Source organism: Antechinus flavipes, chromosome 4 (genome assembly GCF_016432865.1).
Source record: "Antechinus flavipes isolate AdamAnt ecotype Samford, QLD, Australia chromosome 4, AdamAnt_v2, whole genome shotgun sequence".
NCBI classification, from domain to species: Eukaryota; Metazoa; Chordata; class Mammalia; order Dasyuromorphia; family Dasyuridae; genus Antechinus; species Antechinus flavipes.
The window spans coordinates 459,946,556-460,234,913 of record NC_067401.1 but is presented as its reverse complement, the minus strand read 5'-3'; the positions used below and the strand labels follow the sequence as shown (position 1 = coordinate 460,234,913).

The following is a 288,358-nucleotide window of genomic DNA, read 5'->3' as shown; positions in this document are numbered from 1 at the left end:
TCAATTTGATGTACATCATCACCCTTGACACTAGAATGTCCAGTTGTATGTCTGTCAGGAGCAGGGGATGCTGGTGATGGGTGCTGATGACGTTCAGGGTTCTGATAAATAGTGCCAGGGCTCCAGCAGGGGAGATTGGGATGGCTGGGGGAGCCCTTGGTCCTGTTGATTGATTTAAAAAAACAGAAGCAAGTCAGCACTTGCTGAAAGTGAAAAACCAAGAATACCATTCCAAGGAAGGACCAAGGAAGCAAAGCAGGAGTTCTAACGTAAACAGAACCAAGAGAACTTCTATAGGTTTTGATGTATCTAACCTCATTAAACAACACTGGTGTTGGAAGGGATGTTAGTAGCCGCATTTTACAGATGAGGGAACTGAGTCATAGAGCTAGAGGGGAATTGAGAAGTCTAATCCAATGCTGTCAATCTCAAATATAGACTTAGAGAATCACAAACATTGCATGCATTGCATCACATTCTCATTTATTTACTTAAATATTTCCCCTAATACATTTTAATCTGATTCAAGTCCCCTCCAGAGTTTTGCCACTGAAGGGGCTACAAGATTGACCCCTCTGATCTAAGTCTTCCTTTTTGCCTATGGGGAAACTGAGGCTCAGAAAATTTAAGTGATTTAGGGTTATAAAGCTGGGTATATAGAAGGAATTGTTGGAGGTCATCTAGTCCAAAATCTTTGCTTTATAGATGAACAAACTGAGGCCTGAAAGGATGAAGTAATAGGCCCACAGATAGTAAGTTACAAAGACAGGGCTCAAAGACATTTCTCATTGAATTAAAACAGCATCGATCTCAAGGGGAGAGGAAACACGATATCAAACCAGCTTCCTCCCTTAACAAAGAAGACAGAGAGGTTGCCCTTGTCACATGTGCACACAGCTAGTCAGTGTCTGGGACAGGATCCAATCTCAGGTTTAACGTCCTAGCCTCTGCATCACGTGAGCCTTCCTGATTGTACTTCTAGGGCCATTTCCACTCTACCTTCAGCCCTCTGAGCCATAAGGAAGGGAATTCTAAATCAGCCAAAGAAAAACTTTACAGTAACTTTGCCTGTGATTGTATAAGTTGTCACCTGCAAGGGGTGACATTGCGTGGTAGGGAAAGAACTGGAGTCAGGAAGACCTGGGTTCAATCTTTCCTCTGATATGTACTAAGTGTGTGATGATGGACAAGTCACTTAACCTCTCAGGATCCCCAAGGAACTTTCCAACACTCTCGGGTGCATTTTACTTGTTAATCTGTATCAGTGGACAAAGTCTCCATGCTGAGAGTTCCCTATCCCAGAATCCCACCGTCATCACCACCAAATGGTGTGGAGGGGAAGAGAGGGGAGAAATCCTTTAATCAGGGGCTAAAGCATAGAAATAATTTAGTCCAATCTTTTCAGTTTATTGATGAGAAGACTGAAGTCTAGAAAAGTAAGAGAATCATCTAATGAAAGGTGGAAATGGGGGATTCCACCCCAGGTCCTCTGACTTCAGACCCATGACTTTCCCATAAAGCCCACGGTGCCTCAGCCACATCACTTTTTTTGCTTTGTTGTGATGGATTTTTGTTGTCTCTATCTATCGATATATGATCTATAGCTATCTATAGATATATAAATATAGATATGTCTGTGGGGGTGTGGACTTTGCATGCTAGTTCACCCTGGTGAGCTGTCATTATGTAGCCTGATGTTTTTGTACACAGGCATCTGGCTGACCACTTGGGAATGACATCAGAGCAGAAAAAGACCCTGGAATCGTCAGTTAATTATTCCTGAACCATCCCTTTAACAACCTGCTCTAGTTGATGTGATACGTGTATGAGAGGCTGAAGGACGTTTGTCGGGACTCAGGATGGGGAAACCGAGCCGTTTCCTGTACGTTTAGGGAGGGCCGGGGGTGGGCAGCAGCCTCCTGGAGTGTCAGTCTCGTCAGCTCGTGACTGGTGCCCTCGTTACCTGCCACGTCCCAGTGACTGTCCGTTTGTCTTTCCGTGCAAACTCTCCCTCGTGGTCTGCTGAGATATGGTGTGTGTGACTGGATTTCACTTGGGTTTGTGTTTTTTGTTTTGTTTTTATTTTGTTTCTCCCCCGTTCCTTTATGTTCCTTTGGTTCCGGGTGTCAGAAGATGATGTTTTTAATGGCAAGCTCCCTTCGTTTGAAAGGCACGGTGAAACTCCCGAAGGTACGGTGCCAGCCGAGAGACTCCCAGAAATCTCCGTTTGTAATGACCCAAGCCATTCCGTCATCCGAATGCTCCTACTGTCATGGACATGCTCTCCACTCCATGAGTGTCCAGTGCCTCTCAGACACATCCTCTACTTACTGTCTGCAATGGGGGCCGAGCCCCCGACATCTCTCTTTTTTCTTTTGTAAATCACAAAGCCCCATCTTGCATGGCGGTTTCTCTGTGACGAGGTCGGAGAAACGGCGAGATGCTCTGGCTTTGTGAATTGACCGAGGAAGGAAGGAATAATTTAACTGCTCCAGAGTTAGTGCAGGGATCTGCATAGTCAGTCAGATGATTTTTTTCTCAAGTACGTAAAGGGAATTTGGAGTTCACCTCCTAGGGAGAAGAGATGGGAGGTGAAAGGCATCTCGGACAAACTATTCGTTTGCCACGTACTCCTCCAATTTAGATGTCATTTAAAGGCAGATTTGAGCTACTTTTAAATCAATTAATGTCTGTTCTCTTCACTGATATTTCTCTATAACCAGTTAAACACAGGAGGGGATGCTATTTGAGGTGAACCGGGGATGGCAATTGCTGGATGGGCTTGCCAAAACTAACGCAGTTAAAATATACTAATACCACTTGCATGTTCAGGATGCCTCCTCCTGCTCCATGCTCACCAGCAATCCAATATCAAGCAGTCAACAACTCCGCCATCCCTCCCTCAAGTCTTCCATAAGCTTTGCTTTTTGCTTTCTGCTCCCCTAATTCTCAAGGCAATGGGAACTGCCAGGGCCTGTTTTCCTGCATGTTAATGCCATGCAGTTCCTTCACCCTACTCCCCAGTAATTAGAATAATGAGCTGCTCTGTGACTCACACTGTATCCTTCTCTCTCCCTCTCCTTAACCTTTCCCATCCCGCTTCAACACCTGACCATACAGAGAATGACCAGCCTTCCCTCGTTTGGTTTGACAGAGGAAAGTTTTATTTGACTTTTGAAGGTAAGTAGGACATAGCATACCAACTCCCATTTAATCCCTCATCCCCATCCTTGCCCCTTTTCTCCACAATTCCATTTTGAAATCCCAGAGATACCTTCAAAAAACAAACCTAGTCTTTTTCTCAAATGAAAATGCTATGGCTACTTAGAAAAGATGAAAAGTTTGATGAGAATTTCTTGAATTGGATTGGTATATGATCTTCAATTTCTCATATTAAAATTGAAAAAGAAATCTTGAGATTTTCCTGGCAAAGCAATTGATTGTACGTTAAAATTCTAGAAAATTCGAGGGGAAAAGACAATAAACCACATTGGGCATTTTTTTTGGCCAAGGAACTTAACTCTGTCAACCAGGGCTCTTTCTAAATTTTTCTGCAATCCATTGAAAATAAAGGTGATATAACAAGTACAAAAACGATTTTTGATTTTGTAAAAGGAATTCACACGTGATTGTAGAGTGCTTGTATTCCACAAAAAAATTGCTTGTTATAGTTGAGCATTATTGTATGGCCATGATCTGGGATGGTTCTTTGAGATTATATTAATGGTAAAAATGGTATTTGTGTGATTTGGTATCAATGGCTCACTAAGTTGGCTTTTGGAATAACTTTAGGACAATGAATAACTCTTAACCAGTCCCCTCTTGCCATTTTAGGAAACTGAGGACAATGTACAAAATTCAGGGATTAGCTTATAATTTCACTATTATAGAGAGAAAGAGGAAAAGGGAAAGGAACAGGAAATTTCATCTAATCAAGGTACCATCTTCTCTAAATGTTTGACAAAATATCCTTTATGAATGGGAGGAGATAGAGCAGTAGTGGCCACAGAGCTGGGCTTGGTACCGGGAATAAGTGGCTCAGGTCCTCCTTCTAGTAGAAAATAACCATGTAACCAAGGAAAATTCTCAGTGCTCTTAAACTTCAACTTGTGATCCATTTTTTTACACAGCCTCAGGTACAACCGTATACAAATCAAACTTTTAGTGATAATAAGTCACAATTTTGTGACCCTTCACATTCAGTTACATAAGTTCATATGGGGTCATGACTCATAGTTTAATATGCTTTTCTCTAGGCAGTTCTTCAGGTCTATATAAATAGACAGACAGATGGATAGATAAATGGATGATAAATGATAGACAAATAAATAGACAGATAGGATAGGATATATAGATAGATAGGATATACAGACAGATGTATGGATGATAGATAAACAGATAAGTAGATAAGATGGATGGATGGATATTTAGACAGATGGATGGATATGATAGTGATAATGATGGACAAATAAATAGATAGGATAGGATAGATAGATAGATAGAATGTACAGACACCTGTATGGACATCTAGATGCATGGATGATAGATAGACAAATAAGTAGATAAGATGGGTGGATATTTAGACAGATAGCTAGGTAGACAAAAAAGGTAAATAAATAGGTAGAAAGGAGAAAGAGAAATGATGATAAATAGATAGGATAAAAAGATGGATAGACAGACAGACAGACAGAAAGGGAACAAGTATTTAAGTCCCTACTATGTGCACTATGCTAAACACTTTACAAAGATTATCTTATTTGATTTTCACAACCACCCTGGGAGATCTCCATGTCTTCTAAATTATACTAAACTTTTAAAGAAATGTTTAACAAGTTCTGATTACCTAATAATGGTTAATACTAGCAAACCATTTCAAGTGTATGTATGACCCCACACACCTCAAAGTCACTCCTCTGGAGTCCAACAGAAATCTTACTGTTAAAACTTAATTGAATGAATACTGACAAATGGCACTTTTATTTTACATCTGGTACCTGGACTCAACTTTGGTAAGTGTGTGACCTTGGCTATGTCTTGAGAGGAAGAAGACCAAATAAATTTCGTTGTTTCCTGGGTCTTCCCCTGCCCTCTACCAAGAAGATTTTTATTGAGATGAAACCAAGAAAAATGAGCATAAAAGCCAGTTTGAAGGTATACCAAGATAGCATGAAGCCAGGAGGGAGGAGTATAGGAAAAGAGAAAAGGAACCTTGACATCACCGAGTCAGAAAACAGGAGCTGGCAACCTCTCACATTTACTGACTTTTCTCAGTTTCCTTATCTATAAAATAGAAATTATAATACATCTCATAATGACTTTGCAGGATTTTTGAGGAAAAAACCCTTTATGAATCTGGAAGTGATAGATGCATTATTGCACATACTGGTAGTGGAGTGGAATATTCTGGATCCACTGACTGTGAACGATCCTAAAGTTATTTTTGCTGTTTCCTCTATTTGCTATCCCCCACGTCATTTTCCAGTATCCACTATAGAACCCTCTCCCAAAAAAAATGGGATTCATAATAATCACCTCGATTCCCAATTCCTAGGGAATGACTCTAAATATGGTGAAATTGTGGAAAACTAATAAAAGATCCATTAACCAGGGTAAAGCCCCAGGAAAACATTCTTGGTCATGTTTCACTTTGTCTGGGACTGCAGAGATAGAGGGGTATCCTGGAAGCCACCTGAAGTGTGGTTGTGAGTGTGTGAGCAGATGGAAGGGGAGGTATGCAAGAGAGATTGTGAAGGTAGAAATGACAAGATTGGGCAATGAATGGGCTGTGTAGTATTAAAAAAAGTATAGCGTCAAGAGTGACACTGGGGTTGCAAGCACAGGTGACACGGAGAATGATGGTGTCTTTGGCAGTCCTAGAAAAGTTCAAAATAGAAAAGGCTTGGAAAGAATGGTAATGAGTTCTGTTTTGCACATGTTAAATTTGAGCTATCTACCATGCATCTTGTTCATGATGTCCAAGAAAGAGTTAGAAAACTGTAATTATAACTCAGGAGGGGAAACTAGAATTCGATCTAGAGTCAATAATATTGAGAGCTGAGGAAATCACCAACTGATTTAGTATAGAGGACAGAGATTGAAGGGGATAGGACAGTACCTTAGGGAACATGTAGAATTAGAGCATGATAAATATAGAGTAACGGCAACAGAAACTGAGAAGGAACTTCAACAAGAGGAGAACCAAGAGAATAAGCAGATTCATGAAAAATTGGAGGAGAAAATGTCATTAAAAAAAGGTATTTAGCAAACTACAGAGAAATCTGGAGGGATGAGGATGAAGAAAACAACACTAAGAAATTATTGGTGATTTTGGAAAAAGCAGTTATGGGGAGGGGGAGTGTCTCCAGAGTGCTTAGAAGAGAGTAAAAAATAAGTAAATAGAGGAACCGATTGTTGGCAACTTCATCAGAGAGTGTAGCCACAAAAAGAGGAGAAATATGGACCAGAGGTATCAGAGATGGCCAATACAATGAAAGGTTTGTTAAAAGATTAAGTGGTGGCGACATTGTCATGTTTGTTGTCAGCTGAGAAAGAGCCAAAAATAGAAAGAGACTAAAGATTTGAGATATAAAGTAGGGATGATAATGGAAGCAAATTGCTAGAAAGATGGGATTCAGGACTGAGTGATTTGCCTTGAGAAGGAAAAGAACCATTTCTTCCCGAGGCCAGAGTGGAAGAGGAGACAGTAAAGGAAGATGCCTGGGTGATGATGAGAAAGAAAAGAGGGATCTGGGCAGATCTTGGTGAATGGTCTTTTATTTTCAATGAAATGTTCACAACTGAGAGGATAAGGGAAGAGGGTGTCATGAGAGATTTGACAATGAGAAGTTTTTGGAACACCCATTGCAGACTTAATTAGAAAGGAATAGAGTATTTGCCTTGCTGCAGTGAGAGCCCAATTGAGATTGGATAATAATTAATAGAGTCAATAAACAATAAGTGCCTTCTAGGTACCAGACACTGTGCTAAGTAATGAATAGCATAAATTGTGCTTTGCGTGAGCCAAAGGGGGTATTTCCAAGGCATCACTGCCCCCTGTTGTTGAGCTATTTTACATGGTGCTCAAATACAAGATCTTTGACTTCAATTTGGATGGCTGTCACATGGTCCAAAAGGAGCCTTCTTGGTCGGTGCTTCTCTGAGACGTGAATAGTCCTGCGGTATTAACGGAGCTATCACCAAGCATGTTTTCCCTTAAGGCAGAATCAGGGGGCCAGAGTTTGGGGATGGAGAGATGAACGGCAGCTCTGAGGTCACTGGACTTGACTAAGCTCTAAAATCCGGCAAGAAGTAAGAGGCACATGTGTTTTGAGGTATAGCTTTCCAGTGGGAAGATAGCAAAAAGATGCTCATGTCTCCTGATGATCCCACTTCTGATCCCATTTAAGGTGTGTGGTAGCTGTCCCAGGGAGGATCACTTAGCACAATCCAATCCCATTAGATTGCCAAGCACAGGGCTGTATCTATTACTATTGCACTTTGCCTCTTTATCCCATCCAGATATGTTTTAAAGTGTGGAAAGAAGAGGAAGAGAGACTTCTGCCCTGTATAAAAGCAGTTTATTTCTAAAATAAAAATAGGCTAGAAAAAAATTGGAACCCGTGCTGATGAGACTCTGGTTGTGTGTAGATGTAAGTAAAAAGTGATTTCAAATATGAGATTGGGAGAAGGCAGGAATGTTCTTCTTTCAAAAACTACAGGTTGCCTCGAAATCCTTCTTTTTCTGGATAAGAAATTGGCTAAATAGGGGCAGCTAGGTGGCCCGGTGGATAGAATCAGGAGGATCTAAGTTCAAATCCAGCTTAAAACACTTGTTACTTCCTGGTTATGTGACCCTGGGCAAGTCACTTAACCCCAGTTGCCTCAGCCAAAAAAAAAAAAAAAATGAATTTGGCTAAATAAGGAAGCTAGTTCTCTACCATATGAAGAAGGGGAGGGATTTCAGGTTCTGGAGCTTCACAAGATTCTGTAATAGATTTGGGACAAGATAGTGACAATAGTCAAAGAAAACTAATTTCCAGGCCCTCAAAGGAAGTGTACTGTATATGAATGTTTTGGCACCTGGAATGTAATTAAGAAAAAGTTAAAGCCCCCAAAGGAAAGCCAATAATAGCTAATTGTTGGTGTATAGAATTTTGTGGTGTTTTTTTTAATTTACCAGACTCTAACATATATATTTCTATAAATCATACTCTGGTGTTTCTATTGAACATAATCATGTGCTTAGTGAAGTTTTTAGTTTATAACATTTTAATAATTATATTTTTATCGACTGACATATGCACTAATCTGTGTTTTCTGCTATGCATGACTGGAGAAAAGGCATAACTTGTTTGGCAACAAAGTTCCCCCCAAAACAAAATGCGCCATTCTCACTCGGCACCGGATCATAAGCACGGTGCTTCAAAAGAAGTAGTCATCCTCTGTAGGGCTGAAACACCCAAATCTGTCATCTCCAAAGTCACATTATAAATCACTGCCTTTCTATTTTCGTTTCCTCTCCTCCTTTTCGCCTCTATTACCTTTTCCTTCTCTTTCTTTGTATACATTTGCTCAGGGCCATATGGCTCAGCTTTCGAATCCAGGCTTTCCCAGCTCTAAACCTGTCTGATGGCCTAGCTCAACCAAATTTCTTTGATGAAAAAGTAGGATTTGAACCCAGGTGTTTGAACCCAGGCCTCCTTGCCTATGTATGAACCAAGTGTTTTTTCTCAGTGTTCCATGTTCTGAGTAATGCCTCCAAATCTTCATGAGCCCTTACTTTCTAATTGACCATTTTCTTCATCAGCTCACGGGAATATGGTGAGTGACAGGAATGGCCTCCTCGCACGTGGCTGTGCTTGTACGCCTTCCTCCATGATGCTGGGAGCTCCCCAAAGGAAGGGGCCACGTAGTAAAGGCCCACTCAGAGTTTGAGGGAGCACGGCGGGTGGATATTTGTCCTTGGAGTCAGGTGGCCCAGAATCTGAATCTTGCCTTCACTTCCCTTCCTATCTCTCTGACCCTAGCCAAGTCCCATCCTGGCAGCCTCAGTTTCCTCGTGTGTAAATTGGGGATGATAATTATGAGGAGCAAATGAGATGCAATATGTATAAAGCCCTTGGAGACCATAACATGCTTCGTAATTGCTAGCCATCATTATTGTTATCTTCCTTACTGCTGAGGGCAGCTCTCTGCCCACTATTCCACTCTTTTACCAATAGATAGGAAGGAACAGAGCATTTACTAAATGCCTACTACGTGCCAGGCGTGTACTAAGCCCTTTATCAATACCTCATTGATAGACAGAGAGGTGACAAGTAAATCGAGGGAGTGGAGCAGAAGAAATAGGAAAGAAGAATGGGCTTTGGGCTTCCCCCGGGGACTTGCTCGAACCTTTCAGGAAACAAGGGATGTGGCTGGGCTGCGTTTGGACCTTGTTTGTTTTGGAAAGCACTGAGTTATAATAAACCTTGCCTATGCAACGTCAGCTGCAGGGCTCTGAGCGTCCCACAGGCTTTCTCAACTGGGATGACACGCAGCCATTTCTCAGTTGATTTTAGAGCATAGAAATGAGCCCAAATAGCACGTCCGTGAGGTCCGACCTCCTGCCTCTGCGGAGGCGTCTTATTAGAGCACGTTTTAGAGATTGATGTTCACGCTGATCAAACCTCCAGGGTTCCGTAGCAGCCTCTGAAGGAAACAGGGCAAGGAAATCAAGCAGCCTCTCCTTGAAGATGGCATATGAAAGGCAAGCCTGCTGCAGTCTTTGACAAATCGGTTGGAAATTGCTAAGTTGGGGGGAATCCCAGATTTACTTTAAAAAGCAATTAATCCTGAGCAGTGTCAGCCTGTGAATGATTAACCTAAATCCATCAGTGTGGCTTATCAACTTGGAATCTGAAGAGATTTTAAAGATCATGGAGCCCAGCCCAATCCGAGAGCAAGAATCCCAACCCCCCCCCAAAAAAAATTAAAAACCTTCATTAGGAAGTGGTCCTCCCACTTCCATTTAAATTCCTCCAGTGCCTGGGAATTCACAAGCCCAGAGATGGGGCACATACTATTTGGAGATGGATCCAATTATTAGTTTTTTTTTTCTTTATGTTAAATGAAATTATGCTTCCCTACCCCTTTGAGCCACTGAGAGCAGAATCTCTTTCAAGTTACCATCTTGTCTTGATTCTGCCCCCAGAATGACAGTGACTTTCCTCTCACAAGTTGAGGTTTAATTACTTTGTATGTATTAGTATTTGTTAATTATACATTTGTGATATTACATATACTGACTGCAGAGAGATTACCTCAGCTTTTGCAATTACCCATTAGAATGTAAGCTCACTGAGGGAAGGATTGTTTCATTCTTTGTCCATGAATCCCTCTTACGAAGTAGCTTGTGCCTGACATCCTCAGAAGGGTCTTAATCAATGTTTTGATGGATTGCTTGGTCCTGATTTGTCCCTTTTTGCTAGAGAGAATGAGTATCCTCTGTCTTTCTGGTGGCAGCTTTTGGAATAGTTACATATTCTGGTCACATCTCCCTCCCACCCCTCATATCCCACCCATGGTCTACCTTCTTCAGGTTAAAATCGCCCGATTCTCTGATATTGCACAATATTGCATCTCCTCCTCTTCCTCATCGCTCTCCTGGGAATGTCCCAGCTTGTCTAACTGAGGTCACCACAACTGTCCAAAGTATTTCCGAGAAAACAAACCCCTCATTTCGGAGAGTGTGGCTATCAGGAGGGCAGGAGCACCTGTGGAAGGTTGGACTTGTGGATCACTGGAACGTACGAGGTTCTTTCACCTTAATTAATTTCCAATATCTCCACCATATCTCCCTCCACTTCCCATCATCCTCTGTCTATTTGGCTGGAATTTTTTTTTTTATCCCAAGTATTGGACATGTTTAAATCTACTCACTTGCATCCTAAGATGGCTAGGGGGCATCAGTGGGCACAGAGCACTGGGTCTGGAATCAGGAAGCTTCATCTTCCATGAGTTCAAATCTGGCTTCAGACACTTTCTAGCTGTGTGACCCTGAGCAAGTCAACCCTATCTGCCTCAGTTTTCTCATCTGCAAAATGGGCTGGAGAAGGACATAGTGGACCACTCTGGCATCTTTGCCAAGAAAACCCTGCATGGGGTCTGGATAGTCAGACCTGACTAAAATGAGTGAACAACAACCACGCCATGGATCTCCCCCAGGAGGAGGAGCTCATCTTGCTCCCGCATATGGGAGACTTCACAGTGCTAGCTCCCTGACGGGGCACTCGACTTCATCCACAGCTGCATTGCTCGATGGGGAGCTCTATGGCTCCTAATCGTGGAACACCAGAATCTCAGAAGGAAGGGAAGACACGTTGACTATGAGTTGGCTCCTCGATGATAGTCACAATGGCTTCCACCTGAGAGGTGATAGGAAAAATGGCATCCGAGAAATAGAGACCTGGAAAAGGAGGTGGGCAGACATATTGGGGAACAGGGATGAAGAGGTCAAATGTTATACTGGTCCCCTCCAAAGGTAGAATAGTCCCTAGCAGCATGGGGGACCTTTGATGGGCGATGTATGGAAAGCCATGCATGAGAAGCACATGGAACAAGGAGGTTCAGCTACAACGGAGTAGAGTCTCTCACTTCCATCTGTTGCTGTCAGGGCGCAAGGCAGGTGTTAGGCTTGTTTTGTTTAGCTCCAGGCTCCAGAAACAGGAATAATTTGGACTTTTTGTCGGGGTAATTTCTCTAGTGGTGAGAATTGGCTCAGAGTGGAACCATGAGAGCTGCTGGGTTCCTACTTTTCTGGAACGTACCCCGCAGTGGTGGCGGGCTACTTGTCCGTGATATTGGAGCCGAAGTCCTCTTTCTGTGTGTCGACAGCTGCCAAGCTTCTTTCCGATCCTCAGATTCTGTGATTTGTGATCCCTAAGATCCCTTCTGGGTGCAATTCTATGGCTCTAGCTCCTTTGCCACTTGGGCAAAGTCTACAAACTTGACCTCATTATCTTTCTCAGAGGCCATTTCCATTTCAAGCCTTCTTGGGCTTGAAATTTCTTCACTCTCTTTCCATGTAACCTGAGGCTTTTCTAATCTTTTGTGGATATTATGGTTTCTGTGGCAGATGGCACTTGAATCTTATTCTCTGCCCTGTTCTTTCCATCTGGCACCTCATATGCCTCCAACCTACACAGTAACCCCCGCGCTTCAGGTCATGTTCATTAGCCATTGCAAGGCTAGTCTTATGTATAAGTGCAGTAGTCGGCTGCCTACCTTGTAGGTGAACGAAGGACAAAAGAAAGTGAAAGGGATGTGGGAAGAGACAGAGAGAGAGAGAGAGAGAGAGAGAGAGAGAGAGAGAGAGAGAGAGAGAGAGAGAAGAGAGAGAGAAGGAGGGAGACAGAGACAGAAAAAGAGCAGACAGAGAAGAGAGAGAGAAGAAGGAGGAGGAGGAGGAGGAATAGGAGGAGGAGGAAGAAGAGAAGGAGGAGGAGGAGGAGGAAGAAGAAGAGGAGAAGGAGGAGGAAGAGGAGGAGGAGAAGAAGAGGAGGAGGAGGAGGAGGAAGAAAAGGAGAAAGAGGAAGAGGAGGAGGAAGAAGAAGAGGAGGAGAAGGAGGAAGAGAAGAAGGAGAAGGAGGAAGAGGAGGAGGAAGAAGAGAAGGAGGAAAAAAGGAAGGGAGAAAGAAAGGAAAGGATAGATAGAGGAAGGGAGGAAGAAAGAAAGGAAAAGAGAGGAAAGAAAAGGGAAGAAGAAAGGAAAAGAGAAGGAAGGAAGAAAAGAAAAAAAACTCTAGCTTCTTGTTGATACTTCAAATTGCATAGGCAAAAGTAAAGCTGTTCCTTCTACATGAAAGTTAGGGCTTGTGATGAGGAGAATAGGGAAGTCACACAGCTCAGCAGGTCCTGCAGATAATGACAATAAAGGTCTCCATTGGGCTCCCTCTTACCTCGCTGGTAAGGGAAGAAGGCGTGCTAAAGAGATGAGCAGAATGTCTCCTGCACAGTGACCGAAATGCCCAATTGGAGGGGGGGGCCATCTGACCCACCTTTCCACCTATCAGGACAATTCCCTCCCTGTTCCATGACCCTGAGGCCCCCTCCCCCTCTTCTCGCCTCTTCCGATAGCCCACATTGCCAGGCCACGTGACCAACAAGATGGAGGGTGAGATTTAACTTTAAAATTGGGAAATATCAGCATCTGTGTCCTGGGGTTGTCCTGAGGCTAAAACAAAAGAATATTTATAAAGTGCTTAGCACAGTGCCTGGCACATAAGAGCTGCTTAATAAATGGGTGCTCTTTTCCCCTTCCCACCTTCATGCAACTAGTATAAATAGGAACATGCAAAGACCCTCATTGCTGCAAAAGCATCCTTTTCCTCTGAGCTTATAGATGGGCGTCCCCAATGGCCTCACTGCTCAAAGCATAGAGGGGCCATTTCTTTTGTAAAATATTATAATAGATGGGGGCAGCTAGATGGCACCAGCAGATGAGCACCAGCCCTGAAGGCAGGAGGACCTGAGTTCAAATCCAGTCTCAGACACTTAACACTTCCTAGCTGGGTGACCCTGGGCAAGTCACTTAACCCCAATTGCCTCAGGAAAAAAAAATTAGATAGATAGATAGATAGATGCCTGAGAAACATTTTGCTTGAGAAGAGTCTTCCTATCATAGAGTTTTGTTGGTTTTTTTTTAATTTATCAAATTTCTACAGACACAACAAAATCTTAGATTTCTCAGATCTGAATTCAAAATCAGCTTCAGATATTACTAGCTGTGAGACCTTTAGTAAGCCACTCAATCTTTTCTTTTCCTTAGTTTCCTCATCTGTGAAATGGGAATAATAATAATACTTTCTCCCAGGGTTACAATGGGGATCAAATGAGACGATATTTGCAAAGTTTTCTGCGATCCTTAAAGCACTGTTACCACTATTATCATATTTCTTAATCAGTTGTATGACTATATCAATTAATCAATGAGTATTTGGTAAACACTTACCATGTACCAGACTTTATATCAGGCTCTGGATATACAAAAATAAAAATTAAAAAGCTCCTGCTCTCAAGGAGTTATATTCTCCCAAGCTATTGGTATATTGGGGAAGTCAAATATATATTTTATTCAAAGTAAATAAAAGCTAATTTCAGAGATGAGGCATTAGTAGCTGAGAGTCAGGAAAGTCCTCATACAAGTAGAGCAATCTGGGTCAACCACAAATAATTAACTATGAAATAATCTGTTATTCTTTATTCATAATCATGTCAAAAATCCTGTCAGTACATCCACATTCTATTGTCAAAAAGAGAAAAAAGCAGTTCCTATTGGTCAGTAACTTTTAGTGTCTGTTTTCATTTTTTTTTTCCCCTGAGGCACTTGGGGTTAAGTGACTTGCCCAGGATCAAGCTAGGAAGTGTTCAGTGTCTGAGGCTAGATTTGAACTCAGGTCCTCCTGACGTCAGGGCTGGTGCTCTAACCACTGTGACCTAGCTGTCCCTATTTTCCTATATCTTTTGCACTCTGTAACCTCTTCATTTGGAACATCCTTTGTTTTAAAGCCTCTTGCAAGTCAATCCTTGAATGCCTTAAAAGCTGTCGTCTCCAATACAGAATTCCTTTTTTAAATTATCCTATTTCCGTTATATTTAACAAGATTCTTCTATCCCTCATTGGAGAAACAAATAAACTCTGTAACAAATATCTCTGGCCAAGCCAAAAAGAAAAAAGGAAATTCTCGCCATTGCTCACATCCAAGAACGTTGTGTCTCGTCCCACATCTGAGCCCGTCCGGAGGCGGGTGGCCCACCTCAGCGATGGCTCTGAACCATATTTGGTCATTGTATCAATCAGTTCTCTGATCTTTCCTAGCTGTTCATCTTCACAATATTAGTGTCTCCATATGAACTGTTTCCCTATCTGGTTCTTCTCACTTCACACTCTATGAGCTCCTAGAGGTCTCCAAATCTACAACCAGCTTTTTCGTGCTCAGCCATTGCCTAACCAACAGCCACTGCCCACCCCCTCAGTTTCTAGTTCTTTGCCTCTACACAAAGAGGACCACTCTGGATCTCTGGGTAGAGGCCATGTCTTTGGGGAGAAGCCCGGCAGTGCCTTTCCTGGGTCAAACTGTCCGGTGTACTCGTTTTCAGGAGACCTCACTCCAAATCGCTTTCCAGGATGGCTGGACAGCTCCCTTCAGTTTCATCTTCTTAAAACCCTCTGCCACATTATATAGCTTCACATATAGATCCAAACATGGAGGGGGATACTAGAAGCAGTCCGATGGCCCAGTGGTTAGAGTGCCGGCCCTGGAGCAGAAAGACCTGAATTCAAATCTGTCCTCAGTCACTGACCAGCTAACTGTGTGACCCCAGCCAAGTCATCTTACCTGTTTGTCTTAAATTGCGGGAAAAGGAACCACTTCAGTATCTTTGCCAAACCCCGTGGACAGTAGAGCACATGGGGTCACAAAGAGTTGGCCATGACTGAACGACTGAACAACAAGAGGTTTACTCCTCTAATATGCTCATTTAGCAGATGGGGAAACTGAGGACCAGGTAGATAAAATAATTTGCCAAGATCACTCAAGAACACGTCATTGGCAGAATCGGATCACAAGCGCAGCCCCCAAAGCTAGTGCTGTTCCCACTCTTCCACACGTCTTGCTGGACAATAAGATCATGGTCTCTCTAAGTAAGCAGATTGCTGTTCTTGAGAAGATTGAATCACTGGGTCTCTCTGCACTTTCACCTACATTCACTCTCAGGGTGTCTCTGCTGAGGTGGATCTCAGTCTAAGCTTTCTAAGGAATTATTTTCATCATCTACTTTTGGGGGGAGGGAGAAGAGGATAAAATTGCTTTTCATTTTCTATCATTTTAGACTCTGATGATTTACACATGACCTTGACTCCAATCTAGTCTCCTACTTGGCTGCCATCTCTATTCACTGGGACAAGATGTTTAAGCATGGGTCGGCTCACTCTCTTTTGACTTCCTCATTGGGATGATCACTTACACAACCCTATATAATGACAATCATTGTGTTGTCATCTTTTTTCCTCCCACCTCCTTTTTTTTTCAGCTGACAATTTATTTAACAGGTGGAGCCTATAGTTATATGGATCATTGTCTTCTCATCTTTATTCTACCACCTCCCCTGGTGTCTTTTTTCCCCCATGTTATTTAACATTCAGATCGGTGATCAATGATTTGAATGAAGGTGGGGTTGACACGTGTGGATGATTTCTAGGAGAGCCGCATACAAGGCTTCCCAGAAATCTCAGTTGACCAGAATACTGAGCTCATGGTGAGCAGGTGAGAGTGCAAGCTTCCAGAGACCTTGAGAGGCAGCAAGAATCTTGGGCTTGGGCCGGATCACCTGAATTCAAATCCCAGCTCTCCCATGACTACTTATATTAAGTGTGCTTGTCCCTTAAACACATTGACTTTCTTCATGTAAATGGGTGAGGTTCAACTGAAAACTTTGAAAGTCTCTTCCCTCTCTGTAGCCTGATTCAATGGACTTATGATCTGTGACTTTATCCATGTGGCTAATCCCTCCATTGGTACAGATTATAACCCATCACCGACTCCTCATCCACAGTGATTCTTGTCTATAGTTTTCCATCACTCATCTATAGTGGGCATATCTATTGTGCTAACGGTCGTTTGGGGTGTCTTTTTATATTTCATAAATGTCAAGAAAGCACTATGGCTACTTAATATAATTTAAATAGATAAATATAACCCTTCAGTTTCATCTTCTTAAATCCCTCTGCCACATTATATAACCCTAACCCTAAATATCCTTCACTGAGGTTCAGAAATCTTGTATAGTTACAGAATTGGAGCGGAAGGCGTGACTAAAAAAATAGTTCTGTGATGATCTGGAGGGTTTAAGGACTTTCTTTAAGGACTTTCTAAGGACTTTAAGGACTCTTTAAAGATTATACTCTTTAGGAGCCAACAGTGACTGACAATCATGTGAATGTAGGCTTTCTCACCAAGAGAGTGATCTCCAAAACCAGAAAGGCAACCATCCCACTGAATCCTTTCCAGCTTGGGCCACACTTGGAGTCGTGTGTTCAGTTCTGGGCACATTTGTAGGAAGAATAAGAGAGGGACATCCCCATTATATTCTGCCGTGGAATATTGGACAGATGGTTGGATTTGGAAGGGAAGTTAGTTCGTTCTCATCTGGGCCACTTACTACTCTGTGACCTTGTTCAGTTCCTTACTCCCTTTGAGGTACACCATAATGGAAGGAAATTGAAAAGTTAAGATTGCCTAAAGGAAAACAAGCAGGGCAGTGAGAGAACTGAGCATGGCATACGAAGGCCTGGATGGAAAAGGAGCTTAGAAAGGAGAAAACCCAGGAAAGTTGGCGCTGGGGGGAGAGCAGAGCAGGATTTATGTCTTCAAGCATTTGAAGGGAGGTCATGTAGAAAAAGCAAAAGATGTTTTTGTTTGGATCCAGGAAGGTGGAAGAGAGGGAAGTTGCAGAGGGGAAAATTAGACTCGGTGCAGGGAAATCTTTTCAACGGTTAAAGCTGCCCCAAAGTGGAAAGGGTGTTAGAAGTGGTAGCCTTCATCTGAGCGTTTCAGAGCAGAGGCTGAGTGACCATCTCTTGGCAGTATTGCAGAGAAACAGATGGAATTAGAAGACCTCTGGGGTCCCTTCTAGCTCTGAGACACTATCATTCTGATGTGTGAAGGACTTTGATCTCTTCTCCTAGCAGTCCAACTACATAACCAACTAGCCGTATTTATAGTCATAAACTTTGAACTTCATAAGCTTCCTTTCTTGGCCTGAAACCATATTTCTCCTCAAGCTTTTTGTCATCCTTCCCCATGCTCATTTCCACAATGAAACCACCAACTGTCAAAGATTATGTCGACTTTGGGCCAGTGGGCCAAGTTCTTTAAAGAATTCTTATTTATTGAGCAGCTAGGAGGTGCAGGGGATAGAGCACCAGCCCTGAAGTCAGAAGGACCTGAGTTCAAATCTGGACTCAGACAGTTAACATTTCCTGGTTGTGTGACCCTGGGCGAGTCATTTAACCCCAATTGCCTCAGGAAAGAAAAAGAAGTCTTATTTATTTTTCATGATAGACACAAGAAAAATGGCCAGAAGAGAACCTCACTTAGATTCTTACTATCTCTGTGATTCTAAATAAGGCTCTGACCTTCTTTGGTCCTCAGTTTCCTCATCTGTAAAATGAAGAGGTTGGACTAGACAGTATCTGAGATCCCTTCCAACTCAATAACTTTAGCCTATGAGTCCAAAACTGTCTGGAAAGGCCAGAGAACTTGCCTGCTTCATTTATAGTTGGACAAAGACTTCACACTGAGAATATGAAAAGTCAGATGTCCACACATAATATATAAACTAAGATTTTAATCAATCAACAAACATGTATTAAACATCTATGATGTGCTGGGTGATAGAGATACATAGAAAAGCTTTTTAAATTCTCTGCTCTCAAAGAGCTTACATTCAAATGGGATGGGGGGCAGCAATACCTAAAGAAGTGTTTTTCTATATATATTTTACATATATATATATATATATATATATATATATATATAATATATATATATATATATATATATATCCTGCAAAATATATATGTAGTAAGTGGAAAATAACCATAGAGGAGAAGGCACAATAAGGGAGAGTTCTGGAAAAAATCCTCCTGCACAAGGCAACATTTGTGGTCACATCCTGAAGAAAGGTTAAGAGAGAGAGATAGACCAGGGAGGGAGGATAATTTCCATGCATGAAAAATGGCAGAGGCAAAGACATGGGAATAGGAATGGGAATATGAGGATCCAGCATGGTGAAATCATAAAATACAGAAAGAGGAGGAATTCAAACAAAAGGGAATATATTTCATCAACACCCTTTTCCTACTATTCTGCTCCACACGTTGTATAAGTTGGAAGGGAACCAAATAAGAATAAAAATATTTTCATTTTCACACTTTTTTCTTGGGTTAATATGGAGGGCAAGAAAACTACCATCTGATGACCATCTTTCTGGTGTTAAATAAGCCTCTTGGAGTCTCCCCAGACTAGTCCATGGACAACCAATCCTGTCTATTACCGAACTTGTCCTTTAAATAATCTCCATTTTGTTCAAAACAACCAAAGTTTGCTCTCTGCTGGCACAGCTCAAGAGTACGAATAAGCCCTCAGAGCAAACTAACCATGAATGGTCCGTGTGCCCTCTATGCGAAAGATCCTTCACTTCATTGTGTGCGCTCTCCAATGGGCAGATCTGAGTTTCTATGGGTTGATTTTGGAGATTCAGTGCCCTCTCTCACCCAGGCTGGAAGTGCATCAAGTCCTCACAGATCCAATCCCAATGTCGATCGATACAGATTCTTTAAACTACTCTATTTCGCCCCGAGTCCATTTGCTATTACTCTGGCAGCCTGAGGGGTTCCCTGTTGTTAGTATACCCCATATTGGCGTGGAAACCCAGTTGGTTTAGCCCCCTCCCAGAACTCCTAAGATCGAGTGGCCCAGTAGCCTCAGCCTCCCCAGCAGCAGGGATCACAAGAGATTGCCACCATGTCTGGTAATAAATCCTAACTCACCAGACGTGAGTCATTTCGTTTCTTTTGACCTTGAAGTTACCTAGAAAAAGTACCACATCATAGGGTATCATTTGACCTTTCCCAAACAAAAAACAAAATAATAAAATCAAGAAGCATGTTTGGAGAAGTAATTCCCAAGGGAAAAGAAACCTTTTTATTTAGAAGTGATTCGATGTTGTGCAAAGTCTCAAGAGTTCCCATCTTATTGTAAGGACATGGAAAGTCTGATCACGATTTGTATTTTTAGTACACTTCTAAAGCACACACTTGAAATACTGAAATTACATTCGTCTGGAAAGAAGCCAAGTATTTTTAAATATTCAAGCCTGAGCTGATGATGAATTCATGATTCTTAGAATTGCTTTCTCCCCCATTCCTTCTCAAAAAAAAGTGTTGTTGTTTTTTTAGTATGTATTTCTTAAATAGACAATGTGACATAATAGAGAGAGTGCAAGGCTTGAATCCAAGAAAACCTGAGTTCAAATCCATCTTTGACACTTAATGGATATATAGCCCTAGGTATCTCAGACATCCTTCTGGGACTCTAAATCAGAGAGGGGTTGTGATCTGCTGTGGTGAAGGCATTTGCATGCTGGGAGTTCTTATTCTGACAGTCACAGATATTTAGCAAATTTGCATATTTCTCTCCTAAAACTTTCATATCAGTGTTTTAGCCTAACTTTTGGTACATGTTTTCTGCACTCATAGTGAGTGAAAGTTTTCCATCTTTTCCAGGCTCTTCTCGGGGACCCAGCCCTCTGACAATGGGAGCTCAGGACACCCTCCCTGTGGCGGCAGCGTTCACGGAAACGGTCAATGCTTATTTCAAAGGAGCGGACCCCAGCAAGTAAGCCCCAAACTTATCTTTCCAAGTCAGCTCTATTTGGGAGAATTGCACGTCCCCTCTTTTTCAACTTTGAATGATGGCACTCCTGACACCCAGCTCTAAAAAAAAATCTAATTAGTCAAATAATAGGTGGCTTAGCTAGTAAAGGTCAGGGGATTTTTTTTTAATTTTACTTTCTCCAGTTACATGTAAAAACATCTTTTGGTTATACATCTACATTTTTTCTTTTGCATATTTCCTCATGAATCATGTTGGGAAAGAAAAATCAAAACAAAAGAGAAAAACCAGGAGAGGAAAAAAAACAGAAGAAAAAGAAAAAAGTGACCATAGCATATATTAATTGACAATCTTCATGGTTCTCTCTTTGGATGGGGATGATGTTCTCCATCCAAAGTTTGTTGGGATCAGAATGGATCACTGAACCATAGAGAAGATCATAATGGATCACTGTATAAACTTGCTATTGCCCTATACAATGATCTCCTGGTTCTGCTCTTTTCATTCAGCATCAGTTCCTGTAAGTCTCTTCAGGCCTCTCTGAAATCATCCTCCCAATCATTTCTTATAGAATAATAATATTCCTTAACATCCATATACCATAACTGATTCAGCCATTCTCCAACTGATGGCCATCCACTCAGTTTCTAGTTCCTCACCACTATGAAAGGGGCTGCCACAAACATTTTTGCACATATGGGTCCTTTCCCCTTTTTTTCTGATCTCTTTGGGATCCAGACCCCGTAGACACAATGCTGAATTAAAGGACATGTGCAGTTTGGTTGCCCTTTGGGCATAGTTCCAAATTGCTGTCCAGCATAATTAGATCACTTCACAACTCCACCAACAATGTATTAGTGTCCCAGTTTTCCCACATCCCTTTCAACATTTATGATGATGTTTTCCTCTTGTGTTAGTCAAAATGAGAGGTGTAACATGATACTTTCAAGTTGTTTTAATCTGCATTTCAAGGTAAGGGGATTTCATGATGAACAAAGACATTGCTTTTTTATTTTTTTTCCTGAGGCAATTGGGGTTAAGTGACTTGCCCAGAGTCATATATTTTTTAAATTTTTAATAGCATTTTATTTTTCCAAATACATACAAGGATAGTTTTCAACATTCACCTTTGCAAAACTTTGTTGAACAAGACATTGTCATGAAATCCAAAAGCATTTTGTTTTGCTGCAAAGCAAAAATATTTTTGGTCTCTGATAATGTCTTAGAGCTAGAAAGAATTGAGCCCAACAATGTTTTACAAGTAAGGTTAATGAGACCCAGAAAGGCTTCATGATTTGCCCATGGTCACACAGCTAGTATGTGTCCGAGGGTAGCATCTGAACCCACATCTCCTGACTTAGGGACTACTACTCTACCCATTCTTCCACATAACTCCAATATATTGCCATGAGGAACTGGGGGTGGAGGAGCAACAAGTGACAGTAATGAAAGCGGGAGATCGATGTGGATGATAGCTCAGCCTCCCAGAGTTCCAGAGCTCCATGTCACTCGCTCCCTATCATCGATAAGCTTACATATCTAGAGCATCCTTTGTGAAAGGAAGGACTCTGATTCTGGCTGGAACATCTCCCCTGACAGCCATACCAGATAGAAGCATTGTCCTCCCTGTTTGACAGATCCCTTGATGATGCCCATGTTCTGTGCACGGTTAAACAAAAGACATAATCTCCATTGTCACATCTGTCTCCTAAGATTTTGACATCATTATTTCGAAGGCCATCTGATTCAACTGGTTATCTGAATAAAAGATAATATGATAATAAAATAAATAAAATAGGAATCCTCTTAACCTCAAGCCCAATAATCCTCCAGCTCGTCTCTACCTGAAAATCTCCAAGGTTTCAAGAAGCCCAGGGCACTTTGGGACAGTTCCAATGGTTAGAAAGTTCGGGTGTTTATTTCTTGACATGCTCCCTTCCAACTTAGAAGCCTAATAAAGTCAGAGGATCATAAATAAAATAGTAATAACAACAGCCAGCATTTGTATAGGCTTTAAGGTCTGCAGAGCACAACACATTTATTTGTGAATTGATTTGGTTAAAGCACGAGCTCCAACTGAAAGGGAATTTAGGGCTCATCTAATCTCCGCACAAGATTTTCCAGAAGGGCAAACATTAAATGCCTTCCCATCATTCTACAAGAAATAATGGCAAAGTCAAGATTCCAACCATCAAATGAGATGACATTTATAAAATAATCACATAGTAGGTGCTTAATTAATATTTCCTTCCTTCTCCCCACTACCGTAATCCCAACTTCAGTGTCCTTTCCACACATCATCCTACCTCTGTGTCCATCAGGCTGATGACTTTGTGTAACTCTGACTCACTTAAATCCATTTCACTAGAAAATCAAGATATCCCTTCCTAGTCCCCATTGGTCCTCAGACCAAGAGGAAAGAGACACCAGTAAGTTTTGCCTTTGAGGGACAAGCAAAGCAACTCTAATCCTTCTCCCAGGCTTTCCCTTCAAATGCCTGAAGAGAGCAATTGTGATCCCCTTGCCCCAATCCCAGCCCAAGCTATCTCTTCTCCAGGTCCAGGATCCCCAGATCTCTTAAGGAGCAAGGAAAACATTAACAGTAAGTTGTTAAAATGCACCATTACCAAGCCCAACGGGCCCCAAGGTGCCGCTTTCTCCCATGAATTTGTTTCCCTCATGAATATCAGAAATGAGATACTGTGTGAGAATCACAAATGTATTTGTTTTCAGAATAGTGTGGGATTAATCTGCAATGCAATTAAAAATCTTAGCAGGAAAAATGCACTGCCAGGCGAGCCTAGGTTACAGCTGTGGACTTAATGAAATCCTAGGCAGTGGATTTTCCTGGCAAGCAAGTGTGTGTGGAGGGAGGAGGGGACGCAGTTTGGATTTTGATTGTTAACTTTGTTCATCTCTGCTCCCTCCCCCATCCTGTGTCTGTCTGTCTGTCTTTGTCTCTCTCTCTCTCTCACTTTCTCTCTCTCTCTCTCTCTCTCTCTCTCACACACACACACACACACACACACACACACACACACAAACATAATGAAAACATCATTGTCTTCATTGGCTTAGTGGAGAGTCAGAACTTTTTTTGTTGAGTCTGTTTTGGGGCAATTAGATGGTGCCATAGTATACAGGGTATTGGGCCCAGAATCAGAAATCCTCATCTTCCTTAGTGCAAATGCAGCCTCAGACCCTAGCTGTGTCATTCTGGGCAAGTCACTTATCTCCATTTGCCTCAGTTTCCTCATCTATAAAATGGGCTGGAGAAGGAAAAGGGGAAGCCACTCCAGTACCTTTCCAAGAAAGCCCCAAAGAATCTAAAATGACGAACAACTTCTCTTTTAGCCATGGCATTTGTTTAAATGTTACTGATTATGTGTAATTACAATTGAGGCCTCTATATACTTTTGGTAGTTCTTGTTATGTGACTGATCATTACATATTTTCTCTTTCTTCTGAAACCTTGAGTGTCTAAAGTCTGGCTTGAGTTTTAAGGTTCCCCTGGGCAACCAGCATGAAAGATGCCTTCAGTGTTGCAGCCGAATCGACACAGATTATCCATAAATGTCAAACTTCTATGTATAATATCTGTATTTGATCCCAGCCTGAAAAGGTATTTGAGAAACAACATTTGCTTCTCAGCCTATTGACTTTACTCTTTAATCTTCAAAGCTCCGTGGCTGTTGGAGACAGATAAATATACAGGTTTTGATAAAATGAAAAGCCGGCATCTTCCGACAGCTCCCACATTTGAACTGCCTGAAATAGCAACTGACTTTGAGCTTCAGTTTCATCCAGATCTTATATGTGGATATTCAGCCTCTGAGAGCTCATTTGAAGTAAAAAAAAAAAAATTGTACCTGTCCAACTTGCAAAAAAGAAAACTTAGGTTTGATGTCAGGAAAAATTTCTTCATAAAAAGAGCTGTCCCCAAATCTAACGAGCTGCCTCAGGAGGTTCTCCCTCACTGGAAATCCGCAAGCAAGGCTTGGGTAAGCATTTGGAAATCTCAAAATCACAATATTTTCAATTCGATTAAGAGGTTGATAACATTGATAGGTAGGGTCCTTAATGGCTTTTTCATCCAACTTATAACCAAAGATAATCCCCTACTTTGCCATTACTGAAACTACATATAAATTCACCTCTCTGTCTATACTAAGCAGTAATAGCAAAGTAGACAAGCTTCTCCTTTTCCTCAACCACCTCTAAGAAGCAACAAAGTACCCTTCTCCCTCCTTCAGCTCCCCTCAACCAAAGGTTTTTTTTCCCCTCCAGTCAGCTCAGTTCCCAACAGCAAGTGCAGAGCTCAGATCATCAGGGAGCCGAGCTCTCTCCTCAGCTCTTCATTGGACCGCCGCTCTATAAGCCATCTTCCCAGCAGACATTGTCTCTCTTCAAGCAACAGGGGGACAATCTCTGCGATTTCTTTCATTCTCTTGTTTCTTTGGTCCTTTCTGGTTCTGTCCCAGGCTGCTGCTTCAGAGGGAAAAGTTCCAAAACAGACTTTCCTTGTATCAAGCAACTCCCGCTATCTTAGGGTGAAAAACCAGCATTCAGATTTCTGTCAGACACATCTCAAATATAACTACACCAAAAAGTTGGAGTTACCATGGTTTCCTAGCTGTGGACATCAGTGTGCCCATGTGCATGCACACATACATAGACATGACCTATACATAGATACATATACACACATTCACAGATATATAGACACGACAGAGACATGTTCCATAGCTGTGACCCATCTATTCAGACTTGACCGAAAGATGGCTGAAGTTTTGCCAAATTCATTTGGATGGTTTATGTTAGTTGTTGGGAAATGATATATTTAGTCACTTGTTGCCTCCAGTAAATCTTTTTCCTCTGAGAGGCTGCTTTCTCTGGTCCTCTCAGAACTATTGTTTTCTCCCCAAGTACTTTTCCCCGAGTGGCTATTTCTCAGAGACTGATTCAGGTGATATTTAATATTTATGTAACTTGGAACAAGTCACTTCTTTATTAGCTACAAAATGTGAAGGATGGGCTTAACAGCTTACAGCTAATTCTCCTAGTCAGTGGCTAGCAAGTGGTTTGTGGAAGATTTGAACCCAGATCCAGTGCCCCAACTCTTATACCACACTGCCCCCTCAAAGGACAGCATAGTGACTTGCAGCACAGTTCTAGCAGGAGGGATACAGAATGATGGTAAAGGGGCTTCTCCTAGCTCGGGGCTGCTCACTAACCCAAGAAGGGCAGCCCTTCGTTAGAGGCTTGATTACATTCATCTCCTGCACCAGAATCTTTCTGGCATTATTCCCATCTAAACACAGTGGGTGAATTTCTCTGTAGCCCATGGCAGAGAGAAGCCGACTCGTCTCCTGGGTCAGCCCGATTGAAGGAAGTGGCAGAAGGCTGGTCCCGAGGGGAAGTGACTTTAAACACAGCTGTTGTGATCCTGCCCTTCTTTCCTGACTGGATGCCCACACACATCTGCAAAACTTATTCTGAATCATTGCCCTTTTCAGCATCTGGACCAGCCTCCTTTTACTTCAGTGACCATGTTCTCAGTTGGATTCTTGGTGCTGAAAACAAGGAAAGGATTACATGGTAGTGGAGGAGACTTTTGGGTATATATACATCTATATGTATGTATATCATAAATACCAGATATCATTGACATTATTAACAGGACCATGCTGGGGACTTAAGTCGGGAGGTCCGCTCTAATATAGTACTCGAATGTTTGCAAGAACTTCATATACATTGTCTCAATCGGGCCCCAAAACAGCCAACAGAAATCTCTACTACTAAGGTATTGTCACCTGCATTCTACCATAGGGAAACTGGGAGAAAATTAAAGACACTTACCTAATTGTACACATTTAGTATCAGAGGCAGCATCTGGACACTCCAGCACTCTAATCACTACGCCATGCTATCGCCTGTGCTTGCCATATGGCTCTGCACCAATCCTTTCTGCTCTACTAGCTATGTGGCCCTAGCCAAGTAACTTTACCCTGTTTACCTCAGTTTTCCCATCTATAAAACGACCTAGAGAAGGATATGACAAATCACTCCAGTATTTTTGCCAAGAAAACCCCAAATGATGATCATCTAGAGTCAGATGTAACTGGAAAATGACTGAAGCTTTGCCAATTTTTTTAAATTGTGAATTTAATTAATTAATTTGAAAATTAAAAATTAATTTAAAAAGCCTATCTGGACCCTAGGAAGGCTGAGATACATTTTGCTACAGAGCTACAAAAGGTCATATTATCAATCAATCAAATCAAATCAAATCAAAATAATGATTCTCTCAGTTCTCAAGAAAGCTGGGTTATTTTTCCATGCTGACTCCTTTTAGGGCAGGATAAGTACTCTAAATGTGTAAATAGTAACTTATGGAAGTGATCCCATGGGATGTTTCCATGGGCCAATCTTTCAGTCAAAAACCAAGCAAAGAACTTGGAGACAGCCTCAGGTGAGATCAGCCCTTGGTGGTGAATTCTAAAAAAAAATCCTGAGTTCAAATCCCATCCCTGACCCAGACTGACTTATGACTCTGGGCAAAGTGTTTAACCTCTCAATGCTCCAAGCTACAATAAAAGACTAAATTGGGATTCTCTTTCCATTAATGAAATTAAATAAATGGAAAGTCACTGGGAGAAAATTTTTGAAGTCATCAAAGAAAACAAAATGAGTTATTAGACTAAACTGGAAGGTCAACAAAATGGACATTTATTAAGCACCTACTACCTAGGAGATGCGAAAAGCACAGAATTAGGAAACCACCCCAAATGTTTACCCCTGGATGTTTGTGTCTGAGCTGGGGTAGAGCATTCCAGCCTTACTGGTCTGATCAGCCACAGTCGGACACACGGTAACTCGACTCTAACAGCGATGCCATTTTGGGCCTCTTGGAGAACTAGGGACAGCAGCCAACCAACTGCCTACTAAATAGACTAAGACCCTCGACACCTGCTGAGCATTGATAAACTGGAGACGGGCTTCCCCAAAGTGAATTGAAATTCAAAGGAACGCCACCAGAAAGGTGAAGGCCATTGAGCTCATGCTACCTGAGGAGTCATTGAAAGAGGACCTTTATCCTGGGACAGGACATGACGGCTACCTTGAACATTTGAAGGGTTGTATGTGGAGAGGGATTGGATTTGGTCTGTTTGACCCCAGAAAATAGAGCCTAGAGTCCAAGTTGGAAGGAGCCAAGTTGGACTCCATGTCCTGACTGGCTGGAAGTGAACAGCTGCCTCTGGGTTGGATGCCTCTGAGGAGGTTCTCAAGCATGGGAAGGGACATTATAGCAGAATTGATTATATGGGGGAGACTGGACAGCTGCTAAGACCTCTCCCCACTCTCAAATTCTGTAGTTCTGAGATGAAAAGACATTATACCCTCCACTAGGTACATGGCAGGCTGATTGACTCTGAGTCACCCGTCAAGCCCCTTCCAACTCAGAGAACCTTGGGACGGGGAGCTGGGAGAGAAACAGCCCGTCCATCCGGCCTGTCTGCTGCCCTGGGCTCTGCATGCTTTAACCTGCCTTCTCCTTGCCCCCACCCCGTGTTTGCCGCCCCCTCTCCATGTTTACCCCCCAAAAATGCATAGTGAAGATCACAGGGGAGAAGGTGCTGTCGTGGAGGGAGAAACAGCCCATCCATCCCGCCTGTCTCCTGCCTGGGGCTCCGAGTGCTCTAACCTGCCTTTCCTTCTCATTGTCACCCCCATGTTTACCCCCCAAAAAATGCATAGTGAAGATCACAGGGGAGAAGGTGCTGTCGTGGAGGGAGAAACAGCCCATCCATCCCGCCTGTCTCCTGCCTGGGGCTTCCAGTGCTCTAACCTGCCTTTCCTTCTCATTGTCCCCCCCCCATGTTTGCCCCCCAGGTGCATAGTGAAGATCACGGGGGAGATGGTGCTGTCGTTCCCCGCCGGCATCACCAGACACTTTGCCAACAATCCCTCCCCGGCCACCTTGACCTTCCGAGTGGTGAATTTCCACAGGTTAGAACACGTCCTGCCAAACCCCCAACTTCTCTGCTGGTAAATACCGTTTTCTACAGCTCTTCAAGGGGGGAGGAGGGTCCTAGCTCTCAGGAGATCCGCCAGGGGTCAGCTGTTACTCAGAGCAGCCACTGACACAAAGGCTTTCGGATCAGGGAGAAATATTAGGGGGTGTGTGTGTGTGTGTGTGTGTGTGTGTGTGTGTGTGTGTGTGTGTATGTGTGTGTGAGTGTGTTTAAACAGCCTGCCTTCTCCTGGAGAACGAAAAAATAAATAAAACACTAGAAACAAATGAAAAAATACTCTATGGAAATTGTGTTTACCCCAAACCAGAAAAGTGACTCTTGGAAGGGATGTTGCCTGGGATATTTTTCCCCGTACAGTTCAAATTCAGATCACAGATTTAGAAATGAAAGGGAGCGTGGAGTCATCTGGTGCAATGCTTTCATTTTACAGAGGAGGAAACTGAGGCCCCAAAATGGGCAATGCCATTTCTAGAGACCCAGGTAGTAGGGGAAAATGCTAAGATTAAAATGGATTGGGCAAGTCATTTAACAGCAACAAAAATGTAGTAAATACCAACTGTGTCAAGGCGGGGGAGATATAGCTATAAAACATGGTCCCTGCCCCCTCCCTTCATCTTACAATCTAGTAAGGATATTAGAAATGCTTTCTTTTGTTATTAAAATAAAAGATTTTGGACATAGTTGATAGGTAGACTGGAGGGGATCCAGAAAACAAGGGGTGTGGGGAGAAACACAGAAAGAGATAGATTCAGAGACAGAGAGAGACAAAGACAGAGACAGAGAACATTTATTAAATAATTACTTAGCCAGGGGCAGAAACCTAAATTTCCAGGAGGGCTGACCATAGAACGAGGAAAATGTGGATTCTAAGCACTACTGGCAAGCCTCTTCTACTCTCCGTGTCCTAGTCCGGTGAGTCCGACTCCAATAGAAACGGGGCCACTAAACCACAGAGCACAAAAAGATCCGGGGGAGCCCACGTTGACTTAGAAAACCACAGGCATTAACAGGAGCTGTGTTCTGGGCTGTTTTTATTTATTTTGTTAAGCGTTTCCCAATTACGGCTTAATCTGGTTCCTGGGGCACTGGAGTGCTTCTCGTCAATGGGCACAGGCTTTGACACCTCAGCGTTGCAACCCTCCCCTTGGGGCTATTATGTGACAGACCGAGTGCCAATTGGGATTGCTAGAAGGAGTCTCCTTATCTGAGACTTCTGGCCTAGTTCAGATCCCTAATAAGCACAAAGTCATCTAGGGCAGGATTGTTGGGGCTTGTCCCGGGGCACCAAATTTCGAGAATACTCGTGGTCCTTCAGCACCTGCTTAGTAAGAGTAATGAGCTGAATCAGGCTGTGAGCAGAAGCTGTTTCCTCTACTCCATAGTTATGATTCTCTCCCCAAACCTGCTGCTTTTCTTCTTCTCAGCCTCTGAGGCTGGGCTTCTCTGGCTTTGCTCTGTAAGATGCATATTCCAAGGGTTTCTCCAATCACATGGTCTTGTATCCCACAAGACTCCTGCACACACACACACACACACACCACACACACACACATACACTCACACATATACTCTCACACATACACACACACTCTCTCACACATACTCACACATACACACACACACACACACACACACACATACACTCACACACATACACTCACACACATACACACACACTCTCACACACACTCACACATACACACACACTCACACACACTTATACACACGCACTCACACTCACACATACCTCTCACAAATGTGGTTCCTTTCCCCAGGTGCCAGACTTATTTTAGAATTCTGCAATAATAATGACTTTAACACAGACTTTTAAGGCTAGGGCTTTTCTATTAATGTCTGTACCACACACACACACATACACACACACTCACACATACACACACACATTCACACTCACACATACCTCTCACAAATGTGGTTCCTTTCCCCAGGTGCCAGACTTATTTTAGAATTCTGCAATAATAATGACTTTAACACAGACGTTTAAGGCTAGGGCTTTTCTATTAATGTCTGTACCCCCCCACACACACACACACACACACACACACACACACACACACAGAGGTTGTACCCCAATCTTTCCCCGGGGAAATGTTCTTCATGAGTTGGTATGGACCATCCATGAGCTTGTGGGCCCCTCGGGGACCAGCCTCTTGGTATCTTCTCAGCACGCCTTCAAGGGGGAAGATATGAAGTCCATCACTGGGACCATATATGAGTTCCTTCCAGATCCGTGGGATCTCAGAGGCCATGTTCAGTGGTCAAAGCCTCCACAAGCCACAATACCGGAACCCGGAATCGGGTGGAATCCCAGACCTGACTGGGCAGCATGGTGAGGGAGTGGGGTGGCCAGACCAAGAATCAGGATGCCCTGCCTCCGACACTTCCTAGCCAGGTGACCAATCTGAGGCTCAGTTTCCTCGTCTCTAAAATGAGACTGTTGCACTCACATCTCTCCAGGCTCTAAACGAATGATCCTGTCATTCTGCACATCTCCTCCCCGGCCCCCTGGTCATCAATTCTCAGTCTAAGGACTTCCAGGAAAGAGGAATCCATCCGTTTCCATGGCAGCCTTTTCTGCTTTTGGAGAACTCTAAATGTCAGCAGATGGGTCATTTCTCTGAATGGAAGGTTCCCTCTGTCCGATTGGCTAAGAAAAATGACCACGTGATAAGTTAATTATGTAAAAAGGAGGGATAATAGAAGTATTTAAGAAAATAAGAATAAGAGACTAATTGTCAATAACAATCAATCTGTAAAGATTCATTAGGCAGCTGTTCTAAACACTGGGGATACAAAAGGAGGCAAAAGACAGCCCCTGACTCTCAAGGTGTCCGTAATCTGGTGTAAAGCTCAAAAGCTTTAGAGATACCTGTGTGAAGATTTACCATTTTCAAAACATTCTCAAATGTTTATTAAAACAGATCCCCTAAAAGCCTAGCCTTCACAACATTGTTTTTTGCAGCTTGGAAATATTATGTTTGAAAATAATAAAAACTGCATTCATATATATATGTATATGTATACACACACACACACACACACAGAGATATGTTGTCATGGATATTTTAGACTGGCCTGCCCTTTGCTAAATCGAAATTGTTTTATTGAGTATTTGATACATAGATGTGTTTAGTGTTATTTTACTGTATGTATGTGTATATGTATCATCATACAATGCTTCTAGCAATAATAATAATGATCATGATGGTGGTAATGATGGTCCAGAATTCTGTAGCACTAACAATTGCAAAAGGCTTCACAATTCCTTCTGTTTTGACATTTGATCATCCCACTAACTCTAGGAAGAAGGTGTTAATGTCATCCCCATTAAAAAATAAGGAAACTGAATTGCAGAGAAGTAAAGATCTGGGCAGCTAGGAAATGTACAAGGTAGAATTCGACCCAGTTCTTCCTGATTTCCAGGGTGGTTCTCTACCCACTAGGCCATGTTGCCTCTGCTTTGGGGTACATTCTTGCTACGGACACAAATGTCCAACAATCTCATCTGTGCAGATGTTCAAACAGTCGTCATGTTCTAGGAAGAGACTGCTGACCATCATAGTCAGAGTTTTGCTTTCAAGGGTAACGGAGCAACAGTGATCCTATTCACCTTATTTTTATCTTTTTTATTCATATTTTCTATTTTATTGTTTGTATCTTTTTATCTTTCATGTGTCTAAGGAAATAGTCAAAGAGAGAGTCAGGTGACTAAGTCCTGTTGTGCACCCTATATCTTTGTAACTCTAGATACATCTCCTGATGTCATCAGGACATATATCTTCATCTAGGAAATGAGGAATTTGGACAAAATGGTTCCGAGATTCCCTTCCAGCTCTAAAACTGTGATTCTAGAACGATCCTAGGGAGGCTAGATCAAGGGAGAAACTGAGTGTGAGCTCCCCAGGTATTTTGCTGGGATCTAGCCATTCTTCCCTCCCTTCCTTCCAGACCGCCAAGTGAAATGACTCAACATTGTAGAATCTGAATGGACTGAGAAATAGAAGTAGTTACTACTGTTCTTTTCTTCTTTGAAGAACATGGTGCAGTAGAGAGAGGGTTGGAAGGACCAGAAGGCTGGTTCCATCATACTCATAATTTAAGTTCTTATTCCCCACCAATACCTAACTCCTATTCCTGACCCTCATGAGTTACGTGACTATAGCTGTAGTTTTTAACTTACATGCTCCCATTATTTAGAGTACTATAGAAATATCTGTTGTTATTATTATTATTATTATTATTAAACTATAACAAAACTGTAAATTTGAAGAAACATTTTCCCAGAAGATCAGGGATAAAACAAGACAAATCGTTGATAATGTTAAGCAGAGAATTTAGCTTCTCCTGATCCACTTGGGTTCAGTTGGGATCACTCAAAGATTTAGTTTTAATTGCAACTGTTTATTATTACCCTCAGGTTTAGTAAGTCTAACTAGTTAATTCTGGAAAACCTTTGTCAAATTAGTGGATGATCCTTATGAGACAGATCTCGTTATTCTACTTAGGATGGGTTTCTCTGGATGGATTGGGGTGGGGAGGAGATGGGGGAAGGGGAGAGAGGATGGGAGAAGAGCGCTTTTATTCTGCTTCATTCAGAAATTCAGGCTTTTCTCCTTCTTTGCACAGCGATGATGCACAATGTGATGCCAATACCAAGGAATTCTGGGTAAACATGCCAAATCTGATGACTCACCTAAAGAAAGTGTCTGAGCAAAAGCCGCAGGCGACGTATTATAACGTGGACATGCTCAAGTATCAGGTGAGAGACCTCCCTCGATGACGAATTCGGACGGGCTGGAAGCCCAGAACTCCAAGTGAATAGCCCCCCTCTCCCGCACATCCGAGGAAGGAAATGTGGGAGAGCCCCTCAGCAGCGCGGGGCGCCCAGTCTATCTAGCCCATCCCCCGTTTCCCCCTCCCGGCAAATGGCTGTCCGGGCTCTGGCGAAGATCTCCGCCCAACACCCACCCCCGGGCCACTCTCCCTATTCTTCCCGATCTCAAGCCCCACTTTGCTTCTTTGCAGCATCTCCCCACGCTCCTGGCTCAGCTCTCGAGGCTGAAGCAGGACAGAGCTAGGGTCTCTTCCATGAAGGTAGAAGCCTGCCCTGTGGCCCGTTCTTCTTTTCTCCAGCCCACACCTCCCATGTCCTCCGGGTGGTCTTCAGACACCGTGCTCTCGAAGCCCTTGGCTCTCCTGCCTGATACTTTCCACCTTATCCATGTGCTCCTTAAATGTTGGCAGCTAGGAGGTGCAGTGGTTAGAGCACCGGCCCTGAAGTCCGGAGGACTTGGGTTCAAATCTTGTCTCAGACACTTAACATTTCCTGGCTGTGTGACCTTAGGCAAGTCACTTAACTCCAATTGCCTCAGGGGAAAAAAAATGTTGGTAGCCAGAACCTGCCCAAGATTCCCAATGGGGTCTGAGCGGGGCAACTAAAGATCACATTAACTTAGTTTCTGGCTAAACAATAACTACTACTGCTCAGGTCCCTCTTTAATGTCCAAAAATACAAAATAAAAGTCGATCCTCCCAACTAAATGAAATTGTGCAGATCCCTCCGGAGCAGATCCTTGCGGTTTGGAGGCCGCAGAGGGATCGGGGAGGTGTGTGAAGGACACCTTCCTCCTTTTCCCTGATTGGTTGGTTTCTGGACCAGGTATCTGCCCAGGGCATCCAGTCCACCCCGCTGAACTTGGCCGTGAACTGGAGGTGTGACCCGGGCAGCACGGACCTGCGCATCGACTACAAGTACAACACGGACGCCATGACCACCCCGGTCGCCCTCAACAATGTCCAGTTCCTCGTCCCCATTGATGGCGGAGTCACCAAACTTCAAGCGGTGCTGCCCCCTGCTGTTTGGTAGGGAAGCGCCGAGCCTCGTAGAACCTTTGGGCCCTCCCACCCCCCTGAGAGTCCCCCCTAGGAGTCCCCCCTGGGGGCTGGAAGGTCTAGGTCACCACCACCTAGAACGTGCCGGGAATCGGGCCCCCATCTCCCCATGCGCGTGTCAAAAGCAGAAAGGAAAGAGAGCTTTTTTTAAGATTCTCTGCATCGAGCCTAGTTTCCTTCTCTTGAATTAGGCAATATCTTAACCGGGACTTTCCAGCACCAAAACAGGTGCTTTGTTCCAAGTTCCTGCGAGGCAAGAAGGCAGCGGGACGTGGGAGGGGGCGAAGGGGAAGGGGGGCTCTGAGAAGGTTTCTGAGTCAGTTCCCACCAACCAGACCTGCCTGGGCCATGTAGGAGCCCCTGGGAGCCCCCCGAAATGCTCTGATACCTTTAAGCTTCAGAGCATTTGCCATCATGCCTTGGTACAGGGTAAAGTCTTCGGGGAGAACGCTTTCTTCCAATGGAATCATAGTCTAGTTTGTTTCTATATTTTTTTGGGCAAAAGCAACAGGAAATTGTGCCTGACAGAGCTGGTGCTAAATAAATGTCTATTGATTGACGTCTGTCAGACTTCAAGTCAGGAGAATGTACGTTGGGATTCCGTCTGCCATTCTCTCTGACTACCGGCTTCTCTCTGTGACTCTGGGGATTTGTTTCTGAATATTTAAAAACTGTAATAATGACACAAGCTAGGAAAGCTCCAGGTCCTGGCCCAGGGCTAGATCCTGTTACCCAAGAACCGTGCTGGCTAATTTGTGAAAGACTCAAGGCCAGATTGGACACAGAAAAGTGAATTTGTGATCCACAGCAGTGCTAGGAAATCACCAGAAAAGGGAGGGCTTCTGAGCTGCATGAATGGGCAGGGAACCCATTCTGGATGATACCTGATTTGCACATTAAAGAAAAAGGGGCTCCACGAGGTAGAGTGAGGGGGAGTGTATCCCAGATTAGGGCAAAGACATGGAGATAGGAGAGGGAGGCCCACCAGCGAGGAACAGAGAGAAGGCCAGTCTGCTTCCCTGGGAGGCTCCAGAAGAAGAGCTGTCCATTGAGATTACAAAGAAGGTGTACTAGGGGGCCAGCTTTGAAAGCGCTTTAGAATCTAAACAAAGGGGTTGCTTTTTTTCCCTAGAGGCAATGGAGGAGTCACATGTTCATCTAGGCTTAAAAAAAAAAAAACTGTCAGTTATGAGTAGAATAGATGAAGGAGAAAAGACATGGAAAGTTATTTATCAAGAGGCAATTACAGTAAGTAATTTTCAGTAAGATGATGAGGGCTAGAACTAAGTTAGGGGCCATGAGAGTAGAAGGATGGGTCAGATGAGGAAATATGGCAAGATCTGGCAACAAATGGGAGGAGAGAGAGAAAAGGGGCAGAAATAATGGCAACTGACCCAAGATTCGCAATGTCGGGAAGAGAGAGGAGTTTGGAAGAAAGGAGGTCTGGGCTAAAAAATAATGAATTCCGTGTTAAATGTGTCACATTTTAGATTTCTGAAGCATAGAGTACATCCAAATAGTTTCCTATCTTATTTTAAGGAATGCTGAACAGCAAAGAATACTGTGGAAGATCCCGGACATCTCTCAAAAATCGGAAAATGGAGGTAATTTGTTGGTTTATTCAATAATATTGATAATGCATTTTAAAATAATTAAGGTTTATGGTATATTTTGCATCCATTAATGCCTTTGGTCCTCACAGCTTTTGGAAGTAAGTGCTTTTTTCAGATCCATTTTACAAATAAAGAAACTGAGGCTCTGAGAGTTTAGTTACGGTCAGAGTTGAATGGCAAATCTGCATCAGAGGCGGTCCCCAGTGAGACTCATGTCTGTGCCATCCCATAAATCTGACTCAAGGCAGGGATACCCAAGGAGCTTAGGGCTTTCCTCATTTTTCCTCAATTTAGTAGAGATGCCAATGACTCATGTGGGCTGCCCATACATTAAAGAGGTCTGGCTCCAGAATTTAAAAATCCAGGTTAAATTCCATCTCCAATACTACCTGCAAATCACTGGACTTCCTTGGGCTTCGGTTTCCCCATTTGTAAAATGAGGGGATTGGATTACTCAGCCAATGGATCTATGATCCTATATGTGATGCCTCCTTGCGCCTCAGTTTCCTCATCTGTAAAATGGCCTCTGAGGTCCCTATCAGCTCCATGATCTCCTTTTCTGACCTATGATCTGTATCTTCTCTGGCAATCATAGGGAGTTACTTGCACAGATTTTTGGACACCCTCCCATACCTCTTCTTCTCCTCTTCTTTCCAAAGATATTTATCACCAGGCATAAAAAGTTCATACTTTCTGGTTGTCTATATCAGCAAATAAAAAAGTCCATCTTGCTTATATTTTGGCTTATTTCTTATAGATTCTTCTCATCTCAGAGAACTCTTCTTCCCCCTTTCTCATTCTCCATCCTCTCTCTTCCCTCCCCGCATCCAACCCCAATAAGAGACAATCTTCTCTGCAGAAAAGAGGCTCTTAAGCTAACACGCATTTCTCCCATATTTGGACTCCTGGATCATTTTGATATCTTTAATTTTTCCTTCTGACTTAAATCTGTCACTGGTGAGAAAAATAAATAAATAACTTGCTCTGAAATAGCCCGCATGCCCTCAATTGTGCAGTGTGACTCCAGTGCGTCATGCACGCCCTTATCTAGCTTCCAGAATCTTTAATAATAATGTGGTTCATCATCGGTCTTATAATTGAAATCTACCATTTTCCCAATGAGTTTTAACTGCCAAGATCAACTTTAAGATTTATTATCTTGTCAGTGGAGTCATTACATGATTGCTTTCCTCTGCTAATAGATTGTTGTTTTTCTTTTGGAGGGGTGGGTTCTTTGCTGGCGAGATTCCAGTTATCTGAAGGCCCTAGCAAACCTTCTCCGTTGGTCGTGCAGTTTACCAGTGAGGGGAGCACCCTTTCTGGCTGTGACATCGAGCTTGTGGGAGCAGGGTACCGGTTTTCGCTCATTAAAAAAAGGTTCGCGGCAGGTAAGTATAGAGGAGGCTCCAATCATTTTCTGGTTTTGAAGGTGCCGTACCTCTCCAAATTGTCCTTCCTTTGTTTCTACAAATTTAGTGGTCAAAGATGTGACTCTGGACCAGACAACCTGGCTTTGGATCCTACCTCCTATGTTTGGTACCTGAATAACCTTGGGCAAGGGAGTCATTTATCTTCCCAATACCTTGGGTTACTCCTGTGTGATGAGATCATTGGAGTGGCTTGCTGCTCAGGGATATTTCTAGCTCTAGACCCCACATTTTAGATAATCAGTCAATAAGCATTTATTAAGCACCTACTGTGTTCCAGGTCCTATGCTAAACCCTGGAGATACAGAAAACAAAAATGCAATAGTTCCTGTCCTCAAGGAACTTGACATTCTGCTGGAAGATGGACATTTCAATTCAATTCAACAAATGTTAAAGGTCTATTATATGTTCATATTTATGCTAGGCATTGAGTATACAAAGAAAAAGGGAAGGAATAACCATTTATATTGAGTGGCTCTGGACTAAGCACTTTAAAAAAAAAAACAAATATCAGCTCTTTTTATTCTCACAACAAGCCTTGGAAGAGAGATGTGATTATTATCTGCCTTTTACAGATGAGGAAACTGAAGTAGATGGAGACTAAGTGATTTATTTTCCCAGAGTCACATAGTGTTTGAGATTAGATTTGAACTAGTTTTAAGTCCAGAGCTCTGCATTAACTGGGAGCCTCTTTGAAACAGTCTCAGTTTTCAAGGTATTTCTATTCTAATGATAACAGGGTTCAGAGAAGAGAACATATACATCTGTATATATAGAATATATAAAATGTGAATAATAAAAATGGAAGATAGTTGGGGAAAGAGTTTATTTCCTTTATAACCATCTCTTAGAAAATCCTGAATGATTCCTAGTTTCCTTATTTCAAGAGAGCTCAAAAAAAGGTCAGGCACATTCAAGAGAAGGACAAGAGTTTGTGTCATTCTTGCTCCATCTGAAGTCCTGTAAGTGGGGCTCAATCAGACCTGGCGTCCCTGGGAGCCCAGACCAGAGTTGACCAACAGCCAGTTCTGATCCTCCAAGGTCATTGACAATATAAAAACTTTCTGTCTATCCAGGACTTCCCAACCTCCATGATTCTTTCCAATTTATTACAGAGAGAGAGAAAGAGAAGAGAAAGAGAGAGAGAGAAAAAGAAAGAGAGAGAAAGAGAGAGAGAGAGAGAGAGAGAGAGAGAGAGAGAGAGAGAGAGAGAGAGAGAGAGAGTTTGTATATGCTTATTTGGACATTATCTCCCCCACTGAACTGTGAGTTCTTTGAGAAAAAGCATTCAGGGGATAGATATTTGTTTTTTGGTTTTGCCTTTTTTTATATTAACATTTACCACATTCCCCAGCATGGAGTAGGTACTTACTAAATGCTTGCTGAGCTAAATGTATAGTGGAAGTAGGGTGAGACAAATACTAATTCATTCCAGCATGCTTAAATTCTCAGGATATAGGAACCCTTTTTACACTCTCCTACAGTATATACCAACAATCGAGCCTAGCACTAAGTGAGCAGAAATAATTGGTTTAAGACAGGAAGCTGCCAGCTGGTGTACTTGTTGCACCCCACATGAGTGGCCCCTAAGCCTAACTACCACTGCCCCTCCAGCAATGACCCCCCTCCCCAGCTGCAATGCCCTCAACCTCTGGAAGCCAGAATCCTGGGTCTCTGCCTCAACTATCATGGGATAGTGTGTGTCTTTCCTTCAACGAAATAGCATTTCCCAGATCCCCAGTATTCCACCTAAATTTCTTTTTAGAAGTTGAATAGAGGTCATGTCATGGACACTAAATTTCCTCATTTTGGCTAATCCTTGGTTTGAGAAAGAGCCCCGGCAAACAAAATAGTTATTCTAGAGAAATGGACATTCGAGCAACTGTGTGATAACGTGTCACGAGAAGAAAAGCTTCCACACAATCACATTCCCATCTAGCCACAGATAGTGAGGAGCAGGATCGAGGATGGATCAGTGGTCATCTGTGAGCCGCCATGTCTGTGTCCTGCCTCACCCCTGTCCCCATGACCTTCTGTTTTTCAGGCAAATACCTGGCAGATAACTAATAGAACCTCATGCAAGCATATGGAGAACCCATATCGCGGAGGACTGTCGGTACATGGAACAGGTTCTTGTTTGGGGTTTTAATGAGAACAAAGTCAAACCTGCCCTGGGGACATTTCCACCGGAAGTGTCCATTCCTTTCAGCGACCTTTCTCCCTCCGTGGACAACACCGTGTTGCGACCAGTCCCACAGTATTTACTTCTAGGTGTAACATTGTTAATGGTTTTAAAATGTAATTATTGTATTTGTAAATTGTATTCATTCCTGTAAGACTGTATTTCAGGCGGTTAGACAAACTTGAGTTTTAGCATTTGACCATTCATGAAATGGGTGTAATTTAAACTATGGTATATAAATTTACTAGTAGTCCTGTTGATTGGCGCAAGGCTTTCAGAGATAGATTGCATTTTGTCAATATATAAAGTTTAAATACAATCTCGGTAGCGGCTTTCAAAGGGGGTGCCTCATGCAAAGAAGGATTCGCAGAACCAAGAAAAAGCTTTCCTTTTCTCCTCCAGTCCTTACTATGTCTCATTCTAGAGCGTGACGTTAAAAGTTCTACCTTCCGACATCTGGCGGGGTTCGATTTAAAGAGATTTCAGTCAATTCTAAGGTTCCCACGTATTTCAAGAAGGCAAGATGTACCACTTTTTAACCGCTTTTTTTTCAAACTGCAAATTTCATAAAAATGCACGCCATGTAAACAGGGCCTCTTATTTTTATAATATGTAAAAAAGGGGGATATTTAAAGTTAAAATTATATGAAATTATGATTAAGATTCCAGAGGATGCTGGGATCGCGGTCATTTCCCTACACTCACCACCTCTCCCCCAAACTGGGCAGATCTGGAGATTCCTGAAGAACAAGGCAGTTATTATCTTCCATTATTGGGATTTTAAGATGAGGAGAATTTCTTTATTAAGAATGGCTACCTGATTGTGGACTTAACGTATTTCTGAAACTCTGCAGGCTAAAACTGACCTGTATCATCTGTCCTTTTCCCGCACACAGAGGCTGCTGGTCTTTGAGGGAGTTCTGAAGTCCCCTGCCTCCACCTGATCGGAGAAAGTTGACCAAAAGTCATTTGGTGAATGGGGAGACCAAGTCAGGCTGTGTGGCCAAAGTTCTGGGAAATAAATGCCCTCTCCGAGGAACAAAATGTTCTTTAAAAATCTGAATTATTATAAACTAGAAATATCGGCCATTCCTTTAGAACCAATAAGATGGTGCAATCCGTGGCTCCTATCTTGACCTCCCTTGCTATGAGACAGAAGCGGGGGATGGTCCTCTAGATCTGACCAGCAAAATGCAGGTTCCCATAGGAGAAATCCTTCTTGAGAGGCACTCCCTAGGAACTCTGGTCCAGCTTTTCTATGGAAGATCCTGCCTTTCCACCCCTTGGCACATCACCCAGTTGGCATTTAGATACTTTTTTTGGTGAGGTGGGGGGGGATTTGTATATGTGAAGGTTATTTCCTTTGTGGAGATCCCCTTCACTGATCCAACTTCACAGAAATTCATCATTCTTAATTACCTGGGGCACTGAGTGCTGAAGGCCAGGCTCATACAGCTAATATGCGTCAAAGGCAGCACTTAAACCAATGTCATCCTGACTCTAAGGTCGGCCTTCTATCCAATAGATTACACTGCCTCTCTTGGATCTATACATACACATATACGCACATGTATGGATGTGTGTATACATACATGTATATGTACTGCTGCCTACATCCATGCCCGTGTATATACATGTGTGTGCATGCATGCATGATTTTAACCAGATGTGATTTCACCAGTATAACAAATAACCAGTAAGGAAATTCTCTCCACCAGAGCAGATCTGTAACTGCTCTGAAATGTCCCATCGAAAAGAGTCGCCTAGGACAGTGAGAAGTTCAAGGACGTCGCCAGGTTCACCAAGCCGGGAGGAGTCAGGGGGCTGAACCCAAGCCTTCCTGTCTCTCAGCTCTCTATCCAGCATCCTCGTCTTAGCTATATTATCCTCCTCCCTCCCCCTTACCCGCCTTAAAACTACAGGACTTCTGTTCTCGTACAGTCTCCTGCCTCATCTAATTTTAAAATAACTGTATCATACCCATAAATAATCAATTTGCTGTCGTTGTTTACCACCCACTGCAATGACCTTTGGCAACTACAAATTTGGGGGCCGGGGGTTAAAAATCTATTAAGAAGGTCCTCCAGAACCTAAAACCACCGGGAGGAAAAACGTGAGCATTTTATTTGTCCTTGTAGGCTCTGGTGACTGTTTATGTGAACATGGGGAACGGACAACGGGTTTCACTGGGGAAGAATCACTGCCGCTCTACTCCTCATTGTCCAGAGGGTTCATCACCCTAGTGACCTAGTGAAGGCACTAGAGTTACTTAGGAGTCCCTTGTCCATTTTGACAAATGGGATCCTTATTGAATTAAGGAGCTCAGAGATAGTAAGGAATCTCAAATATGGGAATGAAAAAAAGGGGAATACAATTTTTAAACCGTGAAAAACTGAAACCAGTAAGAGACAAAAGTCAGAAAATGAGCTATCTGGTAGGAATGGAGCCATTCAAAGTCTCTAGACTAATTCTTCCATGAAAGGCAGTTGATTTTAGTACTAAGTCAGAAAGCATATATGTAAATATTTCTTTCTGGTTCTCACATCTTCCTCTTTCTATTTTACTTTACACAGCTCCAGAGTTAATTAAGTCATATAAACATATGGTAGCTCTTTAAAAGGATGCCTTCTTTTGTTGATATTGTAAAAATGTAATTTTTAAAGTATATAGGACAAGGATCCCTAATGTGATTCAGACATCTCTAGTTATGAAATTTTAAAGAATTAATATTGCCTACAATCCCTGTCCCAGAGAATCATAGGTTTCTAGAGACACTAAAACCTCATTTAACTAAACAGACCCTCCTCTCCATCCTTGCTTTCTTACTTTCTTCTTTCTTCCTCCATCCCTCCTTCCTTGCTTTCCTCCTTCTCTCCCCTTCCCTCTTTCCTTCCATCCTTCTCTCTTTTTTTCCTTCCTCGAGCATTTATTAAACACTTACTCTGTGCCAGGCACTGTGCTAGGTACTGGGGGGTACAAAGACAAAATTAAAAATAGTTTCTGCCCTCAAGTAGCTTATATTCTACTTGAATTCAGCTTTCAGGAAAAAGAGAAAAATAGCAGCAAAACAAGTTCATATCAGGGATTGAGATGTGTGTGTGTGTGTGTGTGTATGTGTCTGTGTGTGTGTACGTATATATATATGTGTGTGCGTGGATGTGTGATTGTGCGTGTGTTTATTTCTAGTTATTTAGATTTTTATTTAACTTCCAGGCTCAGTCTTGGCCTTGGCGAACACATAGTCCAACTTTCCACAACTCTACCTGTTGCAGTTTAAAATGAGAATTCGTGTTCAAATAATGACCCCGAGAGACGGCAATGGTCCTCAGTCATGAAAGAATACTCGAACCATTGTTAGTATCTCTGTGTCCAATCCCCAAAAGAAGTAGCGGCCAGAACAACTCAACCCTCCAAACATCCCCATTCATCGAGAAGTCCCCGGATCTGGAACAGACAAGAAATGGCATTTGAGCGGCTTTTAAGTGCTGCCTAATAATCTTGTCTGCTCTCTCTGACAGAAAAAGGTTTTCTTCTTTTTTTCCAAATAAATCCCATGTTTCCATGACGAATGCTTTTTGAAATGGATTCTTATTATCCATAAGAGTACATTTTATCTCAGTAAGTAAAATGAATAATGACTATAATTTTCATCTTAGGACTTTTTTGTAAAGTGAGATATATATTTTTCAAGTCTTATTCTTCTCTTAAGAGTTGCAATTTGCCCAAAGAGAAATTCACTGCAACACTTTGGGCGATATACTGGGTTGATTAAAGGGGGAAAAAAACAATCTCTCTGTGCTCAAAGTAAATTAGTATAATTCTGTAAGAACACCTCAGATAAAGTTAATCCTTAAGCATATACACATATTTCTATTTAGGATAGGGACATATGTAAATAGATGTGTATGTCTATATATTACATGCATCTCTGTGTGTATATCTACATACATGAGAAGCAATAGGGCCTGTCATGGGTAAAGAGCTGACCTTGGAGGAGAGAAGATGGGCTCAGTCCTGTTGTAAACGCTCCAGGGCAAAAGTGACTTCACTTGCAACAATCCTAGCCAGCTCTCCAACACTGTGACCTGTAGAAAAGGTGCCAACCTGCAGTGACAGGGAGTTTCCTTAGCAAGGAGCTCCCTGCACTGGGGAAATCTCAAATCAGGTCTTTATTCCCTATCCATTATCTGCATGTGCACACCACACACACACACACACACACACACACACACACACACACGTAAATTTTTTACAAGCTCCAAACTGCTCTAATTTGCTCTGCTGCTAACTCTTGCTGGGTAATCATGGAAAGTCACTTCCTTTTTTAAATAGATCTTCATTTTCTCCTCTAACATTTGGGATGGGGGGTAAATCTTTTAAATCTAAATAAATTCAATTTAAATTATTTAGAGATTTAAATCATCTCTAAGACAGCGTGCAGCTCTGAAATTCTAGGCTTCTTTTGTGGCTTCCATTATTGTTTTGAGCATATTTTGGTCATTGAATGGTGATATTGTCAGTGGAAACCAAACTGACTGGCTTCCCTTTCTGCTTCCTGGTAAGAGGAGGGTGATGGGACAGTAAATGTCCACATCTCTTAGGAAAACCTCAAGCTCAAAGTGCTAGGGACCATTAAGTCATTATGTCCCACTCTCGGTAGTAGGTTATAGGATGAGATGAACCTCTCAGATTCTGTCCCAGTTCTGACATTGTTAGCCTAAGCTTAGACACCCCAAAGCCCCCAAATAGACATCTCTTTTCTCAGAACAAGAGCTATGGTTTCTTATCTTTTTTTTAACTCTCTTACCACTTTAAAAGGGTGGGAAGGAAAGTAAGTGTTTTTGTCCTTTTTCTTTCTCTGCAGAAGTTCCTCAGGCTCAGCCGCATATATACGATTTAGTCTGTCAATTCATTTCACACTCAGGTTATTTTCTTTGGAAAAAAGGACTTTAAAGCAATAGGAGACTCCCTGCTGTCAAATCTGTGGAAAAAATATAACTGATCACTCAGCACAGAAGACTCAAAATGGAGGCTTTCTATATCATTGAAATGTAGCTTTACAGATTTTGGAAATGATATTGGGGGGAGGGGGGGAAATATCCCCAAATTTAGATGGGCTGGAGAGAAAGGAGTCTCAATAGCCACTTTAACACCCACTTCTGTTTAGCATTCTGGATCCAAACACTTAAAAGCAAACAGTCTTAGCAATGATGGAGCATATAGGTTGTTAAGGAAGAAGTGAGCTTTTAAGGAGTCAAAACGTTTTTCCTTTCCCAAAGACTGACATCTTGTCTATCCTCAAAGCAGAATTCTACTCGGGCTAGCAAAACTTAATTCATTCAGGCACTCATTTCATAAGCACTTATTAATCACCACTATGTAGCAATTACTGTGTGGGAGAGGAGATGTCAAGACAAAAACAAAACTGCTCCGGTCCTCAAGGGATTAGCCTCTAGAGCCTGTTTGCTCTACAATTTCCAGGGCAGAAATAAGCAAGAAAAGCTCACTTGAATTTATTTGTCAGGGATTCTTCGCCTAGGATTGTGAACCGGGTTTTTTTCCATATATTTGATAACTATTTTAATATAATTGACTTTCTTTTAATCCTAAATATTTTACCTTCTGTATTTTTAAGCATTATTCAGAGGAGGATCCACAGGCTTTATGAGACTTCCAGGAGGGATTCAGGACTCCAAAGAGTTAAGTTAAGCACTTCTGGTTTAAGTCCAGATGAATGAACACCTGTTAGAATTGAACAAAGATCCATGGGCTGTTTCCTTAAAAAATAAGTCAGCTTGAAATTAATCGCAAATCAGAATGAATATATTCATCTAAAACAAGACTCAAAATCTGTGGCTGTCTATTAGGCATTGTTGCTTAATGAGTCGCTGGCAATCGATGGGGAGTTTTTCTTTTTTTTCCCTCTACAATACAAGAAAACTCTCTTAAGACTTTACATTACTCTCCCTTTCTCTGCTTGCTTACCTTGTCACCTACTAGCAAACAAAACAGGAGAAAGTTCCTGCATTCGGGAATAGAATGTGGCCTTGGATGTAATTAAGTCTCTGTCTTTAGATGACCTTGGGGGGAGGGATTGAGACTCATTCATCCATCCATTGGTTCACCCAAAAAGAATTTATTGAGCACCAACAGAGCGTCTGGCTCGATGTTAGGTCCTGAGGATGCAAAGATAAAAAAATGATGGTCTCTAGCCTCAAGGTGTTTACTTTCTATAATGATAAGAGGGTCGGTCACTCAACAGGCAGGTAGGGTAGCTCAGTGGATAGAACGCCAGACCTGGAGTCTGGGTTCAAATCCTGCCTCCAACACTAATTGAGTGACCCTGAGTAAGTCACTTAATCTCGTTTGTCTCAGTTTCCTCATCTGTAAAATGACCTGGAGAAGGAAATGGCAAAACACTCTAGTATCTTTGCCAAAAGGGATCATAACAAATCAGATGTGCTTGAACAACAAAAGTCCCAGGCACTCTACCAAGTGCCAAGGTACAATGTAAAGCAAAAAGTCCCTATTTTTTGAGAGTCCCTGCTCTCCAGGAGCTCACGTACAGATGAGTAAATACAAAAAAAGCACCGGGAGTGGGATGGGAGGAGTTAGGAGGTTAATCACAGAAAGCTAGAGGAATCAGGAAATCCCTGGCGAGCGTGGAAGGAGGCAGAAATGAGGATGGAGTATATTCCACGATAGAGGAGAGCCTGTTCTTGCGAAGAGCCCCAGGGGAAGAGTTACTGAGTATAGGGAACATGGAGGAAGCCAAATTGGCAAGAGTATGAGAGACGGTAAAGTGAAATCAGTCCCGAAAGGGAGATTGAGGGAATGGGTGGGAAAGGATGCCAAATGCCAAACAAAGGAATTATCTGGGGCCATATTCCAGAGGCAGACGAAGTGACGTGACCGGCCCTCATAGCCTTAGAGAGTTGTGTGAAGCACCCAAAGATGCAGTGACTTGTGAATATGGTTCAGTTGAAAGTCCTTTCTGATTCTATATGTCAGGTTCCCTCTAAAAAATGACCGACTTCCCCCAAAATCCAAAAATTATGGAAATCCAAATTATAAGATTCTTTAAAAGTAACTAGTTGAATATTCTTAGATCTTTCCCTAGAAAGTGCTTTTTTTTTCCAACTTAGAGCTCACTCATGCCAATAAGCATCAGTCTCCAGGTTTGTGTGAAGTAAGCCATGAATTTACTTACTCATGATTGGAAGGTGATGACTTATCATCCGGAAACACAACCTTGGTACTGTAGAAAAAAAGCAAAAACATAGTAAAAGGTAAATCAGTGAATATGTATAGTAAAGTCAACATCCTATGAGCATGTCCAGGAACTGTCTCATCATGGGGGCTTTGCAAGGGTTTTAGAGGAAATTCAGCTGAATTTGGGGAGTATAAAAAAGAGCATCAAGTTGGGTCTGGATTCTGCTCCCTGAGAAGAAGAAAAGCTGGCATTTCTATGGTTCTTTAGTGCATACAAAGCTTTTTCTTCACAATAACTTCATGAAGTAGGAAATGTTTGTCATCACCCCATTTTACAGTTCAGCACACTGAGGCTCAGACAAGTAAAGTGACTTAATTGATAGCTCTTAATTGATAGGGCTGAGATACAAACCTACATAACACCAAGGCTACCTCCCTTTCTTCCTGTGTGAGCTCACCTCCCTGTGCCTCAGTTTGCTCTTCCGTAAAATGAGAGAGTTGACCCGTTCTACGATTCCCTCTGTACGTCTAAACTCCATACTGTATAGACAGTACATATGCTTTCAGTTACAGCAAAACTGCATCACTTGGCATTTCTATAAACAGTTCAAATTATCCTCTCATCCAGAGTTTGTAATGAATTTGTTATAGAAAAAAGCAAATCTATCTAAATGTTTCATTTCAGCACAGGGAGGATACAAATGTAGATTTCATCTCTTCTTTTTCATTCTTATATGCACATCAAGATCAGGTTTTTCTTATTTTGTTGCCTAAATTAAGTCCTAAGATTACCAATGCCCCAACCTTAGAAACTCTTTTCAGTAACCCACCAAATTTCTAGGGCCCATGGACAGTTCTGCCCAAGTCCAAAGCCAGATTCTTTTGTTTCCTTGTAAGTTGCCAGAAAGGTAATTGGATTCTTCTGTAGGCTGGGGGTGATTTTGCTAGTCAGTTTTTTTAAATCCTGACATGATTGAAATTGGATTGGGGAAGGGGATGATTGTTCCAGTAAAGATGGAAATATGACTGCTGAACATTTCCTCCCTAACAAAGTCGTGTGGCAATAGCTGTCAAGTGGGAGCAGATTTACCTAAAGGCAAAATGAAGAGAAATGGTGGGGTGCAAAGGGGCAGATTTAGTTCTCAAAAAGGGAAAAATTGCCTAACCATTGGAGTTGTTCGAAAAGTAAAGTAGGCTATCTCAGTGGGTAGCAGGTTCCCCCTCGATGGAAGTCTTCAGGCAAAGGCTGGACGACCACTCGTTGGAGATTCTGTCGAGGGGCTTCTTATTCAGGTATGAGTTGGATCAGGTGACCCTTCCGTTGTCCCTTCCGACTCTGAAAATTTGGGGATTCTGGGGATTTTTGCTGTGACAATACGTCGAGCAGTTCAACCACAGGACCCGCTGCTTTGTAAGGTGTTTGAGGTCTGTTCTTGTGTTTCTATGGAAGAGATTTATTGTCGTGATTGCTATTATTGCTCTTGTTTTCACTTTGCACAGAAAATAGAAATCAGATGGTCAGATTTAGCTTGGACCCCCAGTATGTGACTATATAGGCCACTTAAAAAAAGTAACTATTTCTCATTTCATAAGAAAGGAACGATAAAGGGAATCTGAAAAAAAAAAAAGTCTTTCTGAAAAATAATTCAATCCAAACTAGGGTGTTTCCAGGGAAAACTGCTGTCTTCCGAATGCCATGTACTTTGAGTGAAGTGGGAAATGAGGCTCTACTGGCAGCTTGGGAGTCTAGAGCACTTTCTGATCCAGGGGACGGGCTCCCTTCAACGTTCTGTCCCCTGCCTCCTTGGAGCAGAAGTGGGTTGGATTTCTCCCTTTCTGATCTTGTATCGAGTAGCTCTTATCATTTTATAAAATACTTTGTGTATAAAATGTTTATAAGAATTGTGGATGAAAATACACACAAGTATATTTTTAAAGTTTAAGTTCAATGCCTGGCCTTTTTGCCTCCTTGTGCAATTTCTTCTATGATACCCTGTGAACTGCTCAATCTGTAACGAAAGCTTTACTATGTAGCCAGTGTTCTCAGAGAAAAGTCCATGTGGGCAGGCAGCATGTTGTCTGCGACATCGGGCAACCTTCGGCATCTAACTGGCTGCAGCATCCGACAGTGCTGGACCGTGTTGAGATGAAGGTGTTGTATTGAGTTGTTGAAGATAATCATGAAACGACATATTTTAATGTTACTTGCCTTATAGATTAGGATACCGATCTGTGGATATCACTTTTTTGGGTAAATACTGGTTTTTTATAAATGTTTTCCTCCATATTCCCGCCCACCCCCTTTCTCATGTCACAAAATACTGATTATGCAATTCTTGCCCCTGACAGATTACTGCGGGGAGGGTTTCCATTTCAGAGCAAAGTGGAATCATTCTATACCGAAGAACAAGGGGAACGGTCCGAATAAGTTGTAATTTAAATGTGATTTTTTTTTTCTGGAAAATAAATGAAAACTATGAGAACAGTGTATTTGGGCTATGGATTCTTTTTAAAATTATTTTTATATATTTTATAATTTTTAATTATTATATTAGAAACTTTTAATGCTAATATAGAATAATATCTGGATGAATAGACAAGTAGCCAAATGGAAATGATAGAGGCAATTGTCAGCAACTCGTGGTGCTTGACAAGGGGCATGTTGCCCCAAATACTATTAAAAAAATGCCTTATTTAATCATCTTCCTTGGGGAGCATCACCAAGTCATTATAATCCAGGGAAAGTGACACCATTGAGAATGGATATTCCTGACCTCTTTTCAACCCATAGGGTGAGTTTTAGAATTAAAAAGAAATTCAGATCAGATTTCTCATTTTAGACATGAGGAAATTAGACCCAGAAAAAAATAATTAACTTATCCAAGAATGGGATGCAGGAAAAAGATGGTAATGAGACCAGAAGTTATAGTACGGACTATTAATAATATAGTTTAGGGAGGTTTGGAATACATCCCATTGAGCAAGTCTGGGGTGGGGAGTGAAGAACAATCCTGATAGGAAAGAGCATTCCAATACTATCTTACTACATATAAACGAGGAAACTGAGGACCAGAGAGATTACATGATTTGTCAGAGATCACACTCAGCGGAGGCAGCAGGTGCACTGATCATAAAGACCCGAGTTCAAATTCAGCCATAGACCTTTACTAGTTGAGCTACTCTGTTCAACTCAGTTTAATCATTTGTAAAAGGGGTAGTAGTTTAAAGAGATAGATGTGTTGCTTTAGGCTAATTCACAAATGAATTTTGGGAATTTAATATGCTCATGGAGATCCAGAGTCTAAATCTGTCCTTTTACAAATGAAGAAACTGAGATCTAGAGAAATAAAATCACTAATCCTAGTTCACAGAACTAGTAAATAGCAGAGCCAGCTTCCTGGAGCACCCCAACATCTTACAAATGGAGAAGAGAGAGCAAGCATCCCACAGCCAATTAAAGCAGTTGCTTCAGGTTACAAACTTAAGGACGCTAGACTAGAGCAACCAATGAACTACAACCACTCATCAAGCACCTGCTTTGTGATAGGCACAGTCTATTTCATACTGTCCTGAGAGTATTTATATTCTACAAAAGAGACCCCTTTTTACATGGGCGTTTAGGACGCAAATCTGCAATCACAATGGCCTTCAAGTGGGATTGGCCAGTCTTGTCTGATTCTTCAGGATCCCAGGGATCAGAGCACACCAGGCCCTTCTGTCCTCCAAGTTCATGTTCCTTGATTCCATGACACTATTTCCATCTCATCCTCCGCCGTCCCCTTCTCCTTTTGCTTCCAATCTTCCCAACATCAGATTCTTGTCCAATGAATCCCATCTTCTCATGATGTGGCCAAAGTATCTGAGCTCAGCTTCAGTATTTGACTTTCCGATGAATGGTCTGAATTCATTTAATTCACCTCCTTCTCATCTAAGAGTCTCAAACGTCTTCTCCAGGACCCCGACCAGAAAGCCTTGACTCTGCGGCACTCAGCTTTCCTGAGAGTCCAGCTCTCACAGCCATCCATGACTACTGAGAAAGCCATAACTTTGCCAACCTTTGCTGGTGAGATGATGTCTGTGCTTTTTATAAGCTCTCCAGATTTGCCAGAGCTTTCCTTCCAAGGAGCAAGGGCATTTTAATTTCCTTTTGGCAGCTGCCATCTGCAGGACTCTTAGAATCCCAGAATATAAAATCTGACCCTGCTTCTACCTCCCTACATTTCTCCCATAAGCCCCCTTCTCTCTGGCACGACCATCACCATGCTGTGTGACTTCTCACTTGGCACCTGGACTGGGACCGCTGCGGGGTTTCCCAGCCTCAGGCCTCTTCCCACTCCAGTCCATTCTCATATCAACATGATCTTCCCAGAGGACTGCTCTGTCCCTACGACCTGCTCCCTATGACCTGCTCCTTACGACCCCCAAGATCAAATATAAAATGCTGTCTGGCTTTTAAAGCCTTTGTCAGCTGGTTTCTTCCCAAGGTTAGTCTTCTTATCCCTTACACTGGCTTCCCTAGGTTCCTTGGACTCCACCTCCATCTACCAACACTATAGCATCCCCCACCCACCTGCAGCCATCCCCCCTCTCAAACCCTCTCCCGGCCTCATGACCCCTCCTGGTTTCTCTTGAGTCCCGCCCCCTGCAAGAAGCCGTCCTTAATCCATCTTGGGCTCTCTAGGAAAATCCTCCATTTAGCCTTCCTGGATCCTGAGGTGCAAAGCTGTTGCCTGCCCCTCCCCCAAACTAGGAGCTTCTTGAGAGTAGGGCCCAACCTGCCCTTTACTTAGGGCTCCACAAGCTGGATTCATTGGCTCAAGGGTGTTAATGATTAGAAAAGGGAAAGCCGAGAGGCCGGGAAGCTGGGCAGGCAGGGGCGGAACTTGAATCCGGGCCTTCTGACTCCCAAGCCCTGATCTTTGGGTGCTGCTGGCGTTGCCCCGGGGTCTGTTTATCCCTGGATATCCCATAGTTTGGTGGGAGGGGGCTCTAGGGGAGTTTTCTGGGCTACACTCCGCAGACGGAGGGCTTCGCCCTCGGCTGCTCCTGGGCTGTGCCCCCGGGACACAGAGGCGGTGTGGGATTGGGAGAAGAGGGGTAGGGGGCGGCTCCCAGGGCGGACCACCTGACTGCCGCGGGCGGGTCCGAGGGCGGCCTCGGCCCCCTTGTTTGGCCCCGTAGCCTTGGAGACGCTGGACGGACAGCGCTCGGCACTGCGCTCGCTGCGCCCGCCCGGGAGCTGGGAGCCTGGAGCGCCCATCCACCTTGAGCCGGCCCGCTGGAGGTGCCCAGAATAGGGGAGATGCCCAGAACAGGGGCGCTGCCCTGGGCTGCCCTGCAGAACTCCGCAGCCCCGGCGTAGCACTGGGTGCTGAATGGGAAGCGTTCCTTGCCTCGCCCAGCACTTCTGGCACAAGGTGAGTGAGCCTGTTTCCTAAGCCAGCCGTGGGGACTAGGGGAAAGGGGGAGAGATCGGCTGGAGGCGGAGAGAACCATCTCATGCAGGAGGAGTGGGAAAAAGGAAAGGAGTAAAATTGTGCAAAAAGGGCGGGGGACCCGGCTGAGGTAGAGAGGGGCACCTGTGGCCCTTAGAACCTTAAATCGATCCCCTTCCCAGCTCAGCCCCCCTCCCCACGCTACCCACCTTCAGAAACGAGGAACTCTGACCCCAGCCCGGCTGCTCTCACTTACCTCGGTGGACTGGTCGCCCGAGATGCTCTCACTTGCAGTCTGCCCCAGCAGGGAGCAGGGAACATGAGCTGAACTGAACTCCTGCCAAGCATCCTTGGGATCTGACCTGGCAGAGCAGGCAGCTCCCCGCTTCTGGCGGGAGGCTGAGAACCCTACTCAGCCCCCTCACCAACAGCCGGCATTCATTTGTTGTTGGTCAGTCATTTTTTCAGTCATGTCCAACTCTTTGTGACCCGTTTTGGGATTATCTTGGCAAAGATCTTGGAATGGTTTGGAGTTACCTTCTCCAGCTCTTCATACTGAGGCAAATGGTGACTTACCCAAGTTCACACAATTGGGAAGTGCCTGAAGATCAATTTGAATTGAGTTCTTCCTGACTCCAGCTGAGCTTCCCCACCCAGCTGCCTCCCTCACAACACTGTGGAAACGATGGGGTTGAACTCTCAGTCTTGAAAGTTCCCTTCTGGTTCTAACTCCATGAGCTTATGAATGAGTGATTAGTTTTTCTTTGTATCACCAAGCATGGGAAGTTTGGGAGAATGCTACATTTAAATATAATCATAGAACTCTGGGGTGCATAGGATTAGCAGAATGGACATAGTCTCTGAAACAACCCCCCCCAAAAAAAAGATGTGATTGTTCCTGAAGATTAGATAGTATATTAGAAAGAAAACTGTATTTGGAATCCTAATCCCAAGCACTTAGGACCTAGGTGATAGTGGATTTCATGTCTCTGGACCTCAAATATAGAATGAGGAAGTTAATAGGACCTTATCTAGTGGATAGATTGCTATCCACTAGAATCCCTGGGACTCACTCTTTACATCTGTAAAAATAATAGCTAATATTTATATTGGGCATTAAAATTTTACAAAGCCCTTGGCAAATATTTAATTTGATTCTTACAGCAACCCTGAGAGGCAGGTGCTCTCATTATTCTCCTTTTACAGCAGAGGAAACAACAGAAAGTGAGTTGATCGGGATCACGTAACTAGCATCTGAAGCCAGACCCTCCTGAATTCCAGGTCCAGTACTCTACTCTATCCATTGTACCACTCAGCTGCCTAAGACCAGCTGTGGTGGGAAAAGGACAAGGTGGGATTTCTTCATCTCCAAGTTCCTCTTCCTCCCTAAATACTCATAAGGATCTTATTCGGTCCTGAGCACCCCATTTTTAGAAAGAGACATTGATAAAAATGGAAGATGTCCAAAGAAAGGGCAACAAGGATCATGAAATACCTCAAAATCGTGTCACATAAAGATTAGTTGAAGGAATTGAAGGTATTGCAATGAGGGGGAAAGAGAAAACTTAGGGCTCATAATAATCCTCTTCAAGTCCCTGAAGGCATTTCATGTGAGAATGGGGAGGATATTTCTTCTGGTTGGCCCCAAAGGGCAGAAAAAAGCAAAAAGACCTTAGAAACAAATTTCAGCTTAATATCAAGAAAAGATTCCCTGCCAAATTAGAAGTCTTCAAAAGAAGACCAAGTCACCTTAGTAAGTCATGGCCTCCCCACCCACTGGAGGTCTTCTGGGAGAAATTTGAGTGTCCAATTAATTGATGCTGTGATATTGATGATAATGCATGCATGAAAATTATTATTTTCATACAAATTAAACTAGACGGCTATCGAGATCCCTCCCATTTCTGAAATTCGGTGAACATATGCTTCAAAATCAATCTGGCACTGTACATGAGATGTATAGTGATGTATGGAGAGATGAGATGTACAATGTATCATGTGATATGCCGCCGGGCTACTAAAGTTGGAAGTAATCAGCTAAGGGAGATGCAGGCCACTCCTTTACCCAGTAGGGGGCACCTGTGCTCCAGGTGTTCTGGGATTCCCCAGCAACAGGTATACTGCAGGAAGTGGGAGTCATGGTTAGATGAACTTTCAAGAGCCATTCCCTAGTCCTTTTAGCTCCTCGAAGCAAGAAGCCCCTAAGCACCTCAAATCCATTTGGAAATTGATGATGTAAGAATGATACAAGTCAAAATTAAAACAAGTTTAGTTGAGAGGAACAGAATTGGTAACTCTATAGAGTGTCTCATACAGGAAGTTTTATTAACAATTCAAATCACCTGGGACCTTCCCATTTTAGATCATTATTTTTGCTGAGTAGGAGCTAAAGCAAATATGTTGTTGATATATAGCAAGCTTTTAAATGGTATAATCTTTTAAAATCATTTTTTTTAAATTTCATCTGCCTGCTCTTAGAAAGGAAATTAATGGTCAGTCCTTCCTTAATTACAGTTCTGAATACTGAAAGCTCAAGTAATATATTAAGTAGAACAATCCCCTGCCTTTGCAAGTAGAGTCCTCCACCATCATTGAAAAAACAGGACAAAAAGAGGAAAATAAACAACAGTCAAGTTCCAGCTCCTCCTTCTTCCAGGCCACATCTTGGGGTTTATGGAAATTTCAGAGGATAGAAATCACAAACTCGATTATTCACACTTTCATTCAGAAATCAAGTGAATTCTAGAACCAAAGTCAGAAGTCTTGAGTTCAAACTCTGTCTCTGCTACATCCTAACTCTTGAGTAAATAAATTATATTCTATGTCTCAGCTGTTCAGACACTGTAAAATGAGGTTGTTAATATTTGTATAACTATCTCAATGAGTAGTTAGGAGGATCAGATAAAATCATGAGATCAAAGCTAGAGGGACATTCAGTCAAAATTCCCCATTTTACAGATGAGGAAACTGAGACTCAGAAAGATGAATGTAAATTTAGCACTATATGAATGTTCACTATTATAATTAGAGACAAAGCTACTGCATAGAAACTTAACATCTTTACCAATTTTGTCTTTCAACTTAAAAATAATTTTTATTTGATATAGCAAGAATAATACAATGTATTTTTTTGTTTTTTTAAAGCTTTTTCTTTTCAAAACATATGCATAAATAGTTGTATTAGCTTCTCTCCTATCTCCAGGACTATTGCAAAAATCAAATGATATAATTTATTAAAGCACCATAGAAATGGCGATTATCCTTACTACCATACTACCAACACCTCTGAGTTTAAAACTCAACTATTTCTATATTTTTATCATAGTATCATACTTCTTTAGATTCTGTCAAGATGTCTGAAGTCACCAAAAACAAAACTTCTCAGTTACTGAAAAAAAGAGGCAGCATATCATCAGTGAGCAGCCCTGATATCAAGATGAAAGAGATCTATGGTCGGACCAAAGAGTAAGTAGCCAAGTCTCTAATTTCTCCATTTCCAGTATTAAATCAACAGGATCAGGGTGTTGATTATATGAGTGTTTCCTTCCATAGGTAGTGGAATACCACATACTAATATTGAAAACTGGGGCTAATGGCAATGAACGTCATATGTAATGGAGCTAAATTAGAACCATTCCCAGTTAAATCAGGGGTGAAACAAAACTGCCCACTCACCATAACTGTTTGATATTGTATTAGAAATGTTAGCTTTAGCAGTAAGAGAAAAAAATTAAAGGAATTAGAATAGGTAATGAGAAAGCCAAATTATCACTCTTTGCAGATGATATGAGGATATACTTAGAGAACCCTAGAGAATCAACTAAAAAACTACTAGAAACAATTCACAACTTTAACAAAGTTGCAGGATATAAAATAAATCCACATAAATCGTCAGCATTTCTATGCTACCAACAAAGTCCATCAGAAAGAGATACAAAGAGAAATTCCATTTAAAATAACTATAGATAATATAAAATATTTGGGAATCTACCTGCCAACACAGGAAGCATATGAACATAATTACAAAACACTTTCCACACAAATAAAGTCATATCTAATCAATTGGAATAATATCAAGTTCTCATGGTTAGGCTGAGCTAATAATGAAAATGACAATTCTACCTAAATTAATATACCCATTTAGTGCCATACTGACACTACAAAGTGTCAAGAAAGTATTTTAGAAATCTAGAAAAAATAATAACAATTCATATGGAAGAATAAAAGGTCAAGAATTTCAAGGGAATTAGTGAAAAATGCAAATGAAGGTGGCTTAGCTATACAAAACCTAAAACTATATTGTAAAGCATCCCTAATCAAAAAAAAAAAAAATGATACTGGCTAAGAAGTAGAGTAGTTGATCAGTGGAATAGATTAGGTTCACAAGACTCTTAATAGTCAATGATTATAATAATCCAGTGTTTGAAAAACCCAAAGATCCGAGCTTCTGGAATATTTGACAAAAATTGTTGGGAAAATTAGAAATTAGCATGGAAAACAGGTTTAAGATTGAGAGCAATATGAAAGCAATCTTTAAGGGAAAAATGGGAGTTAAATTGTGAAATACTAAATTGAGGAGTTTTTAATCTTATCCTACAAAGGCACAAAATGAGGTACAGAAGCTTCTTAAGTAGCAGAATTACATGATTAGCACTGAGCTTTAGGAAAATCACATTGGCAGTGATGTAGTAGAGATCAGTGGAAGCAAACTCAAATAGAAAGACACTTCCCCACTGTCCACATATTGACTTATGGGGTATGGGATTTGATTTGCCTTATGATCTTATAAGAAAAAATAATAACAAACAAATGATCTGATAAAATTCATTACCCAGGAAAGTACTTCCAGGATATCCCATAGGGTTGTCATAACCCAAGAGCAGTCCTATTTTCAAATTACTGTCCTTGACAGCAGTATAATTGGTATAACTGATATTCACAGCAATATTGTTGTGCTAGGGAATTTTCATTTAGGTTTAGTAAATTTTCAGCATGAAGTATATTTTTTTATAATCTGGTTATTTAAAAATTGCAAGGTAGCATGGCATAAGGGGAAAAGAATAAAAGATTTAAGTAAAGAACCTAGGTTTGCTAGCCTGCACTGTTACTTATTAGTAACAAATGGGGAAAATTAAAACCTTTCTGTGCCTCCATCTATAAGTAATGAACACTTGCATCCCAGAGCTCCTATATTTTAGAATATAGAATTTGCTAATATAAAGGTGTTATATAAATGCTAGCTATCATTGGTTGTGATAGTTATTATTAATATTTTATTGTTATCATTAGTGTTGTTGTTGACTAGGATATCTGATTCCCCACCTCTTCTAAAGAAGCAGGAGATAAGAGTTCAATCTCTGGCCAACATTGGATCATAGATTCCACACCGCAGGAACTGTCCGTGGTATTGTCATAGTCTTGAATGGAGTTGGAAACATAGAGGTTAAGTTACCTTCCTAGAGTAATCCAAGATGAAATTGCAGGGGACCAGAGAATGCCTGCTGACTTTGCCAAGTCTGAGTTTACCACAAGGGCAGATTAAAGGTGAATGATTGTAAACACAGACAGTCAGTTGAGACTAGCCCCAGACCAGGAGCCATCCAAGAGCATCACATAACTAACAAAAAGGAGCGGGACTCCTCAGCATGGCCCCATCTGTACCTGGCCAACACTCAGTAGCTGAATGCAGACAGAGTAGATTGATGAAGGGTCAGACAAGTCTTGGGTTGAATCAACTGGTTTTCATGGAGTTAGAATCCTAGTACTATTACACTCTGGGATGATTTCCAATTTACTCTGAACATAAGACCGTCCCCATAGTCTCAGTATAATTTGAAGCTTTAAAGTTTTAAACTTGCACTGCCTTTTGGGACACCCTGCATATCTTATTTGTACTTAGTTGTCTGCCTGCTGCCTCCCCCATCAGAATGAGAGACTTGAGGCAGGGACTGTGGTTGGTCTTTCTTTGTATCCCCAGGAGTTAACATGGTGCCTACCATAAAGTAGGTAATAAATAAATGCTTATGAACTTGACTTGAATACCCTCACTTAGAACTGCAAGGGAGTTTAGAGGCCCTTTAACCTTACTGATACCAAGGGACTGGGCCCCAGTAACAAAAGTATCAGGTATCAGAGATTTTTACTGAGGTAGCTTGACTTTTAGGCGGGGGCTCTTTCATAAACCTGGGTTAGATCACTACATGTTGGGAGGTTTTGTTTTGTTTTTCCTACTGCTTGAACCCAACCTATTTTACTGTTAGTCATTCATGTCTGTAAGATAGGACTAACCAATATTTACCTTGAGAAGTGTAGAACATGGAGAATAGAGGACTGACCTTTAGATTCAGAAAAGATTGGTTTTGTGATCTGCCTCTGAACATATGCTAGCTGTCAACCATGATCCCTCAGAGAAGATGAAATTGGGCCCCAAAGGGAAAAAGGGCCCCTTACTACTTTGTTGCTAAAGAGGGCAAGAAAGCTTTGGAGTGATTTGGTAAGAAAAGCTGTTCCACAGGCTTTTATTATGGTCCTATTAAGTTTATTGCTTAAAGTTTTCTAAAGCCTCCCTTAGACCTAACAATGCTTTGTGTGGAGGGAGTTGCCATAATAATGACATAAGGACAATAGACATTTTTATAAGCCTTTAGTTTTCAAAGTACTTGACACACATTTAGACTTTTAGGAGACTTTTAGTCTCCTTTGAACCCTGCTTCTTCCTCATCCAGTTCCCAATGGGAGATTGGCTACTAAAACCAAAACAAAGTATCCTGAAAAGGCCTTTCTTGGATTAACATTGCTCTGGGATAACTCAAATAAATCAATTAATCAATCAACCAATAAATTGGCATTTGTTAATTTCATACAATATGTCAGGCATTGAGCGAGGTGCTGGTGGTAGAAATATAAAGTAAGAGCCTAAATTCTAATATAAGTCTGTGCAAAATAAACATAAAGAGAAAAATATGAAATTAATATAAGACTTTTAAGGAAGGGAGCATTAGTAGTTGGGATGAAATCAGGAAGGAATATTTGAACAAATCCCTGAATTTAAAGAAGAAATGGATTTGTTCTTTAACAGAATTGTAAATAATAGACTGGAAAGTTCTTTGTTGTCCAGGTTTAAAAAAAAAAAAGATCCAAATTTTTCTTACCCTTCCCCGGAACAAAGTCCTCAGAGAGCCTGGCTGGTCATTCCCCTCGCGTGGACAAGTCTCATTTTCCCTGAGGAGTCTGGATGGTTTTAGGAAGTGAGTCCACTGGGTGGCAGCATCTCTCTGGAAGCTGTTAAGCCCTGCCCAAAGTCTGCAAGGCTGCCATTCGGGAAAAGACAGTCAATGGCATTTTGTGGAGAAGGTTCCCAGGAAGGCACCCTGCCTGTTTTACCCAGCATTTCAGCTGTTATAATAATAGCCAATATTTCTATATCTTTGTCTTAAGTTTGGCAAAGCATTTGGTACATATTACCTTCCTTGATCTCCACAACAGCTCTGAGTGGAAGGCAAGATATTAATTATTCCCATTTTAAATACAAGGAAACTGGGGCAGCTAGATGGCAGTGGATAGAGCACCAGCCCTGAAATCAGGAGGACCTGAGTTCAAATCTGGTCTCAGACACGTAATACTTTCTAGCTGTGTGACCCTGGGCAAGTCACTTAACCCCAATTGCCTCAGCAAAAAAAATAAAATAAAATAAATATGAGGAAAGTGAAGATCAAGGAGAACAAGGAGATACCTAATAAGGCAGGATTAAGAACACAGGTCTTCCTAATTAACTGCATCTATTAATAACAGATCTGGATCTGGTGATATAAAGAGAAAGCCAAAACAGTCCATTCCGTCAAGAAGTCCAGAGAAATGCAGAGAAATCAGTGTATACAAGATCCATACAGAACAGGTGGAAGCCTTGGAGGTTATGGCAACAAGAGCTGGGGACCCGGCAAGGCTTTCTAAGAGCAGAGCTGTTCCCAAGCAGAAGGGGCTGCCGCAGGAGTTGGGGGTCAAGGTGTCGAGCCAGAAGGAACTTTGACATCACCAAGTCTCCCCTCTTTAGTTAAAAATGAAGAAACTAGGGCCCAGATAGAATATCAAGCCTTGTCCACATTCCCCCATTCAAAGTTGGCGGAGACAGGAGGTGAATCCATAGGTGATGACTTGGGAGCTGAAAGATATCTTGGAGGTCACCAAGGCCAATCCCTTCTTTTCACAGTTGAGGAAACTGAGGTCCAAAATCACACAAGTACTAAGTGGTGGGGTTAGGGTTTGAACCTCAAGTCCCATACCGCCCTCCAACCCCACTATTCCTCACTGCCGCCCTCATTGTCCTGAAGAAGCCATGTTCAATGTGTTATTTTGAGTACTTGTACACTGAGAAATAAATGTTTAGTAAATACACACACATCCGCCTTGAGTCCAAACTCCATACCATCACAAGTAGAAAGAAAACCTTTAGGTACTTAAAACACCCTCAGTTCTATCAATGTTTGTCAAAGGATCATAGCCATGGTCTGGAAGTGACTTCAGAGGCCACTGAGTACCTGCCCCTTTATTTTACAGGTAAAGGAACTGAAGCCCAGAGAAATTAGAGCCCTCGTTCAAAATCATAGCGGTAGTCACTAAAAGAGACGGGATTAGAAGCCAGGTCCTCTCACTCCAAATCCAGTGAGCTTTCCCCTGTAGTGTACTGTAGAGAAATGCATTTTAGGTTCCAAAGTCCCTATATACATGTATATGTGGGTATAAATGTTTTATATGAATACGCAAGCAAATGTGCATCACACGGGCAGTGGGTTGAACATTTATGGATAGGTATAGATATAAATGTATATATTTTATGTGTGTACATGGTTATACATAAATATGCCATTCACATAGATTGTGGGGGGAGAGGAGTTGTCTTGGTTTTGTCCTTGTATCTCTGGTTTTAGTGGAGCAAGAGCTTGATATGTGCTTGCTGATTCTCAGCAGATTAATTGTGCGCATGCAGATAGATCGCCAGATACAATCAGATGTGTAGATGGACCTGACACTTTTGTAGCTCCGTGTGCTCAAGATTTTTAAAGGAATTAAGAATTCCTCTGACAGATGTCAATACCAACTCCTGGGTTGTAGTGATTTACTAAACATGATCATGTTAGTTCTTTTGCAAACACGCCTCAGAGTCTTGATTCTTGTTCTTGGAGTGATATGTAGCACATAGGTGATGAGGGCTGGGTAAGTAGGGGGGGTTGGCAGAGAAAGGCTGAAGTATGGATACAATTATGCCCCAAGGCAAGCAGGGAACGGCACTGATGGGGAGCAGTTCAACCTTCTAGTCCCACGCTCTGTGGAGGTCGGGCCCCACTCTTGGCTGTGTCTAGTCAGAAATCCAAGTTATGTCAGCTCCCCAAAGTTCAATTTCCCCAAAAATCCGTCCATCGGAGAACTTGTATTTTCCATCTTTAACTGTTAAAACCATTTTAGCATCTAAGTCTATGCTTTCCCAGTTCTATTCCATGTTTCTCATGCATGATATCTTCCTTTTGCCTGTAACTTCTTCTCCTAAATAAACCTATGTTTGCCAAAGAGAATGGCCATTGCCCCAACCAAACCCCAACATTTGGTGCTAAACCTCAAATGCATCATTTGGGATTAGGAATTGCTACCCTGAACACATCATAGGGACTTTGATTTCAATTCTATTTAATTTGTTTTTGTCCTTTGGCCTTTTTAATAGCGTGGTATGGAGATCTCATTGTGGTGAGGACCAAATTAAAATGTAATTGGGAAATGTTTAACAGAAAGACTAAAAATCCTATAATTTTAAGAGTTCATTTAAAATCATCTTATACAATACAAAACATAAAGAGCAAACGAGTCCTTTGCGTTCTCAAAGGCCGAGTGTGCATGAGCATAACAGAATAATCACCCCTGCTTCCTATTTAATGAAAACACAAGATTTTACCGATGTCAAAGAGCCTTTTCCCCCCATGCCCTCTCTATTATCTCAGCCCCTTTTGAAGTGACACCCTAGCTTGCCTCACAGGTGGAGCAAGGTCAATAAGGCCCATTCAGAGGCTCCCGGGAAGCTGTGTCCGTTGAGGCTCACCTGAACTGGGCGGAGTTGGGAAACCCATTCAGTGCCTCCATCCTCAGATCTGCCCTCCAGATCCCCACCTGGGTTTGCTCATATTGCCTCACTTGCCCAACCAAATGGCCTTTCTCAGCGATGAAAAGGGTCTTGGGTGTTTATTGATTTAAGTTTAATTGCAGCTTCTCATTGGAGGTATTTCCGGCTCTTTCAACACCAAAGAGTCTTTGCAAAGGTTTCATTTCTTTAATTTCTACCCTGTTCCCAGGTGTTGATTTGGAGTTATTTTGTGCCTTCCATTATATGTCCTGATGCTAATAATGATCTCTACCCTAAGCACCTTCTATATCTATGAACTTATTTTCTTTGTAAATGACAAAAATATTCAAATAATACAATGAATTGGTTCTTTATCAGAGAGGATGTGCCTTCCAGTGATGTGAATCACAAGCTATTCTGGGCCCACTCTGGGCAGACTCTTCCTTGGGCTTTCCCATGTATTCAACACAGAGAATCCATCCGACAGGCAAGATATCTTCCTGAATCTCTCCTGACATTTAATTACATCGATGACACACACAGACCATCCACCAGTTATCTCTTGCTCTCACCACATGACAACCCATCTGCTTTTTGCATCAGACATTTCTCTGGTGACATCCTTTCCTGCCATCTTTTTTGCAATATACGATGGAGCGTTATACAGATGGAACAGAAAAGGATTTAAGTGCTTCCTGTGGGCAGGGCACTGAGCTGAGCAGGAGACTCATAAATAGACAATGAGATTGTTCCTGTTCTCAGGAAGCTCATATTCTAGCAGGGAGAAATGATGCCTGAAGAAGGGATTGTGGTCCTGTTCGCTTCATGGCAGATGGAATGAATCGTTGCAGGTCATACTTTTGGTGGGGAAGGTCCCAGGGCAGATAGAAATGTGAGCCCACCTTGCCTAGAACTTTCTTAGCTAAAATGGGAGCTTTGGCACATTTGGAGATGCTTTCTTCGGTCAAGCTAATGAGAGAAACTCTTGTATTGTTGTTTTTAGCTCAGTGAGTACAGTGTCTTATGCGGATGAGCCCAGCCACCGGGACGATGCTCCCCGCCCTGCGGTTCAGATGGAAAATACCTACCAGCTGGGTATGCATCATCCTTCTCTCTCTCCCTAACTTGGGTTTTTATTTTGCACCATCAGTGTTACCTCCGGCTAACTGCCCCTGACAAGGATGTAAAATAATCCTGAGTGGGTCTGTGAGAACCTCAAAATGGCTTTCCCACCAAAAACAGTCCCAGATCCCAATGCATGGCAAACTGATCACAGATGACCACCTTTTCCCTCTAAATCTATGAGCCTAGAATATGCCCATTTTTTGGCGTCAACCTCAGAAATGTGGGAATCTTCCCCAGGGAAAAGAACATCCAGAAAAAGAGAATGAATCCTGCCAAGAACACAGAGGGAGAACTCAAAACTTTGGATTTAGGAATTAATTCAAGTGTAAACTAGCGACTAACAAAATTAAATTGATCATATTGAGGTTTGATATCAATCATTTAATAAGTTACAAAAAGCAGAAGGAAACTCAAATTTCTCTTTCAGAATGTATGTCTGTGTTAGTTCATTCTCTGAAAAAAAAATTGAAGATAAGTTAAAGAGATCTCTTATTCATTTGAGAAATCTATCTGTGGAGTTAAATTATACCATAGCATCTCACAAGAAATCTCTCTTGAATTAATCCTTTTATGGGAGCTGAGTTCTGCTGAGTGGACTTTTTTTTAAAGTGTTTGTTCAACTGTCTTTTTGTTGCCAAACCAAATCTTATATTTTCACTTAAAGACACATTTCTATTTTCATTTTACACATGCTCCTTTGCTTCTGCTAACAAGAGGAGCATGCTGTGCCTGTCAAAAAGGTTCTTAAGGAGTATGGGACTCCATCTACATGGTATGGACTCCACTGTCCCATTTGATGGAAAGAAAACTGATTTGATTAGGTATTTGTATAAGGGAAAACTGAGACCAATTACTAGAAAATTGTTTTCCACTGATTTGTGTTGGTATCACATAAACCTAAGTTTTCTATTTAAAGAATTTTGGTTATATTCATTCTACATGGAAAAGGAAGGAACACTTTTGGCCACATAGTTGAAAACTGATCAGTCAATGAGCCTTCATGAAATTTATTAAATTTCTGGCATTTAATAAGTGCCAGGAGCATTGACTCAGAACTGGATGGAACATTAGAGGGAAAGTTCATCTTTTTGTGTGTCATGGACCCTTGGCAGTCTGGTGAAATCTAAAGATGCCTTCTCAGAATAATGTTTTTAAACATATGAAATAAAATACATATATGTATGTGAGTATATTGTGAAATACATTTTTCTCTTAAATCTTTTATTGGATACTCATTTTTGTTGAATATCCAAGAACCTCAAAAATATGTCAGTAGTGACATAAAAATATAAATGTTTAAATATATTTTATTGTATACATTTAAAATGTATTTTACATTTTACATAAATTTAACACTTTAAGAATATATTAAATAAAATATGAACATTTAGATGTACAAAATAAATATATAAAATTAAATACATATAAAATAGATAGGATTACATGTACTACATATAAAAATATATAGGATTACAATACAATACAATTTTATTTTTATATGCGGTTACAAATTTGCTTAAAGATTCCCAGGCCAGAGATTGAAACCTCCTTCAGTTATTTTGTCCAGTCCTCTTTATCTAAATATACCTCGAGGCCCTGGGAACCTCAGCAAGAACCTCTGGACTCACAGACTTAGAACCATTTTGGGGGGTTGGGGTTGATCCCATAGAAGGTCTCCAACAATGTCTTTTATCTAGAATAAAACTTCATGGGAATCTCTAAAACTAAGTTTAGATATATCTCATGTCTAAGTTCTCCTCCAAATGTGGGTTATAAGATTCTCCCCCTCACAAAAAAAGGTACTCATTGTATAATGTCAATATGCCGGATAGAACAGTTACTTAGTTCCCCCGCTATGGGACTTGCATAAGACCCAAAAGCACCCATGGGCAAACCCAGGAAATACAAAACTCTCAAGAACATTGTATTCATTATGGTCCCTTCTCCAGGAGGGTAAAGACCATTTATGGGCCAAACAGGCATTTCATATGCCTTTAAGGACCAACCTTTCTTAAGCAAGTGACAGAGTCCAGATCCCCCTAGATTTCTGAACACAGAGATCTTGGTATAGTAGAAAATAGGACTGGATTTGAAGTTAACCAACTCAAGTTCAGATTTTGGCTGTTTTTGTGGTTTAAGAGAGTTTGCTTCACTGCTCAAGGATCTGAGGCCCAGAGAAATGAAGGGATTCCAAAGGTAAGGCTTCCCGACTCCCATACCTGGACTCCACCACTAAGACACCAAACAGACTTCATTTTTCCATTTGTGTCTGTATCGCCCACATGGATTCTGGCATCTGGGATGCTTAAACATGTGCGCACACTATCTTCCTCTGCCCTGCTCCCATCCAAATCCCACATCGCCTGATCCAAAGCTTGGGATTTGGGAAGCAAACTTGTCCTCGTGGAAGTCTGCCCTTTGGGGCTCCAGATCCCTCACTGCTGGTCATACTTTATTAATCCTTTGATTACTCTATGGGAGGGAAGAAAATGTTCAAAATGTCCTTTAAATGATGATGGAAAATGATGTGCTTCACATATTAATATGGCCTCTCTCCTTCCAGGCCCTAGCAAATGTTTTCCTGTGAATGTTGTCAATCGCATTTTGAAGGATGTACTGACAAATTATCTGCAAGAAGAAAAATATGAGCCTGAATTGTGTAGACAGGTGACTAAAACCATAGCTGAGGTAGGTGCTCACAGGACTTAGGACGGCTTTCCAAAGGAGGCAATTTTGGTATTTAGGAAATTAACAGCTATTCATCAATCATCAATCAACGGGAATTATTAAGTGGGCCAGTATCATGGGTTAGGCTCTGGGATGTGGAGATACAAGAAGCCCTACCTTCCCTCAAGAAGCTAACTTACACCAATGTTTCTCAAGAAACAATGTCCCAGATAGTATTGAATTCATTCTAAAATTTAATGATATTTATGTGGCAAAAATTTCACAAGTGGGGGGAAGAGCATCGGTTTTGTTAAGATTGCCTATGGTTCAGTTTCCCACAAAGCTCAGGAAAAAAATGTTGCCTCCTCCATGAAGCCTTCCTTGACGCCTTTCCCGCCCACCCCACTTCTAGTGCTTCTCTACAAAACTATCTTTTATATTCATTTTGCATAGCACTTGTGTGTGATGGATTTTTCAGATCCAGTTCTCAAAACCAAAACCAATTATTACATTAAAGTGGTGTGTGTATATATACACATATATACATATATATATATATAGAGAGAGAGAGAGAGAGAGAGTGCCAGAGACAGAAAGAGAAAGACAGAGACAGAGCAAGACAGAGAGACAAAGAGACAGAGACAGAAAAAGAGAGATACAGAGAGAAACAGAGACAGAGAGAGAGAGACAGAGAGAAACAGGGACAGAGAGAGAGAGTCCTGTATCAAAGTCAGGTATTAGTGTGAATATTGATAACCTCTCCAATTTGTCATCTTGCCTATAGCAACAGGGCTGAAGTGACTTTGGCCCCCGATGTCAGGAAGAGCCCAAGCTGACGGGCTTGCTGGTGCCTCAGTGATCGTCTGTGTTGTGATTTTTTTGGTAGGTTGTGAAGGCCCGGGTGAAAGACCTTATGATCCCAAGATACAAACTCGTTGTGATCATCTACATTGGACCACTTGAAAATCAGAGCCTGCACATCGGGAGCCGATGTCTCTGGGATGAAGCCAGTGACACCTTCTCATCCTTCGTCTTCAGAAACACATCCCTGTTTGCTCTAGCGACTGTCTACGCTGTTTACCTTGAATGACAAAGAGCCTCCACGTGGATTAAAAAATAGGCTTTGAGTGACATGTTTCAGTGAAGACATGTTTCAGTGAAGACATCGATGTGCAGTTTGGGACTATACACTGCTGTGTAATTCCTGGATCCTGGATCAAGATTCTTGGATGTAAGTCTCCAAAAAATCGAACGGTCACACCCTGAGCAATGGGGTGGAGGCAAGTTCATGTAACTAACAGTGAACTCCAAAGTTAAGACCTCATCAACCAGAAGATGGAGGACTCACATGGCGATGGCCCTTGTGATGCCAGAAAAAAAGGAAAAGGAGCACCAGGACTCTTACTGGGGCAAACTTTTGGGAGGATGTGGATGAGAGTCGCAATCTGCATTATTAGAGAGAATAGACAAATTGATGAGATCACAGATCCAGTTGGAGGATTGAACTCTGTGCTTTCCATTGATATAGAGACCAAAAAAAATTTAAGTGTCTTTCTTCAAAGAGTTTATATTCTACGAGGAGGAATACTGAGAAATAATAGTAACAGTAATAACTAACATTCTATAGTGCTTTACAAATATATCTAGTCTGCTCCTCTTGAAAATCCCAGTATGTAGATGCTATTATTATTGTGATCAAATCCCAGTTCTTTCCACTCCACCATACTGCCTCCAGAAAATAATGAATGAATAAAACACATTAAAGCTCTCTTTTTTGTAATGTATCAGAGAATAATAAATCATGTTAACGCTCTCTTTTTTATAATATATCAGAACATAATACATGAATAAATCATGTTAAAACTTTTTTTGTAATGTATCAGAAGACAATGAATGAATAAACCACATTAAAGCTCTCTTTTTTTGTAATGTCTTGAGAGGATGCTTGTGCAGAGTGGGAAGGAGGGGCTTGACTCAGGTTTCTAAAATTCTTCCTTTGATGAGATTGATATTTTTGTTCGTTTCACAGACAGGAGCTCCTACTGAAAAGGGCTCTTTAAACCAGTTGACTTTAATTCTTGACCAGACTCCAAGAACCATCCCCCCACTTTTTCGTTGTGGGGAAGTACACCATAGTGTGTACTACTCGTACACCAACAAACAACCAGCGTGGGGCTGCTGAAACCATTAGCTTTGGAGACACATGTCACCGTGACTCCGGGCTGTGCTGGTTGGTGATGGTCCTGGCCTCCAAGTTGCCCGCTGAATGAATCCGGCAACTTTTACTAACCGTGGTCTTATGCACCTGACAGGAGAAACTGCTGAGGCAAGATCCATGACCGTCAGCCCGTCTCTGAGTCCCGTGGTCACCGAGCTGCAACTGGAAACTCTCGGGGACTGCGGGCATTTTACAAAATATTCCAAATGTTGGGTAGCAGCTCTCCAATAATGGAATCCGTAAGTGGCTTTGTAAGGCACCAAAGTGAGCCCTGCGGCATTAAATATACATGGCTCTAAGTAGTAAATACATTTCCAGCATATAAAACCACCTATCTGGGCATGGATGGGACTCTTAAAAAGCCACACTCAGATGCGCTCTCAAATTGCTTTCTCCGGGCCAAATGACTTAAAACAAACATATCGTTGGCACTTTAACAAATAGAGTTTATTTACTGAGACTGTTTTCTTCCTATGACGCAAAACCCCAAGTGACCCAGTGTGGTTTTGAATGTCTGAGCCTGAACATTTACAGCGCTGAAGTGGCTTGTTATTCTGTGGGCTAATGTAGCTTAGGATATGGATCATCTGTTTTATGGAGCTCTCAGCTCCCTGTTTATGCCCAGTGATGCTCTGGCGTTGCTCTCCGCTGAGGGGTAGACAGGCCAGAGGACATTCGTTGAAGGTCAAAGGCACATTGTGCATGCAAGACTAAGAAAAGCAGCCAAGTGTTGGTATTAGGAAAATAGGCTCTAAGCACAAAGAACTCCACAAATGGAAAGCTGCATTTATAGCTGAGGATTTATGCATGGCCTGGGCTCTCCAGTGAAATATACAATCAGAAATTTATGGATTCTAATTCCGTCCTTGCTGCCTGCTATGACTTTTAACATCATTTTTATTTTTCCAAATGGGCAAAGTCCAATTTTCATTTCTTTATTAAATAGGAAAGTATCTGAGTCGTAATTTAGCTCTACAAATTTTAGTTAATTTTGAAAGGACAATTTGACATCTGGATTAGATCTCAAGGGTTGTGTGTGTGTGTGTGTGTGTGTGTGTGTGTGTGTGTGTGTGTTAAACCAAACCTTTGATTTCATCTCTGAGAAATTCCCTCTGCAAATAAATATCAAATAGGCCCCTCTGTGTGGTTTATAGTCTCCAAGAGCTGCCCACGGGCACTGAAAGCTTATACCACTCGTAGTCACACATCTAGCCAGTATCAAAGGCAGCACATAAACCCAGTGGTTTACTTTGTCCTCAGATCTCTATTCACTCAGCCATTCTACTTGTGGTCCCAAGTAAAAGAAGGAAAGGACAAGGAGCCGGGTACTTTCAACACTTTGCTGGCGACCATCGCTCTTCTTAGAACCATGGAAGAGTGCCACTGACCCTCGTGCCTGAGACATTCACCAATAAAGTGAGGTTCCCACAACTGGAATCCTAACTATTGAGCTATAAGGGGCTTTAAGGGTCATTAAATCCAATGCTCTAATTTTACAAATGAAGAAATAGAGACTAAGATCATAGAATGCAGGAAGAACATGATCAAGATTCGAAACTCAGATCCTCAGAGTATGAGCTTAGAATTTTCCCCCAATACTAACTGCCATCTTTCTGGGTTTCTGTGCATTTTAATACATATTAGGGAACTTGTTACCCACAAGTCACACTTGTGACACTTTTGGAAGTGTCAGCAAACAAAATTCCTAATCTGGGTACTATCTAAAAAATTGGCAAGGTTTTTTTTTTCTTTTATGGAGCTTTTAACAAACACTGTTCTCACCTATTGCGAAAAGGCTACTAATCTTAATATTGCTTAAGGATCTGTCATTGATCAGGATAGCTTTTTCTCTTGGAATATAGAACCATAATACTCTCCATTTCATTCCTTATTAGACAGTTTTACAAAGGACAGGGATTCCCTCCTCCCCCCCTTAATCAATCATTCATAATCTGATTTAATTTAATTCAATGAAATATGCATTTTTAGATGTCTACTATGTGCTAGGAGAAAAATGTTTGCCAGCCACCAAGCATTTATTAAACACCTGCTATATACTAACCACTGTGCTAAAGGTTATTGTTTCACATCATACACTGATGATAAGGAAAATAGTTCTCATTTATGAAGCCCTATACAAATCATAGTTTATCTGATCTTCACAAAAATCCTATAAGATAGTTAATATTATCTCCATCTGACAGATGAAGACACTGAGGCAAGAAGAAGTTAACTTGTCCAGGGTCATAGGTTAGAAATGTCTGAGGCAGAATTACAACTCAAGACCAGCATGCTAAGTTCTGTATGCATAGTTGTAGAGTATGTTGGCTAGAAAGCCTGCCTGGAAGGAAGGAATACTTGGGTCCAAGTTCCATCTCTGACTGTGTGAATCTAGGCAAGTTGTTCAACTTTCCTATACCCCAAAGTGACCCCCAAAGCATTTAATAAATGCTTGTTGAATTAACTTCATTTGAATGAGAGCATGATTATTTTTGGCCTAAGTTATTCATATTTTATAAGTGTTGGGCAGGAAGTGATCTCCGTTGATAGACATCATTTCCTTACTGGGAGTGCCTTATAGGAACATTTTAGTAAAATTTAGCTTCCCTGATAATCTCTTTTAATTAGGTCTGGTTTTGCTTTCTCTAAAATCATGATACCTTTACCTCTGCCCATGTTACTTCAGCTAAAACATATTAGCTTCTCTTCCAGCCTTGTATTTTAATTCTGTGTCTTTCTGTTTCAAATGTGTCTCTTATAAATAACTTATTGTTGGATTCTGGCTTCTAATCCATTCTGCTATCCACTTTCATTTTAAGAGTGAGTTCATCCCATTCACATTCAGTTATAATTATTGTGTATTTCTTTCCATCCCATTTTCCTCTCTCTTCCTCTCTTTTTTTTCCTGTCCCCTCTTCAAAAGGATATTTTGCTTCTAACCACTGACTCCTTTAATCCACCCTCTCTTTTATTATTTCTCCTTCCTCTTATCCCCTTCTCCTAGTGCCCATATTGAGTTAAGTTACAGTTCTATAAACAACTGGATATATTCTTCCCTCTTTTAACCTTTTCCAATGAGAATAAAGTTCAAATATTTCCCATTATCCCCTCTCTATTTGTAAAAATTTTCCTCTCTATTGTAAAAACTCCTCCTTGAATTCCTTTTTTAATATGAGAACAATTTCTCCATTATACCTTTTCCTTCCCACTTCTTCCAGTGCATCCCTTTTTCTTATGTCTTCGTATTTTTGAGATCATTCCAACATAATTTATACACACCCATGTCCTCTATCTATGTAGACTCTTTTAAACTGCCCTAATAATGATAAAGTCTTTTCAGTTACATGCATTATCTTTCTATATAGGAATGTAAGCAGTTTGACTTTATTGAGTCCCTCATGATTACTCTTTCATATTTATCTTTTTATACTTTTCTTGGGTATTGTGTTTGCCTGTCAAATTTTCTATTCAGCTCAGGGTTTTTTCCCTGAAAGTCTTCTATTTAATTAAATACCAGCCTTCCCCTGGAAAGATTACACTCAAGTTTGCTAGGTAGATAATTCTTGGTCATAATCCTAGCTCCTTTGTCTTCCAGTATATTATAGTCCAGATTCTCTACCCCTTTAACTTAGAAGCTGTTAAATCTGTGATCCTGATTGTAGCTCCACAGTATTCTAATTGTTTCTGGTCACTTGAAGTTTTTTTTTCTTTTTAATCTGAGAACACTGAAATTTAGCTATAATATTTCTGGGAATTCTAATTTTGGGATCTTTTTCTGAAAGTGGTTGATGACTTCTTTAAACTTCTATCTTACCCTCTAAATCTAAGATATCAGGGCAGTTTTCTTGATAATATGTTGAAATCTGATGTCTACGCTCTTTTTCTGACCATGACTTTCAGGCTCCAATAATTCTTAAATTATCTTTCCTCAATCTATTTTCTAGGTCAGATGTTTTTCTGATGAGATATTTTACATTTTCTCCTATTTTTTTCATTCTTTAGACTTTATTGTTTCCTGATGTTTCTGGGAGTCAATTGGTTTCTACTTGCTCAATTCTAATTTTTAAGGAATTATTTTCTTCAGTGAGATTCTGTATCTCTTTTTCATTCTTTAGACTTTATTGTTTCCTGATGTTTCATGGAACCACTTAGTTTCTACTTGCTCAATTATAATTTTTAAGGAATTATTTTCTTCAGTGAGATTCTGTGCTTCTTTTTCCATTTAGCCAATTCTACTTTTTAAGGAGTTCTTTTCTTCAATGAATTTTTGTCCCTCCTTTTCCATTTGAGCCACTCCTATATTTTCCACAAGAACATTAGGAGAGTCTTTAATTAAAAAAAAATCCAGGTAATTAGCATCACCAAGTATTACTCTTCTCTGACAAATTTTCAAAATTTTTTCTCGTTTTAATATTTCCCTAGTTACATATAAAACTTTTTTTTACATTTGTTTTTAAAACTTTGAGTTCCAGATCCTCTCCCTTCCTCCTAGATGTTGCAAAAGAAAAGATGGGTTTCGCCACCCCCCCCAAAAAAAAAAAAAAAAACCTCAAGAAAAAAAAGTTTTAAAAAAGCATGCTTCACCCTTTAGGAGAGGAGGTGAGGGGAAAGAGGGAAAAATTTGGAGGTTTTGCAAGGGTCAGTGTTGAAAAATTACCCATTCGTATCCACTATCATCATTGTCATTACATAACCAATATGTGTCAATGACAAGATCTGAACCCAGAATTTCTTGGCTCCAAGGTCAGAACTGTATTCACTATTCCACACTGTCCTTGTTCTTTATTATTATTATTATTTTGTGGTTCTTGATGACAAGGACTATTCAGTTATGGTGAGGGGAGGGTGGGGACTTTAATCTGTGCCAATGAAGATAGTATCCCCACCCACAAAGTTTCGCCTCATTAGAGAAATTGAAAATAAACTTTTTTTGAATCCCACATTTATGAAATCCATGTGAGTTACATATCGTATGGTGATGGTTCCATGAGATTGAAATTGGAGTTTCTCTTAAATCTTCACCGAGTGGATGGTCTATACTCTTGAAGTTGAAATAAACATTTAATGAGACTCTTTGTTAGCATAAAAATTTTAAACTGCCACATCCCACATGAAACTCTTCCTAGTCCCTTCAGCTCTCCCAAATTATCCTTTCACTTGTACATATTGTTTCCTCTTGATAGAATTTATAGTTTCCTGGAATCCAGAGATTTTTTTCATTTTTGTCTTTGAATCCACAATTCCTTGCATAGCATCTGAAATGTAATAAGTGTTTAATAAGTACTTATTGATTGACTGCATCAGCACCATCTCACCCATGAAGCCTTCCTTGATACTTTGAACTGCTAATGTCCTCCCTCTCTCGACTTCCTGGTATTTATGCTATATCTATCTATATCTATACATATGTATATCTGTCTCTCTCTCTCTCGATATCTCTGGATATAGATAGATAGATATAGGTAGATATCTATCTATATAGATATCTAATAATATCTATGTATATCTACCTATCTATAGATGTTGAGAGAGAGTGAAAGAGAGAGAGACAGAGAGAAAGAGAGAGACAGAGAGAGAGAGTGAAAGAGAGAAAGAGACAGACACAGAGAGAAAGGAGAGAGAGAGAGAGAGACAGAGATGCAGGGGGAGAGACAGAGAGACAGCGACAGACACAGAGAGAAGGGAGAGAGACAGAGAGAGAGACAGAGACAGAGAGAAATGTCCCTATATAAATATAAATAGGGACATTTCAGTCTTCGTCAGTAGACTAGAATTTCCTTGAAAGCAGGACTATCATCTAGCCTAGTCACTGGCACATAGCAGCTGCTTAATAAACAAATTATTGATTGTTTCTGGGGAACAGAAGCTATCTTTTTTGGTTCTATCCCTATTTGCTAGTCTAGTCTAGTGTATACAGTAGGAAGTCACAGGAACTTGGGAACAGAAGTCCAATCCCCAAATGAAAGGAATGAATACTTTTGCACCCAACAAGTAAGCATTGGGACTTCTCAAAGACCTTCAGCAACGACACTAAATGTCAGAGCAGCCTCCGCTCCCCTTGGTTGGCACGAAGTCTAAAATGGCATTCTGGGATCTGTGCTCATCGGTCTGGGATATGTGGCCATAATGTGGCCAAGCGGCGGGTCTGATCGCTGCTTCTCAGGGAAAGACAGCGGCCATGTCCCTTCCGGGCCTCCTCTTTGGGCTAGACATGCCCGTTCCTTCAGCCTAGCTGGCGGGTGACACCAGAGCTGGGAGTCACCCTTTGCCACATGAGCTTAAATCCCGAGATGGGCGGAAGTAGCCTTAGAACTTGTACCCAGCGTGTATCTTCCCATAGTCCGCGGCCAGGGACCGTCCCCTGCCAGCGCCGATTGTTACTGATGACACTGCCACTTCTCCCAGTAGCCGCACCCACAAACTTTCCTGGCATTGGAACAGCCAAAGCTCACTGGTCCTAAACTCCACGTTTGTGAAGTACATGCTGTGTTACAGTGCTGGCTTCGGACACACACACACATTCACACACAGACACACTCACACACACACATTCACACACACACACCAACACACACTCACACACACACTCACACACACATTCACACACACACTCAGACACACTCACACACACATTCACACACACACACCAACACACACTCACACACACTCATTCACACACACACTCAGACTCACACACACACACAGACACAGACATACACACACACGCACGCACACACACACCCAGCTTAATGAACAGAAGAAACAATCCGGGCTTTAGCCTGGAGCTCTCCATTTTCTGAGGCCGCGCACAAGAAAGCCACGGACTCCTTCGCTCGTGCATCTGTTTATTGGTTTGAAAGCGCGGGTTTCCCCGGCCCCGGCCGCCCGCCCGCGGGCCCTAGCACAGCTTGCTCAGTTCTGTGGCGGTGCAGCCCGTCCGGCAGCAGAAGGTGGCCAGGTCCGCCATGTCCGCCTGCCTCTTCCGTTGCGCGGTGCCCGCTGGCCGGTGCTTCTGGGTGCGGGTTTCGCCGGCAGGGGACTCGACGGAGAAGAGGCTGGGCTCCACGAGGTCTTCGGAAGCTCCATATTCGTTCGGCGCCTCGAACTCTCCTTCCGCTGTGTGAGAGTAAAAAAGAAAAAAAACCCACGCACGTATAGGACTAGATTAGAGATGGAGTCAGGGCAAATCCGAGACGTTTTCATGTTAGGAAGAGGTGAGTTCAAATCCTGCCTCTGACATTTACTAGCTGTGTCAGCCTGGCAAATTATCTGACTCTACCTTCACAGTCACTTTCCTCATCTGTAAAATGGGAGTAAGGACCCCTCTCTCTCCCAGTCAAGGTGCTGGCCGGTGGGCCGGCAGCTCTCGTGATCGGGTCTCCTGGAAGCCCTCCTTCTGCGGGGCTCTCGCTCCCTTCCCAGAGGACCCTCCCCCACTCTGGAGATACACCATCTTTTCCACACCGTCTCCTTCGTGTGAAGTGAGGCCGTTTCCTGTGGAACCCCGGCCACTTAGTGCTTGAAGCAGAGGGAGAGGTTAAGAACAGCCCGCGGACTGATCCCCGGCGCAGGGCTGGGAGACAGCCACTAGAAGATCCCCACTCCGCACCCCGGGAAACTGAGGTCCGGATGAATAGCGGGTGTGTTCGAGGTGAACCTCGAGCCTTTTCTCCAAGCCCCTAAGGGAGGGGGACCCGGATCCGACCCGGATCCGACCATTACAGCCTGGACAGCTTTGATTTTCAGGAAGTTTTCCCAGATCCCACCGCCCCTGGCTGCCGCGGGGGCTTGGGCTGAGCCCGGTAGCCAGGAAGCCTTCGAGTCCTTCGAGTCCAAGCCTCCTACAAAGGGAATGAACGCACCCCACACGTGGGCATCCCGAGGCCCACCTGCCTCATCAGGGAAGCCCCCATTCTCACACCCTCCTTGGGGGCAGCCGGGCTCCATGGGACCCCTGCCCCTGGGCCGACTTCTGTCTAAGCCCTCATGGCCCGTCCCCACAAGCGGCTCCACTTGCCCAGCCTCCTAGCAAATGTCTCCCAAGGCCCTTTCCTCTGGCCAGCCTTCCCTGACCATTTACACAACAGCAGACCCCCCTTATCTCACCTCCGTCTTCCAGGGCATTGTGCAGGTCTCTCTTCCAGCGAGAGCTGCCACAGGTGTAGACGATCGCCCTGATGAAATCTCGCCCACACACCTTCAGGACCTCCTTGCCTCTGGCCCCCGAGATGGCCACCAGGGCTGACAGGAAGAAGAGAGCCCAGACGGAGACCTTCATGTTGCCGATGGCTAGAGGGGAATCTATGGGGAACCGGCAAGGGCAGTGGGGAACCGGGTTTGAGGGGATGCTGCTCCCCGAGGCTCATTTATAGGGAGGGACTCCCCTTGCTAGTGGGTGGATGCTCACCACACAATGTTTGTTGAGCACACATCGGGCGGCTAATGGGTTTTATGGCCCTAAGTTTAGGCCACTAGTAAATGCCATTCTTTCTTAGTGTCAAGTGCTTCCGATTGAGGTCTCCGGGGAGGATCCTGGCTACCGCAGCTGGTGGGACTAGAGATCACTGGCACTTCCGAATGCAAAGTGATGTGCATTAAACAAGGGACACTTTACAAGCCCGGGTCACTCTGCCTGCCTGCCACCTGAAAAGGGCCTGTCCCAATCTAAGCAAGTGGAGAAAGAGAAAGAGGAAAATAGAGGGAAATAGAGGAAAAATCAAGCTTCCCCTTTCAGAGGAAGAAACTCAGAGTTCTATGTCCCAGAAGCCAGGAAGCTCAGCTCACAAGGACTTAGGGACTTGGACTCAACTGGAAAGCACAACTTTACCCTCAACTGAGAAAATAAATTTTCCTGACTAGGTCAAAATTCTTCCAGAATTCCCTTCAGCACAGAGGGTCAGGTCAGCCAAGTGTGTGAAAACATCTCTCGGTCTCTCCAACAGAAACAGTTTCTCCAGAGATGTCTTTATACATATTGTGGTTCCATTCCAAGTCTAGAGGAACAAGTTTCCTCTGGACCCTTGTCAATTTGGGCGCCTACAACTCATCCCACAATTGGATGAACAGGCTTCGTTCCAAAGGACAAAAAACGGTTTCTACACAAGGGCTTAGGGGCTCCCAGAAAGAAAGAAGCAATGAAGGTTGGTTGGAATCGGTCCCTCAAAGATCAGAGGAGGTCTCTGGGCTGAAGCCTGGAAGATCCAGGCTGGGTCTGCAGAGACCGGGACACTGAACCATCTCCCTCATTTTAAGGGGCCTCTCAGCTCTGGAGCAAAGCATTTGGTCTGAGTGGATTCAGTTCACAGGAGAGGAGTCCCTGGCTCCTAGGAAAAGGGTTCATCTTTCCTTTCTTACACTCTTTGGCTCATTAAAATCCAACATGGCACCCCAGGTTTGAACTTCCTTCTATGTTAAGCTCTGATATAGAGGGTCCCCAAAAGGGAGGAGGACAAGAAAGGCACTCTGTGGCCAAGCCTTTGATTTTATGAGCCAGTAGCTGATCCATACCAATAGTACGGATAAACAATGCCATGAGTCCGGAGGTGAAAAGCAGGGGGAGGGGGCACTGGAATACAGTGCATTCCATTACAAGCAGCTAGGTGGGGCAGTGGGGAGAGCCCCACTCTCTGCTTCCGACTCCACATGGCCACTGTTCTTAGCAACATTTTCCCCTTTCTCCTTTCACCCTTGGCTTAGCCTACTCTAGGTCTCTTTTTGTGATCAATTAAACCATAACCATTGGACATCCTCAAATTCAGGGGTTCATGTTGTTGTTTTATATTTTGTACCCCAAGTTCCTGGCATATAGCAGACACATATAGGGTGAATGCTAAATTAAAATGGATTCTGTTCCTAGAGGTTCTGATTCGGCTTAAAAATCATGTGAATACTTGGTCTCTTCCAATTTTTATAATTCTGGGGCAGAAATTCTCAAAGGTCATAATACTCTAACTTATGGTTTTAATCTGCACCAGTGGAGAGTACGCACCCAAATTGGAGTCCAGCATCAGAAACTTACCAGCTGTGAGGCCGTAGGCAAGCTACTTGACCTATGTTTGCCTCAATTTCCACAAATGTAAAATGGGAATAATAACATCCTTTTTGCAAGGTTGTTTTGACCGTCAAATACTTCCTCTTCTTCTTCCCTCCTTTACCTGTCCCCGTTTGGTATCCAGTCTCAAAGTCATTCCTAATGGTGGTCTGATTGGTAAGATTTTATTTTGACTTGTGCAAACGGACACTTGCCGGAGAGCATCATTTAACCCAGCAGCTGGAATCTTTGCCATTCCATACTATAGCCAATTCCACATATCAGTTGAGTTTCCACAAGTCAACGTTCCTTTGGCACAGCACCTGTCTCCCAGCCACGTTTCCAATTGTGATAGCTGTGATTTCCCTACCCAAAATATCCAATTCCTAAAGGATGGAGCATGGCCAACTATATATTTTCAGGTTTGTTATTAGTGATTGCCTCTGAGAAGACTCCCCACCAATCCCAATGCTTGTTTAAGGGTGCCACAGAAAGGCAGCAAAATCCACTGCCTTGTGCAAAAATTTCTTCTGGTGAGTGATGCTCTCTTGGCCATGAGCATCATGGGAAATGAAGTCCCAAAGACTTCTTCCTCACCCATCCCCACTACAGTATATATTTCTACCATTATACCTTTCGGAGGGACTGCTAGAGATGTAAGGAAATGGACCACTACAGTTAGACCAGAATATTCCTTCTTGGGCAAAGTGATCATAATTATTGAGAAATATAAAGGTCAGAACAATCAAGTACATAAAAAATACAATAAAACTTCTCCAGACGAGAGACCAAATGAATCAAGCTTTTATTCATTTATCATTTATCAGGATAATACAACAGAGAATCAAATCATTGCCCACATTTTTAAGAGATTTTTTTTAAAATGCCTTATCCTAACAAAGCTCAAAAGTTACTTTTTTTGTCAGTGGTCTGTTTGTTTAAAAGATGAGTCCAAAAGAATCAAAGAATGCTAATAATTATTTGAGGTTGAAATAACTGAGCACAATGGGAGACAGCAACAACTCTCAAGCTGCACTGAGTCTATGTTCATGGAACTCAGCATTTCAGAGAATTTACTGAATCACTGGTGCCCAATCTTTTCATCTCCACTTTAAAAGAATAAAAAGCAATGCTGTTTGCAGAAGCTCCCATGAACCCTATACATGAACCCCAAACACTATCGTCCTTGTTCTGGTGGCCTAGGCTCTTTTCGGGGCCCAGGATGCTCAGGTCTTTAGAAAGGTTAGTTTGTGATTATCCTGCCACATCCTGGATAATTCCTGGAAAGCTGTGTCAATTCCAGGACTCCCTTTAAAAAGGGACTAACCAAGCTGTGCCCAAATATCATCTGAATCACCCTCAAAATGAACCTAACTTCACAGGGGTTCTCCAATTCAATACTGGTTGCATTGGATTTATTCTGAGCAGCCCTCTCTGCACAACCAAGTCTGGATTCTCAAGTCTGAGAAGGCTGAGGGGAAGCCCAGAAAAGTCTCTGTTCTAGATGAATTACAAAGCAGGATTATGAGACCATCTAGCTCAGAATCTGCTCATCTGACATGTTCTGGAATAGCCTTTGTCAAGTAATCAGGGCAACTTGTGAGAAGCTACTGTCACATAATCTAACCAAGAGTTACAACTTAACATAGCCATGGAGAAAACTCCCATCCCTTGTAAGTGGAGAAATCAAGTGCCCAAACTATTTATTCTTAATGATTCAGAAAGAAACCTAATTCATAAGCACTTTGGAAAATAATCAGAGTTTTGTAAACACCAGATGAAGAATTACTCTTCATTCAGAGCCCTTGGGACTTTTTTTTAACCTTGTTAATACATAGTAAAGCCTGGAATCTAAAGATAATTGTCAAGTTATATTATTAAAGCCAGAATATTTTTCTTATAATTTGGGTTGTAGTTACACCAGTTAAATGATAGGCAATTTCAGCTATCATCCTCTGGGGTTTCTATAGGAGAATTTCTGCAAGTGTTTTATATAATCAGTTTAAATCACATATAAAATATACCAATAACCCATTCATTTGATTTATCCTAAAATTGATTGTAAAGTAAAAATAGAGATAATATTCTGCCTAACCAAAATCAGAATCAATCTAAAGTATAGAAAATAGCTGCTGTTTGATATCAAAATCCTTTATTAAAAAGGATCAGCATCAACAAATTACTAAACACTGTGTGCCTCAGGTCCAAGCAAAAGGTTAATGGCATCTTCCTAGAAAGAGAAAAAGAAAGCGCATAATTACAAAGCTAGAAAAATCCAAAGTTGTTTCTAAAACATCATTCACAGGTAATGGAGTAGTGTTAAATATAAATTAGTCAACCAATAAAAATGAAAAATGTCAACTAGCCAATAAGTTTTTTCAATCTATTCACTTGATTTAACTTAATTTAAATAAATGTTCACTTTCTTTCCTATAAATGTCCCTTTTAATGATACTCGCTAAATCATTTTACAAGAATTTCTCTGTATGTGAAATTTGGTGTTCATGCCATTGAGCTAGTCATAACCTTCATAGCTTTTTCATTTGTAAAATGGTCAGGGAAGGAGGAGGAGTAAATAAATTACATCTACACGTGCCACAAAAGCCCTTTCCAGCTCCAAAGCTCTATAATTCTAATAATTTACAAGATATTATACTGAGATGCTAAACTCCTAGATAAATTAAATAATTTTATGCAAATTTAATTATGTTTAAAAAAACTATTTGTAGATTCCCCCTATCTCCCAGCTGCTAGTGCTTCCCCTTCCCAAATCATCTTGTATGTAAAATATATATATTTTTATATATTTTACATGAACACATTATAACAGAAAGGAAGCTTCTTGAAGATAAGAAATGTTTCATTTTTGTCCTTCTGTTCTTAGTGTCTCTGCACAGTGCTTACCATGTGGTAACCACCTGATATATGCTTGACTGGGAAAAAAATGCTATTATATTATCAAGGGCAGATCAATGTGGCAGTGGAAAGAGAGCCAGGACTGGAGTCACATTGATCCATCTTCCTGAGACCCTTCCTAGCTCTGTGACTGAGCAAGTCCCTTAGCCCCAATTGCCTCACAAAAGAAAAAAAAATTAATTTTAAAATCAGGTCATTTAAAAAACTGTGACACCCAAGGAAATCTGAAATCTGAAATCTGATTTTACCCCACAAATCCCAAGTGATAAAATCTAACTAAAAATAATATTTGAAGAAATAATTTATTTTTGAAATCTTAGGAATGTAGAAGGAGACTTTTCAAAGTCTTTAATAAGGAAATGTTGTTCAGTCTTTCCATCCTGTCTGACTCTTTGTAACCTAATTTGGGATTTTCTTAGTAGATACTGGAGCGGTTGGCCATATCCTTTAGCTCTTTTTACAGATGAGGAAACTGAGGCAAATAGGATGAAGAGCCCAGAGTCACACAGCCAGTCAGTGTCTGAGGCTGGATTTGAATTCAGTTCTTCCTGTCTCCAGGCCCTGCACCACCTTGTAGCTCCTAATAAAGATTAAGCTAATAGACCAGGGATCCTTTCCCTCTAGTTGGGCAATAGTAAAGAGAAAAATGGAGCTCAAAGAGACCATTATCCATCATGCCCAGTGATTGGAAAGCCTTTGAATGAATACTGGCATGCCTCAAGAAAATCATCAATAAATAAGCTAATTTGTGGTGGTCGCGGGGGGAGACAGAAAACATCCTCGAGAGCCCTGAGCTTTCTGCTGATAACCTGAAGTCATTGGTCAGAGCCAGCGCCTGATTCTGAGTCAGTCCTACCCGACCAGTGTCCACGTAAGGCGGCATATCCTTCAGGTCATACACGATCACTTGCCCTTCACTATCTCCAATTAAAATACAATCAGTGTTTTTAGCAAACAGGACGGTTGTAAATTTCACTCCTGGGATAGCCAAATTCACAATAATAGGATCCAAACTGTAATTAAAAAAAAAAAAAGCATTAATTAACTTATACACTCACTGTAGCATGCATTTATTCACACCGGCTTCTGTTCCTGGGATACTTCCCTCTTGGTCCTCCCCTTGCCCATTCCCACCCTTCAATGTCTCGTTGAAGTTCCCTCTTCTTAGTTCAGCCTTATTTCTGATGTGCCAGGCTGGAAGGGACTTCTTCCTCATCTGATTGTACAGGTCTTTATCCTTAATATGCATACATATTAAATTTCATATTCTATTTACCAATGAGCAGGCTTTTTCCCACCCCCACAGACTCTTAAGATTCTTCAGGGCAGGGCCTATGTCTTCTCCAAATAGCCTTTAGAATGCACAGGGTTGGGGCTGAATAAGTTATGGGAATGAAGAATGTATTTCCTAGAATGTATAGCTTTAGATACACTTCCTTTCCACATTTCATTAGGATCTTTGCCAAAGGCCTCAAAGGGAACAAAGTTTGCGTTTGTTGTCCTGTCATTACCCTTGCCATTGCATCCCTCTATCATGTCCTGGTATACTTTCCCAACTCTCCCCAATCTTTAGTCTGTCCCAAAGACCCCATGGCAGTGTTTCGCTTGATTCTACTCTCCCTTAAGCATCCCAGGCTTGGAAATGACACCCCCCCCCACCCTCCAAAGTAAAGCAAAATGACCACAGTCTCAGTGTACAAGCTGGAAAAACTATTGCTCTGTCTTTATGGACTTTTGTCAGCAATGTTATGTCTCTATTTTTTAATGTTCTGTCCAGATTTGCCATAGCTTTCATTCATTCACGGCTGAATCACCATCTATAGTGATCTCTGAGCCCAAGAGTATAAAATCTGACACTGAGCCCATTTCATCTCTATCTGCCAGGAAATGAAGGCAGCAGTTGCCAAGATCTTAATTTTTTGAGGTTAAGCTTCAAGCCAGCTTTTACGCCATCTTCTTTCGTGTTTATCCAGAGATTTCTTCATTCTTTTTCACTTCTGGGATCAGAGTGATATCTTTGGCCTATTGGAGATTGTTGATTTTTCTCCTGGCAGCCTTAATCCTGGCTTTGGATTCGCCTCACCTGGCATCTCACATTTAGTATTTTGTGTATAAGTTAAATAAAAAGATGAAAATACACAGTCTTGTCATGCTTCTTTTACAGTCTTATCCCAATTGGTCATTCCATGTTTGGTTCCAATCATTATTTCTTGGCCCTCACAGAGGTTTCTCAGGAGACAAGTAACATGATTTAGTACTCCGTCTCTTTAGAAACTTATCACATTTTGTTGTGAACCTCAAAGTCAAAGGTTTTAATGTATTCAAAGAAACAGAAATAAATATTTTGTTCTGGAACTCCTTCGCTTTCTTCATAATCCAACAAATATTAAAAATCTGCTCTCTGGTTCTTCACTCTTCAAAAACCTGTCTGCTCTTCTGGTTCTTCTCAGACTATATATCTGCAATCGAAAGCCTAGCTTTCAGAATTTTAAGCAGAACCTTGCTGACATGAGAAATGAGTGCAATTATGTAATTTAGACATTTCTTGGCTTTGTCCTTTTGGGGGACCGGGATATCAAGTGATATTTTCTAAACTGGGGGTCACCATTCCAAATTTGCTGGCAAATTGAGTAAAGCACTTGAATAGCATCACCTATGAGGATTTGAAGTGGCTCAGCTAGAATTTCATCTCTACAAATCTTAGTTGGCAGTGGTTCCTAGATCCCATCTGACTTCCTTCTTCAGGATGGCTGGCTCTAGATCAGGAACCGCACCATCGGGGTTGTCTGGCGATGTTAAGATCTGGTTGGATAGTTATTTTGTGTATTCTTGCCTTCCACCTTCTAAACATATTCAGAACGTAACTTTAAAGGTAATGGTTCAAACACCCAGGTGTCTTTTTCAGAAAATTGTTCCACGGTCCTAAGGGATTCTATTAGTCCCGAAAACATCCCCAAATCAAGAGCAACACTTACGTACTGCAGTGGAGGTCCCAGATCTCTACTCTATGCTCATTTGCTGCTGCAAAAATGTAGGCTGACTTTGGAGACCAAGCAATATCGTAAATCACGTGCGTGGTGCTATAAAAACTCAAATATGGCTTAAAGGTGTCCTGTTTCCAGAGAATCACGCCCCAATCTGCGGAGCAGCTTAGGAATGCATCATGGCAGAACGGGTTCCATGCTATCCTGTACACAGGAGCCTAGAAATGAAATAAATACAGTCCAATACCAAGATAGGCAGTCCCCAACTTACATAAGCCCCTGCAAACAGTCATCTAGGAACAGCCATTGGTCATGGCAGTGGAAGGAAGGAAAAGAGGACGAAAGGGAGCAGAGTTTCTGAACCAAAAGAGCCTCAGACCCTGACCTAAAAGCCTTGTGAGAAGCATCCTGGCTTTACTTGAAACAAGAATCATTTGGGGCTGCATGGTTGTCAAAGCACCAAGGGCTAGACTTGGAGCAGGGTGGGAAGTGCTAGGGACTCTACAGCCAGAGCAAAGGCCCACACGGGTATTTAGGAATTGGCCTGTGACTGAACTGGAGGAGAAACAAGTCCTGCTTGGTCACTCCCCTTCCTCCAGTGAATGACCATGGGCTGGGTAGCTGAGGGACAGACCGAACCAGTCCCTATCCCATCCCTGATCCTGCCAGCACAGGGCTGGAAAGAAGCGAGGAATCATTAAAAAAAAACGTGAGAGGGGGAGCACAGGAACTAGTAAAAATAAACTGTGGCATTTCTCGGCTCTTTAAGGAGCAAAAAAGAAATGTCTGTAGACAGACATGTGAGAGAAGCAGGAGGTCAGTCTGGGTCAGCAGACTACACTGAGGAGCAAAGTCATGTCCAGCCTCCCTCCTCTGTACCTTCCACATCAGACCCCAAAGGGGCTTCCAGGAGAGGAGCCTGGGGGATCTGGCCCCTGGTCAAGACTGTGATCATTCATTTGGATAAAATCTGCAGATGGTGCACAGACTAATCAAAATGAACTCAATGGGTTCAGTTCTAATAAGAACTTCTGAGTCTTGTCTGATATTCAAGAACCTTCTCAATCTGGCACCATTTTGCCTCCCCAAATTTGGGTATTATCATTCACTGTTCTTCTTATATTTTCTTCTGCAGATAAAGTAGATATTTTCTGATCCCTCCAGACTTCCTGCATTTTCACTTTTCTTAGGTCTTACATTTTGCCCTTTTCCTTGAGTCTAGAATGGTCAACTGGAATGCTCACTCTTCCATGTAGGCTATCTGGATCGTCTTCCCAGTGTGCAGCAATCACTTGTTTTTGATCTTCCACTGTACTGAGATTTATAATTTTATACCATTTATATCACAAAAATATCACAAAATAGTGCTATAGTTAGCTATTTGTGTCTTATCTTTCTTAAGGGACAGGACCCCATCATATCTAAACTTTGCATTTCCTCTAATATCTTGCACACAGGAACTACTTAACAAATGTTAGTTCTATTGTCTTATAATGATTTAATGTTCATGGAAGGATGACAGGCTGTTAAGGCTGGAGTAACAAGAGCTTTAATAACATCCTTTCCCATTATGTTGGTGCCTAATAGAGGAACAGCTAGAGAAGATGAGAAAATCTCTGCTGCTTCCCTGGGGACCTCCTATTCCCTACAAGAGGTTTTCATCTGTTCTTCTACCAAGATCTCAGGTTCCATATACCCAGGGTAGCCCATGTCTAGTTTTCTTCTGAAATGAGGAAGATTCATCCTTCGATCAATGGTATCCGCTAACCTACCACTGGCATCCATATGTAATGCTTTCTCTCCCTACAAGATCTAAGTTAATATAATTACAAAAATATAGATTGCCCAGATTAACAGATGAGAAAATAAATTATTTAAATAATCCCATTTTAGAAAAAGAAATTGGACAAGCTATTAATGAACTTCTTAAGAAAAAATCTCCAGGGCCAGATGGATTTACAAGTCAATTCTACCAAACATTTAAAGAACAGTTAATTACAATACTATATAAACTATTTGGAAAAATCAGAGGAAGAAGGAATCTTACCAAATTCCTTTTATGACATAGTGCTGATACATATACTAGGAAGGGCCAAAAGAGAAAAAGAAAATTATAGACCAAGTTCCCCAAGGGAAATCAATGCAAAAATCTTAAATAAAATATTAGCAAAGAGATTATACAAATTTATCACCAGGATAATACACTATGAGCAAGTAGGATTTATACCAGGATTGCAAGGCTGGTTCAAAATCAAGAAAACTATCAGCATATTTGACCATATCAGTAATCAAACTAACAGAAATCATATGATTACTCTCAATAGATGCAGAAAAAGTATTTGAGACAACACCCATTTCTATTAAAATCACTAAAGAGCATAGGAATAAATGGAGTTTTTTCCTAAAATGATAAGTAGCATTTAGCTAAAACCATCAGCATACATTATATGTAATGGGGATAAACTAGAAGCATTTCTAATAATATCAGGGATGAAATAAGGGTGCCACTGTTACCACCATTATTCAACATTGTATGAGAAGTGTTAGCTTTAGCAATAAGAGAAGAAAAAGAAATTAAAGGAAATAGAGAAGGTAATAAAGAAACAAAATTATCACTTTTTGCAGATGATATGTTGCTATACTTAGAGAGTCCCAGAGAATTAACTAAAAAAACTACTAGAAACAATTAACAACTTTAGTAAAAATGCAGAATATAAAATAAACCCACATAAAACATTTCTATATGTTACCAAAAATATTTAGCAGCAAGATTTAGAAAGAGAAATTACATTGAAAATAACTGTAGTTAATATAAAATATTCAGTTGTCTACCTGCCAGGACAAAGCCAGGAATTATATGAACATAAAGTTAGTTCTAAACAATTGGAAAAATATCAAGTGCTCATGGGTAGGCTAAGCTAAAATGACAATTCAATCTAAGTTAATCTACCTATTTAGTGCTGTATAGTCAAACTGCCAAGAAATTACTTTATAGAGCTAAAAGAAATAATAACAAAATTCATCTGAAAGAACAAAACGGACAAGAATTTCAAGGAAATTAATGAAAAAATGCAAAGGAAGTTTGCCTAGCTAGATCTAAAGTTATTTATAAAGCAGTGGTCAAAACCATTTTGTCCTAAGAAATATAGTAGTGGACCTGTGGAATAAATGAGGCTCGCAAGACATAATAGTCAAAGACTATAGTAATCTAGTGTTTGACAAACCCAAAGACTCCAGCTTCTGGGATAAGAACTCACTATTTGAAAAAAAAATTGCTGAGAAAACTGGAAACTAGTATAGCAGAAACTAGGCATTGACCAACATTCACCTATATTGCAAGATAAAGGTCAAAATGAGTTAATGGTTTAAACATAAAGGCTGATAATATAAGCAAAGTAGAAGAACAAAGCATAGTTTATCCCTCAGATCTGTGAAGAAGGAAGGAATTTATGGCCAGAAAAAGAACTAGAGAACATTATGAAATGCAAAATGGATAATACTGATTATATTAAATTAAAAGTTTATGTATAAGCAAAATCAATGCAACTCACATTAGAAGGGAAGCAGAAAATGGGATAATTTTTATAGCCAATGTTTCTGATAAAAGCCTCATTTCTAAAATATATAGAGAACTGGGGCAAAATTGGCAAGAATACAAGCCATTACCCAATTGATAAATGGTCAAAGAATACGAACAGACAATTTTCAAAGAAATTAAAACCACTTCTATTCATATGAAAAATACTCCAAATCACTATTGATTAGAGAAATGCAAATTAAGACAACTTTGAGGTACAATGTCACACCTCTCATATTGGCTAAGATGACAGAAAAAAATAAAGATGAATATTGGAGGGAGTGTGGAGAAACTGGGACACTAATGCATTGTTGATGGAGTTGTGGAATGATCCAACCATTCTGGAGAGCAATATGGAACTATGACCAAAGGACTATCAAACTGTGCATACCTTTTGATCCAGAAGTGTCTCTACTGGGTCTGTATCCAATGAGATCATAAAAAAAGGAAAAGGATTCCCAGCAACAAAAAATGTTTGTATCAGCAAGCCACTCGGCTTCCCATCAGTTGGAGAATGGCTGAATAAATTATGGTATGTGAATGTTATGGAATACAATTCTTCTATGAGAAATAATTGGCAGGGTGATTTCAGAGAGTCCTGAAGAACTGATGCTGAGTGAGGTGAGTAGAACCAGGAGATCATTGTACATGGCAACAAGAAGATTATGTGATTTTTTAATATGAGGTTATTCAGATCAGTTCTATAGGCTTGTAATGGAAAGAGCTAGCCACATCTAAAAAGAGGACTACAGAGACTCAATGTCTCCTTTTCACCTTTTTGTTGTTGCTATTGTTGCTTTGCTTCTTTTTTTTCCTTTCTCGTGTTTTTCCCCTTTGAGCTGACTTTTCTTGCACAACATGACAAATGTGGAAATATGTATAGAACTGCACATGTTTAATTTATAATGGATTACTTGCTGTCAATGGGAGAGAAGGAAAAAATTTGCAACACAAGATTTTGCAAGAATGGATGTTGAAAACTATCTTTGAGAGTATTTTGAAAACTAAAAAGCTATTTTATCTTAAGAAAAGAAACTCACCAACTTGAAACCCTTTAATAATATTCTTAACAGAACCCATTCTTATTTAAAGAATTTCAAGTTTGACATTGTCTGACTTTGTCACTTTGCAAAATGTAATTATCTTGTGACATTTCACAAAAGTTGGTGGGAGTAAAAATGGTAAACTGTCAGTTGGGAAATCATGGTTTGAAGACCTATGGAAAAAGGAGAAAATTCTAAGCCCTCAATCTTTGTGATATATATGTTATTAAAAAAATTCAAAATTTCTGTAATGTTTCTAGAGTAAATCAACTTATTTCTTCAATAACTCTAGACATGGTTATTTAAAAATATGTTATAATAACAATAAGGGGCAGAGCCCAGGGCTATTCTGAGGTAACTGGAAGGTTGTCAAGCTTGGTAAGGATGATGTGGGGAAATCTGCCAGCTCAGAAGAATGAGACACACAGATTGTCACCCATGAGTGTCTCTTAGGTTCATAAGGCGGTCATCAAAGGGATGGGTGAGCAGGAAAGGGGACAGATCATCCAGGCAGTCTGTATGCCCCCTGACCCCCAAACCATGCCAAGATGGCTAAAGGCAGCCTCTGTGCACTGGGAAAAGACCCTGGGGCAGATTTCCAGGGGCACAAAGTCTCCAAGTGTTTCCCAAGAGATGGCCATGGCTGGTGGACATGCGCAGAATGTCTAGAAGAGGGAGAGAAAAAGCAACCAGGGGCCCAACAGCTCAAATGGAGGCTGACCAGGGGTCAGCCCTGGCCCAGGCCCTAAAGCCGCCTCCCAAAGAAGGGCTGGGGAGGCTTCCTGTCAGATGGTTGGTTAGAAATCTCCACCATTTTCATATTGATAGAATTCCACTCACCTTGTGACCTCTATAGGTTTCCAGGTACTGTTCATTATATGAACAAGAGCATTTGTGAATGAAACCTTCTTCTGTTCCGGCCAGATAGATGTTTGTGTCCTGCAGGGAGAGAGTAAAACAGATCTATCAGCGGCACATTATCCTTGAGCCCTGACCTCCACAGCCCAAGCTAAAGAAGATCGACCAGTAGAGATTCTCCAATTCACCAGTGTTCAAGGAGTTACGTGGCTACTGTCTTCATCAATGGAGGTTGGCCCTAACCCCTCTCTAACTTGGGAGCTGGCCTGTGAAAGTTGCTGGATACGGCCTCCAAATTCAGTCCAAATGTCAATGAATCTCTCTGAACTTTGCAAGGTTCTAGCAAAATTGAATGCAACACACATGGATGTGCAGAATGTGTGTGAGGCACTGAGAGGACCATGGCAAAATGAAATGTCCCCTGCCCTCAAGAAGCTTACCCTAAGCCATAAGAGGCAGGTCCTTGAGCCTCTGTAACTCAGAAAGACCTTGCTCTTCTCTACCCTCATCTTCAAGAACCCAGAGTCATGGTTGTGAGACACATTCAATGTCCAGGTGTAAAAGACTGTTACAAGTGTTTTTAAAATATATATTTTTAGATAACCCAAAGTCATCTTACCCCATGAAGAGTAGAATTTCAATGGGAGAAATTGATAATACTGTTAAAAACATTATCTGTTTAATCAGCATGAAAAAAATAACTTATGTATATTAGCATCCATGACACTTCATCAACACTTAGCCCTCTAAATCTCTTCTCCTACTTGGGTTTGTTTTTTACATAGAGGTAGCCATTGGAAACATGCTATTTCCTTAAAAAAAAAAAAAGTCTCCATATTGATCATTACTTAAGACAATAACTCATTCAATTGAATGGCCGGCCTTCCTGTAGCTACCCTCCGATCAATGGGCATATTGTTTGTTTCGAGTTCTTTGATAATGTAGATAGTACAATTTAGAAGCATCCTAGTGCAGAGGGTTCATTTTCTGCTTCTTTTGAATGATTTCCTGGTGCTCCAGCTCTAACAAGGGGATTAACTGGTTAAAAGACATGGCTTTCATGGCTCTGGGCTGCATGTGACCCCTTTAAAAAAGGGTTCAAGGGGAAGCTAGAAGCCTCAGTTTTAAAAAGTTCAAGAAAGGAAGGAAGGAAGGAAGGAAGGAAGGAAGGAAGGAAGGAAGGAAGGAAGGAAGGAAGGAAGGAAGGAAGGAAGGAAGGAAGGAAGGAAGGAAGGAAGGAAGGAAGGAAGGAAGGAAGGAAGAAAAAAGAAAGAGAGAAAGGAAGGAAGGAAGGAAAAGAAAGAAAAAGAAAGAAAGAAAGAAAAAGAAAGGAAGGAAGAAAAAAGAAAGAAAGAAAGAAAGAAAAAGAAAAAGGGGTATGTGGAGTATTAAACTAGACAATAAATCACAAAAAGGGGACAAATATGCACTTTGCTGCTAATTCAAATCAGGTCTGAATTAGTAGCAGGGGGGCGGAGGGGGGAAAACCCGGTCATCCCTAGATACTACTGATAGCCCTATTAAATCAACTCTTGGTTTCCTAGCTATTGATGGATACAGCTCAACCCACTCAAGTGTGACTTCCCAGATGAGAACAGTAAATTTTTAATATAGCAGTCTATTCTTAAAATAGACAGACATCTATGTAATGTAAATATTTGTTCTTGGTGAACATACTTAGATACAAATAAAAGCTAGAAATGGTCCAACCAATATGGGTGGGTATTGCAGACATTGCACCGATTTATCCTAATAATTCCAATTATACACACATATTTTGAAATCCCTAAACATAAAATACTCTAAGATTATGTTTAATTGAATTAAAAAGAAGGTAAAATATGTGCAACTCAGATTGCTGATTCTCCAGTAAGAGCACTCCCTTCTTAGAAAAGCATATATTGAAGACACTCTATGTTCATTTATAGAAAGTGGATTTTCCCTGATACCAAAAAGATTTTTTCAGGACATTAGGAAATCTGTGATTTCATCGGAGTGGGTAACTTTTCCACACCTTAGAAAACAATTTCCTGAATTGCTGTGACCAGCTCTAGTTATCTGCTAACTTGGCTCTATTAGACTGTATGTTGACCCTTGAAAAAGGACATAACCTCTTGGTTTTGTGGGATCTTTCTAAGACTAGAAAAATAGGATCATTATGAGGATCATAGATCAAGAGCTGGAAAGACCTCAGAGACCATCTAGCCCAACTCCCTCATCGTACAGAAGAGCAAACAAAGACTCAAGGAGCACTTGTTCAAGGAGGGAAAGCCAGGATAGTTGAAAATGAGTTGAAGAGAAGAGACTCACTTTCATTGGGAAATCTTCAGAGAAAGAGACACAGAGACACAGAGAGGCTATGGCATTCATTATCTACTCACTTAACTTGGATCCAGCCAATATTCACCATGAATTTAGGAAGTTACCCTGATTTTTGTAGTCTTCAACTTTGGCTAAAGTCTAGCCAATTACTATGGTATAAGTTAGTCGGTATAAAGCATGGTAAGGCTGTTAAAGACTGCAGATGCCAGTACAAGGAAGGAGACTGTGGAATCTTTCTTTTATTACTCAGATAGGTACATCCTTTCCTCACAACAAAGACAAAGGGAAGAAGGGGAGCATATCTGGGTCCTTGGGGACTGTATCCACCTGAGCCGATCAATGATTTTGTGAATTATGAGACCAAAATAGCCATTGGCATACATATCCTTTCATTCTTCAAATAATTTCATATTTAACTGCAAACTTCTATAAAAATGTATCGAGGAGTCCTACCTTGGGGTGAAAAGAAAAACACATTCCAGGAGCCTGCCGAGATATTAAAGCTTCACCCTTCTTGTCTCTCTCATTTTGCCTTTTTTGTCTATCACTTGCCGTTCTCCTCAATTTCATCAAATCTTTGAAAAAAAATAAAATGAAGAAAGCAGATCAAAAGAACAATACTTAAATAATGACACTAAGTAGCAACAAAACTCAAGTTAAAGATAATCTTAGGTTAAATTAAGAGGAAAATAGGTTCTGGGAATAGTTCCACTTTACTCTGCCTGTGTTGGACCTCATCTGGGCTATTGTGTTCAATTATGGGAGGAATGGTTTAATAATGAACTGGAGAACCCAGAGGTGGTAATCAGGATGTTGTGAAGGGTCTTGACATGAATGAAGGGTCATAACATGAGAGGATCTACTGAAGAAACCACCTATGGGAAGTCTAGAGAAGAAAAGACTTAACCAGGATGTGAGAGCTGTCCAAGTACTGGAAGAGTTGACAACGAGTAAAGGGATGGTTTCTCTAGGGAGCAGAATCAGGAATGAGCAAAGTGCAGAGAAGTGATTCTACACTCAACAATCCTAGCCATGTAATGGGCTGTCTGGGGAGGTGGGGGGGAGGCTCCCTTCCTTTGGAGAGCTGTAAGCAGAGGACGAACACCAGCTATAGTAACGATTCGTTTTATGTCTGGGTTGGCCCACATGACCCAAAGTCTCTCCCGGTAACAATTCTGAAACAATTCTGGGAATACTTTGTTCACATGAGGCTCCGTGCTTTTCTGCTCTTTTCAATGAATCAACCAATAAATAAAATACCAAAAAGTATACAGCTACACATGAGGAAAGTCATAAACAGCATTTTGGGTGGTTGCTTAGCTTAGTTTCCAGGAAGTATGCTCAGTGGTTTGTGTATTTATGTTTATATGTTACAATCCAATAATAAAAATGTAAAAAACCATCCAGAAAATGGCAGTTACTATGTGAAGGGCTGAAATATCACACCTATGCTTAGAACACACCAACATACAATTATCATTTTTAACGAGCGGCTAAGTTAAAATGACAGTAGTAAATTTCAGTGAACCACATCTGGGTACTTTATAAAAGAGATCTCAGTGCCAATTATAGTCATTTTGAGCTCAGTTTACAGACTAGTAATTTTGAGCTTAGTCAATGTAAAAACAATGAAATTCCTTTTACCATGACAAATCAGTCCTTTCTGTATCATCCACTTGGAGATTTTTCCATCAGCCCCTATGGTAACAAGTATTTCCCTTTTTTCTTCACCTGCCACAGTTCCTTTGTCCTGCTCTACCCATTGGACTTGCCAAATTGGTCCAATGTGCTTATGAACAGATTCACTAAAAGAAAAGAATAGATCAGATATACGTTATAAACCCTAGAGGGACATGTGGTTAGTACAACAATCTGGAGAATAATATCGCACTTAAATTATGAAGTAGCATTTTGGAGAAAAATATTGTGAAGATTAGGGATACTGATTATTTTGCGACATCTGTCTCAGATCCTATTTCTTTTTTTATTTTAGCTTTTTATTTACAAGATTTACAAAACTCATGGGTAATTTTTCAGCATTGACCCTTGCAAAACCTTCTGTTCCAACTTTTTCCCTCCTTCTCCCCACTCCCTCCCCTAGATGGCAGGTAGACTAATACACATTAAATATGTTAAAGTATATGTTAAATACAATATACTTATACATGTTTATACAGTTATCAGATCCTATTTCTTTACTTTATTTAGTTTCTATTTTGATGTGGATAAAATACAGGTAGCCATGATTTTATCAGAGGCTATGGGGCAAGAGGTCTCTTTCTACCAAGGCAAATTGCAATCCCTCCTTATTAGGTCTTCATGGGTTACTATGGCCATTTTTTAAAGAAATCATCATCGTAACTAGTTGGGGTATTTTTTGGGGGGGTGGGGAATGATAAGTCTCTCTGAATTTAATTAATTGACAATCTCATCCTAAAAGATCATTCTGCTCCTGAGATCCCTTCCTCCTTAGACCTTCCATTTTACATAAGTGACCCAGGCAGCCATGTTTACACCTGCATTTTTCTCTTAAGCACAGCTTTGGACTCTGTAGCCTTTTTCTATATTATTCCCTATCTTTGTCCCTTCTCTTGATGCCCTTTTAGCTCCCTTTTATATATTGCGTTCCCCCTTTGGAACATAAATACTTTGAGGAAAGGAGCTGTCTTTTTCCTTTGCTTGATTTGACTTTCCAACCTTTTGCAATATGCCTAGATCATAATCAATGCCTATTCCTTGCTAAATACTGAAATTTAATTAATTATCATGACGTTTAAAATAAACAATAACTTTCCACAAAAAAATCAAACAAATGCACAAAAGAAGGGATAAAATTCAGCCTCAATCACCCAGGACAAAATCAAAAGAATCAACATGTAAGAAAAGAAGATGCTTTATGTCACTTTTCAGGCACGTCATATAAATTCTCTCAAATTTGGTTCTATTTTTTTTTATTTTTCACAAAAATGCAGACATAGTAAATATGTCAAAGATGTGGTGCAGTTGACTTCCCTCCTCCGCAAATGCTACAACTGATCCTGCCATCTTCCAAGAATGAGACACAGAACCAGCTTCCAGAGTTTTACTATTGTAAATAGAACTGCCAGAATTAGTTGTGTTCAGATGGGAGCTTTCTGTCTTCTCAAGTTTGCAGAAGAGTCTTCACAATGGAATTGCAGATTCAAAATGTATGATTGGTTTTGTTCCCTCTTACAGAGAATTACCTAAAATCTCAGAAATGTTTACATCAGTTTATCATGTGTATTACTATGACTATTTCTGTCCACTAACTAGATTTTGTCTTTTTTATTATAAATTTTTCCATCTGAGGAGGGAACATAGTATCATTTTCTAAAAATTACATTTTTGGCAGAAAGGCAGAAGAAGTAAATGCATTCTTTTTAGATCATGGTGCAATAAAAATTATGTATAATAAAAGGGTTGTGGAAAAAATAGACCAAAAATTCCTGGGAAATTAAATAATCTAATCCTAAAGAATAAGTGGGTTAAACAACAAATCAAAGAAATGAGCAATAATTTCATCCAAGGAATGACAATAATGAGAAAATATACTAAATCTTATGGGATGCAGACAAGAAAGTTCTTAAGAGAAATTTTACATCTCTAAATGCTTACATAAATAGAACTGAGAAAGAAAAGATCAATGAATTGGGCATGCAATTAAGAAGACTAGGAAAAAAAAATTAAAAACCCCTCAATTAAATATCAAATTAGAAATTCCAAAAATCAGAGAAACAATTAATAAAACTGAAAGTAATAAAACTATTGAAATAATAAAGAAAATCAAGAGACGATTTTATGAAAGAAATAACAAAATGAATAAAGCATTGATTAATTTGATTAGAAAAAGAAAAGAAAAAAATTACCAGTATCAAAAGTGAAAAGGGAAAACTTACCACTAATGAAGAGGAAATTAAAGCAATAATTAAGAGGTATTTGCCCAACTGTATTCCAATAAACTGACAATTTAAGTGAAATGGATGAATACTGACAAAAATATAGATTGCCCAGATTAACAGGTGAGGAAATAAATTACTTAAACAGTTCCCTTTTAGAAAATTAAATTGAACAAACCATTGATGAACTCTCTAATAGAAAATCTCCATGGTCAGATGGATTTACAAATGAATTCTATCAAGCATTTAAAGAACAATTAATTCCAATATAATATAGACTATTTGGTAAAACAGGAAAAGAATTCCTTTTATGATACAGATATAGTGCTGATACATACACCAGAAAGGGCCAAAACAGAAAGAAAAAAATTATAGACCAAGTTCCCTAATGAAAATCAATGCAAACCTCATAAATAAAATATCAACAAAGACCAACTTATCTCTAGAATAATACACTATGACCAAATAGAATTTATACCAGGAATGCAGGACTAGTTCAAAACCAGGAAAACTATCAGCATAATTAACCATATCAGTAACCAAACTAATAGAAAACATATGATTAATCTCAATAGATACAGAAAAAGAATTTGATAAAAATACAACACCTATTCCTATTAAAAACTCTAGAAAGCATGCATTATCTGTAATGGGGATAAACTAGAAGCATTCCAAATAGGATCAAGAGTGAAACAACAGTGCCCACTATCACCACTATTATTCAGCATTGTACTAGAAATGTTAGCTTTGGCAAAAAAAAAAAAAGAAGAAGAAAAAAAGAAAGTGAAGTAATCAGAGTAAGTAAAAACTATCACTCTTTGCAGATGCTATGATAATATATTTAGAGAATCCTAGATAATTAACTAAAAAACTACTAGAAACAATTAACAACTTTAGCAAAGCAGCAGGATATAAGATATAAAATAAGCCCACATAAATCATTGGCATTTCTATATATTACCAAAAAGCCCCAGAAGCAAGAATTAGAAAGAGAAATCTCATCTAAAAATAACTATAGATGACATAAAATATTTGGGGATGCACCTGCCAAGACAAATCCAGGAACTGCATGAAATTAATTAAAAAGCACTTTTCATAAAAATAAAGTTAGAGTTAAACAATTGGAAGAAAATCAAGTGCTCACAGGTAGGCTAAGCTAATATAATAAAAATGACAACTATACCTAAAACAATCTACTTATTCAGTGCCATACCAGTCAAACTACCAAATTATTTTGTAGATCTAGAAAAAATAATAACAAAATTCATCTAAAATAACAAAAGATCAAGAATTTCAAGGGAATTCATGTGGAAAAAAATACAAAGGAAAGTGACCTAGCTATACTAGATCTTAAACTATTTTATAAAACAGCAGTTATCAAAACCATTTGGTACTGGCTAGAAGAACAAAGGATAGTCTACCTCTCAGATCTATGGAGAATGAAGGAATTTATGGCCAAAGAACTAAAAAACATTATGAAATGCAAAATGGATGATACTGGTAACATTAAAAAGTTTATGTACAAACAAAACCAATGCAGCCAAAATTAGAAGGGAAGCAGAAAACTGGGGAAAAAATTTATAGCCACTGTTTCTGAAAAAGGCCTCTTTTCCAAATTGATAAGAATACAAGCCATTCCCCAATGATCAAAAGATATGAACAGACAATTTTCAAATGAGAAAATTAAAATAATTTCTATTCATATGAAAAAATGCTTCAAATCACTATTGGTTAGAGAAATGCAAATTAAAACAACTCTGAGGCCTCCCAACTCTAAGATTGGCTAATATGACAGGAAAAGATCATGATCAATGTTGGAGGGGATATAGGAAAACTGGGACATTATTGGTGGAAGAATGAGTTGATCCAACCATTCTGAAGAGCAATTTGGACCTATGTCCAAAGGACTATCAAATTGCATAATCTTTGATCCAGCAGTGTTCCTACTAAGCCAATATCCCAAATACACCTCTCTGAAATCATCCCGCTGATCGTTTCTTAATAGAACAATAATATTCTATAACATTCATATACTGTAATTTATTCAGCCATACCCCAACTGATGGGCATCCACTCATTTTCAAGGAGTTTCTAGTTCCTAGCCATTACAAAAAGGGCTGCTACAAACATTTTCGCACATGTGGGTCCTTTTCCTTCTTTTATTTCGTTGGGATACAGATCCAGAAATGGCACTGCTGAGTCAAAAGGTATGCACCGGGCATTGTTCCAAATTGCTTTCTAAAATGTTGGATCATTTCACAATTCCACCCACAATGCATTAGTATCCCAGTTTGTTGTGAAATGGTATCTCAGAGTTGTCTTAATTTGCATTTCTTTAATCAATAGTGATTTAGAGCATTTTTTCATATGATTAGAGATAGCTTTGGTTTCTTCATCTAAAAACTGTTTATATCCTTTGATAATTTATCAATTGGAGAACGACTTGTATTCTTATAAATTTAACACAATTCTTTACATATTTTAGAAATAAGGCCTTTATCAGAAACACTAGCTGTAATTTTTTTCCCCCAGTTTTGTGCTGCCTTTCTAATTTTGACTGTATTGGTTTTGTTTGTGCAACCCTTTTTAATTTAATGTAATCAAAGTTGTTCACATTGTTCTCTAGTTCTTCTTTGGCCATAAATTCCCCCCTTTTCCAAAGATCTGATAGACAAACTGTCCCTTGCTCTCCCAATTTGCTTAGAGTATCATTCTTTATATCCAAATCACGTACCCATTTTGACTTTATTTTGTGTGGGGTTTGAGATGTAGGTCTATGCTGAGTTTCTGACATATTATTTTCCAGTTTTCCCAGAATTTTTGGAAATCTATTCTTGTTTTAAAATCAACTTATAACAGAACTTCTTCCAGGCTTTCAGTCTAATGAAATTCCCACCATGACCCTTGATGATGACAGAGCTCAAAGGGGATGCAGGGATCATCTTCCCATGTTTGAATGTAAACAATTTATCCTTGTTTAATTCTTGATCATTTTAGTTTATTCAAGTTTACTTCTTAATCTTTTTCCAGGCTTTTGTATTGCAACCTCAATATTTCTCTGAAGCTGTAATCTTTTCATTAAGAATTCTTGAAAGTCCTCTCTTTCATTAAAAATCCATTTCCCCCTTGTAGGATTATATTCAATTTTACTAAGCAAATTATTATTCTTGACTGTAAACCTATAAGCTTTGTCTATAGTTTATTATATTACAAGCTCTCTGCTTCTTTATGTGGTAGGTGCTAAATCTTGTGTGCTCCTAACTTTGGCTCCTTGTATTTGAATTTTTCTTCCTAGTTGTTGGCAATCTTTTATCTAAGTTCTAGATTTTGGCTACAGTGTCCTTAGGAGTTTTAGTCTGAAGATTTTTAGAAGGTGACTGATAAATTATTTTCATTTCTACTTTGCATCTGTTCTAAAAGATGTAGGCAGCTTCCTTTTAATATTTCTTAAAATACAATGTTTAGGCTCCTTGGGGTGGGCAAGTAATAGCCTTCAAGTCGTTCAATAATGCTTTTTTTTCTTTTCACTTATCTGTTTACCAAGTTGTTTACTTTTGTTATGAGATATCTTATATCTTTTTTCTTTTGATATTTCTTGTGATCTCATGGAGTCATAAACTTCTATTTGGTCCCTTCTAACTCCAGGAAGTTTGTTGCTTGAGCAAGGAGGTATATTTCTTGTGCCAACTTGTTAATTCTCTTTCCAGTCCTTTCTTCTATAGTTTTCATTTCTTTTTCCTCCTCATTTCACAAAAAGAAAACTAAAAATATATTTTGAAAGAATGTTTTTTAATTCTTCTTTATTTCTTCTGGGAATTTCAGCTGAATTCATAATTGCCTTTTTTCTTTGAAGAATTACATTAGTAAGTTTTGAAGTCACTTTCTTCTGGGTTTGTGTCTTGAGTTTCCCTGTCACCACAACCATTCTTTATGGTGAGATTCCTTTTTGTTTGTTTTCTCATTCTTCTAGCCTGTTTCCTGACTTTGGAGTTAAGATAAGTACTGGACTCTGCACAGACCTTCCCTAGGCTGGTCCTGCTATTGTTTTCTGGAGGTAGTGAGTCTTATATTATTCCAAGCTCTCAGGAACAGCTCATGCTGAGGACCTACAAGTTTTCAGTGCTCCCAATGTGGTATAATCCTGAGCAAAATATGGTCACTGCTCTCTCTGTTCTGTAAGTTCCTGACCTGGGTTTGGGCCTGCATAACACTAGACTGCTGCTGGACTCAGCCACCAGAGTAACAGAAGTATAGGTTTCCTTTTGGTCTTGCTGCCCTGCTGCCAGGGCTAGAAGAAGGAACTGAGATGCCCGCCTTTGTTTCTGAGGTATTATGAGTCATTCTGCTACTGCTTGCTTCTAAACCATTTCCTCTTACTAACAGCCCCAGGCCCAAGACTGCAACTGCTCTGGACCCTCATTATTTTTTCTCTAATTTCACCATAAGATTCAGTCTGGTGCATTTTCTAGATTTTTTTTTGGATCTTTTTTAAGGGGTGAAGTGGGTACTCATTGTATTTCTTCCAGAAGTTATCCTCTCCCCTATTCCTTTCTCTGAAATTATTTTTCATGATTTATCTTCATTACTTCTTACTAAAATGTGTTCTCCAAATCAACCAATCAGCCCTTCCATTTCTCCTCTTATTTTTAAGTTTCTCATTCCTTTGGTTTTTCCCTCCACTTTAAATTCTGTTATATATAAACAGGTTAGGATTCCTGGTTGGGGGATTCAGGTCAGACTCAGAACTTTGATCTCCAGCTCTAGCAAAGACCATTCAAGTTCCTGGTCTAATAAAACCACTAGGTGAATGCTGGTCAGTGTAGGCACTAGGCTTCCAAAAGTCCAAACGTCAGTATATGCCTTGAATTCATGTGACTTTCTGTCCTGCCTCATAAGATTCTAGGTGAGATCTCAAATACTCCTTTGACCTATTTATTGTCCATAGATTCATTATCTTCCACCCTGCATGATATCTTCTCTATTTTCTTAAGATATATTCAGATGAATAAACTAATCAGGGCAGAAATTATTCTATCAAGTTCAAAAACCCAATTGCCAAATGACTGAGCAATCTAGCCTTATGGGCACTGACAGAGTGGGTGACACCTTCTACCTTTTATTTCTTTAATGAGTGCTAAGAAGGATTGGCAGAGAGAAATATAAAATATGTATTATGTATCTGAAAACTTTCTTAACCTGAGTACCTCCTTTATTTGGGATCCTAAATGCTGACTCATACATTTAAATGTAGATAGAACAAACTTCTGCTGTAGAGAACTAAAAGTAAACTCTTCCTGGAATCTCACCTACTGTCCAGGACAGGAATACTGTTCTTGCTTTGTACATTATAGATGGCTATGGTACCATTGTAGAATCCAACAGCTAGAAGATTTGGGGATGATATAGAGAAATCCACAGATGTCACCCCATGGAGACTCGGATAAACACGTTCTGGCCACTGAGCAAATGAAAACAAGGCTGTGGTTAACACAATTCTTATCACTAAACTACTAGCTGAATTTTAAAAAATTGGTAGGTGAGCAATTGCTGCAATATTTTAAATCGTATTTTTAAAAAATTAACTAACACCTATTTTTTTTCTTCTTTCCTTCTCACTTTTTGAAAAAAAAAGAGAAGGGATAGAAAGAAAAGAAGGAGGGAGGAAAAGGAGAAAAAAGAGAGAAAAAAGGAAGGAAGGAAGGAGGGAGGAAGGAAGGAAGGAAGGAAGGAAGGAAGGAGGGAGGGAGGAAGGAAGGAAGGAAGAAGGAAGGAAGGAAGGAAGGAAGGAAGGGAGGGAGGGAGGAAGGAAGGGAGAAGGGAGGGAGGAAGGAAGGAAGGAAGAAGGAAGGAAGGAAGGAAGGAAGGAAGGAAGGAAGGAAGGAAGAAGGAAGGAAGGAAGGAAGGAAGGAAGAAGGAAGAAAGAAAGGAAGGAAGGGAGGGAGGAAGGAAGGAAGGAAGGAAGGAAGGAAGGAAGGAAGGAAGGAAGGAAGGAAGGAAGGAAGGAAGGAAGGAGGAAAAAAGGGAGGGAGGAAGAGAGGAAGAGAGGGAAGTAGGGAAGGAGGGAAAGAAGGAAAGAGAGGGAGGGAGGGTTAAAATGAAAGGAGGGAGGGAGGAAGGGAAGAGAGGGAGGGAGGGTTAGAAAGAAAGGAAGGGAGGAAGGGAGGGAGGGAGGGAGGACTCAACTACTATCTGCCTCAGTATCCTTAATGGCAGTACCTGCCTCTCAGAGAGGTTGTGAAGATCAAATGAGATAATATTTGAAAAGTGCTTAGCATATTTTCCGGCACATAGTAGGAGCTGTATAAATGTTTACTCCCATTTTCCTCTTGTATTATTATGAAATAATAATGAAATATACTAATCCAAATATCAAAAGTAAACAAAATGTTTTAGAAAGAGTTTATAGACCTTAGGTTAAGAATATGTGTATTTTAAGATCCATAAGGAAAAGGGATTCTTGGGTGATAGTCAGGCCATCCTGTTTAAGGATGACACTATTCTGATAACATGAACCTCACAGAGCCTCTTCAGGTAAATCCACAAGGACTCCAAAGTGATTCTTCGGACCATCCACACAGGAAAAGCCAAATGGATAAATAATATCTGTTGTTGGACAATCATGGTCAGATTTTAGCAAGTAATTTTTAGCACTAATCCATATGTATTTCATAGGCCCAGAATTAAGAAGGGAAAAAATTAGGAAAAAATGCATTACATTTGAGAAATTGTGCTGCTATTTTAAATGTCATTGTGCATAAAAATAAAATGATGGGATCAGTCAAATTTCTTTTTTGCCTCTGTTTTAGCAAACATCCTTCATACAGGGAAGGAAAATGCCATTTACTTCTTATTAGTGGAGTTGTGATAAGACATCCATTCCAGTCAGTCAATAAATATTTATGGAGCACCTCCTCTGTGCCAGGCATTATGCTAAGCACTGAGGATACAAATAGAGGTAAAAGACACCCCTACCCTTGACGAACTTACAGTCTAATAGGGAAATCTGCCTGCAAGCATATATTTACAAATTCCACAACTAGCACAGAAATAAACAATGTATTTTAAAGAAAAATAATAAAGGTGGAATTATTTCAATTATTTCAAGCTTCTAATTTTTAGAGATTCAATGATTTCAATTATTAGAGATTCAATCCTCAGAAAATTAATATAGGAAAGTCCCCATTTTTAATGTCTTGATTATAGAAATAATGACTTTTAATTAAGCGAATGAAAAATGTTCCTCTTGCTCCAGTTTTACCATAGGATTCTTTAATGACCAACAGCAAGCCAGTCCTCTCTTCTGTTCTCTAAAGCCAAAATGGCCATATCCAACAGCCAGCAGATCCTGAAAACCAGAAGGAGAGATTTAAGATCATGACTCAGATGCCACAGAAATGTGGTCAAATGCATTACTCTTTTAGAGAATTGTTTTGACCAACTACATTGGCTTAAGCCAAGCTGAAGAAGTAAACAAATAAGCCAAACTAATAAATTTTTAAAAATTAAGATAAAGATAAAAGCATATGGGCTTAGAAGTGTAATAAAATTATTGCTAATATAAATCGAAAAGAAGATACAAGTCACCTAAAAAAATAATCCCAGAATATGCTTAGAACATTTGTGTCGAAAAGTCATTCCCTCCCCCTATCCATGAGCACATGCTACTGTGTCCATACTCTGACATTTGTGTATTCAGATTTTCAGTTTCACTTCATCACTTTTATTTGAAAGTTTTAAGAGTTGAATTTGAACAGCTTTAAAATGTGTCTAGTGTCTTATTAGATATCATAGGTGGTATACAAAAAACATGTTTCTTCCAACACAAACCCATATAAATTATGTAGAGAGGAGATGTCTAATCGAAGTATACACATTTGTTACATGGGTTTCAACACAAATGATCAGTTCCTAATTTATGATAACCATAAGAAAAGACTCTGTGGGAATAAGGCGCCTTATTATGAGACTAAAAGTAAGGCAGATGTTTTGGGACGTGCCAGTCCTTGTACCCCAAAGGAGGGCAGTGCACTCCCCCAGACCCTGGACTGTGAAAACCTTAGGGAGAGAAATAAGTCTATCAATGGGCTGCCATGACACAAAACAGAAGTGAGACTTCTCTTCTGACTTCACCTTATAAGGCATTTAACCTTTTTGCTTTCAAGGGAGGGTTTTTCATCTTTCTTTGTCAAGGATAGACCTTCTGACAAGAATCTCGGGAAACCTAGGATGAATTCCTTCTCAGAATATTGATTCTAAATGCATAAAACAAAACACAGAGGATGATAAAAAAAAATCAATGTTATAACAGAACCAGGAATATATTGTACACAATAACAACAAGAATGTGTGATGATCAACTAGAAAAGACTTAGTTCTTCTCAGCGATCCAAAGAGATCCCAACAGACTTTGCACAGAAAATGCCATCTGCATCCAGAAAAAGAACTAAGGAGATTGAATGTAAGTCAACACAAGCTGTGTTCACTTCTTTTTTCTGTTTTTGTTTTCTCTCCCATGGTTTTTCACTTTTGCTCTGATTTTTCTCTTCCAAAATGATTCATAAAGCAATGTGTATTAAAAATGAATAAATGTTTTTAAAAAGAAAGTTGATGTTATTAAAATATAAGTATAATTTTTTTAAGTTTCCAGAACCCAGGTTATCTTTGGAGTCACCTCCAAGAATAGAATCACACAACTCTCTCACCTGTGTCAGTCATCAGCCCTGGCTTGGAACCTCTAGAGTGCTTGGATTCTGCTATTATCCATAAACATTAATTAGCTTTTACTCTGAGTGTGGGACCAAGAATACAAAGAGAAAAGTGAACTACTTGTCCTCAAGTGACATATATTCAACTAGAGGAGGACACAAAAAGTAAAGATGTATACAAAGTAATATTGGGATGGGGATACTAGGGGTTAAAAGGCTCAGGGAGAAACAAGCTGAAAGGCCTTGAATATGCACCAAATGGTGCTTGGAATGAACTTCTGAGAAAGACAGGAAATCCAAGGAGAGGGAGGGTATTTCAAACACAACAGACAATCTGAACCAAAACCCAGAAATGAGAAATGAAATGAGTCAAGATTAGCACGTGGGGCATCCATTACATAGAAGAAAAGAGTTTCCAAAAATGCTATGGGATAAAAAAAAAAATGGTTTTTGTAATGTAAAGGCAACACTGTTGGAATAATTTTATTGCCTTCTAAGGCAAAGTGATGCCAGTCAAATCATTTGATTTGATGTATAAATATTAGTATAGTTCTTTAAAATAAATCATGTTCTCTTGTTGTTTTACTGAGAATCTAATACAGGAGCCCATTTGAACCAACTTTCTGGTATCCCTCCTGAATGATGACTAATGCTCAAATGAAATATAGAAAGAACAGAAAAGGATAGGATAGAAAGGCTGGTGCATTAGCTATGGAAAGGTGGAGGCAGCTCCTGCAGTCTCCAACTCTCCAGGAACAGCCAAGGTCTCCAGCAGCAGAACTTGCTAGTGTTGGACAGTTCCTGGGCAGTGGCTGCCTCTACCTCCTGCTGGGAAAATGCTGGGGACACGGTTATAGGTTCCTATTTTTATGGGGTTCTAGTAGCTCCTTGGGATTCCCCCGTCTTCCTTCCCACTCAAGGCTGGCGGCCTTAATTTGAACAGCTCCATCTTGGAGGAGACTTCCCGAGAGGTGCTTGCCAACTCACCGGGTTTGCTTTGTTCCAGGCCATACTGCTCACGTTGTGCCCTTTTGTTAGGTCACAAGAAAATGACCACAGCCGTTCGAGATTGGGAGGGATGGGTTCTTCCGAAGACTCCCCAGTCTCTCCTTCCATAATATCTGTATCTTCATCTTCCTCAATCAGCTTGATTTTTTGCACTTGGTGATAAGTGTCCTCTTCTTCCATCTCCTTGCCTAAGGCACAAAAGAATTTTTAATGTGTTTATCACACACACACACACACACACATATGAACATATATATGTTACATATACATGTGGAATTTTCATGCCATGGGGGTTGCCAAAGCCCCTCTTTTACTGATTCCAACAAGGTCGTTTTACAAAGCACCTCCCCTTCCCGAAAAAATAATTAGTTGGGTGGAACTAACCAAAAGACATTTATTTAATGTGTGAATTTCTGTTCCCTCCTCCTGAAATGCAGCTTGGATAAAGAATACTCCCTGAAAACATGACTGGTGTGCGTTATCCCCACACTGTAATTAACTCAATTAAGTCAGCTTGGATATCAAAGTCACTGCTCAGACACCTGCAACTCTCCCTGAATCCAATAGGGTCCCTTTTAAGAGACAGCAGAAGCTGTTTCTATTGCTAAAATATCATTTCACTTGTTAGGTTTCCAAGAAGGACAAAAAGACTAACCACAAACTGGCAAATGTTTATACTCTATTAAAATGGGCCAGTTTGTGTAGAAAATGCTAAATGGGGCAGGGATGTGTACGCTGCTCAGTGGGTTCCGGGGCTGTGCCCATCCCTCACACAATGGACACGGATCCCTCTTTTCCCATGGTCATTTTGAAGACTTAGCAAGTTTCAAAGGCACATCTGGAAAAGGGTTCTCCTGGCTCAGGCCACTGGGAGCAGGGAAGCAATGGCCGATTGGGTAGGAAAGCCAAACAATAGCGTAGGAGTCAGCAGATGTGGGTGGTGGGAGAGACTGGACAGCGAGCCTGCAAGGAGGCAAGGTCAGCTGTGGTCAATGAGGGAGACTTGAGACACAAACACTGGAAGACGGGGGGCTGCCAGGGGGGGCTCTCAGCAGCCCTTGCCACATCCCCAAGCTTATGTACTAGACATCCCTCCCTCCCTCTGCTGAGGATGTCTCCTATTTTTTTTATTCTCTTGTTTATCTGGCTTTGTGATTTATGATATTTATTTAATAGAAGATTAGGCCATCTGTTTTAGATTTCAAAAGCAAGCTAATTTTTTATCTTTTTTTTTTCCTTAGGCAACTGGGTGACAATGGATAAAGCACTGGACTTGGGAGTCAAATTAGGCCTCAGATGCTAGCTTTGTGACCCTGAGCCAAGAAACGTAACCTCAGTTTCCTTATTTGTAAAATGAGAATAATAGCACCTATTTCTCAGGGTGGTAAGGCTCCAACGGGATAATGATGCACAATGCTCTGCAAAGCTTAAAAATACTTGAATGCATGCACGTGTGTATATGTAAACACATGTGTGTACACATATATATACACACACTTATGTATATTCTGTGTGCATGCACATGTGTGTATGTATAACATGTATGTATATGTATATATATACAATATAAATGAAAACGTGTATATATACTAATTAGCTGTTTTCCTGATCTCCAAAAATTAAGTTGTTTTTTAACTGGTACATAGGTCTTGACAGATCATTTTTCCTGTGAACCAGTATCTCTCAACAGAAAACAAAGGGGGAGATAGGGGAAGGGTCCTTCATTGAGGACCTAAAAATCCCCATTTTAAAAATCCTCTTCATTTTATATCCCTTTTTCAAAGCCTGGCCTTTGCAGACATTACCAGGGAAAATAAATATGAATATATCTTTTATTTAAACGTCTTATGATACATCACACTATACTAAAAGATAAGGAAGAAGCCATTTGAGGAATTATATAGTTATATAATTATAAACTATATAACTATAGTAGAATTATTATATATAATTATAACCTAAAAAGCTTTTTTTTTCTTTCTCCCTCAAACAATAATAACAATAGCTTGCATTTACACAGCACTTTAAGGTTTGCAGGGCAGTTTAAACAGGCCACCTTATTTACTGACTGATCTTCACAACAAGCCCATGTGGCAGGACGGCAGGTCTCGCTGTCCCCGTTGTAGAGGGAAGAACAGGGACTCGGAGAGGTTCGGGACCTTGGCTCTCACATCTAACTCCAAGTGCGTCATTGCTGCCACCATGTGAGCCTGCCAGTCTTCTGAGCCTCCCCAGTGTTTGTATCCCCAGGTCCCACGGGGGTATGGAGAAGCCCATCCCCATCACCCCACCTCTGCCCTTTCCTGGACCAGGCCCTCCACCTCCTGCCTGGTTCTCGCTGTTCTCATCTCCAAAATGGCAGCCTCGGAAGCCCCTCTGGCTCTAGAGCAGGGTCCTGCGGGTGGCTGGCACGGTGCTGCCCACTTGGGGCTTTTCCCTTGATTTCCTTGCTGACTCCTTTCTAGGAGGATTCAAGGTTTGGGGATGAGTCAAGCTGAGCATACTCCCTCCTATGCAGTTCTATGATTTTATCCAGTAATCCCATCCACATCGTGACCTTCCCCATCATAATTTTGATATGTGACAAGTCAGGAGAGGAAATTAAATAGGAAATTTGGGGAAGATTGTGGAAGCCACAGGCACCCAGAAAATGACACAGAACCTATAACCAAATGCTTAACCCTAGTTTTTTGATAAGCTATTGTAAACAACCCAAAAATTAGAAGGAAAAAATTCAGACTTCTCTGCAATAAAGGGAAGGGCAAAGAATTTATGAGGATTTTCCAGATGGGGGACTGCCATGATGTGGAAGGGATGACTACTTCTTAACAGATTTTTGGAACACTCTGGATAAGTAGGGAATATCAGAGAAAATGCATTTTCTCCTGCAGGAATGAAACATAATTATCTATTTTTTTTTAATTACCTAGGATAGGAAGCTGTCGATAAGCTGCGAGCTTGGGCTGAAATATATTTTCCATGAGAACCCTCTCCATGAAAAATAAATCCTCTTGAAATTTCTCTGACTTGAATATCAATTCTGAACGATCTTCCTCTTCCTCGTGAATTTTAGCCATAATGAGGCTTTCGACATCGATCGTAGAACTGGTTTCACTTGCTGTAAAATATCAAGAGAACAGTATGAAATCGTGTTTAATGAAAAATTACCCGCAGGATGTCATTCAGGTTTAGTGAAAGCTGGTTTTCTACTTCCATGATGATGGTGGAAAAGGGAATCCTTCCAGGATTCCTAAAACATCATGAATTTTCAATTCATTTCTCAAGAGCTACAGGTAAGATTCAATGTACATGACAGGGTAGCCTATTTTTTTTTAATTGACAGGGCAGTCTCTCAGTCAGATACACAAGGATTGCTTTAGAGAACAACCAGTGAGAGAATTTTTCTTAATACTCAATTCCATCCAAAGAATCTGACTGTGAAATGTGGGGGAAGCACTAAGCCTTTAAGTCTTTATTTGTGGTTCTTGTTCAGTCACATCTGACTTTTCTTGCCCCATTTGGGATTTTCTTGTCAGAGACACTGCAGCGGCTTGCCATTTCCTTCTCCTGTTCCAAGCCAAGAAGGAAACTGAGGCAAACAGTGTAACATGATTTGTCCAGGGTCACCCAGCGAGGGAATATCTGGGGCCACACATTAGAACTTGGGCCATGAGTCCTCCTGACTCCAGGCCCAGTGCTCCAGGCCCCCTCATGGTCTCTAATGCCCCAAATGTCTACATCCATCTATTTTACTCAAAGACCCATTTATTAAGCGCCTGTTTTGTACCAAGGACTGGGTGTTGTAACTACAAATACAACTAATGACCTGAGACCTGCTTCCAAGAGGGAAGACAGCAAGTACGTGTGTAAATATAAACAGAATAGAAAAATATAAGCATAACTAGATTAGATATAAGTAAATATAAATAGAATAAAATAAAAAATATAATCATAGTGAGACTAGATGCAAAATAACTATAAATAGAAGAGAAAATATAATATGCAAAATAAGCACAAATAGAAAAGATACAATATAAGCATAACTAAATTAGATATAAAGTAAATATAAATAGAATAAAATGAAAAGATATAATATAACCATAGTAAGACTAGATGCAAAATAAATATAAATAGAAAAGAAAATATAAGCATCCCTAGAGTAGATATAAAGTAAATATAAATAGAATAAAATAAAAAGATATAATATAACCATAGTAAGACTAGATGCAAAATAAGTATAAATAGAAAAGAAAATATAAGCATCACTAGAGTAGATATAAAGTAAATATAAATAGAATAAAATAAAAAGATATAATATAACCATAGTAAGACTAGATGCAAAATAAGTATAAATAGAAAAGAAAATATAAGCATCACTAGAGTAGATATAAAGTAAATATAAATAGAATAAAATAAAAAGATATAATCTAACCATAGTGAGACTAGATGCAAAATAAGTATAATAGAAAAGATATAAGCATAACTAGACTAGATATAAAGTAAATATAAATAAAATAAAATAAAGATATACTCATGGCAAGACTAAATACAAAATAAGTATAAATAGAAGAGATACAATATATAACTAGAATAGAATAGATATAACATAAGATTAGATATAAAATAAGTACAGATAGAAGAGACTAGATTAGTACAGAACAATTAAATAAGGATGTTAGGTTGGCTTGTCAATGACTAAGGCTGATGGAGTGATATTTCTAACAAGTTCCGCCAAGCTGGGGAACAAAGGCTGGGGACAAGGCCAAAACCTGGACTGCCCCCCTGAGGCTTCTCTCATCTGAGAAGCTCATTGTTTGTTTTTGGTGACCTCAGCTTTTAGTGACCATTTAATGAATGATAGGGGAGTTGGGCCTAGGTTGGTGGTGGAAGGCAGTCCTCACAACAAGCAGCAGAAAGACCCCACAGGGACAAACTAAGTAAATAGCAGATATCAACCTGGACGAGTTTGGGGCCCTTAACCTGTCCCAGTGGAATCCCAACAAAAGGGTTATGCAATAAATGTCACAGACATCCTAGCCCAGGCTAAGTAGTGCTACTAGATTACTGCTCTCTACGAGAATATCTGCCAATCTGCTTTCCCAAGACAACATATCTCACTCATTTAAGAATGGAAAAATATCTGCAGAAGCCCAGGGTTTGCGTGGATGCAGCCTAGAGCAGGAACATGCCTTGAAGAAAATGGAAATTGTTTTGTTGGATTTTTCAAGAAAACTAGCATTTAGAAATAGTAAATCCTCTTCCCTCTTCAAATCTATATAATGCTGTTTTTCTAAGTACAGCATTATTTAGCAATTTGTGTCTTTAGTTGCTAGCTTCATGTCCCCCTTTTGCTAGGTCCCTTTCTCCCTTTTCATTCCCTATCATCTATCCTTACTTTATCATAATAAGCTTATTTGTTGAATAGATTTTATGGAAAGGATGTTATTCTTTGTTTTAAAAATAAATGGTGCTTTCCCTTGAAAAGAAAGAAAATTACTTACATTCACTTACTGACATTCCCAAAAAGAGATCTAAAACCTAAGACTCTTATTGCTATTTATATCAGTTTGGTTTTAAAGTATTAAAATAAATTCTTTTATTCCTTTAAAAATGAAAAAAAGGAAGCTAATCTATTTCATTACTTATATATCCCTTAATTATTCTTCTATAGTGGCACACAACAGATATCAATCAAACAATAAACAAACATTTATTAAGTTCCCATTATGTTCCAGTAGAGACATAAAAAAAATCAAAATTATTTCTGTCTTTAAGAGCTTATCTTGTACTTAGAGATACAGGACACAGATCAAAATGGACAAAATAAATACAAGGTAGAATTTTTGGTGAGAGGACAGTAACATTTGGAGATAGGAAAGTCTTCTTGGAAATAGTAGGGTCGTTCTTTAGGAAGCAATGGGGTTCTAAAAGACAAAGGTAAATAGGTAGCACGTTGCAGGCACAGGGAATAGTGAATGCAAAGACAGGACTATAAGAAACAGCAGGCCTGGGGAGAGCATGAGGGAAGCAACGTCTAAAAAGGCTGGAGAGGCAGCCAGGAATCAGGCTGCAAAGGTTTCAAACTCTGCAAGAGTCCACACTTCATCCCAGAGACAAGGTAATCCCCACTGAGCTCAGACCCACCCTTAAGAAAAATCACTCAGGAAACTGTGGGAAATGAACTGCAATGAGGAGGGGCTTGAATCCAAGAGACCAGTCCAGAGGCCCTTGCAACAGATCAGGTGAAAGGGTATAAAAACTCAACTAAGAGAGCAGTTGTATGGGTAGAGAGTTGAACACAAAACGCCATGGAGATAGAAACCATAAGATCTAAAAATTGGTTGGATATGTGCCATGAGGGAAGCAAGAACACAAGGACAGCACGAATGCCGTGAATCTCTATTTCAAGAAAAATGGCGGTACCCTCAACAGAAACAAAAGTCTAGTCCTAAGAAAAAGACAATGAACTCGGTTTCAATCACATTGAGTTTGAAACGTTTACATGACATCTGATTGAAATACCCAACGGACTGACGGCGATGTACAACTGGAGCTCAGGAGAGAGGCTAAATAGATGTTGAAATTATCTGTATAGAGAGAAATAAGACTATGGGAGCAGATGAAATGAGTGAGTGAGATAGAGAGCCCATCATAGTTTTAGGTGACATCCTTAGTTAAAGAGGACTTGGATGATGAACCAAAGGGAGGTTGAATAGGAACAGTTAGACATGAAGGGAAGAACCAGAAGAGAGTAGGGTCATGGAGATCTAAAGAAGAGAAGATATTCTGGGAGAGCAGGGGCCAATGATTGCTGAGAGGTCAAAAATAAAGAAGCCTGAGAAAAAGCCACTGGATGTGATGATTAAGAGATCATTGTTAACTGAGGGGGGCAGTAGATAGAACATCAGGCTCCTCTTCCTGAATTCAAATCTGTCCTGAGATGAACATCTACTATCTATGTGACCCTAAGCAAGTCACTTAACCCTACTTAATTCAGAAAATAGTTGTAGTTAAATACCTAGGTCAGAAGCCAGAAAAAAAATATGGATAAGAAGAGAGGAAATGGAGGCAACAGGTATAGGCAACTTTTTCTAAGAGTTTGACTAAGAAAGGGAAAAAAGATAGAGGGTGAAAGATTAAGGGGATACTACCATCCATTGGTCTAGAGAAAGTTTTTCCAAGACAAAAAATATCCCACTGCTATTTAGATGCTAGCAGCAATGGTGGCAATAAGAGTCCCTCATAAATACTCCTGGGGAGGTGGAATAAAATCTTTCTTAGCAGGCTTGGGTGGTATCTAAAAGAATATCAGCAAAAAAAAAAAAAAAATCATGAGAAGAAACAATACTACTATTAAAAACAGTATTAGATTAACAGTATTAGATTCCTCTCTGTGTGCAAAGATTAAGTTGGCCTTCATCAGAAAGAAATTACAAAAGCTATTCAAATGTTTCTATTGCCTGTCAGGTGATTAAATAATTAACATATGGAATACAGTTTTTCCCCCCCCAAGAAATGGGGACATTGTAATAATCTACCACGGTGTCTTTGCTTACATCATTCCCTTTGCCCTTCTCTTTTAAAAAAAAAAAAAACCTGCAAAGACTTACATGAACTGATACAAAGTGAAATGAACAGATCCAGGAGAACATTGTATATGGCAAGAGAAATACTGCATGATGAACAACTGTGAATGACTTAGCTATTCTCAGCAATACAATGATCTAAGATGATTCCAAAAAATTCGTGATAAAAAATATTATCCACTTCAGAAAAAGAACTGATAGAATCTAAATACAGATCAAGCAAACTATTTTTTACTTTTTAAATTTTTTATGATTTTTTTGGTTTGTGTTTTCTTTCACAACATGACTAATATGGAAATATGTTTTGCATGATTATACATATATCACCTGTAAGAGTGAAGGGAGGAAGCAGGAGAATTTAGGACTCAAAATTTAAAAAGAAGAAAATAATTTCTTAAAAACTAGACTTGGGCAAGGGAAAATAATGATATCACAAGATACCAAAATATTAAAAAAAAAATTTTTAAATGAACAGAAAGTGAAGAGAAAGTGAAATATCTCTTTAGGAAAAAAAACTGATATAGAAAAAAGATTGAGGAAAGACAATTTAAAAATTGTTGAACTACTTGAAAGCTATGAAAAAATACTTTAGATACGATATTACAAGAAGTTACTGAGGAAAACTGCCTTCTGTGCTCTTAAGAATGTTATCAATACTTGGGTATTTTGAAAGAGCATATGTAGATAGAAGGTTTGGGTTTGAATTGAGTATTATAGAATGAATCTTTAAAAATTAAAATATATAAGGAAAGATAAAATAGAGCAATCAACATACAAATAAGGCATGAATAGAAGAATTGTTACAATGGAAGCAAGTGGGGTTAGAAGGCTAATAGTGCTGGAACCTTATTCTCATCAAAACTAGGTGAAAGAGGGAATAATATATACATCTAGAAAGGTAGATTTATCTTCTAAATGTATAAAGAAATAGAAATGTAGAAGGATAGGATAAGGGAGGGATTTTTTAGAGGGATGAGTAGGTAAAAGAGTAGGAAGGGGAAAGAAGGAAATAAGAGAGGAATTCTCTAAGAGGATATGGATTAGGAAGGCAATGGTTAAAAATAAATTGGATGTGTAAGGAGAAATTAGGTAAAAATAGAGGATGAGAAGAATAAGAGATGAAAAACAGAATGGAAGGAAATACAAAACTAGTAATTATAACTTTGAATATGAATGGGATATCTTGTCCATAAAACATGACCGGATAGCAGAATGGATTAAAAACTAGAATCTGACATGTTGTTTACAAGAAATACATTTAAAATACAGATAAAGATCTGCCATAGAATTTATTATACTTCAACTGAGATTTTTTAAAAAAAGCAGAGTTAGCAATCATGATCTCAGGCAAGTTAGAAGAGATTAATTAAAAGAAATAAACAGGGAAACTAATTATGATAAAAGATAGTGTAAAGTGAAATAATATCAGTATTAAACCTATATCCACCAAATGCTATAAAAATTTAAATTTTTAAGGGAAAAGTCAAATGAATTACAAGTGAAATTGTAATGCCGGAGAAACTGAGGCAGGAGAGAGATTAGAGAGTTTTTAATATTTTTATTTATGGGAGAGTAAGATTGACTGGACAGGACTCTCATCTCAGATTATCCAGTCAGACAGAGATAAGTATACTGGGACCAAGGAATCCATATTGGTCCCAGGGCTGGAGGACCCAAAGAATCCAGCGTCCAGCATACAGCTGCCAGCCGCCATACTCCAGCAATGAATGGAGGAACCCCAACTTCTTAAATACCTTTTTGGAGACAAAGAAGAGAAAGGGAGGGAAAGTTTTTTTATCAGGGAGGGGAAGCCATAAAACCTAAAAATTCCAGAGACAAAGAAGTAAAGATATCATGGGTTGATCTTGGAATATTCTAAAGGAATATTGTAAATCCCTAAAAGAGTCAGGAGATCTACTCTTTTATCTTGCTAATTCATAACCCGAGAGCGAATAATCCTTAGTTTTACTGGGTCAGAGACAGAACAGTTAAGGAAACTGAGACAGGGAAACTGAGTCAGGACAGTTAAAGAAAACTGTGGCATGACAAAATTAAATAGTAATACAATAACAGTGAGGGGACTTTAACTTTCACCTCACAGAATTAGATCAATCTAACCAAAAAATAAATTAAAAATAATTGAGGAAGTGAATAGAATCTTACATAAGCTAGATATGATAGATATCTGGAGAGAATTAAATGAGAATAAAAATGAATATACTTTTTTCTCAGTGATTTATGTTTTATCTTTACAAAACTGATCATATATTACAACTTCATAGTTAAATACAAAAAAAGCAGAAATAGTAAATGCATCCTTTTCAAATCACAATGCAATAAAAATTATATTCAATCAGAGACCGTGGAAATGCAGATTAAAAATTAATTGAAAACTAAACAACCTAATCTTAAAAATAAGTAAATTAAAGAAAAAATCATAGAAAGAATAATTTTACTAAAAAGAATGTCAACAATGAGATAACATACCAACATTTATGGGATGCAGCAAAAGCCACAATTGTTATGCCACAGTTTTCTTTAACTGTCCTGACTCAGTTTCCCTGTCTCAGTTATCTTAACTGTTCTGTCTCTGACCCAGTAAAACTAAGGATTATTCGCTCTCGGGTTGTAAATTAGCAAGATAAAAGAGTAGCTCTCCTGACTCTTTTATGGATTTACAATATTCCTTTAGAATATTCCAAGATCAACCCATGATATCTTTACTTCTTTGTCTCTGGAATTTTTAGGTTTTATGGCTTCCCCTCCCTGATAAAAAAAACTTTCCCTCCCTTTCTCTTCTTTGTCTCCAAAAAGGTATTTAAGAAGTTGGGGTTCTTCCATTCATTGCTGGAGAATGGCATCTGGCAGCTGTATGCTGGACGCTGGATTCTTTGGGTCCTCCAGCCCTGGGACCAATATGGATTCCTTGGTCCCAGTACACTTATCTCTGTCTGACTGGATAATCTGAGACGAGAGTCCTGTCCAGTCAATCTTACTCTCCCATTAATAAAATATTAAAAACTCTCTAATCTCTCTCCTGCCTCAGTTTCTCCGGCATTACAATTTGGAGGTTCCCACCGAGATAATAGAAACTGAGAACTGGATTAGAGATTAGAGACCTCTCGGTCTCCACCTAGGCCTGAGGGGGGCTCAGGACCTGGGTCTGTTCCTTGAGAAAAGACCAGCACTCCTAGGAAAAGGAAGCAGTGCTTCAGCCTCAGTTTGGCCTACAGTGGACAACGAAATCGATTCGGCATTTGATTCGGCATTCGGGAGAGTAAGTCTGTCTGGGTACCTTTTGCGGTACCATCTGGTTCTGGTTCTGGTTCTGGTCTGTTCTGTTGCTAGCAACCTGTGGTCTCAGAATAAATGCCGACGGGTTTAAAAATTCTGAGACGGGTATTTTCTGGGACACTGGAGAATATCCTCTGGGTATGTTTGCTTAATGTTGTAACTGTGTAGTCTGTCATATATGTTCTATGTTCTGTGTGGTTTGTCTGTTATGTTGTTGGTTGGAAAACGTTGCAACTGTGCATAGTAAATTGGAGCTCCATGTTTGTTTCTGTGTGTCTGTGTTAAAAGTTAGTAAGCTTGTAAGAGATAAGGATTCAGCCTCTGTGTTGCAGGCTTAGAAAATATCAAGAAGTTTGAAAAATCTTTCTCTCTCTCTCTCTCTCTCTGTCTCTGGCTGACTGCAGCAGCCTGTGAGAAAAAGGGGGAAAGAGAAAGTTGGAAATGGGTGGATTTGGGAAGAAACCTGATATTGGGAAACTGATAGGTTAAATCTTGAAAAGGATCCCCATGTAGGAAATTGAGTGGGGAACCTGAGGGAATTTTTTTCTAGGGGGTCAGGAGTGGGGGAAGGGTGGCCACGTGGAATCCTCTCCTCCCCTCACCCCCCTGAGTATGTTCCTGCCGTTTTTTTTTCTTATCTGATTACGGCCAGTTCAGCAAACTGATTTTTAAGGACATGCTTATTTTAGGTTAATTGATTGAATATTTGTTTCTTGATACATAAATTTTTTTTGGTTAAAAGAAAATGGTCGTAAATGTGATCCATACTTTGGTACGAATATTTCTAAGAGTTTAATTGCTATGTTAAAAAAACCCTTGAATTCTTTTATGTGGAATTGGGTGTTTTGTATAAGTTTAAATGGGTCATCCTGAGGTTATTTAAAGGGCCTCTGGACATAAGTTTTTCTTTGTCCTTTTGAAAATGTTTGTTATGGACAATATGCAATTTGGGATGTTTTTCTATGTATTGGGTATGACTTATAAGGATATGATAAATAATTGTTTAAGATTTATCCGAAATTTGATGACATCTGTTATTGGAGTTTTTGGGCTTAGAGTTAATTCGCTAATGCTATTTGGGAGTTTTAAAGCTCCACCCTGTGACAGTTACTGGGACAATTGATTGATAAACTGTTAAAACTCAACTGCTTATGTTATGTTATAGTTATGTTCTTGAATTTTTCCTTTTGTAACTGATCTCTCTGATCAGAGCAATGGTCAATGGAACTGTTAATGCAATTCAATTATGTCATGCCTTGCTATTTTCAGTCTGGTTATATGTAATCATTGTATCCTAAATGCTTGGGCAACTGAGTATTTCGCCTGGTCATCTGTCTGTTACTGGATATTTGTGTTTTGTTTCTTTAAGGTTTCTACATGATAAATGGACAATTAACAGGGGTCTGTAAGACTGCAGCTGTTTGCTTGGCCTGTAAAGCAAACTCGGCTCGTCACATAGGAAACTGCTGGCCAATCCATTTTGGCCTCCTCGTATTTTGCAACAGTCTGGTGAACTGAGTCTTTCTATCTGAGACTGATCTAATCTTTATTTGTTAGATTTGTGTTTTTGTTCTAGATTTTGGTCAAATTACAGATATTGACTTGCTTCTGGAACCTGGATCAGCTTTGATCAGCCTTGATTGCCAGCATGACACACCCACTCTGCAAGGAATGAGAGCCTCCTATTTCACAGCCTGAAGTAGCAGTTTTAAAATGAGACCATGGACTTGACCCTGCATCGACTGTACTTTGGACTGATATGAGGGACTTTGGGAATGGTTGATGACTGACTGTTAAACCTTGCCTGGATCATCTATTACGTGTGTTTTAAGATTTGGGATGGGATTTGTTAAAACTGTAATTATTGCTGTTATGTTTGAGGGCTTTTAAGGAAATGCTACTGTATTAGTCTGTTATGTGTAGGGATTTTGATTTGCTCTTGGGATTTATATGGGGAATGGTCATTTGATAATTCCTTTCCGTGAGAAAAAAAGGGAGGTAGAGATAGAACATTGGGGAAACTGGTATATTTTTTCAAAATACCAAAAAGAATGGGAACCCCTAGCTCCTATTTTGCCTTAGGCATCTCTGCCCCACCCCCTATCTCACTAGTTCAGATTGAATTTGGATGCTTTAGTTTTAGAATCCCTTATTTTGTTAAAAGTGCGCTGGCAGACTCAGTTTTGAGATTATTTTTTAGAAAAGTTTTAGAAATCAGACACCTGTAGTGACACTGGCAGTCTCTGATCTGTTTTTCCATTCCTGTAATCCCAGTTCATTAAGTATTTCAGCATTTCAAAGGACCTTGAAGTTTGGCTTGAGGCACCTAAAAAGTTTGGAGTTTGCCTGCCTTGATGGTCTAACTGTGCATAATCTGCTCAGAAATCTGTATTCTAATAGCAGTCCTGTTTCTCTGGGTGGGGACGGGTGGAGTACTACAAGCCTCATCCTTCCCCATGGAGAGGGCTGCCTCTCTGAATGGGCCTTGGACCCTGCTGCTTTGTAAGCAGAGACTGAGTTAAGTGCATTAATGACCACAGACCTAACTGTCCATCTCAAACTGGATTCTCTGGCTGAGGTGGTGCTCCAGAACTGTAGAGGGCCTGACATGCTTGCAACAAGGGAGCCTTTGTACAGCTGTTAACTCTGGGATTATCAGGGAGAGACTTGCTCTTGCCATATGAGTCCTTACATTTTTTCTAGTTTTATTTTTGGCTCATTTGCTTTACATAGGGTGGGTCAAAGACCTCCTGGATACCTAGAGGAAGGTGCTAAGATTCAAAGGTTTGAATATTTAGGAGAAAGAGTGTGAAATGTTATGCCACAGTTTTCTTTAACTGTCCTGACTCAGTTTCCCTGTCTCAGTTATCTTAACTGTTCTGTCTCTGACCCAGTAAAACTAAGGATTATTCGCTCTCGAGTTGTAAATTAGCAAGATAAAAGAGTAGATCTCCTGACTCTTTTATGGATTTACAATATTCCTTTAGAATATTCCAAGATCAACCCATGATATCTTTACTTCTTTGTCTCTGGAATTTTTAGGTTTTATGGCTTCCCCTCCCTGATAAAAAAAACTTTCCCTCCCTTTCTCTTCTTTGTCTCCAAAAAGGTATTTAAGAAGTTGGGGTTCTTCCATTCATTGCTGGAGAATGGCATCTGGCAGCTGTATGCTGGACGCTGGATTCTTTGGGTCCTCCAGCCCTGGGACCAATATGGATTCCTTGGTCCCAGTACACTTATCTCTGTCTGACTGGATAATCTGAGACAAGAGTCCTGTCCAGTCAATCTTACTCTCCCATTAATAAAATATTAAAAACTCTCTAATCTCTCCTGCCTCAGTTTCTCCGGCATTACACAATCAGAGGAAAATGTATATCTCTAGATGCTTATATGAATAAAAGAACAGAAAGAATAGACAAATGAACTGGATATGCAATTTTTAAAAATTAGAAAAAGAACATAGCAAAAACTCCTAATGAAACACCAAACTGGAAATGTGAAAAAATTAAGGTGGGATTAATAAAATTGAAATTAAATAGGAGTTGATTTATGAAGAAATAAAATAAATTAACCATTGGTTAATATGATTTGAAAACAAAGAAAAATGTCAAATCACTATTAATAAAAAGTAAAAGGATAAAAAACCATTAATTATGATGAAATTAAAGCAATTATAAGGAGTTATTTTGCCCAATTACATGCCAATGAATTTAATCATTTAAGTGAAATGGAAAAATATTTATAAAAACATAAAACTTCCTGGATTAATAGAAGAGGAAATAAAATATCTAAATAAACCTATTTTTAGAAAAAAAGAATTTGACAGGCCATAAATGTGGCCAAAAGAAAAAAAAAACCAGCAGAACTGGATGGATTTATAAGTGAATGCTACCAAACATTTAGAAACCAATTAATATCTATATGAAACAAATTATTTGGAACAATGTACAAAAAAGGAGTCCTACCAAACTCCTTTTATGAAATATGGTACACATATCTAAAACTGGATGAGCAAAAACAGAAATTATAAGCCAATTTCATTAATGAATATGGATGCAAAAATTCTAAATAAAATATTAGCTAGGAGACTACAACAATATATTACAAAGATTATCATCTGTGACCAAGTGGGATTAATACCAGCAATGCAGCATCATGAAATGATGATTTAATATAAGGAAAACTATTAACATAATTGATCATATCAATAACAAAAGTAACAAATATCACTTGATTATATTAATAGATGCAGAAAAAGGCTTTGACAAAATACAACATTCATTCCTATTCAAAGTTCTTGAAAGTATAGGTATAAATGCATTTTTCCTTAAAATGGTAAGAAGTATCTGCCCAAAACCATCAACAGCATTATTTGTAATGAGGATAAAATGGAAGCCTTCCCAGTAAGATCAGAAATGAAACAAGGATGCCCAACTATCACTAATATTGCTCAATATTGCATTAGAAATGCTACTTATTACTCAAAAAGAGTAGAGAAATCTATGTTACCATTCAGGAAAATAGGAGGGGAATAATATACAGGAAGCAGGAAGGAGAACAAAAAAGAAGGCATATTGGGGGAGGGAGTGATCAGGAATAAAATATTTTTGAGAAATGCTACTAAAAGCAGTAAGAGAAGAAAAAAATTGAAGGAATCAGAATGGGCAATGAAGTCTTCTTGAAGACAATATGATGATGTACTTGGAAAATACTAAAGCTTCAATCACAAAGTTAATTGAAACAATAATTTTAGCAAAGTAGCAGATATAAAATAAGTCCACATAAATCATCATCATTTCTATATATCACCAACAAACTCTGCAAGATGAGATAATAAGAGATATCCCATTTAAAATAATGTAGGCAGTATAAGATAAATGGGAATACCAAAACAAACTCAAGAACGACATGAACATAATTATTAAACACTTGACATAAATAAAGTCCAATTTAATTAGCTGGAGAGAGAAAATATAATAAAAATGACAATTTTACCTAATCTATTTATTCAATTCCATCCCAATTAAAATATCAATTATTTTTATTGAGCTAGAAAAATAATAATAACAAAATTTATCTGGAAGAAAAAAAGAAGTCAAGAATATCCAAGAAATTAAGGGGGAAAACGTAAAGAAAAGAGGTTTAGCAATATCAGAGCTTATACATAAGGCAATAATTATCAAAAGTGTCTGATATCAGATGAGAAACAACAGGCAGATCAGTGGCAGAGTAAACATACAATAATCAGGACTGAATGAGTATTGCAACCTTGTGTTTGAAAAATGTAAATACTTAAGCTTTGGGGACAATCCATTATTTGGTAAAAAAAAAAAATTGTTGAGAGAGCTGGAGAGTAGTCTGGCAAAAATTGGGCAAGATAAGATCAAAATAGATCTAGATAGGATCTAGATATAAAGGGAAACATAAGAAAATTAGGAGAACATGGACATATTAACTATCAGACTTAGAGGAGAACAATTTATGAATAAATATGAGATGGAAGAATGAAATATAAAATGGATAATTGTGATCACATTAAATTAAAAATGCTTTGTACAAATAAAATGAATATAGGCAAGATTAGAACAAAAACAGAAAATTGAGAGGAAAAAATTTTACAGATAGTTTCTCAGATAAAAGACTCATATCTAAATTTGTAAGAATATGAATCATTCCCCAGTTCTTAAATGGTCAAAGGATATGAGTGGGTAGTATTTTCGATGAAGAAAGAGTTTCCATATATTTCTAAATCTGGGTCAAAAAGTGGACTTCTCTAGTATAGGTAGAGAGGGAGGGAGAAAAAATATTAAAAATGTTGATCAGAGAACACAAGAAAACTTAAAAGGAAGCACAGAAAAGCAGAGTAGCTTGAAAATGATGTTAGTGTTATTATATAGTGTTTTTTTTTTTTAAGTAAAAGTGAAAAAGTGGAAAGTCATGGTTTTCTATTGAATCTTTTCATGTTGTTCTATGTATAAGGAAGTACTTTTCATGTCTTATATTTAAGTTCAAATGATATTTTAAAATGATAATTAGTTTTACATATAATTGGGGAAATTTTAAATATTTCTTAAAAAAAAAAAAAAAAGGATATTGGTTGTGCCAGGAGTCAGCCATGTCCAGAAGTTGCTTCCTAAGGCAGAAGTCTCAGGACTTCTCGGTTAACAGAAGTCAGGAAGTTCTCAGGACAGTCTAGTGAAAAAATTGTGGCAGAGAATTTTAAGAGATTAAAATATAAAATATTATCTGCTGGAGAGGAAAACTCCTTTCAGAAGGAAACCAGTGACCACAGAACTTGACCTTCATAGCCCACTCAGCCTTGACCCATTTTCATTCCCCTAGAGAGGGACTAGATTTTCAGGCAACTGAGATTGGGGGCTGAAAAGGAGCTTAGAGGCTCCAGTATCTCACCATCCTGTTTAATATATAAAGAAACTGAGTCTGAGGCTAAGTGATCTACCCAAGATCACAGAGCCAGAATGACCTGGGGCAGGCCTGGGACTCTGTTTCTCCAGCCATTGCATGTGTGCAAAATGAAAAGAGAATATTCAGCAAGAGAGTAAAAGAGCAAGACTGGGGCAGTCTCTGGAGCAAGGTCTACTCTTTCCTCTTTGGGCAAGTGGAGGAGGGGAGTGTAGAAAGCCCCTCATTTTCTCCATCTCTTTGAGGAGTCTGTGTGTGTTTGTGTAGGGAAGGATGGAGGAGGATTATAGCTTCGAGTGAGAACGGCAAGGGAAACCTCAAACTGAGGGAGGAGGCAGAGTTTCTCTGACTAGGGAATGTAATCTTTCTATTTTGGGCTGTTTTCTTCATCTCTCTTTTATTTGACTCTGGGAAGGGAAGGAGTGTGGGATGCCAAGTGATATCCATGTTATTAGCCCCAAAGGATCAACACTTGCCTAGAATAAAACGCTGCCTGGATTGTTTGGGTTTAGAATTTATCTTACAGAAATAAAGATCTGAGTGATTCTGGCTATGTCCCAAGCTCTCTCAAGGCCCAAGGGGATTCTCTAAGATGCTCACAGAGAAGGTACCCAACTGCACTGGTAAAGAGCTCCCCACACTAAGTCAAAGGGACACTACGGGTCCCCACCCCTTGCATTACAAAAAACAGCTTGAAGGCTGAAAAAGTAAAGCCAACAACAGCCAGGAAGCCCAAGAACTTGCTCTGGGGAGGTTGTGCCCATTACTTTCTTTCCCTTGAGTCCTACCTGGAAAAGACCCCTGAAAACCAGAGACGTTGAGAGTGGCCACCTGTAGCCTCTAAGACTATTTATTTTCAAGCAATACAGACAAATCCAAGTTCCCATCCCAAACTTCCTCTTAGCACCAATTTCCCAACTGGTTCTTCTGTGTGTTCAGAACATTGTGCACATCTCTCTTGAGGAACAGAAGAAAGGGAGAAGGCCCCAGGCCATTGGACCCTGACAGATCCAGCCCAAGAGCCCAGAGAATGACATTGCTTCTAGTTAAGTGCCCTCGACCATTGTCCTGGGAAGCAGCCCACGTGGAGACGCCAGCTGGTAACGGCTCCTTAGTGGTTTTGCAGTCACTGCTACCAAAGGCCCTGAAATGAAAGTTCTTCCCACCAAAATCCTTGGTCCTTTCCAGTTCATCATCAGAAACTGGCAGGAAATAGAAATGGCTTCGAGAAGAGAGACACGGCCATCTCTTTGCTAAGGATCACAGGCCCTTCCTTACGAGCTGCCGCCCAAACCTGCCCATATTGTCTCTCTGCCACTGGAATAAGAGCTCCTAGATGGAAGGGGTGGCCGGCTTTTCTGTTTATATCTCCAGAGCTTGACTGGCGACATATTAACCACTCAGAATAATTTTATTCCATTCATCTCTCTAATCTGCCCTTTTCACATTAATATTCAGGGATAGCAATGAGACAAATACACATCGCTAATATCTTCATCAATGAAGCATGGGATAGGGCAGCCAAGTGGCGCAGTGGATAGAGCATCAGCCCTGAAGTCAGGAGGACCTGAGTTCAAATGTGGTCTCAGACATTTAACACTTCCTAGCTGTGTGACTGGAGCAAGTCACTTTACCCCAATTGCCTCAGCAAAAAAAATAAATATAAAAATAAAGTATGGGGTACCATTAAAAACCATCAGGAAGACTTCAAAGACGCATTGTGTTGAGGACCGTCTCTTCAGTGCATCCAGATGCTCCCGCCATTTGGGTAAAGCCCCCTCCTACCCCTTCCCCAACTTTCCACATAATTATTCCATAATGCAAGTGATAGATCATGCAACAGCATGAAGACACAAAAGATTTAATACAGCAATCCAAGAAGAATCTGGCACCGAAAGGTTTTAAAAGAACACAGATGAACAAACTAATGGAACCATGACTATTTAGCAGACGGGAACTTTTCATGCTATTGAGACTTTTTGATATTTCTTAGTATTCCATTGTTTCAGAATCAAATTTTAACTAATGCCTTAGTGTGTTAACAAGAGATCTAAAGGATCTCTATTTGTTTACAGTTATATCCCCAAATGTAGTCACCATCAGTTCATTTATCAATCAATAAATATTTATGAAACACATTATCACTATCACTTAATAAGTCTTAAAGGCAAAGTCTTCTGCTTTTTAGAGAAGTGACTGGATTCAATATTCCCCCTAAATGAGATATTTTGAAAACTGCACTGATATACTTTTAGTAGAAAGAGACAAAAACTGATGATTTGCATTTTTTAAAAATTTATGATCCAAGATCTAATACAACTGGATAGTTATCATCAACAGGGTGATTTCTCCAGAAAGATTCAAGTTTTTGTTTGGCATAAAATTGATTTCTAAAAGCATATTTAAAAATCATGAACAAAAGCCAGTCGGAACATACTTTTGTCTGTGGCACTCAGATATCTGGAGTCCCCGCCTTTCTTCGAGCCCTCATGTACACTGCCTAGCTTTTCTGTTTCCAGTTTTGTTGCTGAAAGAGTAAGCTCCAAGGCATTGTAAGCGTCATACAAAGCCCAGGCAGTGGTCATTATGCCTAGAAAGGAAGAGGAAAAAAGCCATTGGTAACTACCACGCTCAAAGCAACAATCAGTTTATTGGAGGCAAAATCTCACCCCTGGTTTACTTGGCTACTACAGGAGCAACCGGGGCTTCCTGGGAGGTGTTAGCAATACATATAAGAATAAAAGGAAAGAAAAGACCAACAACAATTGTCTTTAGTAATTGTTATGAATGTAGCTTCAAAAGTCCATCAATTCACAGGCCTTTGTATACCATCATCTTAATAATTTAAAGATCATTGATTTTGGTTTTCTCCATTCAATCTATACACACACACACACACACACACACACACACATAAATAGTCTTCAACGGCTTGATCTGACATTTAAGATCTTTCATAATCTGATGCTCCTTTCTCTATCCCACCTTACTTCCTCCCTCTCCCCTCGTCTTCCTCTATGTGGCTCCTCTGCCCAAGGAGTTCACTTGCCCCTCACCGTCCTTTATCACCCCAGTGCCCTGATTCTCCCCTCTGTGGAAAGTCCAATTCTTTAGAAACTCCAAGTCTTATCTCTTCTGCAAATCTGAAGTCAACATCCATCTTCTCCATGAGGCTCTCCTTGATGATTCTAACCCAAACGGATCCCTTCCCTCCTGCCATTTCTGTCACATCACTCCTCTCTCTCCCTCTCTAATCTTTGCTTTCTCCTTCCCTCTTTCCTTCCATCTCTCTTTCTTTCTCTCTTTCACTCTCTCTTTCTCTCTCTCTCCCCCTTCTCTTCCGCTCTTTCTCTTTTTTCCTATTTCTCTCTTTCCTTCTCTCTTCTCCCTCTGTATCTTTCTCCCTCCTTCTCCCATGCATGAGTACATATAATATACATATATGTGTGTATATATACATACATATGCACACACATAGATATAGATATAGATATACATCAACACATAGACACTCAGGTCTAGCTACTTTTATCCCTCTGAACTGAATCATAAACTCCCTGTATTCCATCCTAATAGAGCCAGGAAGACACTGGATGCTCAGTGACTGACTGCTGAGCCATTCAAGGGCACACTCAGTCATCCTGGAACCTGGTATTTCTATCAGATATTACTAATCCATAGATTACCTTTTTCTTCTGTTAAGATTTTATCACATTGAACCTCCTTGTGCTTGGGTGCGCCATTAAAAGTCTGCATTATCCTTTCAACGTATAAGTCGTTGCCAGCTCGATTTTTACAAAGGGTCTCATAAAGAGCGTTCCGAGTCCTTTGAAAAATAAGGTGAATCCTACTTGTTAATAACACGGTGACTGCGATCACACAAAGCACTCCTAAGTCACACATGCCACCTGCCATTATTGCTATTTTCCTTAGGAGTATACGCTCTGTCCTATTCTTTCTAGAAAAAGATTTATTATAATCCTTTAGAAAACACTGTCCCTACCAGCTTTATTGAGCTTCTGCTACACCTGGTTACCAATGGGATGCCAGGGTTTTCTCAACATAGAAATTTTAGGGTTTGGGGGAGAAGGCTATTTCATGAAAACCACACTTCAGAAAGCTCCATACCGACATTAAGTTTTAAGAATTATGTTATTCTACAATTCGTTTTATTTGGGAGAAGATAATGCTCTAATAATAAATTTGCTAATGATAAAAAATGTACCAAATATACAGAAAAATAAATGTGAATAAAAAATCTTCAAAATGATTATCCCTTGATGCATCTTAATATTTTTAATATTAATTAATATTTTAATATTAATATTATATATTAAGATAATAATATTAATAATAATACATTTTAGCACTGAAATTACAGAAAGAGGGAAGAGATTCTGACATACTTCAGTTTCTCAGCATCTTCAGACTCTATAGAATGGAAGACGGTTGGCAGATTAAAGAGCCACAGCGTTTCGGTCTCTGAGAGGTAGATGTCCACTTTGGCATCTAATTCTTCTTTTGTTAGGATTTTTGGCACTTCTTTCTTAAGCTGGACATCTTTCAAATGATCAAAAAAACCACATTAATGCACAATTCAACTTATAATTTTACTTCTCCTTATCTGATCGCTGATAGAGGAGAAATTCATCACCATTGATAAGATGAATGGAACCTTCTATTGTAGTCTACCCTTCTAATGGAGTCAGGATACTTTAAGATTAGTCGGGCAGATAGAATGTGTTCATTTATCAAATTTTCTCATTAACTGAGGGTTAGCACACTTTCAGGGATGAGATAGGGACCATAATTCTGATCTCACTAGTGCTACCAACACAGCTCAGCCCTTCTTCCCAACCCCAAGTCTAGAGACCAGCCCAGACCACTGAGCAGGCAAATAATTTCAGCCAGGCTCATGCAGCCAGTGAGCCTCAAAGCCAGGATTTGCACCCCATGAGACCACTTCTCTATGCACTTTGCTTTGTGGCCTAAATAAATATATTTAAAGATGAAATAGTATATAAAGCTTCAAAAAGAAATAATACAAAAAACCCTTTGCCACTTTCAAAGCTCTCTTTTGAATTAGCTATCATCATTATATTAAAATATCTCATTGCTACATGATTATTACGGCTGTGTCATGTAATTGTCATTAGGCAAGGGTGAGGAAATGCATCTCCAGAGCCCTCTAACAAATGTGCCCAGTGGTTGTGGTTGAGCTCAGCCAGGTATTTTTAGAGAGTGAGTCTTCCAGGAGGTCTCAGGTGAATTAATGCAGTATCGATGTGCTTGGAAACAGATCTCCAGAAGAAAAAAAAAAAAAAAAGACAAAGTTTCTTCTGATAAGTTTTTAGCAAATGAAATGAACAGAATAGAGAGAAAATAAAGAGTTCATCAAGCACGGAAAACAAAGGTTGCTGCAAAAAGAGAATTTTCGGATGATTCTTGTTCAAGTCAAAAGAGTAAAAGGAACTGAGCAGGCTGGCTCCCAGAGATACTCAGGTCCTTGCCCGAGGTTACATAAATAGGAAAGTCAAGATTAGGATGCCCAATTCCAGTGTCTTGACCCCTCCTCTGATGCTATTTTCATTGTACTCTGTTCAAAATAGTTTGGAAATACTATCAGAGACTTGAGTGTTCTTATTAACTATCACTGGAAAAGGGGGGGCAATGGGCAAAGTGCTTGATATTTACTTGAGGACTACATTCAATGACTTTCAGAAATCTCAATGTATTTTTCCCATCTTCTGTTTAAAGGCTTCAGATAAATGTGCTCTGAGAGGAAATGTTCAGCTCTTGTTAGATCAGCTCACTGACTGCTAGCTCTACACTGTTATTTAGAGATGCTAAGATACACAGACTCCAGGAAGGAAGGGGATGCTGTCTAGAAGGGTCTGGTCCATCCACACAGGGAAGACCGTGACTACCTCTGAGTTATGTCACATTATTTTAGGACATGGGCAACGAGACCACAAGCAGTAGTGAGTGAGCAACCAGGATGGGGAAGGGGGTGGAGAAAAAGAGAGAGACAAAGAGACAGGCAGAGATACAGAAAGAGAGAGAGAGAGAGAGAGAGACAGAGAGAGAGAGAGAGAGAGAGAAGAGAAGAGAAGAGAAGAGAAGAGAAGAGAAGAGAAGAGAAGAGAAGAGAAGAGAAGAGAAGAGAAGAGAAGAGAAGAGAAGAGAAGAGAAGAGGAGGAAGAAGAAAAAGAGGAAGACAAAGGAGGAAGGGAAGGAAGGAGAAAGATGGAGGAAGGGAGGAGGGAGAAAGAAAGGAGGGGAGAGGAGGAGGAGGGAGAAGATCACAGACTAACATGTTTAACAATGAGTTAAAGGAGGAAAAGACTTCTAGCTGGGAGATGCCCAGGTAAGAAGATGGGGACCACGAGGGGGCGCCGGAGTGTTCAGAGTGTCTGGCCGGGGCTCCGGAATACGAGGTCCAATTCGGCCCGAACCCCTCCTCCTGTGTGATCCTGCTGAGCGACTAAGGTTTCTGCCTCCCCTCTTCATCTGGGCGATGGGAGCAATTGCAGGCCCAGCTCTGGGGCCGCTTTGCAGACCATACTGATGTGATCCCAGCGGTTCTTCTTTTGAGGATCTTTGCCGTCTTCAGGCACTTGAAGGGGGTGTTTGGACGAGTTTCCGATTGATTGGGGGAAGGGGAGCGGGGGAGGGGGACGGAGAAGAGAGGGGAGGATCAGGACCCCCCAGTGAAAGTTACAGAAAGGCTGGTTTAGGCTCCGGTTCGATGTAGAATGTCTGCCTGGGGAGGGGAGGGGCTGCCCCACACACACTCCGGGCCTTCAAGCTGGGTCAGTGCTGTGTCCCAAGAGCCCTGGACAAGCTGGACAGGGTGGCTTCCGGGGCCCCTCTGAAGCACGGTACAGAGGCCCAACAGGCCGAGAGGCGGCCTCCGTCAGCCAAGACTCCATCGGCCCAACGGCCTCAAGGGGACCCGGATAAACTCATTCGTTAAAGCTTGCACGGAGGGATGCCAGGAGACGTGGAGCAGCGTCCCCGAACAAAGCAGGGGAAGGCAAGAAAAAGGCAGGAGAGAGGGCTCGGCCCAACCCCCCCCCCGGGGGGCCATCGCCCTTAAGATGGCAAGAGGAGGATGGGGAGAAAGATCACTTGGGGAGGCAGGTGGCTCGCCCCCTGTCTGTGCCGAGGCCCTCCGGGTGTTTCTGCTGCAGCAGAAGGGGAAGGACACTTGGAGCTGGCTCCCCCTTTTCCCCCCTGCCTGGAGCCACCGCCCCCACCCCCCAGCCGCCAGAGGCAGCACCCTCCCAGGCCCCGCTCTCCCAGGGACCGCTCCCTCCGCGGGATTCCCTGTAGCCCCACAGCTCCCTTCTTTAAGACCCAGGCCGCTACGGACATGGCCACACGGGGAGGAGCGTGATGGTGGGCGCCTCATGGGAGGCCCTTCCAGCCCTGCCACTGCGCTCATTTGGGGTTTAAGTCTATTCCGTAAGGAATCCCTTCACTGGGTTTAACATCACTTTTCAGAAATTTTGTGTGCCCCTGGGAGCAGCTCAGTTACGGCAGATGGAGGGCTGGACCTGGCATCCGGAAGACCAGAATTCAAATTCAGCCCCAGACGCGCACTAGTTGTGTGATTTGTGGCGGCCTCTTATCTTCTGTGCACCCCAGTCTCCTCAGCTGCAAAATGGGGTCATAACAGCACCTCCCTCCCCGATGTTGTGTAAGATACCCTTTGCAAAGGGCTTGGCACAGTGCTTGGTATACAGTAGGTTGCTTAATTAGTGCTTGGTTCCCCCCCCTTTTTCCCTTTCATTTATACTTTGTGTATGTATGCCATGAGGGTACAATGGGAGCCAAGCAGGGGAAAAAAAAGGTGTATCCCCATAAATGTGAGCCTTACTTTAGAAACCTGGTTCCTGTAAAGAGAGAGTCAAGGTTCCACAATTCCCCGTAATTAACTTTTTAAATGGCTTCACTGAAATATATTTCATATTCACATATATATATGTGTGTGTGTGTGTGTGTGTGTGTGTGTGGTGTGTAATTTTAGGAAGGAAAGAAACATTGATCCTTATAATAACCCTGAGAAATAGGTGCATTTCCATTTTTACAGCTGAGGAAACTGAGGCAAATAGATGAAGTCACTTGATAGTATGTGTCCGAGGCTACATTTGAACTCGGGCTTTCCTGATTCAGCAGCTAGCTGCCTCCAAGTCCATCTATTGGATGCATCAACTTTGCAGTATTTTATGAATTTTTATTAGTGTTAATTTAAATTTTTATATGTAATTTTTATTATAAATTAGAGTATTGCATCTTCATATATATTAGAGAGAGGCAGTGAGCTATAGTAGAGAGTTGAATTCCATGCTAGGAAGACTTGAATTCAAGTTCTGCTTCTGACACATCCTTAGTCATGGAACCTTAACTTCTCAGTGGTCTAGGAAATTCTCTAATTGAAGCTATAAACTGCAGAGAAGGGGCTGAGCTGCAGGGGGGAGGGAGTTTCCTCTCCTAGCAGGTCCTATATCTACATAATCGAAGGTATTGATCCATCTGTCATCTATCTCATCTATTCAGCCATCCACTTGTCCAGCTCCATCTGTCTCTCTGGCCTCCTCTCTGTCTCTGTTTCTCCTTGTCTCTCTCCATGTCTCTGTTTGTCTGTTTCTCCCTGTCTGTGTCTCTGTGTGTGTCTCTCTCTTTCTTGCTCCATGTCTATCTGTCCAAGTGCCGATATGCGCATGATTTTTTTTTCTTACCAATATAACTGGAGATTGTTTCTCGCCTGTACGAGGGCTCTTCCAGGTCTTCTCCGATGGACTCCGAGGTCGACGCACTGGATTTAGAGACGGTGCTGCTTCCTAATGCTGACCTTTAGTGGTGAAGAAATATGCATCAGAAGAAGGAGAGTATACATGGATATGTTCTCAAAGTGAGTGTTCAAAGAAAAACAAGATGGAACATGAGGAGGCAACTGTATTCACTTCTAATTATACCATGCTTGAGACGGTGTTCTCTTATAATCCGTGAAGAAAACTTCTATTTTATAAATACAATGAGTTACAGACAAGTGTTAAGAACCCAACTTTATGAGGGTCTAAGGGACTCCTTTGTGGAGCACATAAGTTCTTTTTTTAAGCCTCTCTAGCCAGCGTTCTCAGGGTGACAGCCCAAGAAGCAAGGGAAAGTCGGTGTTGGCTTATTTGTTTTTGAAACTTCAAATTTCATAATTACTCACTATCTCTGGTCATTCCCAAGGGGACAAATGAGACCAAAAGCACACAGACCAGCCCTTTGGGGCCTGAGGGGTAGCCCCTTCCCAGGACAAGAGTTTCTCAAGAAAAGAGCCTATCAAAATAACTGTATGGACATGTATACATATGTCGTATTTAACATGTACTTTAACATATTTAACATGTATTGGTCTCCCTGCCGTCTGGGGGATAGGGGGGCAGGAGGGGAAAAGTTGAAATAGAAGGTTTTGCAAGGGTCAATGCTGAAAAATTACCCATACCTATATCTTGTAAATAAAAAGCTATAATAAAAAATTTTTTAAATTAAAAAAAGAGAGAGAAGAGCTTATTCTGAAGGTAAAAGCCCACGAGGAAGATGGCGGCAGCTGTGGGATTCTCTGCGGACTGACTGTGGAGGCCGCCCTGTCCTGCCCCGGGCCCTTCCCTCTGGATGGGATTCTCTTGGCATTCATTGTCTGCCTCATTATCATACAGCTCGGCCTGCTAGCGCCCTCCACGATAGCAACGTCACCTCATTTCAAACCTTCTCCCCCAGACCTTTCCATCCTCCAGATTTTATCCAATCACAGCTGGCTATCAGCCAGCCAGGAGAGGCCTCAGACCCCACACAGTCACCTCACCTCCATCAGCCTCGGCTTCCTCATCTGTAAAGTGGGAACGAGGATCCCCACGGCTCCACGGGGAGGCTGAGAAGCCTTTAGGTGCTGGGCACTGAGGCAGCCCAGATCTGCCAAATGCTCCTCCTCTAGCACCAGCTCAACTTTCCCTGCACCTTCTCCTTTGCCCACTGTTCTCCGTCACTGCTGGGGCGGCTAAGTCACCCCAACCTCCTCCACACTGGGGAGCCCCATGTCGGGGAGGTGCCCCAGGTCCCCTCAGCCTCCAGGAATTCTCTCCGGGTTTAACTCAGGCTCCAGCCTCTCCAAGAAGCCCCAAGGCCTGGCCCTCCCTCCCGCCGCTTCCAGGCATCCATGCCTTTATTTACGTGCTTGTACGTGCTGCTTGCACATAGTGTGGCTGCATCGGCTCCTCTGTCCGGCACAGGGACTGTCTCCCTTGTATCCCAGTTTCCCTGACACTTAGCCTGGCGCATGGCATACAGTAAGCACTAAATAAAGGCTTATGGATTGATGGAACACTATCCTTGAATTCTGTGCTGCTCAGACCTCTCTTCTTCCCAGGCTGCCCAAGGGAGGGCGCAGTATTCAGCCCAACCAGATCAGATACAAATGTCTCTCCCTCGGCCTTCACACAACATGGGAATCCTTTCACTCCCCCTCCTCCCACTGATTCTCTTTGCTTCCCCACACTGGGCTTGTTCCTCAAGCTTCAACAATGTCCTTCCTCTGATCCTTCTGTAGAAACTGGAAGAGCTCTGAATATGCTTGCTGTCTCTAAAACAGGATCCGCACCCAGACCTTCCTGATTCTAAGTCTCCCACTATCCACTAAGAATCAGTAGGACCTGGCCAGAAATGATAAGAATAGCAATGTTGGGTTGTTACAGCTAATTTAGGACAAGAAGAGATTCAAAGAAAGCATCTTTATAGCTTGCTTTCCCAGTGGATGGAAGAGGGATGAGAGCAAGCGAAAAATTTGGAACTAAAAAATGTTTAATGATTAAAATAAAGAATAAAAAAAAAAAAGAGTTAACTAAATTATTTTAAAAAACAAACACACAAGGGCTAGAACCTCTTCTTGGAGGGAGTGAGATGATAAAACTTTCAGGACTGAAATTTAGCTCCTCTGGGAGCTAAGAATAAAGGGGGGGGGAGCAGATAAAACCATTGCCCAAGTCATATTCCATGTGAGAGAATGAGAGAAAAGAAAGCAAAAGCGTGGCAAAGGCACCAAGACGTGCTCAAAATATGTGGAACCAAAACCCAGGGAAATGGTCTTTTCTTTAGGAAGCATGCATCCCACATTCTATATTAACTCCTTTTATGTTTGCGCCATAGCCATTGTGCAGACCTTACATGGGAGTTGATACAAAAATTTATCTTAAAATAAAGGTAGCAAAATATCAATAACTCACGAGTACTGAGGCGCATCCTCACCTTTTTATATAAAGCCTGTCTTCAAAGAAGTGGAAATTAATTTCATAAACCTATCCCAATACACGTATACATGTAAATGTTTTAAGCGGGTACAGATATCTATCTATTAGTTCTCTGTGACATAAAAAGAATCTCAAACGCAGCGTGCCGTTCCCTACCTTGTGAATTGTCCCACAAAACTAGGGTTGATGGTATTCTGAAACATGGTGTAGGAGCCCGTAAAATCTGAGCCGAGAGACACATCCTGGGACACGAGCAGCTTACTAGGCTTCTTGGATCCGGGAAAATGGGGATCGGGATGGAAAAGGGGTTTGGGAGTGACATCATTCCCACGTGAATCCCAGACCTAGAAATGACAATAATCAAAGGCAATTAATTAGAAGCATGTAAAATGTGAACGGAAAACATATGGATAACTGCACGACACAGCATGATAAAGATGAAAAATGGAATTAGGTGGGGTTTTTTCTGACGTTCTCCTTTCAAAATTTCCACTCGATAGGTGTAATTATTTAAGAAAACTTCTGACAAGGTTTCGAATCATTCCGATATAATGAATGTTACTATTTGACTTCAATCATATCATTCATAATCAATCCTTTAAGGACTGAGCAGTTCAGGGGTCTTTAAATTTCCTCAGAGGATACAAGAGTTGCTACATCTGTAAAAGCCATCATTTGGATTCCACTCAGGAAGGAAGTCTGCACTTGGCTGGGCTTGGCGGCACCTGAGAGAAACAGAAGTCCATCATCGGATGCAAACGTGAAGCGTTTCTGAGCCAGCCCATTAGGATTTCCCAGAATTCGTATTTTTTTTATCAAAGACTTCAAGAGTCTAGTGCCATCCACACCCAATTTAAATAAAATTTAATTTTCCAAAGTGGAAGGAGTCTTTCCTAAATTTTATTTTCAATCTTCTCTCTCTCTCCCACTTTCTTTCCCCTGCACTCATTGAGGAAACAAGAACACATTTACACATGTTATATACATACATATGTGCACATCCATGGACATCATTTCTCATTGGTTCTCTACTTGTGATCGGAGCCCACCACCTTCATCAGAAGCTTCATAATTAATCCTCAGGAATCATAGTGGGTCATTGTGTTCGTCAGAATCCCCAAACTGTCTTTTCTTTTTTCTATATTTTGTTTAAATCAGCTAAGATCCCCAGCTTCCCCCTAAATGCTACTCCCTGCTCCGACTGAGAACACAAAGAAAAACCTATTACAAACACATAGAGTCGATCAAAACAAATTTCCACATTGCTCACACCCTAAAAATATTTGTCTCATTCTGAATTATGAACTCTTCACTTCTCTGTCAGGAAGTGGGCACCATATTTCATAGCGAGTCCTCCAGAATTTTGGCTCTTAATTACGCTGTCAAAAAAGTTGGCAGGATAGTATTTCCTCCCGTTCCTTTTTCATCCATTCCCCAATTAACAGGCAGTTCCTCAGAACCCATTCTTTGCCACCTCAAAAGGAGTCATGGGTATTTCTGTGCATCCTTAAGGGTCTATGGGGAAGAAGTATATGATCCATCTGGAAGCAGAGGGTGCAGAGGGCTTTAAATGCCAGAAAAAAACAGAAAGAGAAAGCCAGAGAGTGATGGGGGCAGCCCCATGCTTAGGAAGATCAATCTGGGAGCTGTCTGGAGGATAAACTAGAGAAGGGAGAGGCCAGAGGCAGGCCATTGCAGACAATTTTTTTTCATTTTCTGACAGGACCCTAACTGCTAGGCTAGGGATTGGCGAAAGACTAAATACAGCATCTATGTAATCGAGGAACTCAAGGACAGAACTGCATGACTGGACATGATAGAATTGTGACCACTTACAGAAGGTCTCGATGGTATGATAATTGAGAAAATGAAATGCAACTTAAAAACATGAACATCTGAAGCTATAGAGAGAAGTGACTCTACTAAGCAAGAGAAGGGGGGGGGGGCTTGTATAGAGACTGATGTGAATTCGTATAAAGAGACACAGAGGAAATTAACCAGCTTAAATGGGAAAGGCCAGAAGGTGGGGGTCCAAAACTCCGCCAGTGGAGAATCAGGAGTGCTCATGCTCACGATCTCCTATGGAGAGCAAAGAAAACTCAGACCGTCCAAAGGGAGGGAGTTTTAAAAGCCAAAAGAGAAAAAGCCAAGGATTGGGCCGCTGAGACCACAAGAGCAGAGGGCAGAGAAGAGAATGGTTGCAAGCTACGTGGTCTTTTAGGTTTTGTTTTCCATCCCCTTTCAGGCTTGTCTATAATGGGAAACTGGAAGAAGAGAAGAGCAGAGAGAGAGAGAGTGGATGTGTGTGTGAGTGAATGAAAGCATGCTCGTGTGTGTACATGTGTATATCTGGGCATGAATGCACACATGTATGTATGAATGGGAGTGTGGAGGAGTGCATGGTCATGTGTGTGCATTGTGTTTAAGTATAAGTGTGTGAGTACATGCTCATATGTAATGCATATGTATGAATGTGTGCACATGTGTGCATGTGTGTGAGTGTGAATGCATTTAAGCTCACGCCTGTGTGAGCATGTACATGTGTGTGTAAGTGTGTATGTGTATGAGTGTGTGCTTGTGCATGCTCCTGGGGGAGGCTAAGAGAGCCCCAAAGCTGGGCAGAGCTGCTGGCTCGCACTGGGTCAGTTCAAGGACAAAGTTGGCGTCCAGTAGTGGAAATCCCCGCAGGGGCAGCAAGGAGAGCTGGGGCAATGTGACCATGAGGGCGTTATAGAATCGTTATCGGAGCACTGAGGTTCTTTGTTATCAGGACCGTGGCCAAAGAGGCCGGACAGCTCCCAGACACGGGCTCCCGGCACTCAGGCTGAGCGGATGGCTGGACCGTTTGCCCCAGGCCGGGCTGCCAGGAAGGCCCGGCCACTGAAGGGCTGACCCCCCAGGGGGCCAGGCAGCCCAAGAGATGAACCTCTCTCGAAAGCTTCGTCTTCCCTGAGTCTGCAGAGATGGAGACTGTTTGATATGGAGCTCATGTGAAGGCTCCTTGGAGAGCAAAGATGCCAGCTTAGGCCGCTCTGAAGCCAAAGAGCTGCCCAATGTCTCTGCCTGCAAAAGCCTGAGGAGAAGAAGCGATCTGCTCAAACTTCCCTGCAGAGAGAAGGGATCTGCTTAAACCTCCCTGCAGAGAGAAGGGATCTGCTCAAACCTCCCTACAGAGAGAAAGGATCTACTCAAACCTCCCTACAGAGAGAAAAGATCTACTCAAACCTCCCTACAGAGAGAAAAGATCTACTCAAACCTCCCTGCAGAGAGAAGGGATCTGCTCAAACCTCCCTACAGAGAGAAAGGATCTACTCAAATCTTCCTACAGAGAGAAAGGATCTGCTCAAACCTCCCTACAGAGAGAAAAGATCTACTCAAACCTCCCTGCAGAGAGAAGGGATCTGCTCAAACCTCCCTGCAGAGAGAAGGGATCTGCTTAAACCTCCCTACAGAGAGAAAAGATCTACTCAAACCTCCCTGCAGAGAGAAGGGATCTGCTCAAACCTCCCTACAGAGAGAAAGGATCTACTCAAACCTCCCTACAGAGAGAAAAGATCTACTCAAACCTCCCTACAGAGAGAAAAGATCTACTCAAACCTCCCTGCAGAGAGAAGGGATCTGCTCAAACCTCCCTACAGAGAGAAAGGATCTACTCAAATCTTCCTACAGAGAGAAAGGATCTACTCAAACCTCCCTACAGAGAGAAAAGATCTACTCAAACCTCCCTACAGAGAGAAGGGATCTGCTCAAACTTCCCTGCAGAGAGAAGGGATCTGCTTAAACCTCCCTACAGAGAGAAAAGATCTACTCAAACCTCCCTGCAGAGAGAAGGGATCTGTTCAAACCTCCCTACAGAGAGAAAGGATCTACTCAAACCTCCCTACAGAGAGAAAAGATCTACTCAAACCTCCCTACAGAGAGAAGGGATCTGCTCAAACTTCCCTGCAGAGAGAAGGGATCTGCTTAAACCTCCCTACAAAGAGAAAAGATCTACTCAAACCTCCCTACAGAGAGAAAAGATCTACTCAAACCTCCCTACAGAGAGAAGGGATCTGCTCAAACCTCCCTGCCGAGGGAAAGGATCTGTTCAAACCTCCCTGCAGAAAGAAGGGATCTGCTCAAACCTCCCTGCAGAGAGAAGGGATCTGCTCAAACCTCCCTGCAGAGGGAAAGGATCTGCTCAAACCTCCCTACAGAGAGAAAGGATCTGCTCAAACTTCCCTACAGAGAGAAAGGATCTGCTCAAACCTCCCTGCAGAGAGAAGGGATCTGTTCAAACCTCCCTGCAGAGAGAAGGGATCTGCTCAAGCCTCCCTGCAGAGAGAAAAGATCTGCTCAAACCTCCCTATAGAGAGAAGGGATCTGCTCAAACCTCCCTGCAGAGAGAAGGGATCTGTTCAAACCTCCCTACAGAGAGAAAAGATCTACTCAAACCTCCCTGCAGAGAGAAGGGATCTGCTCAAACCTCCTTACAGAGAGAAGGGATCTGCTCAAACCTCCCTGCAGAGAGAAGGGATCTGCTCAAACCTCCCTGCAGAGAGAAAGGATCTACTCAAACCTCCTTACAGAGAGAAGGGATCTGCTCAAACCTTCCTACAGAGATTTTTCAAGGGACAAAAATCATCCCCATGATGTCAAGAAAGCCCTTCTAAATTCAGAAGGCCTCAAAATGACCAACTACAAGGCTTCTTAAAGCTTTCTAGTAGCTTTCGAGCAGCTCTGTGCCACAGCAGCGGTCATCCCATTTCCTTCCATGGGACATGCACACAGACCCAGAGCAACGGCCCGTCCCAAGATTTCCATAAGACAGTCTGCTTCCACCATCGCGGCCGATCCACACACAAGTGCAGCACACATTTCGTTTGAACACTTTGTTTTAAAAGTTCATTTACAGTGAGGGCCGGCTTCAGAGCCGAGTACGTGCCTGGATTTGCTGCCTTGGACGATGCAAGTACATCTTTTCCTTGGCATCTGTAAGCACGCTTGTGGTCCTCGACAGCACGGTTTTGCTTAAGCTCAAGCTGGTTTTACTGCGATTGACGCTCATTTTGCTTATGGAAAGGCTGACCTTCCGGGTGGTGGACATCCTCCTCGTCTGGGAGGAACTGCCCCTACAAAAACAAAGCAAAAATAAATAAATTAAATAAAAACAAAATGTCACGTGGGATTGAGGTAAGAATGCAAGACAAGAATGCTCGATGACAGAGGGTTTGGGGCTTGGGAGTATCCAAGCACTTTTCATTTTGATTTCATTTAAATGTAAGTTCTCTGAGGGCAGGAACTGGTTTTGCTTTTGCTTTTTGTTTCTAGCACAGAGCAAGAATAAAATAAATATCTGTTGATTGAATAATATACAATTGTTACCTCATGAATAAGGATCCGGGAAATACAATGATTTTTCAAAAGAATACAAAATCCCATCTAAGCTATGGCAATAATTGTAATTCTACTGTTTGATGTTATAATGTCATGCTTATGCTAAGAGGTCCCAATGTCCATCAAACACGTAGACAAAGGTGGGCTTCTCCATCACTCTGGCCAACCTCAATCCCCCCACAACCAGTTATTTCTTGAAGCTTCTAATTGGACAAAGCTCCTGGCTGACTGAAGGAGGTAGGAGACATTCTCCAGCTTGAACTTCCCTCCTCCCATTTCTGATCCTGAGATCCCCTCCGAACCCGGCACTGACAAATGATCCCAAGAACTTTTCTACCACATTTGGGTCAGATTAGGAATGCTCCCTTCCACGTGCTGCCCTGATTACTCTCTCATGAAACTTCTGCACCTGAAACCGAGCTCTGAGTAAATACTTTTCCTAAACACAACTTCTTCTCCCATGAGTGGGTGGGTCTCTTGGATCCATGGGGACAACTCTGCGTGTCTATATTGCCATAGCATATAAGTATATACTTTTTTTGCCTACCTACAGCACATTATAATGAAACCTTTGTTTGTTTGTTGAAGACCAAGGTCTGGGAAACTCTCCAGACTTTAACCCCAGCCCTAAGGTCAGATAGAACAGGAGCATCTATATGTCAAAATGTCTCTTTTCCAAGAGAATTCAATTCAATACCCATCAAGCACCTGCTACTACACATGATGCTCCACACGAGAGCATTAGGTATACAAAAAAGGATAGTTCCTGCCTTCAGGGAGCTTACACTCCAGGAAGGGCGACTGCCGTGCTTGGGGTGGTTCTATTTCATCCCACGATCCCAGATTTAGTCAGAAGCTATCTGGGTGACCATATTCCAAAGCCATGATCCAGTGGAACTGGACTTCTCTGGGCCAAGGGACTTTGAAATACAAACATAAACTTCCAGTTGTTTTTTACTGAATTGACAACTGGCTGCCTTATCTTGCTCTCTGCTTTTCACTACTGCTTCTGTAGCATCGTGACATTTGTACAGAGCTCACCAGTCTTAGCTGAGAAGGAGCTGGTCTCTGAGCTTTGAATGCCAGCAGAGCTTTTTGTATTTGTGCCTGGGGGAGCCACTGGAGTTTACTGAGTAAGGAGTTGACCATCAGCCTTGAACTTCAAGAAAATCTCCTTAATTGCTGAGTGCAGAATGGATTTGAAAGGGGAGAGATCTGGCAGCAGGTAACTGTCATAGGCCGAGTATGAAAGGATGAGGGTCTGCCCCAGGGTGCATGCAGTGTTAAAGAAGAGAAAGATGGAATCTAGAGGCCACAGTCTCTTGGACATGGAGTGGGTTTGAGTCCAGGATGACTTCTTGTTTGTGAGTCTGAAGGACTGGGAAGATGGTGGTACCCTACAGAGTCATACAGAAGATAGGAAGGGGAAGTGTTTAAGGAGAAAGAAAATGAGTTCCATTTTGGACATATTGAATTTAAGATGTCTCTTTTTTAATTAAAGCTTTTTTATTTTCAAAACATATACCTGGATAATGTTCAACATTCACCCTTACAAAATCTTGTATTCTAAATTTTTCCCTCCTTTCCCCCCACTCCCTCCCCTAGATGTCAAGTAATCCAATATATGTTAAGTATGTTCAATTCTTCTATACATATTTCCACAAATATCATGATACATTAGAAAAATCAGATCAAAAAGGGAAAAAAAATGAGAAAGAAAACAAAATGCAAGCAAATAACAAGAAGAATGCAAATACAGTGCTGTGATCCATAGTTCCCACAGTGCTCTCTCTGGGTGCAGATGGCTTTCTTCATCACAAGACCATTAGAACTGGTCTGAATCACCTCATTGTTGAAGAGAGCCACATACTGGACAGTTCTTGATGTCTGAAAGGTAGTCAGAGACGCAAGATGGAAGGTCAGCAGAAAGACTGAGCAAGAAAAGTAAATTTGATAGAGATGGTAATTAAATAAATCCATGAGAGCTGATGAGATTACTATGTAAAATATACAGGGAGAAGAGGCCTGGTTAGAACCCTGTGGGACACCTGCAGTTAGAGCATTGTGATCTGGAAGAGGATTCAACAAAAAGACAGAAGAGGATCAGTCATACAACTAGAAGGAAAACCAGGGGAGAGTGGTCCCCAAAAAATACAAGAGAAAAGATTATCAAAGAGAAGTATCAAAGGCAAGAGAGGTCAAAGAGAATGAGGACTGAGAAAAAGACACTGGGATTGGCAACGAAAACAGCCTTAGTAACTCTGGAGAGAGAAAGACTTAAGGAGGGAGAAATAATGATTAGAAAAATGCTAATTAAAACAACTCTGAAGGAGCACCTCACACTCATCAGATTGGCCAATAGGGACAAAAAAGGAAACTGATGGATGCTAGGGGAGATGTCGGAAAACGGGGACAATGCTGCACCATTGGTAGAGTTGTGAATTGATCCAGCCATTCTGGAGAGCAAAGAATCTTAAACTGTTCATACCCTTTGATCCAGAAGTACCACTGCTAGGTCTAGATCCCACTGACACTCTAAAAAAGGGTAAAGAACTCCTCACATACAAAAATATTGATAGTATCTCTTTTTGTGGTACCTACAAACTGGAAATTGAGGGGATGGATGAGAAAGGAAAATGTTCCATGTGATGCTATTCCCCAATTTCTTTCCATTTAGGTCATATTAAGTAGGTAGAAAAAGAGAGAGTACAGTAAGCGCTTCAAGGAGAAAACAAAGACAAAACGGGGATGCAGACTTGCAGCAAGTATTTGGGGGGGAAAGTGTCTGGGAGAAAATGACAAAGGAAGGGAAGGAATATTAAATGAATGGAACTATGAAAGAGGTATATGGCTCTTTCCCTAGAGGACAATTTAGGGTTCAGGCTTTGTGCTTTAACGGGAGGAAAACGTTCCTAACAGTGGAGCTGTCTAGAAGTGGGTTGAATTGCTTGGAGAGAGGATAGGTTCCCCCTCCTTGGAGGACTTTAAGTACATCAGTCAACCAGCATTTGAGAATGTCAAAACTGCTCTATTTAATTAAATCATGTTAGTGCTAGAATTAATTTATTAAATGCCCGTTATGTACATTATGCATTGTGCTAACTTCTGGGTTACACAGTCAAAATCAATCAATCCCACTTGCTGTATATACTATAATAAAGATTCTTTTTGTCTATGTACCCAGCTTATTGAAGTCCCTTTCAACTCTTAAATTCTAGGATTCTGGAAGCTGATCTTCTCTGGAAAAAGCCAAACCTGGTGTAGCAAGGAACAATTTGGGAGGTACAAATCCCCAAGGGTAAGAGGTAATCCCATAAAAGAAAAAGGACAGTAAGGATGGTTGGGGGTTCCTTGAGGAAGAGTACTGAGGCCATCATTTGAGGCCCAAGATCTGCTGTTATCCTGAGAGCTGGGTCAAGCTCATGACAGAGAACTTTCCAAACCTGCCAACCCTGACCCACTCCTGGTGAGACACACAGAGACAAACAACAGCCCAAGGAAACAGTGCTGAGTGAAAAGCTGAAGATGGAAGAGCAGAGGCGATGTGCTGAATCAAAATGGGAGGGAATCGGGGGAGTCACGGCTAAGCAAGGGGGAGTTCCCAGAGCATGGGATCTGGTTTTCTGGGCAACGACTTAAAATACAAAAATGATGGGCTCCTGGGCAGGGGTAAAGCTCACCTAATGAGGATTGGGGGAAAACATAGTTGCCTCTACTGGAACTGGAGATGGCTCTTTAAATAAAGGATAAAAGCCATCTTTGGAAGACTTATTGAACTTATGATGTTGCCTTGATGTAAAAAACTCTTCTTCCTCTGGGTATCTTACATATGTTCCTTGGTGTCAGGAGATGTGGGATAATTATGGCAAAAGGAGAGGTACCTGTGTGCTCAGGAAGGAAGAAAGAACATGGCGGAAGGAGATGTAATTAAGCAGTGCTTCTCTGATTCCTCAGGACAGCAAGGAAGAAGATTGACCGAATCCCAGAGACATCTCCTTTAGTCTTATCATTTTAGAAATGGTTAAACTGAGGGCTGAAAAGGGCAGTGTGCTATGATGGGAGAAATCCTGGAATCGGTCTTGGATCTTGTTTCCTACCTAATCTCTAAAATGGGAATAAGGACGGTACTTACCTCACAGGTACTTGAGGTTCAATTTAAACATCTGAAAAGCACTCTGTAAAACTCAAAGCATTAAATGAATGTGAGTGATTATTATTGTTATTGCTCTTAATGGCCCACTGATATCATTGGAGATGACTAATTGATCTACATACTGACTGATTTATCAGTGATCTTTAAAAAAGTTAGGAGAGACACAATGAGAATCAGAGTGCAGAAACTCAAAGAGGAGGACTACTGACTGGACATGGTTTCTTGGAAGGATTGCTGCCTTTTTCATAAAATCTCCCCCTGGAAAAAAGGAACAGCAATGATGGTAGCTGGAGGCCATAGAGGAATTCTAGGACCAAGCCCAGGGGAGAGAAAGGGAGTTCATTCACTTTTCAAAGAGTGATTTCTAAAAAGCTCTCGAGATTGAATACAGACCACATACATCCAGAAAATCTTTGGTTCTAAGACACAAATTATAACTCTATAAAAATACAGAATTTGAAAAATAGGGTGAACTGATTAGAATTTAGCTCTGAAAGGCTATGATTAACTCAAAAGGAATAGAAGAACTAAAAGGAGCAGTGAAATAGCAGTACATATTAAGAAAAATCTATTCTTCGATATCACACAAGCCCTGTATCCCAAAGAAATAAAAAAAAAAAAAAGGCAGGGGGGAGGAGAGTACATATTTGTACAGAAATATTTATAGCTGCTCTTTTTGTAGTGATGAAAAAGGGAAATGGGTGACCTATCATTAGGAAATGGGCCACCAAATCGCGGTATGTGATTATAATGGAATACTATTATTGTGTTATAAGAAATGATGAGGAAATGATTTCAGAAAAACTTGGGAAGACTTAAATAAACTGATGCTAAATGAAGTAAGCAGAACCAGGAGAACATTATACACAGTAACAGCAAGATTATACAGTGATCTAAGACAATTCCAAAGAACTCATGATGATTTGCTAGCTACCTCCAGAGAAAGAACTGAAGGAGTCTGAATGAAGAGTGAAGCATACATACTATTTTCACTTTCTTTTTTCCATGTCTTATTTCTCTTTGTGTCTATTTTCACAACATGACTAGTATGAAAATGTTTTGCATGATTATACATGTGAAACATATCAAATTGCTTATTAATTCAGGGAGGAAAGAAATAAGGGAGGAAGAGAGAAAATTTGGGGCTCGGTTTTTTAAAAATGTTAAAACAACAAAAATACCTGGCCGGGGGGGAGGGGGAGGAGGGAAAGAGGGGAGGGAATCCAGGAGAGAAACATGGTGAACTCTTATTTAAGAATTAACTGAGAGGAAAATTAAATTATACTATTGTGGGGCTATTAGGAACCATTTGGACAAAAAGTGTTCGATCTGTGAACAGATCACAAATGTGACACAGAAGAATGATATTGGATAAGAAGGGAAGGTTTAAACTAGAGCAGCTAATAATAATGATAAATTTGAGATTCCTCTGCTCATGAACTTTATGGCTCCCTATTATGTCTGCTTTTATACATTCTCACTATATATGTTGGCTTTTTTATTTTTATTTACTTCAAATCTAAATACAAAAAGACCAAAACATAACAGCATACCACACACAAAAATTCAATCTGAAACCATGAACCTCTATTTCACATCATTTACTTTTTTGAAAAGCTATGCAATACACATCAGTTTCAAAGCCATCCTGTTGTTCTGTGCTTCCTTATGCATTTTCTTTTGTTTTCTGCTGTGCCTTTCCCTATCTCTTTGCACTATAGAAGGCTACTATTAGACACAGAGATGTGTGTGTAAAACTATACTTTCCATACTTTTATTTATCAGTTCTATAGAGACGAGTAGCATCTTCTTTCATAGATCCTTTGCAGTGAGTGTTTATAATACACAAAGTAACTCAAGTCATTTACAGCTATTTTTCAAACAATGTTGCTGTTACTATATACAACTTTCTCATGGTTCTGTTCATTTGGCTCTTATTTCGTGGAAGTCTTACCATGTTTCTTTTATAAAAACAATGGAATCCATCATTTCTTATAGCCCAGTAGTATTCCATCACAATCATATACCACAACTTGTCCATTGAAAGGCAACCCCTCAATTTCTAGTTGTCAACACAAAGAAAGCTGCTATAAACATTTTAGAACAGACCTCATCATGATGCTGCTGAAAGGTCAAAGTGTAGTTCTTTGGGCATGATTCCAGAGTGCTTTCCACAATGGTTGGATCAGTTCACAATTCCACCAACAGTACATCAATGTCCCAATGGTTCATGTCATTTCCATTAAACTGGAGGATCCTAGAAAATCCCTAGACTGTGAGATTAAACATCCCCATCTCTCATCCCAGTGCCTAGAACATAGTAAACACATATAAAGTCTTATTGATCATCTAGGAGAAGTAACAAATTCCTCTGTTTGGCATTTAAAGCCCTTCACAATCTAACTCCAGATTCCTAATTTCTTGCTTTATTTCATGTAAATCCTTCCTTCATTCTCCAATTCCAGGCAGCGTGGTCTCTTTGCTATGGACTGGATTTGAAACTTTACATTTCCTCTGGCTGGAGCCTGCTTTTTCTTTACCTTTAGGCATTCCTGCTTCCTGCCAGGCTCATGTGCCACTTCCTGTGTGGGAGAAGAACCTCTCTCCTTCCTCGGTCACTGATAGGCTTAAATGTTATTTCTCTATACTCTCATAGAAAGTATACTCCCTGAGGACATGAGCTAGTTTTCATGTTTTGTTTTTTTTCTTTTTCTTGTATTCCTAGTCATGTTCAGCACATTTTAGTCAGTTATAAAAAGCTGGCTGGATTGCACTGGATTTGATTGGACTAGACTTAGGTAAATTTCATCCCTCAAAAATTGGAGAACCTGTACGACTGGGCTTATACTCCGAAGAGATCTTAAAGAAGGGAAAGGGACCTGTATGTGCAAGAATGTTTGTGGCGGCCCTGTTTGTAGTGGCAAGAAACTGGAAACTGAGTGGCTGCCCAACAGCTGGAGAATGGCTGAATAAACTGTGGTCTATGAATGTTATAGAATATTATTGTTCCGTAAGAAATGACCAGCAGGAGGATTTCACAAAGGCCTGGAGAGACACGACCTGATGTTGAGTGAAATGAGTAGGACCAGGACATCATTATACACGGCAACAATACTATATAATGATCAATTCTGATGGATGTGGCTCTCTTCAACAATGAGTGGATCCAAATCAGTTCCAATTGATCGGTGATGGACAGAACCAGTTACACCCAGCGAAAGAACTCTGGGAAATGAGTGTGTACCACAACATAACATTTGCACTCTTTCTGTTGTTTGCTTGCATTTTTTCCTTCCCAGATTATTTTTACCTTCTTTCTAAATCCGATTTTTCTTATGCAGCAAGATAACTGTATAAACATATACATATATTGGATTTAACATATACTTTAACATATTTAACATGTATTGGACTACCTGCCAGCTAGGGGAGGGGATGGGGGAAAGAGGGGAAAAGTTGGAACAGAAGTTTTTACAAGGGTCAGTGTTGAAAAATTACCCATGCGTATGTTTTATCAATAAAAAGCTATAATAAAAAAAATTTTTTTAATTGGAGAGCCTGCTCTAGCTATGGGAACCCCAATTCTGGACATGTTGATATCAATAAGGAAGAAGCAGTTCCTGATATAGAAATCACTGAAATACAGGATGGGAGAAATGTGACTAGAAGCCAGTTCCTATGAAAAAGATCTGGGTGTGTGAGTGACTACTTGCTCACTCTGGCAACATTAGGACCAGACTGTTTTAAAGAGTTGTTAATCTAGTCTATGCTAAGAGTTACTGTATCCAGAAGGAGGAAGGCAATCCTGTGGTTGATACAGAGTAATTCCATTTAATAGATGAGGGGCAGCACACTTCAAGGCAGGGCAAGATGAGACTGTGCCCAAGGGAGTACAATAAGGGGATTAACCGCACATAGACTGTAAACACCACCAGATGGGTGGCCGGAGAGGTTCTGAAGAAAAGCTGGCCTCCTTTGAGGCCCTTCTCGCCACTCATCAGAAACCACGCCAAGGGACGGAACCCAGGATCCACGAGAGAGCAACGGGTGCCCTGAAGATGCTGGGCTGTCCCCACTGTCTCTTCTTCGCGAGCCATCACAGAGCAGCAGAGGCATTCTACATGGCAGAAAGCCCTGAATGTCAGACTATGCTCTCAAACGGTCTTGCAAAGAGCCCTGAAGGTCTGGTCTGAATGGTTCTGGTCTGTAAGCTGGGGCTCCTCCTATAGGATACTGAAATGTACAGGACTCAGATGATTCCGGTGAGATATGGGAAGTACAGGGATGTGGGCTGGTGCAGGGAATCATTGCACACCAGTATAAAAAGCTATTCAGGCAGAAAATCCCAGCAGTCAAAGAGAAAGTCCATTGATTCATTTATTCCACCAGCACTTTATTTAGGCAAAGTTCCTGTCTAGGAGGTACACTGCCAGGCGCGGAGAATCCCAAAGGCAATCTCTCCTCTCCGGAGCTCACACTCTACTGAGAGTAAAAGGGGAAAGAAGGACAAGGATACAGAGAAATCCATGCAAAGAAGATACAAAGTAAATGGGGGAGGGGGGGAGCTAGGTGGAGGCGATTAGGAATATCTGTGCAGGGGCTGGGGCCCAAAGGAATTAGGGATTCGGAGGGAGACCAAACAATGGAAAAGCATTACGTCTGTAGCAGGTAAGAAGCACTGTGGAAACAGGGCGAAAAGGAAAAGCAAAAATGACTTCTGCCCTTTAGGAGACTGCATGTGAAAGGAAAGAACAACATGTACCAAATGCACAGAAAAGAGACAGGGTCACTCAGGAGAGGGACTGGCAGCGGGTTGGGTGAAAGGCGGGGAATCTAAGGAACAAGGGGAGAAAAGGGGAGAATTGCAGTCACGGGAGGCTGTCAGGCAGAGGCCACTGGGAGCTGGGGTGTCTCAGTGTCAAAAGGGAACCAGGCTGGGCAGGCTGGGATGCAGAGGCGGCTCGTGGGCAAGGAGCTGGGGAAGCCAGCTGGAAGCCCCCCAGGAGAAGGGCTCTGAGTGCCCTGGAGCCAAGAGGCAGCCAGTGAGGGATCCGGAAGGGGGGGACTTCTGGGCATTCTGATTCTACAAATAGGGAGGCTGGAAAGGGAGGAGACTGGAGGGAGACCAATTAGGAAGCTGTTCTGAGGCCCTGTGGAGGAGGTTCCAGCATTGCATTTGGTCCAGACCTATTACTTCATGGCTGGCAGGTAAACACTCTCCGCTGACAGGGACTGGCAAAAGTCCTGGAAAGTCACTGGAGCATCAAGGGTTCAGGCACTTGCTCATGGGCAAAGTTGGGTGCCAGAGGCGAGACTTAAGCTTTAGACGCACAAAGGACCTTAGCAGATCATCAAACTCAGCCTCTTCAGCGTACAGATGGGGAAACTGAGGCACAGAGGAAGTGACCTGTCCATGGTCACATTGAAGTGATCTCTCAGAAGAAGCCCCTTAGAGACTTTACTACCCTGGAGGCCGGAGTATAGAACAGGGACTGGAAGGGTCAGGGGAGCTCTCAGAGAACATGCTGGAGGTCATTATAACAGTCCAGGGAGAAGCAATAAGGGCCTGGGCCAGCCAGTGGGGATCTCGATGCATAAATGACAACTCCCAGGATGAATTTTCAAATCTGCCCATTTCAGGATCTCTTTGGCTCTTGAATAATCAGTAGATAAAAAAGAACTTCTCTAGTTGCCTGACCTTGTTTCCTCACACCTGCTAATGTCAGAATCCCGGAGAAAGGCACTAGGCAAACTGCAGAGAGCGTAGGCTTTCCAGATCCTGAACTCGGGCCTCCCTGCTTCAAACACTTCCGGGCTGTATGCTCCAAGGCAAGTCACTTAACCCTGTGTGCCTCAGTTTCCTCCACTATAAAACGGGGATAATCAGAGCCCCTAACTTTCCAGGATTGTGGAGCATAAAGATCTCTAAAAAGTTCTTAGGGTCACAGTGCCCAGACATAGTAGGTACCAGACCAGTGGTAGATATTATGCAATGCATATCACACTCTTCAAATGTTATAACATTAAAGTGCTTTACAATTGATTTTATTTTGAAGCAGAAGCTCACTCCAGGGAAGGCCCCCAGCTCCAGGTGTGGGGCCGAGGGCGAACATGGGATTGGGTTTGAGGATGACTCCTGAAGGAAGCCCTCCCCACAGCACTGAAGGGGGGGGGGAGTCTACTTTGTAAATCCTGATGAACATAATGGCCTGATCTTATTTATATTAAAAAAAAAAAAAAGCCAACTGGCATTTTGCTTAGCTTAAACACAGCAGAAACGTGGCCAAGGTATTTCTCTGCAAAGTTTTGTTACAGAGTACTACAAATGTGAGTCTTTTTTAATTTAAAAAAGGCCAAGTTTCAGGGCTAAAATAGCTACATTTTCCCTAGAAACTCCTCATTGGGAGAAGACTCCATTTTCTTCCAGGTTTGAGAAAACCTCCCCCTCCATCATTCCTGCTCTGAGCAGAAATGAACGCTGCATTTTGCAAAAGCAGCTATTTGCCCCTGGTGCCGAATGCAAACATCCTGGGATCTGAGAAGCGGCCAGGAATCATGGAGGGGGGGGCTATTCTTGGGGTGGAGAAGAGCTCCCCATTTCTTTTCATTTTGGTTTTTGATTACTGATGAGTTAAGGCAAGGGAGAGAAGATGGTCTTGGGCTCTAAGGGTCAGGGTCTCTCTACTAAGCCCCTAGAGGTAAAGGCCTTGAAGGCTGGGATAGTGGGTTGGGGGAATGTAAGAGGGGTGGGGAGGTGGGGGGGCTTATATGGATCTAATCTGCTGTCTGACCTCTTCCAGGCCCTTTCAGCGCAGTGATCTCTGAGGAAGGACAAAGGCAGAACACATTCTGCTGGATCCATTGTACTGAATGGATAATTATAAGTTCACCTCTCTCAGATCCTCTCCTCAAAGCCTGCCACACCACATTTAGAAGTGGTTTAGGCCTGAAAGGTAGAACATAGGCCGCATTAATAAGCCATTACCAATCCAGCATGGCTCTCCCCTTCATCCCCCTGGGTAATGGAGGATGGGATTTGGTGTCCCACACAGCTTTTCCAAGTTAGAGAAGAGCTGTTGCTCTGCCATAGACCAAGAAACTCAAGTCTGAACTAACAAATCCCCGACCTTCCCACAATTCAGTGCTATGGGTAACACAGCTCAGGAACATCCTTTTTTTTTTTTTTTTTCCCTGAGGCAATTGGGGCTAAGTGGCTTGCCTAGGAATACACATAGTTAGGAAGTGTTAAATGTCTGAAACTAGACTTGAACTCAGGTCCTCCTGACTTCCTATTTTTAGCCTTTACAAAATATTTTAATTTAAAAATATTTATTGATCATCTGTTGCTCCAAAAGCCAGGAAGATCAAAAGAAAAAACATAATCCTGGCCGCCAGCAAAGAACTGCAATCTAGGACAGGAACTGAGACCTGTACATAACAAAAGGCGATCCGGAGAGGCTCCCTAAGACAGGCCCCAAGTTTTAGAGCACTCCCAAAGCACAGCTTGGAGAGCTAAGGAAGCAGGGAAGGCTTCCTGGCAGCAGCATCTGGCCCATGACGCATTTAGGATGTACAGAATGTCAGCAGACTGACAGGGTGCAGGGTGGGAATCTAGAGCACAAGAGGCTCTGGGAAGAGCAAGGGGGGTACGGCCGTCCTGAGATGTCCGGAGGGAGGCTGAAGCTGCCCGGGGACTCCCCCCACGCTGTGGCAAACCAGAGACACGCGCAAGATTCTTTGGCAAACGGTAGCAGCTCCTCTCAGAATGTTTCTGAGCAGGGAATGACAAAGAAAAAGGCAGTGGGCAGTGCACGTGCTACTGTGGTGAGCCAGGGCAGAAAGAGAGCCGAAAGTTAAACAGCCACTGAGCCAGGAAGGAGGCTTGGGCTGCCAGTTTTAATCAGAAAAACCTTTATTCTGTTCTTTTCTCGTGGTTGGGTTGTTTCAGGAGGGTAGATCAGTCCGCCACTGGGTTTTCTTGGCAAGGACACTGGAGTGGCTTGGCCATCTCCTTCTCCAGGTGAGGAAACTGAGTCAAATAGAGTGAAGTGACTTGGCCAGGGACACACAGCTTCAAAGGGTCTGAGGCCAGATTTAAATTCAAAAGATGAGACTTCCTGTTGCAGGCCTAGCCCTCTAATCCACAGTGTTAATTAACCACGTGGGACACAAAAAAGGCAAAGGCAGAGTTTCAGCTTTAAGGAGCTCCCATTCTAAGGAAGGACACCACAAAATTATGCATACACAAGGCATACAAATGGAAAGTAAACTTAAAGGGAAAGCCTTAACTGTGGGAGGTGAGAATGAGGACGCCCCGGGAGGAGAGAATGGGGACACCACGCCCAGGGAAGAGGCCCCGGAAGGGGGAACAGTCCAGGCACAGGACTGGACAAAGACTGAGGAGAGAAAAGCTGGGGGATATATAGGGCTCAAAGGGCAGTAATTTGTAATTAACCTGGAAAGATAGGGATGAGAAGGGCTTTAAATGTTCTAACTGGTCTAACTAAATTCATTCGGCCCCTAGAAGCCCGTGGCTCCCTTCTGCCATTAGGGCATCAAACAAATTCCTCTATTTGTCATTCAAATTGCCTCTTCTCCCCGGGCTCCATTCCACCAGCTCAGTGGATTACAGACCAAGTGGTCTATCTTCCTCAGCATAATTTATGCCTTTCACAGCCTTTCACAGCCTTCCTGCCTCCCTACCTGGAGCTCCTAGAATCCCCCGCTTCCTTCAAAGCTCTTAAGTACCCCGGCCTAGATGAAGCTGGGTCTGACCTCCCACTGCAGCTTCTCGTGATCCCTGAGGGAATCCCTCTCTGTGGCTGTCTGGCTCCTATTCCTGCCCAGAAAAATGGAAGCCCCTTCCCAGCTCCTTTTTCTTCCACCTTCAGCAACTAGCCAGCAGTAGGTGTTTGATTAATAAATGCTCCCTGCTACTGTTCTACTTCCATGTGGGAAAGAAAGCTCCTGGTTTTAACCTAGAGACCCATTAACCCGCCTCCTGAAATTCTACTCTGTCCTCAAAGACCCAGCTCAACCGTCTAAGGTTGGGCCTTTCCCAAACTCTTAGCCCCTCTTGTTCAGACCCAGTCACAGGTGAGGATGAGGTCTTTTCCTTCTTCTTCTGGGGCCATGCCTCCCCTTTCTCCAGGACCCAAGGCCCCCGCCTTCTCTCCTATTCCCACTTATCCCACCTCCTTATCGCCCTGCATCCTCCCACATACCTCCCACAAACTACAAACAAAAGCAAGTTTTCTTCCTAAAACCCAAACCAAACAAACACTGGGACTCCAAAGGGCCCCTCAAGCTTTAGTACCGGGCCACGGTCTCACCATGGGGCACAGATTACAGCTCAGTTTCCCAGGGTACCCCACTCCCCAGCCATTCCACCGCCGAGCCCCTTTGTTCCTTTAAAGCCTCAACCTAGCTCTATCAGGCAAGTCTGAGACTCCTTTCTTAGTCCTCCACCCCAGCCCCACCCTCCCTGCCCAGTCCCCAGTCTCTCCCCTTGCCATTTTCCCGGCAGCACTTTGTCCCAGTTTCTGAGCACCAAGGACACCCACCAGTCCAACTGCCCGGACCTTTTTCTCAGCTTTCTCTGCTGACTGGGGACCCAGGTTGCAGCTCCTCTCCACTCTCCCTGCAAACTTGTTCCCCAGAATCTTCCAAGTCCCTAAATTCATAAATCAAGCACTGTTCTCTCTGTCACACACATCCAAATCTCCTCCTGGGAGACCTCCTGGCACATTTCATTTTCACCTGTCCAAAAAGGATCTCTGCTTTCAGCTTTCCCCCAGACTCAGCCCTCCTTTACACAGGAGGGTGTCCTTTGCACAGAACACTTTCTACCAGATACGTGCTGTATCTCCCTCCTCCCTACCCGCTTCTCAGAGGGAAATGTATAGTTTTCTTTTTGCCTTTGCATCGATGGTAATTTGCAGCCAGGGTCTTGTTGACAGAGTGCTGGTGAATGGCATCCCAGTGGGGCACTAACAAGAGGCATTAAAGGGCAGCAAGAGCATTCTGAACAAAATTCTGGCTGACAGTTTTGTTTGTTTGTTTGTTTGTCCCTTTGAGTATCATGTAGTTTAAACTGCCTTAATTTATAGAAGAGGATGCTGAAGCTGAGAGCCGAGGGGCTTGTGCCCAAGGCCCCATTAGTAAGTGGAGGACCATATCTCCAAAAGAGCCTTTCCTCCTTTCTGTAGTTTTGGCCTTTCAGGACCCCATCTGGGATTTTCTTGGCCAACATCCTTCACTAGTTTGCCACTTCTTTCTCCAAAAAGGAAACTTATTGTTCTTCACATCCAACACAATTATAGATGAGAGAAACTAAAGCCTATATAAGGAGATGGATTGGTCTTGGAGGCAGGGAAACCCGGGGAATGGGTTCAAATGTTGCTAGGCAAGGTTCAGCGTGCCTCAGTTTCTTCATCCTCAAGATGAGAAGGGGGGCGCGAGATTGCAAACCTAAGTCCACGGCCTTCTGTTCAAGGAGGCCTCGGCACCTGGGCCTGTTTCCTCATCTGTCAAGTGAAACGCTCGGTCTCATTAGCCCCGATGCTCCTTCTAGCTACCAATCTGCCGTTCTCCCACACTGCCTCTCGAAGGCTGGGCCTTTGGCTGTGAGGCCCGAAGGGCTCTGGTGCAGGATCCACTTGTCTTAAACACTCAGCAAATGCTCCTGGATTGAGTGCTTCACTTCACAGATGAGGAAAACGAGGCTCAGAGAAAGAAAGGGGAGGATTAGAACCCAGGTCCTGCTTTCCGACCCAGGGCTTTGTTTCCTCTCTTAGTTCCCACCATCGACCCCGGTTGTTTGGTCTCCGTCCTTCCCCATGGATTGGGAGGATCGCGCTCGTTTTGTGGGTGTCTTCCGCCGTCCTCGGCCTCCCCGGCGCCTGGCACAGCGCCGGGCGTCGCCTCCACCCCTTCTTGCGGAGGCGATCGGGGCCGGGGCCCGGGCCCGGGGGAGGCCTCCCGGTGGAATGCAAGCACGGGATCGACGGGGCTCGGGGGAGGGGAGGGCGGCGGCCGGCCCGCGGGGCCCAGACTTACTGCAGGGCGTTGGGCGGCTTGGGCATGGCGGCGGCGGGGGGTCGGGGGACTCGGCCTGCGGCGGCGGTGGCTCCGAGGACTGCGGGGGCTCGGGCGCGGGCGCTCTGTTGGCCCCGGCGCCATGGCGACGCCGACGCCCGCCCGCCTCCCGCCCGCCGCTCGCTCGGGCCCAACCAGCGGCCGCGCGGTTGGCTGCGGCAGCGGCGCCGCGCCGGGAGGAGGGCGCAGGCGGAGGGCAGGGCCCGCGGTTGGCGGAGGCGGAGGAAGCTCCGGGCCAGGCGGGCGGGAGGCGGGCGGCCCGGGCGCCAGGCCCCTCCCAGGCGGCGAGCGTCCGGGGCTGCAGGCGGATGGATGGGGCTCCTTCAGGCGGCGGCGGCGGCTGTAAGTGCGGCGTCCCGGGACCCTCCCCCTGCCCCTCTCCCCCGGCCGCCCCGGGACCCCAGCCCCCTCCCCGCTTCCGGGGTGCGAGGACGAAGCGGGGCCGTGCCCCCGCCCGCCCCAGGGGCCCCGCCCGGCCCGGCTCCTGGGCGGCCGAGTGACGGCTGGGCGAACGCGCATGCGCGCTCCCGACTCTGTCCGGGCTTTTCCTCACTCCCCCCCTTCCCCGCGGGCACGCCGCTGAGCTGTCACCGACGTCCAGGCCGCGACTGCGGCGCGCGAGCTCGCGTTGCCTCCCCCGCCTCCCCGCCCTCCCACGGCTGCGCGCGCGGCTCGGGTTGTCTTTGGCCTCCAGAGCCTCGAGCCCGTTCGGGTGGGGCTGCGCGCCCCCGCCCCGCCTGTCGGCGGCGCCGCGCAGTCCGCGCCCCCGCCCTGCCCACATCGGCGCCGCGCGACTAGGCCCCGCCCCCTTCCTGGCGCGAGGAGCGCGACTGGGGTGGGGGGACGCCCTGGGGTGAGGAGGGGGGAGGGGAGGGGAGCGGTTCATCTGGCGAAGCCGAGCTCGGGGAGCGGGGGGGGGGGGGGGTGGGCAGGCAGGCCGGAAGCTTGCGGGGCTGCAGGAGTAAGGGTCTGGTGGGGGGAAGAGGAAGGAAGAGAGGGAGCAGTGCGTGGGGGAGGGGAGCGGCCCGGGAGCAGCGGCCCCGCGGCAGAGGCCGGCCCGTGAGTAGCGGGGCTGGGGGCGGGGCCCGGGTCCCCGCGGGGGGCGGGGCCCGGGTCTCCGCGGGGGGCCGCCCGGCCGCCACCCCCCTGAGCCCCTGTCTTGTCTCGGCGCAGATGGTGTGGTGGCCCGCTTCTCCCAGTGCCTGGCGGAATTTCGGGCGTGGTTAAGAACCAACTGGCTGAGGCTCAACCCCGACAAGCCGGAAGTGATGCTGGTAGGCTGGGGCACCCTGGGCCGCCCCGGGAGGGGGGGGCGCCCCGGGACCCGGGGGGTCACGGGCGGGGGCTTTATTTGTTGTGCATAGCCTAGCGTGTCGTGGCTGAGCGTGGACTGCCCCGCGAGAGGGCTGCGGGTCCGAGAAAGCGCAGTTCGGTCTGCGGAGTCCCGAGAGAGTGCCGGGGACCCAGCGGGCTCACATCCCCGGGAGCCAAGCCGGGTTGTGGGCTCGGGGGTCCCGCCTGCGGCCAGAGCCGGTCATCGGTGGCCCCTTGGGCGTGGCCGCGGGGGAGGGGGGGGAGACTGGACTATTTTTAAAATTCTGCCCGGAGAAGTCGGTAGCGCGGCCTTTCCCGGGCTTCTGAGGCCGGGCCGGCGTCCCGGGGCTGATGTTCCCGGGCCCTCGAGTCTGGGGATCCGGAATCCGCCTCCTGGGCCTGGGCGCTAGAGGGCGACCGGGAGGAGAGTAAGAGCAGCCCTGGGCAAGCGGGGCGGAATGGGCAAAAAATACGACTTAGGCGATGCCCCTGTGTGGTTTTCTGGGGGTCGGCCTTGTGCCCCTCGGACACCCGTCCCGCATCCACGTCGCCCAATTTTTAAAGCCCTTGGAGACTTGCCGTTACAAAAGGGGTGTCTAGAGGTGACACTATTTAAAGCTCGTTCCTTTTGGAGGGATGTGCCCAACGAGCCCAAAAGGAGAGTCGGGCTTTTCAGAAACGTTGCAGCCGGGGAGGTGCACACACTAAAGCGGAATTGTGAGCAATCATTTGCCCCAAAGAAGCGCCCATCTCCCCTGCATTTCGACAGTAATCTCTTTCCTCGGTGCATGGGGAAGTCACTCCTGTTGCAAAGCAGATGAGAGAATTTACCCCAACTGGCCTATGTAGAGTGTTATGACTTGGGTAGCTGCTGTGCATCTTAACAGCTCCCGGTTTTCTTTTTTGCAATTGGAAGAGTCGTTTAACAGCAGTAGTGAACACGGTTTGCTGAAATGCGTTGGTTTCTTTGGGGTTGAGTTTTTAAGTTTGCCATTTAATTTGGGCCAAGGTGTCATTTTGACATCATCTCTTCGGTCTGCCTGTTTTTAACGGAAGTCGTTGCTAGCAAACGGCTTGGTAGCTGCGGGGCTTTTTGTCCCAAGTTTTAACGGTGACGATGATTAGTGCTAAAACATACATCATATTGCTAATATGTGTCATATTCCATATAAAATATTCTCAAGTGTGGAAAAGGGTGTGGAAAGGACTTTGTAAGGAAGTTTCCAAATCTGTACTAAATGTTCGAACTGAATTCTGTGAAGTGATTCCACTTATGGCATTTCAGCCCCCAAACTTTTTTTCCCCTTTTTCTTTTGTCCATTTGACCAAAGCCAGCTTAAATATCATTTGAATAAATCTGAAAAGCAGAGCTTCCAATCGACTCTTCCTAATATTTATAGTTTTCACGTGCATTAGAATACTGGCAAGTCTTGACTCGGGCAGTCCCTTGGACGTGGGCTGAATGTTAACGCTGATCTGCTGGTTAAAAGCCCTTCCTGTCCTCCATTTTGTTCTTATCTGACATTCTTGTGAGGAATGGTCGCCAGCGCTGTCATTTGATAGAGATCCTGCGTTCTGTCTTCCAGAGACAGCGCCCCACTTTTCATCGATGCTCCAGCAAAGCCCATTGCGGGTCGCTTCTCTGGGGGAAGAGTGGGGGCTCTTTTCCAAAGATGGCCCTTGTCATCTGTTCCTTTCGTTCGAGCAAAATACATTTAAAATTCAATGAGGCAAATGGCGAGTCCCTAGCTTAATGGGGAGCCTCCCCCATGATACCCCTATCAGTCCTCGGGGAGGTCTCTGCAGGACCAGCGGTGGGGGAGTGTGTGTGACATTTTATTATGCTTGCAGACGGAGACCATCCAGAAACTGAATTCAAAATGCCTGGTGATAAAGGGGGAGGGGGGGGAGAATTGGGGACCAAGGAATACCCGCCTCGGGGCGTACTCGGACACCAGGATTCCCAAGAATCTGCCCAGAGTCCGGGAGCGGAGACATGGGGATCCGGGTCCTAGCCCCTGTGCCGCCTTCTCTCCTCCTCTCCCCTGTCACTCCCTGTGTATCCCGCTCTGTTCCCCACTTCTCATCTTCCTCCCGTCCCCCCCCCCCGTCCTGTTCCCCCGCCTGTCTCTTCTCCTCCCCCCCCATCTTGTCTCCCCCTCCGGTGTTTCACCCTCTCTCCCCGTCTCGTCTCTGCCCCCCGTGTCTCCCTCCTCCCGTCTCTTCGCCCCCGGCCCCTAGTCTCTCTTGTGTCTGCACCCGCGCTCCACTGGGCTCGGACCGCCGCAGTGACGGGTGGCCAAAGCGGGGAAACCCCGTTGGCGCCCCAATTAACTGCGCACGAATTTACGCTGTCCCTTCCCCCGCCCGTCAGGATGTCTAGCTCGGACGGGCGCAGAGTTCCCTGCGTGCTGATCCTGGCCACCCGTCCACCCGTCGGGGCAAGGGCCGCCCTGGCCCCGCGCGCTCCCGCCGTCTGCCTCCCCTTTTCTCTCCCCCCCCTCCCGGCTTGCTCGCGCGCGCATCCCGCGGCGGCGGGGGGAGAGGCTCGTACGCGCACGCGGGGGCCGAGGTGGGGGGAGGGAGGCTGAGGGACTCGTGCGCGCGCTCCGTGGTGGGGGGGCTCGTGCGCGCGCGCGCTCGGCGGGGCCGCGGCAGCAGCCTGGGCAGCCCGGGCGGCGGCGGCGGCGGCGGCAGCAGCGGCGGCAGTGGCAGCAGCGGCGGCGGCGGCGGCGGCGTCCGCGTCCGCAGCGCGAGCCGCCTCCTGGCTTGGGCCGGCTCACATCCGGGTTCCGGCCGGAGCCCCCCCGCGCCGCCCCCGCCCCGCCGCCACCGCGGAGATGTGACCCGTCAGTGCGGCCAACATGGCGGAGGTAAGGGAGCGGGCGCCCCCGCCCGGCCCGGCCCGGCCCGCCCGCCCGGAGCGCCCCGCGCCGAGGCTGGGCCCGGGCCGGAGGAGGGAGGGAGGGAAAGAGACCGACCCGGCCCCGCTGCCGCCCACCTGTTGCCCCGCTCCGGCCGCCCCCGGAACTTAGTTGGGACGGACGGACGGCGGCGGGGCCGGGCGGGGGAGGCCCCTCGGGCCGCCGGGCAAAGTTGCCCCTGGGACTGAGGGGGTGGGGGCGGAAGCGGGAGGGGGGGTGCTTGAGGACCCCCTGCTCTTCCCGCGGCCTGGGTCAGCAGTCCCCAGGCTTCCGTCGGGGCCATCCCTTGGACCCGGACCCTTCCCTTGGGGGTCCGAGACCCTCCTGGAGCGGCTCCTTTCGAATTCGTCCGTCGGAGCAAGAGCAAACTTGAAGCCGGGGAGCAGGGGGTTCCCGATATGGATTAAGGGATTCAGCGGGAAAAGCTCTGACGTCGGAGATTGAAGGCTGGCCCGGTGGGCGTCCCCCGGGAGGGTTGGGAGACCCCCTCGGGGGCTCGGTCAGCGAAGTGGTCCGGGGTGCCCCCCAGGGAGGAAGGCAGGCGGGAGAGCCGGTTGCCCCATGGCCCCGGTCCTTACGTAAGGCTCCTGCCGAGGCCGGGGGATGCTCCTGTTGACGGCGTTAGCAGAACTTGACTGCGCGGGGAAGCCCAGAAAGGGGGCGCCCAAAACCCCTTACAGCCCCGCAGCGGGCATTCGGAGGAGCATCGGGTCCTTGCCTCGGCCTGGAGATCCCGGGCTGGAGGAATCCCGGGCCGAACTGCTCTGGGCTGGGGGGGGGGGGGGGGGGGGGGAAAGAAGTCGAGATCCTGGCCCGGGGGGAGCTTAGAACAAAGGGTGCGGGAACAATGAATCTTAAACAACATCGTGCATCTGTTTGATAATGGGAGAGGGGGGAACTTTGAGGGAGAAAGCAGTTCTTAAATTGGGATCTAGAACCTTAACATTCGGATAACTTTATAGATAAGTGATTTCCATTATAATCTTATTTTGTTTATAAAGTTGGATTTAGTTATTTTAAAATATTCTGAGAATGAGGGAGACTTCCATTGCCAAAGAGCTCTGTGATGCCAAAAAAAAAGTTAAGATGAATATTTCAGCTTCCCCTAGAAAGTAATGGTGCCTTACTTTATCGGGGAGCAATATTTCCTATCACAAATCTATTTTCTTTTAGTTGTAAAGTCAGTGCAAATGAGATCATTTAAAATCTCCTTCACTTGAGTTCCTCCATAGAAGTAAATTGGGTAATTCAGTAATTGTAACAAAGAAGAGGCAACAGTATCGGGGTGCTGGAGCTGTGGGCTTGGGCTTTCCAGCCTGCGGGAGTTCGACGTGGGTCTGGACTGGGGCCTGGCCACCTGCAGGGGCTCCGGAACCAAAAAATGGGCCCTCCTCGAAGGGCTGGACACTGAGTGAACGGGAAGGACTTGGAGAGCAAGGCTGTCCGAAATTCTCTGGAGTCGGGCTTGCTTTTGGACCCAGCCCTGGAAAGTTCAGGGAGGCCCTGGAGCTTGAAGGAAAAAGCCTTGGCTCCCTGCTGGGGAGGAGGACCTTGGTGAGAGGCCTAGTGACTGAATGCGAGAAAATCCCGGGGTGGGCTGCTAGGGGCCCAGATCAGAAGTGCTAAACCTGCAGCTGCTTCAGCTTGAGCCAGATTATCTAACAGCCCCCATCAACACCTCCCCCCAAAAAAATTTCCTGAAGAAAGGTGACTTTGTGCTTTCTAAGGCCGGAATGCCTCACAGGGACCCTCCCCTGGCCAGTTCAGAGCCTTATCTCTCTTCACCTTGTATAGCCCTGCATTTCTGGAAGTGCAAAGGAAGGGCTGACTTATGGGGACAGGGAGGGAGTCCCTTGGAGACTTTGGTGTGAGGAGTAGATTGGAGAGACCTGAGGCTGGGAGCCTCCTTAGGGGGTGGCTGTGGTAAGCCGGGCAAGAAATGATAAAGTCCTGGAGTGCTGTAGCCCGCCAGGGCCCCGCAGGTTGGCAGTGGAAGAGATGGCGGGCTCGTGAGCTGGACTTTACCGCCCTTAGAATTGCCTCCATGGGGAGTTCCTGTGCGGTGGAATGGTTGGAGCCACTACTGCATTTAGAGCTCTTGTGAGAGTTCCCCTTAGGCCACTGGGGCTGAAACTGAGGGAGATCCCAACTGGTTTGGGGTTTTGTTTTTGCTGAGGCAATTGGGGTTAAGTGACTTGCCCAGGGTCACACAGCTAGGAAGCATTAAGTGTCTGAGGCCAGATTTGAACTTGGGTCCTCCTGACTTTGGGGCTGGTGTTCTTATCCACTGCACCAACCAGCAGCCCCTGAGATCCCAGCTGTTTAAGGGTTGGGAGTGAGAGCAGTCCAGGTTGATTCCAAGGTTTTGAGCTTGGCCGACAGAATGGGGATGGGGGCGAGATGGGGTTTGAGAGACAGTCCGGGCCACTGATTTGGGCTTTTATTCTCATTTTGCATTTATCATTCACAAAAGCAATATACGTTAGTGAATTTATTAATTTAATGATAGTTATGCCTTTGTGTCATTGGAAAGATTTCCCCCCAAGGCATTTGAAAAGGCTGAGATCTGGGAGGACTTTGGGCCCAGGGATGGCTCCGGTGGCCCTGCCACGCCAGGAGGAGCTGTGGGCTCCAGGGCCACGGGTCACTAAGGGAACATCCTTGGGACTATCTAATGGCCTTCAGAAATCCAAAGCCTGGGCTGCATCACAGAAATAGGGTCATCCCTGCCTCCCGCTCCCATTCGCCAGCTCCCTCTCAGTGCAGACAGGCATCTTTTCTGCACGTATGGCGATAGTTTCATTAAGTATTTCCCAATTACTTATAAAAATTTGCCATTGATTTTTTTTCAATTTCGACTTCCAAATTGTTTCCCTCCCCCTCTCTACCCATCGGGAAGGCAAGCAACAGGATACCGATTATACATGGAATCCTGTGTTCTCTGCCTAAAGGACAAAGGCCATGCTCAGTGACACAGATGAGACTAGAACCCGGGTCTGCTTGTTAAGGGGAAGGCTTTTAACCCCTCAACAATTGCCCTTTCTTCTGGTCCTGTTCTTCAGCTAAGAGAGGGAAATGCTTTACCACAGAATTCACGTGTAATGACGTAAGCGTGTCGATGGAATCTTTCCTTTCTGATCGTAAATGTCCGTGGGAAGCCTCGGTTTGCATTGGGAGTGGAGACGGGCCTCGGTACCCACTGGGGGGTCATTAATCTTCGGAAATGCTGTGGGCTGCCATTGGACATCACATCTTAAACATAAGAGGAAAAAAAAGAAACCTTGTGGAATTTGTCTCAAGGTTATTAGGATATTCATCCCAATTCTGTCTGATGTGAGGATTTGTTTTTGTTTTCTGTGGAAAGCGTTACCTTTGGGAAGTTAAGAGCTTAAGCTCTGATTTTCAACTAATCAGGATACCATTCAAGTTGAATTTGATAAACCTGGTGGTTTAAATTAAGTACTAGGTAGTAGTCACAAATCTATTGATTCACCCACCTGACAATTAAATTTTATTTAGTTTTATGGCAGTGTATTAAATGGGTCACTGCTCTAAGGCAGCTCATTACACTGATCCAGGTTCTCCACGGCTCACGTGACCCACAAAGGAACGTGAGGAAAGCCTGGTCCGTTGGGCCCGACTCTCGGCTGCACCTCGGGACGGCCGGGGGAAGGAGGCTTGCTGGTCCAGCCCATACAGTGGCTTCATCCTATGACGTGCTAGGCCCGAAATTAAATATAAGAAAGAAAAGTTAGAAAACACTGCTGCCCTTTTTTAAGGAGACAGCCAGGATGAAGGAACATGAGTGGGCCGTGAAGTGAACCACGGGAAGAGGGGGCTGACGTGGGGGAGATCTCCGACTGCCCAGGGAGTAGGGGTAGCAAGCATGTGTGTTTTTCAGAACTCAAATGATTTTGCAGATTGTTCTCCTGAGGACTTAGAACACATAATGAGAAATTCCAAGCAAAAAAGTTGCTAGAAACAAAGATGTGCTAGAACCCCCCCACGCTGGAGCTGAAGGAGAACCCGGGAGGAGGGGGGCTGATCTGCTCTGAAATCAGGCCCAGGAGGCAAGAGGGAGCTCCGAGGCCATCTCTTGTAGTGCCCTCCTTTCACAGAGTGGGAGACTGAAAGCCAGAGAGGCTGGCATCCAGATAGCCCAAGCTTCCTTTCCCTGCCCTCCTCCCCGGGCTCCCCTCCAGCAAACCGGAGCTTCCGAGCAAAGAGGACGTGGGGTCCCCTCTGCTCTGTTAGCTCCCGACAGAGCTGGCCATGCCGGGCTGATGGAGCACTCGCTACAACGGCTTCTTGCTGCCGTTATCTCACTCCCAGCCGACTCCAGCCCTGGAAGACAGCCACCCGAGAGGGAGTCCCGGCTCTCAGATAAGACGGCCGAGTCTCAGGGAGGCCCCATCCACCCCCCAACGAATTTACAAACAGCCTAGAACTTCTTGGTTATTTACACCTGTATATTGGAGCAGAGCCAGAGCCAGTTCCCCACCTGTCATCTGAGACCTGCGCCATGTTCCGGGTGTAACATTTGGGCCCAGCTACTCCTGGAGGTTGGGAGGCTTCCCTCTCCTACTAAAGGACTCTTGCAGGAAAATTGGGAAGACGGCGGGGCGGAAGGGGGCTGACACCCATTATTCCAGAAGCTCAGGGTTTTTCCAAGTTGTGACTTTATCCAAAACCCCAGTGTTCTTATTAACAGAGTTTGAGCTGCTTGGAAAGTGACTAAAAAGAGGAAAACCCCATAATTATCTTGTTTTGGTAGGTGACAGGCCTGAGACCAGAGAGAGGTGACAGGCCAGCACGGTCTGAATGCACGAAACAAGCGCTGATTTGGCGGGTGCCAGTCACCCATGTGGCGCCTCTTCTGAAATTGTTGTTTCTATAATTGGTTTTCTACCATCCCCATGCACCCTGGGGGGTGTTTCTTGTTTCCTCTACTGTAAAATGGACTGGGGGATACATCTTCCAGATTGAAATCCACCATCCTCCTTCATCCTTCTCTTGGCCAAATTCTTGTGAAAAACACAGCTTTTAGCTTGAAACTGGGCTTTTCTTGTAAAAATTGATACAAAACGCATACCGGGAGAGTACAAATTGAAGGTGATGGTTCCATTATTAGCATTTTGTATTTGTTTTTCCTAAACAAAAGCTGATAATAAATGCAAAGCAACAAATGTAATCATCACAAATAGTCACCTGCTGAAAGAGATTTTATTTTAACCTCAATTATAGATTAAAACATGGGTAGAAAGATTGGGACCAATTAATTTGCCATTTATTACTCTATGTGTTGCTGTTCAGCTTTCTATATAAATATTACATATATATATATTGCATTGTTAAAAGTATGCTAGTAAGTAGGATGTAAATTTAGATTCTAATTCACTTAATGGGCATAGTAACCAAGGTTAATAAACCTAATGGGAAATGTAGTTACTTATTTATTTCATGACCAACTTCTTATTTTTCTCCAGATTTTCTACCAGTTAACAGTTGTTTAAGATAAAATATTTCACACTGAGTATTTCCCCCCCAGTTGAAGAGCCAGAAATCCCCTTTCCCCAAAAAATTCATAGGTAGCATTATGGTTTTAGATTTTAATATCTTATATCGTACCTATATCATTTGAGGAATCAGTTTTTGCTTTTTGAATAATGTGAAATAATATTACATTTTTTGTCTTAGTTTCTAGACTCAGGAATTTTTAAAAATTCCTCAAAATGGTGCATTTTCCCTCTGCTGGCTAAATATAGTAGCTAGGATACAATTACATAAGAGGTTTTAGTGTTTCTTAACCTATTCAGTGCTTTGGAAAGAAATGTAATGCTCATATAACGTCTTGTAATTTTATTACTGAAAAAACATCCTAGAGTATTTGTATTTGTAAAAAAATATATATATATGCACATACATATTTTCATATATTATATACACACATATATATATAGAAAAATGCTAATTTTTTTCCCTTTTTTTCCCTTAGCCTTCTGTTGAGTCTTCAAGCCCAGGTAAATATTTTTTTATCCTGCTTATTTAACTTTCTCAGTATATTGTATAACATTTAACCGAAACCCAGAGGAATTTGATTACCCTCTAAATTGCCTTTTTTCTTGCTTTGCATTTCTTTTTTCTCTTGTTAATATATAGAAAAAGACCTAGCATAAATAACATTAAAAAGATCCTTAGTATGAAAGGTAAGGTGAGGCTTCCAACAATTCAGCCCCTAATTATTTGTGGACACTGTATCTCTCCATGTAGTTACAGCCACACTTGAGAGTTTTTGCTAAATAATGATCCAGATTTCTGACACTTAAATTACTAAAAATATAAAATAGGTTAACCTGGAACTATAATGCATGTAGTATCAGAGAGAATTGTTTTTTAAACCCAAGATAGGAGGAATGGAAAGAGGATCTGATCATCTAAAGAGTCTTCGATGAGGTGATGAGTGCCCCGTAACTTGGATTGTTCTTGAGATCACCTTGAACCCCCCTCCAATGTCACGAGAGCCTTTCTCCTTGTAGCTCTCAGGCTTCCTAAGGATTCCTACCCTGACCTTAGCTCCAGCCTGAACTTAGACGTTTAGGAAGCTAAAATTGGGAAAATCTGGAAAGTTCTCCCACTCATCTCGCCACATTTCCTAAGGAAAAGGTAGAATCCGTGGAGAAGGTGAAAAAGCAAAGCCAGGATGCTCCTCTCTGCTTCTCCGTCCCGTTCTTGAGCTCTGCTCTTCTTAGTACCTGCAATTTTCTCCAAGTTACATCCACCCAAGTCCTTTTGTCATGGCTTCTTTTGGTGGCAGGGCTGATGCTAGAACCTTAGAACTAGGCCAGCCAAGTGCCAGTTCTAATGCTGGAGCAGGGAGGGGCCTCCCCAGCCATGTCTGAGGCAGACAGATGCGTCCCCAGCCGAGCATCCAGAGATGGTGCGAGGACAGCTTTGGAAAGCGAGCCACAGGAACACAGCATCATAGCCCTTCTTGGGGCTCCTTGCTGTCCCAAAGTTGGTTTCAGTGTTTCCTGGCTGGTCTGTGGGAGAGAGAACTTGTGCTGGAAATACTGGGGGAGACCACAGCTGGCCCTTTACCTGCTGGAGACCCAGAGTAGGCCTTGGAAGACAGTGGCTATCAGTAGGAAACCACAGTTGAGATCAAGTGAAGGAAGGAGCATAAATGAAGATATATAGCGAGCAAAAGAATACTCAGAGACCTCCTAATCACCCTGAAGAGAGACCAGATGAGAAAGGGCTTTGGGAAATCACACCATAGGAGGACTGATGGAAGAAACTGGGGATCTCAGGAGGACATGAGAGACATTGTCAGACTGCAGAGAGATGGGTGGACACGAGCCACAGATTAAGGTCTCTGTTTATCACACGTGGCTAATGTCTTGCTTCGTTCTGCTTAGCTAAATTTCATGTTACTGGTGATCAGGGACGGATGGCACAGCAGTCTGCACAACCAACTTATCTACTAGATAATTGCTGATTGTGAGGGTCAGTTTCAGGAAGGACCAAAAAGAAATTTTATTTTTAAAATGGATTTGATTTGATTTGTTGTTTGATCCCAGAGAATAGAAATTAGGAACAGTGGATGGAAGTCACAGAAGCACATTTGAATTGAGGTACGAGGCCAGGAGCAGCTTCCTAAAAGGAGTGCTCCTCAGGGTGGGATGGGCCATTTGCCTGGGAGGGCTGGGCCACCTCTGATTACCTTTGGGAGCCCTTTAGATTCTCTTGAGTGTTCCCAGATTGGTGGCACTTCTCATTTTGGAGACTGTCACCTACCTGCTGGGGCAGGAGGTTAGAGATAGGGCTAGTCCTACATATTCCACTACTTTTTAGGCTTTTTGAAAGCTGAGTCAGTTGAATACTGATGATATAGTAGATTGTGGGATGATTTTCACTGTAGTATTCTAATCACAACTATAATAGGAGTAAAGATAACTGACAGAAAGCATTTGGAAGTTTGCAAAGTGATTCTCCTGGATTATTTCATTTAAAGCTCACAACAACCCTGTGAAGTAGGATCCTAAAAATCATGTCTTGATTTCTCTGCCCCAGCCCATCCCCTTTTCCTAAAGCCATGAGCCTTTGGGACTTGTGGGGGGAAAGTCATTTGTTGGAAATTCAGATTCTTGGTCTGGAAAGTGGGGCTCATTCGGTCCCACTTAGCTCACAAGGTGGTTGTGAGGATAGTGCTTTGAGAACACTTGTGAATGTGAATTGTTACTCCTGGTATAAGTACAGTCTTGTACTTGACGTGCACAAAGATTTTGCCAACCTTCAAATGCAGGTGAAGGTTAGCTGTTATCATGATCACATCCTCATCTTCTGGTGCTAGCCTAGAAACCTGGCCAACACTTAAAAAAAAAAAAAATAGCTTTCTATTTTTCAAAATACATGCAAGGATAATTTTCAGTATTCACTCTTTTAAAACCTTGTGTTCCAATTTTTTTCTCCTTCCTCTAGACAGCAAGTAATCCCAATATATGTTTTTGGTTTTGGTTTTGTTTTTTTGTTTTTTTGTTTTTTTGTTTTTTTTTTGTTTGTTTGGTTTTTTTGCTGAGGCAATTGGGGTTAATGTGCTGAGGTCACATAGCTAGAAAATATTAAGTGTCTGAGATTTGAACTCAGGTCCTCCTGACTTCAGGGCTGGTACTCTATCCACAGCACCTAGCTGCCCCAATCCCAATATATGTTAAACATGTGCAATTCTTTCATACATATTTCCACATTTATCATGTTGCACAAGAAAAATCAGATCAAAAAAGGGGGAAAATGAGAAAGAAAAATCAAACAAGCAAATAACAATAAAACAGGTAAAAATACTATGTTGTGATCCACATTCAGTCCTCATAGTCTTCTCTGGATGCAGATGACTCTCTCCATGCCAAGTCTATTGAGATTGCTGGCGATCATTTTTAATGATGTTTCAGGGAGAGGAGTGTCTTCACAAACACACTTGGAACAGATCCCTGTTTGTTGCTTGGGCACAACCTGTTGTTACGAAAAGGGGCCACTTGTTTGCCTTGAATTGTTTTGGGCCCATTCTGCTGTTCAGAGAGGCGACTGAAGGGCCTTCCTTACCAATCAAATAAAATAGTCGTGGAATTCTGAACTAAGCAGGGCAGCCAGAGTCCCTGCCCTCATTCCCCCTGTTGACACTTGAGTTAAGGGCAAGTAATAAACAGTACAGATGGGTAGTTTCTGAGTCAGTGTTGGACAGACTCAAGGAATAAGGCCTTTCCAGCACCTTTAGGTAAGGTTAAAATGGGTTTGGTTTTGTTTTATTGTCCACTTACTCCGTTCTTTTTATAGAACAAAGAAAGATTAGAGGGCAAAATGAACCGTAGAGAGGATATTTCAGCCATGATGTTTGACATTTTTGGCAGTCCCTTAACTAGAAAAATCCTTGGGGAACCAAGCTTCTCTTAAAGTCATGACAAAATTGATCTGGAGACGCAAAGGCTCAGTGGCTAATGAAGAGAATGTTAATGCTGGTAATGTCTCAAATCTCAGCCTGCTGTGGGCAGACCTAGTCCCAGCCAAAAGGAAGGTCATGCTTTCTGAGTTTGCTTGAGCCTGTCTCCTGAGCCAGTACAAGCTCACCCACTCCCGTGGCACTGATGGCAGGGTCCACCCTCAGACAGATGTGATGGAGTGAATCCACCTAGTAACAAGTTTCTCTTTCACTCCTATATTTTCTTGGAGAATGACATTCCTGACAAAATGACATTAGAATCCAGCATCTTGGTTGCTTTTAGTTTTAGTCTTTATGTTGGTAACATGTTACTTGTTTCTTCAATGAAAGGTAAAAGAGTGAAGAGTTTGCATCATTGTTTACATCTCTGTTAAGCCTTTGTCCTTTACCTTTTTCCTCTAGATGGAGGATCAGCAATGGCCCTTGAGACAAGTCCACCAGCCACTCACTGGGGGGGGGGGGGGGGGGGACAGGAGCCCCAGACTAAGAATGGTGGCTTGTGTGTTTAAAGATATTTAAACTTTCTAAATAAGTAAATTGAAGATTGTAAAAAAAAAAAAAAAAAAAAAACATAAATCATTCTTAGGCAGTCATTTACATAGACCCTTTGCTCTAGATTTTTGGGGTCAAAAATTAAAGGAGTGTTGTGTTTCACTAGATTGAGGCTATTTTCTTGAATTTGTTAAGAGAATAACACATTTCAAACTGATTATTTTATGTAACTGCTTTCGGCAATTATGTCATAAGATTAGAATGTTCTAATAAAGGTTTGAAATATTGATAGACAACATAAGTAACATTTCACTGGCTCAATGTTACTATTGGGGGAATGAGGTGTTCTATATGAATATATTTTCCAGGTAAGTAAGGTTAGAAAGTAAGGTTGTCAAGGGAATAAATTTTGTGACAGCTTAACACCCCATTGCCATCGTCACATACTTTGGCATTTGTAGCTAGAGTTGAGGTTTCTAAAGGCAGATAGTATTGTGATAGTGTAGCTATTTCTTTGTGAAATCATTTCAAGTAGATCCTTCTTTTCATTTAAACCAATAATGTTGAATTAAAATCCATTATCACTCTATTTCAAATACTGTGAAAGATGAACTCCTTTTAGTCTATCAGCCTTTTTTTTTTTTTTTTTTTTTTTTTTTTTTTTTAGCTGAGCACATCATTTTCAGCTGATGAGTATATTAGGTACATAATCCATGGGTACATTAGACAGGATGAATCAAAGGTTAATAAATTTTTCCCTGAGTTCCATGACACTTGAACCATCCATCTATAGCTAAAGGAGAACAGGTTGATGGATGGTAATATGGGTAATGTGGACTTATATAGTCCTCACTTTAATGCTTTATATGTCAAATTTGAATGTTTAAATAGGATTCAGAATGTTTTCAGCACAGAAAGCTCTTGAGCCAGAACCTCTCTATAATACCACATCTCAGGCAAGGAGATATTTTATAATCGTTGCAGCTACATTATAGAAATAATTAGGAAAATTGTCAGTGGGATGGAGAAGGGAGCAGAGTTTGCATGATGGGAGTTCTCTTTAGCCTTGGGGTCGCTTTATGCCATGTAGCATACAAACATTGGGTTAGCTTAGACACTAACTAGTTTTCAGTGATTCTGTCTAATGAAGACAAGGCTATTTGGTAATAGTAATTGCTTTTAGATGACTCAGTGTAGACAACATAGCAGCTAACCGAGGGTCAGGAAAACTCAGATGCAGAAGCTAGAAGGTATAAATAATTGGACTTGGAAGTAAATGTTTGGAAGAAGACATCTCCGAAATCTAGAAAAAGACATGAAGTCCTCAGTTCTAGCAACTCTTGAAACATAGTGGCATTCTGGCAACTCTCTGAACTGGGAAAGCTGGTTCATTCAAGCTCCCTGTTTCCTGATTGGTCAAGTTCCTCTAGGTATAAATGCAAAAACATTTATTAAGCATTTACCAAGTGCCAGGCATTGTGCTTGAGGATGCCACGAAAAGACAGGTCCTGCCTTTGAGTTCTAATACAAGAGACAATGCACCCAGAGTAGGGGAGTCCAAAGAAGGGCCCAATTTTATTGGGAAAAATTAAAAGGATGGTGAAAGGGAGAGACTGGACAGCCTTCTCCAAACGTGATTTGATCATGTTTCAAACCCGGAGAGAACTAGGAGCGATGGGAGAACATGTGGGGCCTGCCTAGAATAATGAGTTAGATGAAGCCCTCTCTGATCTAGGCTATAAAGTCTCAGAGTGGGAAATTCAGAAGTAAAAGGGTTAAAACTTAGGGCCTGAACACTGGCCCGGGCAGCAGGGAAACTGCCTGTCAGGATGGTCAGAAGCTAAGGAGCAAGAGGCAGAAAACTCCAGAGCTCTTCAGAGAAGGGAAGAGAAAAATTTCAAATATATAGAAGACAGTCCAAGAAAGGAGGCAGAATGGGAGAGACCCCTGGTCTTAATGCTAAAGAAGCACCAATCGTGGCTAAGAAGTAAGAGCTGAGCATGAGACTCCTGTCTCTGGAAGGGCCCAATCATGCTCTCAGATAGGTTGTAGGTTCAACTTACTTATCAAAATTGTGCTAAACATTGTGGGATTGGGGAGAGCCAGATATAATGAATCAATGCTATTTCCCCAAGGTTTGGCCATGACCTGTTCCTGGATGTGCAGTGCTAAAAACGACAGCTGCGATCTCATTCGGAGATCACACTATTTTTAGGTACTTTTGGTGTGAAGAAAATACAGCTCTTGGTTATAATACGTTTCATAATTCTAAGATTGAGGAGAGGCAGCGACTGAATAGAGAATTGGATTAAAAGATGAGAGAGAGTATTGTGGTATTTCTAACCATTTGTACAATGAATGATCATCTTCCCTCTTTTTCTCCTTAGTGGTCAATGAAATCTCCACAATGAGAATTCCTCTTAGTCCCTAGAGTCCTAGATTGGGAGTATCTGAGATGAATAAAATCAGTCCAGATTGTGATCTTAGTATAAGTATCAAAAATAGTTTAATCATCTCCTTCAAAAGTAATATTCTTATTTCATAAAATCACAATGGGTATTCTTTATCACATACATCCCACCTATTTTTAGAATATACCTAGGGTACATGCCAAAGTTGTAATTTAATCATTTTGTTGATGTTGAAATCGTTTTGCTGCTTGCCCTGTGTGGAGTGACCCTAAGAAGTCATCCATGCAGAGATGCTCAGACCTCTTCCCAGACTGCTTGGCAAAGGCCCTGTCCAGCACTTGGGTCTGCTTCCCTCCCGGTAGACACAGAGACACTGACATGCTTGAGGTCCCACTGGTGTTGATGATAAGGCCAGGCTGAGAATCGATGGCCTTTTCTACCACTCCGGCCCACCCCAGGTTGCCCCCAATAGAAGCCCTTCCTACCTTTGCCTTAGACCCACCCCCTCCTCTTTAATGTCGTCACTCATATGTATTTGATTTAATTTACCAAGAACTTTTAAAATGTTCTTTGCCAGGAGGTTCAGCAACGTCAGATGACCATGAATTTGATCCATCAGCTGATATGCTGGTTCATGATTTTGATGATGAGCGGACATTAGAAGAGGAAGAAATGATGGAAGGAGAAACAAACTTCAGTTCTGAAATAGAGGATCTTGCGAGGGTAAATTACATGGAAGCCTGGTTAACATATAGAGATTTGTGTCTTTGGTTTGGAAAACATTGAGCTTGTGTGTGTGATGTGTGTATGTGTGGGGAAACCCTTTGAAATAGGATTGAGCAATAGAGTCCCTGAAGTGAAGGAAAAGCAGAAGTTGAGCACTTTAAAATGGTAGCTTTAATATGTTTTGGGTTTTTTTTTTTTAAGATTCAAATTAATATCCATTTGAGTGAAATACTCAGCCCTGCTCTAAACTCTGTGCCCAGACTAGGAAAGAACCAGGCACAAGCCATACTTGAAATTACAAAAGGGAACGATAGCTAGAGTGGAGTCGCAATTACTCCCATTCAGAGAGTTCACGGGGAGGGAGGAGGGCAGGGTTTATTGAACAAGAAATTAAGCAATGTTTGTAGTGTGGAAAGAAATCCTTTACAGTGAAGAGTTTTATTTTGGGATTATAGAGGTCATGTCAGTTTGGGCCTGGACTTGACCTTGGAGACCATTTCATCTAATCTTATCTTTTTACAGATTAGGAAAAGGGGCCATAGAGCTCACCCAGTAGCAAATGACCAAGGTGGGGGTGGGGATGACCTCAGACTTCACAAGAAAATGAGTTTTCCACTGGGCTGTTTCCATGCTCTCTATTGGAAGAGCTATTTCCTGAAAGTCCCAAAACTTGCAGCCGCTTCCACTGATGGGAAATAGGATGCTATTGAGAGATTATAGATGGCTGCCTTCCCTTCCCAGTGCTTCATGGTTCCTCATTGAGCACCAGCCACATTTCATTGTTACAATCCTGGAAAAAAGAAAATCTGTTTTTAGTTTATTTTGATCCTATTGGCAATTTAAAAATATCTGTCAGGAATTAAGGGCTTCTTAAAGGAAAAAAAAATTTTTTTCCAAATGAAAATAAAAGCCCAGTCATTTTCCAGAGCTCATGCTGAAACAGTTTAGAAAAGGCTCTTCTATAAAGTATACTGTTGGGAAAGCTAATGAGCCTGTCATAAAGTAATGATAATTTATTCAGATGACCCACACAAGAGGAGAGTAAAGCTGAAGATTGATTTAATGCCCTATAACCGTCACCTCAGTGACATCTGAAAGAGGCTACAGAAACTGGAGAAATGATAACAATTTTGTTTGTCCTGTTAAATGTTTTTAAATCGCCTCTGCCCCAGAGGGCAGAAGGTGGGAAGGAAAATAATTTGAGGTGGTAATTTCGCTTTTAAATTGGAGGGAGAAGGAAGGAAAATGTGGAAAAGACATAGTTATGTAAATATGGTAAGGAATAATATAATTCCACATGGCATATTATTTCAAAATATAATTTACTTTGTTTAATAACATGTGTATAACTACATGTACTGGCAGTTTTACAGACAGTCGGTTTTATGCATTCAGTTATTCTTATTCTCACCCATCTTTTTTTTTTTTTCCTTAAATTTCCATGACTACTTGCAAATGACCCATCCCACCAGCCCTTCCTAGGAGAGAATGATTCTGGACAGGATGGCAGAGTCCACCGAGAGGAAAAGATGAGGGGGTGGGTCTAACTTCTTCACCCAAAGATGGGCATCTTGCCGCTGCCCTGCCTCTCCTGGCTGGGTCACCAGACCTCTAAAGCGGGAGGTCCTCACCTGGAATCCAGATTTTTTTTTTTTACTTTTGGTAACTATTTCAGTACGTAATAGGCTTCCTATATAAACACTGTTTAAAAGCTTTAAGAACATGGTTCTGGGAAGGAATCCCAAAGCTCCACCCACTAAAGCCTTCAAAAGAAGGAGAACATTGGTCTTCTAGATTGAGCAAGAGCTAAACTAGTAGGTTCTCCTTTTTCAGATCTAAGGGACAGCTTCCTAACCCCGGGCCCCCGATGTAGTATGGATTTGAAAGACCTTTCAGGGTCATCTGATCCAGTCTTTCCATTTTCTGGAGGACAGAACTAACGGCCAGGGTGCTCACTTCCTGCCCAGTATCAGATGGTGGCAAAGTTAGGATTTCAGACTCCAGGTGACTGATTTAATTCTTTTTGTGAATTAAAGTGTCTTTTGTAATATTGAAAAGGCAGCTAGGGGGCGCAGCGGTTTACTGTTGAGCCTGAAGTCAGAAAGGTTGATTTTGCTGATTTCAAATCCAACTGCAGACACTCCCTGGCCATAGGATGGTTGGCAAGTCACTTACTCCCATTTACCTCAGTTTTCTCATCGATAAATTAAACTGGAAAAGGAATTGATAAACCACTACAGTGTCTTTGCCCAAAAAATCCCAAGTGGGGTCACAAAGCTGGACGCGAGTGAAATTGACTGAGCAGCAATAAAAATGATGTTGAGATCTGCATTTTTTTCTTTTAAGAAGGCTATGAATAATTAAATTTCCAATTCATAATGATAAGTGCCAAAATGCATATGGCTGTTCGGTCAGTAATAGTATTTTCTGTGATTCATAGTATATTCATTATGGATTTTGAAATGGTTCAGATGAATAATGTGATCTTCCCTAGAAGTTCAGTGCAGATAATTGGGTTGGACTAGGAATCACAAATTTTAGCTGTAACAAACTTAATTTTGTAAGAATGGAATTGATATCTTTAGCATTTTTAAAGGATGGTTTTTATATAAAGTAGATCTTGTCAGTGTCACCTACATGATCTCTTGATCCTCACAATACAGGGTTGAAGGGCTTGTTAAAAAAAGGGAATGGACCCAGGGAGGTCAGTGACTTGTGCAGGGCCACACAAGGGCTTGATTATTAACTACTGTATCCATTGCATTGAGAGATTTTGCTTTCTTAATGCTAGGTTTTCTTTGTAATAATCATTATTTATAAATAGCTTATAGTGAAGGATTGAAAAAAGAAAACATTAGGAATAATAATATTTATGTCTTTGAATTTCCACAAAGCAGCCCATTCGTAGAAATAAAGGAGACCTAGATTGGGCAATAGGTGGTATTCCTGTGACCAGAACACTATCTCCCTCACGATAGCCCAATGGCTGCCTTTTAGCCTAAACCCATTTGATAGTTTGGGCTCTTCGGGGATCAGAACTTTCTTTTGCTGCTCTTTGGCCTAGAGACATTCTGTTGTGGGAATTAGCAAGCAGGCTTGGAGAAGTGAGGGTCTAGGGGAGTTTGTGGTTAATTCTAATGTTGGTCTTGTAACAGTATTTAATCTGTGTTTAAAAACAATTTGACTTAAGTTCTGGGAGGACAGGTTTGAAATAAATGTTGAAATGCTTGTAAATGTTGTTAAACGGGTAAAACTCCAATTACCAATTGATTTTTATTTTCCCTTTTCAAATTTTGAAAATTAAGATTCATCATGAAATCAGTTGAGCTTTTCCAAAGCATAATTTGCTAATTCATTTGAATTTTTTCTGTTTTCTATATGAATTCAAATTCATTGTTTTCAAAATGTAAAGTTCTAGACTGTTGACTGGAACTGATACTTGTTTTCATTAGCTCACAAAAAAAAAAAAAAAAAAATCAATAAAAGCCAGTAACTTATTCCCTTCCATCTGAAGTTTAGCAGGGGTCCTGTCCCTGTTCCCCCTTTACCCATCCCAACCAAGGACATTTCTCTGTCACTCTTCAAGTCTGCAAACCTCTTTCTATCTATTTCTATCTATTCTTTTCATGTATCTGATTGGGATTTCTACTCTGAGGAGGATGTAAAGGGACCCAACTCTGGATTATGGGAACCATACCAGCATGGTTTGGTTTGGGTTGGGTTTTTTCCATGGGGAAAGCTAAAAATGCTGTTTGCTATATTATCCTTGAAGTTGTTCGAGCGCTTAGATGGACCATGGCACAAGCTCTGCCTTCTCACTGACATTTCTCACTATAACTACTGGAGGCTGCTGGTCATTTGGCAGTCCTTGGAGCTCATGAGCCTTGTGTGATAGGGGCATTAATGCAGCTAAAAGATCAGAGAGTTACTTGCTCTCTGTGTCTTTCAAAATGGCCATTTGCCTCATAGTCAATGATAGAGAAATGTGTGTATACTTACTGTTTCTGATGCGAAGCATTTGCCTGCCTTTGCCCCAGCTGTTAACTGAGAGCATCTCTTAGCAGAGGCAAGAGCTATTTCATCCTCCGGGGCTTGTTCTAAGGATTGTGGCCCATCCTGTCCACCACCATGCGGCGCCTCAGTCAGGCAGCCTTCAGTGAGCTGAGCTCTAGGGGACAAGAGTTTAAGATATGGATGACTCTCTCCATTCCCTGCCCAACACAACCTTGCTTTACCATGAACTCTTTACAAAAGGCAATTTGATGAAGTGGAAGGAACTTGGAGGCAGCCAGGCTAAGAATAGAATACTACTCTAGATGTAGGGCCTCAGCTTCCTTCTCTGTCAGATGAGCATCTCATTTCCCAAGGATTGTAGGGACCAGAGGAGTAATGCCTATGCAGTACTTGCAAATTTGAAAGCCCCTATTGACATGGTGGCTCTTATCATACTTCCTTACCTGAGCAGTTTTGTGAAAGACCTCGCCTGTCTTGCACTTTTATTTTCCTTCTGATGTTGGATCTGGGAAAAGGGAGGAATATATGAGCCTGGAAAAGGTTGACAAGTAGTGTCAGGGACAAAGGCTCTCAACCAAAAGCTTATCTGTCCTTATACTCAACCATTTATTCTCAGTTTAACTCTTGAAACATTATCTATTCTTTGTATAAGAAGAGTTCTTCATTTATTTCTCTTTTTTTTTTTATGAGGACCTTCATTCCTTTAAGTCTTCTTCCTACTGGAAAAGCTTTCACTCCACTGTGGCTGGCTAAGCAGACTAGCTGAGAATTCCTCCTCTCACTGCCCACTCTGGCTCTTTGATGGTACACGTAACCTGCCACTGTGCCATCCCTTCCAATTTGGGAGGCCTTGGAAGAGTCTGTGCCTAAGGGTTTCATGCTATTGGCATCTAAGCCAATTGAGTCACCAGTAACTTTCTAACTAAATCCATTTAGTTGTCCTCAGCTTGGACCTCTTTTCCATCAAATTTCTTTTCCTTAAAAATTTTCTTTCCCATTTCTTCTATGATCCTGATTCTTCTGTCCTTTGTGTCTTTCTATATCTTAATTCTATTTTCTCTTTTCCCCTTCTCTTAATCCTACTATCATTCCTTCTCATGGCCCTGATCTTAATGCTTTTTTTTTTTTACACACTTCCTCTTCAATTCTGAATTTCACTAATTGCCCATTGACTCCATTGACATCTTCTGCCCTGAGTTGAGAACCTCTCCTTGGCCCATTACCCACAGTTGCCTGTAAGACAGCTTTACTTGGTCGCCCCACTGACTTGAAAGCAAGCCTGTCTGCCAGGGCTGCAAGAGTTTGGGTTTCAAAAAATAATCACTCTTGCCTTTGTCCCTCCATATCCTATCCATCGCCAAAGTCCTGCTGATCCTTTCTCTGCAGCATGCTGGTGTGGCCCCTGTCAAAGATTGTAGTTCTGAGTCAGATGCTATGATTGATCATCTCCCAGATCTTTCTGGATTCTTGTTCTTTTGTGTCAACTACCACAGTTATCTCCATCCAGGCTCTAAGAGAGGCAGCCTAAAGTCCCAAGCCCCAGGGCCACTGTTTATGGGAGCAACCGCGTTTATGGCCTCCCTACAGTAACTGCTGACTGGCAACCACCAATGAGCGTGACAGAACCTTAACTCGTTGTGACAGTAGGACTTCCCACAGGGCAGAGGGAAATGTGACCGAGCCAAATGGGCCAAACCGTCAGCGTCACCTCTTCTCAGCCCAGAACCCCAGAAACCCATCTCCCCAGGCCTACTTTCCACTCAGGCAGTAGCTGTCTTCTAGAACAACAGGCTAACTGGCTACTAGCTCTGTAGCAACTTCCAACTACTGAAGGCCCCCAAAAAGCTCGGCCCTGTTTAAGGCTTCCTCAGAGATCAATAAAAATAGCAGATCTTTTTTACTTCTCCTCTTTTCCATATTCACCAAAGCTTAGTTTGGTCCCAAGTCACCTCATTCCTTGATTCATTCACTTTTTTAAACCCCTGCAAATCTGTCCTTACTCACTATAAGTGAATTCTTTCTTCCTGAGTAGATTATGCTGTACAAGGGCAGGGGCTCACGCCTTTTCATTCTTCTGCCTCTTCACCATCACCAGCCACAGAGTTTTTCATTAAGAAATTTTGACAACTATATGGCACAGACTTCCTTACATTTAAAAAAAAAAAAAAAACTATAAAGGGTTTTTTTCCCCAAAGCTTGCAAAAATTTGGGGGTTAGACTTTTGATGGCTTGACTATTAAGGCAGCCCTTCTAATTTCCATTTATTCTGTAATATTGAGGTTTGGAAACAAATGTGTTTTAGCGTGTGGCCTTGGGCACTGTGGACTCCGACGCTAACTTTGGGGAATGTTCCACAGGAAGGCGATATGCCGATTCATGAGCTCCTGAGCCTTTATGGCTATGATAGTGCTGTCCGGCTGCCTGAGGAAGAAGAGGAGGAAGAGGAGGAAGAGGAAGGGGAAGATGATGAAGATGTCGACAACGATGACAACAGTGGATGTAGCGGAGAAAACAAAGTGAGTAAACGTGTATGTGGCGGCTTTTGTTCTATCACTGGCAGCACCAGACACTGATGTTTAAATTAAGAATGGATTCGGCGAGCATGGTATTAGCATAAACTATTAAGTATTGATGGAGAATGTACTTAACTTGATTGATAATGAGGAAGTGACTCTCCCTGCTGCCTTTAGTGTGTTGGTGAAAAGACCCGGCTTCAGTTCAGCCTGTCCCTGGTGGTGCTGAGCTGTGGGGCAGTGCGGGGAACGTCACAGCCAGGGCCTCCAGGCTCATTGGGAAGGCCACGGGGTCCACCGCCCCCCACCTTGGGAACATGACCCTTCATCCCATTCCTTTGTGGACCTGTCAAGTCTGCCTTTGCCCCATCTCTCAGACATCCTCCTCTCCTGCTGCTGCCTCCATCACTGTACCCTACCCTTTGGCAGCTGCTGAGTGTTTCCGCTGTCTCCTCACTCCGGTGCATCCAGGCATCCGTTGCACGGCTCTCACACTGATCTTTGTTGTAAACAACTGTGGCTCCCCATTGCCTCAAGGCCCCAAAACAAACTTCCATTTGGATAGGAAAGCCCTCTGAGACCAGGCTCCTTCCCACCTTTCCAGTCCTCTTATACCACCCTTGCAAAAATGACTGTCTCCATCTCTGGACATTTTCCCTGGCTGTTTCCCGTTCTTGAGATTCACTCATCTCCCATTTCCTGGCTTCCCTGCTTTCCTTCAGGTCCTGCATCTGCATAAAGTTTTTTCCAAGTGATCTGCCACTTGGATAATGCCAGTGCTCACCTTCTGGGATCACCCCCCAATTTATCTTGTCTGTGTATTACGTTCTACCTTTCATTGGACTGTAGTAGATGGCATGGCATGGCATGTAGTAGATACTTAATAAATCTTTCTTGACTTGATCATGGGACCCATTGGACTTAATTATCTAAAATTTCCCTAAGAGAGGTCCTTGAACTCATTCTTCATATGTAACATTTCTCTTAATTAGGTTTAAAAATGCTGGGCTATTCTGAGTTAAATTGAAAGAATAAGCCTCCCAAGTCATGTTGCTATAACAGAAAGAGTCCTGCGAAAAGTTTAAAAGTCAGATAATAAAAAACTTTTGTCCTGGCCTCTTGCCTTGCTTAGTTACCATAGAAAATTTTTTCTGTATTGTCTTTCTCTTTTAAATGAGTTGGAAATATGTCAACTCTTCCTCAGGTAAAAAATACTGGAGAAATTTTCCTCAAAGCACATTTAGTTGTTTATAATATTCAAAAAACTAGAGTAATTTTGTAATAAAAATTAAAAACCTTTTGATATTATTTAAATTATTTTTATAATCTGAAAGCCCTTTCAGGTTAGCATTTATACAGCAGCTGTTTATTTAAATTAAAACTTATAATTTTAATTATTTGGCTAGTCATCAGTAACATACAATTTGTTTTTGGTTTTTGATTTTTTTTTTTTTTTTTGATCCCTACTGCTACATGAAGAAGGTTATTACAGTTTGCAGAAAAAGAACAGCCGGACCATCGGCCATCAGGACCATGCTTAAAAAACAAGGCTAATGTGGACCCGAATCCTTGAGGGTCTTATATTCTGGTCTCTCTCATATGGTGGTTGTTGATACTAGTTAAATTATTGCTTTCCTGTGCGTTGGTGTTATAAAGCTACTCACTTTTGTGTAAAATCACTTTGAATACACAAAATCACTTTTAAAGCTTAATTTTCTTATTCTTTTGGTCTTCAATTCAAGTATCATGTCTTAAAGCATCACACCTGATTTTGGGAGGAAAGAACTAGAATATAAAGCATGTGTATCATTTAGTAAAGCTTTCTGGTTTGTTTTCATACTTTGAAAATTTCCTGTTACTTTTCATATCATATACTGTGCATGAAGAAACAGTTATTAAGGATTTATCTCAAGAAGTGTCCGTTAGAAAAAGGTGATGGCTAGGGGAGGAGTCGCTGCAGAATGAGATGCCCCCTTTCTCTAAGACTTGGTCCTTTTGATGCAGTTACTGGCCCAGAGAAAGAGGGGAGGAGGCAGGTTATTAAGCCTGGCAGAGAGTGAGATCTCTTGAAAAGATGGCGGGCTGAGATGGGTATAAAGGATAAAACAGGCACTAACTCACCTCCTGAGAAAACCTTTTTTGTTAGATGTCACACTAAAAAAGGGTGGCTTTCATGGGGACAACCTGAAAACAGGCTCAGAGAGGAGGAGGATGGGGACTGCCGGGCATTTAGGATTACATCCTAAACCTCCCCTGAGTTTTTACAGCATACATCTGAAAATAAGATGGAAATAAGGGACACAGAAATTGACTGCTCGTGGGCAGCTCCCCTCCTCAGAGTGGTGTTTTGTCTGTGTGTTACAAAAGACTTTTATGACTTGGTGTGGCCGATTGTAGCAAGGGCCCGTGAGAGTGAAGTCTTTCAAAGCACGTTGTATTTGTACGTCTGTCCTGCCGACTTGGGTAGTATCAGGGGGCGAGTCAGTGGGCTCTCTGTGCTAGGTGTCTAATAAATCAGATGGGCTCTTTTTTTCTTGAAAATTCCAACCCTGTGTTCAACAGCCAGTCCCCATGACATTTTAAATAACATCGTGATCTTGCTGTTGCATAGGAGAATATCAAGGATTCCTCAGGCCAGGAGGATGAAACTCAGTCGTCCAACGATGACCCAGCACAGTCTGCGGCTTCTCAGGATGCCCAGGAAATCATCCGCCCGCGTCGATGTAAATATTTTGATACAAGTAGGTGATGTTTTGTGCTAATCTCTTTGGCTTGAGTAATTCACAGCTTCGTGTTTTACTAAGGTAAAGACCTCCACTGTCATAACCATTGTGTTCAGTTGCCATTTGCTTATTTTGGGGGTTTCCGACACTGTCCAGATCATTGGCTGAGCAGAGAGAGACAATCCTCTGCTGTCAGTGTGCTGGGAGACACTCTGCTCCTCCTCCTCTGCCTTTGAACCTCTTCACTCACGCTCCCTCTGGCTTTCTCTCTCCTCTCCCTTCTTTGGTTTTCTCTCTTGTGCTTTTCTGCCTTAGTCCTGCTGGGAGCACAGGCCCAAGGCTTGGGCCAGCCGGAAACTTTCTCATTAATATTTGAGAAGAGATGATCACGTTGAATTGCTGTTTGCTCTAAAGGGATCGTATTTCATCCTTTTAGTTCAGTACACCAAAAAACTTAAGTTCCTACTGCTTTCCAAGCCCCGTGCTAGGGACTGGGGAAACACAGAGGAGAACAGAGACGGCTTGGCTCTGGGTGAGTACAGCCGGTGAGGGCACACGGCAGGTACAGCTTGGCACAGAGCAGCAGGTGCTGGGAGAAAATGAGCGGTGTGGGGATCGATGGGACAGTCCAAGCACAGCGGGCTGTGTGGACGTGCTCGGCAATGAAGAGGGGGATGGGCGAGCAGTGTGAAGAGCAGGGATAGCACTAGAAAGGTACGAGAGGCAGTCGTGAAGGGCTTTGGATCCCCTCATAAAGAGTTTGGGTTTATCCTTTTGTTTAAAAACCTGGAGCCCCATGGGAGGATGTGGTCTGAAGCCGCCTCTTCCTCCTGTTCTTGTCTTCTGGGGCTAAAAAGAACAGACCTTATCCCTCCAAGGTGTGGCGTTCATAAGTTGAGTCACTTATTCACCTGATAGGAAACTCTTCTGGTGGATGCCATAGCATTCTGGGGCCTGGGAGCGAGGACCCCTGAGGACCTCTCTGATGGCAGAGGCTGGAGGGCAAGAGGATGCTGGTCTGTGAGAATACTGAGACGTGCTCATAGAGTGCAGGGACCATCCAGGCTGGTTAGGGAGACTGCTTCTAGCTAATTCTAGGATGTGTGTGTGAAAACCAGAACTGTTTCTACCTTCTTTTTCTTGTGCCCCTGACTATCAGCTTTTAAGGCCAGAATTCCACCCAGAGGGTCTGGCTCTGACCGACTTTTCCAGCCCTATTTTGGTTATTCCGTCCTTGCCAACCAGACAGAATCCCTCCTCTCTCATGGGACTTTGACTCCCAGAACCCTCATCTTCGAGACCAGGCTCAGGTGCAGCCTCCTCTCATTCTTCCTGAAATGATGATGCATGTATTTGTCTATGGCCACATCACCTGTCCCTTAACAACTCCTTATATGTTACAAAATGCAATTTGGGTACATTCGAGTAGTTGATAATAGATGGAAAAATTCTTAGAATTATATTGTGTTGTTCTTGCCAAAAAGAAAGGTGCAAATTACTTTAAAAAAAAATTCTGAAATTCAGCTGTTTTGTTGTGTGTTCTAGACAGTGAAATCGAAGAAGAATCTGAAGAAGATGAAGACTATATTCCATCGGAAGACTGGAAAAAGGTAGTTTGGGTCCAACTTGCCTTAAAACCAACTATCAAATCGTGTGGCAGATTATGGTCATGATTTTTTCAAAATAGATGCATTCATAAACTGGTTTTAGAATGTCTTTAATTTTAAGCAATTTTATCTCTCTTTCCATATACAGACCACTCTCTATGACACTATTTCAGGTGTAGAAGTGAGCCTGTGCAAAATCCATACCAGGGCATCACAGAGATGTATTTTCACCATGGAGACCCCTTGGCTCCAGTTGAGATTGTAGATTCAGACAACACATTTTAAAAGAAGTAAATGGTGATAGATATAGGAACATAGTGTGCATGAGTAGGATGATGAGACATCACAGATTTTTTGATATAGGCCTAATTTCAAGAAAAGAAATGAAATATTTAATGATGTTCCCAATTTTTAATTCAGAAAACAAGATTGTTGTGATTAAGGGCTCTTCCCAAGAGATAGCCCACATCAGAAAGTTGGAAAGGTCATCTGGTCTAAGTCATCCTCAAAAAAGAAGCCCCACTCTTGCCAAACCCCCATGGAGGGGGCACCCAGGACAGCTCACCTGCTGTGGGGACTCCCAGCTGCTAATCCCATCTTTCTGCCTCATGATGGCCTCTTGTTTCCCCACTCTTATGAGAGCTAACCATCCCCAGTTCCTTCATCCTATCAATCTGTGTTGTGGATTGGAGGCCCTTCATTATCCTGGTTCCTCTCCTTTGGACGCTGGTCCGGCACTACCCTGAATCTGTGACTCGATGTTCCAGGTTTGAGTCTTGTCCCTGGAAGCCCTGCCTGTTTGTGCAGCCCTGGGTTCTGTTCCCCTTTATCTGCTGGGTCATAGCATCGAGCCCATTAAAACCTCAGCCCTTTTCTAGCCCAACCTAAGTACAGCAGACCACCAAAAATAATGAGAATAGCTTTCCTTTATTTAGCTTCTGCTCTGCACCCGATACTGTCCTAAGTAAACGCTTTACAAAGAGGGTCCCAATTGACCCTCACGGAAGCCTTGGCAGTAAGTGCAGTTGTTATCCCCGTTTTACAGGTAGGGAAACTGAGGCATAGAGAGGTTAAGAGTCAGACTGTAAGGGGGGGGAGGAGGGGAGGAAATAAGCACAGAGCCTCTGTTGAGTTCCAGCTTCTGTGCTGAGCACAGTCTCTCTTTTTTTATTAAACCAATACGATCTCACTTGATTCTCATAACAATGCTATGGGGTAGGTGCTATTATTATCCCCACTGAGACAAACAAGTGAAATGATGTGAAGCGTCCAAGAGTAGATTTGATGTCAGACCAGGTGTTTTGTCCCCAGCTCCACTTCCCTGCTACCTGTGCTTCCCGAGGTACTATGCTTCCAGAGTTGTTTCCTTGAACCCAGATGTAACATTTAACTTTTATCCTTATAAAATTTCATCTTAGCTTGAAGGACCAGGCCATGTGTAAGAAACTTGAAACAGGAACATTTGGTGACACGTTTCTGTGACTTTAATAAAGAAGAACCTTTAACAGTGTCACTTAAACATATTTGTATACCCTCCTCTCTTCCCTTTTGTAAAAATATTTTAATTTTATTTGACTGATACCTTTGTTACCTAAGTTGGTGGTAGGGAGAACAAGGCTTAGTACTGAGCTCATAAATGAAAAGATACCAGAATTTTAAAATGGTTTTTGTGTAGTTTGAAAAGGTCTTTTTTTTCTCTTATTGCACAAGTTTTCATTACTTTGAAATTATTAGTTAAATGCAGTAAATTGAATGGTTTTTGAGCCACAGTATTCTCTAATCACTTGAATTTGGATCTGGATCAGTCCGACAGTCCTCACCTGTCTAGTAAACCTAAGGATTTAGTACTGACCCAGGAAATTCTGGTCTTCCTTTATGTTTTCAGTTCAGTGTAGTTTGGTCCAGGAGCTCCTGGGACACTTAAAGGAATCCCAGAGAACCAGTCAAGTCATCCCTTGTAGCTGAAAATTGGGTATCATCGGGGACTCTTCCGATCCCCCTGAGCCTCTGCTGGTTGAAGTCACTTGCCCAGAGGAACAGCAGACTGGCCAGATACTCCTGGGCTTCCCCCCGCCACAAGTGACCCTGTCTTGAGAATTCTGAAGAGAAAGTTCAGTTGTGCATCTCAGTGAAGCGAGAGATTCCAGACTAAAAAATCTGTTGGAGTTGTTGGGTTCTATAAGATCGAAGAGGTGTTTTGTACCTTCACAAAGTTAAAATCAGAGATAGGAGTGATCCTGGGAACCACCTACTCTCACCTTGAACTAGAAAGGATTCTGCTCATCTGGCCAGTGATTGCCCTGGCTGGCTTGGAAGACCTCCAGGGGAGGCACAGTAACTGCTCCTGTAGCCCGCTCCCTATGTAGTGAACTCCCTCTCTGGGGAGTACGGTTTCTTTACATCAAGCCTGAATCAATCTGTCTACAATGACCAAGCCTTGTCCTGATTCTACCCCCCACACACACACACCCCGGGCTAACCAGTACAAGCACTCCATCCTGTGATGTGCCCTCAACCAATGAGCACCTCCTGTTCCATCACCCAGTATGCCCCAACCTGGAGCAGATACACTAGCCTGTCTGATCAAACATTGCAGAGCTGTCACTTAAGCTTCTCCTTTTCAAAAAATTAGTTTTTTGTGAATCCTATTTGTTGTCTCTTAATGCAGCCACAAACTGAGTTTGCTTTCTTGCCTCACTTTACACTGTTGGATCATCTTGAGTTTTTAGTCTAGAAACAACTCCCACCCCCACTCACCAGATCTTTTTCAAAAAGACTTCTGTCTATTGAAGCCTTGTCTGTCTTGTATTGAGGAAGCAAATTTTTGAATTCCAGTGTGAGATTTTACAGTTTTCTCTCTTAAATAAATAGATTCAGCCCAATGTTCTGGCCTAAGGCACCTTTTGTACTGCAGTCACTTTGGGCAGATCGTGAGGAAGCTTTTGGACCACTTCTCAAAATCATTTCAAAAATACATAAGATTATAAAGGAGACCACTTATTTTAAAAGTTATCAGAGTGTTTCTATAAATGGACCTCAGTTTAATAACCCCTGCTCTACTGTCAGGAATTTTTTGGATCCTAACTTCTCAACTAGGGTGATGGCTACCCTTCCTAGCTTTGGGTTGGCTTCCCCTAGAGACCTACCAAGGTGACACTATTAATGACAGTTCATTGAGTCTTGTCGTTCAGTCAAGCCCAGTCCATCTGACTACTCTTTCAGCTTCTATCTTTCTCACAAGAGTAACATTATCTACTATATCATATATTGTGCTAAAATCCAGGTAAAGGACATTTTCCTCCCCCTCTATACCAGTTAAATACTTGTACCCAAAAAACTATAGCCTTAGTCTGACCTTGATGAGACTTGTCGAAGCCATGTTGACTGTTTATGATCCCCACTCCCTTTTCGCTAATCAGATGTCTTAAATGCATTCTAGATAAGCATTTCTGGAAAAATTCTCAAAGATAGGTTTCCACTGATAAGTCTTTATTCAAAAATGCAGTCTTTATTCAAAAATGCAGGTGTGTCTGTATAGGTAGGTAGACATTTAAAATCTCTTCTAAAATTGTACTAAATTTCTCATTAAAAAAAGGTTTTTAGTGACAGATTGATAGGTAAGGGGGAGAGACCTTGGGATTTGTGGTGCCGGTTGTAACAGGTAGGCTGTTAGAAACTACAGGTGAATTGGACAGAAGCCAGTCTGAGTGAATTCTAGGTTTCATTCAGGTTTGGTGCAGTTCAGTGGCAGAGAACATGTGGCCAGTTTTCTAGTAAGGAATTATTAAGCACTTGCCCTGATGGCCAGTTCCGGATAGTGAGCTCTGCAGGGTCCACATGTCCCTGTTCTGTTGGGAGAGAAGACTGGAACCGGAAAGCAAGTTACCAGCTCTTGTAAAATGGAGACCAAGAGCTCCACTGGCTGGTGAGAGACCATGGGCTCATTTCCTAGTTGTCAGCACCAGAGCCCATATCTCCCTGACTACTTTGATTAAATCAGAATGGGGAAAATGAAGCTGTTTAACATTCCTGTTGGCAACCTTAGAGTGCTTAGCCCCTTCTCCAGATTCCTTGCACTTGAACTCTTGTTCAAAGACACGTTTTTCTTAGTGCAGTAGAACAGACACCCTGTCTAGTAGGTGAGTTTGGATGTGTTCCACTATTCACATGGCTCTGTGATCTCAGCAAAGTAGAATCTGTCTAGCACACTGTGTTGCTCATCCAGGACTGAGCTGATCATCCAGTGAAGCTACCCAGCAGGGGCTCTTACCAGATCTGCCCTGGAGGCCATCCCAAATTCACCAGCTGAGTTTGAAAGCTGGCCACTCCTGAGCCCTGGTTTTCACTTTGTGACCAGTTCATCCATCTTCTTAGCCGTCTTGCATCACAGCCTTTCCACTGCTGCTTCATAATTCCCTATTTTATAATGTGTCGCAATTTATTCACACCCACTTTGCACCTTTCCGTTGCCCTCTGCAGAATACTCGTTTTTATTTATTTGGAGCCTCTGGTGTTTACGTCTCATGACATATACACAAGTACTGGGTCTTTGTCTCAAGGGAAAGTTTGCAATTTCCCAAAAGCAGCCCAACCTGCTGTCTTCCTTCAGTAAAATTCTAGCCCTAACCCATTCATTGCATTGACTATCCAAAATAATCTTTAAAAGAGTAAGAGCATTCTGTAGTTTAAAGCCTGCAAAGGAGAGAATTAAGCATATGCTTAATGTCTGTGTTTCTAATAAAGAAGTCATAGCATAACTGGCATTCTTTGAATGAAGGTTATCAGTTGATGTATTCAAGTGTTGGTAAAAAGCATGATTGTATGTAAATATTCAGATTCTCTTTTGTTCATATTCGTGTATTTCTATTTTTCTTATTTCCCCCTCCCTTAACAGAGTATTTAAGGTAAATTAAATTTAAGATAGTTGATTTCCATAGTTTTATAGGAATTTGTCAACAATAAAAACAAATTGTCAATTTTGGGAGGCACATTTATACTTTTTTTAATTGCCCATTGAAAATTGCATATTATTTGTAAGTAATCCCTTGACTTACCCTCACCTCATTATTCCTAATGTTTTCAACCAATCATCTATAAGCACTTAACTATTATTAACTCATTAACTCTCACAATATTCCTGTGGGGAGGTAGGTATGTGTGTTTTAAATAGTAGTTTTATCCACATTTTATAGCATAAGAAACAGGACCAGATCAGTTACCCAAGAAACCAGTTAGGATAGAGAATGCGTATGACAACTGAGCTTCTGGACTTGAGTAAGACTTTGTTCTTTTTTAAACTAGGAAATTATGGTGGGTTCCGTATTTCAAGCTGAAATTCCAGTTGGCATTTGTAAATACAAGGAGAATGAAAAAGGTGAGTTATAGCATGAGTAGCTACTAAGTAAGTTATACAAATAAAATAACTTTTCTAAAGATTTAAAACAATTTTCTGACATGTGAAATCAGATGGGAAGAGGGCAGACTCCTAAATTCATTGTTGACTTAAGAATCATAGCCGTATTATTCTATTAAGTAGAAAAGTATCCACTGTTTTTCAGCTTTGCCTATGGGATTTAAGAAGGATGAAACAGGTTTTCTAATCATCTCATTTTGTTCCTTAAATTTAAACTGCAAGGAAAACATTTTTACTTTGTGATTTAGGTTCAAATTGGATTGTTCATTTCAATGAAAACAATTAGAGTTTTTCCCCCAAATATTTTCTTTGTCAAAATAAAAGCTATTAAAGGTTTACTGGCTATTTAGAAATATTAATTTCTATTAAATTCTAATCTAATCTAAAGAATTAAGTGGTAAGATGTTTATAGTGCTGTGAGCATAGGATGATATGCTGGGTTTTCATTTCTTTTGCTGCCTAGATCTTTATAGAATTCTTTATGCGTTTCTAGCAAAGGTTCCTGTCTTTATGAGAAAACTAGCCGCTGTAATTGGCCAAAAGCCCTGATGGGTCTGTAGGGGTGTTTGCTAAGCCACAGCTGCCTCTGTCTCCTGCCTTCCCTGCAGAATTCACCTTCCTCTCTCCTTTCTCCAAGCAGTCCCCACAGAAATCTATTTTGCAACTTACATATTTGATCAATTTGCAGGTTTTCTTAAGAAATAGATTTATTTCCATACAGATCCGAATGGCAAAGTGCTCAGAAAGTTTCACAACATTAACAAATCATCTTGAACCTGTCAGGTTTCTTACCATGTGTAAAGGAGGCGGCTCTGACACTGCCTAATTTTCTTTGTGGCCATATTTCTTGAAACCACCTTTAGCAGGTTGGCTATATTTTGTCATTATTCACATCTGAATTAGATTAAGTTACTGACCACAAAGACTCATTGCCTGAGAAAGTCTGATGTTTGTACTAGGTAAGTTATTTTAAGATCACCAAGTTTTCTGTAGCATTCAGTAGGACCACACTAGTCTTTCTTGCAAGTTTGCCGTCTTGCCTGTAATTTGCCCGTTGTTAGTCTGATGTTAAAAACAGTTTTTCCTTAAACAGCCCCTGTGACTTCTCTGAAGGTTAGGTTAGACTGCTATCGGGCATTTTGGATTCTCAGAGCAGTGCTTCTCCCCATTTTACAGATGAGGAAATGAAGCCTGAAGATTCCTTGGTTCTCTTAAGATTTACCAGATTTAGTATAGTTTTGCCATACAGATTCTGCAAGGCACCCAGTACTACTCAAACTCCTTTAATTAGCCATTTCTTTTTTAGATTTCTTCTAGAGTTTGTTTGAGTTTTAGTATATGTGTGTGTGTGGTGATTTCATGTGTTCAGTGTAAACACTACTTCAGTTTTGTAACCTCAGTAGTAAGTAGATTACATAATTCTCAGAAATGAGATCCCAAAGCATTTAGTTGATTTCTGTCCCCCATCCCCATTAGAAGGCCACAGACAAAGTGGAGCCTGGGGTAAAGGTAAAATTTTTAAATCTTAAATGAGTTGGTAGCAATTTCTAACTTGGTTCTAGCTTTCTAAAACAACTTTTTTTGGTGAACTTAAACAATCTTGTGAATATTAAACCATTCATATTCCTTTCAATCTTTATTAATGTGTAAATTATACGTGAGTTTTTATAGCAGTTGGATTCTGTATATGTGTGTGTTTGTATGGAAACATAAATATAGAGAGTACTTCATGTTGTTTTTTTACCGATATGTTCCATGTATTAATTTTGCTTTCCTTAATATCATCTAGCAGTATAAATCTGTGCTTATTATAGTAAAGTTTTTCCATTTCTTCTTTTGACTGGAATTGTTTCTTGTAGATTTAAAAAAATCCAAAAGTTATTTTATTTAAAAAGTTATTTTAAGTACTTGATTAATTGAATGGCTAAAGGAAGGCTCTATTATTCAAAGTTGAATCATTGGATCAAAAGATACCAAATATTATTGCTTAATAGTTTATGTTTCCAAGCTTCTTTCTAAAGTCAGCAGTTCCATCAACAGTGGGTTCTATTGGGTTGAAAAGTCTGTGATTCTGACCCTGATGTGTCCTAATCATATGATCATGGGCAAGTCACTTAAATAGGTTCACGCTCAATTTTCTCAAAATGAGAATAATGTCACAGAATTCTAGGGATTGGGAACCACTGCAAACCTTCCCTGGTTCTAGAAATTATTTCTGTCTTCATGTCTCATGTCTCATAAAAGAGAGGAAACCTTTTAAATATGTATCATTTTATCATTGCAGTGATACGCTCTCTTTTAGGTGTTTGGGGGTTTTTTTGTTTGTTTTATTCCTGAATCTGGACCTGGGATTTTCTTGCTGTTGGGAGCATCCAGGGAGGAAAACTCCCTTCAGTGATGAAAATCAGTAATTGCTCTTTGAGTTACACCCTTAGAGAAGGTTACATGACCTTTTGAGAGGTCAGAAAATTGGCCCACAGTCATCCATATAACTCGTTTGGTCTCAGAAGCAGAATATTGAGCTCAATTCTCTCTAACTTCAAGGCCAGCTTTCTATCTAGATGCTGCACTGTTGCTCACAGTCCCCCTTAAAGTTTCTTAAATATGCTTTTCTTTAGTTTCTAGTGAAGACGTCCATTTTACCTTTGATGATTTACAGCTTTTTCCTAGTTTGTAAACTGTTTATCTCCTAAGAGTTCCTGTCTTATTCAACATTGTTTCACAGTGACTGCTTAATATAACCAAATCCCACCATAAATTTGTAAAACAACTGTTCTGTTTATAACTCCCTTCCTACAGAACTAACAGCTTCCAGTAACTTTGTTTCATTTAACATATTTTCTTGGGAATTAGTATCTGTGGTGGGTGTGCATACACAATGATTTTGAAGGATGTTAATATATATCAAACATTTCAGTAAAGGTTATTGTTATGGAAGCTTTCCCCTAAGTAGCCACTAAAGTAGGATCAATAAAGTGGCTTGGATATAGCATTGTTGAGTAAATATCTGTTGGAAGAATCCCTCCATCTTTGTTAATACAATTGTAAAATCAGTGTCAGGAGACTACAGAATTTCAGTTGGATGGGTCTTCAACGTGTACTTGAACAGTAGATCCTCTACAGCTTAACAAGTAATTGCATCTCCACCACATCTCCCAGGCTCCACCTTGTCTGCAGACCTTTAATGAGAGTGGGCAATAACTTGAGGCAGTCACTTGGTCTTTATAGGGACCCCCCCCCATTCTCCTCCTGTTGCTACAACCTTCCTGCATAAGATTATCCTCTTTTCCCTCCTCCATCTTTTCTTCTTGCCTTAAATAAGCTTAGTTCTTTCTCATTATCCTCATGTTGCTGCCTGGTCTCATTCTTGGGTGCCTTTATTTAGACATAACCTCGAACCATGTCAGTGATCTTTCTAAAACAGGCCCTGACCAGAGTAGGTCCCTACAGTGAATCTCTTGTTTCCCTGGTCCTAGAAATTATATCTGTCTTTATGTCTCATAAAAGAGAGTATGTTCATCTCCACCATCCCGTACTTGTAAAGAGAGGTTTTGAGACTCAGTGGAAACCTTGACATTTGTCTCTGAATTTCATTTTATTAAATTGAGCCTATGGTTCCAGCCTATGGTTCAATTTTTTTTTTGATTGACATAAATTTGTTAGCTGTCCTTTCCAACTTTGTGTCATTTGCAAATCTGATAAGCACGCCAACCATGCTTTTTTTCAAGTCATTGCTAAAGATGTAGTTTTGAATTTGGATCCCTGGACCACCAAGCAGCTTTCAAAGCCATTAATGGTTACTTTTTGAATCCTTCAATTCAGCTCATTTCAGATCCACTGATTGTCAATGTTCACTCATCTAGCCCACAGAACCTAGTGGGAGATACTTTGCTAACAGTTAGGTGTGTTAACTCTTGAGCCCATGACTTCTCCAAAGCCTTGTTGGTTTCTTGGGATTATAATTTCTCTTTTCTAAATGTTCTCTAACTTTCCCTTTAATAATGCTTGCTAAAAATTTGCCTTGAATTGAAGTCAAACTTACCGTCTCATAGTTCCTTGATGCCTTTTCTTCCCTTTAAGGAAATTCAAACATTTGCCCCTCTCTGTTTCCCCTCCAGCGCCTTGGCTTTTTTCCTTTATTGGAGGAATCCGATCACTGACTATGCCTCTGTACCCTACAATATATTCATCCGAGCATATTGACTAACTGCAATCTGGTTAACTAGTCTTTTGATTAATATTCTTCCTGTTTATCTTTCATTTTCCTTTTAGCCATGTTTGTTCTGTTTACTTCTGCTCCAAAAGATCATTGAACAAATCACTTCTGTAAATATTTTAAGTACCTTCCCTGTAAAAGGCAGTTTATGAGACTGTAATTAGGCCAACCAAAGGCTCTGCCCTCGGGGCACTTGCTTTCTCATGGAATGGAAAAGCAGCCCACCATAAGCCTTTTTACTTGTGCTCTCTCACATCCCCTTGCAGTCAGTGCTGTTCTTCCCATTGTACAGATGCACATTCATCAGCACCTGATGATTCTGAGGGCTTAGGTTTCTTCCCCAGCCTTACCCGGCTGCCAGAGGCCCGTGGCAGAATTGGACCTGACATCCTGTCTAGCATCCTTTCACCTTTCACATCATAAGTGAAAGGCTCAGGGATAGCCCAGACCAGATTAAAATATATTGGGAAATATTAATATAATAAAATACAGTGAAAAGTAGCTCAAATTAATTTGTGATTTTTTGAGTCATTCTGCAGCAACCTGTATTTCTTTGAATTTCCCACCAAGACTCTGTACCACAATGACCCATGCTCTTCGGCAGAGAAGAGATAAGTAGCTATTTCTGACTTACTGTATTATCCTATTCTCCCAAAGCAGCAAAGCATTTCCATCCCTTCTTTGAAACTCCCGTTTCCCCCCAACATGGCTTAATACTCTCTTTTCCCTAGCTTTCTTCAAATGGTCATCCTTAGTGCTCCTGATACTTTGAAACATGTGATGATTTTCTCTTTATCCTGTTACCTGACTTTGTGTCCAAAGTTGTTTGAGTTCCCCATGTCTGCATTGCTCTCATTAGATAATTCCCTTCTTTCTTCCTCATCAAAATTATTTTCTATTATATCTTAAGCATCTTCCTCTTGACAGCCTTCTGTTACATGTGAACCGTCCTTGATTCACTGAAATATAAATAGATTCAAAGTAAATCCAAGCTAATAGTCACAGAGCCGGGGTTGGGGATAATGTCCTGCAAATTGGGATAGAAGAGGGAACTGAATGCTGAGTGCTATCTAGTGCAGCGACATCTCTACATGTTTGGTTCTGACTTCTGAAATCAGAGGTGAAGGGAAAATTCCTGCTTAGTTGTAACTATTCTGGAAACAGTCTTAAGTCATTCCTGGACTCGTGCTGCATCTTTTAAACAGTAGGGAAAAGGGTGATGGCAAAGAGACCAGGAAAGATTCAACATTAAGCTCATTAAGAGCATCACATCGACACGCTCCGCTCACTTAAGGTCCCATTTCCCATGCCTTGTCACAGCATGGAAGGACCCAGGGTTCTTCAAGTCTTGGGCAGCAAGGTACAAATTCTTAGAGGTTCAGCCACATTGAAAAACTTTAGACCAGGAGACTAGGAACCGTGGGTGTCAGTTTTCTGTGAAGGTTTTGAGAGAGATGTTATTGACTCTAAGGTACATGAGCATATAGTCACTGTTTTTAATAACTGGCACTTTCCTAAAGAATAAGATATCAAGGCATCAATGAGGAAGATAATAAAATCCCTAAGAAGAAAATGTACGGTCTGCTTCCCCTTGTAAGCAGGAACCTAAGTGCAAAGTGCAAGGGTGTTCTACCCCACTGAAAGAGTGTGAGATTGCTGTTCTCTTAGTCTTGGGGCCCAAATTTGTTTCATATATTTCTCTTCCACATAGCCAAGTCTATTCCTCAAGCACGGATCCAGCTCTGATGCTTTCCTGGGGTCCCTAATGCCCGGAGAAAAGAAAAGCTTTTCTGATATTCAGAACCCTGTCTCTCCAAAGGCTTCTGCCTCTCTTCCCAAATAAATGAGGTTCCGGAAATCTTTTCAGGTACTTAACCAGGTCAGCCCAGCTGGCCTTCCTGCCTGCTGTTCCCTCTTCCTGATGTTCTCTCTGCTGCTGCAGTTTTCCAGAGGACTTTGCACATCTGTCTCATGTGACCCCCACCCCAGCCCCATGGAGAAAGCTGCTGCTCTGGTGCCCATTTTACAGATGAAACCGAGCATATTTATTATGCAGTCACACCATTGAGGAGTGGAATTTGAACACGAGGCTTCTTGACTCCAAGTCCAGGATTTTAGGCCATCTCTGGGAGCTCCTGGCTTTCTTCAAGTCTTAGACCAGGTTCTGTTTTCTAAGGAGGTTTCTCCCAGTCCCCTCACTTGTTGATATTCTTTTACCAAACCCCAGAAGTTTGGATTTACTTCATTTTGAATGTGTTTTTCCTTTTAGTAGAACACCTTTTAGAGTAAGGACCAATTGCTTTTTGCCTTTGGATCTCAGGTATCTAGCACACATGGAAATAGAAGTTAAATCGAATTCAGTTAAAAAAACATAAGAAGAATAATTTGCTTCCTGAACAAGTGAAAGATTCTCTGCCATAATTCAGATGAATTCATTTCACACACTGATAGAGCTCAGCTTACGGTCAGAGGCTCCATCCAGCTAGAGAGTCCTCAGCTAGATAGCATTGATTACCAGGAGAGCCAGGCAGTAGATGTCTTTTTTGGGATGTGGTTATCTTCTTCATTAGTGTTTTGATGTCTTATTGTCAGCCATTTTGACATTTTTAAAATGTTAGTTGCATTTAATATACAATCAAAGGTAAAAATTATTTGGAAATTCCTGGGACCTGAAAGGTACCGTGGGAAGGTAGTCATTTTCTGGAATAGTTCTGGCCCTTAGTTTAGTTCCTCTTACATGATCACCATTATTGTAAAAACAACCCCTTCATATACTTTTTTGGCTTTTCTCATCACCTCTAATGTGCACTTTGAATCAGAGAGAATACTGACTTGTTTTAAGGTATTACAAAGAGCTGTGGCCATTGATTTCAGTTGGGTAGTAAAGCACAATAAATTTTGTCGCTACAAATAAGGTATCTTCGAACTTAGGAGTGCCCTCAAGATTGGGCTGGAGGTTAGAAAACTGATGGAGAGCAGTCCTAGAATTACATTTAGCAGAAGAAGAATCTCATTTAGAGTTGAGCAAAGGAGGGTCATTCTACACTAGTAAGAAAATGGTGTGAAAAGCAAAAGCCAAGTCATGGCCTATAGAATATATTGATTGGCAAGGTGATTGGGCTAGAACTGGATGGGTTGCTAATGAGAACCAGTGACAGAATCTGCATGTACTCAACTCCCATTTTGATTCTCTTTTCTCTGTCGACATCTTGGGGCTAGAAAGGATAGAATATAAATGTGTAATAGGAAGTTGAGAATAAGGACACCTTGCTTTGATGACTTGGTGATGTTTTGACTGGTTTTGTCGAATTGTTGTTTTGTTGGATTTTTGTTTTCCATCTTTGTTGCAAAGGAAAAGGTCATTGAGTAGGGGAGGGAATATGTTTGGCAATGAATGTGAGGTAAAAAATCATGGAGGAGAGATACTGGCAGCATTTGGAAAGAAGTAGAATTGGTTGGACTTGAACGAACTTCCTGAGCTCAGGTTATAGAAGGCAAGGGTGGGGACCAGAGTAATCCTGAAGTGGGTACAGGGAAGTGGGCTAGTCCTGCTTCTGATGCACTAATCCAAAAATAATATTAAGAATTGGGAGTGGGCTTAGAAATAGGTAAGAGTGTGAGGTAGGTATAAGAATCTGTCTCTTTCATTTTTTGTGAAAATCAATTATTTTTCTATTTTATGTCTCAATAATTTAGTATATGAAAATGATGACCAGCTTCTGTGGAACCCTGATTACTTGTTGGAAGATAAAGTGATTGAATTTCTTAATGAAGCATCCAGACGAACAGGAGATGAAAAGGGCGTAGAAGCGATTCCCGAAGGTTGTCACATAAAAGACAATGAGCAGGTAACTGAATAACTATCCCTTCCCTTGCAGTAATCTCATTGACAGCCACTAAGTGGTTTTTTTGGCCTTTTTCAGTTTTTATTTTAAGTGTACAACAGTTATAATAACCAAACAGTACTCTTCTGGGCCAAGAATTGGAATCATTGACTTAGGACTCTGCCTGCTGGGGATGAACTCACTTGAAGTTGATTGCTAAAGTGCTGAGATGATTGATAGTTTAGGTAGAATAGCGGTAACTTACATCACACATGAAAGTAGTTTAAGAGTCTGGCTTTGAGATAGGGGCCTTGTTTTGATCTTCACTTTAAGGATAGTTTGATAAACTAATAGGCTTCACGGAGTACACAATTCCATAGAAGGGGCATTGGGCTTGATTACAAACACTCAAGTTTGAATAGTGGTTTCTCAAGATAATCATATTTAGTCTTTAAGTTACTAAACTCTTTTGGTTCAGACTTGTATCATTCTTAATGAAGTCACACTTTAAACCCAGTGCCCTTTATATAGTAAGTGCTTAATAAACATGTGTGAGTATATACATTCATTAACAATATCTAAAATGAAAAACAGTTGATAATCCCATTATTTTTTATGATTCCCTAGCTGTAATTCACATTTAGAATAGGGAACTCCTCACCTTGAAATGCACTCTACCCTCAGAATGAAGTCACTTCTCACTTCCAGAAAGCGTGAGGGTCAAGTTATCCCAGGTCCTTAGCTCCCATTAGCCTTTGTAAGTCCTCCTCAAGGAGGCCTCCAGCCTTGCCTTTCTGATGATTCTGATGATTCTGCTTCTCTTAGTTGGAGTTTCAAATGAAGACCTGATAAGAGAAAGAGAAGCCAAAGTTACTTTTATCCCATCATGCTCTGTCAGATCCTTAACCCCAGCCCAGACATGGTAACTTTTTAACAAACATTCTACATTTTTGACACGTTGAAAAGTTTGACTAAAAATCTTATCAAGGTGAACAAAGATTTCTGAGATTCCCAGCTCCATCTTGCTTTGAACTATTTCCCAGTAAACTTGGTTTCTACTTCTTGGCTTTCACAAAAAGTATTTCTCTGAATACTGTGATATATCTTAGAGTCTCATTTGTGACTTTGCCTTCCTTGATGTACGTGATCACTGGGTCAAAGGGGATTGTATTAATGTTTTGCTTAAGTCAAGGAAATCTATGTCTCCAGCATTTTCCTATTTGATAACCTCTAATTCTCCCCAGTCCAATACCCCCATCACAGAAGGAAATAAGATTACTGGGACTTGAGCTGTTCTTTGTGAAACTAAGGTGGTCCTTGGTAATCACACATCTTTTTCTCAAAGTTCACTAACCCTCTAGAACTTGGTTGGAGTCATCCTCAAATTCACTGACCTGTGCTTTGCAGACTGCCTTCTGGGACTGGGCCTTTGTTTTTACATTTTGAAAAATCATGACTTTGCCTTTTTCCAATCCTGTTTGTACTTCTCTTATTTCTCAAAGATTTTCAGTGATTCTATGATCACCTCAGCTACTTTTTTAGAACTCCGATACACTTTGTCACCAGGAATCCTTTAGCAGCATAATGATGATTTCCAAGAACTGAGCAGTTTCAGAGAGGACACAAGGGGCAGAATGAGACCTTTTCAAGGGCGTGGCCAGTATGGAAAAAACTTTTGCTTGATTATCCATGTTTGTAACAGGGTTTGTTTTTATTTTCCAAGTGGGAAAGAAAAGGTTATTTTTTTGTTGTTGTTGGGTTTTTTTTGTTTTTTGTTTTTTTGCTGATTGGAAAAAAAAAATTTTTTCAAGAAGTTAGCCAGCTGTTCAACACTATTTTGCTTCTATTCAGAATAACCATGACAAATAGGAAGTTAATAAGTAAGAACAGTAGTTCTGGAAGCCAAATTTTAAGGGACTCAGAGGAGAGAGAGTGGAGACCCCTACTGTGGCCTTTTCAGGGAAAGAATGAAGGTCAACAGTGTGGATGAGAGAATCAAGGGGGGCTTTTCTATCTACCTGGACTGACCTGGATTGGAAAAATGACTCACTGTAATATTCTTTCTTTAATTTCCCAATTAGGATTTAGACTAGTGAGTTTTCTAGATCTCTAGGTTTTCGGGGATTTGGTTTGGTTTGGTTTTTGGCGAGGAGCTCGGCATCCTTTTCTGCTCACATCCTTTTAAATTTTTTGATGAGTTCCTCTGTTTTCATGTCAGGCTTTGAAGCAATCCCCCCGCCTTTGCCTGTAATGGAACATTTCTCCCAACCCAACGCTATTGTTCAGTCATGTTGTGTCTCTTTCTGACTCAGTTTTATTCTGGAGAGCTGACCACCCTTCTAGGCTGACTGTCCTCCATGGAATTTTAATCTTTTGAATCATACCCTGTCCTTCCTTTGGATATTTAAAAACCCTTCTTCAGAAACTGCCCAGCTCTCCTATCTCCTAGACACAAAGGCTGAGCTGAAGTCTTCCTGTCATTTTCATGCTATTAACTCTCTACTTTTTCTGGTGATGATCAGGACCTGGAGAGCCCATGAGCTAAGTGAGGGATAAAATGGGTCATTAGGATGAGGCAGACCTGCCTTCCTTTTGTCAGAAAGACTTCTGGGAGCCATCCAGATCCCCCAGGATTGCCATTGCCTGTCTCCATACTATGGATTTGGGTGCGGTGCTGACCATACTGCTTCGGTCACTCTGTGACCTCCTGCCATGCTTTGTACACTTCTTTCTCTCTCTGCCTCCTGGATTCCCTCAGATGAGCCGACCCTGGCCTTTCTGCCCTGCCTTCATTCCCCACTTGTTAATCTGCCCTGTTCTTTTTAAAGGTTGTGTGTCTCTGCAACTATATTCTAGTCCCAAAGCCCCTGCCCCCAGGTTCCTAATACCCATGTCTTCATTCACTCTTTGCTAATGTCCAGTCCACCTCCATTTATGCAAAGCTCTTTGGGACCAGAAGTTTCGTTTGCAGATTTGTTTCCTAGATTTTATCTCCTATGACTTCTGATTCAGGCCCTCCCTACCAGAACTTTTAAGTATAGCGAATGTCCTTGGAAGTAAGCTATCTGCCTCTCTGGATAGAGAGACTCAGTTCCAACGGGCCAGCTTCTCTGCTGGCAGTCCATGGACAAGGCCGGTTACCAGAGGGTCCCATCAGCCTTGTGCAGATCGCTCTAGCTGCTTCACACAACACTTCCAATAACATTTATAAACTTTAACTTGGCTTTTTGTATTCTACATGTGAGCTCCCTGTCCAGAGCAAAAAAGGACATGCTCACCACTGGGGGAAGTTCTTGTGTCAATCTTGACATTCTTACCATAAAGGAAACCTCCACTTGAAGACAGGAGAAAATGGCAGCCAAATGGAAGGAGCTTTCCCAGGCTCTCCTTAGGGGTGCAAAGGAAGGAAAGAGCACACTTGGCCTTCGGACTTCCGAAGGCAGCACAAAACCACATCCTTGGGCCATTTGATCATCTTAGGAGTCGGGACTCACACTCAGAATCGGCAGAGTAGAAGCCTACCCTTCATGTGACTGCAGCGTGTGTGCCATCGTTGGCTGCTAGAGATACAAATGGAGAGAAATTTTTGGAGAACTGGATAAGTCTTTGAATAAAATCAGCATATACTTGGCTGATTGTGAGCTTTCAATGACTGATGGGGAGGTTTCAATGAGAAACGTTGTAGAAAACAGGTTTCAGAAGTAAAAAATGAGGGAGCCCTGCTGAAAAGTCCCACACTGTACTGACAGTCCCCAGCCGGCTGATCCTGAGCAAGTCACCTTGCCTTCACCTCAGTTTTTCCATTTGTAAAAGAGGGAAATGGGCCATCTTGGAGGAACTGTGCACCGTCTTTCCTGTTAGTGCTTTCTCCTCACCTGTTGCCTTTTAACTCGTGTCTCTGCCTTCTAGTCTCTCCAGGCCATCCTACACACGGCTGCCAAAATAGTTGACTTGGAGCACAGATCTGACTGTGTGACTTCCCTATTCTCTTGACTTGAGTGGCTTCTTATAGTCTCCTGCATAAAATTAAGTTTCTTCTGTTTAGCTTTTGAAGCCCTGTGTACAATCTGGGCCCAATCTGCCTTTCCAGCCCCTCCCCCCATATGCTGCCATCCAGGAACACTGGCCTTCCCTCTGGTCCTCAGTCATGACCGTCCTCCTCCTACCTCTAGGCCTAGGATGCGCTTCCAGTTTTTTTTTTCCTTTATGACAAAACATATACCATCTTCTACATGAAACCTTCACTGATCCTGATACACAGGTATTGCTCCTTGTTGTAAGCAGGTTTTTCCTTGCTTTTCACACTTTGCTGAAATGTGTTCCCAGTCTCTTACTGAAGGACACCCATAGTGCTCTGCGTGGGAAGCCGGCTGCAGAGCTCTCTCACGTGGCCCTCGGTGGCCAAAGCCAGCTTTGCTTCCTTCTCTTGCTGCCTTACCAGCCGTCCTCCCTCAAGCTTCTTCCTCAGCTTCTCCAGGTTGTTTTTAAGACAGTCTTGAAGTGGAAAAGTCGATAGTTTAGCTTTGTGAGCTGTCCAGGCAGGACCTCCACGGTCCAATAAAAAGCACACATGGAGAGCGTGAGAGGTCGGAGGAGCTGGGACACTGTTCAGCAAAGGCTGGTGGATGCTTCTTTGGCTCCATGATTGGCTGTGCCCAGAGCCAGGGCTGGGGGCCTTGCTCTCCCCATGACCACAGGGATGAGAGCTGGACTCCCTGGTCCCAGGCTGTGTCCCCAGTCACTCAGTGGCTCTAGCTTGAACTACTGTTGCTTCCAGACCAAGCCTTACCTGTGAGCCTTTTGTCGTTACAGGCCCTGTACGAACTGGTGAAATGCAATTTTGATACAGAAGAAGCCCTGAGAAGACTGAGGTTCAATGTGAAAGCAGCTCGAGGTGAGGACACATTCTCTAGATACAGCCCAGAAGAAGACGCAGAAGTTTCCTTGAAGGCTGGCTGAGCACCGGGGATGGGGGAAGGGAGGGGGGGAGAGGAAGTGGGGGGGGGGGGATGTGTTGCCCCGGGCCCTGGGAAAGAGGTTAAGAGAAGTATTGATAGCTTGAAAGATGCCAGAAAACCGTCTTGTATTAGTGGAAACCAAGAGCCATGGAACTTGTAGTCCACTAAAACAGCCAGATGTTTTCGCAGAGCTTCTGGCTAACCCCGTCTGTCCTTCCCTCTTTGTCCATTGCCCATGTCAGATTTTACATTGAAACCTTTGCATTGAGTTTGTCCACATCTTTGGAGACATTTTGTTTCAATAGAATGAGAAGTGCTGGGGGGACAGGGCCTGTGGATTGTTTTTTTTTGTTGCCCAGACCCACAGCACAAACAAGCCTGACTCGGTGGTGTGGGCCTGGCTCTACAGAGCAGCCAGAGGTAGGAGAGCTGTGCCATTCCCTGTGGCAGGAGGGACTGGCACAGGGAAGCCAAATGGGCTGCCAAGACAGACCTGGTGAATGGTTGTAATCGGTGTTGAAGTCGGTTCTTAGAGCAGGTGACTGGGTCCTAGCATGTCAATGGGGAGAGAGATGGGGAGAGAGGCTCTGGACACCCTGCTGTTGTCTGTGCCCCTCCCCATCTTAGTCTCCTTAACCCGCTTCATTCACTGCAGATGTGACTGCAGAATTCCCCTTAGGGCCAGAGAGGAGAGGAGGGACCCCCGTGGGCACCAGCAATGCTCCCGCCCTTGTCTGTCATTTACCTCCTACGGAAGCTCAGCTGGTGATGGGCTCGGTGGCCGAGCCCTTTGGGGTGTCCCTGCCAGGGACGCGGGGAGCCTCAGGCCTGGTACCTGTGGCGTCGGTAATAGGCTTTGTTGAGGATATCTACCTCGTTGTTGCCCAAAGTGCTTTCACTGGACTGTTTTTGATGCGTTCTCCATCGGAGAAACCTCTTCCAATGCAGTTTTTGCTTTTGCAGAAGAGCTGTCTGTCTGGACAGAAGAAGAATGCCGGAATTTTGAACAAGGCCTGAAAGCGTACGGGAAGGATTTCCATTTAATTCAGGCCAACAAGGTGAGTGAGGAGGAAGCCTTCTGCCCACATGCTCCGGATTCTCTGGGTCGCTCTTGCTTTTCTGTTTATCAGCCTCCTTTCTCTAATGTGGTTGAATAAAGAGGCAGATTCTTGGCCCGGGGGGAGTTACGGGGATGAGCGTGTTTAGTGTTTACTGTGGCTGGAGCTGCTCTCCAGTGCCTGGCGTTAACGCTCAGAGGGCAGCGAAACAGCCTTTTCTGTGGGAATGTTGATCACATTCCTGAAAATGTACTTTTCTTTTATTTGTCTGTGTTGCCGCTTCTCAGAGTTGTCCAGGGTTCTTCTGGGACTGTATTGGGAATAAATGAGGTGTTTTAGAGCTGAGACGGCAGATGTATTCGAAGGTGTTGTTAATACGTTGACTTAGACATCAAATGAACTGAAAACGAGTTGAGACGGACTCTGTTGTACTTGGGCAATCCAGGGCCAGCTCGTGAGGCTGTAAATCAGCACCGTGTTACAGTGTGACATTGATTAACACGCACTTGTTATTTGTCATCGGTGGCGGCGATCATTAAGCACACGTTCCCCGAAGAACCTTAGTGATTGTGGGCCCATTTAGTCTGGGCTCCTTGCCGCTGTTCCATAAAGGGAGTTTGCAGTAACTACCAATTTTTCAAAATCGAAGAAACTCTTGGATCGCTTGCCTCCTGGAAAATGTGAACTGTAATAACGAATGCTTCTGTCATTCTCGTGATGTAGCAGATTTTGTTCTCAACACTTTATTATCTCTGGAGGAAAACGGGGAGAAGTATTATCCCCATTATACAGAGAAGAAACTGAGGCAAACAGAGGTTCCGTGAGGTGCCCAGCTGAATAGTATGAATTGAACTAAAATTCAGGCAGAAAACTGAAGTTCCCAGAATGAGGAATCCTATGGCGTTCCATGAGTTGGGTTTACAAGTTCAAGTCATTGAGCCCAGGATGCTGGTTCTCCTTAGCATCTTCACACCGAGGGCGCCCAAAGCTGGGCACTGGCCAGCTCAGGATCTCTGAGCTTCTTCACTGCGCTTGCAGAGCCCCCACTCTCAGGGCATGGGTGACAGAGACTTAGTCTCCTTTCTCCCTGGGGGAGGATAGGGGTCAGAAGGGGAGGGAGGAAGGAAGAAGAGACATAGGTTAGAGTTGGAAACCCCTGCTTTCAGAACTGAAGGAACTGAGGCAAGCAGAAGGGACCATAGAGAGGGAAAAGGAGCGCCTGAGGTATTGGGGAGTGGCAGGGCTGGCTGGACTCAGAAAGGGCGACCCCGGAGCAGCTGCCAGCTCCGCTTAGGGAATGAGCTCCTACGGGTGCGAGGAGGCCTCCAGATCAGAAGGAAAGAAGAACGTGATGGGGTTTTGTGCCCACATCACATCGGGGGTTTGCAGCCTTACCTTGGCTCAGTCCCGGGGGATGTTGTCCAGGGTGGGGATTAAGGACACAAACGTGCACAAACTCGGCCTAGAAGTGGTTTAGGAGCCCAGCGTTCCCACTGATTATGAGAAGTTTCATATTGCTCTGGGATATTCTCAGTCCTTTTCTTCTGGAGGACAAATTAACTGACTTTAGAGCAGTGTGGCGTTGGTTAGCAAAAATCCTTCCGAATGAGAGAAAGTTGGAATCCCTTGACAGATGAGGGGGAAAACCTTTCTATTCTGCTTTATTTAGTAATAGTAGTATTGAACCTGAAAAGATGATGTACTTTTCCTGAAAACTGAAGATACCATATTACAATGTGAAACTTTCAAGCTTTTCAATATATTCTTTTTTTTCCCTGAGACAGTTGGGGTTTAGTGACTTGCCCAGGATCTCACAGCTAGAAAGTGTTAAGTGGTCTGAGGTCAAATTTGAACTCGGGTCCTCCTGACTTCAGGACTGGTGCTCTATCCACTGCGCCCCCTAGCTGCCCCTTCAATATATTCATAATAAAAGTAGTTTCAGAAATTTTATTCGTTGTTGCATTGTTTTAGGAACTAAATGGTAATTAAATGCCTTCAGAGCCAGAGAGATTTGCCTTAAGAAATGTGTTCACAAAAGTGAAATTGGACGTCGGAGGAGATGAACAAGATTTAAATCCTGTTTGTGTCTCCCAGGTCCGAACGAGGTCTGTTGGGGAGTGTGTCGCCTTTTATTACATGTGGAAAAAATCCGAACGTTACGATTTCTTTGCTCAGCAAACACGATTTGGAAAAAAGAAGTACAATCTTCACCCCGGGGTGACGTGAGTATTGCCATTCTAAGACGGATGGGGAGATCGGTGTTTCCACATTCATTGTGGTCTTGGTTGATGTCACTAACTGTGTCTTCTGAGTGACTTAAGAGTCTCTAATGAAGGACATGAGTAGTAGAAGACCGCGTCGAGTTTTTACCTAAGCTGGAGGTGCAAGCAAACTTTAAGGCCATGGGGAGAAGTACATTGAATGGTGACAGCTGTGATGGTTTGCTCAGCTTTCCTTGGGAGGGAGGGGGGTTTAAAGATGATTTAAAATCATAAGAAGCACTAGTTAGGAGTAGAGGGGAAGTTGGCGTTAGTGTGCGTAAGGGCGGCTGTCCTGAGAAGGAAGTCGCTCTGGGTCCCTGCAGAAAGTGGTACGGGGGAAATTGTTTTGGGCCCCAAGGTTGCTGTGCACAGGCAGCGGCGTTGTCACATGGGTGAATATCTGGACAGTTTGAGAGAGGATGAATATATGAACTGAACCTGGAAGAAAGGGAAGAAAAGCAGGGAAGTCGGCTGGGGGCCATAGGACTGCAGAGACTCGGGGGAGGGGATGAGGATCTCACCACAGTCAGGGCACTGCTCTCCCAGCACCCGTGGTACTTGGGGAATATCTTTCACAAACCTTGGACTGGAATATTTCATAGAATTCACTTTGGGTGCTAATATTATCCTTATGGAAGTAGTTTCACACAGACAGGGAAGTGATCTCCCCTGATCCTAGAGCTGGAAAGTGGCAAGTAGGGAGCAGAGCCCCACTCTTGCCCGTTCGGGTGAGGGCCTCACCAAGGGGAGCTGATCCTGCAGTCAGGGACTCTTCCCAGGGGCATCCAGATGTCCGATTGATCAAGGGAAGAAATGGAAGTGGGCTTTTCTGCTCGTGCATAAGCTTCAGACAGTGCAGGAGCTTAGGTCTCCTGGGGCCACACATTGAAATATAAATCCGAAATGTCCAAACAAGTAAAAGTAGCATCAAGTCTTGGTCTAGGTGGTTTTCTAAACCCTGTGGTCTCTGGCCATGGGGATCATTTCTGAGCCTTTCCTTGGGGTGCTTTCCCTTCCTTAGATTTCCTGAACTTCTCTGCTCATAAGAACCATACTGGAAATTGTCCGGCTGTGAGATCTTGCCCCTTGGTTTGTTCACTTGGTGTCTGAGATTTCTCTTTGCATTGCGATGTAAACTTGCACCCCGTGTGTGAGGAGATTTGGCTTGGGTGGCCTGAGTCACATGTGTTCCTGCAGCCTTTTGTTTCTCAAATGTTGAATTGCGCAGCTCCACTGCTCCTGGAAGCTTTGTGCTGCTCTCTCATCCTCGTCTCTGGGACTGAGCCCTTGATGCCGGCTCTTTGCTGCTATAAATACATACAGCATGGGACATTTTGTCCCAAAGGAATATTTCAAAATGTAAGCAAAGAGCCTCATTTGGTCCCTGCCCGTATACTTACTTTCCAGAAATTACAAAATATGAACCTCTATTTACGAACATGACTTATTTGATCAGAATGTCATCTGAGCCTCCCCGAAGCCCTCCGGTTCATCCAACAAAGGCCACCAGCCTCCTCTTTCCCGGGAATCATTTGAGCCGTGGATTTCAGACTCGGCCTCTTGTCTGATGCTGATGATAATCACATGGTGAGGCCAGAAGGCCAGGCTCGGGGAGGAGGAAGACCTGCCCCATTCCCCATGGCTTCTCCAAACGCCCTGTTGGCTAACCACCCACACCCTTGTGTCCGAGGGCCAGACCCCCGTGGCCGGAGTTTGTGAAAAGCCACGGCACCGGACGTCACCCTCAGCCGCCGCTTCGTGTCTTTCCCTGCATATCTAGAGTCCGATGCTTGGGGCGGCCCCTTCCCCTGATGGAGATTGTCCCCCTTTGTCTGTGTGCCGGGATGGAGCCTCCCTGAGAGCTTGCGCTTTTCCTCCCGGCCAGTCCGGCCTTTCTGACCCTCAGCATCCTCCCTGGCCCACACTCTTTGCAGTCACACGTCTTCTAAGTGATCACCCGCACCATGTCGTGTGTGTGAAAAGTATGGCCAACGTGAGCCCCCCAGGAGTTTCTGCCCCTATCCTCTGGGCCTTAAACAAAACGTCTCAGGTCTTCCCGGCCCTTTCTTGGCCTTTTTAAACCGCAGTAGCCAACAGAGGTGGGCAAGATACTAGGGCGACTCTGGTCTCTCTCTCATGTCGTCAAATGGTTGGATGTGTTCTTCCTAAATGTTTTCATTACCTTAGAGCAAATTCAGTTGCTCTTGCCTCCCCACTTCTGAAGAAGTCTTGTGGGAGCAGGTTTGGGGGTACATATTATAGGTGTGTTGTCATTATATTATAGCTTGGGGCCTGTGTAGACCCCAAAGGGCAGTGGCAAGCCTCGGGGGGGAGCATACGGAGGCAGCCCTGCCCTTAACATTCTACTAAAGAAGTTTATGCCCCGTGGAGCTAGTTTTTCAGATCGTTTACACAGTGCTCAGTGTCCTCCCTCATCTCAGGTCTCTGAGGGGTCCCGCTATTTTTAGCTCTTCAGAGAAATGTCTGATTGCGGTCTTTTTCCCCATGGTGGTTCAGTGGCAGAAGTGGCAGAAGCTCTGCGCCTGGGAAGACTGGCCTTTGCGCCCAGCCTCAGACACTCAATGGCCGAATGAGTCTGGACAAGTCCTTCATCTTGTGGGGGACCGTGAGGGTCACATGGGATCGTGGTAGTGGCACACTGTGGAAATGCCAGCTGTTGTCATTCTCCTCACCCACTGCCCCTTCTTCCTTTGGAGTCCCTCATCCTGGTCTTTTCATGTGGGTGACTCCAGCCCCTCCCAGGCCCACCCTTGCCGCCTCCCACCTGGACATTCCATGGGCTCCTCTGGCGGGCCCTGAGCCGGGGAGCGTGGGTGCCCAGTGTGAGTCTGAGCTTGACAAGGTCAGGTGGGTCAGGTGGGCAGGCCGGTACGATCCTCACCTTCCAGATGAGCAGGCGGAGGCTCGGGGAGCTCAGGGACCAGTAGGGTGGGATTGGAACTTGGCTGCTCTTTGCGCCACTTGGTGCTGCCCTCGGCTCATTTCTACCCGTTTCAGGGCTAAGCGTGGCCGGTCTCGTCCTTTTGTGGCAGGTTGGAGAAATCTGTCATCAGATCCTCTCTTTTTAGTCAAACCACGTCGGGCTTTCTCTCCCCAACCCCACATGGCGCAGTGGCGAAGCTCTTGGCTGTTGCAGCTTCTCTCCTGGACGTGCTCCAGGTTGTGAGGGGGCCGGCCCCAAGCCTTGTGTCCCAGATGCCATCTGACTGGGGTGAGCTCTGGGGCGACACTTGCCTTGTAGACCCGAGTGTTCTGAAGACCCAACAGTGGTGGGGCTGCAGACTTTGACTCGTTTGCATAGAGCTGCTGGGCCTTTCTGATGGGAAATGTTGCTTCCCTGCCTCGCTAACTTGGTACTCAAATCAGAGATCCCGTTTTAATCTAAGTGTGGGACTTTACATGTTCCTCCTAAATTTCACCTTAATAGAGCTGTGTATTTTCCTAGCCTGATGGTCAGGCAGCGGGCTAGCTCACCTGGTTTCATGCCAGGGTCCTGTGACCCAGCTGAGGAACCTCTTGGGCAGTGCATAGAGCCTACTGACCCTCCCTAAATAATAATTTTAATGCACAAAGTAAAAAAGAACTTTTTTATATATAATATAAAAATATAAATTACATAAATATAAATTGGGACAGGTCCAGTGGTTCATGGAGGGAGCTCTCTGGGCCACAGTTTTTCCATCTTAAATGACAGAATTGGACCAGTGGTCATCATTGCTCATGGGACCTTGGGCTCCAGTGTATCCTCCAGCATTTATCCCCAGTTAATTTCCCCATCGCCCTTTGGGCCCCATTCTGTCCCTGGCCTGGGTCCCTCTTCCCTGCCTCCGTTCTGCTGATCCCCACGAGTCAGGGCTCAGCTCAGTCCCACAGCAGCCCTTCCATCTCTCTTTTCTGCCTTGCTCCTGTACTTATGGTCAGGAATCCAAGAGTTTGCCTTGAGTTCTTCTCTGATTTTTAGACCTGGAAGGTCTGGAGTAGATGACCCGGTCCTCTATTCTCATTTTACAGATGAGGGAAGTGAAGGCAGAGGAGACAGAAATGGCTCTGCGCACTTCACGTTGCCCTCACAGATCTTAGGGTTCAGTAAGAGAGGGCCATGAGCTCTACATGGAGAGAAAGAACCCCATCACCCGAGGGAGAGGAGGTGGGGGAGCAGGCTTCAGATATTATTGGGCCTTAGAGCAGCAGGAGGCGGGCAGGCCTTGTCATCAGTAAAGGGACTTGGGGCTTCTCGTGGCCAAGCCGGGGCCCTCGGCAAGGTCTGGAATGGAGGGTGTGGTGGTGGGCTCCCCCGGTCCTCAGACAGCCTCCCTGTTAAGAAGGGCCACGTGTTTTTAACATGATTGGTTTTTTTTAAGGGATTACATGGACCGGCTCTTGGACGAAAGCGAAAGCGCCGCCTCTAGCCGGGCCCCCTCGCCACCCCCGACAGCCTCCAACAGCAGCACCAGCCAGTCGGAGAAGGAAGATGGCACAAATAACAGTAACCAGAATGGTAAGCAGCCGAGGCGCCCGCGTCTGGTTGGGCTCAAAGGGGCGGTTTGGATTCCCCGCACAGGTCACTGGTGCCCCAATGTGGGAACCAGAGCCCTCGGTGGAAGGCCTTCCCTGGGTCTGGGGACCCTGACTATGGCACGAGAGCAGGCTCTCTGACTCTGTGGCCAGGGGTCAGGGTACTGATCCTCAGGGGATTTCATTGCCTGTAGAAACACTTTCTAATCAGGAACCTTTCAGGTATGTCTCGGTGTGCTCCTGGAGGAGACAGAGCTTCCCCCACACACACAGGGCCTGCTTCTCCCACACCAGCCAGTGAGTGTGAAGACTCAATGTTCCCCCCCTCCCGAAGGGGAGGAGTGTGAAGTTGAGGACTGGCCCTGCCAGCATGGGAGGCTCCTCGCAGCCAGGTCCTCTGGTGTCCCAGCCCCTTCTGCCCTCAGCTAGGTGACCCACAGGCCTCAGCTGGGTCACAGTGCAGCTGCAGGTAGCCGGGGGCTTCCCAGCTTCAGGTTCCTCCATGTAACCCCCTTCACCAGGAGGTATGAGACTCCAGTGAGGTGACATTTGTAAAGCCCTGGATGGATCTCACTGAACAACGTAAGGGTCACTGTGATGACGATGTCGCTCTATTTGTGTCCTGAGTTCTGATAGCCTCATTCTGGGCTTGGACGCCCACTGCCTCGTGGCTGGCTCTGCCTGGGTCTCTGGGCACCCGTGGGCGTGGTCCCTATGGGCAGCCGAACCCCTCAGGCCAGGCTCCTGGAGCCGGCGCTGCAGGCCTTCACCCAAAGTTGGGCGCCCCTAGAGAGCAGGCCGTGGCCCTGGCCGATGGTGGTCGGGCCCCCTGTTGGAAGAAGCCTCGTTGGCGGATCTGGGGGCCACACTGCTTGTCCACACTGGCAGCCTTGAGCACATCGGATGGGCTAAAGTCCACTTCAGTCCAGGGCTTGATTGGCCTGGACACTTGGCCTTTTTTTCTCAGCATCACATCAGCCTGCGGAAAGGGCTTTTCCCGTCAGAATGTCAGAGATGTGTGTGGGTGCGAAATTAAGCTCCTGCGACTTTGGCAGTTAGGTGGACGCAGCGCTGCTCTGGTTTTTCGGCCCTGCGGGTTTTCAGAGAGTCTTGCAACGGTCAAAGTGACCTTCTCGAATGATCTCTCCTTGTGTTTCCTTTGCTCAGGCATAGCCTCAAACGGCCCCGCCGAAGTCTCCAGCAAGGATGAAGTCAAGGTGGAAGGATTGCACATGAACGGGCCCACCGGGGGAAACAAGAAGCCCGTCCACGCGGACGCGGATACGAACGGCTACGACGCCGACAGCCTGGCCGGCGAGCTCAAACTCGCTCACGTGGCTACCAAGAGTGAAAGTTATTTTGATGATAAAAGCGAGAGACCCGCCAAGAGGCGAAGGGTGAGCAGCAACGGGAGAGAAAGCCCAGGCTCCTCGGAGTTCTTCCAGGAAGCCATCTCGCATGGGAAGTTTGAGGAACTGGAAAATCTAGATGACTAAATGTGAGGGCTGTTTTTTATTCTTTGGAGTAATTTCTGGTGCGACTAAAATTTTCAGGGTTGATGGGTTACCTTAAGTTGATTTCCTTGAAGCACTCAGTTGAAATCTGACATTTTAAATTGGATTTTAATTTTTTGTGAGTTCGTATTTCTGCCTCGGGCAGACTTTTTTACTTCAGCTGTTTTAAAGACCCTTTTAAATATTGAGAACTCCTATAGTCAGTGAAGGCTGTACATTTATCTTTAACAACAGAGAAGCCTATTACAGAATTTTAGAGACGTATTTTAATACCAAAAACCCTGTTATTCTGAGATTGTGATTTGGGGAGGGTGGAGGGGCGGGGTTATATGGGAAAGTGGGGAAGGTTGGTTTGTATTTAATTTGAAAAATCTTCTGCTTAACACCAGCTTTTCTGCTGTTTTTTTTTTTTTGTTTGTTTTGTTTTTATTTGTTTTTTAATGTCTAGTAGACCAGAAAATAGACATTGCCATTTTTCTTTCCATACGAATTGGGTGTCATATTACCGAGGAAACCCTTATGAATCCTGAAAGTTATGCTAGCATGATTTTTTTATATATAGAAGTTAAAAAATAAACCAAGTCAGGTTTGTGTATGTACAATTGTTGACATCAGTGATGTCTTTCATATTCTTATCTGGGCTTAAGAAATACATGCTGTATTTTTCCAGATTCTTTGTAGCCTTTGGAAGATTTTTACAGAACTTATGTCTTGATTGAGCTGTCCTTTCTTAATACAAAAGCTTGTATAATTTTCTTAACTTGTACAGTTGGTAAACTTTTATGAGAAGAGTTGATATTCTGAGTCTGTCAGCTTCATTTTATTTTGCTAAAGTCTTTTTCTAATGAATTTTTAAGTGTTTGTGTAGTATCTGAGTCATCTTTTCTTATTCAGATGGTTAAAGCATTCATAGAGAATTATGAGAATCTGATTTTTCTAATTTCTACTTTAGGACAAATCGTGAGTTTCGAGAATTCTGAAGTGATGCATGATGCTTGTATTGCACAGACTTTTGCATTTGTTTTCCATTTTATTTTTGCAGCAACAAGAGCTTAATGTCAGTTTAAGTGCTTAACTTTAATTCAAACGTGTTGGCCAGAGTCCTGCTCAGTTATTTTTATATACATATCAAAAGGACCCCATTTTTTGCATTGAGATGAGCACGGAGGGAATGAGAAGAAGTGATTCTGTTTGTGGGAATGAAAGGACGGTGGCTTCTCTGGTCATTGGAAGAAGTGTGAATCTTTTGTGGGTAGGTCACCTCATTGTCATTGATTTTACGCAGGAAAATAGTAGTTGGAGAAAGCGTCCGACCTTCCCCAAAACAACTCTTCCGTCTTCGGTTTGGGGAGGAGTCTTTCCTGACGTTGAGATCCAGAGACTTTATTAAGTAGCCATCAGTACAGAATGACAGAGAACAGAGGAACCTTGGAGTCTTGCTGAAAGGGCAGCTGGGTCTTCCTGCTTTACGCACGGGATTCTTGCTGAAAACAATCTTAGGCAGTGGGGGATGGGGGGCCACCTAGACACTCCTGTACAGACTATTAGAAGTAATATTGCTAAGTACCACACCGATGTATTATAAACCCCTCCTCTCTTTACCTCTGGTGGCCAGCAGCTCAGGAGGCAGGACCAATGACCCAGCCAAGTAGTCTGTGGTCCTTGGAATGGCTCCGTCTTTGCCCAGACCTGAGCCTACGACAGAGCCCTTGGTCCCCCCCGTCACAGCTGCTTCCCTCACCAGGGTGAACAACCCTTTCTTCTTCTTCCTGCCCCAGATCAGTGTTAAAAGCCATTTTAGAACAGTTTCATTTCCCACGGTGGACGTTTGCAGGTTTTCCCCAGAGTCTGAATGGTAGCGTGTGTGGAGGAGAGGCCCGAGAGGTTGGCGACCTAACATTTCCATTCCTCCGGAATGGCGGTAGCTTTAGCAAAGGGATCGCGATCCATATTCTTCGTCAAGTCCAAAGATGGTCTAAAAAAGGGTTCCGAGAGAAGGCTGGTGCTATGTGTCAGAGACCCATTGTCACTTTGTTTTATTTTAAGACTCAAATGCATCTTTGTTTGCAAGTTTGGGAACAGCGAACTCATTTGGTAGGAGAATCCAGAAGTAAGTTGTCCTCGGGCCCGTCTGCAGCTGGGGCTGTCGGGCCTGGGTTCAGAGATGGCTTTTTACTCTCGCAGTTTGAAGGCGTCCCTAGAGGACGACATTCCATGGGGTGCTCTCATGGCGGAGGCTCAGCTTTTCCCGAAGAAGGATTGAATTGTATTTTCCTGTTTGTGTTTATTACAGGTATTTTACATGATATTTTTTTTTCTTGTTCTTCAGCATACAGCCACTATAACTTGAGAGGTCATTGCACTATTAGTACTTTAAGATTTTTAGTAATGTCATGAGTTTAATTTGCCTAAGTAAAATTCACTCTGATCCAGAACCAGTTCCACCTTGGCGTGGCGCACGGTGTCCGGGCAGATAAGGGCCAGGAAATGATGTTCTCTTTTATGGAGTTCTTTGAAATGTTTGCAGAATCAGAAATTCGGTTCAACAGAAATCTTTGGTTGAGCTTTAAAATAGATTTGAAGGGATATTTTGAAAGACTAGGCATTGAAAAATTATGGATTAGATTTTTTTAAATTCCTGCATAGTAATTTTGCACTGTAAGTAATTTCCAGTTCTCTCCCCAATCCCTGTCTGCAATTCTGAAAAACTTATTAAAATATTTTTTTAAACATGTCCTTGTGTTAACCAAATTCTGTTTGTATTTTTCAGTCGACTTTAAGAGGGCTTAATTCTAAATGTGATGTTGTGAGGGAGCCACACGTAGGATCCACACGTTTGCTATAGCAAAAACCAGGATACACCTGCATCTCTCTCTGGTCTTACTCTTCTTGGGTTCTTACAGGTGTTCTTCATTTGGAAGTTCATGGTGAAAGTTTTTGTCCCTCTTCATTCTCTTTCCATCGATACCTTGTGACCGCTTCCTCTCGAGAGTTGTAATAGATAAGGAGAGGAGCCCCTCCCCAAACTCTGTGGTGGAGACATAGATCCCAAGAAAGGGAAAGCTAAGATCTTATGGTCTGAGCCCCAGTATCAGCTAAACTGTGAAAACAAGAAAGGAAGGGGGTTGGGAGTCAAATAGGAATAAGTCCACAGTCCCTTAGTCCCAAGCTTCTTAAATTGTGGGTCTCATCCTCATATGGGGAATCATGTAACGGAAGGTGAGGGTGGCCAAAAATTTGGCAACTGTAAAAGGTCTCGGAATGCCCCCCAATTAACCCAAAATCAAACATAATGAATCCAAGGTGTTTCTGGCAGCACTAGCTGGTATTGTATCTTGTTCTGAACATAGAACTCACGCGTGAACACTGCCAGAAACATCCAGACTCAGATTGAGATGGAGCTGTCTAAAAAGTTCTCAGTGGAAAGGAGATCGTGAGTGGGAAAAAGTGGTCCATTCTACCCCTGGGAATTAAGTGGCTGCCTTTGAAGACCCCCTTTCAGAGCAAAAAGTCCATCTCTAGACTTCACCCCTAGGTTTGCCTCTGGGCAGATTGCGGCCTGGCTCCTGGCTCTGCCTCCCTCCTCTCCAGCTCAGCGTGGGATTCCCTTCTGCGCTCCTTGGAGTCCCATGCCCCATCGGGTGGCTTTCTCAGAACCCACCTAGTCTCACCTCTTCTTTCTAGAGGCTCAGAGACGACCAGAACATGCCAGAAGATGTAAAAGACTGGTCCCCAAAATGCACTGGCAAGGGGCGGGGAGGGAGAAAGAAGGGATGGAGGGGAAAATAGGAAGGGGAAATTTGAGGGACAAATTACAGGGTTCTTAGAAGCTCTCATCGAACCAACATGCAGATGAGGTTTCCTCCCACTCTGAGGTGAGACTGAACCCTCTCCTTGCCACTCCGAACACTGCACCACAACTGAAAAGGGAACGGGGAGAGGGGAATGAAGAAAAATGGGAACTCATTTTGAATTTCTTCAGTCTATTTCCTTTGGTCTGATTTGGGACAGCGTATTCAGATACTTCCCTTCTTGACCCTTCCTATGCCCACGTAATGGCCAGAACGAATAACATTTTGTTTCCTTGCTAACAGTAAGGACCAGTTCTGGCCGACACGTTGTATTTGGCCTTTTCTGATTCGTTCAGAAATGACGTTTACGTTACCGTAACTCCTTTCTCATCCATGCGGGCAGAGAGACCGCTCCCTTACGCTCCATTCGGCCTGGATGTCCCCCAAAAGGAAACGAAACGCGTGTTTTCAGGAGAAAAGTATTTATTTGAAGCCCGTACAAAAATACTTAAGCAGGCTCAGTAATTTTCTTTCACCATGACCCGATTTACAAATCTCTAGCCTGCAGTAATACCTTTTTGTTTCAAAACACAAAATGGTCATTTTTGTAAATAGAATCTATATTGAAAAAAATATTTCCAGGAGATCAACAGCATAGAAAACATATGATGGCATCCATTTTATTCACCTTCCCAGTGTAGACAATAATATCATCTGGTTTCTGGCACTGAAGAAGCATCTATTTAAGAACAAAATTATCTTGAAAAACATTTTTCAGGGATGATAAATCTAACTAGCAATTTCTTTAAGGACAAAGACGACATTGCAGAAATCCTTAAAAACGTAAAGTGACGCAAATTTCCGACCCCAGAGGGCAGTAGCCAACAAGAAACCCGACCCGAATGTCCGCCCCCTCTAAAGCCCATGTTCCTCGGCTGACTTCTGCCCAGTGATTGCCAGGCATCCACCGGTTCATGCTGCTCTGTGCACTTGCGTGGACGGGACGGTTCTAGACTGGCAGAGCCAGGCTCATTGAGAGCCTGGAATCTTCCAGAGGGCAGCTGGCTAGAGAGAAACGAGCCCTGCAGATTCAGAGCTCAGCTTGTACTGAGTGGGGCCGGGGAGCTTCCGGGCAGAGCCCTGGACCCAAAGTCAAATTCTGCCTTGAACCCACAGTGTGACCCCGGAACAATCACTTCCCCTTTGAAACTCAGTTTCCTCATCTGTAAAGTGGGGACATCTACCTCACAGAGTCTTTATAAGGACCAAAGGGGACATAAGTGATGCCCTTTGCAAACCTTAAAATGTGAGCCATGATGATGAATTCTGCAGGACTCCAACTTTAAAGCTTCCCCACTCTCAAAGTGTTTGGCAGCTTCCCTTTCCAGGTGCCAGAGTGACAATGTTTAGGCAGCATTTAGGTAGCTCCGGCGGAGCATGACCAGAGTGGGATCGGCAACCTCGTCTTGGTGACTAACATCCCCATAAACTCTTTTCTCCCTCCAAGCCCCAGAGGCCATTTTGTGCCCACCCAAAGCCAGCTCTGGGCATCAGACAGTTTAAATGGAGAGACCCTGCCAACCACCAAGCACCAAGCACAGCTGAAGTTCAGAGAGAAAGGCCCTGGCCCATTTTACTGACCACAACAGTCCGCACTTTAGCTTTACTTAACGGAAAGGGTCTAGAGAGGGGCCACAGACTCGTGTCATCATCTCTACGTTTAGCTGATTACTCAAAGGTCTCAGAGAAAGGACAGGAAACCACGCGCTAAACGCTACATAAGGGAGGAAAGCATATTTCCCGAACGAAGTTCTCAGGACACACACAAGTGGAGGAAAGGGGGGGGGAGGGGGAGGAGAGGGGAGTACCTGGGGGGGCACCCAATTTTCCAAAGACGGATGTGGCCACATAAGGAAAAGGACACAGCTTTGCAAAGGACCCAGAGAGCAGCCCGAAGAGAAGGTATGGAAGCCTCGTGGGCCTGAAAACCAGCATGAGGGAAGGAACAAGATGGAAAAAGCGGAGCTCGTTGCTCAAGTTCACTTGGGGCTTTCTTGGCAAATGGCTGCCAAAGATGGGGCCAGAAGTGGGAGCCCAGATGGCGGGCAGCTGGACCAAATGGCTGCGGAGGTTTTTTCCAGCCCCGTGACTGATTCCGAGCAGGTCACCCTGAATTAGGCGATTAGCACAGAAAGGCGGCTACAAATGTCTCCATCCTCTGCTGGCAGCGTATCCTGCCCCAAGAGGATTGATTCGAGCTGAACCAAAATTGGGCTGACCCTGTTCATTGGTTACAGTGATGGAAGTTCAGAGCTCTGCCCACGGCTCGCCTTAGCTTTGTACAGATCCCTGGCCAGCTCTGTGCCTCAGTTTCCCAGTTCTATAAGGCTTCTACCTGCTGAAGGAGTAAGTTCACAGGTCACAATGTGGTGTATTGTTGGGCCAAAGTCTGGACATTCTAGAAGGCACATGTGATTTCAGTTCTGGCCATTCCCTAAGTTACAGTAAAATGACCCATTTGCAGATGGTAATTAACCCCCCCATCTGCTACTCGTGGGCCACGGGAGGGAGCAGCGGGAGAAAGACTTCTGAGTAAGTCAGAACTGAAATGTAGGCGCTCACCTTCCTACGTAACCGAGGTCCAACGAGAGCCCGATGCCGACAGACACTTGTTGACTGGTGTTAAGTGGGTGAGGGTCCAGCAGCCAGGGAGAGCTGGCGCCGGAGTCCGGCGTGAAGCCGGCAGGGCAGGGGTCTCCCCTATTCCAGATAGGGAGCCCGGAGTCCCCACATCTGTGAGATGAGGACTTGGAACAGCACCTGCCCCACGGGGCGTCGTGAGGCTTAAATGACATGAATGTAAAGTGCCGGGCAGCCCTTCAAATGCCCTAGAAAAGCCGGCTGCCATGATAACTATCGCCGAGAGCCTCGACTCCGAATGCACATGCTCGCCCGCCCTCCTGCTGCTGGAGGATTTCCATGCTTACAAAAAAAAGGGAGGCTGAGCCCCCTTGGGATAAACCACCTCAGACCTTAAGATTAATCACAGAACCTCGGAATCGGAGACTCTCCCAACCTCAGGCGGGAGTCCTCGTGCATCATCCCTGAAAATGAGGAATCCAGCCTTCTCCCAGACTCCTCCCGGGCCAGGCCTAATTATCAGCAAGCAGTTACTGACCTTACGTCAAAGTCCACGTTCCTGCCCCTTCCATCCTCAAATACTGGCAGATGCTTCCCACGCTCTCCCCAAGTTTTCTCCTCACCCGGTTTTTTTTAACTGCTCATTAGCGGGTCCTCCGATCCCTTGACCCCCTTGGCTTTCCTTCTCTGGAAATGCTTCCAGCTCACAGAATCTCCAGATTTAAAAAGGGCTCTCTGAGGTCCAGACCCTGCCATTTTGGAGCTGAATGACAGGCCCAGAAGCGGCCTGCCCAAGAGCTCATGGGTATTAAATGGAAATCCCAGGCTCCCTAATTACAAATCCAACAGTCATCCCAAACTTCTAAAATCTAGAAACTTATGAAATTGGTCCACTACCCAGCAGTCCTATTGTTAAAGCTAAAGGAGACCACCTTAATGCATAAGGAGAAGATCCATCACCCAGTATGGCACAGGCCAAGCTGAGCCCCTGTCTGACGGGGAGCCATCTGCCCTGCCCATTCTAAAGGGCTGTAAAGAATGGCGCTGTCCCTGGTGGGCCAGTAGGCGGCTTCCCAGAGCTCGAAGCAGGGATGCCGGCGGCATGGGGAAGCTCACCAGGGCAGTCGGTTCCAGGCATCGGTCCAGAGAGCTTCCAAACCTGACTCGGGGTCGTGCAGAGAAGGGGCCAAGTTCTGGTGTAAGGCCGAGGAGCGAGTCAGCGGGCGACCCAAGGGAAAAGCTCTTTCACCAGCTCCCCCTCATCGCCTCCTTGATGGAGGACCTCGCCCACCTCATCTCAGAGAGAAACATAGTAAGGCCCCAAATGAGTAACTTGCCCCCAAATTATCAAATAACAAGCATCAGAGCGAGGCTTAGAAGACCCAAGGAAAAGACGCAAAGAGGGAATGGTGGCTGAGCCCGGAAAGCAGAGAGAGGAAAGGGGCCGCCCACCCCCACCGCCTCAGAAGGGGAGGGGGGACTTGCTCTTGGAGGAGGGGCGTCTCCCTCCTCCAAGTCACTCACAGTGGCCGGAGCAGAAACGGGGCCAGCGCCTCCCAGGGCTTTGTGGAGCAGCTCTGCCTTTCCAGCCTCGTTTCCGTAGAGCCGCCCAAGGGAAGGGCTAAAAACCGAAAGCCCAATCGTCCCGGACGCTTCCAAGGCCCCGCTCCACACGTGGCTTCTCTCCGGTGTAGGAAGAGGTCGTCTCTGAAGACGGCGAGAAGCCCAGGTTGTAGTGACCAGTGGGGAGTGGGGGTGGGGGCAGAAGGGGGAGAGAGAGAACTCTAAGAGGGAGCTGGCAGGAAGGGGCGCCCAGCCCGGCTGCAGGGAGCACGAGGGACTCCCAGAGGCTCTCGGCGCGCGCCGGCTCTGATCGCGGCACCCCTGTCTGCAGGAAGAGAAGGCCGGACGCCCCTCGCTGTGGACAGAGAGGCCCGTGGTTGGAGCGGGAAAAACAATAAATTAAAAGCCAGATACGCCGTCTCTCAGTCTGGTATAAATTAATGCAAACTGCAGAATTAAAATAGAATCAACTCTAAGATTCGTCATAAAAATGTAAAAAGGCAGCAATCTTCAGATCGTGCAAGGGCCGGGTCCGAGCTCTCGCTGGAACCAGGGGCCGCCGGCCGTTAAAGCGGGTCTCCGTCGGCACTGCCCGCGTGCAGGGTGGACCGCTCAAGGCGCGGAGCCGGGCTCACACGGCGCCTTTCCCTTTAACATCCAGCTTGCTGCTCGGCTCCGACTGTTTACTCAGCTGCTCTTCCGTGAAAGTGATGTAGGAATACACCAGGCTCCCGGCAATACTGCAAGAGAAGGAGGTCCGCAGTGATCAATAACCACAGTCCTTCCTGACCAACCAGGACCCGGCTTAGGGCGGCGGGGGAGAGCCCAGGCTCGGAGCAGCCTCTTCCCGAGTTCCAATATGGCCCTAGACGCTAGCAGCTGCGGGATTCTGCCTCAGTTTCCTCATCTGTAAAATGAGCTGTCTGTGGACTCAGGAAGATTGGGGTCGTACTTGGTGGTCCCAGGGTCTGCGCACTCTCTAGGTCACTGGCAGAGCAGGTGCCCACCGGCCAGGAGGGAAATCTCACTCATCTTACCCTTTGTTGCTACGCTGTTCAGTCATTCCCGGCCCTGCCCACTCTCTGTGACTCTGTGATTTCTCGGCAAGGCTTGCTATCTTCTTCTCCAGCTCATTTTACAGATAAGGAAACTGAGGCAGTTTCATTTTAACTGAGGCCCCTCATGGAGAGGGGTCCCCGTGTTCTAGTGGACAGAGGCAGCCTCTGAGGGCTTTGGGACTCGGACCCTAATCCTGACGCACGCAGGCACAGTCCCCCCGTGCCCCGCCCCCGCAGCCGCTTCATCTATGGTGACTTAGTCTCTCAATGGCCGCGGCCAGGTCTAGATCAAAAGCCCAAACACCCTCTCGGATCCTCCCCACAAATCCAGGTGCGGTTTCTATTCCCATTTCTCAGAGGAGAAGGCGAGGTCCCGGGGCCACACAACAGAGTAAGGTCGGAGTGCAGAGCCCGGCCTCCCACCGTGGCACGAGGGCAGACCCCAAAGGGCGACCACGCTGCCCTGTCCGTCTCCCACTGCGCTGATCGCCATCCTTCCAGGGACTACAAGCTCTCTGAGGGCTGGAGCCGGGGGATGCAGTCGCAAAGCCAGTCTGGGCCGAGCACTGGGGACAAAAGTGACCCAAAGGAAGCATCGGGCGCGGGATGACCGGAGCCTGACCCGGCCTGGATGCCAAAAACTGTTCTAAGCGAGATCTCGGGTCATGATTGAACTCAAAGACCTTTGACTAAAATAAACTCCCTGGCGCGTAAAGGAGAGCTGCGCACGGACTCGGGCCTCTGAGCGAAGCTAATGTCGCAGGGCTCTATTTGCACGCGCGTCGGAACATCGATGCCTTGAAGCTGGCAGAGTTTGGGTTTGTTTCTGGATCCCGCGGCTCAGGCGCAGAGATGGCGCTCAATAAACGCCCCCCAATTGGCCGGAAGATGGCGAAAAGCCCCCAAAGCCCAGGCCCCCTCTGCCTTCGGCCTCTTCCTGCCTCGCTGCAGTAGAAGCTTCTCTCCCCTATGGAATTCTAAGTTTCTTCCAGGCAGAGAGCGCGCCCCGACAAGTGGAGCTCCCCCCCCTCCCCTCCCCCGCCCCAGTAGGGGGTCGGGCTGAGCACGCGGGGACTCGCCATGTTGGCAGAATGAAAAATGAAGGTAAAAGTGGGAACGAGGCTCCAAGGGAAGGATTTCCAGCCCCGGCTCTCCCAGAAGGAGAGCTGATTCCGGGGTAAGACCAGTCTGAGGCAATTAGAGAAGCGCCTCCCAGGGAAAGCCTTAGCATGCTAAAGAGACTTCCGCCCCGGGCTCTTAGCATGCGAAAGACTCTCCCGGCAGGAGCCTCGGCGTCCCGCAAGGTCGCTCAGCATTCTAAAGGAGCCGCCTGGGAAGGGTCATTCACAGAGCTGGGCTTCCGAAAGCAAAGCCCGGACCCCCGAGCATCCCGGGAAACCGGGGGCCAACTCGGGAAGGGAGGGAGCCTTTTTTACATACTCATGGGGATGCCAGCGCCTTCGGGGGAAGGAATGACAGCGCTGAGTTCTCCAAACTGCGGCTGAATTTAAATAGCCCCAGAATTAAAGGGCTTCAGAAGCTCGGCCCAGGGGGGAGGTTCCCGCCCCCACACAAGTCAGAAGGAGGAGCAGGAGTGAACTAAGGGAGGAAAGGAGAGAGACCCCCCCAAAAAAAAATTAGGAATTTTCGGGAATTCTTCTTGAGACTCGAAGCTCTGGCTAAAGGGCTCGCCTAGGCCGGCCAGGCAACGCTCTTTCCAAGGGAAGTCCTGCTTAGGGAAACTCTCCTCTCTAACACAAATGCTGGCTGGGAGATGATGGCGAAGAGGGGGGTGGAGGGGAGGGGACAGGGAAGGAGGAAAGTAGGGGAAAAAAGGGACCATTGTTTCTTGTGTGCATAGGGTCCAGGCCGGGGTCCAGGTGACATTCTAAAGGGCAAAGGGTTTTCTTTTCGGGGGCCAGAGCCTGGGGTGACGCTCGGCCATCTGAGGCGTCAGGAAGCCGGCAGCAATTCTACTTCCTAACTCTGCGGAAGCCCAGCCAGTGGAAAGGGCCTTGCTCCTGCTCGCCTTTCCCAAGGTTCACTCGGCATTTTAATACCGGAGTGGAATCTGGGACAATCACCGGCCCTCCTTAAGCCTCAGTTTCCCCTAGTGAAGAGAAAACTCGTGGAAGGCAGGGATGATTTATGTACTCTCAACCCTAGCACCGCGGTGGGCATGCAGTAGGTGTTTACTAGATGCTTGCTGAATTGGATCCAAAAGGGTGGATTTTCCGCCTCCGGATCCAGTACTGTTATGGGAGTTGTCAGAGGAAGAGTCTGAAAAGGCTCTCGGGTCAGTGCCAGGGGCATCCTCGCTCCTTCTCTCCGGCCAGCACAGTGACATCACAAGAGCCCAGCTTTAAATCCAGAAAGGACACAAGTGGTCCTAGAACCCCTCCTTAGGCTGAGGAGGAAGAGGTTCAGTGATATCTTTAGGGCCCCTAGTGTCAGAGGTGAGATTTGAACCCAGACCATCGATCCACAAATGTATATATGTATATATATATATAATAAAGACTTAAATTATATTTTATATTTATTTTATATCATATTGTTTGTATTCTTAGTGGCCTTATAATCCGTCAGAAGTCTACATTAACAGAAGATGTCCAGGTCCAGAAGGGGAGAAGGGGGGAGTAATTCAATCAGGGGAAATTAGGACCCAGGCTAGGAGCTCTCTCTATTCTTCCTCTTTCCTTCCTCAAGCAGAACAAACCTAAGGACCCCGAGATTCTGAGTTCAGATCCCACCTCTGCCACTTAATGGCACTTAATGACAGTCTGATCTTGGCCAGATCTCTGGATTAAATGGCCTCTGAAATGCCCCTCATCCAAGAGCCCAAGATCTTCTGGGACACAGCCAGCGAGCCTCCAAGTGGGACTGGAACCCGGGTCTTTTTTGCCCCAGCAGTCATCACCTCGTTCCCAGCCGTTTCTCCTGACGGGCCCTATCCTTCAAAGCCCCAAGCTTCATTTGTCAAGACAGAGACTGGGGAACAAAGATGGCTTACCTGATATTTAATCCAATGAAATTTGTCCATGTGAAAATATAGTCTCCACCAAACACCATTCCAATATAAGTTATTAAAATATTCTGAAAGGAAGAAGAACCAAGATTTTCTTAGTGTGGGATCTCATTGCATCATCTCTCTCTCTCTCTCTCTCTCTCTTTCTCTCTCTCTCTCTCTCTCTGTCTCTGTCTCTCTGTCTCTCTCTTTCCTCTCTCTCTCTCTCTCTCTCTCTCTCTCTGTCTCTGTCTCTGTTTCTCTCCTCTCTCTCTCTCTCTCTCTCTCTGTCTCTGTCTCTCTCTCTCTGTCTCTCTCTCTCTCTCTCTCTCTCTCTCTCTCTCTCTCTCTCTCTCTCTCTCTCATATCTTTCTCTCTTTCTGAGACACCCAAGTTTCCCTTGCCCAGGTCCCCTGGACGCTGTTCGCCGGCAAGGACATCCTGCCAGATTTGGCAGGCCAAGGAGCTAAGGGAAATGGGGTTTTTCCAAGGAAAAGCCCGGCTGATTTGTCGGAAACTGATCTGACCACGCCCCTTTCTGAATATCCAAGACATTTTCCCCAGTTTTTCCACATCTGTGTCTCTATGGGCCAGTTTTGGGAGCTGCCACTGGAACGAAGTTTCCTCACCCTAAGAACCCCCAAGCAGGTCCAGACAACTCTCCTCGGTAATGGAATAATCTTTCTTTCTTTAAAAAAAAAAAAGTTTTCTTATCTTCTGAATGGCCTGCCTTAACCTCCAGGTCCCCAAGGGGGTGGGGAAGTACACGGGGTGCTCTTTTTTTGTCTTTCAATCATGTGTTTCCCCACTTCTCCTGTCCTTGGCGCTGAAATAATAAGGGCTGGGGGAGGTGAAAGGTTAGAGACTGATACTGATGGAGGGGGAAAAACATTATCAATGGAACATTTTTTTAAAATGCCCACAAGAAGGGAGCTCAGAAAGTGGTGGAAATCAGAGAAAGAGACGTGGGATATCACTGGCGGAGAGGACTCCCACAGGAGGAAAGTCCCTCCACCAGTACAGGCTGGCACCTTCTCTCCAAGTGACAAAGCTGAGAGCTCGTCACTTGGCCAGGCTCACTCCCATCCGTTGAATTACATACTCCACCAGACCACTAGGTGGCACAGTGAATAAAGCACCAGCTCTAGAGCAGGAGATCCAACCTTAGACTTAGCCTAGCTGTGTGACCCTGAGCAAGTCACTTCCTTGTTCGCCTCTGCTGCCTCATCTGTAAAATGGGCTGGAGAAGGAAATGGCAAACACTCCAGTATCTCCGCCAAGAAAACCCTAACTGGGGCCACAGAGGGTCAGAACAAGAAACAGAACCAGACTCACGCTTCCCTAAGCAATCCTCCCTTCTGCCCTTTGTAGATGATTGCCACAAATTGCCAATTTGTGATTTTTAAAAGGTAAAGAAAAAGAAAAGGAATATGAAATCGCTTTGTAAACTAGAAAACTCCTGCGTGTGTATAAGTGGTTAAGACCACTTTGCTATTATTATTAAGAAAAATGGAATAGACAAAATATAAAAAAAACAAGAATGGTGGGGATGAGTCATTGAAAAATAAGTGATATAGTAGAAGGTGCAAGAGAAGGAAAGAAGAAATAGAAGGAAGGGAGGAAGGGAAGAGGGAAGGAGGGAGAGAAGGAGGGGGGGTACTTAAAAGAAGAAGCAATAAATGTTCCTATATTCTAACCAGAATCTCTGAGAATGGGTATGGGATAAAATATCCAGAGACACTTTTTGTGGTAATGGAAACGTGGAAGCACTTTTTGTGGCAGGAACAAAGCAAGTCCCTGCCAGTTGGGGAAATGGTGATGCTGACATGGAAGTTAAGAACTATAAGACATGAGAATGAGGACTTCAGAGAAGCACAAGAAAACTTGTATGAACTGATACTGTAGACCAAGCAAAACCAGAAGAATGAGATGCAATCATGGCAACAGCCAGGTGGCCCACAGGCGACAGAAAGTTAAAGTTGAACTAGGAAGACCTGAATTCAAATCCTGCTGCTCCAGGTGCTTACTAAATGCAAGTCTGCCTCAGTTTCTCCATCTGGAAAATGGGGTTTAATAAATCACCTCTGTCCCAGTCTTGTTGGAAGATCAAATGCCATAGCATATGTAAGAGCACTTTAGTCACTTTAAAGCTTAAATAGGTGCTAGCTACTAATTAGAGATAAAGGCCCATCTTGCTCTAAAATAATAAAATAGCAGATTTACTTTTTTCTCAATTAAATTTAGGAACAACAGATGCACAATTTGTCAGGATATACTGGTTGAGATCCGGCAAATTACCTCAGGTCACAAAGACAAGAAACAGCCAAGCCAGGATTCAAACCAAGTTTATCCCCTCTCCACGGTCCCACAAATTGGGAGAGGCCGGAGATACAGGGAATGGTACAAAATAAAGCCCATCAACGCCTGATCTGCTTCGATGGCAGATATTCCTTCCCCAAGGATGTGGCTGCTGGCACTCAACTGCTCCTTGGCTACTTCACCCTCTGAGCCCACGGAGAAAGAAGGCTCGGGACAAGCCCGTCCCCTTCCCCAGCCCTCGGCTCCTTTTCTTCTGGAGAGCCGGAGCCTCCCACTCTGTCATCTCATGGTTCTTAAAGGGGTCTCATCACTGCCGCCAGAGCTCACTTGGGGCTCCCACAATGGCGGCCGTGGCTCTGCAGACGGTGGGTTTCCAGCTTCCCGGGGCAGTTGACACAAATGACTTGTTCCTAGCTTAATTCAGAGCCCCGGTTTCCCTTCTCCATGGTTTCCTTTCACAGCTCTTGTGGAGCTCCAGTCCTAGACCAGCTCCCCAAACGAGACTCCCCGGAAAGCCCTGGAGGGGAGAGTCTCCCCATCCCATGCCCGCCTTCCCCGGCCACATGGGATCTCAGGAGGGAAACTGCAAACCTTCTTGGGCAGCAGAATCCACTGCCTTCCATCCACCTGGCCCTGCGCCTTTACGTCTGTTAGATCTTTTTTTGTTCTTATATCTTTAAACTCATAATAGCCAGCACTTAGGGAGTGATTAAAGGTTTCAAAAGTGCTTTGCTTGGGTTATCTCAATTGATCCCCTCAACTACCCTACTGAGGAAGGCTATATAACCCCATTTTACAGAGGAGGAAACTGAGGCACCTAGAGCTCACCCAGCTGGAAAACGTCTGAGGCAGAATGAAGGATGAAGGGATGGAGATTCAAATACTGAAGCGAGAAAAAAGACTATTAAAGAAAAGAGCCCACCAATATCAGTAAAAGCTACGTGGAAGACAAATTTCAGTATCAGTTGTTTGCAAACTGTTGGCGGGTTTGGGGTTGAGCTTGAGGGAGTCACCCAGGCTGGCGTTGGGAGCAAAAAGGGTTTCCGGAGGCCCGGCCCCCGAGGGAACCGGGCTTTTCCAACTCACCTTAATACAACCCACTATGGTGGTGGTCAGAGCGGAGTTGTACTGCGTGCACAGCACCGTGGCGTACATCAAGATAAACCTGGAGGGGGAAGAGGGGAGCGCGTTAGCCTTGGGAGGGTCCATTAGCCTTTGGGGGGTCCAGATGACTCCCCCCCCACAATGGCTGCTGCTGCCCACTCACTGTGACCCATCCTTGCGGGGGAGGGAGGAGGAAGGAGGGGGACTTTACTAACAGGTTCCCAGCTAAGTCTAAACCGTGGAAGGAAGCCGGGCCTGGGCCTCGGGGGCTCTGGGTTTGAATCTCAGCCCCTTAATCCCGGTGCCTCCCTCCGCTCACTGTGTCCTGTTACTCCTGCCTCTAAGTGAGCTTTGTACAAACGTGTCTGCAGTCGTGTCTCCCCTTAGGTCGTAAGCTGCTTGCTCGGGTTATAAGCTTCTTGTACCCCCAGAGCTTAACACACAGTAGACAGAAGGTTAAACTTGAACTAGGAAGACCTGAATTCAAATCCTGCTGCTCCAGGTGCTTACTAAATGCAAGTCTGCCTCAGTTTCTCCATCTAGAAAATGGGGTTTAATAAATCACCTCTTATTGGAAGATCAAATGCAATAGCATATGTAAGCTACTGGCACACAGTAGGTGCTTAATAAATGATTATTGAATGAATGTATCTTAGAAAGGCAGAGCCACTCTTCTACCATCACAGTGAGGTAGGGGTCTCGTCCGAACTCAAGTTTGGCAAAATCATGGAGACGTGTTCTAGCCCAGGGTTCCCTCCATTCTGCAACGCTTGGACTTGTTGGTGAGGTTGTCTGTGTGTGTGGTTCAGACCGGAGAGCTCCCAGTGTGGAGACTCCATCCCCCAAGGCCGATCAGCCATTAACCTTATCTGAAGGGTTTTGTGGGGCTCTGAAAAGTTAAGTAATCCTAACAGTGTGTAAAAACCTACAGCTTAAAGGCACGGAAAGCACTTTATACATAGCACCTCATTTGATTCAGCAATAATCCTGGAAAATGGGTGATATCACCCTCCCCATTTTATAGATGAGAAAACTGAGGTCCAGAGAGGTAGTCATTTGCCCTGGGTCACATAACTAGCGTCAAAGGCATTAGCTACCTAGCTCAAGCCTCCTCCCAGAGAAGTGTTTGTGTATATCCATACTCATGTATATTATGTATTTACCGTATATCTACTTGTAATAATATAAAGTTAAATGTAATCATGTAACATTAAATATAATTATAAGTTAGATATAATTATAAGTATTTATAATCTAATATGGGTAACTATAATTATGATGAGAGATTCTGTCTGTGTGTGAGGGGAGGGAGCAAAATGAGACTAAGGAGAATCAGTGTGGAAAAGCCAGTGGTCCCACCGAGGGGGTCCCTTCGGAGTCACCCCCAAACTGGAGCAGCCGCAGAGCCACACGCTTTCCCTTCCATCCCCGCCATGGGTTCCGGCACAAAATGCTCGTCCGAGCCCCGGTCTGACGTCCTCGGCCGGGAGGAGCTAAGTCTCCCCCCACGGGGCCTGGGCCGGGCCAACCCGTCTTGCCCATCTAGGGTGCCCACGCGCCCATCGGCCAGAACAAACAGAAAAAAAGGGGCCCAGGAAAACTTCCGTGGGGGCTCCGGCTGAATGGCTCTCGGTCCCATCACTGTCTCGGGGGGCTTTCATCTGGAGGGGAGTGATGGGCTCTCCGGCCCAGGCCGAGTCCTTTGCCTTCTGGAGACACATTAAGTATCCAGCATGGCCCAGTAGCACGTCCAGAGTATTAACATTAACTGAAAGACTGGCTAGACCGACATTTCCCAGAGATCTGGGGGTTTCAGTGAACCGTAAGCTCTGGGGGTTCAGTGGGTAAGAGTGCCACTTGTAATCAGGATGACCAGAGTTCAAATCCTGATTCAGATGCTTCCTAACACATGACCCTGTCCAGCTCATTTTACAGATGAGGAAACTGAGGCAGACAGCATTAAGTGACTTGCCCAGGACCTCCCAACTAGTGGGCGTCTCAGGTCATCCCGAGACCACGTCCAGCGCCCTATCCACTGCACCACCCAACTGTTCTCCCTTAGGACTATCAAATATATAAGTTTTGGCATGAGAAGGGCCTTCTGGGGTCATCTCGTCCAAGCCTTTCATTTTACAATTGGGGAAACTGAGGCCCAGGGAGATTCACAAGATTGTCAAGCACAAATTTAAGAGGGAAAAGGGCCCTGAGATCATCTGGCCCAAGCTCTTCATTTTACAGTTTGAGGAAACCGAGACCCAGGGAAGTTTACGGGATTGTCGAGCACAGATTTAGGAGGGAAAAGGGCCTTCTGAGGTCATCTCATTCAAATCTTTCACTTTAATGTTGAAGAAAATGAGGTTTGGAGGTTAAGTCCAAGATGGCAAAGATTGTAAATAATCCGGGTAAGATTTGAACCCAACAACTTCCATTTTATGGAAATGTTCTGTATAACTTCATGTGGGGTTTCTTAATTGTGGGTGGAGATACAGGAAAAAAACCTAGAGCTCAAAAATCTTTAAAAAAAAAATGTAAAAAACATTGTTTTGAATGTACCTGGGGGAAATCATTAAATTAATTAACTAAAGAAATTCAGTTAACCCCCCAAAAATGACTTTAAGAAAATAGATTCATTTGTCTGCTGTAAATACCCAAATGAATTGTAAAGGACGTGTGAAGAAAGATGCTATTTGCATCCAGAGAAAGAACCAATTAATAGAAGTATAGGATAATTTTACATATATAATATGTATTATACATACATACATATATACATTATATAAACATATATAATATATATGTGTGTCTAATGGTAGCCATTTATGGGGGGGGGGGTAAAAAAATGACATGATAATTTTGTTATAGACTTGAAAGGAACAGCAAGTTGTGCATAGAAGATTTAAAGTTTCATGGGCCATAATCTTTTTAATTGCACTATATTATGGAAATGCTTGCTCTATTCTAAAAATTAAAAATAAATTGTAAAATAGAGAGAGAGATTTGAAGCCAAGTCCTCTGCAGTTCTTTCTATCTCCTCACACTATCAAGGACACAGAGGGAGCACGTAGCTTGGGTCCTGAATCTTGAAACATCTTTCCCAAGGATCACAGAGGAGACCTAGAAAGGCACTTGGAGGCCATTCAGCCCAATCACCTCATTCTGCACTGAGCCTCTGACAGTCGAGGTGGGATTTGAACCCCAGTTTTCTCGCCCCAGCATCAATGCTCTTCCCACTGGCTAGGGCTGCTTCTCTCCGCAGCCATGGCCCATTCTTTGTTCTGTCGGTACGCGCCATGAAACACGACCAAGGAGCTCGATTAAGTCTCCCCACTGACAGGGCTCTGAGAGATCTGAAGAAGAGCAGGAAGGCTGGACCTCTGCAAAGCCACCGTGTTTGAGGAACAGCGTGATACGCCGCAGACAACAAGCTGGGTCTGAATCCTGGCTCTTTGTGACAAGAGGCAAGTCATTTTCTCTCTTCTGCCTCAGTTTCCTCATCTATTAAATGATGGGATTGGATCTTTCCGCTCCTCTGAGGACCACACCTCAGTGTGAAACCCAGAAAGCCTGTAAAGGGCTAAAGGGGACTGTACCATTAAGGGGCCGGTTGGTTCTCGGAAGCCCCCATAGCTGGGAATCATAACGCCCCTGAAGGGACTGGAAAGCAGCCTTTCCTGACCAGATGTTGCTCGTGGATCAGGAATGAAATAAATGGGAGGCAAGAGGGAAGAGGAGGGAAGTCAGAGACTGCACCTGCCACCCAGTCTCCTTGTACTGTTATCATCCTCTCACATGATCTGTTCTGCTGGTCAGAAGTAGATCCCCAGCAGCCACTAGCAGGCGGCTCCCAGAACCCCCTGCAGCCCCTGGCAGGCAGCTCCCAGAACCCCCTGAAACCATTGTCAGGTGGCTCCTGGAACAAGCTCCTATGATACAACCAATGGAGGGGCAGGAAGAAGAGGTTATCATTCCCCAAGAAAGCAAGCTTCCCAACTGGTAGCAAGAGCAGCAGAAAGCACCCAACACTTACCCCATCACACAGGACAGTGTAAACTGCAGAAGGAACAGACTGTCAGTCCAGCCGTCATAGTCTATTGCCTGTAAAACACAACCAAACACTCGATCATCCAGCCGAACCTCCTTCCCGCGGCCCCCCGAGCGCCCCAGGGACGTTCCAAGGACAGCAGAACCGAGCAGCAGCTGTGGGGGAGGGTTTGGATTCCCCAGTCTCCTCCCCACAGGGAAACAAGCTGAGCCCCGCTGAGGGCACCAGTGCTCCTGGGCCAACTCAACGGCATCTTTGGCTCCTCTCCCTAATCGTCCCTCTCCAGATGGCGTCCAACGTGCAAGAAGGAAATATTTTCAGAAGCAGAAAAAATGATGTTTTCCTTCCACCCACAGTAGAGTGTAGGAATTTCAGGCAAAAGAGATTCAGGACCATCTAGCTGCCCCAGCTGGGTGGTGCAGTGGATAGAGCACCAGCCCTGAAGTCAGGAGGACCCGAGTTCAACTCCCACCTCAGACAATACTTTCTAGCTGTGTGACTATGGGCAAATCACTTAACCCCAACTGCCTCAGCAAAAAAAGAGGGGGAGGGAGGGAGGGAGAGAGAGAGAGAGAGAGAGAGAGAGAGAGAGAGAGAGAGAGAGAGAGAGAGAGAGAGAGAGAGAGAGACTCACCAATAGGGACAACAATTTTAAGAAGCAAAGTTCTTGAAATGAGATCGTAGCAAAGGATCTCCCTGCCAGGCAGATGGAGGAAGAGACCCCACTGTAAATGATCATCAAACCAGATGAACATGGCAGGAAGCAAGTGCCCTCCCTCCCCTGGCTCCCAGCTTCTTCATTTATGAGATGATTCCACCTTCAAAGACCACCCGGAAGGATTCTCCACCTTTTGTGAGTAACGGTCGCCTCTGGCAGATTGGGAAAGCCTAGGAGTCCCTTCTCAGAATCATGCTTTCAAACACAAAATAAAACACATAGGTGAAGAAACTGAGGAAGACAGAGAGTAAGTGACTTGGCCAGGGTCACAAAGATATGTGTGGAGGCCTCGAACTCTGCTCTTCCTGGTTCCAGGTTCAGAGCTCTAGACCCCGAGCCCACCAGCGGCTTTGCTAGGTGTTGATGGACTGTTTGTGCCGCCGGGGACGTCCCTGTGCCTTCACCGCTAAAGCTCTCTGGCTTCCCTGGAGTCTCGGCCCAAATCCTCCTGCAGGAGCCTTTCCTGTGTCCCTGCAGCCCCAGCTGTGGCCCTTTCCTCTCTGAGCTTCCCTTCCATCTCTGCGGCACTGAAGGACACGTTGTCTCCCAATCTCTCTGTACCCCCAGGACTCAGCAGGGTGTCTGACGCAATGGCTGCTTATTGTCCCCTCCTCCTTTCCCAGAGGACGCGAACAACACCCCATGTTAGAGAGGGTTACAGGGCCCAACCGTGGCTGATCCCAGCAGGACGAGCTCCAAACGCTCCGCCCTGGGTCGGACATCAGCAATCCCCGAGAACGTTGGGACAGACTCTCTAATCCTGCCCGTCCCACGCTTCCTTTGGGCTCATTCTGTCCTTCCTGAGGAGGGGCCACCGGGCCCGGTGGTCCCGTATCTCCCGGTCACACAATCCAATCTAAGGCTCTTCAGAGAGACCTCAAGGGTGTCCTTGCGCTGTTTTTCTGACGTCCTTGTGAGCGCCGGCCCCGTGTGAGTTCTCCAGAAAATAAATTTTGGGGCAAGCATACATTTGGCATTTAAACAGTGTGGCCGGAACCAGGGAGTAGAGTCGGAATTTCCAGGTTATATGGCAAGAGGAAGTTATGTCCTAGGAGTCCCATCTTTATCAAAGCAATGGGAATAGATCGTCCTGTGACAATCACAGGGGGGGATCTCTCTCTCAGTCCCTGCTGGCAAGATCCTTCCCAGAATCCTCCTTACTAGAAAAAGGTCATCTACCCAAGAGCTTCCAAGCTCTCCTGTGGCTTCCAAAGGGCCACCTTGGCTGAGGTTGTACCGACAACCAGGAAACTGCGATGGGGCACCCAAGCTGCAAAAGGTTCCGGGGAAGGCTCCATGTTTTTGTTTTCCAAGGACGGGCCTAGAAATGGGTTCAGATGGAAGCACCAGGAGGTGCATCTACAGGGCCCTGATCCTGCTGCCAAAGTCAGTCCTAAAGGCCATCTGGCTGCCAAGGAGCAGGGCCAGATCGCACTGAGAGAACCTGCCTTGATGAAATAGCCTGTGCAAAGTGAAATGAGGGAGGGGTGGAAAAATCAAGACATCAGCGCTTTGGAGACGGCCACCCAGGCTGGAGAGGGAAAATAGTCCCCGTGGATGTGGAGATGGAGTCCGACTGGGAGAGGATTCACCTGCGTTCTATGGAGAGGTGAATGCAGGACGGGGAGGGAACTGAGAAGGCGCCCAACCCAGCCTTCTGAGCTCACAGGTGAGTAAACTGAGGCCCAGAAAGATCACGGGACGAGTAGAGAAAAGTCTTTCTCACCAAACTGTCTTGTAAGGGCTGATACAGAGGGATATGAGAACTAAGAACAATCTCTAGGATAATAATAAAAAAAAATGCAAATAAGCCACACAGAAAGACATGAAAAGAAAGATACAAAGAAGAGTGTGCTGGACTTGGAGGAGGATTCAAATCCTACCTTGGATACTTAATGACTGAGTCATTCAGAACAAGTTACTTAACTGCCGTCTGCCTCGGTTCCTCATCTGATAAATGGGGATAATAATGGCAGCTTGAAATAATAGTGATGATTCCTACCTAAGGAATGAACTAACCTTAGGTTAAGGCACAGAATTGAAACACAGTAATTAATCTTAATAAATGGTAACCAATTGATGTAACTTTAAAGCTTTCAAAACATTTTATATAGTATCACTTCAAATAACTTAAAATTGTCCCAGACTCAGCCTCCTCAGTGGGGATAACAGCACCTATTTGTATGGAGGCATGGAGGGCGAAAGGGGGGAGGGGGGGCAGAGAAAGAGAGAGAGAGAGAGAGAGAGAGAGAGAGAGAGAGAGAGAGAGAAGGTTGAGGAAGTGGAGGAGCAGGAAGAACAAAGGGGAGCGGGAGAGAGACCCTTTGTTGTTTAGTCAATTAGCTGTGTCTGACTGTTCATGACGCCATTTAGAGTTTCCTTATCAAAGATATTGGTTGACCATTTCCTTGTCTGGATCATTTTACAAGAAACTGAGGACAATGGCTTGTCCAGGATCACCCAGCTAGAAGGGTCTAAAGCCACACTTGAACTCGGGTCCTCCTGCATGCAGGGTTGGCGCTCTGGCCACCAGGCTGCCTCGCTGCCTGTTGTGCTGCTTAAGTGCTAGATAAAGCTTAGCTGTCATTACCTGCAGAAAGAACGCTGGATTTGGGAGGCAGAGGGCCAGGGTTCAAACCCTCCCCTATCACTTGCTATCTGAGGGATGCTGGCTAAGTCCCTGTATCTACAGTTCTTCATCTGTGAAATGGGGAGAAAGGAGGGGACTCAACAGCTTCCTTTCTGTAACAGATCTGTGACTCCGAGTCACGGTGACAGATTCTAGAACGACAACTTGCCTGCCCCAAACTCCGGGCCTTGGGGCACGGGGGGCAGAACGTTAAGGGAGAATGAGGCGGATGGGCAGCGGGAAGGGAGCTGGCTCTGCAGGGGGGAGGGCCTGAGTTCAGATCACACCAGCTGATGTTCCCTAACCTGGGTACCTGGGGGAGAGGTCTGTCTGTCTGTCTGTCTGTCTGTCTGTCTCTGTCTCTCTCTCTCTCTCTCTCTCTCTCTCTCTCTCTCTCTCTCTCTCTCTCTCTCTCTCCTCTCTCTCTCTCTCTCCTCTCTCTCTCTCACTATCTCCCTCCCTCCCCTTCTCTCTTTCTCTCTCTCTCTGTCTCTGTCTCTGTCTCTGTCTCTGTCTCTGTCTCTGTCTCTGTCTCTGTCTCTGTCTCTGTCTCTGTCTCTGTCTCTCTCTCGGCTGTTGGCTGGCTACTTCCGGAGGTCCCTTCTGGTTCCTGATGCGATAACAGCACTTTAAAGTCTACAAAGCACTTGGCATTCATGAGCCCAGCCACCACCTGGGGGATAAACGGGACAGGGTCCCCAGCTCCATTTTACAGATATGAGAAATGGGCTCAGGGAGGTCACGGAATCCTAGACCTGGGAGAGACTGAAGAGCCTCCTGATCCGATGTTCTCATTTTACAGGTAAGGAAACTGAGGTCCTGGGAGGCTAAGATCTATTAATTAATCAGCATAGATTAAACATCTACTGTGTTCCAAGCACTGGGGATACAAAGAGAGGCAGAAGAGACAGTCCCTGCTCGCAGAGACCTCTTAGTCATGGGGGAGACAGGCACATCTCTAGAAATAAGCTCTATAAACCCAGGATAAATAGGAAACAAATGCCAGAGGGCAGGCTGGGATTCAGAGGGGTCAGGGAAGGCTTCCTAGAGGAGGGGGATTGCCTAAAGGAAGCCTGGGAGGTCAGGAGGGCCTTCCAGGACAGGAGTGAGGGGCAGTCAGAAAATGCTGGAGTAGCCAGGGAGCCCATGTCTTGGATCCAAGAACCTGGCGGTGGGAATGAGGTATAAGACTGGGAAGGGGGGAGGAGGGGTTGGAAAGGGCTTGCCAACCAAGCAGTATTTAATCTTGGAAACAAGAAGGAGCCACAGGAATTTACTGAGCTGGGGAGAGGCAAGGTCAGACCTGATCTTGATTTTTGTGGCCAAGGGAAGCATAGATTCCTATTACAAAGGGAGGAAGAGGAGGGAAAGTGGAGCTGCTCGCTGTAGATAGCTACAAAGGGCAGAAGGAAAAAATGGAATGAGAGAAGAATGGATCAAGCGAGGGGGGTTTCAGGATGGGGAGACGGCGTGTTTGGAGGCAGCAGGGAAGGATCCAGTAGACAGGGAGGTTGGAAATAAGTGAAAGAATGAACATGGCAGAGGGGAAAATCTGTTTTCCCAATTTTCTGGTTGCTGGAGCACAGTAGGCACTTAATAAAGGCTTATTCTCCTCCCTTCCTTCCCTGATCACAGATGTGCCGATAGATACAAGGCAGAATCCTCGGGGACACGCACAAAACCTTGAGCCAGGAACAAGACGGCTCCTGGTTGGACCACCCGGATCTTGCTGGGCGAGCAAGACAGAAATCACATGATGTTCCTGGGCCAGTTTCTTCCCTTGTAAAAGGGGACTCAGCTACCTCCAAGGGCCAGTCCAGCTCTGTGACTTTGTGACCATTGGTCTAAATGTGTCTCCTCGCAGCCCTGGGTCCCTTGCGGTCGTGAGTGGGGAGCTCTCCCCAAGCCCACGATTGCAGGGTACCCCACCATCTTTCAGGGTATCCATCCCCTTCTCTCTGGCTTCCATCTTCTCAGGTCTGGTGCTTTAGATGAGTCGTGTCCTATTGTTACCAGATTTAAGCTGGGATCCTCGTACTTAGAAATAAAATTCTGATAACTACATTTCAATGTGATTGGTTTTCTTTGTAATTCTATGCATTTTATTTTCTACATTTAAAAACACAATTCATAGACTTCCCCAAAATGACTACCCACACAAGGGGTCCACCCCCCCCCAAAAAAAAGGGCTAACAGCCCCTGCCAATTAGAACAGAGGCTTCTTGTGAGCAGGGCTGCCTCTGCCTTCAGACGCTGACCCTTCATGTAGCACAGTAAGCTTAGTAAAAACAAATGAATTTCCACTTGTTCATTCATTTATTCAAAGAGGTTACTGATTGCAGCTTGTGCCCCTGGAGACAGCCCTGAGAAGAACTTCCCCTGGAGACGTCCATCTCCCGGTGAGCCCCAAAGCAGCTACAATTGGCAAGAATCCTGGCCACAGGGCCCACAATCTGAAATCTGGGTTGAGCTGGGGCCATGATTACAGAAAAAGTCCACAAAGGGCTTGGTTTGAGGTTTCTGCTCAGGCTGAATGTGGGCTCCGGTTCCCAAAGTGTAACATGACCCAGAGAACCTCTGCACACCTACCCAGCTCAAAGGAACGCAGCATAATTAGCCGGGGAGCTGGCCCAGGCTGCCTTGGCCGGAAGCTGCTTGGATCTGCTACCTCCTGCCTAAAGATGGGAGAGGGGGCAGGGAGAGAGGAGCACTGTTTGTACAGAGCCTTTGTAGTTGAGTCAGGAAGCTTTGCTTCTCCTGGGTGCTGAAGCCGGGCTCATTGGCTAGAGCAGGGTTTCTTATAGTTTTTAAGTTTAAATTTTGGCCAGAAGCTGCTTGGATCTGCTACCTCCTGGCTAAAGATGGGAGGGGAGGAGGGAAAGGGGGAGCACTGTTTATACAGAGGCTTTGTAGTTGAGTTAGGAGATGTAGAAAGAAGCCTTGCTTTTCCTGGGTGCTGAAACTGGGCTCATTGTCTAGAGCAGAGCTTAAAGTTTTCTACTCGCAACTTCTTTTTGCCTGAAAAATTTGTACATGACCCAGGGAATATAGGTATATAAAACAGGCATACAAATCAAACATTTACTGGCAATAAGTCAGTTTCCCAACCCTCATCTTCCGTGATGAGACCCTCTATGGGGGTGCAACCCATAGTTTAAGAAGCTGGGGTCTAGAGACAAAACACTTCACTCATTAGCATGGGAAGTTTCCAGGATTTGCTGGAGTTCTCTTAGAAACAATTTTCAAAATTAGTATACATTTACAAAAGAAAACCAACTCGCAGATAATAGGGATTTGTGATTTCAAGTACCATCCTCCTTCTTTGTCCTATTGTGTGGAAATTTTATTTGGTGTTGAATAAAGATAAAAGAGGTTTTTTTTTACTAAGTTTGAAATAAAAGTCTCTATCTTGATCTCCAAGGAGGAAAAACACAGCTAAACACAGAAGATTTAAAAATAGAAGGAAATCTAAAGATCATTTTACAAATAAGGAAACTGAGACACAGAGGAGAACGATTTTCCTAAGAACATACAAGTAGTGACAAAAAAGTAGGATTTAAACCCAGGTCTTCTGTCTCCAAGTTTACTGATCCTTTCTATTGCAAAAGGTTGCTTCAGTGATTTTCCCTGAATCCTTGCCAATTCTGGCTGCTTTCCCAAACCTCTCCAAGGGGAGTCCTCAGGGCTCTCTCCAGGGACGCAGGAATTTGAACCTGGGTCCTCTGCCTCCAAATGTGGAGCCATTTCCACTGCTGGTCCTCTACAGAATTCATCCCCAAACCGTAGCTTTGACCCTGACCCTAAGCTAGTTTCCTGAAAATCTAAAAATGAACCAATCATCTTTGAATGGGTGGAAAGGAGAGAGGCTGAATGAGAATGGTTCTGTAGGTCTTTGCAGATTCTCTCACCAGAAATCCAGAGATAGGAACTGAATTCTAACCTGGATCCTCCAATCTGCCATTTGGAAATAAATGCTAGAAATTCTCTACAGCCAAGGGCAGCAGAGTTCAGGGTTTTTATTTGTTTATTTTTGTTTTGTTTTGCTGAGGCAATTGGGGTTAAGTGACTTGTCCAGGGTCATCCTGCTAGGAAGTATCAAGTATCTGAGGTCACATTTGAACTCGGGTCCTCCTGACTTCAGGGCTGGTGCTCTATCCACTGCGCCATCTAGCAGCCTCTAGCAAGGTTCACTTTTAAAAGTATTGTCTTAAATCAAGGTCCCTTCCCACCTTGCCAGACCCCCAAGCCTGATACCCATCTATGTATTCTAAGCTCTAGCAGCTCCAACTCACTGGCACTTCTCTCAGCCTCCTATTCACCTCCACCTTCTCGGGATTCCCAGCTCCCTGCAAGATTCAGTTCAAACCCCGCCATCTTAAAGAAAAGACCCCTCCCCAACAAGTCACTAAAGCCATCCCCGCTGAGATATAGGTTCCTCTACTGTGTCTATATGTTGTATTTACCCGGTTATTCTAATCTATTAGAAATGTGAACTCTGTGACAGCAGACTGGTTTCTCCCTTTCTTCATATCATGCTGAGCAAAGCTCCTGACTCATTGCTCATCCCCTCCATTTATTATGTAAATCGTTATTTTATTTTTTTCCAATTATAGGTAAAGATAGTTTTCCATCTTAGAGATTTTTGAGTTCCACATTTTCTTTCTCCCTCTTGCCCTTTCCAAGATGACAAGTAATCTGATATATATATATATATATATATATATGTATATATATATATATATATATATACGCAAATATATTAATCATATTTCCATATTACTGACACATAGTTTGTTCCCCAACTGACCGATGACCGAGTAATGGCAGCAGCACAGAAAGAGTTTGACATAAATTTGGGAGTCAGAAACCCTGGATTTGAGTTGTCAGGACAAGAGGAGTACACCGTGTCTAGGAAATTCTCCCCATCCCTTCCCCCAATAACGTCCCTAGCAAGTGGTCATTCAAACTGAACCCCCCAGCAATGAGAAAGCCCCTGCCTTCCAAAGCAACTCTTCCAAAGCTCTTTGAGCTGCCCCAACTTGTTAGAACATTTTTGTTTACGTCGAGTGTAAATGTGCTTCCTGGAAATTCTTATCATTATTATTTTTCCAGTTCTACCTTCAGCCTGATCTGTATCTTGCCACTGGACCCAGATGGCTCCGGAGGAGAGTGAGACTGATGACTTTGCACACCTTCCCTCCCTTAACTCCAAATCACTTGCCAGTCCCTCATCGTTTCCAAGATGGACAAACAACAAAGAAATGAGGAGTGCTGCTAATCCGATCCCTCTTCCTTCTCACAGCTCTTCACCTACTTAGAGACAACGCTCAGTATCCTTCCCCCGGCACATATACATCCATCCATGCAGAACTTTTCTTCTCTAGGTTAAATGGCCCCTGGCAATGACCTCTGAGGGCCTTCCAACTCTGCCATTTTAGTATTTCACTACTTATCAGCTGTGTGACCTTGGGCAAATTGGGATGATCACAATTTTAGAATGGGAAGAGACCTTAGCAAGCCACACCTGGATGAGAATTACACCACAAAGTACCCAACGATGGTCCTTCCAGATTAACCATCCTGTAGGAGGGACCTCTAAGACCTCTCCCAAGTCTAGCTCTGCCACATGGGGGGCTCCATCCTGGAAGCTCTGGAAGCTTTCACTTTCCTAAATTCTGCTAAGCTGAACTGACTGAGCCTAATACTCCAGCCTTGGGGTGAGAAGGGAAGAGCACAGTGGGCCTCCTGGAGTGGAAGCTACAGCTCTCTTACTAAGCTCTCTTCTAGTCCTTAAACTCTAGTTTATTTGTGCAATAGAATGGCCTGAAAAACTTAATGAGATTAAGTACCACAAAGCTCTGATGAATCATCTGAAGACAAAGGAGCAGGAAAATGATCATTTTTGCAGATGGTGGCTCAGTAACATGATGACTTTCATCATCAACTTATTACATGTTATTTTACCTTTGTGCCCTAAAGACCCCCACAAAGGTGGGTTTGGGTTCTCTCCTAACTCTGAGAACATAAGATAATAATATGAAGCACAATTTGGCTCTAGACCAATTTGGTTGATTATTATTATTATTATTAAAAATAAGAGCTCATATTTAAATGGCTTTTTAAAAGGTTTGCCAACTGCTTTATCAATATTATCTCATTGGATTGTCACAACAACCCTGAGAGGAAAATGCTATTATTACCCATTTTACAGATGAGGAAAATGAGGCAGAGATGAAGTGAGTCAGTCTCCTATATTTATTTGCTAAACTGTAAATACTGTTAGAGTTGATATAAGTGAGTTTTTTTTCCCTCTAAACAAATTTTTATAACAACGGATATCAGATGGGAGGAGGAAGAGGAGGGATAATGAAAGAAATGAAGGCGATGTAAAAATACAAGATATTAATTTTCAAAATTTTTAACTGAATTGAATTTTCTTTTTAAAATTTTAAAGTAACACATATCCCAGAAGGCCAAGAGACTTTATTTTACCGGCTGGATAAATAGCTGGAGTGCTTCAAAAGGCTGCCTAATCATCAAAGGAGAAGGAATCGCCTTACAATTTTGCAGTTATCAGGTCAGTGGAATTTATAGGCTCAGAGACTACGAGGGCTGCCCTGGAGAGGCTGCTGGCCCTGGCACAGGCGCTGTGAAAAGGTTTAGGTAAACAAATAAAAACAAGAACACTCATTTCTCTCAGTCACCAGAGCTTAGGAGGCAGCCGCCAGGTACGGAATTCAGGCTGCGGCCAGCTCCCATAAAACTCATCCAAGGCTTGTAATTTATAAGGTTGCATAATGGAGACATTATCCCACACTGGCAGGCTACAGGGCCGCCCTTGTGCGGCCAGACAGATGGGCTCTGTTCTCCGATGGCTCCTGGAGAACACCTCTCCAGCCCATCCTGCTGGGAGCAGGCCCAGGAGACGCAGTCCCCCCAGCCTGGTAAGTGACACCCACTGGCTGTGGGCAAGGAGAGTGGAATAGCACAGCAGATCCTCTGGACTGACTGATGCTCAGCAAAGCTGCCCACCATTGTCAGTCCAGGTGACTTTTCTTCCTTCCAAGCATAAGGCAGGCCGGCCTCCCTCTCACACTCCGGGACTAGAATACGGAACATTTTATAAGTAGAAACTGAAGACAAAGTCGATTATTTCCTGGCAGGTCTAGGACCTACTGAGGAACCTGGAATAAAAATAAGTGCCCCCCTTTTAAAGGTAAATAGAAAGCCAATTCCAAGGCTTTCATTCTCTGCCCAGTCCCTAGGACTACAAACTTGCATGCCAAATTTTCCTCTTCCTGCCCAGGTCTCCTTATCAGCTCAAGGAGCACCCAGTCCTGGAGGCCCTTGCTGATTCTCCCAAGTGTTAATGCATGTCTTACCCCTCCCTCCCACTGCCTTGCCCCTGGGTGACATTTTATATTTATACACTGACTGCCACTGTCTCCTCCTTCCCCCTGGACAATATAGACTCCTTGAAGGCAAACTCTGTTTAATTTTGTCTTTGTGTACCCCACACCTAGCATTGGGCCAGGAGTAAAAATTGTCCTTTTACTATATCTCTGTTGTGTGTGTGTGTGTAGTATATTTATAGTTATATATTTATTTATATTATATATATAGTATGTTTATAGTACAGTATAGTGTAGTATATTATAGTATAGTATATTTACTATATTTCCTTGGCAAGAAGGAAATCCCAGTAAGGAAATATCCTCCATTACAGCCAATCAGAGACAATAATCTGCCTAATAGCAGCAGGCTCAAACTCAAAAAGCACAGGAGGGCAGCACAGTGACTTCGAAAACCCATTACTTCCATTTCAGTGTATATTTATTTAGCTAAACACTTCCCAATTCGATTTTGTTCTGTTTCTGCCTGGAGGTCTGGAGTTCTGTGGATTCGGGGGTGTGAGTTTGACACCTTTGGCCATAGCACAGGGGAGACAGTGAGATCCAGTCATAGCTGTGGCAATTCAGAGGCAAGAGTAGAACCCAAGGTTTCCTGGCTCACTCTTTCCATCCTCTCCCCACTCCTCCTCAGGCTTCCCATCCATTCCTCACATACAGCCTTCGAGTCTTGGAAGATGCCTCTGGCTCGGGAAAATACGGGCTTTTCAGTCCCCTTTAAGTGCTGTCTTCCTCCCCCCCCCAAAAAAAAAAAATTAAGCCCTTTAAGGGTAGGAACTTTCTTTTTGTTTATTATTGTGTTATTTATCCTTCCAGCACTCAGCATAGTGCCTGGCATATATTAAGGGCCTAATAAATGCTTACCAAATTGGCAACTGAGTTCTTGCCTTCTTTAGAGAAATAACTCAAGATCATTATCAGTGAGACTTTGGACAAGTCACTAAACCTACCTGGGTCTTGGTTTCAGCCATCAGTGAGGGGGTAGGGCCAGATCTTAAAGGTCCCTGCTAGCCAAGTTCTAGGATCCCACTACAATCCGATAATCCTTCCAATTAGGTAACATTTCAAAGGGATTCAAGGTTAAAAGGGACAGTGAGGTTGGAAGAGGAGTTGACCTAAAGCCAAAAGAATCTCCGGCTTCAAGTATGGGGGTACAGGAGGGGAGCATCAGATGCAGCTCCCCCTCCCTCCATACAGAAAGCCCAAGAGTCCAGAACTCAGCTGTCCTGATGGTTACCTACTGAAAGGATAGCAGGAGTCCAATGAGCCGAGACCCCCTCTGTCCAAACAAAACAAGAGGCCCCAGACCTCTTCTTTAGTTTCTAAGGCCCCAGGTCCTAGGCAAAGATGGAAAATATAAATGTAGCAGAAAGTTCCCCATCTGAACCTGGATCCCAGCTAAGTACTTAACAACTGTCTAGCACCAGTCAGAAACCACTCCAAGGGAAATCACTTCAATGAAAAACTTTTTTTCTGGCAAAAAAAAAAGAGGGTTTTTCCCTTTTCTGAAAATAATTTTTTTTTTAATTCTGAATTTAAACAGTAGGAAAACAAATTCCACACACATGGATTCCTTCTGACATGAGGATGCCATTTTTTCCCTTTGCTCTGTTTGGCAACACATTTCTCATGGGTTTGTGATGGTTTTTTGGTTACAAAAGTATGGAATAAATTCTACATATTACTTTCAGAGTGTGTGTGTGTGTGAGAGAGAGAGAGAGAGAGAGAGAGAGAGAGAGAGAGAATGGATGAATATGAGAATGAGAACATGTGTCTGTCTCTTTTAAGCAGGGTATTTCTTTTTCCAAAATAACCCCATAGGACTGTGGAAAGGTAAATAAATTCAGAGTTAAAAGGTGCCCGGTTCAATTAACATTCTGTTACTTATCACCTGGGCCAGTCCAGTCACCTACTCTCATTTTTCCTCATCTGTAAAAGTCAAAGGCTTGGACTAGATGGCACTAAATCCATAAGCCAATGATTAAAAATGATCAGTGTTTGTTATGAGTGCCACTATTACTACTATCACCATCACCACCATTACCAATAATAATAATAAATTCTGATGTTGACATAGCACTGACTGTGTCCAGGGCAGATAGAAGATACAGTCGAGAAAGTCAGGAAGACTCATCTTTCTAAAGTCAAATCTGGCCCTAAACCCTCACTAACTGGGTGACCAAATTCAAGTCACTTCACCCTACTGGCCTCAGTTTCCCCCTCTATAAAATGAGCATGAGAAGGCAATAGCAAACCACTCCAGTATCTTCTCCAAGAAGACCTGAAATAGGATCATGAAAAATGGGACACGACTGAACAAGACCTACTGTGTGTCAGGCAACATGCTAAGCACTTTACTTACTATTACCTCCTTTGGCCCCTACAATCCTGGGTGGGAGGTGCTATTAATCTCCATTCTACAAATAAGGAAACTGAAGCAGAAATTAGGTAACTGCTGAGGTTTTTGTAAGTACTTTAAGGGGAAAATTCTTTTATTTTTATTATTATTATTATGTTTGTGTGGCCTTGACTCTTTTGGCTTCCTGGTGGAATTTTTGAACATTTCCTCAGAACCACTTTTTTAAATGCATAAAATACTCAGGATTACAAAGGAAACTAATTCTAATGAAGTGTGATTATTATATATTTATAAAATTAACACGTGCAATACTTCCTCAGAATCAGGTTTTCAAATGCATAAAATAAATACCCAAGATTACAAAGGAAACTAATTCTAATAAAGTGCAATTATTATTTATTTATAAAATTAACACCTGCTATACTTCCTCAGAATCACGTTTTTAAATGCATAAAATAAATACCCAAGGAAACTAATTCTAATGAAGTGCAATTATTATATATTTATAAAATTAATACGTGTAACACTTCCTTAGAATCAGGTTTTCAAATGCATAAAATAAATGCCCAAGATTACAAAGAAAACTAATTCTAATGAAGGACAATTATATATTTATAAAATTAGCATGTGTTTAGCAATTTACATGAAATAAACATATATTTACAATAAGAAATTGATTTACTTAGAAATAAACATGTAAGTACTAGATTTCCCCGGCACGATTTCTGCACGAATCGATATGTATGCACACCCATAACAAAGCTGGGGGCGGCCGCAAGGAGCTCGGCTTCCGGCACGGAGTTACATTGTATCACCTGAACTAGTCAGTTTCTAGTGAAAGTGTGTGGGAGCTCCCCTCGGGAAGAAGCCTCCTCCCAGAGAAGGCCCCGCCCAGCCGGGCTGGAACTCTGCTCTCGCACAAGCGCCCCACGGATTACTTTGTAACCTGTCTCCCCGGGAGCGAGCCGGGCTGCCTGCTCCGGGCCTCTGTCCGCTCCGGGCCTCTGTCCGCCTGCCTTTTGGAAACTTCCAATCGCCCGTTTGCCTCCGCCGTTTCCGGGCCGCTGCCCACCCAGAGGCGGCCCAGGCCGGCCACACCAGCGTGGATTTCCCGGCTCTCTGCGGCCCATTCTCACCCGCCCCCACCCCTCAGACTCCGCTCGGCCGGGGCCCAAACTCAACTCCCATCCCACTCATTTCCAGGAGGCCTTTTCTTCCCTATTCTCGGCTCTCAGACTGTTTCCCTAGAACTCCACCCACAGAGTTCTCCTCCCCAGCTCACTGTGGCCTGGAGGTGAATCCGGATCTCCAGATCTAGGCCAGACGAGTTGGAAGAGCTATCGGAAAGTGTGGAGGACGAGAAAGCAAGTCGCTTTCCAAGGAACAGCGGACAGAAGCAGAGTGGCTCAGCCCCAACGGGAGGCCACTCAGGGAATCACTCCTGCCCACAACATCTCGGGAAAGGGACTTACGAAGTACATGGGATGGGCCAGGAGTGCACCCGGGCCCATTTGGGATCGCTCAGCCCAGGTGGCTGATCTAGGCTCTAGGCGTGTGTTCTTTGGACAAGGGTTTTTAAAGAGAGCTCCAAGACTTTGGAGGGGCCTCCTCAGAGCCTCCAGGGAATTTCCTAGTGAACTGATTTGTCTTTTGATACAGGTGCCTTTTATCTGCTTTTATCTCCCTGGGGACTGGTTTTTACCCAAGGGTTATTGAAGACAAATAAATCATCTGAAGACTAGAATACTCCAGGGCATGGAATGATGCTCAGGGCAAGGGCGGGATGCAAGGATTTGGAGCCTCCTTTTCAAGAGAGGTCAGATAATTTGCCAGTTAGCAAGTGAGGAAAGAGCTAGGCCAGGCGCTGGGCCAGGCTGCTCTGGGCCAGGCTTCAAATCTCCTCTGACACTTAGTCCTTTGTTTATGGCCTTAAGCCAAGTCTCTTGTTCTGCCCTTCTTCCTTCGTAAAGGGAAAGAGATGCTCCAGGTAGCCGCCTTCCAAATGAACAGGGAGGACACCAGCATTAGGCCCAGATCTAGGGGCTTCTCCTCGATGGCGCATGGATAATCCTGTGGCACTAGGGGAAATCCCACGTGGTCGGCCCCAATCAAACCCGGTGCTTTGTAGGACATAAATACATCGTCTTAACCGTCTGTTGCATCCTCTATCTCTCTCTACAGCCCTAGCTTAGGCACTTAATAAAGACTGAAATTTTGTCAAGAACCTATTATGTACATGAAAGTCAGGCCAGTGGATGAACAACACCTGAGACCAGAGTTCAGTCTTTGAGGAAATGAGTCTTTGAGAAGGCTGAGCTGGGGAGAGGGCACACTCCAAGCCAGGAGAACTAAGGGGAGGGAGCCCAGGACGCTGGTGAGCACAGCTCCAGGAAAGGGCTGAAAGCGAAACAAGGCTGAAGGTTCAGAGGTTAGAGCCAGCTTGTTGGGGGCCTTAAGGCCATGTCTACACTGGCTTCTTGAAACCTGGGGCAACTCCAGTTTCTTCAGTGGGGGAGGGACCTGATTTAGGAGGACGAATTTACCAGTTGTGGCAAGATTAGACTTCTAAGAACTTATGGAATACAGCGGAAACTGTCTGGGGACCCTGTTCCATACACGCGAAATCGATGTCAGTTCAAATTGAGAATTCACAAGCCTTAAAATTTCTGAGCTATATTTTATCTGCCTGGATCTCAGAGTCAGGGCTAGAAGGGACTTTTGAGATGATCCAGTCCAAAACCCTCATTTTCCAGGGAATAAACTAAAGCCCAGAGAGCTCAAAAGCAAGCCAGGTAGAGTTAAGGCTGAATCTGGGTCCTCTGTCTCCAAATCTATGGCACTTCCCACTGCCCCACGCTGCCTTTCATGGGCTCAGAGATTTTAGAGGTGGAAAGGATCTGGAGATCCTGCAGTCTTCACTTCACCAGGATTTAGGATCTGAAGGGTAAAACTTCTGCACTGGATATGACAGAATATTGTAATAAGGGAGAATAATTTGGGCTGATCTACAAGGTTGCAAAACAGAAAAAGGAGCCAAGGAAGTTGCTGATAAACTACAGGATTGTGTGTACAGGAGACCTCTGGATGGTCTGGAAAACAGAATATCTCCAGCAGAAGGAAAAAGTCTCACGTCAACACCTTGTCAGGTGGGGAACAGTGACTGGTAAAGGGAAAGAGCCAATGTTGTCTGAGCAGGGCTACCAAAATTGGGGTAATCAAGGGGAATTCTGTGGTCCCTTGCCTGGGCTACCAAAAGAGGTACCCATTATGGTTACTGCATGTGACAACTAATTAATAAACTCATCAACCTGACTCACGATTTTTTATGACCCAACATGTTGGAATCTTTACAAACTGCTAACTCATTAGAGTTGATAGATTATTGATCTGCTCTTACAAGAAGATGTTTTGGGCCAGAACCTGAAACAAGGTACTAAGTAGAACTAATTAATACAATGCTTGTGTTTGCACCTTTACTCATTGGAGTTCACAAGTATGAGAGATTCACAGAGTAAACTTTGTAACTTTGTGAATTCACACCTCTCTTGAAGCTCTTAGAGCCAGAGAGCACTATGGGAGAAAACCCATAATCCCTCTCTCTCTCATATAAAAGAAACAGACAGAGGCTCTCGGACAGATTTCAGCAGAATTACATGAAGAGTGGAGCTGGATTGAAGGCTGAAGAAAGCAGAGGCAGAAGCAAAGGACAATCTGCAAAAGCTCTTGGAACCAGAGAGATAGGCCTCAACTAACCGGGCTACTTTGAAAGGAGAAAATAAACGTTTGTATTTTTACCAGCTGGCTGCATTTGGGTGATTATTACTTTCAACTGCAACTAAGACTGCCTCCAGAAAACCTCCCCCGAGAAACCTACCTTCTCCCAGAGAAAACCATTATTATATTTTAAAGAAGAAAAAGATCACTACACCAACAGATCAAAGCTTTAAAGAAAGGAACCATCGACATCCTTGACTTGTACTCTCTTGTTTTGCAGATGAGACCACAGAGACAGAAAAGTTGTGTGACGAGATCATACAGATAAATAAATGACAGAGGCCCTTAGGTCAGAATTCGTGTGTTTTGCCTCTAACTTCAGCACTTTTCCCCATACTATACTCACTCCCAATAAGCATTACTGCTATTACTGTCATTATTATTCTTACCATTATTTATAGAAAGTGGATCACAAAGAACTCTGGGAGATGACTAAGAATCACTATACAGAATTCCCAATCCCTCAATTTTTGTCCACCTGCATTTTTGATTTCCTTCACAGGCTAATTGTACACTATTTCAAAGTCCCACTCTTTTTTATACAGCAAAATAACTGTTTGGACGTGTATACTAATATCGAATTTAACTTATACTTTAACATATTTAACATGTATTGGTCTACCTACCATCTGGGGGAAGGAGTTGAGGGAAGGAGGGAAAAAGTTGGAACAAAAGGATTTGCAACTGTCAATGCTGAAAAATAACCTATGCATATATTTGTAAATAAAAAGCTATTAAAAAGAAAGAAAGAAAGTGGATCACAATCTTAGTTTTAAATGAGGTCTCAAGAAGACAGGGAGGATGAAAATAACATTCATGTGTCAGTGAAATTCACTTATTTTTGTCTCCACTTCTCCCAGTATAATTGCTGGACCAGCCCCAGGGCCCAAAGTCCACAAACAGCCCACAAAATAACAGCCAGGAGCAAATCTTAACCAACCGGCCCAAACTCCAAGGACACAAAAGAGATCTCTTGGCAGCTTCCCTCTAGAAATTCAAGGAAACAAAAGCTTCCACCACAGATGGCCAACGTGCTTACTGGCTTTGGGACCTTGTCATTTGGCACAGCCATGTGTTCTCCTAGATAAGAGGTTAGCCCCCTCCTTTTTTATCTGAACTTGAGTTCTTAGTTCTTTAAAAACAAATTTTTAATGCACCATAATTTGGGGAATTTTATTAGCAGACACAAGCACCTCCCTTAAGATTCTGTATCTTTAAACACAAAGAATGGATGGAATCAATCAGCAAACATCCATGAAATAGCCCCTGGGGACCCAGCAGGACCCAAGGCCTGGGAATAGGAGAGAGACACATTTTTGCCCCTCAGGAGTCTGCATTCCTCTGGGGGGAGCAACAATTACCAAGACAAGTAAATACAAAATACAGATAAAGGAGAAGCCGATAATTCCTAGGGAGGGTGGAGAAGCACTGAGCACCTATGAAGAGGGGGAGGAGATGGGGTAGGGCCTCAGGGAGCAGGCTGCCCTGAAGTTGGGTTTCCTAGGAGCAGGAGCTGAGCTCTCATCTCTCCTGGTTGAGTTCTAACACTCCAAACCAGAACCACCAAGCAGGAGTCCCACAGCCGGGTCAAGCTCAGCACATCCCACCCAACTCCTTCTCTTCCCCCCAAACCATTCCCCTCTTCCTAATCTCTTTATTTCTGAGGAGGGCACTTCCATCTTCGCAGACCAGACCCACCCCTTCCCTCTTAGCTCCCATTTCCAATCTGTTGTCAGGTCTTGCTGATTTTGCTTTCCTAGCATCTCTCCCAACTGCCCCCTTCTCTCCTCTGACCCAGTAGCCTGTGCAGGCGCACTTTCCTCTGGGCTACTGTGATAGCGACGGGGTGAAGGGGGATCTGGATGCCTCCAGTCCTGTCCCTCTCCATCCCAGCCTCTGCTCCAATGTGATCTTCCTAAATCACCACTTATCCAATAAAGTCCAATGGCTTTCTGTTACTGCTGGGATCAAAAATACAATCCTCTAGCTTTCAAGTCCTCCCCAACATGCTTAGTCCTCCTTATCTGAAATCTACTCATATCACTCTTGGATCTAGTGAGCCGTTCCTCCCCCCAAGACTCTCGTCTCTCAGCTCTGGAAATTTTCCCTGCCTCCTGGCTCTCTGCCCCTCCCCTTCACTACCTCCTGGCTCCCTTCAAACACCTGGAAGCCTTTCCCAGTCCTGAATCTCAGGGCCTTCTCTCCGAGATCATCTCCAACACCCTTGGATGTGCCAGCTGTATATTGTCTCCCCGTCCCACCCCCTTCAATTGTAAGCTCCTGGAGGCAGAAACCATTTTTGCCTTTCTTTCCCTCACCAGCACGTGCATGATACCTGGTATAGAATAGGTGCTTAATAAATGCTCATTGCTTGATTGACTACAAAGCCCCTTTATTTCTGCCACTTATGATTCACATAAGCACATTAAGATCTGTATTTTTTACCCTGCTGACTTTAACTCAGTAGATCCAGGGAATGCCAGCTGGACAGCCCTGCTTGTGCCTGCCCCTTTTTAATTCCCACAGGCAAATCCCAGGCTTCCGTGGCCCCCAGATATTTCAATATTTGCCTCTCCAGCTCCTCTTGACACAGCTTGCTTTCAAGACACTCTGACTCTGGGCAAGTCTCTTGAGTTTCCACATCTCTAAAATGGGTATTATAATTATGAGCTCAAATGACATGAAGTATGTAAAGCACCTTTCAAACCTTAAGAGTCTTATATAAATGCGAGCCATGAATCTTTGTTCTATGGGATGGCTTTCTGGGAGGGGAGATGGGAAGGAATCAAAGGGAAATAGAAGTGAGAGAGAAACCAAAGATCTGCAACAAATGTATTTTTCAACTGCTGGACTAGTGTCCCCAGCCAGAGGAAACAGCTGTTCTCAGTAAATGGCCACCCTTCAGACTGCACTTGACAAAGGCCAGGTGCTAGAATCTCTGCTTGCTTGGCCAGAGTCTAATTCAAGGGCTGAAACCCTCCCTGGACAGCCATCGTGTTACCGAGAGAACCATCTGCAACAATGATCATTTTCCTGTGAATTCAGATGATTCATCAAAGAGAGACTTTGTTTAAGCACTATCTCCTACAAGAAGTCCTCCTGGATCAGGATCCAGTCTCAGCTGCCCCTTCCCTCCCAAATCACCTGCATCTGTATTGTACCGTGTTTCCCTGATAATAAGACCTATCCCGAAAATAAGCCCTCCCCTTACTGTGTAAGATTCCTCTAAAATAAGCCCTCCCCCGAAAATAAGCCCTATTGAGATTGCTACTGTAGTGAAGGTGATCCCCTGCTCTACACACTACATTACGGTACCCTCAAGGACCATTTGCACATGGAAGTCAATGACTACATTGAAAATAGAATGGAAAGAAATCAGCGTGGAAACTTTGTGAAGCCCTGTCTGCAAGAAGGCGTGACTTGGGTGAAGAAGTCATGGGATAAAATGACTGACAGCTGTGTCGCCAAGGCACTACGAGCAGGTTACCTGGATAAGACATGTTCATTTAAAGAGAGCTAGATTGCTGGACATGACAGATTGGGCCCACTTCTTCTGAAGGAAATAGAGGCACAAGACATCCAGGATGGAATTCAGGGTACGGACACTTATGACGATGTTGTTGAAGAAGATGGCATAATCATTATTGAATAAAGGTACTTCTTTTTGTTCACATTTACCTGTTTATTAAAATTGCTGTCACTGTTCATTAAAATAAGCCCTCCCCTGAAAATAAGCCCTCTGGTGTTTTTCTGTCCAAAAAAATATAAGACAGTGTCTTATTATCGGGAAAACACGGGTAGTTCCCATCTCCCTGACAGAACATAAGCTTCTTGAAAGCATTTTTGTCTTTTTACCCAGTAGTGGGGCTTAGTCTCCATAACAAATGCTTGTTCATTGACTGACTGACAATTGGTTGTCATATTTTTAAAAGTCTTAAGAGTATTTTATGATGGTTCTTTAAAAAAACAAACAAAAGTAATTCCATAAACAAGCCTCCATATAGTCTTGGGAGCGATTCCCACTGGTCTGAAGAGCAATTTTTTCTACCATAGCACATAGGAGATGCTGAGGATGTGGTTTGTTACTTTACTTCAACAAACATTTTAGAATTTCCACATCTATCCAGCTGTAAAGACTCTTAACCATCCTCTGGAGACAATAGCAGTGAGGAGTCATGGGAAGGAGGGGAGAAGGGGGAATGAATGAGGAGAAAGGGGAAGAGAAGAAAGAGGAAAAGAAGAAAGGAAGAAGGAAGAAAGGGAGGGAAGAAGGTGAAGGAAAAGAAAGAGATGGAAGGAAGAAGGGAGGAGGGAGGAAGGGAATAAAAGAAAGGAGGAAGAGAAGAAAGAGGGGGAGGGAAGAGGGGAGAAGAAGAGAAAGGGGGAGGGGAAGAGAACAAACTCAGCCCATTATAGTTCTATAGAGGCACCTGGTGCAGTGGCACTAAGGCAGAAATGATTCAGAGCCCACTTTGCCCATTTAGGACCCATGTAAGCTTGGGCAGATTCTCCCCAGCTCGGATTGTTTCCTTTTCTGGAAGAGGAAAGGGCTGGTCCAGGTGACCTCTGAGGTCCCTTCTAGCTCAAACTTTATGGCTCAGGGGAGCCTTGACTCTATAGAGAAGAGATGATGGAATAGACTTCCACTCTCTCAGCAGAAAGAGGGAAGCCCACGGGTACAAAGCATCACACACACCGGCAAATCCCCAGACCATCCGAGGGTTTGCTAGTTTGCCCAATATTTTTTAAATGAATGAAGATTCTACTGAGAGGTAGGGAAAGAAAGGGGCAAAGGGAAGTATCTATCAGGAAGTGACCTCAGTGTAAAAAGCAAGCCATATTAGTAAGACAATAACGCGGAGTTTCGTCTCCTCCGTGGTACCCCGGAGCTTTCCCAGCATGGGGGGGCCTTTTCCTGTCTGGGGCAGCCTGGCTATCAAGGCCCTGGTGAGGAACCAAGCAAACATCTGCAGCCGGAGTGGGGGTGGGGGTGGGGTGGGGCAGGACTATTAGATACTAAAAGGAAAGCGCTGCTGCCGGTTGTGCCGTCGGGACTCCGAGTGGGGCTCGGGCTCCGCAAACAGTGCATTGTGGGGCAGCAGTCAAAACAGAAAACAATAACAAAAGAAAGCTCTAGGGCTGACTGGGCTTCGGATAATCCGAAGCAAAAGGCCCCAGGCAGTCTAATTTGACTCCATTTCCCTCAGATGAGGAAACTGAGGCAGGGAGAAGTTCAGTGTGAGTGTTTCAAGCCCCAGAGAATCCTCCCTCTCCTGCTCCTCCCCTGCAAAGTGTCCCGCAGCCGGGGCGCTATTTTTGTTTCCGGCAGCAGCTATTCTGAGGCTTTCTGGCACCATCGCCCACAGAGGGACTGGACAGGGCTGGGAGGAAACCCTCCGCTCCGTCCCCTGACGAGCACACTCCTCCTACCGCGGACGGGCCCGGCTTCGGGGCCTGCAAAACCCTCCAAAAGCCCGACCCGAGACGGCCAAGATTAGCAAGCGTCCTACCTTCTGTGCATCCCCTGTGAAGTAGGCGATGACCACGGTGGGAAGGATCATGAACAGTGCGTTGTAGTACAGGAGGCCGTACTTGCCCAACTCCTAGGAAAGGAAACAGGGAGGGGGTGAGCTCGGCCCCACCGGGCAGGAGCCCAGGGCTTCTCCCGGAGTGGCTCCAACGCCAGCTCCCTCACCCAGTGTCTCCCCTTCTCTTCATCCTCACACACACACACTCACAAACACACGCGCGCACACACACACACACACACACACACACACACACCTCTGAGGCAGTCTCCCTCCTGGCATGGTGTACAATGGGCAGCTCATTGAATTAAGTGGAACTAAATAGGCTCGACCCTCTCAGCTGGGCTTCTGGGGATGCAGCTGAGTTAGACTGAGTCACTTCATGAGGTAACGCGGAGGGATCAGAAAAGGTGTCCCAAAAGGAGATGGTGGCTGAACTGTGCTCATTAAGCCTCAAAGCAGAAAGGACATTTCTGGGAGGGAAAAGACCTTCCCCCTCCAAAAAAAATCCCCCCTACCATAAATTACCCTGTTTATTGCAAACATCTTTATTTATGTCCAGGGCCATCTCCATTGTCCTGACCTACATCGGGCCACTGGACTCAGAGATCTCTGGAGCAGAAAGTGAGGTAAGTGACCTTGCCCAGACTTCCCTCCCTCAAATCCAAGTCACTTGCATGTCATGGTCTCACTTCCCTAAAGTCGGGGTCCTTTTTTGAGAACAAAGGAAAAATAACAATTCATCCCCGTATTTGTTGTCTCCCCTTTAAGAAAGTGAGATTTCCTGAGGGTTGGGATTGACTTTCTCCTTCTTTGCACTCCTAGAATTTAGCATGGAGTCTGCACACAATAGGTGCTTAATAAAAGCTAGTCGATTAAGACTATGTGATCCTTAGTTAGTCCAAGGCCTCATCCCTGATTAAAGGGAGCTGCCCAGCCATTACCCTAGACCCCAAACAAAATTACTACCATAACCTCAGCTTCCTTCTGTTCCGAAATGCCCCATCCCATGGGTCTTGCTTTGTTATTACTCATCCAGGAAGACTCATTAGGCCACACACACAGCACTGGTCAACCAGCGCAAGAGCCTTTGGCAAGGCTGTGGAATGGGTCTTTCAGCAGAGCGGGAACTCCTGGGATTTCAGGAGTAGAAAGCATTCCCTCAATCCACAATCACAGGAGGTGAGACGCTGCCCTCGCCTCTGGGGCTATACCCTTAGAGGGGCTCTAAGATTGCTTCCAATCCTAACACTTTCTAATTCCACAGAAAAAGCGTGAGGGCAATTATCCAAGATTAACCAATACAACTCCATTTAACTGGACTACAAAATCACTCCAGGTCAAGGCTTGAATTTTACAGATGAGGAAACTGAGGCTGAGAGGGTAAGTGACTTATCAAAGGTTATATGAGCAGCAAGTTGCAGAGCCATGATTAAAATTCAGGTCTTCTTCCCTCTAATTCTGTGCTTTTTCAACTATATCAATGCCTACTGGAAAAGTCCCTCTAAAAGAGAGGTTCTAAGAGGTTTTCTGTTTTGTCTTATTTTTGGGTCATGGCCATCTGGGAAAGCCTATAGATCCCTTCTCAAAATAATTTTTTTTAATTTATACTTGAAGAAAATACTAAATTTCCGTCTGGGATTAATGAAAATAAGTCATTTTTCCCATCCAAATCCATGGACCTCCTGAAATCTATTCGCAATCTAACCACCCCACCCATTTTGGGGTCCACTGACCCAACATTGAGGATCACCTCCCATTCTAAAGATTCCTGACAAATGAAATGGGCTAGAGATTCACATATGAATTTTCCAGATGTTGAAAGTTTATTCCTTTAAGGCACAACATTTTGACCTTTAAAAAGGACCTTTAAAATGTTTTTGAATGACTCAGAGGCACTTTTCCTTTCAAGGATAACTGCAGAGCACTTAACAGTGACATCCTCCGGACTCACAGACATGTAAGCAACTTTGCCCCTAAAGGAAATCTTCCCAAACTGCTGCGCTTTTGTGAGTCCTAGGACCAGGAAAGGCAGCGTGAGGAAACTCACAGAAAGCCTGCCTCCGGACCAGAAAGTCCAAGTTCAAGTCTCAGCTCTAATAGACAGGCTATGAGACCCTGGCAACTCAAGGGGCAGAGCTAATGCTCCCTGGGTGGAGGAAGCCTAGATCTGTGTCTGTCTCTGCTCTCCCTGACAGCCTCACAAATCTGGCCTGCCTCTTGCTCCCTCTTCTCCCCACTCAGGCCCAACTTTCTGAGTCACTACAAACACTGTAGGTTCCAGAAGCAGACAATCGGCCTGTTTGGAATTTTATCTGAAATAAGAATCCAATGGCTTGAGGGAGTCTCCTCTGAAAGTGTAAACACAGCCTGGATTTGGAGAGATCTTTTTTAGCTCTTTAAAACTCAAATGAGATAATACATAACACACGTTTATGTACATATACATACATATCTACACAAATGTATATGTATGAACACAAACATATATACACGTATATCATTCTTTGTTAACTAAATTTTTGTATGCATACACACATATATAATTCTTTGTTAACTACATTTTGTACACATACATATATACATATAAACACACGTATATATAATTTTTGTTAACTAAATTGTATACATACACACATATATAATTTTTGTTAACTACATTTTGTACACATACATATATACATATGTACACATGTATGTATAATTTTTGTTAACTACATTGTTGTATACATACATACACACACACATACATATATAATTCTTTGTAAACTAATTTTTTGTTCAGTTGCTTTTTAGTTATGTCCTGCTCTTTGGGATCCTATTTGGGGTTTTCTTGACAAAGATACTGGAATGATTTGTCATTTCCTTCTCTAGCTCATTTTACAGATAAGGAAACTAAGGCAAATAAAAGTTGAATGACTTGCCCAGGGTCACACAGCTGGCTAGTGTTTGAGATCACCTTTGAACCCAGGACTCCCTGATCCCAGTGCCAGCACTCTATCTTCAGTGCCACCAAAGTAAAATCTACTGTGAGAATTATTCCGGATAGCTAGGCTTGCTTGCTCGAGGAGTGGAAGGTCACATTTAGTTCTTTCCTACCACTACTTGCAGAAAAGCTCAGAATATTCCTGGTGGCCACTTTTCCCAAATCCTCATCTTCTCCCTCTTCATTTATTCATTCATTTGTTCGTTCGTTCATTCATTCATTCATTCATTTACTTGGCTGCCCCTCACTCTTCCTTTAGCTGGTAAAAACAAACCAGACTTTATTATCCTACCATCAAAACACAGATACAGCGTGCCTCCCCTCCCCCGAGCACAGCACACTATTCGCCTTAGCTAGATGGTCCTTAGACCTTAGAAAGGCCAGAAGTAGGTCCTGGGAGAGGGAACTCCCTTTCCAGGGAGGGGTGCAACCCTTCTACAACTTAGAAGGCTGCCAGAGATAATCAGTGGGAAGGGTCAAAGACAAAGACAAAATTTGCAACGGGAATCAATCAAATCAACCTCAATCAGTCAACATTTATTAAGCTCCTACTATATACCAGGCACTGTACTAAACACCAGGAAATCTATTCACAATTTATCCACTCCACCACTTTGCATAAAGTGGCAAAAGCCAGTTCCCTGCTCTAAAGGAACCTTAAATCTACCGGGAGAGACAAGATGCACACAAGTACATATGAAGCACGTCCAAGCTAAATAAAAAATAAAAGAGGGAAGGCATTAGGAGATACTGCTTCCATAAAGGACATTTCATGCATGTGCCTTAATTACCCCAAAGGGAGCTTCCTGGAGGAGGCTCCATCCACCCCACACCATTCTCACTCTGAATAAAAGAAAAATTCAAATCTTCCCCACATCTTCATGCACATGCTTTGCTCTGGGGACTGGTGGGAATCCCCCTTCCTCCCCTTACGCCCTATAAGGCCGTGGCTCAGGAAAGCCGGGGCCTGACCCTAGCACGCCAAGCTTGTTACTCCTGCATGTTGGCTTGTGCTTCCAGCAGCAGGACCACAAAGCTGCCTCTCTGCTGTCTCTTCCTCCCCTGTGCCTTAAGACCTTCCGAGAGACCTCCACCCCCTTCGCCAGCTCTTCCTTCCATTCTCAGTTGCTCCAAAAGGCCACCCCCCACCTTGGCCCCCTTAACCTCAGTTTCCTCATCTGTAAAATGGAATGCTTTCGTTAAATCACCTCTGCAGCTTCTTTCAGCTTGGAAATGATAATCCTTCCATCCCCCAGTTTCTGCTAAAAAACCATTAAAGTCTGAATACCTTGCTTCAGACCCAAACTCCCAGTCAATACCTCATTTTCCCCCAAGAGAAGGGAGTATGGCACATGGAAAGAACAGAAGGTTTGAGCTCAGAGGGCTTGGGTTCAAATTCCCTGTCCGCTGTTTATTTCTTTGGGCAAGTCTGTGAGCCTAAATTTCCCAATCTGTAATGTGAGGGTAAACCAGATGGGCAGCTGGGGGGAGAAATGGAGAGCCCTGAATTAAGCAGGACTCAAACTCAAGCTTTAACTGAGTGACCCTGAATAAATTACTTATCCTACCTCATTTTCCTCATCTTTAAAATGGGATAATAATACCAGTTATCTCATACTGTTGGTGGAAAGATTAAAAGAGATAAAAAAAATGTTCTCGTGTTGCAAACCTTAAAGCGCTATATAAATGCTAGCTGTTAGGATTTTAATGAGGAGGCGGGGAGGGGAAGAGGGATAGGAAGAAAAAAAGGGGAGAAGGGAAAGAGCAAGACCAGGAGGGCAGGGGGAGAGAGAGGACAAAAAGGACAGAGAGGGAGAGGAGAAAGAGAAGAAAGGAAGGAGGGAGAGGAAGGAAAAGGGGAGAGGTGGGAAGGAAGAGCAGAAGCCAGAGGGAATGAGGGAGGGAGACAGAGAAGGGGTAGAAGGAAGAAGAGGAGGAGGAATATATATCTCTGGACAAATCACTTAATGTCTCTCTAACCCCGGTAACTTTGCAAGCTTCTCCTGTTTCAGAGGAGGCGCTGAGCTGTACTGGGAAAAGAAAGATGATTTCTCATTTGGGAGTTCCATATATCAGTGAAATCACACAGCAATCTCAGCCAGCCCTATCCCACTCTGAATCCAAGCCAATCCTACTTATGAGCATTTAGGAAGCCCCAGGTGAGTATCAGATACTGTTCCAGGCAGCTAGGAGCACAGAGACAAAACAAAGGCATCCCTGCCCTCAAGGAGCCTCCGTGCTAGTCAGTCTAACCCTCTCAGGACAATAAGTAACCCACTTCTCTTTACTCTCCCCACCCCCCACCAGGCCCACTGCCTCACACGCATGTCCAATGTCAGTAACCTCTCCCGGAGAGGCCTTGGGCTGCTACCAACCTTGGAATCGAGTTTCTGTTTCACGTAGGCGCCGTTGGCAGCCGTCAGGACGTCATTCACCAGGATGAAAACATATCCTTCCAAGTCAAAGGCCAGGTCGGAGCTGAAAATGTAAACAGCAGCTCAGCAGGCAGGGCATTCCCAGGGAAGAAAACATACTTCCCACTTAGCTCGCCTTCAGGGCGACCCTCAGAATCATCACAGAAGAGGAGCCATTCACAGAACACTCAGGAGGTTCCCAGAATTAGGACAGTATCGTGGTACAGAAGTCAAGGACGCCCGAGTTCCAATCCAGCCTCAGACACTGACTAGCTGTGTGACTCTGGGCAAGTCACTTTACCCTGTTTGCCTTAGTTTCCTCATCTGTAAAATGAGCTGGAGAAGGACCATGGCAAACCACTCCAGGATCAAACCTCAAATGGGGTCACAAATTGTTGAACACAACCGAAACGTCCAAAAAAGCCCTTTGCACATCTTTGGTCACTTGATTCTGAAAACTACTCTAGAAAGTAGATGCCTTAATTATGCCCATTTTACAGTTGAGGAGATTGAGGCTGAGAGAAGTCACCAAAGATCCCACAGATAATCAATATCTCAGGCAGAAACAGAAGTAAAGTCTTCCTGCCTAATACAATAGGTCAAACACTGTGCTAGAGGCTGGGGTACAAGAACAAAGGGGAAATAATCTCTGCCCCCCAACGGCTTAACATTCGCTCTCTTTCCTTTAAATTTACAGTTTTCTTCTCTATTTGACAAACACCAGATGTGAGCATTTGCAAATACAGAAACTATTCAAAGAAATCCATGATCTCGCTTATGTACAGCTTAGTTCGGGAGCTTCTATTCTAATGGGGGACAGTGAGGAGAACAACACATGTATACATATGTATACATGGGAATATATAAATACACATCAATCGGTAAGCCTTTATTAAGTGCCAACTAGATGCCAGCTAAGTGAATATTACAAAGTTAATACGACAAAAAAATTAATATGAAAGCTAAGTGCTTTTTGCAAATATTATCGGCATATGAACGATACTTGAATTTGGAGAAGTTGAGTTATATGGGGCCCAAATTGTACCATTAATAACTGCACACATTCAAATGTGGTTTTTGGAAGGCCTGGAGTCATTCATTTTTAATGTTCCCATTTCTATAATTCAGACTTTCCTCACATATTTATAAACTACGTTACCCTGCCAATGGCAAGTGGGTGAGTCTTGGCAATAAGCAGAATCCTGTAGGTGTAGTTAGGAGAATCACCATGAATTTATTGGAATAGAAGAAAACACTGTGCATTTCCAAGTCAGGGTAAAATGGAGACCTTGAAGGCCACGGACTCCACTCCTTTCATTTTGTATTTGAGGGAACTGAGCTTAGTCATACAGGCAGAAGGCAGCAGAGCCAGAATTCGAATCCGGGTCCTTTTCTCTAAATCTCTAAGCTCTTAGAATCTTGAGCCAAATGAATCCAAATTTTTTGGTGACCTCAGTCTCAAAGCAGTTGATAAGATTTAGTTTTTAGAAAACTGTCTGTGTGTTGTACTTTATAAAAACAGGATTCTCCTCCCTCTAAATGTTTTTCCCCTCGCCCAAAGAATCCCCAGAGATAATGTGATAACCTCCAAAACTCAGCACAGTGCCTGGCACATATAGGCACTTAGTAAATGTTCTTGACTGACCGATAGTCTAAGGACTAATTTTTGTGTAACAGGAGACCTACCTAGCAGCTACAAATGCTCCTATGATCATCGCAAAAACGGTCATCTTAACACCCCAAGAAAAGGTCTTCCTAGAAATTAAAAAAAAAAAAAAGTTGTCATTAAATGTCCAAGATACTTCTATTGTTTTGTGAAGACATTTTATTACTTTTCTTAATAAATACATATGTATGTACATAAAAAATGTACACCAAAAATATGTACACAAAACTACATCTTTATGTAAAACCTTATTGGTTTTATGCATTTACAAACCCCGTTTTTTGAAGAGAGAGCTTCACCAGCCTGCCAAAAGGGTCCAGGAGACAAAAAAAAAGGTTAAAAACTCTGCATCTTCCTAGATCTGTTTCACTATCATGCAACAATCACAATTGCTCCTGATCACCTGAAAAATAACCCTTGGGCAAGTACCTCTGATAAAGGCCTCATTTCTCAAACAGATAGAGAACCAAGTCAGATTTATAAAAATCCAAGTCATGGCTCTATTCAACAATGAGGTGATTCAAGGCAATTCTGATAGACGCGTGATGGAAAAAGCCATCCACATTCAGAGAAAGCATGAAGGAGACTGAATGTGGATCAAAGCATAATATTTTCACCTTTTATTGTTGTTTGCTTGAATTTTATCTCTCTTTTTTTTTTCTTTTGATCTGGTTTTTCTTGCACAGCATGATGAATATGGAAATATATTTACAAGAATTACATATTTAACTTATAATGGATTGCTTGCTGGGGAGGGGGGGAGAAAAATTGGAACACAAGATTTTGCTAAGATGTTAAACACTATCTTTGTATGTATTTTTGAAACTAAAATACCATTTTAAAAAATTAAAATTAAAATACAGGTTATTTCTTAGCTGATGAATGTTTAAAGGTTATGAACAGGCAATTTTCAGACAAGGAAATCAAAGCTACCTAGTCATATTTCCTCATCACTATTGACAAGAGAAATGCAAATTAGAACAACTTTAAGGTGCCACTTCATACCTATTACATTAATTAATATGACAAAAAAGGAAAATGTTCAGTTTTGGGGGGATATGGGACATGAATACATTGTTGGTGAAGCTATGAACTGACCTATGAACTGACCCAGTCATTCCAAAGAGCAATTTGGAACTCTGCCTGAAGGGCTAAGGGATTTGATCTTGCAATACCACCGCTACATCTATAACCTAAAGACATCAGAAAGGGGTGAGGGGGAACCTATCTGTGCAAAAATATTTATAGCAGCTCTTTTTATGGTAGCTAAATATTGGAAATCAAAGGGACGCCCATGAATTGTGAAATGGCCAACCAAATGATAGTATAGGATTATATGCCATTGTGCTACAAGAAATGACAAGCAGGATGATTTTACATGAACTGATGCATAAGGAAGTGACAGAACCAGAACATTGTTCAGTAACCCAGCAACATTATACAATGAACAGCTGTGAATGACTTGCTATTCTCAGCAATACAAAGATCCAAGACAACCCCAAAGGACTTATGAGGAAAAATGCTCTCCACTTCCACAGAAAGAAGTGATACTGACTGAATGCAGATTGAGGCTTCCTATTTTTCAATTTCTTTCTTTCTTTTTCTTTTATTTGAGTCTTCTTGTACAAAATGAATAAATGTTTACATAAATGCACATGTATTACCTATCTCTGATTGCTTATCTTCTCAGGGAGGAGGGGAGGGAGGGAAGGAAGTTGGGAAAGATAGAATTTGGAACTCAAAACTTTTTTTAAATGTTTAAAAAAAGTTTTAATGTTATTGGAGGAAAACAAAATATTTTAAATTATATAAATAAACTAAGCCATTTTGGGGATTTATGAGGCCCTTCTACAATACGATGACAGAAATGGCATGAGGGTACTAAGAATTGCCCAGTTTTTAGGCCATCTGCAAACATTATGCTAGTCACTAATAAATTTCAGTGTGAGATTTCTCATACAGCATCGAGTTGCAGGTCAATGGAAGATAATTCACAAGTTATATAAATTCCTCTTTTTGTCCAGATCTGTGATTTCATCTTTCCCAATGAAGAAAGTCCTAGCATTCTGAGACCACTTTTTTTTTTTTTTTTTGGGGGGGGGTAACTGAGTCTTAGAAGTTGCCTCAAGTCACACAGGCCTGGGTATTCAGAGGAGGGACCTCAGGGCAGATTCTCCAGGGTCAAAGGCCAGCTTTCTTTATAGAGCATCATGGCACTTCTCCATGAAGCAAGACTTATAAAAATCACACCTAATGATTCACTTCACCATATACACTAGCTCCAACACTACTGGGACGGCTCCAACTGCCAGTAGGTTTCATTTTCTTCATCTACAAAAGAAGCTTTGACTCAATGGCCCATTTGGTCTTCCCAATTCTAAATCCATGGTCTTGGAATTCTGTTTTTACTTGCTGCATTTGGGGTGAGGGGAGGGATTGAGCAAGGTATACATTTTGTGTGTGTGCACATACTCCATTATAGAAAAATAGCATGTAAAGTGAATTTAGGTAAGCTAAATTACCTTTTTTTATCTATTTACCTTGCTTATTTGATCTTCCTGAGTGAGCCAAGTATTTAAAGGCATTTTGGAATGAATCCTTGAACAGAATGAATTTTTATAAGTCAAATACCTGAGTTATCTCCTCCCTTTTTCAAAGGAAATGAGTTTAGATATTTGTATAGTAAATGTACTTAATGGGATGTGTTGACAGAGGGAAGAGGCCACAAGCTTTGTTTAAGAAGTCAGTCTGTATCCCAAAGAGATCATAAAAGAGAGAAAAGGACCCCATGTGCAAAAATGTTGGTGGCAGCCCTTTTTGTAGTAGCAGCAAACTGGAAACTGAGTGGATGCCCATCAGCTGGAGAATGGCTGAATAAGTTATGGGATATAAAAGTTATGGGATATTATTGTCCTATAAGAAATGATCAGCATTTTTTGGTAGTAGCAAAGATCTGGAAAATGAGTAGATGCCCATCATTTGGGGAATGGCTAAATAAGTTGTGCTATATGAAGATAATGGAATATTACTGTTCTATAAAAAATGATGAACAGACTGATTTTAGAAAGGCCTGGATGATTTACATGAACAGATGCTGAGCAAAACAAGCAGAACCAGGAATATATTGTACACAATAAAAGCAAGAATATACAGTAATCAACTATGAAAGACTTGGTTCTCAGTGGTTCAGGGATCCAAAGCAATCCCAACAGACTTGGGACAGAACATGGGACAAAAAAAGAATTAAGGAAACTGAATGTAAGTCAACACATGTTCACCTTATCCTTTTTAATCTCTCCCACGGTTCTTCCCTTTTGTTCTGATTTTTCTCTTCAAACATGACTTATAAAACAATGTAAATTAAAAATAAATAAATTTGTTTAAAAAAAAGAAAGAAAAGAAATGAGCAGACTGATTTCAGAAAGGTCTGAAGAGACATGAACTGATGCTAAATGAAGTGAGGAGAACCAAGAGACATGGCAATAATAAAATTATGTGATGATTAACTGTGATGGACTTGACTCTGTTCAACAATAAGGTAATTCAAGACAATTGTGATGGAGAGAGCCATCTATATCCAGAGAAAAAACTATGGGGATTGAATATGGAGCACAACACTGCTGTTGTCTGCTTGATTTTTATATGGAATTATGTCAAAATATGTCAAAGAACTGCATATATTTAACCTGTATCAGATTGCTTGCTGTCTTGGGGAAAGGGGAGAAGAAAGAGAAAAATCTGGGAAACAAGGTTTTTCAAAGGTGAATGTTGAAAAATATCTTTGCATATATTTGGAAAAATAAAATACTGTGTTTTTTTTTTTTTTTAAAGAAAAGAAGCTAGAGCATAAAAATTATGTAAAAAATCAGAATCTGATCCACATCTTCTCTGAGCAGTTGCCTCTAGAAAGTAACTCCTGTTTTCTCAATATCTTCAAGCCCAAATTTATTGCCCTCTCCTAATGACATTGACTCTGAATACCTAAAGTAGGGTTATCTTTTGGGGGGAGATCTCAAGACCCCTTTATATTCTTAAAAATTATACTGAAAAGTTCAAAAAGCTTTTGTATATATGGGTTATATATTTACCAATATTTACCATATTAGACATAAAACCTCATAAATTTTAAAATCTTCATCAATATTCATTTTAAAACAATAATAAATTCATTAGATGTTACTATACTTTTTATAAAAACTAACTTCATTCCCCCCCAAAAAAAAATTGTGGGGAAAATGGCTTTATCTTTTTTGCAAATCTCTTTAATATCTGGCTCAGAAGAGGACAGTTGGATTATCTTATCTGTTTTTGTCTTCAATCTATTGCAATAAGTTGTTTTGGTTGAAGTAGAAGAAAATCTGACCTCCCAGCTATGTAGTTAGGAAAGGCCTTTTAATAGGCATATAATATTTGATATTGTCTTGACCTCTTGGATCTCCTGAAAGGGCCTCAGGGACCTTCAGAGGACCTGTACTTTGAGAGCACAGGTCTAAACCATCACCTCAGCCAAACAAAGAAGGAGAAAATAAATACTCTATTACTTTATCCACATTACAACAATAGCTAGTAAAACAAGCTTAACTGCTATGGATTCATCTTCTATCCTAATGATATTGTTTCCAGATATTGTTTCCTGCTCTCACTAAATGAGAAACCACAGGTGCTGAATGTTGCATATACTGTCTGATGTGCCTGCTGTTATCAAGTGTATCTGAACTGTTTTTCTTTGTAACAAGGGGAAAGAATCTCTTTGTAACAAGTTTGGCAGACAGTAATGAGTATATTGGGAAAAGTTCCTAATGTGAGAAACAAATGGCTTCAATAAAATTTGTAGAAGATTTAAGACACAGAAAAATATGTTAGAAATTGAACTTACTTGAGTAATACTCCTTCAGCAATCATTGTAAACAAAATGGAGAACCTTCTCAAGACTGTAAACATTGGCAAACTATAAAAGAAAAACCAGAAGCCAAAATAAATGCAGTGCTTTTCTTTTATGATTTAAGGCAAATGATCTCTGGTTCTGCTAAGCTGACTGGCTCCTTTCCTTATGAAAATCTCAACTCCACTGACCCAATCATTTTCCAAAGTACCCCACTCCAATACTGCTTCCTGCCCTGCCCCATCTATCCATAATATACTCAATTTTACCTAAAATCTGAAAAATAAATTTGGTTCACCTAGTCAAAAGTACTAAAAGAAGGTGAAACTCTCAATTTAAGCTGGATGAATCTATTTCTGACATTTAATCTTTGTCCATTATTTAAATTATTCGGTGACTGATCTCAGCATTCCCTTTGTCTAAAATGTTGTCCTTTCTCTTCCATCTGCCAGATCCCTATCTATCCAGCCATTCCCCAGCTCAAAGACCACTCCTCCAGGTAGGTATTTCATCTCTACCTGTCTGACTGAGCTTTACAAACAGTCAATGCTCAGGAGAAATGCAGGTGTCTCTCTATGGCCGGCCCCTGTCTGTCTCAATGGAAATATCACCAGTACTGGATTCGAACTCAGAAAATCCCTTCACTTTCATCAGCTTCATTTTGTTTCTCTAAAAGAAGGAGACTGGACAAGATGGGCTCTGAAGTCCCCCCTCCCCAACTCTAGCTCTAGGACGTGGATTAAAATCCCGATGTTGCTATTTGCTGTATTTTTCAATCCTTTCAGTCATGTCTGCCTCTGTGGGACCCCATTTGGGGATTTCTTGGCACAGACACTGGCGTGATTGCCATTCCCTTCTCCAGCTCATTTACAGATGAGAAAACTGAGGCAAACAGGGTTAGGTAACTTACTCAGGACCACACAGCTAAGATGTATCTGAGGCCAAATTTGAACTCAGGACAATGACTCCAGGCCCAGCACTCTATCCACTGTGCCAATTCATGGTGTACCCTTGGACTAATTATTTCACCTTATCTCTAAAATGAGAGGGATGGACTAAAAGGCCTCTGAGATTTCCATATCTGTAAGTCCCTTCACCTCTCTTTACCTCAGTTTCTCCTTCAGTCATTTGAAAAACATGATTAGACCAAAGATATCAAATATGAACCCCATTTGGCCCTTAGCACTCTAAATATAGCCCAGACCAGATTAAAATGTAGCTGGGAAATAATTAGCAAAATAAATTAAAAAATAGTAAAAAAAATAATAATGTTAATAAATGTTTTTTCTAAATCAACTTGCAGTTTCTTGCTTTCTCAATGAATAGGAGAGGAGATAAAGGAAGAAGGAAAATTTGAAACTTTTAACACTATTTATCAGTGTTTTCTCTGATGTTTTCTCTGTGAGTTTGACACCAAGGGTCTAAATGGCCTGGGAGGCCCCTTCCAGGCCTAAATCTATGAAGAGAGTTTTCTATCACAATAATCTGGCTTCCATGGTTGCCCCACCACCTTCCCCCTCCAATCTCCCTGAGATACATCATTTCCTCACATGTCATTTCTCCACAAGACAAAGTCAAGGGAGGGTGGTGGATGAGCCCGATGTACTCTGCCATGGCTAGATGGAAGCTTAGTCACAGCCCTTTTTGAGGGGTATTCCTTATACCTGAATCTTTAAAACCATACAGACCCCTTTCAGTTAGAGGAGTAAGAGACGGGTGTGGCAGGCCTATGGGGGAACAGGGACACTCTTTCTTCACCACCGAGGACAAGCAGTCTCTGCTAAGGTACTGACAGTAAGAAATAAGTCAGCAATGGGATATTTATATTAGGACTTTTCATGAGGCCATTTAAATTCCCCTATGGAGGGAGGGGCAGAGAAGGGAACAATATTAGCTTCACTAGCCTCTCCTCCAATGTTATTTTTATACACTGATACAAGAATTCCAAAGTAAAATAAATAACTGCTCTAAATAACCTTCATGAGAATGGAATGGAAACTGTCTCAACTCCATCGTCCTGTACTTTGATTACCCACTCCTCCCCTAAGACAACCTTTAGTTCAGTGGAAAGAACATTAGGTTCTACAGCAATATTAATTTTTTTGAAAAATCTAGCATTCATATAGAACCTTCATGACTGAAAGGACTGAACTACAACAAATTTGATATTTTAACCCACGTTCTAGAGCTAGAATTGGGAGATACCTCAAAGTCCATCTAGTCTAATTTCTTTTTTATAGAAACAAAACTGGAGCTGATGAGTGAAGCCACTTAGTTTTCTGAGTACAGCTTAAGTGCTTTAGAAATCTTATCCCATTAGATCCTTATAACAACCCTGGGAATAGGAACTACATTATCCCCATTTTATAGCTGATAAAACTGAGGCAGAGGTTAAGTGACTTGCTCAGAATCCCTCATCTGGTAAGTGACTGAGGTTGGATTTGAACTCAAGTCTTCCTGATTTCAGGCTCAGCACTAGTTCTGATACCACTTTTGCTGCTTACTTCCTTTGTGATTTTGGGAAAGGCATCTTGTCTCCCTGGGCTTCAATATCTTCATCTATAAATAAATCCTTTAGGCTTTTAATATAGTCTTTGAAATTTCTATCAGCCCTAATTCTAGAACATTCTTGGACCTCAGTTTCCTCATCTGTAATGATGTAGATGGCCTCTATGTGCTCTTCCATGCTTCAGTTTCCACATCTGTAGAAGAAGGAGGCTTTTCTCTAAATGGACCTCTGTGATTCCAAAGATATTTCTGTGATCTATGGTCAACTCAACCCTTCCTCATTGCCTTCAGATGTGAAAAAATGACCAGAGAAATCCTTTGTAAATAATGGTGCTTCCAAGAACCCCCCAATCCTGCCCCCATCCTGATTCCCCTCCACTGCCCCACGGGTTGTTGGCATGTTGGCCACTTCCATAGGATCTTAAGAACATACATTATATTAATCTCACTAAAAAAACAGGGAAAAAATAAGTCATACTTCAGTTTCTTTGTGCTGAACAGTCCTGTGATTTGGTTCCCAAAATACAGTAGAGGTAGTGGAAATGTCTAGGAAAAAATGGAAAAGGAATAACAAAATAATCAATCAGTAAAGAGCTGAAATCCTGGGGGCCTTTCAAAAGAGCAGCAGTTTTCATTATGTGATCAAGTCCTTTCAGTGTGCATAAATCATATCAGCCTCCTTCTACCCCAAGCCAACCAATCAATATTGCTCTCCCCTCTCCTCCCTCCCCCCCACTGTGGTAACTCTTAAGAAAAAGTGAAAGTTGCAAAATAGCAAAATATATTAAAAAAAAAAAACCCTCAACCGCATCACTTACTTAAAATACAATTTGTGCTTATATATCAAGAAAAAAAAATGCGATGCTATCCCATCTTCATTAGGAAACAGAAAAAGAATTAAAAAAAAAAAGGCTATAAGAAAGCATAAAACATCTGATAAACTATCTAGAGAAATTTAAAAACTAATAAAAAGAGCAAATTAAAAACAGAACCAACTTCCCATTTTGTTTTTTAATAATAATAACAATAAAGCTTGATTCTTTTTTGAAAAGCTATTCAATTCTTCCCCTTAAAACCCATTTTAAATTAAGACTCGTTCAGAGTTGACTGTTTTCAGTTTGTAAAGAACAGATGGCTATGAACAATGGCTCTTCAAATGAGCTGGGGAGTACTCTTCATTCATTTGCTCGTATTTACCTTCCGAGGTATATTTCTGTCAAAGTCAGGAAACTTTACTACCCTGAGCGCCTTTCCCACCCAGAGGACGATCACCGTGGCCAGCATCTGTGCAGAGAACAAGCATTCACTGTTCAACAAGAAAGCCCTCTCCATTATTTTAAACTCCACAAACCACTTAATTCTTGAGATTCCAACTCACCTGGCCAAGTCCAACACATAGTGAGGAAGGAAATCTGTGCACACGGTGGGGAAGAAAAGAAGGGGAAAAAAATGGTCAGCAAAGCCAACAGAAGCGTTTGGGAACATTACAATTACAATAGAAAGCCGGGACTTTAAGCTAAAGGAGAAGTTTTGCCCTTCAGCTAAGGACAAACAATGAATTTCCTGCCGAAAAACTCGCCCGGCTCGAGAGGCAAAGCAACCGCCTAGGCTGGGTAACCAGTCTGGGCTTGTGTGGTTGCGGTGCCAGTTGGTGCCCTCAGGAAGTTAAGATACACCGCCACTGGCTTAGCGCCTTCCCGACCTCAAGAAATATGCTCGCCTCTAAGTAGCGAGAAACAAGATTAAAATCACTAGAAAATCGATCTACAGATGCAAGCTATGGCACCTTGGGAAGGCACAGAGCGGCTCCAGAAAGGCAATGGCGGGGTGGCCGTGGTTCTAGGTCCCCTGGACTCCCATGCCCATGCGAGCAGTCCTTCCCAGGGCCGGGCGGACAGAAGGCTCCGCCGCAACTTTGCCCCGGTACTAAGTAACTGATCACTTTCCCTGCCATCGATCAGTCTCACCGCCATTGATCAGGTTCCCGTTTAAAGGGCTCTGCAGAGAAGGCGACGGAGACTGAGCTTCCCCAACCCGTGGCAAATTAAGATTTCCCTCCGTGCTTCCGCCTCCCCCTCACCCCCGCTCCACGCGGGGGACGAGGTGACATTTGCGGAGCGGCAGCCACGGGAGGTCGGGGTTCTCCCGTGCCCACCCACGCCCGCGCGCCCACGGGCAGCAGCAGGCACGATTCGGCTGAGCCATGGCAGACAGGCTGCCTCCGCCGCCGCCGCCGCCGCAGAGAAGGGGATGGGCGGCTGCCGCCTCCGCCGCCGCGGCTCCTGCGTCCAGGCAGCGCACGGGTTAAGGTAAATCCCCTTTCCTGGCTCGGGCTGAACTTTGTTAATCTTCAACTTTGGCAGCGGCGGCGCAAAGTCCACGGCTCCCGCCCGCCCCGCCGCCGCCCGCCGCCCGCCCCGCTCCGGGCAGCCTCCGCCCGGCCGCTGGCTACCTGTAGCTGGTGAGCACGCTCTTGTTCACCACGACGATGAGAAAGGAGCTGACGCCGTAAAAAACGGCGGCCAGCAGCTTCAGGAACAAGGTCAGCGTTTCGGCCGACGCCATCCCCAGCTCCTCCTCATCTCTGGCAGTGGAGGATCTAGCGGGGGCTTCTCCTTTAACCCGAGCATGCTGACGTCTATGAACTTCCGCCATGGCTGGGGCCGCCGCCGCCGCCGCCGCCGCTGGAGCTGCTGCTGCTGCTGCTCAGTCAGCTGCTGCCGCTGCTCGGGAGACCGCTGCACAGCCTCGCAGAGCAGTCTAGGCAAAGGCACCTCCGCTGGGAGGCGCGCGCTCCTGGGCAACACGGGAGGGCGTGAGCCCGAGGGGCGGGGGAGGAGGGGGAGGTGGAGGAGGAGGGGGCGGGGACGGATTCTTCAGCCCAGCGGCCGGCTCCGCCCCCGCTTCTTCAGTCCGAGAAGGCCGGAGAGCCGGCGCCGTCCTCGGGACCGGGGCACCTGGGCTCCCCGGCTGGGGCCGCCCCCCGCACTATCTCGGGCCGGGGTCGGGCTCCCTCGCCCCTCTCCGACCGAGGTGCGGCAGTTCATTTGCCAAGTGACAGAAAAGGGGGAACCTCTGGACCAATCTCCGATGGGAAGGGAGAATAGGAAGGGAAGCTTCTGATTGGAGCATTCTCGCTCTCCTCCTGTATCCCTCCTCCTACGTCCACAAACACCGTTCTCTGCCTCGCCGCCTCCTCCTCCTCCTCCTTCTCCTCCTCCTCTTCCTCCTCTTCCTCCTCCTCCCCTTCCTCACACAAACACACTCTTCTCTTCTTCCCCCTCCCTCTCCTAGGTAGAAGGTAGGGGCTTTAGAGACCATCTAATCTAATTCCCTCAATTAACTAAGAAGATTTAGCCAGCACCTGCTAAGAGCAAATCCTCCCTCTACAAAGGAAAAAACCCAAGCCCCAAGAGCTGATAGAATTTGTCCCGTTCCCTCAGGGGGCTCCCACCTTCTGCAAGAACTCTTCCCATTCCTTCTTGAAGCCTTCTCTCTGAGAACATAAAGTAGACACAAGGTAATTTAGAGAAGGGCAAAAGCCACCACGGGGATTCAGGAAAGGCTGATTTCCTGATTTCCAGAAGGTGGTAGGTTCCAATTAAAGTCAGGAAGACCTGAGTTCAAATTTACTTCAAACATTTGCTATCTGCATGACCACTAAGCAAATCAGTAAACCTCTGTTTGCCTCAGTTTCCTAATTTGAAAAATAAAAAAAATATCACCTACCATTCACTATTGTTGTGAGGACAAAATAACTGTAAAGCACTGCACACACTTTAAAGTATTATATAAATGCTAGTTACTGGCCCAAGGCCAATTTTCTTAAGGAAAAGTAGAGATTTTAAAAAGTAGAAGTGAGGAATGAGTATTTTCTAGGCATGGGGACAATTGGAACAAAGGCATACAGGAGAAAATCAACACCATATATGGAGGCCAATTCCGTTGGACTTTAGTGTCATGAAGGAAGGTAATGTTTAATAAGACTAGAAAAATAGGTCAGAATCAGCTGTGATGGACTTTATTTTTTTTAATTTTTATTTAATAATTACTTTATATTGACAGAATCCATGCCAGGGTAATTTTTTTTTTTACAACATTATCCCTTGCACTCATTTCTGTTCTGATTTTTCCCCTCCCTCCCTCTACCCCCTCCCCTAGATGGCAAGCAGTCCTTTATATGTTGGATATGTTGCAGTATATCCTAGATACAATATATGTTTGCAGAACCGAACAGTTCTCTTGTTGCATAGGGAGAATTGGATTCAGAAGGTAGAAATAACCCGGGAAGAAAAACAAAAATGCAGATAGTTCACATTCGTTTCCCAGTGTTCTTTCTTTGGGTGTAGCTGCTTTTGTCCGTCATTTATCAATTGAAACTGAGTTAGGTCTCTTTGTCAAAGAAATCCTGTGATGGACTTTAAATGCAACCTTGGACCCTAGAAATCATGAGAGCCATTGCACTTTATTGAATAGAGTAGTGATATGGTCAGATCTAGCCATTAGGAAAATCACTTTGATAGTCCGGTCAAAGGTAGCGGGATCCAAAGGGTAGGTAAGATCCAAAGTACAGAGAGAACAATGAAGAGGCTGTTGCTGTTATCCAGGTCAGAGGTGAGGGAGGTAGGAGCAAGGGTGGAGGCTATGTGAGGGTAGAGAAGGGGACAGACGCACCAGGTGAGGTAGAGATAGAATAATCAAGTTTTGGAGATTTATTGCATGGGGTGGATGAGCGTCTAATGAGGATGATCCTGAGGTTGGGAAACTGGCAGACAGGAAAGATGGCGGCACTTTCCATAGAAACAGGGAAGCTGGGAAGAAGAGTGATTTGGGGATAAGATGATGGTTTCTGTTTCGGACATGTTGAATTTGGGATACCTACCTGCATAGCAGACAGGTAAATGCTTATTAGGTATATTACAGTAGGGATTCCTTTTAATAAATAATAATGAGGAGGAGGAGGAGCATTCATATAGCAGTGACTACCAAGTATCAGCTCTACAACAGTAATAGCTAGCATTTATAAAGAACCTACTATGTGCCAGCACATTACAAATATTTTCTCATTTGGTCCTTCTTGGGAACCTTGGGAAGTAGATGCTAATTTTTTTTCTATTTTACAAAGAGACAAACAGAGCTTATGTGACATGCCCAGAGTCACATAATTGGTAAGGGTCTATTCAGATTTGAACTCGGGGCATCCATTGTTCTTTCTTTGGGCATAGGTTAGAATAGAGCTCCTTTCAAACTCAGATTCTAAGTTTCTGTGAAACAAATGATCCAGCCTAGCTCTGACCAAAGGACTGGGAGTCTTAGCCAGTTAATCCAAAGGAAAGTTCGGAGTAAGGAAACCTGAGTTCCAATCGTGGCTTAACTCATGTTACCTTAGGCAGATAACTTCACAGGGCCTCGGCTTTCTCATTATTATTCTCATAAATATATTTCTCATATTACAGAATATGTTGTTGGACAAGACCTCAACAATCTTGATTCAACCAGACTCCGAAGAATCCCCACAAAGACCCAGAAACTCCCATCTCCTGAAGCAGCCTCTTCCACCTTGGACAGCTCTCCTTGTTACATTTGTTGTTGTTCAGTTGTGTGGCTGCTTTTAAGATTTTCTTGGCAAAGCTACTGGAGTGATTTGCCTTTTTTTTTTTTTTCTCCAGATCACTTTATAGATGAGGGAACCAAGGCAAGCAGGGCCTTGTGAGTCCAAGAACACAGTTAGAGCAACTGGTATTGGATTATAACTCGTCTTCCTGACTGCTAGCTTGGTGGTCTATCTGCTGTATCACCCAGATGTCCCTCATTGTTATATATCAATACAGCCTCAATAACCATCCATTGTTGCTAGTTCTTTCCTTTGGGACCAAGAACAGCAAATCTTATCCCTCCTAGAGGCTACCAGGTCCCCTTTTGAGTCTTCACTTCTCCAGTTTAATCAGTCCCACTTCCTTCAATCTATTATCAAATCTCATGAAATCAAAGGCTCTCATTATCCTGATTATGCCCCTCTAGACATTCTGCAGCTCACCAGGTCCTTACACCAGAGTGCTCAGAACTTAACAAACTTATCTAGATGAGGAATGACAAAAATAGAGTCCAGGCCCTATTCCCAGCAGTAGTGGATAGAGAGCAGGTCTCAAAGCCAAGAAAACCTGGGATTCAGCTCTACTGCTGATACAGTTGGGCTGCGTGACCCTGATCTAGTCCCCTAACAGCGTTGTAATCTTGGTTGCTGTCAAAAAGTGCCAACTATTAATCTGCACTGCACACAATGCTTAATAAATGCCTAATGGATTTCAATAAAGGAAATCAGAGCATCTGGGTTCAAATTCTATATGTAAGGAAACAAGCATTTAGCAAGCACCTACTATGAACCAGCACTTCACTAAGTGCTTTAGAAATATTGTCTCATTTGATCCTCACAACAATACTAGGCAGCAGACCCTATTATTATCACCATTTTATAGTAGAGGAAACTGAGGCAGATTAAAGTTAAGTGATTTGTCTAGGGTTACACAACGAGTAAGTGTCAGACATTCCTGATTTGAGGGCTAGTACGGTACTCTGTCCATTGCTGCTTCCCGGGATGATTGAATTGGCCCAAGGCCAGCCTTCTCTAGTGGGCTTGAATTTAACTGACCTTCAGACGGGCTCTCAATGATACTTAATGAGTGCTTCCTGTGTGGTTGGTTCCCTCCCTCTCTCATTCCCTACAGAAGCCATTTCCAAGCCTTGTCTCTCACTTCTGTCCTCATTCAGGAGATTGGAGCATCACGGCACAGATTAAGGGCTGGGAAGGACCTCTAAGGCCATAGAGTTCAGCTTTATCATTTCCAAGGGTCCTCAAACTTTTTAAATAGCAGGCCAGTTCACTGTCCTTCAGACTGTTGGAGGGCCGGACTATAGTAAAAACAAAAACTTTGTTTTGTGGGCCTTTAAATAAAGAAACTTCATAGCCCTGGGTGAGGGGGATAAACGTCCTCAGCTGCTGCATCTGGCCTGTGGGCCGTAGTTTGAGGACCCCTGATTTAGGCTGAGAGAGATTGAAGGGCTTGCCCAGTGTCACGAGAGCTCCATGTCATCAGCCTGGAGTGGTCAGACCTCAGTTCAAATTGGCTTCAGACAGTGACCAGCTGTGTGACACTGGACAAGTAGCTTACCCTTGTTAGCTCTCAGTTTCTTTATCTATTAAAAAAAGGGGATAGACTCTAATATTCCATCCCATTTTAAAGTCCATAATTCTCTGTTATCCAGGGGGAAGCCATCTTGACTAGAAGGCAGAAGAGGGAAAACATGAAATAATGCTGGAAAGATTGATAGGAGAAGCCAGGCTGAGAAAGGCTTTAAATTGACACAGGAAAGGGAATTTACATTTTATGGAGGCAAGAAAGCCACTGAAAGTCACTGAGTGTGGGACTCATATGGCTAGATGTCCTCCTTATGATGGACAGGAGAAGACTGGAGGCAGGGAGGTCATAGTGGGAGCTCTCACCAGGTAAAAAGCAATCTGATCATGAAATAGGGTATTGGCTATGGGGGGTGGAGGTGGAAAAAAGGAGATGGATAACAGAGATTTATTTTCAGCAGCAGAATTTAACTTGACAATTAGCATAGTTCCATAACTATCTCCAACAATGCTGGATACCTTGGGGATATGGCAGATGGTCCAGGAGGTTGTTGGAGGGAAGGAATCTTACAAACAAGGCAGGCTGTGTAGGGAGGCAAGTAGCAAGTGAAGAGAGAGAGCAGAATGAACCAGGGGAATAGGGTGGACTCAGCTTACTCAAAGTCAAAGGGCTCAGCTTAAAGAAATGCCCCAAAGAAATGGGGCAGAAAGAAGGGATAGATAAATAAATAGATATCCATGTATATGTATATACATACACATATGTATATTGTTTGTGTGTATACAATATACATACACAAATAAATCCATAACAAGAAGTATGGAATAAATACATATTTGAGATTACACAAAAATAAAAGAAATGGTTAGAACTATCAGAAGAATAAGAGAAAATAGTTTTGAAAGTGAATTAAATTGAAAAACAAGAGTGAAAAAGAAAGAGGGGAAGTCACTAGGAAGAAAAAAAAATCAGGTAAGAGGGAAAAATAAGAAACAAATTAATCCTCTGAGTCATAGATTTACAAAGAACAGACTTTTCCAATGAGCACATGTAAATGAAGACCGAAACTGGATGTTTCTCTCTCTCTCTCTCTCTCTCTCTCTCTCTCTCTCTCTCTCTTTCTCTTTCCCTCTCTCTGCCTCTCTCTCTCTCTCTTTCTTTCTCTTTGCGCCTCTCTCTCTCTCTCTCTCACAGAAGTTTTGCATTTTTCCATTTGGATTAAACTAATTATTGACTCTATTCAAGTATATCAACAAGCGTACAAATCCAGATTCCTTGGAGAATTATAATCCTTTTGTATTACTTGTTCAACCAGTCTTTCTTTCTGTTACTCACTCTTAATGACATATTCAGACACCAGTTAGAAATGCAATAACAGTTCTTACAAACAAACAAACAAAATTGGGAGGAGAGGGATGGTAGTTTTATGTGGAATGGAGAGATAAGGTGAAGAACTTACAGGAATGTGTGAATTCCTTTTCTGTATTTTATTTTCATTATTTCTGCGTCTCCATGACCTGCATAAGTACAATATGTACAGGCCCATATTTACTTGAGCCTTGGCCAGCTATAAACATATTTACTTAGCCTGAACTGATGACATTTATCAGTATTTGACATTTATCGCTTTTAGACTATTAATTTAAACATTGTCTGATTGATTATCTAAAGCCTGAAGGCCTGATTTTCTGTTTCCTAGAAATAAGGTGATTTAAGGGAAACAAAAACCTTCCATTCCAATCTCTCCAGTTAGCAACAACCAATTAGATGCCTCCCCCTCCCCTTCTCAATGCTTTCTTACTTGTGATGTAATCTCTTGTATAAAAGCTGAGTATCTTTACTACTTCTTTAGCCCTCCTACCTTGAGCTTTCTCTCTCCCTTATCTCATGGTACGACTGCTCATCCTTATGAGGATTCAATAAACAATCTTCCTGCTTTCTACTTTGAGTAATCTCTGAGTAGTCATTTTGGGTAAGGGTCTTTTTATGTCCCACACAGTTTAACACTCAATGTCAATACAACCAAATAAACTTCCTTGTTAACTATTCATTTTGAACATTCTAGGAGTTTATCCAATTAATCAATCAGAATTTATTTTTGCAATTTTTATTATGAGCTCACATGATCCTTCCATCCCAGCTAACTATCATCCTAGTTTTCTTTTGCTGTTTGTGGCCAAACTCCTCAAAGAGGTCATCTCCCATGGGCACCTCCACTGTTTCCCTCTGTCTCTTTTCAGCCCCTCATAAACTGGTCTTTTCCAAGTCACCAGTTAGCTCTTCATTATCAAAGCAAGTAGCCTTTCTCAAGCCTCTTTCTCCTTGACTTCTCTGCAACTTTCATCATTCCTCTTTAATACTCTCTTCGGGTTTTTAGGATACCCTGACTCATCCTTCTCTGTCTCCTTTGCTGGATCTTTCTCCACATTATATGTTTATATGGTTATATATATACATATATACACACAAATATATGGTTAGAGGTAACCACGGATTTCTTCAGGGTTCCTGGGCCCTCTCCTCTTCTCCTTCTATACTACTTCACTTGATGATCTCACCAGTTTCTATTGATATAATGACTACTTTCTATGCTTATGATTTTCAAATCCATCTATTCTGCCCTAATGTCTGATCTTCAGTCTTGCATCCCCCAATGCCCTTCAGACATACTGAATATCCAGTAGTTCTCTTAAGTTCAATATATCCAAAGCTGAACTGATTATCTTTCCACCTTTCTAATTTTCCTCTTACTGTAGAGGGAAATACCATTCCTCCAGTCCCTCAGGCTCACAACTTAAGAGTCATCCTGGACTCCTTATTTTCTCTCACTGCCCTCCCCCCATATCCAATATGATGTCAATGCTTCTAAATTTCACCTTTAAAATCTCTGTCAAGCAGACACCCTTCTATTCTTTCCTATTGACCCAACTCCCCAGTGCTTAGCACAGTGCCTGCTACATAATAGCTGCTTAATAATTTTTTTTTGATTCAATACCTGATTGCTCTGCAAAAAAATTTTACGAGCGTGCAGTCTCAACAGCAATGAATGATTATAGAATAGGACACAAGTGAACAACAGCTTGCTTAACACAAGCCGCTAGCCTCGGGTTTCATTGATTTTGATCCCTTTTTTCCTCCCAATTTGATGAGTGGGGACGTGAACACCACACCTTGGAAGAACATTGAAAACAAGAAATGAGCTTTGTCCTATAAGAAAACAGAGAAAATCGTACTTATGTAATAGCTTGTACCTTCTACTGTTACTAATTAGGGGTTTTGAATCTTTGAATGCCGGAGGTAAGAAACTTCCTCCATTCCTTCTAAAGTTGAACTAACAAAAGCAGGACTTCCAGAACCCAAAAAAAAAAAAAAAAAAGGAGGGGGAAGAGTATCATATCTTCTTCTCTCAACAGACAACATATGGACATAGTATTTACATATAGGCCCCACATCTTAGGAAGGACATTGACAAGTCGGAATCAGGCTTTTCTGAATCTCCAAAGCTGGAGGAGAGTGAGCAGGATGGTGAGGACATTTATGACTTACAATAGAAGCAGTAGTTGAAGGAATTGAGGCTGCTTAGTTGAGAGAAGACTTGGGAGAGGAGGGAGCATAACACTGAGGGTTAAGTATGGGAAAAGAAATTAGACTGAGCCTAAGAGCAGTGAGTGGAAGTTGCCTAGAGGCAGATTTACCCTTGAAGTAAAGACAATTTTCTGACAATCAGAGCAATACTAAACTGGAATGGGCCATCGCCAGAGAATATAGACCTTTTATCTAGCTGTCTTAAAATGGTTGCTATCCAGCAATCAAGCAACTACTTGGACATATGGAAAAGGTTATTCCTCTTCAGACATAGACGGGTCTGGATGATTTCTGAAGTTTTTTCTGGCTCTGAAACTCTATGAGCTGATGGAGAAGACTCATTCTTTAATTGAACCTGATGAGAGGTTGGCAATATTGCACTGTATTCCATTCAAGGTTTGTGCTCTGCTGTCCAACTTTTCAGTGAAGCCACAGAGAAATTAGACCAGATGATCTCTGAAGTCCTTTCTAAGTCTGGTGCTCTGAAAACCTCCTCACCATGCTGAAGTCTATGAATTGGACTTTATGAAGGGAAGTTTCTTTGTAAATACTAGCTGAAAATCTGCAGCATTCTCCTGTGGTATGAGAGCCGGAAGGGTGGGCTAAACATTTTGTAGTGTTGGGATTCAAGGTCCCCAAACATATTGGAGTTCCAGACCGATGTCAGGAGGTGTCTCAAAAGAATTTGTAGGATAAGATCATCTCCAAATCAAGAGGCAAAGATTTTATTATGATGCCATATGGTTGATAAGTCCCTAAGGAAAATTAAAAAAAAAAAAGAAAAGAAAAGAAAGATGGGACCTTTTATAGGAAAGGACTTAAAGATATATTAACTATGCTAGTTGCTTGCCTCAGAAAGTCAACCAGTCATTAATTTTTTTTTTTTAAGGAGAAAATATAGGGAGCATTTGAATATCACATTTATCTGAACTTGTTAAAGGAAAGTAGAAGATACACAGAGAGTTCTGTGTAGAAACTCATTTCAGGCAAAATGGAAATAGAAGGGAGCAGAGAGGAAGCAAATAAATGAAGTTTAGATTTGGGAAGGGATTTGTCATAAACAACACAAACCTTAACCACAGAGGGTGGATCCCAAAAAAAGGTTTAAAAGAAAAGAAAGGGTAAAAACCTATGACTCTATTCTGGTAAGGGGGAAAAAAAAGGAATAGAGGAAAAGATGGTATCAAGCATATAGCATTAGTACTGAGCACACTCCTCATTTACCACCCTCTTCTTTTTTTGTAAAGATAGAGGATAGTTTATTGGTACAGTAGAAAGAACATTGGCCCTAGAGTCAGGAGAACTTGAGTCCAAATCTGGTGTCAGACACTTGGCACTTACTAAATGCATGATCCTGAACAAGTCACTTAACCTTGATTGCCTTGCCAAAAAACAGTTGATAGGATGCAAAAACCATAAATTTTAATAGGATGGAGGGAGATATACATTCAACAATAGTAGCAATGAATGAGTGGAATGAAATCATTCATAAAATGGGAAAGAAAAAAAAAGCAGAAAATTTTAGAAAGAAGAATCCAACAATATTTACATGAAACATACTTAAAACATAAAATTTTTCACACAATATCCAAAGAAGGGACTTAAGCAAAAGCTATTATGATTTCTCTCAAGTCAACAAGGCAGAAATAGTAATCTTGATCACAGAAAAGGCAATAGCAAACTATAAGTAATAAAATAATTATGTCTACATATATATAAAATATATTATTATCTGTTATTAATTAATTAATTGAAAGAAATATATAGGGAAATTACATTATTTTGAACCATACCACAAATAATCAATATTAATACTTCACACACACACATATATGAATGACTTAAGTCTCTAAATACTTAAAGGAAAAACTAAATAACCTATGTTTTAAATAGGCAGCAAAATCTAATAGTAGAGGACTTCAATTTACCACTTTCAGATTTAGTCAAATCTAAAAATAACAACCAAAAAATTGAATGACCTGAATAGAATTTTGGAGAAGTTGGACATGATAGACACCAGGTAATTATGGAATAGGAATGAAATACTTCTCCAAAGTTTTAGCATTTTTACAAAAATTAACTATTTATTAGGGCATAAAATTTGTCACAAAGAAATGAAGAAAGCATAAATATTTTAATTGACCACCCAGTAACAAAAATTATATTTAGGAAAGGACTGGTATAGAAACAATTTAACATTAATTAGAAAGTAGATAACTCAAGCCTAAATGATTAGTGGTTCAAAGAACAAGTCATAGAAATAATACATAATTTCATTAAATGTGACAATGAGACAACATACCAACATTTTGGAGATGCCACAAAAGCAGTCTTTAGGAGATAATTTATATCTCTAAACAGTTTCATTCACAAAATAAAAAGCAAATCAATCAATTGGACATGCAATTTTAAAAAAGTAGAAAATCAACACACTTAAAAAACCCAATTAAACACCAAAATACAAATTCTGAAAATCAAAGAAAGTAGACTAATTTTAAATCCCCCAAACCATTTTTTAAAAAATAAATAATAAAATAATCATTTGATTTTAAGAGAATAAATCTAAATTCAGAATAAAAAAGAAAAAAGGAAATTATTAGAAATTATTTAACTCAAGTATATGTCAATAAAACTGACAATCTTAATGAAATTAATAAATATTTATCAAAATGTAAAATTCCCAGATTAACAAATGAAGAAATGGGTAAATTAAAGACATCATTCTCAGAAATAGAATTAAGATATAAGTGAGTTCACAGAGTGAAAAAAATAACCCTGAGATGAGATGGATTTATAAGAAAATTCTGTCAACTATATATACAAGAAAAGTTCTTTCTAATATTACACAAATTGTTTGAAAAATAGAAAAATAAAAAGTTTTATCAAATTCTTCCTATGATAAAAATATGATCTTGAAATTTAAACTGCACAGACAATGAATTTACATGTCAATGTGCCTAAAGAATATTGTTTTGAATTTTTATGTATTTTTTACTGGAATAATATTTTATTCTTTCCCCATTACATGTAAAAATAATTTTCAACTTTCTCTTTTTTTTAATTTTTGAGTACCAAATTCTCTCCCTCTCTCCCTGTTCTTCCTTCCTGAGATAAGAAGCAATTTAAGTTATACATCTACATTCATGTAAAACCTATTTCCATATTAGGCAAGTTGTAGAAAAAAAAATACAGACTAAAAACAAACAAAAAAAAATCAGGAAAAAAATTAAGCGAAATTGTTTAGATTTGTGAGAAGTGTTTTATAACTGTGTTCGTATAGTTCTTGGGTTTGTCTTAGCACATAAGTCTTTAAGTATATTATATTGTTTATAATTATTTAAAATGGAATTTCTCTATCTTTTGCAGATGGATTTTGTTGATGTTATGTTATAATTGGGTTTATTTATGTCTTTCCACTTTGTTAAACTTCTTAGTTATTTGAACTAGTTTTTTTTTTTTAAATTAAAGAAACCTTCAAAACATATGCATAGATAGTTCTACAACACTAGCCCTTGCCAAACCTTGTGTTCCAGTTTCCCCCCCTTCTCCCACTCCTCTCCAATATATATTAAACATGGTAGAAATATGTTAAATCCAATATATACATACATATTTATACAATTATCTTGCTGTACAAGAAAAATCAGATCAAACCAGAAAAGAAAACGATGAAGAAAATAAAATGCAAGCAAACAATAACAAAAAGAGAATATTATGTTATGAACCACACTCAGTTCTCACAGTCTTCTCTCGGTGTAGATGGATCTTTTAATCACAAGACCACTGGAACTGGTCTGAATCATCTCATTGTTAAAGAGAGCCACGTACATCAAAATTGATCATCGTATAATATTGCTATTGTCATGCACAATGATCTGGTTTTGCTTAGCATCTGAACTAGTTTTTCAGTTGATTCTCTAGGATTCACTAATTATACCATATCATCTGCAAAGAGTAATAGTTTTGTCTCCTCATTGCTTATTTTTTTCAATGTCATTTTCTTCTTTTATTATAATAGCTAACATTTCTAGTACAATTTGCATAATAGTGGGGATAATGGAGATCCTTGCTTCACCCCGATCTTTTGGGGAAGGCTTCTAGGTTATTCCCAGTATTTATAATGCTTACTGATAATTTTGGATGGACACTACTTATTTTAAGGAAATCTCCATTTTTTCCTATGCTCCCTTTTAATAGAAATAGAAATTGTATTTTTTTCAAAAGGTTTTTTTGCATCTAGTGAGATGATATAATTTTTGTTGTTTTTCTTATAGATGTGGTCAATTATGCTAAAAGTTTTCATAGTATGGAATAAATTCAGTGTTCCTGGTATAAATCCCACCTGGTCATATTGTATAGTTTTTATGATATGCTGCTGTAATCTCCTTGCTTGTATTTTATTTAAAAATTTTGCATCGATGTTCATTAGGAAAATTAGCCTATAGTTTTCTTTCTCTCTTTTTGCTCTTTCTGGCTTACATATCAGCATCATATTTGTGTTATAAAAAGAATTTGGTAGCATTTCTTCTTTATCTATTTTTCCAGATAGGAAAGGGATTGATTGTTCTTTAGATGTTTTATAGATAACTTGCAAAACATCTGGCTCTGGGAATTTTTTTTTCTTAGAGAGATCATTGATCACTCGTTCAACATATTTTTCTAAGTTGAGGTTATTTAAGCATTTTATTTCCTCTTCTGTTAATCTGGAAAAAAATATATTTTGTCACTATTCATCTATTCACTTATACTATCTGATTTAATGGGCAAAATTGGGTAAACATTAGACAAAACAGTTCTTAATAATTAATTTTCTTTTCATTTGTGGTAAATTTATCCTTTTAGTTTTTATGATGGCTATTTGATTTTTTCTTTATTTTTTAAATAAAATTAACCAATGGCTTATCTATTTTATTGTTTTTTTCCCATAAAACTAAGTTCTTAGTTTTATTTATTAGTTCAATAGTCTTTTTATTTTCAATTTTATTAATCTCTCCTGTGATTGTCAGGATTTCCAACTGGGTGTTAAATTAAGGATTTTAACTTTGTTCTTTTTTTTAGTTTTTTTTTTAATTGCATGCCCAATTTGTTTAGCTGCTCTTTTTCTATTTTATTGATGCAAGCATTTAGAGAGATAAATTTCCTCCTAATTATTACATTGCCTGCATCTTATACATTTTAGTATGTAGTCTCATTGTTGTCATTCTCTTTAATGAAATGATTGCTTGTTCCAATGACCAATTTGTTCTTTGACCAATTTAATCTTTAGCATTATTTAGTTTCCATTTAATTTTTAATCTATCTTTCTATGATATTTTATTAAATATAACTTTTATTGCATTATAATCAGGATACATGTCACATTTCTGCTTTTCTGCAATTGATTGTAATGTTTTTGTGCTCTAATATGTGGTCAATTTTTGTGTAGGTACCATGTACTGCGGAAGAAAAACACACACACACACACACACATACATATATTTACACATAGACATATGTGTTTGTGTGTGTGTGTGTGTGTGTGTGTAGGTAAGGTAATTGGGGTTAAGTGACTTGCCCAAGGGTCACAAAATTAGTAAGTGTCAAGTGTCTGAAATTGGATTTGAACTCAGGTTATTCTGACTCCAGGGCCGGTCCATGAACTGGTATATCCAAGTCATCCCATTGAGCCACCTTACTGGCCCTGATATATTTCTTTATGAAAATTTAAAATGAAATATTAATAATGAGACTGCAACAACAATTGAGTAAAATAAATAGATCTTTTCTCAACATGATAAGTAATACATATTTAAAATAAAGATCCAGCAGCATCACATGTTTAATTGGGATAAATAGAAGCCTTTCTAATAAAATCAGGCATAAAGCAAGGACGTTATTCTCACCAATTCTATTTGATTTAGTGCAATAAGATGAAAAGTCAAAGGACAGAATAAGATTAGGCGAAGAGGGAACAAAATTATTGTTCTTTGCAACTGATAAGATGGCTTACTTAGATAGAACCACAGAAAATCAAATGAAAATTAAATAAAAACAATAACTCAGAAAATTTTTCAGGGCATAAAGTCAAGCCTAAGAAATCATCAACATTTTTGCATATTATTAACTGAGCAGAAAGTGACAGAGAAATTCCATTAAAATAATTATAGAATGTATTTACTAGGAGGTTAACTGATAAAACTTACTCAGGAACTCTGACTGTAGCAATAAATCTCTATAAAAATGCAGTCCAAAATAAAGAAATATTCAGTGCTCATGGGAGGGCCAAGTTAAATATAAGAAAAATCATCGTACTGCCTAAATTAATTTCTTATTCAGTGTAATAACACTCAAATTACTAAAGGATTACCTTAGAGATAGAAAATGCAATAATGAAATTCATCTGGATGAATAAAATATCAAGAATCTCAAAGGAAAGGAGGGAAAATGAGAAGAAAGAGGGACTAGCAGCACCAGAGCTCAAACTATATTACAAAAACAAGAATTACCAAAAAGAATTGGTAATAATTAAGAAATATAGAAACTAATCTGTGGTCCAGACTAGGCGTATGATATTCTGAAATAAACATTGTCATCTTATATTTGATAAATCCAAAGACCCTAGAATTTACATTTCTATAAAAAATTGTTGGGAAAACTAGAAAGCTATCTGACAGAAGTTAGATAGAGGCCAATATTTCATACTAAGATAAACTCCAGATTTGTACATGTCTTAGACATTAAGGCTGATATCATAAACAAATTAAGAGAGCAAGAAAAAATATCTTTCAGCTATACACATAAGAAAATAATTCATGAACACAGGGATAGAGGGGATCAGAGAAAATTAAATGGCCAAAATTTAGATTATATGAAATTAAAAGACTTTTGCAGAAATAAAATGAGTGTAGCTAAGATTTGAACAGAAAGACGTAACTAGGAAAATAATTTTTTCCTCGTTTTGCTGATAAATTTCTCATTTCCAAGTTTCAAATCAAAAGGATGAGTCATTTCCCAATAGATATATGGTAAATATATAGAGAGTATGTATGTATATGGGTATAAACAATTGGTTTTCTAGCTCACATAATTCGAGCTATACATAGCCATGTTAAAAAAAAATGCTCCAGACAATGATAATTAAACATAGATTAAAGCTACTCTGAGATTCCATATCATACCCATCATATTGTCAAAAATGATACAAAAGGAAAGTAGCAAATGTTGGTGGCACTGTGGCAAATAGGTATATGAATATACTCCTAGTGGATAATACACTCATGATGTGAATTAATCCAGCAATTCTAGAAAACGATTTGGAAATATGCCCCCTAAATCCATAAACTGTGTATACCTTTTGACCCCAAGATCTAGTAGATCTAGACCCCAAGATCTAGTAGATCTTTACCCCAAAGAAATTAAGGAAGGAGGAAAAGAATCTATATCTAAAAATACAGTTATCCCCTTTGGGATATGCCATATTTGTAACAACTCTTGTTGTGGTGATGAAGATCTATAAATTAAGTATGAAGTGAACAAAACTAGGATGACAAGTTATATATAACAACAATGTAAAGAAAACAACTTTGAAAGACTTAAAAATTCTAATCAGTGAAATGACCAATCCATGATTCCATAAGGCTGATGATGAAATATACTAGTCATCTCCTAACAGAAAGGTAATGCACTCAGGATGCAGATTGGAACATGGCCAATGTAGGAATTTGTTATGAATATTTGTTACAGGAGCTTTCTTTCTTTCTTTTTCTGTTTGAAAGGTTAGAAGGGGGGAAAGGTAAGTTAAATTTTTGTTAACCAAAAATATGAAATTTAGAAACAAAATGGTTAAAATATACTTTTCTTCTTTGCAGTATGGAAGACTATGGATATGTGATAGAACCTTATTATTTTTCCCATTCAACATTATGAAATCAAAGCTACCTATGCACCTGATTGGCCCTGGCTTCCCTGAAATGGCTTCCTGGTCACCTGGAGGCATAAACTGTTCCATCCATGGAGATTTTAGGTCTTTGCTACTTAGTGGGTGTCTAAGATTATGTGAATCTGTCATTCCTTGATGACCTGCTAATCAAAAGATGAAGAGGAGAGGGAGGCTCCTTCTGAATTCTGTTGCACACCCTTGTTGTATCAGAACAAAGTAAATGTCCCTTTGTTAAAAAAAAATGTTCAATGATTTATGAGAGTATCATTCCATCCCCAGATCCAGTGGGAACTCAAGAGTGCCAACCTTTGAAGAACACTTTCAATAAGAGGTGGAGAACATTGGTCTCCACTATCAGATGTTAAACTTGTTGTTTCTTGCTAGGACTTAAAGATTACAAGGCAGGACAGGATAGAGAGAGAAATATATTTGGAAAAAGTATTATTTTTTATAAAATATATAAAAATATATTTTTATAAAATATATAAAAATATATTACGTCAAACAATAAAATGTATCAGTAGAAATTAAAAGAAATATGATAGGTATGATATGGAATCTCAGAGTAGCTTTAATCTTCATTCATTATATATATATATATATACCATTTATCTATTGGGAAATGACTCATTCTCATAGACTTGAAACTTGGAAATGAGTTTTTATCAGAGAAATTTGAGGCAAAAATCATTTTCCCATTACCTGCTTCATTTCAATAGACTAAGAAGAATTGTAAATATAGGCTAAACAAATTTCCCATCATCATTCTTATGGAGAACATGCTTCATGTGTCTGTTGTTTGTCCAGAATCCTAAGTGATTTGTGAAATCTTCTCAAGTTCCTTGGATTAATTCTCTTCTCTGCATCTGGAGGGTGGAGCAGGGCTTCAAATTAACACTATATGTAATTGAAAGAATTAAGTTTGTTTAGCCAGCTCTGTAACTAAAGTGGAGCATTTGGGACTGACATCTTGCCAGCATCTGACAGGACTTATTTCTTGTCCGTATCTAAAAGAAAAACACCTTTGGCATAGTCTACCTGCTTGTGAGATCTTGGGGGCTTTGGGGTAAGGTTCTCCAGCAAGAGTAGCTGATTCTGAAGGGTGAGAGAGGAGGGGATAGGGAAGAGGGGGAGCTTGGAGAATAGGTTGAAAGGCTGATTTTAGACCAGGTGGCTCCAAAGAGAAAAGAAAGGCTGCTCCAGATGCCTGAAGTCAGGAAGCAAATATATTTACCAAATCACTTAACCTCCGTTTACCTCAGATTTCTCATCTGTAAAATGGACCAGAAAAGGAAATGGCAACCCCCTCTCTGCCCCCAAATGGAGCACAACTGAACAACAATTTTTTTTTCTAGGAAGGTGAGCCTAATGCCCCTAATTAGATGTATATTTCCTTTAAGATTTGAACTAATTCAACATCACATTTCCTTACAAAATCTTAGCCACTTTGAGCTAGGTCAAGTGGTTCTTGGTTTTACATTTGAGAAAGGATGTTAAAAGAATCATCCCTTTTAGTGAGCTCAGCACAGTTCTTTTACAGATAAGGAAACTGAGACCCAGTGTGAAGTGACTTTTCTGGGGTCACATAGATTGTAAGTAGGAGAGTTGAGATTGCAATGCAGGTCCTATTACCACAAACCCATTTTCAGGATGAAACCCAGGGTGGCATATTTCTTTTTTTGTTTTAAACTTTGAAGTTGTAGGTGCTTTTGTCCTCAGAAAAGTTTGCAAATCTTAAGAGATTACCCAAATATGGCTTCTTTCTCTTCATTCTCTTTTCTTCTTTTCTACTCCCCCTCCATCTTGATTTTTTTCCTCTGAGGCAATCAGGGTTAAGAGACTTACCCAGGGTCACACAGCTAAGAAGTGTTAAGTGTCTGAGATCAAATTTGAACTCAGGTCCTCCTGACTTTAGGGCTGGTGCTCTGACCACTGTACCTAGATGCCCTCCTTCATCTTGATTTTCAGCATCATTTTCTTCTTCACTTCTTCCTCTTCTTCTTTTCATTCCCCCACCTACTCATTATTGTCCCCCATTCTCCTCTTCCTCATTATTATTATTATCATTGTTGTTGTTACATATGCCCTATGATGCACCCAAATAAGTTTTTATCTGATCTCCTGGACAATCTACTATTCCCAAACTCTCCAAATGAGGTGGGATAATAGGACACTGAACCTATGTAGGTTCAAATTCTGTGTGACTCTGGGAAAATCAGCTCCCCTCTGTAAACCTCAGTTTCCCCATTTGTGAAAGGAGGGGTTGAACTTGAGCTCTGAGCAATTCTTCCAACTCGAAATCTTTTAATTTCTGGTCCTATCTACTTCATAAAATTGTTGGAAGTACTACAGATATGTGACTCATTATTCT

General features: G+C 42.7%; 6 protein-coding genes and 1 long non-coding RNA gene across 17 annotated transcripts in view; 3 read left to right on the top strand and 4 right to left on the bottom strand.

Moving 5' to 3' along the window:
- The window catches only part of SGIP1 (SH3GL interacting endocytic adaptor 1), a 278,616-nt gene extending 238,766 nt beyond the window's left edge, over positions 1 to 39,850 (top strand). For 4 of the 5 annotated variants that reach the window (XM_051999484.1, XM_051999486.1, XM_051999483.1 and 1 more), the window contains 7 exons: positions 20,327 to 20,438; positions 28,329 to 28,484; positions 33,119 to 33,251; positions 34,152 to 34,354; positions 35,924 to 35,988; positions 37,221 to 37,385; positions 39,469 to 39,850. In XM_051999484.1, coding sequence (XP_051855444.1) covers positions 20,327 to 20,438; positions 28,329 to 28,484; positions 33,119 to 33,251; positions 34,152 to 34,354; positions 35,924 to 35,988; positions 37,221 to 37,385; positions 39,469 to 39,491 — 857 coding nt within the window. In that variant the 3' untranslated portion in view covers positions 39,492 to 39,850. Of the gene's footprint in view, positions 1 to 3,120; positions 3,181 to 20,326; positions 20,439 to 28,328; positions 28,485 to 33,118; positions 33,252 to 34,151; positions 34,355 to 35,923; positions 35,989 to 37,220; positions 37,386 to 39,468 lie in introns of all 5 variants that reach the window. The other variant, XM_051999482.1, reaches the window with a different exon arrangement.
- A 15,748-nt stretch (positions 39,851 to 55,598) lies between these two features.
- DYNLT5 (dynein light chain Tctex-type family member 5) lies at positions 55,599 to 68,066 on the top strand. The gene is made up of 4 exons (XM_051995190.1): positions 55,599 to 55,718; positions 63,362 to 63,453; positions 66,047 to 66,171; positions 67,037 to 68,066. Exons 1-4 carry the CDS (start codon positions 55,606 to 55,608, stop codon positions 67,238 to 67,240), a joined length of 534 nt encoding a protein of 177 aa, XP_051851150.1. The 5' UTR covers positions 55,599 to 55,605; the 3' UTR covers positions 67,241 to 68,066.
- Positions 68,067 to 75,200: 7,134 nt separating this feature from the next.
- Positions 75,201 to 76,963, bottom strand: INSL5 (insulin like 5). Its single transcript, XM_051995189.1, has 2 exons — positions 76,475 to 76,963; positions 75,201 to 75,484 (listed from the first exon to the last, which is right to left on the bottom strand). Exons 1-2 carry the CDS (start codon positions 76,644 to 76,646, stop codon positions 75,267 to 75,269), a joined length of 390 nt encoding a protein of 129 aa, XP_051851149.1. The 5' UTR covers positions 76,647 to 76,963; the 3' UTR covers positions 75,201 to 75,266.
- A 2,223-nt stretch (positions 76,964 to 79,186) lies between these two features.
- On the bottom strand, positions 79,187 to 155,064 carry DNAI4 (dynein axonemal intermediate chain 4). 3 transcript variants are annotated; one of them, XM_051999480.1, is made up of 17 exons: positions 154,916 to 155,064; positions 139,253 to 139,439; positions 134,485 to 134,672; positions 131,776 to 131,888; positions 127,438 to 127,591; positions 126,718 to 126,857; positions 125,469 to 125,621; positions 108,655 to 108,846; positions 105,708 to 105,916; positions 103,274 to 103,360; positions 101,322 to 101,473; positions 93,743 to 93,903; positions 92,552 to 92,673; positions 89,759 to 89,857; positions 84,290 to 84,516; positions 82,171 to 82,327; positions 79,187 to 80,628 (listed from the first exon to the last, which is right to left on the bottom strand). In XM_051999480.1, the coding sequence occupies exons 1-17, from the start codon at positions 154,939 to 154,941 to the stop codon at positions 80,581 to 80,583; spliced, it is 2,415 nt and encodes an 804-aa protein (XP_051855440.1). In that variant the 5' UTR covers positions 154,942 to 155,064; the 3' UTR covers positions 79,187 to 80,580. The 3 variants fall into 3 exon arrangements, with proteins under 3 accessions (XP_051855440.1, XP_051855438.1, XP_051855441.1); XM_051999478.1 differs by having other exon boundaries at positions 79,187 to 82,327; XM_051999481.1 differs by lacking the exon at positions 79,187 to 80,628 and having other exon boundaries at positions 82,213 to 82,327; positions 84,294 to 84,516.
- Positions 155,065 to 155,188: 124 nt separating this feature from the next.
- Positions 155,189 to 213,685, top strand: MIER1 (MIER1 transcriptional regulator). 5 transcript variants are annotated; one of them, XM_051999474.1, is made up of 14 exons: positions 155,189 to 155,296; positions 156,128 to 156,228; positions 165,188 to 165,212; positions 172,166 to 172,311; positions 178,686 to 178,844; positions 181,453 to 181,564; positions 183,110 to 183,174; positions 188,473 to 188,545; positions 196,497 to 196,648; positions 201,437 to 201,518; positions 202,546 to 202,640; positions 204,735 to 204,862; positions 209,284 to 209,420; positions 210,605 to 213,685. In XM_051999474.1, the coding sequence occupies exons 1-14, from the start codon at positions 155,263 to 155,265 to the stop codon at positions 210,931 to 210,933; spliced, it is 1,638 nt and encodes a 545-aa protein (XP_051855434.1). In that variant the 5' UTR covers positions 155,189 to 155,262; the 3' UTR covers positions 210,934 to 213,685. The 5 variants fall into 5 exon arrangements, with proteins under 5 accessions (XP_051855434.1, XP_051855433.1, XP_051855435.1 ...); XM_051999473.1 differs by having other exon boundaries at positions 181,453 to 181,582; XM_051999477.1 differs by lacking the exon at positions 155,189 to 155,296 and adding an exon at positions 155,790 to 155,807 and having other exon boundaries at positions 181,453 to 181,582.
- LOC127563186 (uncharacterized) lies at positions 160,132 to 165,177 on the bottom strand. The gene is made up of 2 exons (XR_007953914.1): positions 162,690 to 165,177; positions 160,132 to 162,444 (listed from the first exon to the last, which is right to left on the bottom strand). It is a non-coding gene; the product is annotated as an uncharacterized LOC127563186 (long non-coding RNA).
- Positions 213,686 to 215,207: 1,522 nt separating the features above from the next.
- SLC35D1 (solute carrier family 35 member D1) lies at positions 215,208 to 271,375 on the bottom strand. The gene is made up of 12 exons (XM_051999472.1): positions 269,801 to 271,375; positions 268,727 to 268,760; positions 268,546 to 268,632; positions 267,827 to 267,894; positions 264,835 to 264,906; positions 259,979 to 260,047; positions 258,254 to 258,356; positions 252,875 to 252,967; positions 230,461 to 230,528; positions 226,416 to 226,494; positions 223,017 to 223,099; positions 215,208 to 219,685 (listed from the first exon to the last, which is right to left on the bottom strand). Exons 1-12 carry the CDS (start codon positions 270,001 to 270,003, stop codon positions 219,577 to 219,579), a joined length of 1,068 nt encoding a protein of 355 aa, XP_051855432.1. The 5' UTR covers positions 270,004 to 271,375; the 3' UTR covers positions 215,208 to 219,576.
- Positions 271,376 to 288,358: the final 16,983 nt, after the last annotated feature.

Coding starts and splice junctions, on each gene's coding strand:
- INSL5 (XM_051995189.1), bottom strand. CDS start 76,646: ATGAAGGTCTCCGTCTGGGCTCTCTTCTTCCTGTCAGCCCTGGTGGCC. Junction 75,485..76,474: donor CAATGCCCTGGAAGACGGAG/GTGAGATAAGGG, acceptor ACTCTCACACAG/CGGAAGGAGAGTTCGAGGCG.
- DYNLT5 (XM_051995190.1), top strand. CDS start 55,606: ATGTCTGAAGTCACCAAAAACAAAACTTCTCAGTTACTGAAAAAAAGA. Junction 63,454..66,046: donor GGAAAATACCTACCAGCTGG/GTATGCATCATC, acceptor CTCTCCTTCCAG/GCCCTAGCAAATGTTTTCCT. Junction 66,172..67,036: donor TGACTAAAACCATAGCTGAG/GTAGGTGCTCAC, acceptor TTTTTTTGGTAG/GTTGTGAAGGCCCGGGTGAA.
- SLC35D1 (XM_051999472.1), bottom strand. CDS start 270,003: ATGGCGGAAGTTCATAGACGTCAGCATGCTCGGGTTAAAGGAGAAGCC. Junction 267,895..268,545: donor ACAGAAATATACCTCGGAAG/GTAAATACGAGC, acceptor ATTTTTTCCTAG/ACATTTCCACTACCTCTACT. Junction 258,357..259,978: donor GGAGCATTTGTAGCTGCTAG/GTAGGTCTCCTG, acceptor TTACATTTTCAG/CTCCGACCTGGCCTTTGACT.
- MIER1 (XM_051999473.1), top strand. CDS start 155,263: ATGGATGGGGCTCCTTCAGGCGGCGGCGGCGGCT. Junction 155,297..156,127: donor TTCAGGCGGCGGCGGCGGCT/GTAAGTGCGGCG, acceptor GTCTCGGCGCAG/ATGGTGTGGTGGCCCGCTTC. Junction 181,583..183,109: donor ATGTAAATATTTTGATACAA/GTAGGTGATGTT, acceptor TGTGTGTTCTAG/ACAGTGAAATCGAAGAAGAA.
- DNAI4 (XM_051999478.1), bottom strand. CDS start 154,941: ATGCCCAAGCCGCCCAACGCCCTGCA. Junction 101,474..103,273: donor GGTCATTAAAGAATCCTATG/GTAAAACTGGAG, acceptor TCATTTGCTCAG/TGGCCAGAACGTGTTTATCC. Junction 92,674..93,742: donor GAAAGGACTGATTTGTCATG/GTAAAAGGAATT, acceptor TTTTTTTCAAAG/ATTTGATGAAATTGAGGAGA.